The sequence below is a fragment of the Leptidea sinapis genome, chromosome 33, assembly GCF_905404315.1.
Source record: "Leptidea sinapis chromosome 33, ilLepSina1.1, whole genome shotgun sequence".
NCBI classification, from domain to species: Eukaryota; Metazoa; Arthropoda; class Insecta; order Lepidoptera; family Pieridae; genus Leptidea; species Leptidea sinapis.
The window spans coordinates 9,040,815-9,329,172 of record NC_066297.1 but is presented as its reverse complement, the minus strand read 5'-3'; the positions used below and the strand labels follow the sequence as shown (position 1 = coordinate 9,329,172).

General features: G+C 34.9%; 2 protein-coding genes across 3 annotated transcripts; one reads left to right on the top strand and one right to left on the bottom strand.

The window, feature by feature from the left end:
* Positions 1-37,050: 37,050 nt before the first annotated feature.
* On the top strand, positions 37,051-48,076 carry LOC126974746 (uncharacterized). Its single transcript, XM_050822359.1, has 3 exons — positions 37,051-37,261; positions 46,655-46,843; positions 47,526-48,076. Exons 1-3 carry the CDS (start codon positions 37,147-37,149, stop codon positions 47,660-47,662), a joined length of 441 nt encoding a protein of 146 aa, XP_050678316.1. The 5' UTR covers positions 37,051-37,146; the 3' UTR covers positions 47,663-48,076.
* A 14,753-nt stretch (positions 48,077-62,829) lies between these two features.
* On the bottom strand, positions 62,830-238,604 carry LOC126974727 (synaptotagmin-7). 2 transcript variants are annotated; one of them, XM_050822334.1, is made up of 9 exons: positions 238,227-238,604; positions 122,605-122,616; positions 121,652-121,808; positions 84,107-84,247; positions 81,176-81,352; positions 77,373-77,453; positions 73,103-73,271; positions 68,219-68,431; positions 62,830-66,187 (listed from the first exon to the last, which is right to left on the bottom strand). In XM_050822334.1, the coding sequence occupies exons 1-9, from the start codon at positions 238,346-238,348 to the stop codon at positions 66,087-66,089; spliced, it is 1,173 nt and encodes a 390-aa protein (XP_050678291.1). In that variant the 5' UTR covers positions 238,349-238,604; the 3' UTR covers positions 62,830-66,086. The 2 variants fall into 2 exon arrangements, with proteins under 2 accessions (XP_050678291.1, XP_050678292.1); XM_050822335.1 differs by lacking the exons at positions 121,652-121,808; positions 122,605-122,616; positions 238,227-238,604 and adding an exon at positions 87,616-87,729.
* Positions 238,605-288,358: the final 49,754 nt, after the last annotated feature.

Below are 288,358 nucleotides of genomic sequence, written 5' to 3'. Positions count from 1 at the left end.
TCTTCAAGCAACGATGAAAGCGTTCTACCTTTCCGTTACACTTTGGGTTATAGCTAGTACTTCGTATCCGTTTAACTCCCATAGTTTTCATGAGGTTGGTAAACAGAGTGCTTTCGAATTGTCGACCTTGATCACTTCTTAGTGTCGCTGAGCATCCAAATCTTGAGATCCAGTGATTGTAGATGATATCTGCAATTGTCTCGGCTGTAATATTGTCGCTAGGGTTTGCCTCAGGCCAACCAGTATGTCTGTCGATCATTGTTATCAGATAGCGATGTCCTTGAGCAGGGGTAGGTAGAGGTCCAACAATATCTATATGCTGAAAACGATCGCTTGCGTCAAAACATTGAATTTTGCTGACTGTGTGGCGTTGTATTTTACTTTTCTGACAATTTATTCAAGTTTTACTCCAATTCCCGATGTCAATATTCATTGAAGGCCAAAAAAATTTTTGAATTTACGTGATGTTCGTATTCCTGGGTGAGTCCTATTATGTAAACTATTAAAAATTTGTTTGGGGAATTCTGTAGGTATGTAAGGACGTACATGACTTGTTGATGTTTCGCAATATAATTTTAGGTTCGTACATTTTATTAGGTACATTTATTTTCTTGAAGTTAACCTTCAAGAAAATAAATAAAATTTGGTTGTTGAATGAGTTGTGTTATGCTGCTGTCTCGCTCTTCGGTGTACGCTATCTCGTGTAGTCGATCGTAGGTGATACTGTAATTGTTTCTATGCGGCTTAATGCGTTGGCAATTATATTATTTTTTCCTCTGATGTATCGAATATCGGTTGTGAATTCACTGATGAATAATAATTGGCGCGTTCGGCGTGGGGTTTCGTTTGCAGTATGTGTTTTATTCATAGCGAATGTGAGGGGTTTGTGGTCTGTGAATATAATTAATTCACGTCCTTCAAACATCTTACGGAAATGTTTCACTGACTGACGGCTTAGAGTTCTTTGTCATACGCTGAGTATTTCTTCTCCGCCTCTGAGAATTTCTTTGAGAAGTAACCGAGTGGTTGCCAAGGCTATGAGCAAATCGTCGATGAATGGGATAACGTAGACTAATCCACTGAGCACTTCGTGAATAAATCGCTGAAATGTTTGTCCCGCATTCTTCAGACCAGGACACATGCGAGGAAATTCGAATAAACCCATTGGTGTGATGATAGCTGTTTTCTCTATGTCCTGTTCCGTGAACTTCAATTGTTGGTAAGCGCGGTTGAGGTCGATTGTGGAGAATATTGTTTTGCCAGACAGATGATGGGTGAAGTCCTTGACTCTCGGCACTGGATAACGATCGGGTTTGGTTATGCTGTTCAATCATCTATAATCACCGCATACCCGTATATCGCCATTCTTCTTAGGTACTATATGGAGTGGTGAAAACCATGGACTTTTACTCGGTCTGCAGAGTCATGTTGCATCATGTTTTTGAATTCTTTCTTCACTATTTCATAACGATGAGGTGGTATGGGATGAGCACGGCAATGTAATGGAGGTCCTTGTGTTTCAATATAATTTTCCACGTTAATTTTAGGCGATAATTGCATCGAAGTTAATCTCGTGGTACCGGGGAATTCGGCGAGTATCGCGTGGTACGGGGCCTGTATATCGATACTTCATACTGTGGGTAAGGTCATTGACATTACTGGCGCGTTGATTTTAAGATTTGTAACGGCATCAATCATTCTTTGATTTTTTAAATCTACGATGAGTTGATGGTGGTTGAGAAAATTGGCACCTGATATTGGTTTCATGACGTCAGCTACAATAAACTTCCACTTGTATGGTCGACGGAGGTTGAGATCGAGTTCTAATGTTTTTTCACCATAAGTAGAAATTGTTGTGTTGTTTGCAGCGTACAATTTAAATGGTAGAGGCGTTGCTTTCAGGCCTTGTTTTCTTGTAGGACGGATATATTAGCACCGGTATCTACTAAGAATGACATCTTTGTTTTCTTGTCTGTGACAAAAAGGCGGTATGATGTGTGAAGGACGCTGGGTTCCGCCGCAGCTATCGTCCGTTCTAGTTTCCCGATGACTCTTTCTTGAAGCTGCAGGGCGTAGTACAACGTCGAACTTAACTACCATATCGGCGATGGTAATAGCAGTAAAGTGTTGGTGAGCTATTGAGTGTGCGGGAACGGTGTTGTGACGAGCTTCTATTGCGAGATGACGAGCGAAATCGGTGGCGATGATAGTGTTGAGATGGCCTTGATTTGAGTTCGGCGACTTTTAGTGATAGTTTTCGTATCTCGTTAATAAGCTGGTGGCTGGCTGGAGACGGCTGCTACCTTCTGGATTTGCTCCATCATCGTGTCAGCAAGCAACGCTAGTTCCTCCAGCGTGGACTTCGCGCTGAATGACTCGCTGACGGCGAGCACGGAGCGGACGTGGGCTGGCAGCAGCTTACTCCACATCATGCAAGGTTACGCATGCGTCGCAGTAGCTGTGAAGGCTTCTGGTCCCCAAGCTCTATCTCGGCGAGTAGTTTCTGGAACTTGCGGCTGTCGGATTCTTCATACACCGATATGAGACGTTCCTTGATTGCTGAATATTGATTGTCTCTCGGTATGTTAAATAGGATGTCGGAGATATGTTCGATTTCAGCCTTTTCTAATTGGACGAGCACCATCTGTGGCAGCTGGCTTGACTCTTCTTGAGGTCATCGGTGGCGGCTTTAAAGCTGTGATACCACAATCGCGGATTTTCCCGCCAAAATGGTGGCATGTGCATCGACAGTGAAATGCTGGAGATTTCTGTCGCGGTGGGCGCTGGGAGTGGCTGAGCCTGGTTTGTGTCTTCCATTGCTTCGTCGGGTAGATATTCCTCGAGCAGGGATTCGATGAACAGAAATTCATCGTTTCGGAGAGCTGGTGTAGCTGTTCTTCGATGTGTAGTCAGGAAGAGGTTCGGTGTTCTTCTATTCAGGCTTCTTGGCTTGCTTCCGTCGGTGTTCTTGATCGGGTTCCTTCCATCGGTGTTCTTGTTCGGGTTCCTTCCGTCGGTGTTCTAGTTCGGGTTCACCACTTTAGAGATTTAGCGTTTGGAGATTAAATAAAACAACTGCTTGACTGTGAGGAATATGTGGAAGATGATAATATTAGAAAGTTACATGATATATATACAAAATCCTTAAAACTAGTTAATTAATTACAATTATTACTTAAACAATATTTACAAGTTTAGAAAATACACACCAATACTGCAGCTTACATTTTGACCAATAGTAAAACGTTTCATTCAATAAGAATTGAGAATAATATTATGTGTTCTACCTCGCTCTAAAACTAATGCTATCGCAGTAAACCGGCCAGCGAGCGCGCGCTTGTGTAAACTCGCGTCAAACCTTGATCATCCGATGTCAGTGAGCATTTAGCACCTACTCTGTAGCTCATTGATTAAAATTAAATGAATAGTGATCGACGCCGCGACGCTTCAGACGGGTACGCTCGGCCTTGTTGTGAGGTTGTGTAACGCGGAGCATGTGACTGATCACGTGAGTATATCTGCGGTCGTCGAGAGAACGTGACGATGCTTGTACTTCGATGAGGTGACTACTGGTGATCTGTATGATTCTATGAGTTGATGTACAGCATTATTAAATGGTTCTTATAAGAGCTAATATTATGTAATATAAAATAAAATGTTCTTTTCAGAATGAATTTTTCGGCATAGGCTTATTACAGTTATTATGCACGATTTATATTTGTATGATCTATAATGCTACGAAGGTATTACGTTACAAGTTAGATATTAGACATTTGTATAAATTGATATTATTGGTTGTAGGTACAGCTACAACTCTGTTAATTTTCAATGTGAAATATCGCTTTATCAGTATCTGACTGTGAAGCGTAAACTGTCAACTGTCAAGTATTTTTTAGTTGGCTTCAGTAGCTGTATTTTCTACTAGCTGTTCGCTATACATACTTAAGTTTGTGTATTTCAAGGAAACTAACTGATAAATTGATATTCGTCTCTTACGTTTACGTATGACTCATAAATAAAAAATAGCGTCTATTTTCAGCAACACACGCACACTATAACAAAGTGACTGGCGTATCGAGGGTATAAGATAAGAGGGGCCTGTTATTATGCGTTGCGTAACAGTTAGAGGCTCTATCTAGACGTATAAATAAGTATAAAAACACACACACACACACACATACAAATGATCGTATTTTTTATTTATAAATAAATAAAAAAAAAAATAAAAAAAAATAAAAAAGCCTATTATTTCTTACAGCTTATAAAACATGAAGTTATATTAGATTAAGTTAGTTTACCTACATACGATTATTAGTTTTGTTAGTAATTAACTTTGGTTCCTAAAATTTACTTGTGTTAGTTTTTCCTTAATCCTATATTATTATTCTTCATTCTGTAAGAACTCCTCTGTAGGTGAAGGCCTCCTCCAAAGATTGCCAGTCCTCTCTAGATTGGGCTACTTGAATCCAGTTGGTGCCAGCTGTTTTTTTGATGTCATCTTCCCAACTAGCTACAGGTCTACCTCTCTTTCTTTTTCCGTGTGGACCCGCCCATGTGGTCACCGTTTTTGTCCATCTCTTGTCACGTAGACGCGCCACATGTCCGGCCCACCTCCATTTTAGTGACCGAGCGTGTTCTAATCCATCTCTTGCCTTGGTTATATTTCTAATTTTGGTGTGCCTTATTTTTTGCATTTTTCTAATATTTAGCATACTGCGTTCTATACCCCGCTGACATGCAATTATTTTGTCCTTTGTTTTTTTGTTGAATTTCCATGTTTGGCAAGCATACGTGAGGCACGGTATTAGGCACGTGTTTAGAACTTTGGTTTTAATTTTGATCGGCATGCTGCTTTTCAATACGTCCTTCAAAGCCCAGTATTTGTTCCAGGTAAGCTGTGTCCTGCGTTCAACTTCTTGATCGTTACTATTGTAGTGTAAGCTAATTTGTTTACCCAGGTATATGTAGTTGTCTGTATATTTAAGAGGCTCGGTACCAACATATACTGCTCTCTTTTCACTGTTAGTCATCAACATTGTTTTGGACAAGTTCATTTCCAAACCTACTAGTTTACTGGCATTATTAAGTGATCCTATCATATATTGGATTTATAAATAAACAAATTTAATTTTTACTTATAAAAATATGATTTCAAAACCAGTACGCGGTGAGAGCGCTCATCGGAACCCGAGAGGCGCTTGAATCCCGCATCGTGCATAAATTTTGGTATAAATCTATTATTTTCCAATAGAAAACATTAAAGATTTAACTATTCTGCATAGTCTGACCTTTTTTTGGTAATTAAAACTAGTGGAATAGTCATAGTTTGTAGTTAAAGAAGTCAAGGATTCTAAATCCGGCAAACTTCACGAGCATGAAGGTGTTATGACAAATTAATAGCAAGAAATGTAAAGTTATGGAGCCGTGAGGCAGGATTTATGTACCTAGTGTTAAAATTGAAGTATGAGGTTAGAATTTAGAGTGAGCGTCCAATAAATCGTCAAAATTATCTTTATTGTTTGTTTCTAACTGTTTTCAATTCAATTATTTCTAATATAAAGTTATAATCTGATAACGAGGTGTATTATGTCTCCTTCTCCTAATCAAATTCGTGAAAAATAAAGTAAATGATAACCATTTATGTCAGAATCAGGTATAAAAAATGTAATAATAAGAAAAATAGTATATAAATTTGTATTAATACAATAAAAATTGTTCAAATAAAGGTTTTTCATCTCATATTTTGTTAAACATTGCATTTCTCAATGGCTCCAAGAATATATTATTAAAAGAAAGAAAAACGAATGATGAAAACACCACCATTTGTGCATATGTGTGCGTACCTGAGTGTATCGTGTGTGTGTGTGACAGAGAGAGAGATTTTGAGTGTACAATTAGTGTAATAAATAAACAAATAATATCAATTTAAGTCCTACGTTGCAAAAGTAAATCAGAATCATTATACTGAACATAGATAATTTATACGTTTATATTGAGCATCTTGCTGTTAGGCAAGTATAGCCTCAAATGATACCCGGCAGTACCAAATGCACATTCATCATGTGCTTAGGCTATTACACTCGCGATACGTCAGTCACTTTGATTTAGTGTGTGTGCGTTTTTGATAGAAATAGAGGCTAACATTTGGCCGCTATTTTTATTACATTTTTTGAGTCTATCTACACCTATAATTTGTCTGAGGTTCTAAGTTGTGTAGCCATTTCTTAACTTCTCTTACATTCATATTTTTTTATCATAAATAAATCTCAATACATCATATTGTCAACACCATCATAATATGGTATGCTATATAATATTGCACTTAACAAAGAAGTTATGGGTATAATTCAATTAGATACAATATATTCAAATTCAAATAATTATTTTAATTCAAAATAAGATTCAAAATTACTTATTTAACGCCCATTGGCAATGTCATTTTTTTATTTTTTAAATTTATTTCTCATGCCTCAGACCTGAGAAGAACGGGCGCAAGAAACTCATTTTATAAAAATACTACTATTACAATGTAAAATCGTACAAGAAAATTAATTATTTAAATATAGCCTGAGTCCTTTCACTACCAATCTGTGTTGTCATAATTATGAAACTCATTTATGTTATAGTAACCTTTACCACACAAACGTTTTTTAACAATAATTCTTTTGAATATCGTAACACAATTGTTTTGTACATTTTCTGGGATAAGTAATTACTCTTGGCCCGTAACTCTCCTGTGATTCCTCTGGTGTGGCAGGAGAATGTGAGCGGCGGTGATTACATAACATCAGGTGATACGGTTTATACGATATGATCATACGCTTGTTTTTTCTTACCTTGCATTAATAAATAAATAATAATGCATATAAAGGACATTGAAAAAGGGGGTTTCTAAAATAAAAATATTACTTTGGAGTCGGTGTCAGTATAGGTGAGATAATGTGCTTGTGTCCCACGCGCGACGTGAGGAGACGAGAGGCGAGAGCGGGGCTGCGGCGGGAGGACATCGATTCCAAAAAAGACAATGATTGTATCTACATTTTAGTGATTATTAAGTTGTAGAAGAATACGCATTTATTTTTAATTTTTACTGCACTCTATAGGTACTCCCTCGGGAACTCTTAAAAATTTAAATTTAAAACTCCCTACCAATGTATAATTGTTCTGTGCCCCTGACAATTCTTGTGCAAAATATCATGATAATAGATTAGTAGTAGGCGTAAAAGTGTAATAAACGAACTCAATTCGCACATAATATTATAACATTAGTAGATAGACACAGATAGAGATAAATTACTACCTTCTACTGTCAGTAATTAGCTGCCAATAATCTAAAGCTGTCCCAATATACCCGATAAGTCATTATTATCGCCTTATATTGGGACGCGTGAATTGAAATTTCCATGCAAACATCTATCGCTGATAAGCTTTACGTCGTTCCATTGACAGACAGCGTGTACAGTTAAGGTGAGTTACCGTCGATAAGTTTATTGGGACAGTAAAGTCAACGATAGTTACGATTTTTATCTCAAGTAAGAGATAAACTGAATATTGGGAACGACCGTAAGTTATTTCATCAGTACGGACTACGGACCGTCGTTACGGAAGTCGGATTGCTACTAGTCCATTTTTATATTGTAACAAATTCTGATAACTAAAATAAAATACCTACATAAATTTCGTTTCTTTCAAAGTTTTGCCTATATAATTTAGTGGTTGAGGCTTCCCAGTAAGTTGTCTTGGACACTTGTAGTGGAATTGTCTCGCAACTTTCTAAGCGGATACTCAATGAACAGTATAGAAATAAACAAAAACGATTTAAATAAAATTTACAAAGTCGCACAATTAAAACAATTCTGAAAACATATTAACATTTGTGTGTGTGTGTATGTTTGAGTGTATATTTTTTTTTATGGAATAGGAGGACAAACGAGCGTACGTATATGAGTGAGTGTGTGTGTGCGTGGGTTCCATCTTTAGACTGCGTGTGCTAGTCATATCAGTCTGATCAGAAGACTTTCGACTTTATCTTAAGTAAGATTAATTAAAAAATAATTTAAAGCTGTAATGTTATAGGATATATATTTAGGATTCATATTATGATTTAAGAAAAATCGTAAGTTACCTAAGAGAAAAAGTATTACTTTATCCTAAACAAACGTCTTATCCATTCTTGACTTTACATTTGTTTCGGTCAATAATTTCGTTACACAAACACACCAGTTTATAGTTCGGTAACCGGTGTCATCGGTGATCGGTCACTTTCTCTGTCTGAGTCACGCAGTGTGTCCACTAAAAGCGACCCAATACGCTTCGCTGTAAGCGTGTCAAGGGATGCTTTTTCTATATTTTCTTGTTTCTTTTCTATAATTACTTTCGTATTGAAAATGTTTAAAATATATTAACAATACAGATATTAACATCTTAGAAGATTTAATGATGAATGTTTTAAATTCTATGTCTGTGAGTTATAAGGGTCGATGTCTCTTAAATCTTTTGCTTGAAAGCTTATAAAACTGTGTTTGTTTTAAAAATCTTCTTTTTGCACATAATCAATTCTATTTAACTTTAAAATTCAATATTACTTGGCCTTGGTATTAGTGTTTTCAGGTTGCCTTAAATGAAATGGACTCAGTTAAGTGAATACTTCATAATGTAATTGTTGTTTTTAAAGGTATATCTACAATGTAATTCTACATCGTATGACAAAACATAGGTACTAAATAGTCATTGATACGAAACGAATACCGTCTTATATAAAATGAATGGTAATGCAGTCAGAAATATATATATTTTATAGATAGGTCTTTAAATTTATATGTATTTCATAACCACTGGCGACTTGAAATGTGCACAAATTTTGTTGTCCATCCGTCCATCTGTCAGGATCATGTGTAATAAATAAAATATACTCAGTCATACAGCCTCAAAGCTGTGAAATAATTATCGTAAAAAAAGATAAAGCCGTTTATGTCGCAAAAATCCTCGACCAAACCAACGAAATTTCTCAAAAATTGTCAACGGTAAGCCAATAAAAAGTTAAACCTACAAATTCGGCAGTGATTTACGAACGCTGTCAACGGGTTTTAGAAAGGTTTGTATCAGATAGTTTGATTAAGTGCCGTGAAATATTTGAGTAGTATATTGTCATATTATAATACTACATGTCGTAGGTGAGACAAGCTGGATACTTTCCTGTTAGCCAGAAACCAAAATACAACTTATCCCGAACGTTCTCGTAACCAAAGGATAAGTAACTTGCTTTATAACTTAACGAGATCTATCGTTATAAAAACAATTTAACCTTGTTTTGTTACGTCAAAGAAGTTATACATAACATCAAGCAATGACACAACCTACGTTCGATCTCAATCGAATCAATTTCGTGTTGAATTAGGTATCGAATATCTACTTTTAATGGCCCCAACATAAAGTTTGAATTGTGCAACATGATTTCGTAAAATACCACTTATTTGGAGAAGACTTGGCTCATTTGCGTATACTTCTTGAAATATATCGTATTGAAATGATCATTTATGCCATATAAAAACAAAAATTATTATTTTAATGTTATTAAACCTAACGCCCACATAGATATTTCTGCGCAACAAAAAAAGTATATAGATTGTTATTTTAACGTGATACTCACCCTCACTTCTGAGTTTAAATTCAATGAGCGGAAATATTTAACAACTCAAAATATTAATTATAGATTAAAGGATTACCTATTTAAAAAAAAACTATAGCAGCTAAGTCAATATTAATGAACTTCCTAGTATTTGTAGGCTCCCCCCCACAAGATGGACCGACGATCTGGTCAAGATCGCCTGAATACGTTAGTTTTGTATAGTATACTTACGTAAATTATAATATGATAAAAAATATACAAATTTATTTTTATTTTGTTATGATTTTATAATAATATGTGAAATAGATGTTCATATAATAATGATTGTGTGGTTTTATGAAACCACGGTAAAAGTGAAACTTTTTTTTACATTATAGACATTTAACTAAAAAAAATTTGGAATAATTTTATATTAAGGGTATAAAAATCGCTTTTTCAATCTTAATTTTATATTTGGAAAATTGGAACGATAATGGGAAATAATAAAAGTAGACTAAGTCTCCAACTAATATTTTTATTGAACTGTATGTCTTAGCCCTGGTTAAAAATATTGATTGAAAAGGATTAAAAACGATGAATTTTGAATACTTTCAATTATTTTTCATGTATATATAGATATACAGTTTACATGGGGTGACTGATTCCCAATACTTTTCAATAAATATTTTTAATAAGGGAGAGTACGACAGTAATAGTCTATACACTACACGGTCAGCTGCGAACTATAGTCACGTGACATGCAAAACATAAACGAAAAAGTTTGAGACGATGTAATAAAAGTTTCACTTTAACATCAAATAAAATAAATAGAATACTTAATGAACATTTAAAAGATTTAGTTATTTTTATCTTTAAGAGACTGTACTATATGTAGGTATATAACCAAGTTAATAAATAGAATGGACTCTAGGTCTCTTTTGCATAATATGTTTAAATCATAATATAGTTTTAAAATATATCTAACATTTATTTTATTTTAATTTCATCCTCTCGTAATAAAACGCTTACTTTCTCTTTAAAGACTTAACTAGATTTTCGACCATAAGAATTCATTATTGCAATGACTTTAATTTTATTCCAAAATAATTATCCAGTACGGAGCTAGCTCGACTTATGTAATTAAAAATAGAGTCACATTCAGAAATTTATTTTCACCATTAAAAAACCTGCTTTAGTGTCTAGTACATAATATTATTTAGTTTTGAAAAAGAAATATTTTTCACATTATATGTAACTTCATAGAACAAATTTGTTTGCAGTTTATATTTTATATAATAAATTTCGTTCAATGTCCTAAAAGACTCCTCTTAATCGTTATATATTTTTTGAAATAGGGGAATAGACAATAATTTAATAATTTACTTAAGGCGTTACTACAAGCGGGTGATTTTTTTTATGAAAAAAGAGGACAAACGAGCGTACGGATCACCTGGTGTTAAGTGATCACCGCCGCCCACATTCTCTAGCAACACAACACCAGAGGAATCACATTAGAGTTGCCAGCCTTTAAGGAAGGTGTACGCGCTTTTTTTTTGAAGGTACCCATGTCGTATCGTCCCGGCAACACCGCACAAGGATGCTCATTCCAGAGCTTTATTGTACGTGGAAGAAAACTCCTCGAAAACCGCAAGTTATATATGACTTGCTTGATGACTTTAAATTAATAATATTTTATAGATATCCTATCGCTAATACATTGCGTACTCCTCCAACGTTCATTTAAAATTAGTTGTATCAAAATAACAGATACCTGCAGAATTGAACAGTGAGATCTTAGACTATAATGACCACAGAGTAGCGACGTCTTTTCAATTTACATAAAATATGTAAATGAGACTGTACTATCTCAAGGACTAATCTTAACAGAATTAATTACTTATTAATGTGTATTCCTAGATATTACGATAACATTGACTCATTGTCATGGTTGTAACAACTTGGAATTTCCTTGTTTTGAGTCCGTCATTAGATCTGGTTTATTACGGTCTTTAATAATAATAGTAATTATTTATTTCAGAAAAAGAATTCTATTTCCAATTCTTTAAGAAACGAGTTTTCAGACAGTCAAAATGGACAAAACCACTGTCTAAACAGATTGTTATTTTTAAGTGATTATCATTTCTGGGATGAAATATAGTTCGTACCAAAATTCATTGACGATACGAGACTCGAACCCGCGCCTCCTGGGCTCCGTCCGAACGCTCTTACCAACTGAGCCAACCATCCGAGTGACGCTTCGGAGCCACAACCTAAGAGTAGAATACGGACCAACCAAGACAAAATACGGCGGATGCGTCACTCAGATGGTTGGCTCTATAACGTTTGCTTATATTTTTGAAGAATTATCACTACGCTAGCTAGTAATTTAATTATTTCATGAAATACATTATTAAAAGCTATGAAAACGTCGAAAAAAATTATGTTTAGAACTAACCTCTATTTATAGCAATTCACGCACACTAACACAAGGTGTCATACAAATTGCGAGTGTAAGACGTAGCTCGTCACGCATGCTAAACTAATATAACGGCAAGAGACTCTATCTAGACGAATAAAATTATCTAATTTGTTGAAAATCAAGATCGCCGCTATTTTTCGACATGTACACAGTCGCGGTGTATCTAGACATATAAATTATCTAAGACATTCAATTATCTTTTTTTAACTATCTAAAAGCAGTCTATTAACAAAATAATTCATCACAAGCATGCGACGTTGCGTGTGAACGGTGCATTACCCCAGACTTAGTCTGCATATGACATAACTAATTAATATGGATGATGTTATAACATATGTTACGATCGATTTATTTCCCTATTTCATGATCTGAATGAGATGATGTTTGTTTATTATACATTCCTCGACAGCATTTACCATGGCTGGCTATTATCAGAGATAGTATATTTGTGGTAGTGAATGGTGTTGGTGACAAAGCCAAATTGGCAGCTGTCCGTTCACTGTGTATTTTTCATTTTTGCCTTTCAATATATTTTTGATAATGTTATGTATGTACATAATCACTTAAGTGAATTTTCTAGAAACTGTCACCAAATTAACACCAGGAACTTAACACCAGGTTATTAATAAACATGAAGTAAAGTTATTCCAAATTTAAAACTTTTTGTCTATATCTTATCTATGTCACTACAGAACATGAACTGGTACTAATATTGTGGTCCTAGTCGGTCGTGTTTTTGGAGTTTTTTTATGTTGATAATATACCATTGAAAGATATTGATAGATTTAATAAATAATTGCTCGCAAAATGCCTTTAGTTATTATTAACAATGTATACGGATTGATACATCTACTGCACACGTTTCTCTTTGAAGTTTTTTTTTAGGTTTAAACACTTTTTTTTAACTTACACAAGTAATAAATTTGGTGCATCCCTTTACATACATTGTATAAAATATACTTAATTTAAAATGCTGAAACTGTTAATGAGTAGCAATGAGTTTCTTGCCACTTCTTCCCATTAAAGCTCAACTTTTCCGAAGCGGTGCTAAAATCTTTGTGTCCGATCAATGTGAAAATGACGATCGTGGATGGAAGTGACCGCTAAAGTTATATTTTATAACTACCCTCATCTTGTCGAAGTGGCAGCTGCCAACGCCCACCGGCTTGTGCGAGCGCAACACACAGTCGAGAGTCCGCGTTGGACATCTGCGAGGAAGAAGTGTTGTCACCTTGAACTCTGAAAACCCACGCATGAGGCGGTACTTACCTCCGATATTATTTTTCATCTCGCTGTATCTCCGATAACTCTGCTCCATAATTTTCCTGCTACCTAAGTATGGACGCTATAGATAGTAGTCATTTAAATATGATAAATGACACACTTTTATGACCTAAAACACTCTTAAAAAGGTAAATTACAATTATGTTAATAAAATGGTGTTAAATATTATTAAAGTGTTAAACGATTGCATAAGAAGGGTTTAAAAAACGTAAGTGGTTTGGGTTGTCAAGATTGCGAGTCGTGAAAAGTTTAAAATAAGATTGGATAATAGGTCCCCAGATAAGAAAAACAATGATTCTATGTCTCTACGTAACAATTATCTAGAATCTAGATAGTAAAAGACGTCTGGCATTTATGTAAGACCACACAACGGATCGTCGCAATGTTAAACTTGAATGATATTCGCTCTTTAAATTGCTCACCGTTGTAATACTTATATGCCGTATTAAGCAAAGCTTTTAAGCTGCTTGAGTAATATTTAAATGCAGTTTCGTAAAGGCAAGTTAGAACTTTAAAATTACAAATGGCTGTCCAATGGTTTTATTCATATTCATTTGAGTTTTATTTTTTATTCGTGCAGCTGTTGAATATATAATTTTACACTCTTTATTAAATTTATTATCTTTAAAGTGATACTTTACTTTACTTTAGATACTTTAAAAAAAGTATGAACATATATGAACACAATATTTAAAAATTAATGAACGATGCGGGACTCTTTATTCGCCTGCGCATGTCTTTATCTCTGTCTTGGATGAATTAACTTCTGGATACGAAACCCAAGAAGAATATATTATGGAATCTCTTTCGACCAATTTTCTACTACTACAATTTGTCAATTAATGTTGAATCTATACAGAAATGATGGAATATTGGATCGAATTGTCACGTGCGATGAAAAGTGGATTTTTTACGATAACCATAAGCGAAAAATGCAATGGCTGACCCCAGGTCAAACACCGCAACAGTGGCCTAAAGCAAAGCTTACCAATAAAAAAGTAATGGTAAATGTATGGTGATCTCAGGATGGTGTTATTCACTATTATTAGCTTTCTCCGATCTGGTCAAGCAATAACGGCAGATGTCTACTGTGCCGAACTCCGAAAAATGATAGTAAAACTAGCAGTGAAACAGCCCTGACCCATGAATCGATCTTCACCATTATTGCTACATGATAACGCGAGACCTCATACAGCACCAGAAACCGTTTTAACTCTACAGGACCTGCAATTAGAAACCAATCATCGCCCACCAAATTCGCCAGACCTTGCTCCAACGGACTACAATTTTTTTCGTGATTTGGACATTTTCTACGGGATAAAAAGTTTTCTTCTCAGGAGGCAGTACAAAATGATTTCACACAGTTTGTCGAATCTAGATCAACACAGTTCTATAGCACAGGCATAAATGACCTTCCTATTAGATGGCAACAATTAATATAATAAGTAATGGTAATTATTTTGATAAATAAATAAATATGTTAAATAAAAAAAAACTAATTTCAATTTTTCAGTCGGCAATTTCATACTTTAACCCTTAATATGCTTTCAGCAAGATCTCAGAAAGTGTTTAGTAAAATTTATTACGAAATTCAAATTAATTCTTAAAAAACGTTTATAATATGGTACCTACCTAAAGGTTACTAATAACATAAATGACTTTTCTAATTGGGAATGTTACAACCTCCCGCGCCGCGCCGTCAAGCTATATAAATTTTAAATATGAAGAGAATTACTTTTTATATTCCGAGTGTTCCGGGGAGTGTTCCGAAGAGCTGTTTAACCTGATTCCTGCCGCCGAATTCCACCTTCGCACGACACGCCACAAGTCCAACATCCCTACCATCTGGATGTGTGGCGGTTCTCCACAGTGCGGTTTTCAAGGAGCTTTCTTCAACGTACTACAAAGCTGTGGAATGAACTTCATTTGTGCGGTGTTTCCGCGACGATACGACATGGGTACCTTCAAAAAAAGCGCGTACACCTTCCTTAAAGGCCGGCAACGCTCCTGTGCTTCCTCTGGTGTTGCACGAGATTGTGGGCGGCGGTGATCACTTAATAACAGGTGACCCGTAGGCTCCTATGGGAGGATAAACGAGCCTACGGGTATGGTACTTTTTATGGCATACCATAAAAAAAATGTGCTGATATCGATATTTTATTGTAAAAAAAAAAGAATAAAGCCGGCTGTGTTACTTGCGCCCTATTGCTCTGGTCTGAGGCATCAATTCATTCCTAATGGATAGTAGTTTCTAACTTTCAATATGTGATTTCATATCCTATTTTGAATAAAAATGTTTTAAATTCAAATTTGAATATAAAAAGTAATTCTCTTCACACTTAAAATAGCAATAAAATAATTAGACACTAAGTTTATGCCCACAACGATACAAATAAGGAAATATAAGCTGAATTAATCAGTTTTAATTAATCTATACGCTAATTTATTCGCTACTTTACTGACCGTGATGGCCATTTAATTAAGAGTAAGACAATTAATCTATATTTTTTGTTTAATTTCCATGCAATCATTATGTATTTAGGTATTACTGCAAAAATGTTATCTCTTATCATCCTTTCGGAAAGATATCCCGAAACCATCTAGGTTTATATATTTTGATGTATTATAATTGAATAGAATAATATTAATTAACCATAGGAAGTGGACATAACATATTTAAACAACAATTGGTAAACGTCATGAAGCTACAGTTATCGCGCGAGTTGAATGCAGTCGGGGTCTGAGGTAAAGAGCGGGAGCATCTCCCCCGCTGTCCGCACGCCAATCATCCTTTCGGAATGATATGCCGAAACCTTCTAAGTTTATATAAGAATAGAAATATACGCTGGCCTGCAAAAGTATCACACTTTTCAAATTAATTTTTTTTCTTAACTATAGAAGGTAGAGATTTAAGATTAAAAACGTTTTGTTGCAAATTTTATAGGCTTTAATTCTTAGAAACTAAAATTATACATTAGTAACATTTTTAACTTAAAAAAGATAAAACAATGAAAATAGACATTTTTAGTTTAGTGTAAAAAAATTCAACTAAAATGTATTACATGTTATTCAATTTTTAATAACTGGTATTGCCTCCTAGAGCTCTGATTACAGCTTCGAGCCGGTTTGGCATACTGAACACTAGGTTTTGGAGCCGATGTTGGGGAATATTCTCCCATTCTTCTACCAGGGCCTGCTTTAGTGCCCTGAGGGTAGTAGGTGGTGGTCTGCGATTTCTGACTAGCCTCCCAAGCTCATCCCAGGCGTGTTTAATCGGTTGAGATCAGGACTTCTTGATGGCCAAGCCATCACGCTGATACTGACCTCCTGAATATGCTCTTGTACGATATGAGCCGTGTGTGGCCGGGCATTATCATGCATCAGCATCGATCCATCACCCATATTTGCTAAATACGGCCCTGCATACTCATTGAGAATCTCTTGAGCATATCTATGCCCAGTGAGGGTGCCATTTTCTATGGCTACTAGCTCTGTGCGACCTTCTGAAGATATGCCAGCCCATACATGTACACTGCCTCCACCGTATTGGACTCTTTCTGAGATGCAGGCTTGAAGGTATCGCTCACCAGGTCACCTGTAAACACTTCGCCTTCCATCAGAAGTGTAAAGGGATAATCGAGACTCATCTGCAAACAAAATTCTTGACCATTCTTCTTCATCCCACTGCATGTGTTCACGGGCGTATCGCAGTCTCGCTACTCGATGCTGTTTCTCGAGTTTTGGGCCCCTCGCTGGTCTTCGGGGTTTCAAAATTGCTTCAGCAAGTCTTCTTCTCACTGTACTGTCATTAATGTACTCCACCCTGGTCAGAAGTAGCTGTTGCTGGACTTCAACTGCATTTTGGTGGCGATTTCTTAACACAGTGGAAATAATATAACGATATTCTCGGGCACTGGTACACCTGGGTCTACTATTACAAGGTCTCCTCAGATGGTGTCCAGTCTCTTCGTACCTTCGCTTTACCTTCTGGACCGTTCGTACCGTCACACCCACCATTCTTGCAATGCGACGCATACTGATGCCTAGTTCAAGAAAAGCCATGATCCTAGCACATTCTTCAACTGAAAGAGGCATGATAAATAAATGTTATGTGCTTTTTAGCATAAATTTTTAAAACAAGACCCATCGATCTTGAAAATAATTTAAAACAGAAAGAAAAATGTGAATGGTAAAATTGTGATTCGGAAACGTCCACTTTGAAAAAGGAATGGTTTTGTTTTTGAAGTTCTTTTTCAGCCAATTCTTAAAAGAAGGTTACCGACTATAAAGTTTTTATGTACAAAATTAAATTCTCTTTGGAGTCCTTTTTATTTCGAAAGTATATCTTGTGAACTTAAAACGTTATCCCAATTTTAAAAGTGTGATACTTACTTTTGAAGGCCAGTGTATTTATTTACCATTTAACGACGATGTATTAATGTATGTTTAAGTAAGTATATCGTATTAAATATATCGTTGTCTTGCACCCATAGTACAGGCTATATGCCTAGTTTGGGGCAAGATAACATACATACAGTCAAAAGTGTCTAAGTACTACATTTATTTAAAGTAGGGTTATGATTTATGGTTTTATAACGAAGAGAAAGGAAAGTGTAGACATGTGTGTTCAAGAAAGGCAGAACAAAAATTTGAGATTTAATCATTAAGTAATAATGATGAAAAAATTAATAAAATAATTATTTCATCATGTTAGCTTGCTGTTTTATAAGGCAGGAGGCTTGAAGCATTGTTCAAATTTATCGACATACTCATTTTTATAGTCATCAATTATAATTAGGTCACATCACTATCGCATTTCTGACCTCTGCATTCAACTCGCGCGTTATCTGTACACCATTTCGTAAAGGGGCTTTGGGAGAAGAACTGATAAGAAACTCCCACAGCCCAATATTTTAAATCATATTTTAAAAAATGGTTAGCCTACTTAAAACAATATTTTCTTTGTTTTTACTCTATTTTATTTTTAAGTTTGTACTTTCAAGCATATTTAAGTACTGTATACTTCCCCATGACTCCAGAAGGGATCAGTCATTAACTAAAATCACGGACATTTGCTGCGTGTACCATCGTGTCGCATTAGATTGTATTCATAGTATTCGCGGCTCAAGGAGGATCACAATACAGTTTTAAAACATTACTAGAGCACCCAAATCGACGCACGCACAACAAAAACACGATTTTCACGGCCACTAACCAATCTTGGGAAGACAATACAATTTGATTCCACGCCGTATGCCGCCAAAACTGGTCGCTGTCCGAGTTATATTAGCTGCACCACGCCGTCCGCGTCGTCGATCTTTTTGTATGTACCATCCCTAACGCTCCGCCCAGACGTAAGTATAATTACAAGGAGAGCGCTAAGTTACGCTACTGTTATATTACTTGTACTGTGGTAGGATACCCTGTTAGCATTCTGCAATTCTTCATTAAAGTTAACTTTCACTAACAAATCTCACACGCCTGAGTGCAATGCGCTTTAAAAAGTGCACAATTTTTTCCTTCACGTATAATATAAATTCGTACTTATCACACTCCACGTTGAATTGAAAAGTTTACTGCATTACCAAATATATTAAGGTCATGGGAAATAGTCCTAACAATGAATTAGCTCTTTGTTTAGAAAACTCAATTGTTATTTTTATTGTTAGCGGTGGACAAACGGTAGTTTGTAGATCATTATCTTCGTTAATTATAAAACTTGACACGACAGACTTTGTTCTGTCCATTTAAAAAAAATGTGATTATTATATTATTATGAATTTATTAAAATCGAAATAAGAAATGTACGAATACGCTTAAGAATTAAAAAAACCTAAACAACTCTTTTAACTCTTTATAAGAATGAGAGATGCAAAAGTTGTACGAAAACGATTTTTTTTTATATTTTTCAATTAAGTGTCAATCAAACGTTTGTCATCGCCTCTTTTTAATTATACTCGCTTTATTATTAAAAAAATAACAAAGTTAATGCATATCCATTTGCTAGTTCCTTGATTTGACATATTTTATATTTAGATCTGTTGACAATGAATCATATATCAAAACAGTTAACCACACAAAGTGCACCCACTTTTTGACAAATTGATTTCCCTGATTTTACCCTTACTAAATACATCAATTATTTGTAATTAATAATCATTTTCTTTCAATACGTAAGCAGTTCGAATTCCCGCTCCCATAATATGACATAAAATTATAATTTACATAAGTGAACTATACGGTTAAAAGGCATTTGGTAAGTTGCAAAAGATGCCAATATAATTTTCGAACATTTCAAACTATGTTACTTGTGGCCTTGTTAATTTTATTACAATATTGTATACTGACATTATTGTATATAGTACATAGCCCAAATGATTGCGATACTGAAGTGGCAGTGGGCAGTGCACATAGTTCGACAGACAGATGGCCGTTGGGGCAGTAAAGTCCTCAAACGGCGACCACGTGCCGAAAGACGTAGGCCACAAGATGGTCCGTTGATGATTGTGTACATACGTCCTATTTGTTTTAAATTTTTTTTTCGAAGTGTGTTGTGTTTCGCGATGCGTTAATTATTGCAGTAAAACGGTTTTTGGACTTGGTGCTATAGTTTAATGAATTGGCATATGTATCCTGTGTTAGTGCATGTTTTATAACGAGGCGGTACTCGAACGGTTAGCTCAGTTGGTTAGAGCACCGGCACGGAACGCCGGAGGTCGTGGGTTCGAATCCTGCATCGTATCCGCATCCGATATTCGTTTATTAAGTTCAACAGTCACCTTTAAATAAGGAGAGCCATTCAATTATTTATTTATTTATTTTCATGTAATCTACAGTGTCACAATTTATATACAATATAATTACATTATTAAGTAGAAAAATAAGGCCAAAACTGATAACAGTATATAGGTATTAAACAAAAGTAGTAACATTTTATGATTTAAATAAGCCAGAATAAGATAACAAAATATTTACAATTACTATAATAAGCTACTCAGAAAATAAACTTTACAAAATAAGGTTACAGGAGTGTGTGTGCGTGTATGTAAGGTTGTGTGTAGTGTATGTAGTATGTGTGTGTGTGTTTGTGTGTGTTTGGATAATCATTGCAGTCGATGTATATTTCTCATTTCTTTTTTTAGCTGTACTTTGGACAAGAAAAACATATCTAAATTAAAATAAGCTTTATTGTAGGTGAGAGTCAGACGTTGCAGAACAGAGTTTTGTGTGTAGTTGGTGTTAGCTTTTGGTACAGCCAGAAGGTGCGTGTGACGAGTTCTAAATGATGGGACGTTCAATGAAAAACTCGCTAATAAGGAGGGACAATCAGTTTTATCATTTAGGATTGCTTGCAATAGCAGCATATCGTTTAGCTTTCTTCGATTCTCTAATGTGTCAATTTGGTAGTGCTTACAAGCTTCATCATAGCATGAAAAGATTTTAAATTGCTTGAACGCTAGATACTTTAGGAATTGCTTTTGTATGGATTCAATCCTTTGTTTGTGTATGATATAGTAAGGTGACCAGATTTACTTTTATACTCAAGTTACTTGCATACTCAAGTGCACTGCAAACATAACTGAAGTACAGACTTTTTATGCACTCTATGTTGCTGAAATTACTAGTTGCGTGTTTGATGAATCCCAGCTGCTTATATGCTTTATCTGGTACGATATTAACCTGGTCGTTCACAGAAAGCTTAGTATCAATTTTGACTCCCAAGTCTTTAACTGAGCTCACTTTAGATATTGATCCGCCGTTTATCTTGTAATCGAAAAGTATTGGTTTTACTTTACGTGTCAATGTTATGTAGTGGCATTTTTTAACGTTAAGGACAATCCTATTATTACTATAATATTCAGACAAAGCATTCAGGTCTGTTTGCAACTTGTTACAGTCATCAATGTCACGTATTTTGAGGAGGATTTTTTTGTCGTCTGCAAACATTAAATGTTGGCTGTGAGTAAAGCAGTTTCCTATATCGAATAAATAGGCATTATACAAAAGCGGGCCAAGGATAGAGCCTTGTGGCACACCTGATGGTATTGACACGAAGTCGCTTCTGGCGCTACCCGTCACAACAGCCTGCATACGATTCGTGATATATGAGGTGTGCTGTCCACATCTGTGCACATTCCCACAAATTCCGAGTGCATTTAACTTCTGGAGTAATATTATGTGATCCACACGGTCAAATGCTTTTTCAAAGTCTGTGTAGATCACATCTACCTGATACCTCTCATCCAAAAATTTATTGAATTTGGCGTTACTTTGCGGAAATCCATAATTATACAAATGATTTAGGTTTTCTTTAGTGTTAATTCCGCCAATATTTGTTTTTAAAACAATTCGATTCTGATCTCTCTCGTGCCAGATTTTGGCGAGACAACGCGTCCTGAGGATGCCTCGTGTAGAGGCGAAACACGTGAAAACAAATATTGGTGGAATTCACACTAAAGGAAACCTAAATCATTTGTACCTCTCATCCATGCACTTTAATACATAATCGGTGAATACCGCCAAGTTAGTCACGGTGGAACGATCCTTCATAAAACCATGTTGTTCGAAGGGGATAGACCTAGCAATTGTTGGGGTAATCCGTTTGCAGATAACCGTCTCAAATCGTTTGCTTATCCCATTGAGGATTGATATTGGCCGGTAGTTCTCAATTTTAGTTTTTTTTTATGGAATAGGAGGACAAACGAGCGTACGGGTCACCTGTTGTTAAGTGATCACCGCCGCTCACAATCTCTTGCAACACCAGAGGAATCACAGGAGCGTTGCCAGCCTTTAAGGAACTCGCTTTTTTTGAAGGTACCCATGTCGTATCGTCCCGTAAACACCGCACAAGGAAGTTCATTCCACAGCTTAGTTCATTTTAGTTTTTGATCCACTTTTATGAATGGGAACTATTAAAGCTTCTTTCCATTTATCTGGGAAGGCGCAGAAAACGTTAAGGGACAGATTAAAGATTATGGAAAGGGGCTTAGCCAAGGAAGAAGCACATTTATGTATGTGAAACTTGGCGCATCGTTTGAATTTGCTAATTTTATGAATACGCTTTCAAAGTATTTACTAAAGCCATTGCATACTGAGATTTCATCGGAATATGTAGATTGTCCCGACATGAGTTTTACAGGATACCCATTGTTATTGTTTTTGAGTGATTTTATGGAGGAGTAAACGACTTTAGGATCTTTACGAATATAATCTTGCATGTGCTCTGTATAATCTGTAAAGCACTTCTTTTGAATAATTGTTTGCCTTTACCTGAGTATCACAAATTCACCATAGTCGCGAGGATTGTTAGTTTCCTTCCAATTTCTATGTTTTTTAAGCTTTTCCTTTACTATGTGAATCAGAGATTTAGTGTACCATGCAGGGAATTTAGATTTGGACTTAACTTTAACTGGGATGTAGTTGTCTATAGATTCTTTTAAGTAAGCGTAAAAAATATCGGTAATGTCGTTAATTGAATCCGCTGATAGAATTTCGTCCCACTTAATTGAGGACAAAGTTTCATTTATTTTAGTGTAATCACCTTTAAAAAAATTTGGGCCTTTAGTAGGTTTACGGTTTTTTTAATTAGCAAGTTAGACAGATCGAATTCAAGGCATGGATGGTATTTATCTTCAGAGACAAGAGGCAAGGAGCAGTGATTAACTTCAAAATCGATGTTACTAAACAAGAGGTCCAATTGCATATGTCGTGGAAATTCAGAAATGCATTTTGTAGTTCTACTGAACCTCTGCTCTGAATAGCTGGCCCGGACTCTGACCATGTAATGTTAGGCAGATTAAAATCACCAGTAAGGAGTATGTAGTCATTAGGATAGTTGAGATGGAATTGATGCGAGCAGGTAAGAGGTTGTCTGGTGGCGCATAAATTAAGCCAATGTGGACATTGTGTCTTCCTTGAATGTGAAGAGTTTCTGCTGGTATGGTCGCCCATACAGACTCGACGCCATGGCAAACCCAATCTTGTTGATGTAAGATTTGCAAATTCTTTGAAGCACATAATAATACTCCACCGCCTAATGTCTTTTTGGAGGTTTCAGGATTTCGATCATGACGCAAGATATCGTATCTACTATCGCAAATTTCACGGTAGTAGATACTACTAGTTAACCAAGACTCTGTGATAAGGATTAAACTAAATTTGTGATTTTGAATATTAAGACGTACTTCTTCAGTTTTGGTACGTAAGCCAGGCACATTTTGATATAAGACACTTAAAGGATTAACGCCTGTGAGTTTAGAGAATGTACCAATATATTATAATAATAAAAAATTATAGGGATATGATGATTATTTAATGAGTAATGTGCGTGGTTTTGATTTATGACTGTTCCTAAGATGGTATTGTAATGTCTGGCGGTTATGTTAAGCTTGTGCGATGATAGTTGTTGTTGAAAGTGTAGTGAAATATGTTGTGTTTTCGTGTTTGTGTTTAATGTCGATGTAGCATGAGACATTTTGTAGAAGATCACTTTAACTTGATCAGATCGTTTTCCGTTCGTATGCTTAAGGCCGGTGATTCTTCGTTTTTTCGTAAAAAAATGTTGCAGTCCCTAACCCAAACAAACTTGAATGCTTATTTTGTGCGAAACTTTTAGTTTTTTAAGAAGCTGTTTGTTTTCTTATTGATTACAATACGATAGTCAAGTCTTTAATAATTCAGTTAAGTGAGTTTATTCCTATCACTAGCTATCCATCTATCATGTATGTTAATTTATCGCCATCGTGGTGGGCAACACCACGTTGTTATTACATAATCATAAGGCTTTGTGATGTGTTACCTACCATTATGATTGTAACGTTTGTTGCTAATAATAATACCGGGTGTTTGTAATACTGCGTTTTTCTTGCTGTCATGATCAACGCTGACAAAAATGGACAACCACAAAGATCCTGACTATGGGACAGCCTAGCACCGTCATATACCTAGTTTCGTAGACCATTCTTGGTCATTGTGTAGTTAAGCGGCTTCACTACTTTTTCAAGCTTGGTATCTTCATGCACTTGTGCCGATGTTTTGATACCTTTTTCACAAAAGTATGGCTCAGTCACTCTATCATAGCTCAAGTCGGATAGTGTCCATGTTGCACTGTGTCGACTAATTGGGAAGCTTCCTTAGAGCTTTCAGCATAAATACGGTCATTTTGTTTATTTAAATGATGCTCAATTGTAAAAAACACCTTTGCGTACCGCTTCAGTAGTTGTTTCGACTTTACCACCCTTTTCTTTTTAAATTATCAGTGCAGATATGACGAGTAAGTCTCTTATAGGCTGCAAGTCCTAAGTCATCTTTTAAATACGCCTCACGGTTCTAGATGCTATCTTCATCTCCCGACATAAAATCTTTTGCTTTCGGACAGGATTTCTTCGAATTCTTTCCCTTACTGCTTAGACCATCTTTTCCGTACGAACACTTTTAAAAGCCTCTGGTCTCATTGTACCTATTGTTAGCCCGGTATAAAAACATTTTACTAATACCAAGCGTATGGATCGTTTTAAAAATTGCATTTGGCTACATACCTACTTTGTGTAATGCAATCACAGCGATTCAAATTCAAATATTTTTATTCAAAATAGGATTTAAAATCACTTATTGAACGTCAAAAACTACCACCCATTCAAAAGAGACTGCCTCAGACCTGAAAAGAATGGGCGCAAGAAACTCAGCGGGCTTATTTTTAAATATAAAATATGGATTACAATGTAATATCGTACAATAAACATTTATAATTAAAGAGCCTGAGGGTGTTCGCTTTATTCCCAGTCCGTGGTGTCATTAAGAAAATCGTTTATGCTATAATAACCTTTCCCACACAAACGTTTTGTAACAATTCTTTTAAATTTCGTAACACATTTGTTTTGTACATTTTCTGGGATCATATTGTAGAAGCATATACATCGCCCAACAAAATACTTACTAACTCGACCCAACCGAGTAGTAGGCATAACAAGTTTATGTTTGTTCCTCGTGTTAACATTATGAATGTCACAGTTTCTAGAAAATTCCTCAATGTGCTTATGAACATACAGAACATTATCAAAAATGTATTGAGAAGCAACAGTCAAAATGGTTATTTCTTTAAATTTTTCTCTTAATGATTCTTTAGGACCTAGGTTATAAATCGCGCGAATAGCCCTCTTCTGCAGCACAAAGATAGTATTAATATCGGCCGCACTATACTATGAAAATAACTAAAGTATACTAATCTCGCCGGATCTATGTCAGTTGACCGTCTAATTTTCTTAACCGCATATGCTGCAGAACTAAGCCTATTCGCCAATCCTTCAATATGGGGGCCCCACTGCAATTTGGAATCAAGAGTAATGCCAAGAAATACAGCAGATTCCACTGGTTTTACCACCTCTCTATTTAATAAAATATTCGCATCTACATTCTTGACATTTGGCGGGGTGAATTTAATACATTTGGTTTTATGACTATTTAACAATAAGTTATTCGCGCTAAACCAGTACACGATGTCAGATAGAGCATTGTTTAGTTCGTCATATAAAACTTCGCTTCGTTTCACTTTGAATATAAGTGAAGTGTCATCCACAAACAATACCACCTTGTGTTTTTTTACTACAAGGTTAGGTAGATCATTTATATAAATTAGGAAGAGGAAGGGTCCCTTGTGGTCCCCCATACTGAGAGGAGTCCCAGGAGATCTCCTGCCATTCACCTCGACCCTCTGAATCCTATTATTTAAATATGAGATCAGAAGATCGAGTGCAGATCCTCTTATACCATAGTGACATAGCTTCCTGACCAGCGTTGAATGTTGAACACAATCAAAAGCCTTAGATAAATCACAGAAGATACCAAGTGCATTCTGTAATTCCTCCCAGGCCTCAAAAATATTCCTGATGAGTTCAACACCTGCATCCGTAGTCGAGCGTCCCCTAGTAAAGCCAAATTGTTTTATATGAAGTAACTTATAAGTGTTTAAGTGAGTAAGCATTTGGCTTAAAATAATTTTTTCAAAAATTTTACTTAGGGTCGGCAACACTGAAACAAGGCGATAGTTATTCGGGTCAGAAGTGAGTCCCGATTTAAATATTGGTGTAATTTTACTATACTTCAGAAGGTCAGGAAACACGCCATGTTCAATACAGCTATTAAAAACTAGTGCTAGATATGGTGGTATGACGTCAATAACAGAACTTGTTGTTTTTACAGATATGCCCCATATATCAGCAGTTTTTTTAATTTCTAAGGATCTCAAAGCTTTAATTATTTCTGCTGGGCTAACAACACTGAATTTGAAATTTTGTTTACATTCCTTAACATTTTCCAATAGATGTGACTCGGCAACATTGGTGGAGGAGACAAGGGTGCTTGAGATGGAAACTAGAATGTCAGAAAATAATTCTCAAAAGCAGAAGCTACTCCCTGCTCAGACTGGATTTTTGTATTGTTTATTTTTAGATTATATTCAAACTTGCAGTCTTTCGCTCTTCCAGATTCCCAGTTAATAACTTTCCAAGTAATTTTTTTTTTTATTTTAAGCATTTTTAAGTATTTCTCTAATATGCATTGACTTAGCAATAGTACATACTTTCTTAAATAATTTTGAATATTTTTTCACATATACAAGGAAAGATACATCTTGATTACATGATGATCTCTCACTATATAGTTCATATAACCGTTGTCTGATCCTATGAATACCAGCTGTTGCCCAGTTGTTAAATGACAAGAGACCACCCGAGTTGACTGTCTTTGAAGTAAATATAGAAGCAAACTCTGTTTTAATTATTTTAAATAACTTACCATACATCTCATGTAGAGTACTGTTATAATTCAAATACAAGTTTGAGAGTTTTTCCGAACAAACATAAACTTTTTAGTTGAAGTACATTTGTTTACTTCAATATTAAAAGAGGCTAACTGACCAAAGTGGTCTGAGCTCAGTTTACTAATTATTGATTGAGAAATAGGTTTATAATTAGTAAAAATATTATCAATACAGCTTTTAGATGTGCTGGTTACTCTAGTAGGTTATAAGAAAATATTTGATGAATTATATGATTTAAACAAAGATTTGAATCTAATACTTGTGGATTTTTCTAATAAGCTAATATTAAAGTCACCGCAAATCATAATATATTTCTTAGATTCTGATAATTTTGATAGAAACTCCTCCAATACACTCTCAAATAACTCATATAATGCATCGGGGGGTCTGTATATACTTACAACAATGGCACACTCAAGCTCTGCACAGGCTATTTCAATGGTACGTTCAACAGAGACGCCCACAATATCTTTACGGTCTTTGAATTTAAATGATTTACTTAAAAGTATAAGAGAGCCGCCACGTGTTGCCTTTTCTCTGCTAAACACACTTGCCACCCGATGACCACTGGGGTTAAAAATGAGCTCATATTTTCTAAGCCAGTTTTCAGATAGACATATTTTCATGGTTCATTAGTAACACCAGTTCCAGTTCTTTACCTAACAATCCTTGCATATTTCTCGCATATACGGTTCTCTTTATTACCCCACTCCATTTTAATATAGCTAAATATTGTAAAATGCATTGGCGCCAAAATGAGAAAACTCTTCTTCTTGTTCTGGCCTTTTCCCATTTTATTTGGGGTCGGCCCTCCGTATAATGTGTCTCCAGGTGGCTCGGTCCTGGGTCGTCTCTTTGTTTATGTGGGCTTCTTGTGGGCAAAATGAGAAAACTCAACGAACAATTGAGAATTTGAGATTCCAAATTCAAATATAATATTTTGTTTATTTTTAATTGTAACAGTATTTAAGGCTTGTCAAGTATATATTATTAGTATTTATACAAAATAATATATTTCTTTTGCGGTTAAGCCGTATTTAATAAGCATAAGCCACGAGTACTTCCTTTTTAAGTACCTTTTGTATTGAACGAACACCGCAATTATGTGAATTCACATTTTACTAACCTTACTAAAAGTTAACTAATATTAGAGCATGATTCAACACAAGACATTGAACAATTTCGTAGGCTCTAATATTGTTCACCTTCACGGAATGACCTTGATACTATTATATATACCTCTTTGTTGGGCCATTTTCCTTAAACTATAATTAATTGATAAACTAGCGAAAACTTTAAGGATGCCATTTCAATATTCCTACAACAAGCTAGAACATATTTTTAATTATTTTATTATGCATAAGTTTATGACGAAAAATGAAAAAACCTTTTCTCTTTTCTATAATAATTAGTACAGGTAGATAGGCCCCTAATATAATATACTGAACCCTCAGTGGGCGAGTCCGACGCTATTGCTCTTCTGAATTCTGACGCCAGAAAATAGCGCCGCTATGGTACGAATCTAGCCGGCATTCTGTGCAATAACGAGACTCTGTGGAATATCCTAAGCAAAGAGAGATCATTGCTTAGAATAAAGTTTAGCCACAAACTTCTCCTTCGGGCGGGTCTAGAATTTTCTCAGATATTGCAAACGAAGGCAAGACCAGCAGAAGGCATGACAAGCGGGCTGTCTTCATGTTTGAATAGTTGTTTAAGAACATGAAAATTGTATGCAAAATAAATTTTAATAAAAGAATTTTATTTTGCAAGTGATAATGACAATACTCTTACCCTTTATTGTACAATGAGTGTAAAAACAAGTTCTTTACAAAGCTTCTTGGTTATTACACTCCTTACCAGCTCCCTCACTGAATGCAGCATACAGGTCGTTGTTGAGGATTATTGCTCGAACCCGAAACCCGTGAACGCCGAAGTGTCCCAAGGCTGTGTGCTGTCTCCTACCCTGTTTCTTCTGCAAATCAATGATACCTCTAACATACATTGATATGCTGACGACAGTACTGGAGATGCCATGCAGGTCTCTCTCGGGAATTCGTCTACAAGAGCCGCAAGAAACTTGTGTCCTTTATCGAGTCCTCTCTTGAGAAGGTCGCGAAATGAGGTAAGGCAAACCTTGTTTAATTTAACCCCAGAAAACGCAAGTTTGCGCGTTTACCACTTAAAAAACCTCATTTGTCGTATCACCGCTCTTCGACATTACTTCCTTTACAGCCTCGCCTAGTATCGGAATTCTGGGACTTGAAATCTCGAGCGATTGCCAATTCCGCTTCCATCTGTAGAGCAAATCCAAATTGGCTTCGAAGAAACTGGGCGTCATAAATAGAGCACGGCAATACTTCAAGCCGGCCCACATTCTAACGCTGTACAAAACGTAGGTCCGGCCACATATGGAGTATTGCTGTCATCTTTAGTCTGGCGCACCCCATTATCAGCTCGAACCATTTCAGCGCGTGCAACGTAGTGCATCTCAAATTTTTGGGGACCCAGAGCTCTTTGAATGGCTGGATCACTAGGCGTTGCGTAGAGACATCACTTCATTGTGTGTCCTCTACCGCATTTATCACGGGGAGTTTTCCGAAGAGCTGCTTCACCTGATTCCTGCCGCCGAATTCCACCAATGCACGTCACGCCACAAGTTAGGATATCATCCCCTCCAGATGGATGTATGGCAGTCCTCTACAGTGCGGTTTTTAAGGAGCTTCTTTCCACGTACTACAAAGCTTTGGAATGAACTTCCTTGTGCGGTGTTTCCGGGACAATACAACATGGGTACCTGCAAAAAAACCTTCCTTAAAGGCCGGCGACGCATCTGTGATTCTCCTGGTGTTGCTAGAGAATGTGGGCGGCGGTCATCACTGTACACTAGGTGACCCGTCCGCTCGTTTGTCCTCCTTTTCCATAAATAAAAATCATCATCTCATCTCATCATCTCTAGTTTGGCGCACCCCAGCTTGAACCATTTGACCACGTGCATCAAAGAGCTGCTCATATTGTCGGGGACCCAGTGCTTTATGAACGGCTAGATAACTTGGCGATGCGAAGAGACGTCGCTTCATTGTGTGTCCTGATTCCTGCCGCCAAATTCAACCATCGCACGACACGCCACAAGTTAGGATATCATCCCCACCATCTGGATGTGTGGCGGTCCTCCATAGTGCGGTTTTCAAGGAGCTTTCTTCCACGTACTACAAAGATGTGGAATGAGCTTCCTTATGCGGTGTTTCCAGGACGGTACGACATGGGTACCATCAAAAAGCGCGTATACTTTTCTAAAGGGCCGGCAACGCTCTTGTGATTCCTCTGGTGTTGTAAGAGAATGTGGGCGGCGGTGATCACCTAACATCAGATGACCTAAACGCTTGTTTGTCCCCTCTTCCTTGAAAAAAACACTACGAGTAAAACATACACACACACACTTTTTTTGGCTTTCATATTAAGCCGTTAATGCTCAATCCATTCTTGATAATTAGTATTTTAGATATTCTCATTTAAACTCAGATGTGCACTTTCACTTCGCCATTAGCTAATCCTATGTACAGTAATGTCTGCTGAGCTCTTAATTTATTGTATAAGAAACAACACGTTCGTAGACAATGGAATTTTTTTTAAGTAAGAGTATCACGACCAAGGGTCAGCTGATGGTATGGGCTCATATATAACCCCAGAGGAATCACAAGAGCATTACCGACCTATTGTAAATCTGGAGGGCGCCGTAGCTAGTGAAATAACTGGACAAATGAGACTTAACATCTTATGTCTCAAGATGACGAGCGCAGTTGAATTGGGTTTTTCAAGAAACCTGAGCGGCACTGCATTGTAAGGGCATTGCCATTTCCACATACATAAAGGAATGACCTTCCTTGTGCGCTGTTTCCGGGATGATACGACGACAGTTCAAAAAAAGCGATACACCTTCCATAAAGGCCGGCAACGCTCCTATGATTCCTCTGGTGTTGCAAGAGAATGTGGGTGGTGGTGATTACTTAACACCAGGTTACCCGTACGCTCATTTGTCCTCCTTTTTAGTTAAAAAATACATCCATTTAAATATCCTGTTCATCGTTGCATTGTGAGCATTAATTTTGTTAGTTATCATGCGTAGGTATGCTATAACATGGTTTGTCATGCTCACTGAATGGCATTGCTTGCGGCGTCGTCGTGTGTCGGGTAGTCTTCTTCTCTCACATATGTGCAAGGGGGACGATGGCTGGTCCAAGCGTCAACTCGTGAATGGTTGCTGCTTGTGGTGCCAGGTCGATCTGTTATAGTTAACAAATCATTGTATTCGTTGGATGCGATTTCTAATTGTGACAGTAATCACGACCATCATGTTCACGAAGCATCCTTACACAAACAATGAGTTCAAGATCTAAAGGTTGATGAATCCAATATACGATAATTTATATTTATACTGTAAATTCTTAATTACTTTTTTGAAATAGTTTATATTATTCAAGCATGACTCATATATTGGATGTAGCACCTTACAAACTAATTTGTTATGTATATTACAGCCATTGTAAAATACTCTATTTGATTGAAAATAGTGGCCGTTGAGTTTCTTATATGTTCTTCTCACGAGCTCAAGTATTTACGAACATAATGGTAAATTCAATAATTTATATTTCTAATGACGATTCAAAAGCGCTTAGTTTCAGCCTAATTTAATAAAGTTTATTTGACTTTGAATTTGATTTTGATTCCTAGTTTGGAAACAAGGGTGTGGACATCTTTGATGCGGTATATGCAAAATTTCAAGTAAATTAATTCTTGAAGTTGATAAAATAACGTTCGAAGATTTTATTAAATATAGGCGAAGGTTGAAAGAAGCGCTTACGAAGCTACCTTGATGGTTTCTGCAAAACAAATGAGAAATCAATTCAAGCATAATTTCACCAGAATTTACTGCAAAGTCTTGTCTACGCGATTTGCATTAAAATGATATATATCAACGTGTAAGTAGTGGCTGACTGTTGAGCTTTCTCTTCATTCAGATACAGTGATACGAAAATTGCACTTTCAAATTGAATAACTGAGTGTGGACTTACGTTGGTTTTTTGCGAGTTTCGGTACCCGGAGAGTAGTACCTTTGCACAGGATGCCGGCTAGATTACGGGTATCACAACGGCACCTTTACTGCCGTGAAGCAGTAATGTGTAAGCATTATTGTATTATGGTCTGAAAGGCGGCGTAGCTAGTGAAATTACTGGGTAAATGAGACATAACATCTTATGTCTCAAGGTGAGGAGAGCAATTGTAGTACCGCTCAGAATTTATAGGTTTTTCAAGAATCCTGTACGGCACTACATTCCAGAGGAATCACAAGAGCGTTAGCGACCTTATGAAGCGACTAATAAACATACATATGAATTGGACATAATTCCGGAAAACGTTTCAAACCACAATCATGTCGAAATTGAGTTAAGAGCACAAAACTAGTCACGTGATTCATATTAACGGACTGACAAAAAATGGGAGCCGTGGGGCTGTGACTGTAGAGTCACTCTTTAAACGACATCATGACTTAGTAGCCCAACCCACATGTATGGGATACACTTATATTTATTGAACTTAAAACACGAATTCCTTAAAATGTGATGTTTGTGATGAAGTCGAGAGATAATGTAGCCGTGGAGTACATATTAACAGAATGTGTGTCGGATTGAAGTAATGCCTTGTTATCTTTGATCCCCAGTTTTTTCGAAGCCAATTTGACTTTTTCTTCGTCACCGCAGAATTGGCAATCGCTCGAAATTTTGCGACCTAGTATTAAGTAGATTATTGGAGTGTGTCGAAGAGGGTTGATATAACTAATGGTTTTAGTGGTAGTTCGGTTAACGGAAAAATACAGAAAAGAAAATTATTTTATGTTTTTTATGGAGGAGGAGTACATACGAGCAGACGTAAGGCCAACTGGTATTAAGTGGTCACCTCCGGCCACAATCTCTTGCAACACCAGAGGATCTACAGGAGCGTTGCCGGCCTTTCAGAAAGGTGAACGTGCTTTTATTGAAAGTATTTAGTATCGTCCTGGAAACACCGCACAAGGAAGCTCATTCCACAGCTTTGTTGTACGTGGAAGAATGTATAATTATATTTATATATTAATATCATTATAATATTGACATAAATTGTTGATATGGCACTGCAGTGTAAAGGGCAGGGCGTATCAATTACCATCAGCTGAACGTCCTGCTCTTCTAGTCCCTTATTTTCATAAGAAAGTGAGAGTTCACGATTTCTTTTTCAGCCTTACGAATATCAAAATGCTGCCAGTATTCTTAGTACACTTTCACTAAGTGATAGTTTTGTAGACAGTTTATTTTTTATATGAAAGTGTAGAAAAATAATGCGCAATCACGGCCATTTCTTGTCTCTTTCTAAAATTCGAAATTCAAATAAGTAAGCTTTCTTAGTATAGTGTTACATAAGAAAGAAAGAAATGTAAGACTGAAAAATTAAAAATTTATCGAGATCGGTCCATTCTGTGCGTTTATTTTCAGTCAATGCTAAAAAAGAGTAAATAACTGTTCCATTCTATTCTTTATATTGTGGCTTCAGTGGAAGGGGCACCACAATTCAGCCAATGTCACGTTAAAGTAGATTAGACCAACCTAATCTAAAGCGCATACTAAGACTTTGCTCAGACTTTACTTACGTACAACTTAGCTATATATAGTAATATCAGCCTCAGAGTATTTTTTTTTATGGTAAATGGAGGACAAACGAGCGTACAGTTCTGGTGTTAAGTGATCACCGCCGCCCACGCCGCCAGTATGTAATTGATGCGTGTTAACGAGTTCACGGTAATTATTAGTGCTAAGATTGAAAAAAGTTTTATGAAGTTATACTTATGTAGGCGCGTTATGAAAAAATTATGAGAGTGAAATATTATGATGCGCGCGCATCAGTGTTACACAAAAGTAACAAGGTGAAGTTGGTTCCTAAGATTTTCTGACGTTTGCGACATTTTTTTGGTTTCTTCGTCCATCATTAGGACAGGCAAAGGGTTCAAACCTATACAGCCGTATTCGTTATTTAATAATTAATTGTCAAAGCCATCTTTGCAAGATTTTTACAATATTTTTCTTTCTATAAAGGTAGAATAGCAGTAGCAATAAATAATTTTAAGAATTTTTGGTTTGTTACGCCAAAGAAGTATAAACATCTTGCGTGCATCTTTGTTCTTATAACTTAATACTATTTTGTTTAATATAAACTAGGGATCGGACGCATTCCAAGTTGGGGGGGTGATTTCAGGAGATATTGTATTGAACAAGGAAGAATTCCTTTAAAGGCAACGATATAACAAACGGTCAACATTTCCCTCATCTTTTTTGTGTAAGTAATCCGACATCCTTATGTTTGACATTGACGTTGACATTTAAAAACATGGCTGCCATTTAAGCACAACGAATAATAAATATCTACTTTCATAAGGCGAACACCGTTGACGTTTCCTTTTAAGAATAATATAATAACATGACCCTCGGCGAGTTTTGTTCACGCTTGACCGGTTATTACTTATTGATTTATTTGTATACAATTCAAAGAACTATCACTTCATTATAAAACAAAGTCCTCCACCTCGTCTGTCTGACTGTTCGCGATAAACTCAAAAACTACTGCAGTGATTTTCATGCTGTTTTCACCAATGGATAGCGTGGCTATCGAGGAAGGTTTTAGTATTTATTTTGTTAAGTTTTTGTACTATACATATTATATGCGTTAACGATATTTTTTGGGGGTGCCGGAAAAAAGTAAGCCGTCTGGGAGCTTTAAACGAAAACGCTGTGTAAACCCTTTGACATATAATAAAATAATGTAATGTGGGTTTGTAATTGAATGGAAAGGAGTATGCTAAACATTAAAAAGTCCGACAGAGTAAAAAAAAACGTCATTAGAATCAAAACAAAAACTAACGATGTTATAAGCAAAATCAAAAGACTCAAATGGCGATGGGCTGGTCACCTGGAAAGAGGACACGACAAATGGAGCAAAAGGGTGACATGGTGGTACCCAAGGGAAGGCAAAAGGAAAAGAGGCCGACCACAGAAAAGGTGGGACGATGACTTTAGACAAGTGGCATGGAACAGAGTGGCTCAAGAAAGAAAGGAATGGAAAAGGTTGGAGGACGCCTTTGCTGACTGGCAAACAGATCTAGGAACAAATATTAGTTTAAATTTATTCATATCTATTAAGTTTAAGATTTGAATGCTAGTCCTTTACATAAGTTTAAAAATTCATTGTACTACGAGATCTGAGTAAAAGGCTATATTACTATTTTTATTATAATGTGGGTTTGTGTATGTTATATAGGTCTACAGCAAAGTCCGCATGGCATAGTTAAGTCCATCTCTTAAGGATAACATACCATATCCATGTTAATGTCTAGAATAATTGACAATTATAAAGTGGTAATGTAAAAGCTGTTTACACAAATACGATATTAATCCTTTATCATTTTATTACAACATATTATAAAATAATTCAGAAATACGTTTTGTTTTATTTTTAACTCAATATCTTGCATTACACATTTCCGATGGCCTTAGATTAGATTATTGACGAATATTTATATCTTTCTCAATGGAGAGAACAGTGTCTGTCAGGTCAGCTAGAACATATTTAAATAATCATAGGAGAAATATGTGTTAATGTTAAATAAATCTATTCTCTATTGAACTGAAATGGAAAGAAGAGAGGGATGAAAATGCAAGTCAATAAAAGTTACTTATCTATTCTCTTTACAGATAAAAATATACAGATTTATATGTTTAAATTTATATAGTATACTGACGTATTCTCTTAGATAATTTTTTTTATGAAAATATGGGAGGAGACGAGCAGGACGTTCAGCTGATAGTAATACGCCCTGCCCATTACAATGCAGTGCCGCTCAGGATTCTTGAAAAATCCAAAAATTCTGAGCAGCACAACAATATTGCGCTCGTCACCTTGATACATATGATGTTAAGTCTCATTTGCCCAGTAATTTCACTAGCTACGGCGCCCTTCAGACCGAAACACAATAATGTTTACAAATTACTGCTTCACGGCAGAAATAGCCGCCGTTGTGGTACCCATAATCTATCCAGCATCCTGTGCAAAGAAGCCTATGCAATAGTAATAATAGCAATGCACGCACACTAATCCAAGGTGACATACAAATCGCGAGTGTAAGACGTAGCTTGTCACGCACACTAAAGTAATAAACCTGGTCTGTTTTCATCGGTTGTCTACCAGCAAGAGGCTCTATCGAGACGTAAATTATCTTAGCGTATTCTTTTTAGTACGAATTCTATTCTTACATTTTCACAGCATGCTTGTGATTCCTCTCATATTGTATGGGAACAAAGACGATGCTAATTACATGTCATCACACGGCCCAAACGACAACCCCATTGGCTAGTGATTACATTATTATTTATGCAAGATAGTTCCTTTTTAGATTATCCAAATGGACATGTTTCCAAGTTTCAAATTTGTCGTAATTAGTTGTGCTTTTAAATCTACGATTGTAACTGTTTGAACATTAAATAACATTTATATAATCTTCTTGTACGTTTAGATAGTAAAATATCAAGAGATATTATATCATAAGCAAGTTTTGTTCTAGAACACATCTTTACAGAGACCTACATGACCAAATACTGGAAGAACACGAAATTAACTCATCGTAATATGATGCGCGAACGATTATTTACAACAATGGAAAAAACTGAATTTCGCAACAAAGCCAGCCCTGAGATATGGTAAAATAAAAATAATACCCCACCGTGCGACCATTCCGTACGTTCACTCCCCGCCCGTTGACCAAACGCATAAAACCAAGGAAAAAGTTAATGCGCAACTCAGTTGTGCCAACGCGAGGCTGTCAGTCGAAAAGCGCGCGAAATTTGACATTTTTATTTTAAGTGGCACTCGTAAGGTGTTAAAATGAAATACTTAGTTGTTTTGGCTATTTTTGCTTTGGCTTTTGCCGCTGAAGAGAAAGCTGACGATGAGAGGCCGAAGACTTACAGGCGGTTAATTCCTGCTGATGTCCTCAGAGGTAATTTTTATTATTGTTTTTTTTTCAGTGTTATAATGTAATAACATGTTGATTTCAGTGCTATAATCTAAGCGCCTATTCCTAATAACAAACAACGAGATATAATAATATCTTTAATAAATAAAATTTAAAAGAAACCAAAAATTCTGTAGCCTTGGCTTAACAATTCACTTATGTTTGTTTGGTTAAAATAATTGTTTATCGTTAAACTAAACTTTTTTATAAATGAAAACAAAATTAATATTTTAGGTAGCTCTTATAACAATGTTCTATTGAAGTAAATATACTAATATGAGAATTGTTTTATATAACAATTAGATCACACAAAAAGTGCGCCATTTTTCGCATCATTTTGTGCATGTCATAGAAGTGAAAACAGATTAAATTTACATATCGTTACGTGTCCATCGGCTATGTAACTTTAAATAATCAAAGCTGTTACATTATCACTCAGTCATATTATTTGCGGTTTAATAGTTACAAAATAAATTAATCCTTTTACTTAACCTTGGTTATGGGACAATCACCTGTTCATATTCTTTTTTTATTTAATAACGGGGTTGGGAATAATTCCTTGAAGTATTGACTTAAAGGAATATTTGCTATTTAGCAAGAGTTCAAGACTGACTTAGTTTTATTTAATAGTAAATCTTGTAAGTATTTCAAAACGATCTATTAAGTAAGGTTAATTAAAATGGTAGTTTTGTGTGCTACTTAGTTAGTTCACGTTAGTAAATCTTGTGTTGGGCGATGTATATTATATTAACTGTGATTTCATGATCCCAGAAAAAATTCAAAGAATATATCTTATGAAATTTAAGAGATGTTTAAAAATGATTTAAAATATTTGTATTGGTAAATGTTACTGTACAATAAATGACTTTCATGTTAAGGGAACATAATCTTAATTGTTTCAATTTTATATATTTAAAAAAAGAGACCAGACAAGTCTCCGTTTTTCTCATCTTTTGAATGGGTGGTAGTGTTTGAGGTTCAATAAGAGATTTAAAGTGCATTATTGAATAAAAATATTTTAATTTAATACTTTAATACATAGAAATCACAACGCTATCTTAGACGTAACTTTCGTAACAGACAAGCAAAGTACATACGGTTAGTTCTACTTCTACTACAGTAATAGGTTTGGTGACAGTACTACCCCGTACAATCATAGTACATACAGTTAGATATACTGCTACTACAGTAATAGGTTTAGTGACAGTACTTAGTAGGACAGTAGTTCTAATTGCACAACTGAAAGTACCTAAATTCACTGTCTTAATAATATTATTATTTTATTTATTATAATATGTACTGTTTCAATTAACTCCACTTTTTTTTATTTTGTAATACATTTTGTTTAAACATTTTCTGAGATCTTGTTATAAAAGCTTATACAACACCCCACAAAATACGTACTAACTCGACTTAGCCGAGTAGTAGGCATTGTAAGTTTATTTCTGTTCCTAGTGTTAACATTATGGTTATGACAGTTTCTAGCAAATGCCTAACAGAAAAGACAAGTTTATGATATAATTATCTTCACGAATATATTGATGATTCACGCTTGTAAATTAAAGTGGGTTTCGTTCAGGTTTATGTCCTCTTAAATCGGTCAGATGACATTTTAATAAATCAGCCGGGGTGTAATTTTTAAAAACTGGTTTTGTTTTTGGTGTAACCCCACCCAACTGGTTTAACATGTTTTTGGTATTGCTGAGAGTTAAACCTTTTGGCTTACGTTTGAAAGTTATAACTCTTGCAAAATTCGGTGATGATTGATTTATATGGTTAGTGACCCTGCACACTGACTTTCTGGTTTCAAATCCCGGCAGTTACAAACATTAATTATATTTTGAAAAATAATGAAGAATAACTCTACGTCTTTGTGAATGGTTAACTGTAGATTATATAATCTATACATATAAATAAAATTGGAGTGTCTGTTTGTAATATTGAAATAACCGTTTTTTACTACATGTATATGAATATATATACAGGGTACATACACCAAAATATTTTTTTTTACAATTTTTGTCTGTCTGTCGGTCTGTTTGTTTGGGCTTATCTTTGAAATAGCTGGACCAATTTTGACGGGACTTTTGGCAGGTAGGTTTATTTTAAAAAATTCTTTTATTTTAGAAAACTAAGTAATGTTGCAATGCCCAAGAAATGGCCTAACTCTTAAAACAATTTATATGGCAAAACAACGTTTGCCGGGTATAAACATCTAATCTATATTTAAATAAAAATTATTATTTATATATTTTTTGTCTACTTATTAATAAATATACAAAAAAATTCAGTTACATATATTTATATGTAAATCGTTTGATATGTTGTCCGGACGTCTTGTTAATATTTATGCAAAATTACATACATTCAATAGTTTTAGTTTAGACATACATACTGACAAAGGAATGAACGGATAAAAATTCCGAAAATTATTTGTTACGTTTTTAAAGTGATAACCCTCACTTCTAGGATTATACACAAATTAAATTTGAAAACAAAATTTTATGAACGATGCGGGACTCGAACCCACTACCTCTGGCGTTCCGTTCCAGTGTTGTGCAATACTGGGATTGAGCAGGTTGTCAACTGTAAAGTAGATCCTGTAGATGAAGCCACAACCTGAGAGTTGAACAAAGCATACAAAATTCTAAGAATTACTTTTGAAACATATATGTTGCTCCGACCTCTTATAAATATTTATGCGAATCACATCTATTCGATAGTTTTTGTATTTTGACCGGACAAACATACAGACAAACGAATAAATAGTTAAAGATTCTAAAAAGTAGTTTTTGAATTTGGCATTTATAATAACACAGTAAGTGTTCTTTAAAAAAATATTCAATATATACAGCTTTTTCTTTGTTATGATTTATTTATTTATGTTAAGATTCGATTACGGCGCCCATCACACCAAAACAGAAATACTTAAGTTACTTACTTAGACTTGGCTAAGCCAAAAAGCCATAGCTTAGCCAGCCGAGTCAGAATTTTATGCAAATGCTTTCAATCAGTCACTGTGGATTAGTATTCAAATTGTATCGTATTTATTACTGCCACAATAGCAGGTTAAAGGCATACAATAAGTTATTGATTATAAATTATCATTCTACCCATAATGAAATCTCATTTATTGCTTTACTAAGTTATATAATTACTTCCTGATGTCCTTAGTTACGAGTTAAGTAAGAGGTGTTGCAACGACAGATATGAGTCATACGTTGGAGACTGGCATAAAGCCTTGAGTGCCGTTGATCTTTCTAGAAAGTTAAGTTGGATTAAGTAGAGCACCTTATAACTATGTGTAGATTTTTATGTATTTAATGTACGTTCTAATTTCTTGGTAATAATTCTTTATTTTTAAATGCAATTTGAGCATTGCATAGGATTTGTTTCCGATACTGTGATTCATTTTGTCACACTCAGCTAAGTTGTCAATAAGTAAAGTCTGAGCAAAATCTAAGTATGCCGTATAGATCTCAGTCACAGTAACAAAAATAAATAATATAAGTTTTCTGTTATGAATTAAATGCTATATTTTCGTGCTGTATAACTTATAAATCAAAAATAAAACAGTACATAATAAGTTGAAAGTCACAATTAATTTTGTCGTTAAGTTAATTTTTCGTATTAAGATGAGTTGTCAATGCACTGTAGTTCGATTATGTCAGGTTTTTTTGTTATTTAAATAATAATTTATTAATAGATAATGTGATAAGTTCATGTATTCCGTTTACTGGCTGAATGCTATTAGTTGCAAATTGAATATGAAAATAATTTATAATTTTTTTTGTACACACTTTTATTGTAAAGGAGATATCCTTATGTCCTTATCTCTGCTCTATTTGTCTTTTTCGTGTATTTGGAAGGATCTGTATTTGTTTTGAAATGAATTTTATGAAAACGCCTCGCAAGACAGTTATTTTTTGTTACACTTTAACTCTCAGAACAAAACAATGCTTGTTTTTTAGATTTACAATATTATGATACCCTGAAATTAAAACTATCCCTACGAGGTAGTGTATCAAGAATATATAGCTGGCAGCGCTTGGGTTTCCAGTATTGTAAGTCCCTATTTAGGCACGTAGTACTTTGTACATTCTCCACACCTCTGGATCCCAAGGTTTAATTGTCTCAACACCAAACAAATATCTAAGACCCACTGAGACTCACGATGCTTGCTGTCTTCGGCAGTTGAAGCAGCAGCCCCAGCACCAACTGAAGTAGTTTGGACAGGAAAAGGAGCCAGAGTGTCGACGTAACTCGCGTCCCACACCAGCGCCTTTTCCTGTTTCCAAGTGTACTAGTGCTAGTATATAATATGTACTTGTACTTTAAATATAATTGTGCTGTCAAAGATTTTAATAAGTTATGAAAGAACTGTCCTACATTATATGTAGCGATTTCCGCTGACGATAACCGGAAGTTTACAAACTAAGATGGCGACATAAAATATTGGAACGAATTTCCGATATACGTAAGTGCAATGCCGGAAATTAACAAACAACTCCTCAAACGAAGTAACACTTTCATATTTTTGATTTTATTTACGTTCAGATGTCTAATATTTAGTGACAGGTATAATGAAAAATAAATGTTGAGGTTCGGTCTTAGTAAGAGAGTGTAGAAATTCTTTTTACATTTAACATTGAGGAGTCGAATATTTAGGGATAGCTATTGAGGTAAAGGTCTCATGGTGCAAGATATAACAATGTACTATCGATTTTTTTTTGTAAGAGATACTCGTTTAATATTTAAATATTGTTATTTTAAGCGGCAAAAGTAATAAACAATCTTTTAATTTTAAAAATCTGCCATTTAATTATTACGGCTTATGACATACAGCAAGCTAACAGACAAACGTGATGTGAATGAAATGACAGACAGCCAGCGGAGCTTTAGTGTTAGGTTTGTTGCTATGCCAAAAACTTAACAGATCTTCAATCGAATTTGAAAAAAAAACCTTTTGCCAAGCAACATTTATCAGTTCTTAGATATTAAAACTTAAGTAATTTAATATTCAAATTTCAAAACATAAAATTGAAATATGTCGACTATCAGTCGACTCACAAATCACAAATTTCGACGTCTAAAATAAATTATTGATTCTATTCTTATTAATTATTGAACTTGAATCGCACGAAAACACGATTAGCAAAACAAGTTACAAGAACCGGCGTATTATATAATAATTTTTGCAAATTCTGTAGCAAAATCACACATGGTTATATTGTCTGCTTAACACGTCATGTCAGTCATATTTACCTTAAAACTAATTACATAACATAAAGTAACATAATAGACATTGTTACAAAATTAAATATAAAAAAATATGTGGTCCTGGTATTCATTTTTATATAAAAAAAATATCAGTTTATTTGTAATGGTTTATCTCGAACTGAGATCTATAGAGCGAACTTAGACTTTGCTCAGACTTTATTTGCGTAAAACTCAACTGAGTTTAAGCTTGGCATAATCTTTCATTTAGATTTTATAGTCATTTGAGAGCTGAAATTATGCTGTGTTAAGCACAGCATAAGCACGCTAAGACAGCCCAATGCAAAAAATGCGTTTTATCACACTTAGCAAAGTTTATGCACGGACTAGTAAAAAAAGAAGGACTCCGCGTCGTGATATTAGCAAGTGAAGCACCTTTATGCTAGTGTGTGTGCGGTTACGGGGTATACCAGTTACACAATTATTTCTCCCTTAGATAATCATATATCCACAATATCCGTAAATAAAGTCTGAGCAAATGGTAAGTACGCTCCATTGATGTTAGCTTCAGACACAGCTAGATAGACTTTGATGCATGCATGCCTAGTTAAGCATATGCAATGGTAGTTAACACTTTATGGAAAATGTTTGAACCTGAATAACTTGTGATTCCGACCATCAAGAAACATAAACTTATCACTAGAACCCAGCATTTCTCATAACATTTGATGAACATATTCGCATCTTAAAGTCCGGTAATGTATAGTTAACACTTCTAAAAATGCAAATCAATTAACATCAGTATGCTTACAAACTATAGATGGCTATAGTATGTGATACCAAAGCATATCACAATACACTTGGGCGTAAGTGTCAAAAATCGTTAATCACTGTCAAAATGCGTCCCAACGCTTCGTTAAATCGCGTCACGCATTGCACGCGCTAATAACATAATTAACTGCTCTTCTTTTATATAAAAAAAAGTTTAGTTGCATTTCATTAATTTGAGTTGCGAAAGAAAACAATTTTGCTCGCGTGCCCAAAACACTAAATAAAAATCTCACCAAATTATGATAAATGGTTTCGGAACGCACCGTAACGAGTATGCCTTGTTTTTTATTTTAAAGTATAATGCGATATAAATGTGATACTAATTGTACAAACTCTCGCTTTAAATTGCATCCGAACTCCATATTCGAATTTCATACTATTGTTGTTCACAGTGCCTATCTCTTAACAAACAAAGCATTTTGTTACAGTAACTAGAGCACAGAATGCAATTTCACTCTCAAATTTCATTCGCCAGGGCTGCTAAACACTTTTTATGCGGTAATTATGCGCTTCTAATTGACTGAATACTACGCAAAATATTATGTAATTAATATACTTCGCGTGTAGAGATTGACAGTTTATCGAAATAGAAAAATTGGACGTTGTCCATTGAAACTTTCTAGAAGCATTAATGTTAAGTAACGTATTATGAAATAGTATTGAAGAGTGCTCGCCCTACTTTTAACTTAGCATCTAGATTGGTCACTTTCACTAGTAAATGCTCTACCGCGTGTATTCAGGTTTAGCCAACTAGATTGAAACAGGTATTAATATTATGTCTGACAGTATTTTTCCATGTCTGGGTATTATATTCCGGATTGTAAAATTAATATGCTAACTAATTTTATAAATACGTATTTGGGTTGGGTCATAGTTAGAGCGTGTAAGCTTAGGCTGAACAAAAGGGGAACGCAGAAAAGGACATAATATACACTTTATCCTGATTTTTTTAAGAAGTCCCGAAGGAAGTCTAAGCTTACACGTATTAACTACTGAACCTTATGGGTTATATAGAAAATAAAAAAATTTCATGATTACCTAATCATGAAAATTGTTACACCCGTTCTCAGGGGTACAAAAAAGGATGTATACATTTAATCCCCCATGGATGTGCGATATGGAATGAATGCAAACGAAAACGCGGAGTTATTGATTTTTTTAGACATAGACTGAGTCCGGTATCACTAATGAATATTTTTCACGTTCATATTATACTCGATGGTAGATTTCTTCTTTCCCCTTCCGACTGCAATATCGCTCAAGGTCCTTCTTAACTAATATTCTGAACAGAATTCACATTAAACTAGTCACGTCCCTATACATATAGGCAAATTACAAAATTTTCAGTAGATTTTTAGTTTTCCACATACAAACGAAAACCTCTATCAATTTATTAATATAGGCTTCATGATGATAAATGTAGGGAGCGTTAAGCAGTAATTACATATAATAATAACTCAGTTAAACAAAATTCACCGTTAACAATAAAACATTTGGAATATCATTTTTGAATAATTATTTTATCTGTTGACCTGGTTCCAAAAGTTAATTATCCGTAACATGAACTTATGACCACATAAAATAACATTAGCTAGAATTAGACCATATAATGAGTAGGTAGTTGGCTCTATGAGGCACTGGACAGGGCCAGAGGCAGATGGCCGTTGGGGCAATCAAGTCCTCGAATGGAGATTACGTACCGGAAGATGTAGTGTTGGTCGGCTGACAAGATGGACTGATGAATCTGGTCAAGATCGCCAAAATACGTTGGATGTGGGCAGCGCAGAACCAATCGTTGTGGAGATCTTTGGGAGAGGCCTTTGTCCAGCAGTGGACGTCTTCCGGTGGATATGTAGTGAACTCATCCGTATATATATAGTAAATAATAAATATATTTCTTCCCTTTAATTTAAAAAATTCTGGTACCAATACAAAGCCACATTATTTGTGTGTCAAAGGCTATACCTGGAAAATGAAAAGACTTTTTCGTGGTAGCATCCGAATTTGCTAAATAAATCATAGATAAAACGGTTAAATGAAAAGGTTTCTTACGAATGCTGCCTTAACGCTGAGATATATATGAGTGTATATATATATATAAATTTATATAAATATATATAAATGTATGTTTTAGCATTGGAAAGCCAAGTCGCGGGTAACAGCTAACAGTTAAATCCATTTACTTATACAAATCCAATTATGAAATAAAAATGACCTCAGGGCTGTCTACCATACTGAGTAATGTAACTTAAAATGTAACTTAAAGCTAGGACGTTCACAAATCACCTAAGTCTTAACTCAAAATCTAGATCACGGCCGACGAGTTAAGTTCATATAAATGTCATATTGTTTACAATTCACTGTACTGAGATGAAAAGACAATTTATATTGTTGCTACGATATTTATATCGCTTGTTAGGAATTTATACAAGTATATGTGACATATATCTTAATTCTGTGGGTGATAGTCGCTTGCACTATGGTCGTATCTTATAAGGGTTTATCTTAGATAATTTATACTTCTAGATAGAGCCTATTGCTGTAAGGCAATGCATAACATCAGGCCAGGTTTATACCTTTATTGGGCATGACAGCTATATCTTAAAGTCGCGATTTGTTAGGTCACTTTGTTTAAATGCACGTGCGTTACTGATAATAGAGGTTAACAGTTCGCCGGCATTTTTTCGACGTGTTAACAGCTGTCACAATCTATCTAGACGTATAAATTATTTAAGGTGTTTATGTACTTGGATAATATTGAGACTTAATAAGATTCAAAATCTTTTTTTAAGGCAGAGGGGACAAATATAGGATATTCATATTTTATTTTAATTAATTATTACATTTAGTTGTTTTAATTTTTGTGATTTTTGTAATATGTTTTAGTGATATAATTTTATTAAATTACTTCTTGCATAGAATATATTGTTGCGTTTTTCAAATCTTCTTTATGTATTCACTAGCCGCTGGGCGAATTTTAAAAGGAAATAAATGAAATTTTATTCTTTTATTCTTATTACAAATACAGTAATAAAATAAGTAGCTATAAACCATCTAGAATAAATTTCGCATCAAATGGTGGTAGTTTCATATCGATACGACAGTGGTTTAGGCGTGAAAGAGGTTCAAACAAAGACAATTTTCATTATATATAATATGTATATATAGAATATGTTTGTTGACTTAGCCTGTGAGGTATACAATTTCTATCATAGATACTTAGGAATGTGCTCTAGAATAAGGATTATTATTGTATACAACGTTGTTAACCTATTTTATAAATTAATAAATATGTCCAAACAATATTCATTATATTATGTTTCTTTCCAGACTTCCCGGGCATGTGTTTCGCCTCTACCCGCTGTGCCACAGTAGAACCTGGTAACTCCTGGGACCTCGCTCCGTTCTGCGGCAAGAGCAGCTGTGTCATCAGTGAAGACGAGCCCCCAAGGCTCCTAGAGCTGGTGGAAGATTGTGGACCACTCCCAATCGCTAACCCCAAGTGCAAGCTTGATACCGGTACGTTATTTATTTTTTTCTTTAATTATACAAAGTGAATAAGGTTCCTTTATCCAAATTTTTGAGTAATCTTCAGTGTAAATTCCTCTAAGATTTTTGTCTTTACTCAATTCGACACAAGTTTCGCCTATATACGAGGCATAATAATGTTAACTCCTATCAAGATAACTCAAAAATTTGGATAATTATAGATTTTCCGAAAACTAACGCACAATTCAATATATTTCCAAAAAACTTTTATTAAAAAAAATGAATGATAGACGTTAAACTATCTCACATATGGCATATGTACTAATATTATAAAGAGGTAAAGATTGTGAAGTTGTAGGGGGTAATCTCTGAATCCACTGAACCGATATTGAAAATTCTGCTACCAATAGAAAGCTGTATTATTTGTGATTGTCACAGGCTGTATATGAACCTCATAACTGAAAAGACCTTGCCGTGTGGTCGGATGAACAAAGTAAGACAAAGAAAAAAACGATCGAACGAAAACTTTCCTTACAAATACTACGTTAAAGATGAGAGATACATTATGATTGTTTTGTATAATTTATTTATTTTTTATTAAGCTGATAATTAAGCTTCAATAAATTATATCATTTTTACTTTATTGTCATATTCCTGAGTTCCTCTGTGCTTGTCACTTTGACTCATTAAATATGTGTGTCTCTTGTTACAGAGAAAACAAACAAAACTGCACCCTTCCCCGGCTGTTGTCCAATCTTCACCTGTGAGGCTGGAGTCAAGTTAGAGTACCCAGAACTCCCAACTCCACCACCAGAAGATGAGAAAAAGGAAGACAAGAAGGAAGCCTAATTTATTACAAAATTAGAAATTAAAATTTAATTTTTAAGCGCCATGACAGCATCAATACAAAAACGAGCGGGAAAGATATTAGAACAATTCAAAAACGTTCCATTTTTAATTTATAATCTGTGTATCGAGCGGAAAGTTTGACATCCATTTATCTTTTTTTATTGTCAACCGAACAATGCACAAAGGTTGCTTTCAAAAAGGTTTTATACTGTGACAACTTTCTACTATTAAGCATTGTTGGTATTGCGAACGCGACTTCCTGCATCCCGTTCTTTCAAATCTGTATCGGAATTCAATTGTCGACTTGAATTGAATTTTATTTTTTTTTAGAATTCGATTTTTATTTGAATACTGCCTATGAAGTTTGTGATATTTTAATAGAAAAGATATTCAATAAAAAATACAAAATTTCTATCTACTTTGTTTTATTTGACTACAAACCTTTTTATGATAACAATCAACTTTTTATGTTCATCACACCTGACTGCTGCCTGTACAGACTGCCATTGAATAAGTTACCTACTGAGGAGATGCAAAACTAGGACCTATTTTAAATTTATAAATATATTATAAATATTTAAAAATAAAGTTAATATTCATTACATTGAAGACATTGTTTACTTATATACATAACCCGTAGATTAATTTATACTTTTTTACATTATTAAGTTTTTCTTTTTTGTGATTTCTGAGTTTTAATATAAGCTCATTACGCCTGAAACACAGGATTACCTAGTTCAGGCACAGTGTTAACTAGCTTTTAAGTAAGACTTGTATTATTATTCTTATTTTGTAATTTAATAATCTTTTAATAAATAAATTCAATTGAATTGAATTGAAATTGAAGAGGAGAACGAGCGTACAGGTCGCCCGGTGGTATGAATGACCACCGATGCCTACACTCTCTTGCATCACCAAATCCAATCACAGGAGCTTTGCTGACCTTGTGTTTTTTTTAAGATATATGGCAGCACAATGCAAACAATCTCATTCCAGTTTGGTTTTACGTGGCGAAAAGTCCATTGAAAACCGCATTTTAGATTTACTTCGCACATCGAGATGAACGATATGATAGTTTCCAGGACGATACGACATGGGTACCTTCATAAAAGTGCGTATACCGTGACCCGTAATCTCGTTGTTCCTCTTCTTCCAAAAATGATTTCTTTGAACGAATGATTGAATGAATGATTTCTAATAAACACGTCACCCATATGTTAGTACGATATGGTTCCATCCCTGCGGCAACCAGCGGCAATTACAAAAATATTTATTTAATGTTTTACGAAGACTTTACGTTGAGTATTACAAAATTATATTTAAGCTGTTTTCATGGGTTACTGCTGCATACATTTACGCCATTAATAATTGCGTATCTTCCAGTTCCGTCCCTATTCCGTTCTACATCTGTCCACTTCGCACAAATTTGGGAAAAGGTTAACCTTGCAGTACGGTGCCCAAGAAGAAATTTAGAACCAGCTAGGGTCTTCCACAGTCCACTGCGATTATCAACTTCTAGAAGTCTCTTCTTGATAGTCCATACGCTAACACTGACATTTCTAATATCTTCAAGATTGTTTTTGATGTTATTTTAGGTAGACTAAAGCTCGGTACAGAATTATATATCAATCGTCCCTGGGCTCAATACATCGTTTTCTTCCTGGTCCCGTTTTCTTTTCAAAAAAACTATTTCTTGAAACCTAGATCTCATATTTAAATAATAGGATTCAGAGGGTCGATGTGAATGGCAGGAGATCTCCTGGGACTCCTCTCGGTATGGGGGTACCACAAGGGACTCAACTAAATTAGGAAGAGGAAGGTTTTTGGACCCTTCCTCTTCCGTGTTACGAAATTTAAAAGAATTGTTAAAAAACATTTGTGTGGGAAAGTTTACTATAGCAACGATTTTCTTAATTACACCACAGACTGGGAATGGAGCCATATTTTTATATAAAAAAAAGCCTTCTGAGTTTCTTGCGCCCTATATTTTCAGGTCTGAGGCAGTCTTTTTTGAATGGGTGGTAGTTTTTGACGTTCAATAAGTGATTTTGAATCCTATTTTGAATAAAAATATTTGAATTTGAAATTTGAATCTAGTCCAGGTCCTCTGAATAGTAGAACAGAAGTAGAACGACTAACACCAAACCGTTCCGGCATAACATTAAGTACAACATTCGTGAAGAAGTGTCACTATATTGAGAAAAAATTGTCTTCTGTGCTATTACAGTAAAAAATTTGTCACGAAAAAACAATTAAAGCAATTTTACACCAAAATCAATTCATTAAATTTACAGAAACACCTTTCTTATTTATTTTTAGCACAATATTCTTAAATTAAATTTTAAAATTTGGAACACTTTACTTTAAAATTTTTAATTTATTTAGTGGCACGGGAACATTTACTGCACTTAGTACTTGCCAGTAGGTACTTTGTAACATGAAGATTTGTTTATTGAATGCATAATATAAAACATGTTTTGCTTAAGATTTCCATAGTTGTATACAAAACAGTTTTGGGTACACGTTTATTTGCAAATAGGTTTATGACACTTTAATTTTACGTAAATATATTGCAAAATTCTATTTGATCTGTGTACGAATGTTGTAACAAATATCAGTACTTCAGCCAAATTTTGAAACGAACTTCAAAGATTTCATCAACAAAACTATAATACTCTCACAGTTGGGAATGATTTTGTGATTCCAGATGAAAGAGAGAAGATTCCAGATTTTAAGATCCCAGAAAATGTTCAAAACAAACGTATTACTATTACGAGATTCAAAAGAATTCTTAAAAAATCTTTGTATGGCAAAGAATACTAAAACATAACGTAAGTTTACTATAACTTAAATGACTTTCTTAATTTTACCACAGATTGGAAATGGAGCGACCGCCCTTAGGCTATTAAATAATACATTTCATTGTACGATAAGACATTTAAAAAAAGAAGCTCGCTGAGTTTCCAGCGCCCGTTCTTCTCAGATCTGAGACATATTTTTTTAAATGGGTGGTAGTTATTGACTTTAAAAAAGTGACCTAATCTCCTATTTTGAATAAAATAATTTAAATTTGATTCCTCTGCAGAAACCTTATGATTAGATGAGCTGGTGTTTTATTGTCCTCTTACGAGCGATAATTTCTCATGATGACGTCATAGGAAAACATTGATGAAAAATTGCATATTTTTATGAATTGAAAAAGAAAAAGAAGGAGTTAATTGAAAATTATTATTTTTTCAGATAAATTAACATTTATTCTTTTAATCTCTTTAATTCAATATCTTTTTACTTAATAAGCCCGAGCTGGTCACGCCACCAAATTTTTTGTGCAACAAAACGGACACTAGGTGAGTAACTCTTTATAGAGCTGTATATATTTTGTTGGTAGCTGCGACTGGTTGCGGCACCATGGTGTGCCAGTGAAATATAACCCTTATTATCGTTCTTAGGTTGTGAGCCATAAAGTCGAGATCCCTTACGCTCTTACCAGTCGGTATCGAATTTTATAAACAATTTGCATTGTTTTTAAAGTGATTAACACTTCTGGGATTAGAACCTGAGAGTTGAACAAAGCATACAAGATTTTATGTCGTCATAAAATCTTGTATGCTTACGTCACTCGAACGGTTAGCTCAGTTGTAAGAGAACTCGCACGGAACGCGAGAGGTTTGTTTACTTAATTTTGTTTTCAAATTTTATTTGTGTATCGAATTTTATGAAATACTTCGTTTCAGTTAATGTCATTGGGTATGAAGTAAAAAAGAAAGCTATTTTTTCTTAAACTTATTAAGTTGGTGATAAAAATTTAACCAAGTTAGAAAATATAGGCAAAAAATAACTCCGACAATGAAGTAAGAAATAAATCAAATTATTATCATGAACCTTATGATGCTTGAATACACGTAGCCTCAATGATGAAATAATAATAATAATATTGACACACTTTTTACACAAATTATCTTGCCCCAAGTTAAGCACATATAGGCTGTGTTATGGGTTATAAGACAATGATATATTTAATACAACATACTAACTTAAACATACATAAATTCATATAAACATACACATAAACATACATAAATTCATATAAACATACATATAAACATACATAAATACATTTAAACATCCATGACTCGGAAACAAACATCCATATTCATCATATTTATGCTTGCACCTACCGGGATTCGAACCCGGGAGGCTAAAGCTTAGTAGGTAGGATTGCTAACCACTCGGCTATACAAGTCGTCGAAATGAAAGATATTTATAAAAAAATTGTTTTCTACCAAATTATCACATAATATTATTCAAGTATATTTGAACTTTTATCTCCAAAAGCACTGTTTATCTTATGCAAACGCCTTATACACAATCGAATACTTTAATTCTAAATACTACTATTTTATATGATATTACATTAATAGAACATACCCAATTCTTCAAAAGTCTTGAGGTCCTTTATAATATTTTAGATACCGTGAACAAATAAATGTGCAAACCTAATTTTTTTTTAGAGAAAATCTGTAGTTTGCACGAAACAAAAATGTATTACTAACTTGATAAATAAGAAAATTTAGGTGTTTTTTCAATGTTCGCTGTAACAATTTCTAACCAAAAGCAAATAGTACAACGTACTATCATAGTACAGAAAAATATGACAATATGTTTTATTAAAACAAAAATAATTTGCTTTATTATTATATGTTAAAAACCTTAGTTTACTTTTAATAGAAGCCTACTTTAATGATAATTTCATGTAGGTAGAATCTAGTTAGTAGATAATTAAATACATAGTAGAAATACGAGATACATGCTTAGTCACCCACCCTTAAATTTTTAATAGACGCTTAAGAAAAGTTTTGAAATAACTTTTGCTGTTCTTTCTTATAGACAAAGAGTTACGCAATTAAATGTATATATTTATTAATATAGAGAAAATGTACTTAAAAAATTACAATACTGATAATTTCTCCATATTCATACAGAAACATGAGAAATAGTAGTAAATCAAATCAAATCAAATCAAAATCAGTTTATTCAAGTAGGTCACGAAAATGACACTTATGAATGTCAAAAAAAAAAATCTTATTGAATCTACCGCTACTTCGTAAAGGGTTGAGCTAATGAGAAGTAGCAAGAAACTCACTGCCACTGTTTTATAGCAAGATTTACAGATCATTTCAATTACAATATAATTTGTTAAATGTAAAATGATGCCACAAACACACTCAAACGTCAAATAGTCAATGTCTTACACAAGTAAGTCAAAAAAAATAAATGTAAATTAATACAAAAGTTATTGAGTACAGTAGCTGCATCATACACACACCGTAAATAAATAAAGGTATTCTGTGAGCATTTTATAAGCGATTATAAATAAATGAACATGTATATATCCATACATATATATGTATACACAATAACTTTAAAGAATCTGAAACCGAGTGCCCGGCAACAGGATCATCCCGCCACCAAGCCAGCCATCGCCTCCCTCAACCATATTTTAGGGAAGGGGACGACCCGTCCCATGTCGCCTGTACTAAACTGTCACAGGAACTCAACACTCACTTAACACCTCTACCCATAATTTGACCATTTTGCTTTTAGTATAAATTATCAATTTTTCAAAAATTATTCACAATTATAAATACTATTATATTTAATTGAGGGTAACTAAAGCTCAAATCTTTTAGAGCAATTCATACCCATGCTTTCTTATCATCTAAATAATCCATTAAATTGTAATATGATTTTTCCATAAGTTTATGTTTAATATAGGCTTGGAACTTGTTGAGAGACATTTCCATTATGTTCTCAGGAAGCTTGTTATAAAATCTAACGCAATTACCGATGAATGACTTGTCGAGTTTACTATGCCTAGAAGTGGGCATTAACAGTTTATTTTTGTTTCTAGTATTAATATTATGTTTTTCATATACCTTTTGAAATTTATTGCCATTTTTATGAACATACACTAAATTTTCATATATATATTGGTTAGAAACAGTCATAATTTTAAAATCTTTAAATTTAGATCTAAGCGACTCTCTTGGTCCCATACCATAAATTGCCCGAACAGCTCTTTTCTGCAGCACGAAAATAGAATCAATATCAGTAGCATTACCCCATAATAATATACCATATAACATAATGCTGTGAAAGTAACGAAAATAAACCAATCTTGCAGTTTCAATGTCTGTTAAGGAACGAATCTTAGAGTATATGTACCTACATAGAAAATGCGCAACCCTTTTTGGAAAGAAACCTTAACTTAGAATGAGTAACTTGCATAACTAAGTCAACGCTTAGAATATTAATTGCAAGATTACGAAAGGAAGTTTGGCCTCAATTAGGAGATGAACGAACGGAATACTACTACATAAATTGTAACGCAATGGTTATTTAGAACAAGGTATTAACTAAATCCAAGTAATCGCTTTAATTGCGCTTCTGTCAATGATGTTTTCAAAAGAGGCAGCAGACCTTAAGGGCGCGTATAGCTTGTTTCGAAACTGTCTTAATTATGATGTATTTTGACAATTATGTTTGCCTTTTTTGCCTTTAGGCAAAGCTTAAGATTGGTGTACACTACTACCCGGTTATGTTATCTCTAGACCTGACGTCGATGACGTCACATCGTCGCTTTGTTAGGGTGTGCAAAACAAGCATCACTAGGATTTTATTATGAATAAATAATCAACGATTTATTTTTTCAGTGTTATAGATTCATGTAAAGGTGTTGTGATGTGATGCTGATTATTATTATAAAAATGACGAAAAACAATGAATGAATCTGGGTTAAGTACAAAAAGTATTCATTTCTCTATATTATTAGAACTATTATAGCGACATAGAACAGAAACTATGGAACTATTAACAACAAAATCAATAAAACGTAACAATAGATACTTAAAAAAAAGCAGTGATAGCACAAAAATATCACGACATGTACCTAACGGTAATGAAACTGCAATCCGTACTGACGCAACAGGGCGAGAGCGAGCGAGTGAAAGGGGAACGGAGGGGGACTTCACTTTCCAGCGAGGTCCAGAGAAAATATGGCCATGTGTGTATCTGTTTCATTTTATTTGTATAGATCACGCCATGTGCGAATGTACAGTATTTTATTACCCATAATAAAAAAATACAACAACTTTAATTTTAAAAACAAAGCATACTTACCGGTAACAAGATCATCCAGCCACCACTATTAGCGCCCGTTCACGAGCATGACGCATGGACCATTTTTGATATATATGGTAATCCGTCTGTGTCAAACCATCAGGCCTGTTACCATCGTCAAAACCTTTTGTCTCTATCATTGCTGGTACGATTACGGTATCAAAAAACTATTAATGACGTCATTCAAGGCGGCATCGGCGCTGTAGCGGCAAATTTGACCGTGATTATGGAGGCTATTGCCACCAGAACAACACAAAGTTGGAACCGTACTAAAGATTACCTGCTGCAAATCTACGATGAGCTCGAATGTTAATCAAAATAGGGACCTCAAGATGGAGGAGTACGCTGAAGCGAGTGCCCTAGCGCAGGAATGAATTACGTCGGGATTTTTGCAAATTTTTGAATATTTGTAGTAAAATCTCAATATGTTCTTTGCTTCTGTGAATATCACATTCAGATTGTGAAAATGATATCTTAACGGATGGTTTTTGATGTAATCTGGATAGAACATTGTTAATCCACCTCTATTACACATGGGATTGGTATACCAATAATATACTGTAATACACACATCAAAAAAGTTTAAGCAACATGTACTAATTTAAATTTAAGAATGGTTTTTCACATTATAACGTTGTATTTTATTTTTAAAATAATATTTTTAGGGTCCTATGATGTAAAAATAAGAGCTGTGTTCTTTATAAGTTCTTTTAATAACAGAATATACTGCAGAAACTAAGGTATATAAGCAACTAAACAACAACTTTTTTTAACAAAATGAAATTTCTAAAGAAAATAAATTTATTGTGAAAGAATAGGATAATTTAAAACAGAGTATGGCCTCCTCTGCTATTAAGAATTTGTCGGCAACGATTATTCATTGAATTAATGAGACTGTTTATGTCATCTTGCGGTATCCGCTCCCAATGGAATTGTAGCAAATCCTTCACAGCAACTCCGTCCAAGTCCTTCAAAACATGTCTCTGGAGCATGTGCCATGCGTGCTCGATGGAGTTGAGGTCTGGCCATTGTGCAGGCCAGGGCAATACCCGGATATTCTCCATTGCCAAGTATTGACTGGTTCGCCGAGCTGTATGTGAACACGCATTGTCATGCATTAACGTAAAATCGGAGCTAAAGGTCTGTGCAAATGGATGGACATAAGGTCTGAGAATATCCTCAACGTAATTTTCAGCGTTCATGTTTCCATTTACAAAAACGAGCTCAGTTCGCCTGATTTTCATAATACCCGCCCATACCATAACTGTTGAGCCGCTGTATGGATGAACTTCCTGAATGCACCAGAGCCTTTCAGTATTTCCGGGCCGATGGTACACTCGCACCCTTCTTGTATCAGGCCTAAACCCGAATCGCGACTAATCGGAAAACATAATTTTATCCCATTGTTCCTGGGTCCATGTTCTGCGTTCTTTACACCATTCATTTCGACGAGCGCGATTCCCGTGATGTATCAGTGGGCACCTAGTTGGGCGTCGAGCTCGTAGGCCGTACTCATGCAGTCGATTTCGCACAGTTTGGGGACTTACATTAACACCACTTGAATTTTGTAGCCTCAAACTTATCCAAGAAAATACCGCATCTCGTCCCACTCTGCTGACCTATATCCGGATACCCCACTCACCGGACGAAACACAGCGGCATAGCCGCTATTTCACGCCGGTTTCGAGTGGTATTTCTGGTGTCCGTGAGGACCCAACATGGCACTACCACTCCAGACTCATGCCATTTAATAAAAATAAATAAAAGATATTTAAATTGTATTCCTGTACATACCATCAGAATATTTTTTTAATCTAAACATTTGTTTCATTTTCTAAATGCATTTAGGCCCCAAAATATTAGGTATTTTATCTTGGATGATTTATAGGTGCTGATATGGGTACTAAATTAGAAGATGGGAAGATGAAATAGAGAAAATGGCTGTAAGAACCTGGATAAGACTATCTGGAAATAAAGAAGAGTTGAGAAGAACAGGGGAGGCCTTTGCCCAAAGACACACAGACAAATAAGTATTTAGATTAGTGTCATGTATTTTTAATGTAATAGGCTTAGTTTTTGGCTGAATAAAAGACTATTATTATTATAATATAGGTATAGTGCGCCAAGGATATTATAGCAGTCGAATGACATTAACATGGGGCGTTAGTAAATTTGAGTTGGCAAATTATGAAGATTTATAGAATTTGGTAAAGATACTAAAACTAGAATTAGATAATAAGTAAAACAAACAATTCAACTCAATAGTTTATTTAAGAATAATGAATCGCATAAAATACAGAATATATTTTAATTCTCAACACTTATTTAATTGTAAATACGAACATTACCTATACAAACACAATAAACAAACAATATCTATTTCATCGTTAAGACAAAACATAGTATGCTAAAGGTCATCGCCCACTACACACATCCGAGTACATAAGGCATAAATCAGCTGCATGTAATTGAAAGAAAATTGAATTAATATTAATATATAAAAGTACTTTGCTAAATACTTTTATATAAGTTGAATTTTAATTTGATTACGTGAAAAAAAAACTATTTTCGAAGCGATTTTCTATTTGCTTATTCTTATTTCCATCTATGCATTCATGATATCTATATTATAGCATTGTATTTAATTTTACATTAATACAGACTGTCCAAAAACTATGGATAAATTATTATTTTAAATATAGCATAACATAATATAATATCAAAATCCGATTATATTAATATAACAAAATTTAAGTATGCATTTTATTATTTATAGATTAAATAAGATTTTGGATCCAAGTCTTTGGTCCTTTACGAAGTAATCTACAAAGTTTTGATACTTTATATATTATTGAGCATACAATTAACCAGCATCAAAATATAATATTTTAAAACAGGAAAAAAAAAACTAAAGACACTATATATCAAATTAAAGATGATAAAACAGTAACAGTTTTATAATTTTGCATTAGCTTGTTATTCCACATAAATAGTATAGTGAGCAATCACCTCTAAATAATTTTAAAAGCGAACCATTAACAGTCTATAAATACACTTTAAAACTCTCAACTATAATCTAAACATTGATCTTACGATAAATAATTTAACTATACGAGTAAATAACTCTAGCTGTTTAAAATCACAATTCTCTAATGATAACATTGAATATTGCACAAAATAGACACCGAATGCTATCAAAGACTTGAGCGACTCAGACTCAGAAATAGTTTCGCTAAATTCTGTTCGCCGAGAATTGATAAGAATATAACCTGATAAAAATATACCACAATACACAACGACACGACACCTTGCATATAAATTAAAAGACAGTTTATAATATTTATCAATTCTCGCCGAACAGACTATATTCCAAGCTGACAACTCCAAACAGCGTTCACGTAAAGCGCGAGTACTTCGACACAATAATATTGTGACGATGATCGAAAAATGGATGCGGTATACAAAAATAAGACCGATTGTGCTGTAAGACGAAAATTGTACATTACTATCATAAATAACTTTACGAAATTAATTATATTTATGTAAATTAATATAAAACATTACAGACATAATTTATCTTAAATATTATAGAAATACAATGTTATATGACAATAATAACCTAATTTGATTAAAGATAAATAATTAATTAATTTACACATACATTTTACAAATATAAATCGTTAATTTGTGCAATTAATATAGGGCCGTGGTCCATTTAAACCACCTATTCAAAATAAATCATGATTATTTCTGAGAGTGGCCTTTCGTGTCACTCAACGTTTTCCTAAATATTATCAATTCTGCAATGATTTGTAGCCATTAGCCGACAAGATTACTAAAGGAAAATATGTTTATCATTTCCTTAGAGATTCCAATAATTGAAAATAGTGGTCAAAGTTAGAATAGCGCACTATTAGGTTTAGCATCAACTCGTATCAACGATACCATAACATCACAGCATCATCAAATAGTGTGGTTACAGCAGACGATGTTTTTAAGTGGACGACAACCCTAAAAATATACGTTTAATTTTGGTAAAACGGTACGTAATTATAGAAAATTTTGGAAAAGTAATATTATTTATTTAAACTAATATTATAATAGTATTATCGGTATTTAAGAGTATAGTAGCATGTTTTGGAAAAAAGGATGGGTGACTTGGTTGAACGATATTATTGCCACCAGTACACGATCAGAAAGATATAATATATGTAAAAAAATAAGATGATGAAGTCTTTAGGTTTGTATTTGTTTACGCAATTCAGAAGTTAGTTTCATTGACTTTCCAAAAAAAAAATCATTATTTTTACTACATAGTTTATCGAGAAGTATTACACAGCATTTTATTCATTTACGGGCATGTTGTCTGTATATACACGAGAACATAAGCGCTATCTATTGACGTTCGAAATACCGTTTTACCATTTTGACAATAAAATATTTAAAAGAGTTAAAAAATGGATAAAATTTCTGTGAATATTTAAAACTAAAGAGGTAGTAAACATCGGAAGAGTATAATGAATAATGGATGATTTTCAATTTGCTTATTTATATACACTATTAAGAATAATTCCTCTCATTTTGACCTTTCATTTTTTTCCTTAAAATATATTACTCCTACACCAGATATGCACATGAAGTTACACCCCTAAGCAACGCGGCGTACACTGACGAAAAATAATCTCTCACAAAATGCATAGCAAAAATAAGTAAGAAGCATCTTCTATCCGTACAAGTGCCGTCAAAACTTCAATATATCTGATAGTAAAAAATATACATACAACTAGTGAGATATTACGTTGACTAGCTAACATTCCATGACTTTGTTCTGGTTTTCAACTTGTATAAAGCCTGTCACAGACGTTGCTATAATCAATAGCGCTATATATAGCAAAGCGTATCTATTCTTATTAAAGCGAATCCAATAAATATTGATGTTTGTTTAAATTATGTTATCGTATCATTCCGAGACGACCGTTTAACGTTCAACGATTAATGTGAAAATTGGCATGTATATGTGTTTTGTCTTACTATATTTGTACACGAAAAATGTATTTGCTGTATATATAATTACAGCTATAAAGCTAGAAGGATAAAGAATGCCGGGTTCAGCAACTGTATATTATGAAAAAAGGATTTATTGAGACCCAATCACGCTAAAACTACATGACCATTGTTTGATGACATTCTTGTGTAGTCCTTTGACGTCACTGAGATATGTTTTGCTATATAATATAGCTATATAATATAGCAAAACATATCTATATAACAACACATATCTTCGTGACATCTCTGTGATGATTTTTAATCGTCGCTGTCGCTATAACTGATAAAGCTATACGTCAAAATCTCTTCACCCTTCAAAAAGATGCTCAGATGTAAGAGAAATGGGCGGGATCCTGTTTTAAATTTAACTAATGCGTCACTATAATATAGCGCTATATATTAAAGCCGAGTCTGTGACGGGCTTAAAGGTTAAACATTACCATTAGTTGTATAATTGGGTCATATTTTAGCTTTTCACAAAAATATTTAAATTCAATTCTACTTAAACAATTATTTTCGTAATTTGGTCATGCCATGATTTTAGTTGAGTCATAGATAGTAACAGATGCATAGATGCCACTAACAATTGTCTTTCTCATTTTTACTGTTTTCTCGAGCCAATACTTGGTGCCCACGGCGCTAAGCTCTCGTCTGATCCATCGCCGACTTGAAAATTGGGGTTCTCACTTCTATTGATTTTTATTCTTTGTACTATTTAAATTCAATCCTTCCTTTAAATCAGTCACAACAATTTGTCAATAATGGCAAATTTCTATTTCTATTAAGAACACGATTCGTAGAATTAAATGAAGCTACCAAGTTGTAACGTCATACCTACTGGTATGTTGTGACGTTTTAGTTTGTTCGATTAGGGCAATATAGAAAATTCATCAGTTTGCGTTTTTGTGTTTTGTTTATTGCTACAAATTCTCCGTCTGTTCTTTACAGTTAGATGCACAATAAATCTAACACGGTGCTTTGAATATGGTTAATGGAATCTAGTTTTTTTGGCGTCGTATTATTATATAAGATTTGCTTGCACATCTGAATTATTTGATCTATCTGTTTTAAGGTAACAAATACATTACGTGTGTCACTGACGCACCGATGGTCTATGGCACCGTGGACATTATAATTACATTATAAAAGCTGACCCAATAAAAAACGTCCTTTACAAAGATTTTCTTTAGTATTCTCTTCTTGTTACACAACTCTAATATTATTCTCATAATCTATTGACAGTTATGTTGATGGCTATATGAAAGTCAACTGGAAATCCATAGTGCGATAAGTAAAATAACAATCGATAGGGAATTTGGTTGAAAATTTTTGACTCTTATTTGTCTCTATTTCATCATCGGATGACCAGACGCGAAAAGGGCTTAATGTTTTGATACCCTTATAAATGTACCATTTTACTGCAATTCTAAAACAGTTTATCTGTGGAATATACGATATACGTCTTTTATTCCAGAACAAAACCGTCTCATCTACCGTCTAATCTACATACTAATCCTCATAGCCGCCTTCCATGAAACAAAATTGAGGATTATCCTTCTATATTTTCATATTTAAATAGACGGCAGATTCATACAAAAAGCTTTTCTTATTGACGAGCCGTATTAAGCAATTCTTATCATTCGCAGTCTGATAGCGGAATGGCAAAAGTGTGCTTAAAGACAACATAAGCGCACTTTTCTGCTTAGTCGTGTGTCAACTGTCACTGTGCGAAAATTCTAAATTCAATATACGTAACGTAAACCGAATAAATGTTTTACAATGCTGCTTATTTACCAGGAATATCTTAAACAACTGGAGTGAATGAATGTATAGATACATTGCAGCTGCAGTTGTGGCATGTTTGTCTTGTGATTGATTTGTCTATGTGTATGGAAAGTCATTGAGGAGTAATCCTAATAAATTATGGCTTTTATTTGAAAATTATAACTTGAAAAGTGACATTATAGCACATAGTACAGTATTAATAAGTATTTTATGGATTTAATCCTTAGATGTAAATAAAAAAGAGCTCTTATGAATACTTGCGTAGTCTTACCAAATGTATTTTTATAATACGCCACTCTTGTTACATCTAAATAAATTGTTTGTTTTAAATTCAAGTGATTACTTGAAAAGTGTCCTAAAACACACGTCATACGATAAAATGCAAAAAAAAATATATCTATTTCTTTTTCTGGATCTAAGTACGCGTTAAGTACGCTATTAGTTACCTAATGTATATGCTTAAGTCTAGATTATTACATAAACTGATTATGTCTGTCCCTTTCTAATCTTCAACGTAAGACAGAGATCGAGGCTATAAGAATTTCCCTAATGACACTATAACGTTTAATCTGTACTAGAAAAGCTATTTAGTTGGCAATTATTTATGAAGCTCGGTATATTTTAGTATTATTATGAATATAAATTATCAGTTACTGTAGCCACCACGTATAAATATTTTAAATATTAAATAAATCCAGAATCAGTAACGCGTTTATATCGATTGAAGATTTCTAACACTGTACAACTATACTGTGTTAAATTACATGGAGCGATAAGTAGAACATCTACCATACTAGCGGTCATTCACGAAGGTTTAACGCGAGCCGCAAGATGTAACAGGCCTAATCGATAAAAATCTTTCAACAAAAGCTTGACACGTTTTAACGGGGTTCGGTACGTGAGCCAATGGTGTCCAACGAGAATCCTATTACTGTAACTGTTGTCCGTCCTTTTGTCAGTGATTTCCTTCTCCTTAAAGTGTACGAAAGTTATATAAGTTATAAAAGTGTTGCCAGTCCAGAATGTATTAGACTTGTAAGAGACTGAGATAGAAGGAAGTCATTGGACGAGGCATTTGTCGTAAGACAAGCTGTTGTTGGAAAAACTAATTGTCAGCAACAAAAGTATTGAATTGTAATTGATTGTAAAACAGCATTAAAGGCTTATTTTATTTTATTTTTTATGATCAAACAAACAACATGTTAAAAGTATTTAACGTCGTTATTTGCGAGAGGTACATAAACTTAACTTCTATGATCCTAAATGATCTTGTCCTGTCAAGAGCTGCAATATCCCAATCATTTATAACTCTGAGATGCTTACTTTACAAGTAAAAACGTCATTTTCACTATTGCTGCTCAAGTCCCTCAATATCCACAGCGTTGCAAGCGTACGAAGCAATACATAGAAGACAATTGTCTCACAAGGAATTAGCACTGTTAGCATTTCTTTTATCTTCAATTTCACATATCTGTAGTTTCTGTGCATGCGTTATAACTATATCAATATTAATTAAAATCGATGGCTACAGTAAAATCTAGCATAAAATATTGATTATTATCTTTCCAGTAACAATTTTATACATACACCAATTGCTATGTCGATAACTATTAACAACACTCTACGTTATACCTATATCTATACTGAGAACATTTTCAACTTCCATTAAATGCAACGACATCTAGTTTAATTTATTAACACTAAACTGCAATGATCTAAGTACATACAATGTTCTACAAATATGAATCTATTAACAATGATTCAATATCTGACTACTAAGGATTTAATCCGCAACAAAAAAAATCTTAATATATCCATTTTAAGACATTTTTCCTTTTTATGCAATATAACAAACAGTTTGAATGGTAAACTAAAACATACAGTTTGACTTTAGATTACACAGAGCTATAATTTTTGTATTAATGGATGCGTCTTTAGTAATTACTGATTGTTAAATAAATTTCTTTAAATTCACTGTTAATACGGCTGCTATATGTTTAATTTTATTGGTTTCGCTCAAAAGTTGAAATTTGATATAAATTCTGGGTTATTGTGAGTGAATTGAAGATCAAGGAGGCGATTTTAAAGTTTTGACACTTAGCATCATTTTTTCCAGATCATTTTCACATAATTCACAATTTGAGTTCTAGGAACTCACAAAATTGCCTCACAGGTCAATCTACCAAAAACCAAAACTTTATCCAAGCCTAGAATTAGTTCAAATACGTTTATTATAATCTTATAATGCATGGTAGATGATCCACCTAGGTTGCATCTGAAAGATTTGAATAAGGAAAATGGGCTTGAATAAGGAAATTAACACATGATTGATGTAATTATTGTTATGAAAACATCCGATTGTGTCATTATTGTCATGTGTCGTGAAATGATACCTTATAGACTGAGAGAGATTAGTGTTAAGTATTAACCTGTCAAGTTAGTGAGCAGATATATCAGATGCAAGTACAATATGTTATTATTTTGTCCATTAATTTTCCTATATCGCAAAAGAAATAATAGTTATTTAAAACAATATTATGTTATTTTAAAAAATATCACTTAAATGTTGGCGCGATATAATTATAAAATATGATTACAAAATGATTGTAAAAGTCATCACATATACATCTACATTATCTAACTAACTAACAATAACAGTATAAATATTATTGTTTTCCGGAATATGAATTTATTCTATTTGATATTAAAACCAAAAAAAAATCAAAGTGAACATTACAATGTTATAAAATCCTATAGCTACTTTTTATTATGTGGCACACAGACAGAAGAGGAAAAGAAAAAAAAAATGTGCAAATTATTATTTTGAAATATAAGAAAATATAGATTACGATGTAATAACGATTTTTGACAATTCGCTTATATGTGAGGGGTACATTTTTATTTTATATTCATTTTTATTTTATTTTGATAAGCAGCTCCTAGAATTTAAAAGTTAATTATAATATGATAATTTAAAAGATAGCCATAAGGAATTTACCTTTTCTTACTTTCTGCACTTCTTCGCCAAATAAAATTAAACAAATCCAATTTTACACTTTAACTTTCTTGCAATTAATATTTAAAAAAAACTGGTTTTTTTTTCTTCACATATGTTATACTTTTCTGAAAGATTTAAAACGAAATCCATTCAACCCATTAGGCTTTTAAAGATATACGAATTTAAGTACTACAAAATCTAGCAATCTGTATGCCACATGTAAGATGAGTCATCATCAATGGATCTACTTAATAAATACATTCAATATAAACTAAGTAATAATTGATCTACGTTACTCGCTAGCCAAAGAATATTAATTTAAGAAACGCCAACTACAAATTTTCGTTCAACTTTGAAGTTTTCACGACATCTACTCATTTTGTGCGATACGAACTGCCATTCTTCATATATCTACAATAACAATCATATTATCGTAACCCCTAACTATGATTTAACATTGACTCGATACCTTACATTTAAAAAACGTCAATTTTAAGCATCAGAAGATTGATGACAAGATAAATGTGTCACTTTGGCCATTTGTTAAATAAATTAAATTTAAAGTGTCATATAACTGAATAAAAAAGTGTTGGCGCAAATGACACAAATAGTTCTGAGAGACAGGTGCCAATTTCAACAATATTCGATACAAAAACATTGAATTCATATCACAATACCAGACCTGTCCCACAGAACTTAGAAAAATCGTCATAGTAAGATAGAAGCGCTGTGCATTAATAAATTAAATAAGTTAAATATCGGATATAATGGGAATTCCTCGCGGAAATTATGATAGTTATAATTCGAAACGATTCAATATCATTTTGATTAATATCTATCCAAATATATTTGTAGAAATAAAGATAATTATTAAATGTTACACGCACAGCACTAATGTCATGATAAGAGAGAAATTAATGTCAGAAATGGATGTCCAAATGCCACTATAAACATATATGGCAACTACTTTAACTAACCAATAGACTTCTTTAAGCTAAATGATAGAGAAAAAGAGAGAAAAGAGAAAATATACAAATCAGAGTTATTTTAAATGTGTTTTCTATTGTAATATTTTCGAGTATTAAGTAAATCTAGATCTAGGAATAAAATAACATTTCTAAATGAATATTTTTTACAGTATTATATAATAATATGAACTTGTTTACAATATAAAATGTCATTATAGTGAACAAAAATGATCAATAATTAATGTAAATGTTTTATTTTTATAATTAAAATTGTGTTCACTTTGTTAAGGAGATTCAAAAATAGATATCAAAATACAGTGATAGAAAAACATTTGGCACATCCATTTTTCCGACATCGAAGTTTAAGAGTGTGATTCGAAATTCATTTTTAACTTTTTGATTAACCGTTCAGTCTTATGACGTTTTATTTTTTTAATTTTTTAACAATTTATTCTGGCTTCAGGCGATGCCACTGCACGATGGTCTGTCGAGGTTTCGTTATCATGTCCTGCCAATGTTTTGTTTCTGTTGCCCCTGATCCGTTCTTTCCTGAAAGAAAAACATACAGGTAACGTTCTTGTTAACCACAAAGAGGTGTGTTCCTTTAAATTGTTCAATAAATTAATTAAACAAACGAATAAATTTAATAACGTTTAAGTCATGTAGTATATTATTATTTTGATAATATTATTATGTATTGTTCCGATTAAACTCTTTAACAAATCAGTTACTTTATACAATAACGTCAATAATGACACAAGTATGTATGTCAAAGTCGTACATTATACTATTTAGGATCAATTCGAAATCAATTAGTATAAATCGGTAGATTGCTAACCGAGGGTCGAAAGAATTAATGCCGAGTAGGAATTGATTTTTTTACCCGTGTTAAACACTCTAATTTTTATTTCGAATTATGAGGAAAATAAAAATAATAAACTATTAATAGGTAATATTATGTAATAATATTAGTAGTACCTATTTAAAATTAATTGTCAAATTAGGACAGTTTATGTCGACTTTTTGAATTTTAAATATGGAACTCACCGCGTAATTGTTGCGGCTTATTCCGCTCGCAAGAAGTTTGCGCTAAGTTCACACTGGCTGTTAAGAAAGTCACATGGCTGCAGCATTTTTAATAATTTTTTTTTTCATAAAACTCTTAATTTCTATTTTTAAAGTTGTAGGAAGTAATTTGTATGAGTTTTTTCCTCTCTATGGAGGGAAGCAGCATTTTCTACCCAATAATCAGATCAAAATAACATTACTTTCCGAGTATGAGAAATGAAAAATATTTTTACAGCTCCATCATGTTAAGTACTAAAATGATATTACTAAGCAAATTCTCCATAACTTATAAAAGTTACTTATACAAGTAACTTGTATAAAATAAAAACCTCAATAACATCGGGTTCACTAAATAGTGATAATGATGGATGTAAATGCATCAATCTCTCTCTCTGTCAATAAATAAAGTTATTATGTGATCCATTTTTCACAACCACATGAATGTGTACACGGTGAATTGGGAGTGTTCCCTATAACTATTAGCCTAAGTCCTGCGGCTGATTTCAGTATTCTATTCAATTTTTTATTCAAATTATTCAAAAATTTTTGAAGCAAAATCTCTGCCTACGCGTCTAGTTTTCGTTCAGTTGTGTTTTGACCGCGCTTTGAATACAACGCCACGCAATGTGTTCAGTGAAAAACTGTCCAAATAACAGCATAACAAACTTAAAAAGGATGGAGTGTCGTATTTCAGGAAAGTGCCTCTTTGTAATTAAAGTAATTATGTAACAAACTTGATGTTTTAAATCATTTTGCTAAATACTTACATTTCTATCGTTTCGCAACATAATCAATGAGCAATAGATATTCTTAATGAACTATGAACATTAGTGTCACGAAATAAGGTGTGAATTTGATCGAATGTTTTAATGTTATATGTGTTAGTTAATGTATAGTTAGTGTTTTTAGTTTAGAACAAACATAAGCTTATAATGCCTACTACTTGGCTAAGTCGAGTTCGTAAGTCTTTTGTGGGGCGTTGTATATACTTTCACAACAAGATCCTAGAAAATGTGTAAAACAAATGTATTACGAAATTTAAAAGAACTGTTAAAAACGGTTTGTGTGGTTAAGGTTACTATAATATAAATGACTTTCTTAATGATACCACTGATTGGGAATGGAGCGACCGCCCACAGGCTATTAAGTAATAAATTTTACTGTACCATTTTATATTATAACCATGTTTTTATATAAAAAAGAGGCCGCTGAGTTTGTTGCGCCCGTTCTTCTTAGGCATACCTTTTGGAATAGGTGGTAGTTTTTGACTTTCAGTGATTTTATATCCTATTTTGAATAAAAATATTTGAATTTGAATTTAATAGGCGATTGGAAGTCTATTTGTTTATAGTACGTTATTTATATTTGCTCTTACACTATTGTTTATACTATGGAGCTTACTAGAGTTAGAAAAAACAATTCCATTGCTAGTACTAGTTTATTAGCTATGATCGATTTTTTAAACATCTGTATATTTTAGCAAGAACTTAGCTGAATTACGTTTCCACTCACCAGCCAACAGTATTCTCCCAATAAGCTCATTCCTGCCGATATTATCAAAATCCATGACCTGCACATCAAGGGAACACTCCCTGATCTTCTCCCAGGGCACGTTGAAGGAGAAAGAGTCGTTGAAGACTGGGTTTAGCGTGCATTTGAAGACAGCTGTCTTGCGTTTCTCGATCCTTTTATCTCCGAACTGTAGCCAGACTTTTACGTATGGATCTGAAACGTTATAGTTTTTTTTTTCTATTATAGGAGCATTGTAATATTTTACACCTATAAAAATTCTCAAGTGATTTATTATTCATTAAGGTTTGCGCTTACTGTTTGCTACCTTGGAAAACTTAAGATTTAAATAAACATTGATATAGCACATAATTTAGGAAATATGTTAGTGATAAATTATGTATTCATGTAATACCATCTTCATTAATTGTTAACCCTACCTTTCCTATTATTATAACTTTAGGTTCAAAAATTGCTGCTTTTTTTTCAATCGTAAAGATATTTGGATTGTCATCATCCTCATGAGGATTGACAAGAAAATACCACTACCTACCACTCTCTGAAATCAACACTTACAGCTTCAGTATTGTACAAATTATTTCTACAATCTCTGGAAGTCGATGCGACTAAAATACTCGTTTTGACTTATTGGAGTTAGTCGGTAAAAGTAAAAGTCAATTAATTATGAGCAAGTAAGAAGATTTTTGTAACTTCAGACTTGGATTGGGTTTCCCTTTGCAATATTTCGTTGTTTCAAGTGTCGTCGACGAAAATGTTTCTGCCTACCCTCATTTGTCTTTTCTTACGCTCAAAAGTGAAGCTCGAGTTTCAAGCAATTATTTACGTGTAAATGAATAACAATGGAAGCTTAAAACAGTGGATACAAATTTTGGATCTTAATTGCAGCAAATAGGTAATATCCCGTTAGAGTTTGAGTCTTAGCCATCCTGTGACCAGCTTTCAGGTTTAAGGAAGACTATCCAGTCCAGTAACAAGTACGCGTAGAGTTTTAAAAGAAGACTATGCTTCTGATGGCTGACAATGCTAAATAGCAGTTTAGTGCAATGAATATGAAGTATTTAATATTTTGTTACTTCCTGTCATTACGCAAAATTGCATAGTTTACTGAAGAATTCAAGAGATATCTATTTTAAAGTGGCAAACTGTCATAGACATATGATTTTTAAATGCAAATTAGAAAAGGCAAAATGTACAACTACCAGCAGTAAAATCAGCATAGTGCTATCGCAAAGTCTGAGCTTTGTTCCCTACGTAATAATAGCCATCATTAACTTACACATGGAAAATAGCTGCAAAGTACTGAAATGCGTATCTGAGATGGATGGGAGGAGTAACACTTTAAGTATCCTACACAACGATCAGTTAACAGTAAGTTTTATTTAAAAAGCCTTTTCATACCTACTAAATAGACAGGTAGGTGAAGACCACACTCCACTTCGATAATGAATGTTTAAAGAGATCTGAAAAGCCTCGGTTGTTACATTGAGGATGCTAGTCAATAAACCGAATGGCATGAAATGGAAAGCCAATAAGCTCGATCTTCAATTCAAAACAATACAATTCAGGGGGTCGACGTGAATGGCAGCTCCTGGGACTCCTCTCAGTATGGGGGTACCACAAGGGTCTATTCTTGGACCGTTCCTCTTCCTTATCTATATAAATGATCTTCCTAATCTTATAGAGAAAAAACATAGGGTTGTATTGTTTGCGAATGACACTGATTTTCAAAGTTTCTATGTATGACGAAGTGAACGATATTTTATCTGACATCGTGTACTGGTTTAGCGCTAATAATTTATTGTTAAATAGAAAGAAAACTAAATACATTAAATTTACCGTACCAAATGTCAAAAATGTAAATGCAAATGTTTTGTTAAACGGAGAAGTGATAGAACCGGTGGAATCTGCTATATGTCTTGGCATAACTCTAGATTCCAAATTACAATGGGGCCCCCATATTGAAGGATTGGCGAACAGACTTACTTCTGCAGCATACGCGGTTAAAAAGATTAGACAATTAACTGACATAGATACGGCGCGACTAGTATACTTTAGTTATTTCCATAGTATTATGTCCTATGGTATATTGCTATGTGGCAACGCTGCCGATATTAATACAATATTTGTGCTCCAGAAGAGGGATATTCGCGCTATTTATAACCTAGGTCCTAGAGAATCATTGAGAGCAAAATTCAAAGAAATTAACATCTTGACTGTTGCTTCTCAATATATTCTTGATAATGTTATGTATGTTCATAGGCACATAAGTGAATTGCCAGAAACTGTCATAACCATAATGTTAACACCAGGAACAGACATAAACTGATGATGCCTACTACTCGGCTAAGTCGAGTTAGTAAGTCTTTTGTGGGGCGATGTATATGCTTTTACAACAAGATCCCAGAAAATGTTCAAAACAAAAGTATTACATTATTCAAAAGAATTGTTAAAAAGCGTTTGTGTGGTCAAGTACTAGTATAACATAAATGACTTTCTTAATGATATCACAGATTGGGAATGGAGCGACCGCCCTTAGGCTATTAAATAATAAGTTTAATTGTACAATGTTACTTTGTTACTTTGTAAATGTTAATTGTAAAACATATTTTTGATAAAAAAAGCCCGCTGAGTTTGTTGCGCCCATTCTTCTCAGGCCTGAGGCATTCATTTTGGAATGGGTGGTAGTTTTTTTGACTTTCAATAAGTAATTTCACATCCTATTTTCAATAAAAAGATTTGAATTTGAATTTAATACCAGTGATGTTACAAAAGAAGACAGTCTAGTAGCTTTTTAAACATTGTATGCAGATCTTTTATCAAATCCCTTGAAGTTTTTGAACTTTAATTGCGGAAATATGTGCACCCAAACCAAGAACACTTCATAGGCATGGAGTTGTGCACTTATTGTTGCGTGAAAACGCCCTGGTTCCAAGCCCTTCTGATGAGCCAAAGTCGACTTGAGCTACTTCAAACAACCTTTGATCGTCTTCTGCGGTGGGTGAAGGTTATTTACGAAATTTGCATTCACCATAAGAGCGATGAATAAACAAACATATGAATTCGAAAATCGAAAACAAATTGACGCTTGACGGGGATCGAACCAGCGCTCCCAGGATTAGAGGCAAAAGTTCTATCTTCTACGCAACCAACGTTCTATCGGAGATGTAACATAATTAATACCAAAGACAACTTAAGTATAAATTAAAAACTCTGAATTTATGTTCGGATGGTAAAATATTTATCTGATGGAGTTCGTAAATCAAGCTTGTCAACGAAATATGACTCCCAATTACTGGCCGCAAAGAAAATTTCCGACCGACGATTGAATTAATGGTGCTCTTAGATCTGTCTTGTATACTGAGAAATGTGACACTCTGGGGCTCTATTCGAAACTAACTACAGCGTTTCAAGCGTAAGATAAGACTTAAATGGAGCGCTTACAATGTTCTGAGGTATCATAATAATGTAGTTTTCATTGTAATATCTTCTTAGAATGGTACTACAGAAGAAAGTTGATCCTCAAGGTAGTCGTGAAAAAAATGTTTATAGCTATCGACTAATCTCTAGTTGCAGAAAGCTTACTTAAAGTTAATGTTCCATTAAATCACATACTATCCTTGACTGTCAAAATGAAAAAGAAAGTGACGGTATTATATAAAATGAAACATTAAGTTTTAGGACGCCTTCTGCAACTCGCGTTAAGCCTGGTTTTGTAAGCAAATATTGTATTTGGAGAGGTGTGAATTGTTTTACCTAATTACGAGTTGATGCGGTGAAAAATTTCAACTTTTCGAGGTGTGTTACGAGGGTGTTTCAGGGTTTGTTTCGAGTAGAAGAGGTTTTCGATAGCGTTTATATAAAATTGTTCTACTGTTTATGGATTACTAAATATCTTCGAAGTTTTATGCGAAAAGCTGCGGTTTGTTTCTATAATTTAATATATAGATTATTTTTTTTTTATTTATGTAAACCTAAAATGATATGATTTTAGTGTTTTTTTTTGCGTAGAAAATACAAAAAAATACACATTTTAAAATTGTGCTTAACAGCGTCAAATTATAAACCATTAAGCCCTTTTTTGTACCTATTAAATAGTAGAGATATAAAAATATGTTATATAGTTCTTTGAATTACAAACCAAATGTTTGCTAGGGTATTTTCGTAAAAATAACGAGTTATTATCAAACATCAATGGAGGTGCCATTGATGTTTGATTTGACAGGAGCACAGAGCACAATTTTTTAATTTTAGTTCTTGCGAACAGGCTATATCCCGGGCCCTTACTGCCTCGTCTTTAGTGTTTTCATTTTCGGTATTTATTTTCAGTCCAATAAAGTATTCTCATCCCATCTTTCATCAATAAAATTTTCCTTTTCTGTGTGTTTTCACAATTTTTTTAAATTAACAACAGGATTCACTTTCCTCTAAGCAAGTAGCAACTTTTTTCGAATCGCTCAATTTGACACATAAGATATCCTGTTAAGGTTGAAATATTACCACATGGTACGAATGAATGAACAAACTAAATCAGTTTGCGATTCAATTTCTTGATTTGACGTCAACCTAAAATGGATAGCTCTAACGACGTCGTGGTACGAAATAGCAAAACAGTTCATTTTAGGTTGTCAATTGAATCGCAATAAGAGTATTGGTAGGGCCACAGGCCTATTACATTAGTGAGCATGACAGCTACATCTAGCATTCGCGATACGTTAGTCACTTTGTTTTAAAGTGCTTACGTTGCTAAAAATAGAGGCTAAGAGTTCGGTGGTAATTTTTGCACGTTTTTACAACTCTTACAGCCTACCTAATAACCTGAGACCACATATTAAATCTACATATTTAATATTAGGTGCAAACTCTTACCGGATTTGCCATTGATATCCTTCGCCTTCAAGTTCCTTGCTTTGAGCAGCGCCAGTGTTAGAACACTGTTACTGGGATGGTAGCACAGTGACGTAAGCAACTCCCCGCATTTGTCCTTAGCTGGTGGTTTGAGCGCTTTCCAGAACGATGGCTTCTCACTAAAGTCCACCTGAAATCGTTTGTTTTTATTGATTAATGATTATGTCAGCCATCACTTTTCCACCACCGGACATTACTTCAGACCGTCAAATACCACCCGCAACACGTTGACGCCCACATTTCACAACCGCTTTTGCAAGAAATTTCTTGTCCCACACAGCCTCATTGTGGAATCAATTACCGGCCTCTGTTTTCCCGAACCGATACGAATTAGGGACCTTCAAGGAAAGAGCATATGCCCACCTTAAAGGCCGGCGATACATCTCTTGACCCCTGGTGGTGCGGAAGTCCATCGATGCCTCATCACTACTAATCACGTGAGCCTCTTTCCCCCTCTTTAAAATAATCAAACAGCAGAAAGTTCATCCAGTAAGAAGATCACTCTTTATTGCCCCATTGATGATTGCCACGCGTCATCAATGGGGTTTATTTACCATACAACATGGAGAAGTGTATTATCTGCGGAATGCATTTGGTAGTAGATAACGAAGCCAAGATATTAAAAAACTCTCTTCATTTTCCTTCACTTACATTTAAAAATATCAATTTACAGTTAAAACTAAAATTCCTCCAACAGTTTCCATGTTTTTTTAGTCTTTGATTTCATGGTCCAGTCCTTTCCAGATTATTTTATATATTTATCAACCTAGCTTTCCTTTGGACGGACGGTAGCTCTCTTTTCATTTGGATGCCAAGATAAGAGCACTTTAAAATAATTTCGTAGGAAGACAGGCGGTGGCTCAATGACCAGTTGTTCCTTTACAAGATAGTTACAGGCCTTGTTCTCAAATTTTAAGTGACATAAATGTTGCCATTCCTTGTTCTGGGTCTCGATTGTGAAACTATAAAACATTTGCAGTTAGATTCTCTAGAACTAATACTGGCTTTAATGATGTCATTAATAGGATTTGCAAAGAGCATAACACATTATGATAAACAAGATGTTGAGTTGTAAGATTGTATCTTACATACGTTTAGAAATTTATTTTTAAACTAAAAATTTTAATATAAATTTTCATCTTGATCGACGTTATATCTATATAGTATACATACATACGAACATATTAAATCATAGATATATCAAGTCTTCCACCCATAGCACAGGCTATGTCTTGTTTGAGGCAAGATAATTCGTGTTAAAGTGTGTTATAAGTAATTAAAACAAATTAAGGTAGCAATTTGTCCGTTAATCACAAAAATACCCTATGAATTGAGTTCGATTAGTATTTCTTGTATCTCACCGTACACCTTCCTTAAGAGGACAGCCTATTTGATGTAATTAAAATCTTTAATTTGGACGAAGTCAAAGTTACAAGCAACCTACTCTCGTAAATAAATTATTGAAGATTAATTAAAGAGTGTTACTTTGAAACTTGACGCCTGATAAAATTAACGAGCATAGCAACTGTGAATGGTATCCATAATATTGCTCTTAATTTCTGATTACTTATCCAAGATAATTCTAATTACAATAAATAAAAGTGACCCTGACTACTAAGCTAGAGGTCCCGGGTTCGAATCACGGTAGGTGCAATCATTTATATGAATATGGATATTTGTGTCCGAGTCATGGATGTTTATATGTATTTATGGATGTTTAAGTAAGTATATTGTATTAAATATGTCGTTGTCTTGTACCCATAGTACAGGCTATGCCTAATTTGGGGGAAGATAATTTGTGTAAAAGTGTGTCAATATTATTATTATTATAATATGGCCTATATAACTAAATGTAAAGACTGTAATGACACAGAAGGCAGATATTTGGATCCTCTCTTAATACCCTACCTATTATTGGAATACTGGGTCTTGAAATCGAGCGTTTAGCAATTCAGCGGTCATCTGGAGGGCAAAGCCAAATTCGAAGAAGCTGGACATCATTAATAGAGCACGGCAATACTTCATCCCGGCCCATTTTCTAGCGCTCTTCAAAGCGTCTTAAGAATTGAATCTTACGTATAAAGAATTTTTTCATCTTTGGTCTGATGCATCTCAGTATCAGCTTGAACCATTTGACCGCGTGTAGCGCAGAGCTGTTCAAATTATCGGGAACCCAGTGCTCTGTGAACGGCTAGATCGCTTGGTGTGGCGTAGAGACGTCTCTTCATTGCGTATTTCCTACCGCATTTATCACGGGGAGTGTTCGTAGGAGTCTTTCATATACAACCAAGCTGTGGAATGAGCTTCCTTGTGCGGATTTTACAGGACGATACGAAATGGGTAAGCACGTTCAAAGAAAAGCTCGTACACTTCTCTAAAAGGCAGGCAATACTCCTGTGATTTCTCTGGTATTGTAAGAGAATGTTGGCTGCGGTGATCACTTGTTTATCCTCCTCTTCCATAAAAAGAGAAAGAGATAGATAGTTATAAAGAAAATATCAATACATTCTTGATAACATAATGTATATATTATGTACATTGGCGCATTAGCGAATCTTTTAAAAACATTCATAAACTTAATGTTGACAACAAGAAAAGATATAAACTTTGTTTGCGCCGCAATTGTCTATTCTCTTTGTTGTAATAACTAAGGAACCAATGTTCCTGTAGAAATAGAGACATCCAATTGACTCTCGCGACGGGTAAGAAGTCATTCAGCAGCGGGCACCGGTATATTCGCATTGCATCAAAGCACTCGGTGTAACGCATACAATCATCAAACGCCAAGTGGACACACACTTTCGCACCTACGCCAGGGAGTTCCTTGAGGATTAGCGGGGAACCCCAGTAGATCATCTCTCCTCAGAACCTGAGTATGTCTGTCTATTGTTTCGCCATAACTACTTTTCATTTTAACAATTATACAAACTTGTGACGTCTACTACTAGGTTTACTCGAATTAATAAGATGGTTGTTGGATGATTTTACGATCCTAGAAACTGTATAAAACATAATAATAAAATGTGTTACGAAATTCAAAATAATTGATAATAGGATATTATTAAAAAGGTTACTTAGGCTTTTTAATGGATCAATATTAACGCCGTTTCCGGCATGATTTTAAAATTCTATTTTAAACAATGTATTTGAGTGTCCAAATGTTATGAATTTCTCAAATGTAAATTCCACTAATATTTGTTTTTAATCAATTCGACACGTGTTTCGCCTCTACACGAGGCATCCTCAGGGGATGTTGATTCGCCAAATTCTGGCACGAGACTCAGTGGCAAAATAGCGTTAAATTTTTCGCAAAATAAAGCCTAATTCAATAAATTTTCAAAATATTTGAGATTGGAGTCTGATTTTATGTCAGGGTGCTAATATAAAGAGAGATGACGAAGGAAACCTACTGTGAGTGAGTTTAAAACTCTCTGAAAATTGACCAATTGCAACGAATTTTTTTCAAAATGAATGGGTAGAAAATGTTCTCTTCAAGTTTTAATTTTTTCGGCTATGATTAAGACTTTTTAGTTTAATTAGTAACAAAAACAAAAATATAAAGAAAAAGGATTGTGTGGTTTTATGGAACCGCGGTAAAAATGACACTTTGTTTCACATTAATAGACATTTAACTAATAACAACATTTACATTAAACAAATGACAAATACAAACAAAATAGCGTAGAGCACTGGCACAAATGAGTAATAGTCTATACACTATACGGTCAGCTGTTCCGATCTATAGGCACCGCCCGACCGTCACGCGACATGCAACACGTTTACACGATGTTATAAAAGTTTCACTTTAAAAATGGATATACACAGATAATGCTGATATTTATATAATTTGTAAATCATTTTGATTCAGGGTTAAACATCAAACAGAAATGAGCTGAGAACGCTTGCATGAAAAATTTTCCACAAATTTTCTTCTAGCTCGTACTGACACTATGTTGTTGTGTGTAAGAATGTGTGCAAGTGTGTGTTTCTTATTATTAAATTCATCTGTTTATTTGTAGTCGAAAGCAATATTTATATATATATTAACATGACACAACTACAGCACATTTGAAATGCGTGTAGGAATTAAGTAAAAATTATTCATAGATTACTGTTGCTGACCACTGGTGAACATGTAATGCGCTTTACGGTAGTATGGAAGCTGTGTTTCTGCTAATATCGTAAGCGTAAGGAAATATCATGCACTTATGTTGGTTAATTTATATCTTACCTGACAGAGAGGCAAGAAAACCTCCCCAATAGAATCATCTCGGGAGAAGCGGTCGTAGTCAAAGACGTGAAGATGTAGTACCTGAAAATAATGTATTAAAATCATTTATGTGTTTGTAATATACAATACACTTTCGTAACCCGGCTTGGATCTTAAGAGGTGACGATACTAATCCGAAGATTTATAGTTGCTAAGATTTATATTATTATTTACAATTGTTTTCAATTATTTAAATACTTTTTAGTGGATAGTATAGCATCTATTGTTTTGGAAGAGTTTTTTTAAGTCTTTGTCGTTGTTCTTTTATTATTTCTTTTAGTGAATCTGAAGTCTAACTAATAATTTGTAGATCAGCAATAAAAGTAAGCCCTTTGCATTTGGAATACAGACAGTTTGAAATTCTGCCACAGATCGCACCCTTTGTTTAGGTAAGTCGTGAAGGAGGTCCATTGATCATCAAATTCGACAACGACAATTACATTACCATAACAACGTTACGGTAATGTAATTAGGTAGGTCACCCAAATATCCGGATAGCATAAAAAACATTTGGCCTAGTATCGTTATTGCCCCCTAAGAATTGAAGAGTTCCGTTACTTTGTCATGGATCCCATAGTCAGAACCTAACCAAACTCTCACCAAACTACCTTTGTATATTATTTCATTAAAAAAAATCATCATTGAAATCGGTTGTCGCAATATTGAATTATTCGCCCATTTGTCGCGCACACACTTATAGCAAATATAAGACTTTTATGCTTTTCTTATGGATGCCAGTGTCAAATCTGGATCAAATATGGAGCTTTCAAATAAAAAAAGAACTATCAAAATCGGTTCACCCAGTCGAAAGCACTGAGGTAACAAACATTTAAAAAAATACCGACGAATTGAGACGACCTCCTCCTTTTTTTAATTCGGTTAAAACACGGAAGTTTCTCCGGTATGTTCAGTAAGATAAAATAATTTTATTATTATCTCGAACGCAAATTAACTTATAAATATACAAATTATTAATATAAAAATTTGAAATAAATAAGTGACAACAGAAAAAAAAGCACTTCTTGCACGGGTGAATTATCACATAAGAAACCTGTAAAATTATCAGTGTTTCTCTACTATATTATGCATTTATTCTACACATAAACCGTCCTCTTAAATCTTATTTTTTTTTGGAAATATGGGACAAGACGATCAGGAAGTTCAGCTGATCGTAATTATACCTGCGTATATACGCCCTGCCCATTACAATGCAGTGCCACTCAGGATTCTTGAAAAACCCCAATAATACTGAATGGCACTACAACTGCGCTCGTCACCTTGAGACATATCATGTTAAGTCTCATTTGCCCAGTAATGTCACTAGCTACGGCGCACTTCACACTGAAAGATAGTAATGCTTACACATTACTGCTTCACAGCAGAAATAGGCGCCGTTGTGGAACCCATAATCTAGCCCTCATCCTATGCAAGGGAACCTCCCACTGGTAATAAGTAAATCTCTTAATCTATTTAAGAAACCGCATCAAAATTCGTTGCGTAGTTTTAAAGATCTAAGCATACTTAGGGATGACAGCGGGACAGCGGGAAGCGACCTTATTTTATACTATGTAGTGATAAGTGAATATAGTAGGTTACCAGCAACCAGCAAGTGAGTTGATGGTAATTGATACGCCCTGCCCAATATAATGCAGCGCCGCTCAAGATTATTGAAAATCCTAAAAATTCTGAGCGGCACTAGAACTGCGTTCGATACCTTGAGACATTAGATGTCAAGTCTCATTTGCCCAGTAATTTCACAAGCTACGGCGCCTTTCAGACCGAAACAATGTTTACAGATTACTACTTCACGGATGAAAAAGGCGCCGTTGTGGTACCCATAATCTGAACGGCATCCGGTGCAAAGGAGCCTCCCACTGGTAAATTACGATTGCGGCTCATGTGATTCTTCTGGTGCTGCAAGAGAATGTGGACAGCGGTGATCACTTAACACCAGGTGACCTGTACTCTTGTTTTTTCTCCTCTTCCATAAAAGTTCGTTTAAAAGTGTATAACGTAATGAAAATGTACAAAATGTTAAAATAATAACTGTAAAATATCTTGGTATTCAGAGGAAAATGCTTAAAATAACATAAAATTTTACAATTTAATTCAAAACATAGCTTCGAGCATCCAAGAAATATTCAGGAATATTGCACTGCGAAGAGAATTTTAAGAAGTTTGCATTCAATATTGGAAACTTGGGATTTGAATGTAAGATTGGTGTATGAAATAAAGATAATATAAACGTAATATGAATTCTAAGTAATATGCAATGGAGAGATATAAAATATACTATTAACTTTTGTCTTGTTATCTTAGTAGAGGATAAATATGAAAATTTAAACTCCACTTGCGATTTCAGGAACGTTCTTCATGTATTACGACTTGTACACGCAATTTTTGAAAGTAACCATGTCGTTTCAGTACCCAGAAAGTTTTTGAAAATTTCAGTATGAATAAACGAGACACATACACTAGGAGGCTCCTTTGCACAGGAAGCCGGCTAGATTATGGGTACTACAACGCCGCCTATTTCTGCCGTGAAGCAGCAATGTGTAAACATTACTGTCTTTCGGTCTGAAGGGCGCCGTAGCTAGTGAAATTACTGGGCAAATCAGACTTAACATCTTATATCTCAAGCTGACAAGCGCAATTGTAGTGCCGCTCAGAATTTTTGGATTTTTCAAGAATCCTGAGCGGCACTACATTGTATTGGGTAGGGCATATCATTTAACATCAGCTGAACGTCCTGCTCGTCTCGTCCCTTATTCTCATAAAAAAATACAGATCAAGTTTGTTTTTATTTCGAATACCAATAATATATATATAATACCATCGGCAGAATTACACATATAAATTTTTTACATTATTTAAGTGTTAGGTAATATGTTTTTAAATTCCATTTTTAGGCAGCTACAACATCGAATTTAGACAGGTAAGTCGTGCGACAGAAGATAAGGATAGAATTAAAGGATATAAAAATGAACATAAAAAAAAAAATAATGGTGAGAAAACACACAACATTTACAATTCTAAGAAGTTAGTGCTTGATATCTCCCACTTGAGAGACAAGTGATTTAAAAGTTTTATTTTAAAATTTTCGAAATTATTACAGAACAAATTAATGGAAATGTAGTGTGTAGCAGTGAATTACCTGTATAGTCTGCTGAGGTATGAGGGAAGAGTTTGTTGAGTCTCATCCAAGATAAATGTTGTAAAAGAAACTCAATTGAGCAATGGCTGCATGGACTAGTTGGAATTAGAGGAAAAAACAATCAAACACACCTAGCGTCTCAGAATGCCACTGATTTACTTCCATAGCTCCATCCATTCACATTAACTCTCGTCTTCTATCGCATATATCACGAGGACTAGATTATGATTATATTATAGTAATAGCAATGACGGTACAATATTATATATTTTAAGTAAAAAAGCGCAAAAATGAATGTTGGCGCCGCTTCTTCCCTCTCAGAGCGCCATTCGTTTCCGAAGCAGTGGTAGTATTAGAAATGAAATAATAAGGAATTCTCAAGGAATAAATTTTGAGAAAATAAATGCCTTTTTATGACATTTTTTTATAAGTTATATTAGTTTTCTTTACATTATAGATCGGGACGGATTTAAAAAGCTGCTGACTATAATGACTGAAGAGGCACTTAAAGAAGATCAATAATATGCCTTAGTAAAATATTGATGATATATTGATATCGGAAACGGACACTTTAATTTTATTTATTTATATGAATAAAAAAGGCACTTACCCGACTTTGCAGCTTCTGAATCGGGAAACCCTCGAAGTAGAAAGTCTCATTCCACCGAGGGTTTAGAGTCCTGCGTTTGATCTTCGTCTCCAGGCGATGTTTCTTGTCCGGGAGCAGTGTGACCCGGACATACGGGTCAGATGTTCCACTCAGATCCTTAGCTGGTAACTCCTTACCCTGGAAAGGCAATGATGTTTGGGTCACAAAAATTTCAGCACAATGACGAGCACAGAACTAATATTATAAATTCTCATTTCGCCACCATTTTGTTTTGGAATACGTCGGGTTGGTTTTGGAAAAATAAACGATGATTATTTGTTATAATAACAAAATTTTTCACGTTTTACGCGTGAAGAAAATTTCGACTTGAAGAATGAAGCTCGAGTTAGACTAGCAGGTAAGATAAATAATCATGTATGCAATGCGATGGTAGGAGCTACTAAAACTATCAAGGAGTTAGCAGCGTGGTTTGATGTAAACTTACACACAATAACTAACGTACCTTAAGTTATAAGAAAACTTAAATGGCGCCGGACGGAGCACAACCTTCGGGGTATAGATAATGGGGAAAATACGTCACAGACTGGTATCCCAGAAATCTAAAAAGGAAACAGGAGATGGTCGGACGAACAAAAGACGAGAGCAGGCAAGACATGGTCTAGAACAGCTTAAGATAGAAAAGAGTTTAAGAAGTTGGAAGAGGCCTTTGTCAATAGACAAACAGATAGTGAGAGATATTAATATTTAGTTAGGAATGGTATGTAAATATATTTGCAATTTTTACTATCCGAAAAAATTCTTATATTATCATTAAATATTTATCCATTGGCAACAAATTGGTAGAAAGCTTGAAAAATTGATGCCCCATGATTTAACTGACCAAAAGAGAGAAACTCCAAGGATAAAAAGGATTTTGGGGGTGAATGATAGCGGGTGTTGGAAAGTGGATTCTTAACGCTAATCGTCAGAGTTTTTGCATGATGTGTGAAAGAATACACGCTGGCGTAGGTTTGGTCTAGCCACATCACGTACCAATAAATTTTCAGTTTGCGAATTTATATATTATACATTATTCGACGCGTTGTAAAGTCGGCATCGATCAATACAGTATAAGTAACATCAAGTTGATCCGAATGTATCCTCCTTTTTCCTTAAAAATAAATAAAAGAATACGCTTTACGATCGTCAATCGCTGAAGTATAATAAGATTAACGTTAAAATGAAATGCAAATACTTGAAATCATTTTGTAAATACAAAAGAACATAACATCACGTTTTCCGCTCGGTAAGTGGATTATAAAACATCCAATGTTGTTAAACGTCAATCGCGGTTATTTGTACAGTCAGCGACAAAAGTAAATTATAATTATATATAATTCAGTTGTTTTTTTTTATTTATTCAAATATTTGTTATTTATTTTATTAATAATAATTTAGAATAGTTTTAGTCGTAGCTAGGTTCGGCAATTACGAATGATAGAATCATCATTTAAGCGTGCTACACTTTATTTTCTGGGCGGTGGTAGAGACTATGTTACTCTCGTTCCTGTTAAGGTGTCTTAAGGGAATTGAAATGATAGCACATCCATTTTTAGTTAGCACAATTTTTTTCATTATGAGTATGACACCAATGGTGATGGACAGAGCTATTAATACACAAAAGTACTGTTATATAATTTGTGAGATAACCCTAACATAAATAAGAACTATGAATATTTTGTTAGATAATAAAAATGCTAACTTAACATTTTTTATTATTTATTTATGATGTTAGTTAGCATCTTGCTATTCTAAGTTTATAATTTTGTAAATATTCATATACGATTTTTTATATTTTAAATAAAAGTAAATTTTTGATATTTTATGTTTTAAGTAAAAAAAAGTACATAGTGATATATCTATATGATAATACGGAACCTTCCATATACGAGTCCAATCCGCATAAAGGCATAAAAAGGCATTTATTTTCTCAAAATTGATTCCTTTAGAATTCTTTTTGATGTCATTGACCCATTTCCGTGTAATTTTTAAGGAAGGCATATTTAAATGAAAAAAAAACATGATAATATTTTGGGTTTGGTTCTGATATAAATAACAACATTGAACACGACTGTACTTTTTCGGAATAAAAAGTGTAAATTATAATATTAAAAATAAATGTTCTGAATTAGGACAAAATGATCATTGATGTTTTTGAAATTCCCCCTGGACTCGATGTGGGTTTTTTCTGCTTCTTCTAACGCTCAGAGGAGTTGTTAAGGTTGAAATTGGCATCCAAATTCCACCACCGAACATTATGTCAAAATGCAAAATTCCACCCGAATCATATTGATGTCTAGCATTCTAAAACCGCTTGGTGTGCGAGAAACTTCATGACTCGCACACCATTTGTGAAATCATTTACCGGTTGCTGTTATTCCGAACCGATACGACGTATTAATCGACGCTTTGACCTTCAAGCTTATAGCATACTCCCAACATAAAGGCCGACAACGCATCTCCTGACCCCTTATGTTGCGGATGTCCAAGGGTGGTTTCCTAACCATTTCCCATAACGTGAACCTCACATGCAAAACTTTAGGTACGACGAATAATAGGAACTATTCTGTTACTCTGACCTCTAAACGAAACAAAAGGAATAAGCTATTTTTCATGATGATAATGGACGAGACGACCAGGACGTTCAGCTGATGGTAATTGATGGCACTAAAATGCGCTCGTCACGTTGAGACTATTGATGTTAAGTCTCATTTGCCCTTTTTCACTAGCTACGGCGCCGTTCAGACGAAAACACAATAATATTGTGGTACCCATAATATAGCCGGCATCATCTCCGAGGAAGCCTAGTAAATGCCCTTAGTCGCCTCTTACGACTCGAAAAAATATCAGAGTCCCATTTGCTTTCAGGTACAGAAATATAAAACAACTTACCTGAATTATCTTCAGTATCAGCGTCGTGTTCTGGAAGTCGTATTCCAGTGAGAAGTGTATCTGTCCCACATTCTCTGAAGGCTCGGAGTTGTCTATATACATATCCACCAGCGAGATGGAGCGATTCTGGAGGAACGCCATCTGTTAGCATTTGCACACGATTTATATCGGTGATACGACACATTAAAATAATAATCAGATCATGAAAATAATACTAGAAATGAGGATTGTAAAAAATACCGATGTTATTGGAAATTCTTATAAAATAAAATATATTTATGATAACATAAAATGTATTTGATCAGAATTAATTTAAAGGACCATATAACCTAAGGATATTATTTGATAAGAAATAAAACTTAAAAATCTAGGTCTTTAAATATAATAAAGAAATATTAAGAGTAAAGCTAAACAAGCTTAAGGGAGGCGTAGGAAAAATATTATTGGTGAAAATATACATGGTTTCAGTTTAGATCATTGCTAAGAACAAAACCGTTTATTTACTGAATAACTCAACTGAAAAATGGTATAATAAAACAATAATAGATAAAATTTATTCCGTAGATGGTTGTAATGTCACATAAAAATAAAGATATAATTCAAAATATAAATTCTTAAATAATGAAGATGAACACTAACGTTTGATTTGAGGAAAGTAAATTTTGTTAGTCTTATAAAAGGATAAAGGATTCAAAAACGAAGATACGTGATGATGCTGAAATGTCATAATAAAGCTTTATTATAAAATTACTACAAAGCAAAAAGTATGAGGTAAGAAAATTAAACCAAACCAAAAATCACATGCCTATTGTAGAAAATATTGAACTTAACGGATTAAGACATGGTTTATATTTTGTTGTACTATTGTTTTTGCTATTTAAAATTACTAGTAATGTACTATAGATTGAAGCTGTCATTACATCGAGATGGTAATATAAAAATTGTAACGATAGATTAATGATTAAAGAATAACAACATATTTTCTTAGTATCGAAACCTCCCATTCCAAATTATCATAGTTTAAAAAGCGTTTTGATTCATAATAGTCTATAAAGTTTTTAAGAATATTGAGGCGACAAACAAGAAGATTACGTACGCGAAAAACATGTTTCAGTTTTTCACGCTAAGTGCTGTTTTCAGCCAGGGAAAATTTTAAGAGTAATGGTTGAAAAGTTTGTAACAACTTTCTGTCTGAGCAAAAATATTAGACGAAAACACCGTTGTTTTGCTCAATAAATAATGGTGAACATTTATAAACTTTGACTCTCTAAATAAGTGTCATTTATCAACTTGATTTAATGTTTTAAATAATTATCCAAGAATACATGAATATGTATCTTAACCGGCTGTTTACTGACAGAAAATGATATTATAATATTTATGCACCACCTGCTTCAGTTTTGTGTTTAGCAATACCAGACTAAAAAATTTAAGAGTAGTGAAACAGTGCAGAAACAGTAGTAAAAGGGTAGATGAAAGTCACTATAGACGACATATTTTTGAAGGTCTAAAATTTGGAAAGGAATACTTATAGGAAAAAGACTCAAGCTTTATTAAAATATAAATTTTGTACCAAAACCACAAGGAAAACATTATTTATTTAAGTGTAACATTACTTTATTGGCAGATATTTGAAGAATATCTATTACGAGAAAAAAAACTCAGTTTGATTTAGAATTCTTGCAGGAAAAGTACTGGCACTAAAAAGTGAACATTGGAGACGCCAATTTTCATAGTGACTGTCTCAAAGCTGTTAAGGAGAGGGGAATTATAAATTATTCAGTTTCTCTTTGATGGTCTGTATCTGTATTATTCTCTTTAAGCGTCTCTGTTGACGATTATATTCAATTATTTTTAAATATACCGCAATCCTATTATTAATTTTGAAAGATTTATAAAATTAGTTTTTCAAACTAACAGCGGTTTGTACATTATTTTGTAAAACGATAGTTCTACAAGCTTTTGATTGAAGTGATATGCTTAAACATATCGCATATTGAATTTATTAAATCTCCTAATATTTTTATTTATCGCCAGTAAAAATAATAATGTCAACAAATACATTTAAGTTAAATAGACCATCTGATTATATATCAAAGCTGAAACTAGTGCGAACTTGCTGCAAAACTTGCACTTATTGTGAAACGCTAGACGGTGCTGAGATTGTTGTAAGTTTCTTCCAAGGAAACTTCTTAGGAAGTTGAACATAACATACTCAATATACTGGCTGTTTATAACAGTGACTTTCACCGCGATAATAAGGAATTCAAAATACTTCTGTGCATTTTGAAATGATATAAATTTATCCAATTCTTACATATTTTTTGCATTGAAATTCAATCTTCTTTAAATGAAGAAAATATATTTTCTACACGACTGCCCAAAGGATTGCTGTTCTCGATTCGTGTACCTATATTTATTATATTTATGAGTTTTCCAATATACCATTTAAGTGAATAAACATTATTCTTAAATTTAACTAAAAGTATTGCCAAAGAAAGCTCTGGTCTAAGATTATTGATTATATTATATCTCTGTCTATATCAATGTTGAATGATATTGTTACTATTGTTGTAACTATTTTGATTGAATTTAGCATCGACAAAAAGAGTTTCTGCAATAATTGGAATTGTATATTTGTAAACGTAATAATGAACATTGAGTAATGCTCAGTGTTGAATTTTAAATAAAATATTTCTTGATTGATATTCTGATGACAAAATGAACCAAAACAGATAATATTAACGTATCACAATAAACCATGTTTTAAACCGTAAATTTATTGCAGATTAATTATAATCCTGTAAAAACACGAATTTAACACAAATAGTGATATTAGACGCATGCAAAAAGCCGAAGCCAGATACTGAATCGTCAATAAAATTTGTATAATATTAGAAGCTTGAAAAGTGCGACACAAGATATTAAATACTTAAAAGCAGATCAAAGGCTACAGCCAAAAAATAAAGATTCTAGCTAAATATATAAAAACATCAGGACTAAAGGATACACAGATAAGACAAAATAAATAAGGTGTCAAAAAAATTGAGAGGGAACAAACAGATTTATGACCCTTCGGACTCAATAAATTGAATCAGAACACATTTCGGGAACATGAGGATAAATAAAAGCGTTGATTGCAAATATCGAATCTTGTACCGCACTGATGTTAAAACCGTGATTTAGTGCTAGTCTATTGCTATATCTAAAATTTAAAAAGTGAAAAAATTTACGAATCGTCTTCTCACAATTCTTGCAACATTTCATGACCATAATTATTATACAGTTATTCTATTGAAACTGCGTACTTAAATTTCAAATTTTGTGCTATCAGTCCAATCAAATACCAATCTCCATTTTCGCCCACAAATGGACAATTTTAAGGAGATTTTTTCACTTTTTTGTCATTTTTTGTAACTCTAAATAAACTAAAAATTGAAATTCTATTAGCGCTTTCGTGTGTACAAAGCTGGATAGCTCTATTATTTCCGTATACAACCTCCTCCTACCATTTTGTTTGGCGAAAGCATGGAAAAAGAGTCCATTATTATTTTCAATATTTGCACTCGAAATACAACACATTACACTGAAATATATAAGAGACTGAATGCTTGTTATCGTCTTCAACATCATACATGGTTCTATTCGTGACTTACAAATCATCTTATGTTTGACTTAAAACGAGAATGATCTCGTATTTATTAATAATAATGAAGCTAACATAACGATAAATATAATATACCTTTAAAATAACATTGTTTTACAACTTTTAAACTTATTCAATTTAATTAAGAACACGGACCCGTTTATATCAATATTTAAGGCTTACCATATAATTGACATATTTTTTTTTATATGAGAGGGGGCAAACGGGCAAGAGGCTCACGGGATAGGGAGAGGTGAGGCAACCGCCCATGGACATCCGCAACAACAGGTGTGATTAAGTGATCACCGGCGCCCACATTCTTATGTAATACTAGAGGTATTTTCGAATGATGTCGTACTATCCTGGAAACACGGGACAAGGAAGCTAATTCCTCAGCTTCGTCGAACGTGGAAGAAAGTTCCTTGAAAATCGCACTGTGCACGTCACACATCAAGATGGTCAGGACGATATCCTAATCCATGATCTCAATTAGCTCAAAGAGTAAGCCGAAGTGCACTCAGAATTCTTCTCTTCAATATTTTTATACATAAACAACAAACTCAGTTCAAACATGCGCCCCAAAATCCAATATATCTCAGAAAGACGACACTGAAACCAGCCCCTCAAAAAGAAAAGCAACCTGTAGTTATTTCAATATAAAACCTCGCCGCGACATAAATAATTCAAGAGACACGCCGATAAATGGACCAATTGCGGCCCTTGGAGATTTGCGAGGGAAATACTAATATAGCTTTGAATTTATACGTTCGTGTATACTTAGGAACGATAGACAGAGTACGGAATAAAGTATACAATATAGTAAGTGAATGGATTTAAAAGGATGTTATGTTACTTTGACTTATTATGAGTATTTGTATTGAATCACCTTTCGTCGATAGTTCATGATTTAGCATGAACTCTAGTTCTCATCCTCAAATCATTTTCCAGCCTTCTCTATAGAAGTTATAAAAATTCTGATAATCCTATCACCATTGCCAATCAAGATACATAGCACGAGGTCCTACTTCTGTGACAACCTGAGCGTCACAAAAATATGGATAGATGGCACGTAAAATCCAACTGTCAACCTAACTCCATTGCGAAATTAAACCCAAAAATGGGAGGTTTATCACTTTAAAATTACAAATTGTTTAATGAAAAAATATTCAAAAGAACGCAGGCGTTTGATAAAGAATCAATAAGGAGCACTGTCCATCTATCAGCTATATTATTCAATGGTCTATAGTTCAGGTTAGATTCGAATAAAGCATCGTTTACGACAAGCTAAATCTCTCAGATAGGGTTCTCTTGAAAAATTGCTATAGCACACACATAAAGAGGCTTAAAGAGATGAGCCCATTTGGATATATCGAAGGGTTAAGGTATTTACTTTGTAATAAATTAAATCAAATTGATTTATTCAAGTTCTCCATGTGAAGTGTCCTAGAGTTACCAGGGTTCTGCTAGGAGTACGCATAGGGTTAAGGGTTTACTACTAAATAAAAACGTTGAAAATAAAGGTGTGTATGTAGGCACTTATGTACACACTCAAGATGTTTATCTTCTTTGGCGCAATAAACCATAAACTACAAATAAAATATCTTAAAACTTGTATATAAATTGAAATTTGTAATTATTGTTCGACCAGTGTTGTGGTTCAGTAGACATGTAATTTAGAAGACGCTGAAGTATGATACAAATTGTCTAGTTGACCAGCTTACGTCAGGGTGTAAAAGTTGCGTCACGGTGTGCGCGCGCATCGTAATAATTCACTCTGATTTTCCCTAACCAACCAAAAGAAGTATAACTTAAAAAAATGTGAAAGAGATGAAAATTCGTATGAAGAAAGAAATAAACCTAGATGATTAAGTGTGTTCACATAAAATCAATAATCCTAGTGAAGTAAATTATTATTATTATTGTTATCATTAAAATCAAACACATATTATGTCACTCCGAGCTACTAAAATAACTAAAATTTAAGTTTAGTGTTAAGTGTTAGGATTTACTTTCAAATTATTTTTCATTGTTTGCATTGAAAACGTTATTAAACAATACTCTTTACTTTTGTGTCCGCTGTGTTAAGAATAATTAATCAAAATTGTTGTGAGGTCAGTTTCACCTCTTATCGCGCCCAATGTGAAGCGGATTTATTTTAACGCCATCTGTATGCTTTTATGTGCAACTTGAGGCGTCATATTGTCCTTGCAAGCTATCCGTGAAAATCTTGAACGGTTGCCTGCATTGACGATAGTTCTTCATGACTTAGCGTCCGGGAAAGGGGAAAGCTTGGGCAAGGATTGAGTCTGGGACTCACTTTCACTCCAGATTTTGGAAGGAAAATATTGTAAGTAAGATGGCATTCACGTCAAATTGGCTGTTTGTAAAACGTGTCTAAACGCACAGAAAAAAGGAAAAAAATATTTAGAACCAAGTTTCTTTTGACGTTCTATATACATACTAGACAAAATCACGTCGTATAAAAACAAAGCTGAAATATGGAACATACCCACAAACTTTACCATAATAAGCTTCATTGGTACATATAGATATATACATTGCTGCATTTACTTCGGTTGTTTCAAATATTCGTGGTGAATAAGCGGCAATGTAAAATAAATATTCAGTTCAGATTTGATTCTGTGACAGTGACAGTTGACACACGACTAAGGAGAAAAGTGTGCTTACATTGTCTTTAAGCACACTTTTGCCGTTCCGCTATCAGACTGCTAATGGTATTTCCTTAGTGTCTTCATTGGCCTCAGCAATGCAATTACTTTACCTTTTCTTATACACATGCCTTAATAATATAATTAATTATAAAATAAATATTAATAATTTAATATAAGATTAATTATTTCATGTCATTAAAAATATTAAGATATGCAAGCTTTTCGAAATGTAGAATAATTTATATTATTTCGATTTTGTTTCCACGTTCATTCCTACGAGGTTACATTTAATTAAAATGATATTCTTGTCAAGTATCATAACTATGAAGAACTGGATAAGTCCACACTTATCCGGTTTGTACTAGTTTATTCAGTGCTCCGTACAATAATAATGATATTCTATATATTTTTTTTCTATCTGAGCATGAATTTCTCTTAGTGAATTTACTACCTGAGAAATAAAGAATTCACGTACACCCTGGATAACTAATTGCGAGGGAAGCGATTGCTGGTCCATGCGTCATGCTAATGTAAACGAGAGCGCACTATCACTTTTTACTTGGCGACCAGATGTTAGAACAAAATAATAAATAAACATTGAAAAAAAACGGTGGGTTATTTGTGAAATATAAGTCGGAAGCTGTTTAGGCAAGACATAGAACCATTTTATGATGATTTTAAGACCAATCTTTGGAATTATTTTCTATCGCGCAGATTTGTATAAATATAATTTTATTGAGCCCGGCCACGGTCTTTGAAATATGATGAATAATAACATATATTTATTTTGATGTACTAGAACAAATAGTTTGTCTTAAGTAACCTCAATTTCAACAAAAAATGGTCACGTCAGCCTCTTAAGTGGGCCCTGCTTGTGGTGCCTGGTTGATCCTATCGTCGGGGAATTTTATTTTATACTAGCTGACCCGGCAAACGTTGTTTTGCCATATAAAGTATAATTCACGCGATAGTTTTATAAGTAATAAAATATTGCCTTTATTATAGCCTGTACATCATTTTGTTCTATTATCAATAGTTTTTGCAGCGCACGCAAAAATAGGTTTTCGATTTTACACCTTGTGTTACAAAATAGCAATTTTATTACAGATCCCTAATTTTGAAAAAAAACATAGCCTATAGCCTTCCTCGATAAATGGACTACCCAACACTGAAAGAATCATTCAAATCGGACCAGTAGTACCAGAGAGTAGCGCGTTCAAACAAACAAACAAACAAACAAACAAACACTGCAGCTTTATAATATTAGTATAGATTGATTATATATTTTTCACCTCTCCAGCATGAAAAGGGCGCTATTGCTACGTGAAAACTTGCAGCAAAAACGCTTTTTGCTGCGAGCGTGAGGCAAAGTGATTTAAATTTTAACCCCACGGGACCATACGGAAATTATTCCGCGTTAAAAAAATAAACAATGCGATTCGGTGCGTTCCAAATCTCATTTTAGCCTAGCGTATTATCTCACTGTCACAAAAATTTATATGTTACTTATCGAAATTAAGATTTATAAATTTTACTATTGCCTTTTTAAAGACTTACGGCCTTACAAATAAACTTGGTATAAAGTTATAACTGATGACAAACAAAGAGAATGCAAAATGTTTACAATATCGTTGACAACACTGTCAATACAATGATAATTCTGAAGTTTTCCGAATGACAAGCTGCCTTGCAAATAAACGCGGGAAATGTTATACGTCCGAACAAACCATTCGTAAGCAAAATGTCTATTTGTAAACATTTTACATATTCTTGGTTTATGATTAGTTATAACTTTATGCCAATTTTATTTGTAAGGCCGTTAATATTTAAAATAATGATATTTATAATAAACATTGTTAAATATTATCTTAATTGTTTCTCTAACCTATAACACTTTTCTCGCTAGTCGAGGTGAAAAGTTGTATGTTTCACACGAGAGCAATTTTTTTTGTCTCGTGCCTTTAAATCACTCACTACCTCAGTAGTCTATATTACATTCTAGACTGCTTTGCCAATTCGTGATTTAAAGTCAACTCGCAACAAAAAATAACTTTGCTCACTTTTTGAAGAAATAACTATTGTTATAAGTTTTAATATATTATTGATCGCATAATACCTTCACTTATTATCAGTGTATGCGATTGATACATCGTTTTATAAACTGCACTCATTTTCTTTCTTTGGAGTTTATTTTTATCATTAATCACTTTTTTTTCTTTTTTTTTTACTTACACATTGTACGTTTGAGTATTGCTGAATCCCTGTTAATATAGAATAATGGTGGCAATGAATTTCTTTTCACTTCTTCTCGTATAAGCTCAACTTCTCCGAGGTGGTGGTAAAATCTTTGACATTCAAAAGTATCATTTTTCTTTCTAACACCATTATACGCTGACAGACAGACAGCGGACCGATCTCATAAATCTCAAAAGCTAGAAAACTGAAGTTACAGTATCTTTTACTATTGCAGTGTTATCTTCGATTATATAGATTAGGCATAAGGCATTTATTTTCTCAAAATTGATTCCTTTAGAATTCTTTCGTTTTTAATTTTATCTGCAATGAAACGTGTTTTCGCTTCATGACAAACTATTTTAAAGAGCTTGGAGTATTTTTTTACATATATTTTAAATTCTTCACTATTATTGTAATGTTTCTCATAATAAAGGTCATATAAGCGTTTACGACTTTTGTGGATACCCATTGTTGCCCAATCATTAAAACTATGTTTGTTGTTTACTGTCACCGTTACTGGAGTAAAAATCCTGTCAAATTCCTCACAGAAGGAATTGAAGACTAAGTTGTAGTGAAAATTAGCAGGTTCGCCACAGTGTAAAAATGGTATTGTATTTACCAAATTATTTCTAAACCTCTCAAGACGGCTACCCGTAACTGGTATAATCGTCACCTTTTTGGTCTGACATTGTCCAATCTTGTATTTACTTTTATAAGTTGCCCATTATGGTCGGACTGAAGATTATTAATTATGAGTTTACTAGTAATAGTAACATCTGTAAAAATATGTGATTCTAGTAGGTTCCCAAAATACATTGAACAAATTAAAACTTTGAAATAAATTTTTAAGGCTAGTACAATTGGCTGAAGGTTCAAGCAAGTTTATATTAAAATCTCCACACACTATAATTGACTTGCTAGTTTTGCTAAATTTTGATAGTACCTCCTCCATTCTATGTTGGAATTGTTCATATGATGCAGTGGGGGGGCGGTATACACTTACAATAATAAATTGCTCTAGTTCTATACAAGCTATCTCAATTAGTTGTTCTATAGAGAGATTAACAATATCTCTTCTATTTTTACATTTTAATCTATTATTAATAATAATTAGGGAACCTCCATGTACTTCTACAAAACGAACTGACTACTTTATGTTCTCTAAAACTAAACTGGAGCTGATAACTCTTACGCCAATGTTCTGTAATACATAATATATCTATATTACAGCAGCTCAGTTCAATTTCTAATTCCTTACTTAAGATACCTTGTATATTCTGGTGAACAATATTACTAGCTGACCCAGCAAACGTTGTATTGCCGATATTAAAATCGCAATACAAAAGTAACTGTTGATCGTAGATGGGTGAAAATTTGAAGTTGTATGTATTTTTTAATGCTGACTCATGATCAAAATCAAATTTAAAAAAAAATGACAAAAAAATTAAAAAAAAATTTCGTGTGGACCAACTTTAACATTGAGGGGGAAGAAAAATAGATGTTGTCCGATTCTCAGACCTACCCAATATGCACTCAAAATTTCATGAGAATCGGTCAAGCCGTTTCGGAGGAGTTCAAAGTTTAACACCATGACACGAGATTTTTTTATATTAGAAAGAGATTTAAAAAGGTGCGGGCGTGATAGAGCTTCTTTTAAAATGGTGATGACGGTGATCAACACACTTCTAACCATATACATACAATATACTAGCGTATAGACGACTGCTCGCCCGATAATTCATGTCCAATTTTGATTTTTCAATGTGTGCGTTACTAGTGGTTTAATATCCAAAAGACTATGGAGTCTTAGATTAAGGATTGGACTCCATTGCGCTTCAACTAGATACCGCAGGCGTAGTCGAAAAGTACGGCCACTAATATTACTGCCAAGTGCGAGTACTCGAGCCAGTCTCGAACAATGTGTGACGTTGACGTGCCACATGCTCTGTTAAACTTTGCTATTAATTGAAACTAAAATGCCAGGTTACGTAGTATAACTCTGTAAAAATAATACAAGAAATAAGAAAGAGACTGGGACCACATATCCTCAGTAAGTATTTTGTATTTTATTAATTTCAGTGTAAAATAACACGAAGCATATAATATAAGCTACAAAATATGAAAGATGCCATTGAGTGTCAAGATGCCACGCACACAAGCATCTTTACAAATAGCCAATACACACTACAATATACAGTTGCCGTTATAAAAAAGCTATTATTCTTAGGTAGTGCTGCATCTAGTTGGAGCGCAGCAGAGACCAATCCTTAATATAAGTATGGAGCTAATGCCAATCGTGGCTGACTGTTTATGACCTGTCAATCAAATTAGGTTACAGTAACAATAGATTCGCTGTCCTTTTCTATCTTGTTGTATCGCCGTTAGATATGTTTTTCTCTTTGGTACACTTTGTTAGTCTAATGCAAGTATACCATATGTGATATGATAGGGTATGTTCCGATATGCACTGCGAGTACTGCACAGTTCTATCACTGTAGAAAAATTCGTTCCGTTATGAACTGCCAGTATACTGCCGCAGTACCCTGGGGAAATATATGACGCCATAAATCGCCGCCATATTCTACTGTGAGCACTGGCGTTTTCGAGGTAAGGTACTCGCAGTACTTTGATCACGTGATCAGTCAAAACCACTCGAGTGCCTATCGTTTTATAAACAATACCTACAGATTAATCCCAAATATTTTTAATTTGACAGTGCTCCAACAACAGTTCTTTTAATGAACTAGAAATCTTTTATACACTCATTTGAATGCTGCGTCAAAAAATGCGGCTGACAGTATACGGGATTGCGTTCCATTTTAAATAGTAACCAGTATGACTGGCTATAAAGGAACGCCTTCACAGTATACTAAATTGACGTCACACTGTACAGTGGTCGCAGTGCATATCGGAACATACCCATAATAAGTAATATTAGCCTGTGCTTCGAACATACAAAAATTACGGTGCCGTGTAAAGAAGCGAAGTTTTGTAGTAGGTAGGAACTATGTGTTAAAAATAATGAAAAAGACTAAAATTTTAAAAAAAGACGTAAGGGATAACTAATACGGTTTATTTATAATCGACATAAAGGTTAGACAAAACAGCTGATCGCAACGGATTTTCGAATTTCAAAAGTGACTGGCGTGGATGAGTTATGTAGAGAATGAGATAGAAATATCTCATATATATTTCTATCTCATTCTCCACATAACTCAGCCACGCACACTGTGGTTTCGAGCGCCACTGTGTTAACCTATACTAAATCTGACGCTCTCATGTAACGCTCCTATCTGACTCTTAGACCGGATAGAGTGGCCGTTGAAGTGTTTCCTCAGCAAGTTATTTTTATGTAAGAGAGGACAAACGAGCGTATTACTCACCTGATGTTAAGTGATCAATACCAGAGGAATCACAGGAGCCTTGCCGCCAATTAGGAAAGTGTACGCGCTATTTTTTAAGGTACCCATGGCGTAACGCCCCGGAAACATAAGTTCGCACAAGGCAGCTCATTCTACAGCTTAGTTGACGTGGAAGAAAGGTAGAAGTGAAAAATTTACCAAAACAACAATTGTTTACGCGTTATTTATATTTGCCAACATTAATACTTAATAGATTTAGACTTAGATTTGTAACTTCTGGTCAATGATGTTCACACATATAATATGGACATATCATTCAAATTCAAATAACTATCACCCATTCCAAAAATACCTCTGACCTGAGAAGAACGGGCGCAACAAACTAAGCAGGCTTCCTTTTTCAATAGGAAATATGATTAAAGTCAATTAAACTAATTATTTAATAGCCTGAGGGCGGTCGCTCCATTCCCAATCTGTGGTATCATTAAGAAAGTCATTTATGTTATAGTAACCTTTACCACACAAACATTTTTTAACAATTCTTTTAAATAACGTAATACTTCTGTTTTGAATATTTTCTGGGATCTTGTTGTAAAAGCATAAACATCGCTCCATGAAAGATTTGCTGACTCGACTTACGGCCGTTCCCAATATTCAGTCTATCACTTACTTGAGATAAAAATCGTAACTATCGTTGACTTTTCTGTACCAATAAACTTATCGACTGTAACTCACCTTATCCGTACACGCTGTCTGTCAATAAGACGACGTATAGCTTACCAGCGATAGAAGATAGTATGGAAATTGCAATTCACGCGTCCCAATACAAGGCGATAAGAATGACTTATCAGGTATATTGGGACAGCTTCAGATTATTGACAGTAGAAGGTAGTAATTTATCTCTATCTGTAGATAGTATATTGGAAACGGCCGTTAGTCGTGTGTCAACTGCCACTGTCCGAATCAAACCTGAACTAAATAAATGTTTTACAGTGCTGCTTATTGATATGATAATAATATTTTAAACAGATTCCTAAATCATAAATTAATCAAAATTATTTTCCAATTAGTAAACACCTTTAAACAGAATCTCGATATAATTTAAACTCATTAACTCGCTCCAGTTAACAAATAATTGTTTATTATCAAAATACTTGAGCTCCTTGAAATATAATTTCATCAAATAAAGTTTATTTACAAATAAAGTGTCCCGTTTGACCGCTTAAAGGTTGAAATTTCTCGCTTTCAAGGCTATTAAGGTTATATTTTATAAATATATACAAAACTTAGATTAAGGATTAGTCTCCGCTGCGCTCCAACTAGATACCGCAGGCGTAGTCGCAAAGTGCGGCAACTAATACTACGCCCAAATGGGCGTACTCGAGCCAGTTCGAACAATGCCACGTACGTAAGCATCTTATAGTTGCCGTAATATAAAAGCTACTGTTCTTAGTTCTTGGAGTTGCGGTATCTAGTTGGAGCGCAGCGGAGACCAATCCTTAACCTATGTGTCAAAAGTATGGTTATAATATTTTGTATCATCGAAAAAATTTATATATGACCCACTTTTCACCCAAAATTAGTGCATACTTGAATTTTACCCGAAATATTAAATTAACGTCCAAAATTTGGTTTATTATTTAAGTTGTATAGAGATTCATGGAATTAATTCAACAATATCGCTATTTGATACTAATAGTACGACGTCTATCCATATTAATGCTACAGTCAATAATTGATTTTAGGTGGTTTGGATAATGTCTATATAATTAAAAAAAAACATTTGAACTTATTGATTGATACATAAATTAAAGTTAAATTTAAAACTTGATGTAACTTGAGAGTATCTTAGATATTTTTTCGGGCGTCGCTCTTATAATAATAATAATAAGAATATTGACACACTTTTTACACAAATTATCTTGCCCCAAGTTAAGCATATAATATAGCCTGTGTTATGGGTTACAAGACAATGATATATTTAATACAATATACTTACTTAAACATACATAAATTCATATAAACATACATAAATACATTTAAACATCCATACCTCGGAAACAAACATCCATATTCATCACATAAATGCTTGCACCTACCGGGATTCGAACCCGGGACCTCTAGCTTAGTAGGTAGGATCGCTAACCACTCGGCTATACAGGTCGTCTTATAGTTTGTGAAACTAATTACAGAATGTATATGTGTATATTTAATTTTAGATTGATAAAATAATTAGAAAAATTATTACAAAAGTGAGAGTAGTAAAAACGAACTTCTTTTAAGATATAATAAAACATCTAATAGATACAACGGCAGAGTCCCAGGAACACTTTATTTTTTTTTCTTTCAATCATCAATAAATAGAATCAATAGAAAATATCCGGGAATTATGACTTGACCTGTATAAATGTTGAATATATTTCTTTTAATTATAATTAAACTAAAATATTTTCATTATTTATAAGTGAAGAACTTATATCTAAATTTATTTTATTACATATTACATTAGAGTTATGGGTAAAATTTTCGGTCTGGGTAAAAAATACCAGAGCTGCTCAAAGTTTGAGGTTATATCAGCAGCATTTGTGTTAAAATACCAAACAATTTAAAAAAAAATTGTGGTAATGGTTAAGAACATAAATAACTTACCACACCAATCTTCTTAGGTATATGTTATGTATGGGTGGTAGATTTTAACGTTCAATTAGTGAATTTAAATCCTACTTTAAAATATAGAAAAAAATTGAATTTGAATACCTATTATATGTTAGTTTTTTCTTCTGTAACTACAAATAGAAATTATGTATTATAGTATTTACAAATTTATAATAAAATCATTTGTCTCCTCATCTATTAGAATAATAATAATGATTTTAATTAGAACGTTTCTTTATTATTTATAATTAATTTCTGCGAAACATTTCATTCTACCCTTTCATAAGTCTCTCGCTGACGTTTTGAGCCGTAGATTTATGAAATGAAACTTTTGGGCTGTTATTCAAGGCTTCATAACAGCAATAAAAACTTCGAGACTTAAGACTAAATTGTATTGCGGACTGAATCCAACGTTTTAATAACATTTTGCGGGTATTCTACAATCTGTAATGAAACGCTCGAAGCAGTTAGCTGATTCGTTTATTGAAACAAGTATGCCACCAAATTGATATACGAAGGATATTTGTGTTTAAAGAAGGTACCTAGTTGTCCTTTTTTATTTTACATTCGTTTAAGAGGATAACTAAAATAAGGTTCACAAGAATTCTAAAATTTTACTGTTAGTTACATTGAGCTGTAATTTAAATTATTTATTTTGTCACTTAAGTTTAATTCTTTCGTCGCTTCTTCTCTTTTAGAATTTCATTTGTTTCCAAAGTGGTGGTAGTGATGTTTAATGGTATTATGTAATTAAACTCATAAAAAAGTATATGTGTAACCTATTTATTTGCACGATCGAAGTTAATGTTTTTGTAAGCCGTTATTTTGTATAATATACTGTTTTTATATTCATTAGATTATTGATTTGAACGTTATAAATTCAATAATTATTTTTCTTTAAACTACTTTGTCACATACTATTGTGTACTGTTATTAGTATTCCTTTTGATTGGCGTAAGTATCTGTTCTGTACTTTTTTTTAATAAACTCTTTATTTTCGTTACCAATTTTGATCTTTAGTCTCTTTGAGCTGTATAAATTAAGTTGAAACATAACATAATATAAAGTATTTAATTGAATATTTTATGAAAATAAGGGCCGAGACTATCAGGACGGTCAGCTGATGGTAATTGATGCGCCCTGCTCATTACAATGCAGTGCACCTCAGGATTCTTGAAAAACCCCAAAAATTCTAAGAAGCACTACAACTGCGCTCATTACCTTTAGACATAAGATGTTAAGTCTCATTTACCTAGTAATTTCACTAGCTACGTCGCCCTTCAGACCGAAACACAGTAATGTTTACACATTACTGCTTCACGGCAGAAATAGGTGCCGTTGTGGTACCCATCATCTAGCCGGCATCCTGTGCAAAGGAGCTTCCCACTGGTATATATATATATATATATATAAGAGATTTCCACCTATATATTGACTCATCACGATATCTCAGGAACAACCATAAGGCGTAAAAACTTCAAGCTGACCTAGCTATGAACGGATTTTACGAAATCACATCCACAACAGTTTTTTTTATTAGAAACAGTACAGCGTCCGTCGGGTCAGCAAGTATATTATATTCATTAGTTTATAACATACTTTTTACATTATATTATATCAATTTACTGCATTTATGTTAGTTTCACATAAACTTACTGTCTGTGCTTACGAAACTTAAGTATGTAGGCTTCTTCTTAATGTTTGTATCTAAAGGTTGTGATCTATAATGTTGTGTAGTAGGTATTATGAGTGTGTAGTAACTTGTACATGGTTTTTTGTATAATACATTTTCTTTTGAGATAAAATAAAGTATTTGTAAAAAAATATTTGTGTTGTATTATAAATATCAATTAAAGTTGTTTTGCCAACGACTCACATACTTACTAGAGAGCTCAGAATGTTGTTGGTTTCATTCACACATTTTATTTTATATAATATTTTTGTACATTTTCTGGGATCATATTGTAATAGTACAATTATACATCGCCCAAAAAAGTACTTATTAACTCAACTTAATCGATTATAGCATAAAAAGTTTATGTTTGTTCCTGGTGATTATCGAAACTTCTAGAAAATCCGCTAACGTATTGATTTATATATAAGTATAATTAAGAATATAAACATTGAAAAGCTTTCAAAGCAGTAGTTTCAAAATACCATTTCAGAAAGGATTTCAATTGTGATTCCCATTTCCATTCAAATTCAAATTCAAATTCAAATATTTTTATTCAAAATAGGTTTTATAATCACTTATTGAACGTCAAAATCTACCACCCATTGTAATTTAAAATCAAGGGTGACACCAAAAAATATAGCAGATTCCACCGGTATTTACCACCGTTTAAAAAACACTCGCATTAACGTTTATGACATAATTTCTATGTTTATTTTTCTTGATAGCTATAGATTATTGGCGCTAAACCCATATACTCCTGGTATAATTTATTATACGAAGTTGCCAACTAAGTACTCTTTGCTTGTGTTGCTCTTAAAACTGGCAAAATAACGAATATCATCTCTAAATTTATCGATTTGAGCAATTCCATGAGCAAGCAGGAATCTCTAATATAACACACTTTTAGAAGTGAAACCTTTTTTAAGCCCTTTTGTAGACATTGAATGACACTATGCTCGGCTATTACTCGTTTGGATAAAGTCGGCTCTAGTCAACCAGAGCAACTTATGTACAGACTTTGTGAATATAAACTTTACATCGAATAAATTGAAGTTTAGTATGAATGAGTTTTATACTATTGAAATTTTTAAACAATAATAATTTATAACAATACTAGCTGACCCGGCAAACGTTGTTTTGCCATATAAAGTATAATTCACGCGATAGTTTTATAAGTAATAAAATATTGCCTATATTATAGCCTGTACATCATTTTGTTCTATTGTCAATAGTTTATGCAGCGCACGCAAAAATAGGTTTTCGATTTTACACCTTGTGTTACAAAATAGCAATTTTATTACAGATCGATATCGGATAGCCTATAGCCTTCCTGGATAAAGGACTACCCAACACTGAAAGAATCATTCAAATCGGACCAGTAGTACCAGAGATTAGCGCGTTCAAACAAACAAACAAACAAACAAACACTGCAGGTTTATAATATTAGTATAGATAAAAATAAAGCCAAATTATTTTTTTTCATGAGCTATCATGTTTTATTAATCAGGTGTGCTTCTTTGGCAGAATTATTATGTATTGTAAATGTTAGAAAAAAAGGATTGATTCAGTACCTATCACGGAATTCCTCCCCGGGCTCTAATAACTGCTTCTAGTAATTTCTTTGTAGAATGGATGGGAGTTAGAATTTGTGTTGTATAATGTTATAATATATTCCAGTGGGAGGCTCCTTTGTACAGCACGCCGGCTACATTATGGGTACCACAACGGCGCCTATTTCTGCCGTGAAGCAGTAATGTGCAAAAAATTATTGTATTTCGTTCTGAAGTGCGCCGTAGCTAGTGAAATTAATGGGAAAATGAGACTTAACATTTTATGTGTCAGGGTAACGAGCGCATTTGTAGTGCCGCTGCGAATTTTCGGGTTTGAATGCTGAGCGGCAATGCATTATAATGGGCAGAGCGTATGAATTAGCATTAGGTGAACGTCCTGCTCGTCTCGTCTCGTATTGGCATTTAAAAAAATCTCTATTGTAAATATTATGCCGCAAAGAGCTAGCTTGTTTAAAAATTAGGTCCTAATGGTACCCGAGCGAAGACGTCATGTGACCTCAGAACCACTTGGCAAGTACCCCTTTTTTTTTGTCCGAGGGGCATAGCACTTTTTTATGATTTTTATGACAATAAGACACAAGACGAGCAGGACGTTCAGGTCGCTTGTATCACCCCGTCCATTACAATGCAGTGCCGCTCAAGATTCTTGAATTCTTCTTTCACTAGCTACGGCAGCCTTCAGACCGAAAAACAGTAATGCTCACACATTACTGCTTCTCAGCTGAAATAGGCCCTTTTGTGGTACCCATAATCCAGCAGGCATCCCGTGCAAAGGAGCCTCCCACTGGTAATTTCCACTGGATATGTTATTACTCCTGTCGTCTAAAATACACTACTTTTTTAACAATTAATACTATGTTCTGGTCTAGTCTCTCGCCGCGACCCTCTCCAGGCTAAATTTGATAAAATACGTTGTAAAAATGTAACGCCTTGCTCTTTTTAAAATGTTTTGCAAACCATTAAAAATTTTCAAAATACAGCCAGTTTTCTCAACAGTAACATATTAAGCGAATACATCAAATCGATAAACTAGATTTAGAATTCCAAAAATACAAATATTTCCTTTTTATAATAAGATAATTAAAGTATATTATACAAATACAAAAAAAAAACCAAAAATATCCCCATTTGCTATAAACAATAAATAATTAGGTTAAAAAATAAGCAACGTAGCCATTTTATGTTTCGCCTATTCTTCCAATTATGACTACAGCATGCCCACATAATGTTTCCAGACAGTCTATTGATATGGAATGAATAAACGATGCTTTCTAAAGGCTATTCAATTCGCTACAATGAGTTATAACACGCTAACATGGCCGCAATTACCTTCAGTACAGTACCTATCATAGTTGGTATTTAGATAATACCTAAAATAATTTATACCTCTAGACAGAGCCAGGCTTATTACATTTTTGTGTACATGACAGCTACGTCTTAGACTCGCAATACGTCAGTCACTATGTTTTAGTTTTCGTGCGTTTACTGAAAATAGAGTCTAACTTTTCACCGCTTTTTTTTTCAACGTGTTCACAGCTGTATCTAGGCGTATAAATTCACCAAGGAAATAACATTGAAACATATATTGAGTACATAAATGAATTGAATAAAAAAATCCATCTTGTCATTTAACTGTCAAACAAGACCCGAAACTCAAACATGTCAGATAAATGGCAGAAGACAGAATTCAGTATTAAACGATTAAAGAGGTCATTTTTCTCTGCTATTTGTATACCTAACCTACCTAGGGTGCGTATTTTGTGTGTGTGTTATTCACCTAAAGCTCGAGACCTTTTAGTCCAATTGAAATGAAACTTTGTACATATAAATAAGACGACATAATCACTCCGACGAACATAGTTACGTTAGTGCCGGATAGGTGCCGCTGTTGGCAGTTATGTTTATATTTTGAACCTTAGGCCGAATTGATATTATGAAATACAGACACTAAAGACTATATAATATAACTATTGTAAATGCGGACGAAGTTGCGGGTAACAGCTAGTATATAAAAAAAACAGTAACAAATTAAACTCTGTAAGTACATTGAATATTCTAGAATACTTGCTGTGTGTTCTAAAAACAATAGCAAATTGTATTTTATTCAACAGTTGTATAATGAGGGTCAAATAACACGAGTGGGGTGAGTGTGAGTCGCAAGTGAATATCGCAATGAATGACGCCACGAGCGTCTTTCGAACTAGTTAATATTCAACGTCACATCCAATTATTTTTATAAAGAAGATATTTTTTAATAACTTTTAGATTATTACGGATTACCATAAAGCAACTAATTCGATAAATTATTAACACGCCTTTTGAACTAGTTTTGAAAGTGGTTTTCACAAATTTTAAAACGTCTAATTGAAGTGAAACTTTGCGCCCTTATCAAGAACCGATAGTAATGCAAATCAAAATAGTGTGTTGTACATTTATAAGATTGTTGTGTGTCTGTCTGTTTGTAAGTAACGGATTTTTTGAACAATAGTTTCGACCCGTTCAAAACGTTGGATAAATTTGAAACTGTACACTTGTCAAGCAACTATGAGAATTCAACAATTTATATACTCGGTCCCATTTTATGTGTCACCAAAAAAAAATCTTTTAAAAAAGATGGCGTGCATTATAAAATATTTTTTCCAATATCTGTCAATTATATATTTGCAATAACTATCATCACGCATCCCAAGGTTTTTTAGTTTTTATAGATTTATATATTTTTTTATCACAAAAGACAGGTGTTAGTTTTTTTTATGGAAAAGAGCAAACCAATGAGCACACGGGTCGGTATAGTACGATACCATCTGGTTTTAGGTGATCACCGCCGCCCACGCTGTCTTGGAACACCAGAAGAATCAAAGGATCGTTGCCGGCCTTTAAGTAAGATGTATGCGCTTTTTTTGAAGGTACCGTCGTTTTAACTTATGTCGTATCCTCCCGAAAACACCGCCCAAGGACGCTTATTCCACAGCTTTGTGTAACTTGGAAGAAAATTTCTTGAAAACCGCACTGTGGAGGAACGCCACACATCCAGATAGTGGGATTGATATCCTAATTTGTAAACTCGGCGTCAGGATTCAGGTGAAACAGTTCTCCGGAACACTCACCGTGATAAATGCGATAGAAGACACACAATGAAGCGACATCTCTACGTAACGCCAGGTTGAGTCGTATAATATCGTTTATCAGAGCACTGAGCCTTCAGCCACGATGGATACGGTGAAGAGGAAAATAAATATTACTCTTATGATTGCCCTAATCAGTCATTCTTACATACAATCATAGTATGCCAATTATTGTCCTGGTAGACATTTAAAATGAAAGGTAATATTTATTTTTCTCATTATTAGCTAGCCTTGTATGGAAACAAAAAAGAAAAATAAAAAAGTAATGTCTTGAAAGTTCTAGACGTCCTAACTTTCATAATATTGCAACAGTAATTTTAACACATCTTCCTTAAAGGCCGGCAACGATCTTGTGATTCCTCTGGTGTTGCAGGAGAGTGTGGGCGGCGGTGATCACTTAACACCAGGTGACCCATACGCTCGTTTGTCCTCCTATTCCATAAAAAAAAAATCTTTTGGAGTAAATATACAAAATGCGGACTTTGGAAATGGCAAAAACTGTTACCATACGTGGGGGGCACTCAGTAATTATTGAAGAACTAAAAAATCACCTGGGATAAAATAATTTAATTAAATCTTTTCAAAGTACTCTCCCCTAGCCTCTAACAAAGTCTTATGCGTCTAATCCAGTATTTGAAAAACCATTTCCAGTCAGTCGCACACTATTATTATATTATTACAATAAAATATATTTTTATGTTATTTAATCAAACTATTTAGTTTATGCTTATAAAATATCAATACAATACAAATACCAGTGGGAGGCTGCTTTAAACAGGTTGCCGGCTAGATTATGGGTACACAACGGCGCCTATTTCTACTGTGAAGCAGTAATATAGTAAGCATTATTGTGTTTCGGTCTGAAGGGCGTCGTAGCTAGTGAAATTACTGGGCAAATGAGACTTAACATCTTGTGTCAAGGTGACGAGCGAAACTGTAGTGCCGCTCAGAATTTTTGGGTTTTTCGAGAATCCTAAACGGCACTCCATTGTAATGGGCAGGGCGTGTCGTACCATCAAATGAACGTCCTGCTCTATTGTCATAAAAAGCCAAATATTTGTGCCATCTCTATAATAAATCCTAATCACTCGCGCCCAAACAACTATGCAAATGTCATAAATCACTTATCAATTGTCACTACTTATGTGTCCGTCAATGTTTACTTGATATCAAGTGTTATAGATTATTGTTACCCCAAAATCAATCTCAATATTTGATATATTTGATATGATAATTAGGTACTTAATATTTTCGATTCTCGAAATCGGATGTTCGTTTATAACATTTTTTTTTATGCGAGAGTAGACAGACTACCCTACGGGTAATCTGATGTTAAGTGATCACAGGAGCGTTGCCGGGTTTCTAGGAAGTTGAACGCGCTTTTTTGAGGGAGGTCCCATGTCGTATCGCCCCGGAAACACCGCACAAGGAAGCTCATTCCACACCCTGGTTGTACGTGGTAGAAAGTTCTTTGAATGCACCGTGGAGGAACGCCACACATCCATATGGTGGGAATGAATGATATTCTAATTTGTGACGAAGGTGGAATCCGGCGGCAGAAATCAGCTCTTCGGATAAATTCCCATGAATGCAGTAGAAGAAACACAATGAGGAGACGTCTCTACGCAACACCAAGTGATCCAGCAGTTCTCAGTAACTGGTCAGTATCAAAATATTCAACGTCTTCGAGCCAGTATCACTCCAGGTGTTCGAGCCGTTCCCAGAGTAATGGAACCTCGACAATTCGAGCTGTTTTGCGTTGCACGTGGTCAAATTGATCGAGCTGATACTGGGGTACGCCAGACCAGAGATGACAGCAATACTCCATATGTGGCCGGACCTGCGCTTTATAAAGCTCCAGTGTTACTATTATAATGATTTCGTTCCCTTCTCTAAAGACTTCCATTAAAACTGATTTTGGGTTGTCTGTATCCAACGCTACCTGTGTCAGGTCATCAGCCCATGTTATCGACCTTTCAGTTGGGAGTATGCTCTAAGCTTAAAGGTGACTAAGTTCAGAAAAAATGCAGCCGGTTATTGATTCCACAAAGTGCCTATTTGAGGCAAGAAGATCCTAACACAACGCGCGGCTCTACAATGCCACACATCAACATAATGCGGGTTAACTTAATTACTTAAATACCATCATTAGAACACTTAACAGTAAAGCCCTCAAATGGCGACCACGTACTGGAAGACGTAGTATTGATAGGCCCTAACAAGGGGGACCGACGACCTGGTCAAGATCGCCGGAATACTTTGGATGAGGGCAGCGAAGGACAGATCATCGTGGAGATCTTTGGGGAAAGCTTTTATCCAACAGTGGACGTCTTCTGGCTGTTTACTGTTTTTCATAAAAAAAAAAAAAAAAAATTGTATGGATACATACTTCGCCCCTTCGTGTTGGATACTTGGGGTCTGTTGGCAAGAAAATTAAAGAGTACTTTTTTGCTTACAACTGGAGTGTGCACACAGAATGATTCTGTCTTTAGTTTCTCGAGTACTGGGATATTGCTAATGTATAAAATAAAACCAGCACTTCCGATAAAAGCATTTCAATTTAAGAAAACGTAGAAAATCACTTATTGCGTTAGAGAACCACTCGATTTAAAATTGTTCAATTCGTATGTTTGTCCTTTGAGTAAAGTTGTTTTTCTTAGATATCGAACAGTAAATAGATATTCAACTTTATATTATTTAATTTAAGAGACTTTAACATTTTTTGTAATAATAAATGTTATTTGGAATAATTATTTCAAATCATTCCTTACACCTAATTAATATCTATATTATGTGCATGACCTTTTTTGTAGAGGATTTTTTAAAAGACAATAAGGGACGAGATGAGCAGGACATTCAGTTGATGGTAATTGATACGCCCTGCCTATTACACAGTGATCCTCGGGATTCTTGAGAAAACGAAATTTTGAGCAGCACTACAATTGCGCTCACAATTGCACATAATTTACTGTTTTGATCAATTTAACGATTCCGGGCCTAAATCAACATTTAAATGAAACTTCTCTTTATTCTTAAAACATTAAATCTCAGAGAAAATAATATTTTTTTGTTTTAAATTAATAATTAACTTGAAGAACGTCAATGTAATAAAATAAGATCATATATACTCTTTATTTTTGTTTATACCACAGACTAATACATACATAATACTCGTATAGTACAGAAACACTGATAATTTTAGAGGTTTCTTATGTGATGTCTTCAATAAAAACATTTTTTTTTATGGAATAGGAGGACAAACGAGCGTACCTGTTGTTAAGTAATCACCGCCGCCCACAATCTCTTGCAACACCAGAGGAATCACAGGAGCGTTGCCGGCCTTTAAGAAAGGTGTACGCGCTAAGGGCATTTACTAGTGGGAGGCTCCTTTGCATAGGATGCCGGCAAGATTATGGGTACACAACGGCGCCTTTTTCTGCCGTGAAGCAGTAATGTATAAACATTATTTTTTGCGCTTACATTGCAAACGCTAGCTAACCCCACGACATAGATAAAAATAATGTGGTACAGTATTGTACACCTTAAAAAGGACTACAAAAAATGCGCGATGGCACATATCTATCTCTTTGAGATAACCCACAATAATCATATTTCATAATATGAGAAATAATGGCTTATTTATGAAGCGATTTTAAGCAACAGAGCATTAATCTTTATCCAAATAAGTACCTTAAATACATTGTGCATTTAATATAGATTAATACGGCCCTTTACAGTATATAATTTAAATGAATATTTTAGAAGATCTTCCAGATTTAAAATGCAGGGACATAGCGGTTGCGGTGGTTCCAGCCGGGAAAACATTAAAACACATGGTCGGTTTTGGTACGGCCGGACCATCGGACGGTCTGCTAGGCGTGAGTGTGCGGGTTCCACGCACCGATTGGTCCGGTGTCGTACTCAGTACGGTCCGAACGGAAAAAATAACATTTTGGTATGATGGACTGACTGGATGGATGGATTTGAATATGGTCCGGACCGCCCGATGGTTCAGCCGTACCAAACCAGCCATCGTTTAGGTTATTAGAATGAGTATCACCAAGCTTATAAAGTATTGCATTATTATTGTAATACGAAATACTTATATAATATTGCTACTTCTTGATATATTTTTAAGATATTAAGACTCAGATATAAGATACGTAGGTGAGCAATGTGGTATGCTGTCGTGTATTTGGCCTCTAATCTTTAAGCCACTAGACAATCGCTGCCTTAAGTCAAATAAAAGCTTTCCTCAATCAGAGTTATAAATTAACATGAAAAATACCCTAAAGTTGCATTTCTAATGCCACAGATTTAGGCAAATAATTAAAGACAATTCAAAACATGAATAATAAATTAAATTATAAATAAATTATGTTTTCTATGAGATATTTAAACTTCTACATTCATTGGGAGATTTCTGAGGCTTCGTAAAGGTGATTCGAGCAGAAGTAATGTTTTCTTTAAACAATGGTTTAATTTTGGTGTATTTTTACAAAGTACTGTTACTTTATTGATACCTGATTCGGAATAAAGGCTCCCAGTCCAAACTCTTTCCATGCGTTGAAAATTCGGTCCTTCTTGAAAGAACCACAGAGAAAAATGAATTGCTTAGAAGTTTCCAGAAATAGCTACTTTAAGTGTCCACTCATAAAATTAATTTTAAATCGTATTCAGCTTTCCGCGTTAGATTAAAAACACATTGATAAAATTGCTTCATACTTTATATTTTAATTAAGTTTAATTATTAGCACATTAACGGCCGTTCCCAATATTCGGTCTATCTCTTACTTGAGATAAAAATCGTAACTATTGTTGAGTTTTCTGTCCCAATAAACTTATTGACGGTAATTCACCTTATCCGTACACGCTGTCTGTCAACGGGGCGACGTATAGCTTACCAGCGATAGAAGTTTGTATGGAAATTGCAAATCACGCGTCCTAATATAAGGCGATAAGAATGACTTAATATTGGGACAGCTTCAGATTATTGTCAGCTGATGACTGACAGTAGAAGGTAGTAATTTATCTCTATCTGTAGATAGTATATTGGGAACGGCCGTAAGACCGTCACGTACTTACTTATTGGGTACCTACTCAGTCACTTTCACTTTGCCGAAGAAATTAATTGTGGATGTAATATCCCCCATATTTATACCAATTTGAGAAGGCCAAAATTTCTTACAACTCGCAGTTAAACTCGCAACTAGCACTTTAATAAATGAAGAATTATCTACTAACTTTGCCTAATTAGGTTTCATAATTAAGTTTGTTTTATTTATCTAAAGTTTTCTTCTCTGTGCTTCAAATACTTTATAACTTGACAAAAGTGAGAAAACAGACCGTAAGAAACTCAGCGAGTTGCTTTTTTAAATAAAATTTATTTAATAACTAGCTGCTGCCCGCGATGTTGTTCGCGTGGACGCTATAAAGCAGCAAAAATAAGGGTTTAAGCATAAAAAATATAAATAATATTTAATGTTTCATATTTAAAAAGTATTATTAAACGTAATTAAGTAAATAAGAATCTGTAAATAGACTATACAGTTTGGCCAAACTATGACATTTTTCTTACTTAAAGAATTTTTATGCCGGTCATAACTTCTAAACGAAAGGCCAGATTCGAATAATTTATGCATATAAACCTTCCTCTTGAATCAATCTATCTATTGCTGAAATGCATTAAAATCCGTTGAATAGTTTTAAAGATCTAACAGCCGTTTCCGTCTATTTCTTACTTGAGATAAAAATCGTTGACTTTTTTGTCCCAGTAAACTTATCGACGGTAACTCACCTTATCCGTAGACGCTATCTGTCAATGGGGTGACGTATAGCTTACCAGCGATAGAAGCTTTTATGGCAGATGTTGTTCGCGTGGACGCTATAAAGCAGCAAAAATAAGGGTTTAAGCATAAAAAATATAAATAATATTTAATGTTTCATATTTAAAAAGTATTATTAAACGTAATTAAGTAAATAAGAATCTGTAAATAGACTATACAGTTTGGCCAAACTATGACATTTTTCTTACTTAAAGAATTTTTATGCCGGTCATAACTTCTAAACGAAAGGCCAGATTCGAATAATTTATGCATATAAACCTTCCTCTTGAATCAATCTATCTATTGCTGAAATGCATTAAAATCCGTTGAATAGTTTTAAAGATCTAACAGCCGTTTCCGTCTATTTCTTACTTGAGATAAAAATCGTTGACTTTTTTGTCCCAGTAAACTTATCGACGGTAACTCACCTTATCCGTAGACGCTATCTGTCAATGGGGTGACGTATAGCTTACCAGCGATAGAAGCTTTTATGGAAATTCCAATTCACGCGTCCCAATATAAGGCGATAAGTAGGACTTATCGGGTATATTGGGACAGCTTCAGATTATTAACAGCTGATTACTGACAGTAGAAGGTAGTACTTTATCTCTATCTGTAGATACAGTATATTGGGAACGGCTGTAAGTGAACAGAGAGCCAAAGCCACTTCATTTATACCATGGAAAGAAATAGCATGAGGTCGGTCACTTTATTTCCAGGCTGTCGTATCATTCATTTTAGCACATTAACGTTTTTAAACAAGTCTTTTGAATTTCGTAACACATTTCTGTTTTGAATTTTCGTGGATCAATGATCATGGTAAAAATCATATAGGTACATCACCATACAAAAACTTTTTTTATTCATTTTATACTTATGTACATATCAGCCCCATTATAATCTAAGTACATTAACACTGAAACAAAAGAAAAACTAAATTCTTACTTAACAAAAAAAGCAATAATACAAACAGAAAACAATTAAAAAAATATTAAAAAGAAAAGCAAGTTATACAGTCTTCGACAAATAAGACTTATGGATTCAAACAGACTTATCCATTGATGCAGGATGGGCAAGTATATTTATAAACATGCCCGTATCAAATCTTTTCAAACCCAAACCTCATACAATTTCGTCTCTACTAAACCGAAATCGGACACATTCATTTAATAAGTGTTCAACATACTCAATTATTCCACATGAATCACATAGAGGTGTCTCCGGTGTAATTTTCATCAAATATTTAAACTTATTCAAAGGTATATGTCCGTCAACCTCCGTTAATCTTCACATTCTAAGACCACGGTATATGAGAAGGCCGAGATTGCATAGTTCTTTACTAAATTCCTTTTTCTAAAGATTTACGATCAAAGTTCTCTCGCTTTATCACTAAATCCTAACATTTGTTTTTATAATTTGGTAAGAATTCAGTAAAAATACAAAAACTTTACTACCTCGACTCAGTTAACTGAGAAAAAAAGTTTGAGAGTACTTTTACTCGGATCAAATAAACAATGAAAGTAATATAGTTATGTGCCTATGACTGTAATTAAAGAAGCACGTGCGTCGTGGTGAGCGATTGACAACCAACTGATCAAAGAGCATGTAAATACTACGTAATATTATAAATTGAAATTTAGTTTAGTATGAAACGTGCCATCATTTGACATAAGTTTGAAATAGTACTAATTACAGTATAGCGATTAGCCACGAAGTATAATCCGGCTAAGTTTGAAAGCGAACAGTTGCTTAAAATAGATTCGGCTATCTCCGTTTTTTACAAGATAATAGCCGTCATCTGTCAATATATCAATGACTCAATGACTGCACGTTTCATACAATCGAGAGAGTCGCTTGTTTCTTAGAGAGTTTCTCTATTATCTATCTCCCTTTGCATAGGATGCCGGCTAGATTATGGGTACCACGGTGCCTATTTCTACTGTGAAGCAGTAATGTGTTAGCATTATTGTGTTTCGGTCTGAAAGGTGCCGCAGCTAGTGAAATTACTGGGCAAATGAGACTTAACATCTTATGTCTCAAGGTGACGAGCACAATTGTAGTGCTCAGAACTATTGGGTTTTTCAAGAATCCCGAGTGGCACTGCATTGAAATGGACAGCGCGTATCAATTACCAGCAGCTGATGTCCTGCTGGTCTCGTCCCTTACTGTCATAAAAAAAAACGTATTCGGAATGCGTGGGCAGCACACGGTATGTCTTTGCACAAATATTGGTTATGTATGACGCGCCATTTCGGCGCCTGTGCCTGATCGCCGCCAATAAATTGCCTGCACTTAAAGCACAGAGTGTCACACGGCTGCAAGAACATAGCCGAACATTCGGTATTCGGCGAAAGCACTTTGAGTGCCATACTAATTGTTTAAATGTGTGGATATCGATCATAAAATCAACTTCATTCGTTAATGAATGGGGCTTTCACTAATTAATATAATACGGTCAATGAGAAAACTTTTTATTATGCTACCTTTGTTTCGCACTGAAATGTTTTTCTTGCATTTTCCTCGAAGCTACAGAATGGATTACTGCGACACGCCTCAAGAATACTAATCGGTAGCATTAACATAATCAATATTTAAACCGCTTTGAACCGGTTTCGCTGCCACTATTCAGTGTTCAGTGAAAAATTGTTCAATTAACAGCATATCCAAATTTAAAAGCGGCCAAGGATGAGTCGAACTCGCCCATGAAGGGTTCCGTAGCAGCAAGTAACAAATAAAAGTTCTTGTAGTTCGTTGTAAAATTGATCGAAGTCTTAATAATAGTGTATTTAAGGAAAAAAACTACTTACTAGATCTCGTTCAAACCAATTTTCGGTGGAAGTTTGCATGGTAGTGTACATCATATATTTTTTTAGTTTCATAATTTTCTTTTAGTTTTATCATTCCCTTATATGAAAAGTTATAGGAGGGGGGACAAACATTTTACCACTCTGGAAGTGTCTCTCCCGCAAGCCATTCAGTTAAGAAAAAAATTATGTTAAAAACTTTAATATCATTTTTGAAGACCTATCCACGTATGGGGTTGATGAAAAAAATTTTTTGAGTTTCAGTTCTAAGTATGGGAACCCGCAATTTTTTTTTTCTATTTTAGTGTGAAAATCTTAATGCGGTTCTCAGAATTCACCTACTTACCAAGTTTCAACAGTATAGTTCTTATAGTTTCGGAATAAAGAGGCTGTGACATACGGACTGACAGACAGACAGACAGACATGACGAAACTAAAAGAGTTCCGTTTTTTGCCATTTGACTAAGGAAACCAAAAAAGGATAGAGTGTCGTATTTTAGGTAAGTGCCCCTTTAAATTAACAAAATTGTGTAAGAAACTTAATGTTTTTAATAATTTTGCAAGATACATATCAATTGCTAAATCAAAATGTTCCTGCATCGTGTTCGCGTCCGTTTCGCGCGTGACTAAGTTTTACTGCTTCTAATGTGCATATACAATAGACTTTGAACATTACTGCCACGAAATAAGGTGCTAATTTGAATGATTGTTTTATTGTTATTTGTATAAGTTAATAAGTATACGGATATAAAACGCCAATCGGACATTTTTTGACGAACTTTTAAAAGGCGATTTGGAGCCTAGTTTTTTTTTATAAGAGGGAGCAAACGGGCAAAAGGCTCACGGGGTGTGTTGTTGTTTGTTGTACGTCAATGGTTACGTTAAAATTATGTTTCATTTATCGCTTATACCTTAAAGAAATCAAGTGAAATAACAGAATTCAATATAAGTACACCCTTCATTTATATGACAAGAAAAAAATACTTTAAAGTAACATTCACCCAGCAGTGACCGTTTCTGTTCAAATTTGCTTAGAAAAACACTGGGCTAAAAGCATTGAGCGATCGCCAATCTAATTAAATCCAGTCCGTCGTAAAAAAAAATCCCTTTTACCATAAAAGGGTACTCGAAAGCATAAAAGTTGAAGATCAAAAGCAAGAAAAACATTCCCTAAAAGTACAAGAAAAACTTGAAATCTTGGGGCTGAATGAATAAGTACTACTTTCCGTTAAATACTCTTTACGAGAAGTTCAACAGGCGTAATACTATGTCCAATTAGTAAAGTAGTAATCGTAAAGAGAGTGGAATCATCTAATTTTTTATGATAAAGTGAGTTTTTCAATTACTTACCTTCTGTAAGAGTAGTGTTTAGACAATTTTGTAACATATTTTGCATATCAATTGACGAAACATATTGGATTATCAATAATATTATGTTAACATCTTAAGTACAATGTTTCCTGCAAATAAAATTTCATTTCATTTCATTATGATAATTTTTAGTACGAAACTTTAAAAACACTAAAACGTAAACAAATGATCGGATTTGGTATGTCAAAACCATCGAACGCGGTCCGGTACTGGTCCATATTGGGCATAGTCCATCGCAAAAAATTATTATACGTACCAAATTCGACCATGTCTTTAGGATATTATACTCTTGCAAAATATTGTTTATGTTATAATCACAGAATCAGTCACTGAGCTGTTCTCAAGATTTCCTTAATATTTTATCGAAATCGGTCTGGCCGTTTTAGAATCCAAAGTCAGTAGAATAATACACGTATTATCAATGTGAGTAACAATGATTTATAAACATAAGCATACAGATTTTAAACCAAAAATCTAATGTCCGACTAAATTACTATTTTGCTTAACTTAAGGATATTAATTGTTATTCCTAAAATTTCAAAGTACATCATAATCCTCGAGATTTCCGTAACTGTAGTAATATTTAAAGAGTTTTTAATGAATATCTGAAATTTGGAATTCTTGAGTCCGAAAATCACACGAGATATTTATATTACCTAATCACTCTTTTCTTACCATAAGTGCCAAACACGCATTCAGTCTCCAGTAGGTATTGTCAATGTAGAAAACTCGTAACAAAATCGCTTACAAATTCACATTTAACATATCATATGACATACATATACATAATCCGTCGAGATGGTTTAAGTGTCATCCACTTACTTGATGGAAAATACTGTAGATATTTCACGGCAATTCATCTGTTAGATGGAATAATGGAAGGAATAAATAATATGTTATTTTACCCTTCTACTTAATAAAATATTAAACTTCTCACCATATTTGCTTTTCACATCCAGGAATATTCTTCATTCACATTTTCTACCCTCGGTAAATTATAAATTTAAAACTACAGAATGCGGTTGTACTGCATTAGTAAGAAGACGTTTGGGGAGATTCATAAATTCAAGCTAACCCGTGCAATCAAAGCTCTTAAATTTTTTATTATATTTTTCTTATATCTTCTTGATTCCATTTCTTTTCCGTACCTACCACACAGGGTTGATAGTGTAATGCTCCGTGGACGATGATATTTTCGATATCAACATTAAAATTCCCACCAGTCAACAAAATAATGGTGATGCTAATCAAGGGAGAACAACTAAAACCATCTCACAGACGTCAACAATTATTATCAACAATAACTAACTACAGCGCACTTAAAACAACAAAACTTTGATTATACACACAAAAGTTTAAATTGAATATTTGTATAATCCGTGCATGGGACGAACTGCCATGTTAGTGACGTCAAGTCTTAATCAAAATTGAGATTGCTTTCTGACGTCACACAGCTAATATGAGGAGGTTTATGTGCCGCTTATGCTATTCCGCCGAGGAGGGTCATGTGCTTTTTTTATGACAATAAGGGACGAGACAAACAAGACATAGACTGCCCATTACAATGCAGTGCCGCTCAGGATTCTTGAAAAACCCAAAAATTCTGAGCGGCACTACAACTGTGCTTGTCTCCTTGAGACATAAAATGTTAAGTCTCATTTGCCCAGCAACTTCACTAGTTACGGCGCCCTTCAGACCGAAACACAATAATGCTTACACATTACTGTTTCTCGGCAGAAATAGCCGCCGTTGTGTGGTACCCATTATCTAGCTGGCATCCTTTGCAAAGGAGCCTCCCACTGGTAAGAGATGTAAAGTATGTTTTTTAATGACAGAACTACTACAAAATACATGACGTTTTAGAATAAAATTCAGATTCATTCATTACAGAAGTAAATGTTAGTTTAATAGCTAAAGTTCCCAAAATGCTATAAAATTTACAAGATATTGTGACGTAACGGAACAGAATTAATGCTCACGCAAAGATGCTCGTGTCGAATCTTGTCAACGCTTCCCGATCCAATCTGCAATATAGGCTGAATTTCTTCGTATGTAATTGGTTTGATTTTTTGAATTAAATTTTTCACAGCTAGCAGATTTTCCTCGTAACTAACTTGACAGCCGTCGAAGAACGACTATTTCATTCTTTTGCGAACGATAAACGACAGCGCTTAAATTCGTTATGCTCACGTTAGATGGTTGCTTTAGAAGGTCCTTCATCCATAAACATCATTTGAAGTCAATCAGATGACTTGTCTAGTTTTTCCGCAAATCTTTCTGGTATTGTAGAAAATGAAAGCCAAAGAGATAACCATTGACGAATTAGGGTGGTCCTCTGACCGATTATTGTTTGAGTGTAATTAGAAATTGTGGCGTTGTTCATAGTTCATTTTTAGAAATGTATACTGTTTTTTTTAGTTTCGTTATATTTTTCTATTTCTATATTAATTTTGATACAGTTAAAATTATTTAGATGTTAGCATGTGTGTGAATTGATTTTGGCAGGTTAAAAAAAATATTTGCCAATATACTTAGAATCATGGTCCTATTGGAACGCCCTTTTTACATACATTTGTTACATATACATTTGCGCGGTTGCCATCTTCGATTTCATTGTGAAAGGTTCGAGCAGCTCAAGTGATTGAAAACTAGTTTGCAATGGTTGAATCAATCATACAATTTATAAAAATAATCTTCTAAATTCAAAATTTAATATATTCACTTCTATTGCCAGTCCCGTACTAACTTCTCGTTTTTTTTTGTCTCATGGATCAATACAATGGACAACCATCAAAATAAATCATTCAAAATGTTGCAATGAAAAGGTTTCATCAATTCTGATTTTACCTTCTCACCTAAAGCTTAAGGATTTGTATTATATTCATAGTCATCTATCAAATACTGATAATGTCTTCCGCCAGAAAATGTCCCTCGAGATAAACGCCGGTGTACAAAAAGCCATCCCTTATAAGGGCTTTTCATAGATAGTACTGAAAGCATTTATGATCGTTCAAAAAATTAAACTTATCTCAGGATAACAGGCTTTATTCAGGATACAAAATTCCATTTAATAATCTAAAAATCCCGTTTATTTTATAACGCAATTCAAAGGCAAAAGTTTAAATGTTTCTGTTCATATACTTCTTACTGCAGTATGTAATCAGATGTAATTCTGAAAATATCTGAGGTAGGCTAGTATTAAATACAATGTTTTTCATTTAAATAAAATACTTTTTAACCCACTTTAAAAAAGGAGGAGATTCTCAATTCGTCGGTATTTTTTTTATGTTTCTTACCTCAAAACTTTCGACTGGGTGAACCGATTTTGATAATTATTTTTTTATTTGAAAGCTGGTGGCTTCCCGAGTGGTCCCATTGTAATTTGGTTCAGATCTGACAGTGGAATCAATGAAAAAACCATAAAAGTCTTAAATTTTACTATACATACCTATAGCAAAGTGGATGATAACTTTACGAATAACTCAATCTAATTCTAGTTACGATTATTGTTATTTTTGGAATTGGTGTCCTTCCGCCGCGACCCGCTCTCGCCTCTCGCCTCCTTACGACTCAAGCACATCTCACCTATAACTATGTATGTAGTAACAAACCTATCTTGGATGACACCGACTCCAAAAATTACAATAATCGTAACTAGAATGTGATTAATTAATTAGATTGTCAATACGCAATTATTTTTATACTTTTTAGTGCACATTATATCTATTGTTTTAAACAGTGTTTTTGAAGGCGGTTGTTTTCTTGTTAAAATTTTTTTTTAATGAATTAAGTTAAATGTTTAAGTTGTAGCTGTAACGATCCCTTTATCAGACAAATTAGCCATATCAAATTAACAATGTCCGTTATAACTTTTGTCAATTTCCTGAATAGTTCCTATAAAGATAACAATATTTGTCCCAGCTATAAATGCAATGAAAATTGATTTTAATAGCCATAGATGTACAATGTAATGATCCCTATAAAAGGCTTCATAGTTTAGTATTATGCGTTGCCAAATTGGAGAATAGCGAAGCACATTTTAAATTGTTAACAGACATTACATTGAAGCACCGATTAAGGGGTTTTGGGGTTGGTCTAATTGAATTCAATATCAATAAACTATAGTTTTGGTTAATATTGGTTTTATAACCATATATAATTTTATATGTTACCAGTGCTATTTCTGTGAAGCAGTAATGTGTAAACTTTACTATGTTAAGGTCTGGAGGGCGCCGTAGCTAGGTGACGAGCCCAATTGTTGCGCCGCTCAGAATTTTTGGGTTTTTCAAGAATCCTTATCGGTACTGCATTGTAATGGTTAGGGCGTATCAATAACCATCAGCTGGACGTCCTGCTCGTCTCAATCCTTATTTTCATTAAAAAAATCCCCCTTTCACAAAATATATTATTAGGTATCGTAACTTATGATTCTTGTTTATGTTGGTAACAGTTAATACATATTTAAATAAATAAGTTAGTTTGGCATAATGTGTTTTTTTTTTTTTATGATAATAAGGGACGAGACGAGCAGGACGTTGAGCTGATGGTAATTGATACGCCCTGCCCATTACAATGCAGTGCCGCTCAGGATTCTTGAAAAACTCAAAAATTCTGAGCGGCACCACAATTGCGCTCGTCACCTTGAGACTAAGATCTTAAGTCTCATTTACCCAGTAATTTCACTAGCTACGGCGCCCTTCAGACCGAAACACAGTAATGCTCACACATTACTGCTTCACGGCAGAAATAGGCGCCGTTTTGGTACCCATAATCTAGCCGGCATCCGGTGCAAAGGAGCCTCCCACTGGTAAATCAAATATAAGTGTGTATAATCAAAGTAAGTAAACCATCACTCAGTTAACTAACAATATCTTAATAACAACATAGATATACAAACAATCATTAAGTAATACAACGTTATAACTTACTTCACATCAATCTAAATTCAAATCTAAATAACATACTCTTGATTCGTAGTTCCCAAATACTAGCTGATACTCTTTTACCATTTTTCGGGAGAATTAGATTCTTGCAACTTTGGCTCGGTTGAGTCATATTAGCTGTTATAGTTAAGGTTGACGTCCAATTTAACGTTAACAGTAACGCTGCAGAATGTGTTGAACCATCGTATTCTTTGGCATAGTTAAAGTTAAAAAGTGAAATATCAAGTCAATATCGAATATTTATTTGGTCGCTATTCAGCTTTTTAACATTAACAATGGCTTTAACAGTCTTTGACGTTCACACTGAACAGTTAAAGTTTGACGTCATCTAAAAATTGTGAAATGGTGCAACACATTTTACTTAACATGTTTATGTAGGTACTTTAACATAATTGTTATAGCTAAAGTTTGTTGTTGCAACCCATCCTTAGTGTTCTCAATCAATAGACAAGAAGTCAACAACAATCCTTACATCCAGTTATAAAATGTATTTTTAAAGAGGATACAATGGCATTCCTATTTCCATACAAGGTTTTAGGCCCGGATAAATAATATTCTCAAATACACACACACACACACTCACAATTGTTTCCCGTCCGGGTAGTCAGAGACAACAGAACGCCACTTGCTACTAAACTTACAAACCTCACGCGCTTCCTTTACATTCATTACTCTTTTCATACATGCTAGCCGGTTGCGGATAATTCGGACGTTCAGTTTTTTTCAAAATAAGGGACGTTTTCAAATCGACGAATGTGCTACGAGGTCTTCCACGATCGACTTACCCACACACACGCTTACACATATTCTCAAATAAGATGAATATTACACAAATAAAAGTGAAAACAAAATTTTATGAACCATGCGGGACTCGAACCCGCGACCTCTCGCGTTCCGTGCGAGCGCTCTTTTCAACTGAGCCAATCGTTCGAGTATCATCATAAAATCTTGTATGATTTGTTCAACTCTCAGGTTGTGGCTTCATCTACAGGATCTACTTTACAGTTGATAACCTGCTCAACCCCAATATTTCCATATTAGGAAACTGACTTAATATGTGGCTCTTGTAAATCTAAACAATTTGTTATGTTTTTAAAGTGATAACCCTCACTTCTAGGATTAAATACACAAATAATACTGAAAACAAAATTTTATGAACGATGCAGAACTCGAATCCGCGACCATCGAAACCTAATACCAATTTCAAACCAATAATTTTTTTATTTCTCGACTTTCGCACGTTTGACAGTATTAGATTATTATAATAACAAAGCCCCCTACGGATTTTACAGAAACTAATTGTTATTGCCCAAGTTCGTGCTCTGTTCGCTATTTTGACAGCTTATTTTGGTTTTTGCCTTTTTGCTATTAGAGAGTTAAGTTTCTCAGTTTTACAGTAATTAAGTTTTTATCCTCGTAATGCCATATAATAAACTTTGATATATTCGAAGATTGAAACATTGGTCTTATTAAGTAGAAAGATGACACAGAATACCTACTAGATTATCTAGAGATTTGCTTACTATTGGATTTTTATCTTTCAACCGCCTATGTTAAGATATTAGGTAGTTATGACTTCGCAATAGTGAGGCATAAAAATATAACTGGATGTAAGGATGATGTACTCCCTGGAAGAAAAGTTCAAAGTTTATGGTACTCACCGATGGATGTGGTGGATGGTCCTGTCCTTTGACATTTTGCAGCTGTTTGTTCTGGACGATCGGAGTCCTCTCACCCTGAGCTGTTGATGCACTGGCTACAGCACCCGCGCTGCTACCAGCTGGTGACTTGGCTTGAGGAGAGCTTGTCGATGTTGTTCTGTAATAATATTTTTTTGTCACAGTGTCTGAAGACGAAAGTTTTCAACCATTGTGTGTTGCCAGTGATGACTTACGGAACGCAGACGTGGTGGCTAACTATGGGCCTTATGAGAAAGCTCATGGACGCCCAGAAGACAATGGACAGGGCTATGCTTGGAGTTTCGTTGGAGAAGATGAAGAGATCCGTAGGATAACCAAAGTCACTGACAAAGCCCAAATGATTGCGAAACTGAAGTGGCAGTGGGGATGGCACATATTTCGACGTATAGATGGCGGCGAGTGGGGTAGTAAAGTCCTCGAATGGCGACCACGTATCGGAAGACCCAGTGTTGGTAGGCCCCCTACAAGATGGACCGAGGATCTGGTCAAGATCACCGGAATAGGTTGGATGAGGGCAGTGCAGGACGTCAGCTGATGATGATGATGATGGATCATTCAAAGCGTTTGATGTGTTGCAAAGCACTGTTGCTAGACATCTAGAACAAAATCTATTGTACGTCTTTCTCAGGTGTCATTATTTCCAAATATATATTATATTATATTAATAAACATCATTCCTATATAAAAAATTGAACAAATGTTTTCAAAAAATAAATAAATCCTTTTTTATACTTTTACTACAAAAATAGGTGTAGTTGCAGTACAGCCCGGGACAAACACTGCACATAAAGTTAGTTATAATGTTACCCTCAACATAAGTGTAGTAGGAGTACAGCCCGGGACAGATACAGTTAGTTCTACTGCTACTAGATCTACTCGTATGTCTAAAACTAATTAGTTCATGAAATACTCACTCGAGTTGGGCCCTGGACACAGCACATGAAACAAAAGAAAAATTAGGTTAGAGAATCATTTAAAATTATACTTAATAGAATTAAGTATGCCAATAGTTATTACACAAACCTGAAGTTACATACACACACACACAATCACATACCCTTAATTATATATAAAATAGTTATTATTGTCATTTATCTATCTAGTTGATGATTGTTATTTTGACATTTTGCACAACTGGGAAAAGAATAACCCCCATGTCACGGGCTGTCCTAGTTTGGAGGTCGAGGGTAATTTTAAGCAAAATTGTATTTTCTTTTTGCAACAAATAAAGATTTATTATTATTAATATATAACAAATGGTTCTTAAATTTATGTAACTCAGATTTTTTTTCTGACGGATGTAACGCCCAGTACTTCACGCAGAAAAAAATCAGTTAAACAATTTTTTAACCGTTAAAACTAAACGGTTTGAAAAAAATGTTTTAATATTAACGAATACGGCTGTATGAGCTGTAACCCTTTGCCTGTCCTAAAAATGGACGAAGAATCCAAAAAAAAATTAACGAATGTCGCAAATGTCAGAAAATTTCTGAAAAGTTTTATTGGCTGTATGGGCTTTTGACCCCTTTGCCTGTCCAGATGGACGAACAGAACCAAAAAAAATGAAAAGTTTTATTTAATAAATAAACAAACACACATGAAGATTTTTTTATTTGCAATTTAATGAGTGAAACTTATAATATATTAAAAATAATGAATTTTATATTATAGAATATAAAATAAACATCAGATAAATGAGATGGCAGAGTCATAGAAACTTTTTATTAAATTTTATTTCAATCAAGCGTATAGATTACACGCATACATTTTTATATTTTGACTTTGCTTATAACTTTCCCGCCACGGCAAATTAATTAATTCCAAATACGCTTCTTTCCATATTGTTTTTAAAGAAATTTATTATATTTGATAGTTTTTCTGTTACGCCTATCAAGTTGTTATTAACATCAAAACTTTAAAAAAAAGTGTTAAAAATCATCATTAAAAGATTCAGACTTTTTAAAAATTTTATATTTAGACTTAATAAATCAAAATCCTATTAACCAAAAAACATATTTTTTTTAAATATAATCTTATGGCGAATTTGCCCAATGGGGCAGGTGCTGAAATGTGGTGAGACAACCGCCCATAGACAAGGGACATCCACAACACCAGCTATCACCACCACGAGCTTTGAATTTTCTAATAAAGAGAGTCGTAAGTTCTGCAAAACTTTAATTCGTTTTTGAAGTAAAACTTTTTAATTTTGTATTAAATGAGATTGAGCTGAGATGCTCAGCGAGCTAAAGTCGACTCTAATCGAGTAAATGAAACTGAAGAGGAGATCACTGACAAATTAGTTCACATAGTAAAATTCCGTCGATCAAATTATTGAAGTGAAAACTTCTCAAACGATTTAAATCGACCGCGTGAGAGATATCGAGTTGTGTCATGATTTTCACTAAAAGTGTGGCACTTTTCATGAAAGCAAGCCGCTAAAAAGGGACCTGATTCAGTATCAGTAAGAGTAGGGGGAAATTTGGGATTTTTGTTATATCTTAAGAATTACCGATTTACTCAAGATTTACTTCATAAGTAGAATGCCTTCATTCACCTTCTTGTGTTAAGAATAGTGTTCAATTGATTACTTTTGAGGTTCGTTACAGAAGTTGATTGAACTAAGTTATACTCATATTTGTACATAATAACATAGCATCTCTTTATTTACTTAAAAATTTAAAAACCATTAATAATTATCCATTAATATTATATTTTTTTCAATTAAATATAATACATATTATACTTTTAAATTGTAATTAATTTGCTCGTTTTATTCTATGTAAAATTTAACTGTGGAAACTTTTATTGGTCAATGATTTATATTTTATGTTTTGTTTTTTAAATGTATTGAGTTGTACAGTTTCTTTCCTGAATAAATTAATAAGTCCATGATGTTGTTATGCGTTTATAACGCACTTCGGACTTCCTTATTCTTTCTTCAATTTCTTTAGTGATAGCATCTGATATTATCACATTTCTTAAAGATACTCAGAAAGTTTTTCTTGATATTTCAATAAAAGCTGATGCACTGAAGCAACGGCTGTCTAGATAATTAAATTATTATTTTATCATTTCACTGTGGCTCTTCTAAGAGGTTTGTAAGTACACTTGATTTAATTTATTAGTACTTAACGACAGACGCTTACAACTTGACGTAAGTGATGACATATATCATAAAGCATGATGCTTTATGATATATGTGATTGAAAGCAAATACGATTGTATCGCACTTACAAATAAGATAATGAACAAAGTTCCTACGAGTTCCAATTGTCGTAGAGCTCAACTTTTTGCCACCACATTATGTCGTACAAACGCAGGCAAACGCTTGCCTTTATATCGAATTGGTGAAGCTTATAATGTAAATTTTAATCATTTTGATATTTTGTGCACGTCAGTTGGAATGTTTAAAAAATCAAATAGTACAAGCATTATCATAATCATACTTATAACACCAATACATGCATTTATACTATCGAGAGATTGAAATCTTCTTAAAACAATTTTTTTTATGGAATAGGAGGACAAACGAGCGTACGGGTCACCTGTTGTTAAGTGATCACCACCGCCCACAATCTCCCGCAACACCAGAGGAATCACAGGAGCGTTGCCGGCCTTTAAGGAAGGTGTACGCGCTTTTTTTGAAGGTACCCATGTCGTATCGTCCCGGAAACACCGTACAAGGAAGCTCATTCCACAGCTTTGTAGTACGTGGAAGAAAGCTCCTTGAAAACCGCACTGTGGAGGACCGCCACACATCCAGATGGTGAGGATGATATCCTACCTTGTGGCGTGTCGTGCGAAGGTGGAATTCGGCGGCAGGAACCAGGTTAAACAGCTCTTCGGAATACTCCCCGTGATAAATGCGGTAGAAGACACACAATGAAGCGACTTCTCTACGCAATGCCAAGTGATCCAGCCGTTCACAGAGCACTGGGTCCCCCACAATTCGAGGTGCTCTACGTTGCACGCGGTCAAATGGATCGAGCTGATACTGGGGTGCGCCAGAACAGAGATGACAGCAATATATATATATATATATAGCAGCGTATATTAGAATCATTAAATTTGATTAAGAATTATGGAAGAAACGTTACCAAAAAAGACGTTAGAGAAAAAAAAATATATTAAAGAATACATTAGAAATCGGCCCCAAAGCGTTCCTATCAATCTTCCAAAATACGGTCCACTGACACATCACCTTTGAACCTTTTCCTTAGAAATATAAGTACGGCTGAGAAATGTCAACCGTTTTATTGTGAATCCCTTACCGTGTCACAATTTTATCCCGCTTTTTAGAATTGTTCGTCTCGATGTTACGACAAAATGTAAATAAATGAATATTGTTCGGTCTTCGTAAATAATATGGAAACATTCTTCTTGTTGAGACGTTTGAAAGTGATCGCTGATACAACCGGAAAATCGTTTGGCATTTTGGCATTTCTTCACGTTTTACCATCCCATACCTTTCGATTCACATATAGATTGAAACGATGTAAGTGTGTCTAAGGCGCGTGGTATTCTCGTTTACCTAAATACCAGGTAAAAGCAATACCAAGTGCGCAAAACTATACAAAAAAAAATACGTAAGCTTCATATTTTTTTCAATTTGTTGTAGTAATTACAAAATAAGTAAAAAAAAAGGATTGTGTGGATTTATGAAGCCACGGTAAAAGTGAAGCCGCTTTTTCACATTATAGACATTGAACTAAAAATTTTTGGAATAATATATTTACATTAAACACTGACAAAAACAAACAAAATGGCGTGGAGCACTGGAACAAACGAGTAATAGTCTATACACTACACGGTCAGCTGCTGCGAACTATAGGCGCCGCCCGACCGTCACGCGACATGCAACTCACAGACGAAAAAGTTTGAGACGATGTAATAAAAGTTTCACTTTAATAATTTGTTATGAGGTATTTCCTCAATTAAGCTTAATTTAAATAAATTATACTTTTTATTTAATAAAATAATAAAAAGTAATGAAGAAGAAGAGAAGGAGTCTACCAAACCTATTGTCAGCGATAAACATTGCGTTATTTAGTAATAAAATTGAAAAATTATGTGACACTAAGGCTTACTCTGGCTATAACACTAGAAATAAGGGATTGCTTGTAACTAATTCTAGTAGGCTTCATAAGATACGTAATAGCTTTAAGGGTAAATGTATACTAAATGTACTTTTATAATAAACAGTCACTGTTCAGGCATTATCTTTATATATATATTTCTTGACCGATTTTTATGATTTTTTTGTGTGTTCCAGTGTATTTGAGAATGGTTTAGATTCTCAATACCGTCCATATAATATAATTCTCGTGCTCAGGTGTATGTTAGTGAACCCCTCCTAACGGCTGGACCGATTTTTCAAATTTAAGATGTGTGTACAGGACAACGTCTGTCGGGTCCACTAGTCTATATATAAATTTAAATGTTTTATTAAGATATGGCTTTGTAGTCAATCCTATTACTCCACAACTGAATATCTAAGTGATCGGACAGCCTGGGACTAGATTATGATTATTTTATAGCAATAGCAATGACAGTACAATATACAATATATTTTTATTTAAAAGAGCGCAAAAAAAGAATGCTGGAAGATTTTTTTGCGCCGCTTCTTCTATCTAGGAGCGCCGTTTGTTTCCGAAGCGGTTGTAGTATCTAGTATATCAGAAATGACATCAAAAAGAATTCTAAAGGAATTAATTTTGAGAAAATAAATGCCTTTTATGCCTTTTCGACCCATACTATTTAACTTATCTTTGTTTCTGCCCTACCAATAATTTAAATAATATAGTATAGTCATGACATACCTAAATTCAATTATATATAACATATAAGGAATTTAGGTATGAGAAATAATTAAGGAAAAGATACAGCATTTCTTTGAAGGTTTTAGCTTAAGTAAGTCTCTCGCATTCAGTGAGACTCCTTAATTCCGTTAGTTCAATTAATTCAGTAAATTCCCCCATTTTGTTGCATTTTAATGCAGCTAGCATTCGCTATTTAGCCAGGCGATTAATTTCAGTCACCCTGCCCTATTCAGTTGTCCAATCTTATTTAGCATTTCTACTGTGTTCATTTTAACTTCCATTTAGAATCCATTACGTTAGACTACGCTACTCTTAATTTAATTCATTCAGCTTGAATCTATCATTTTTCCTTAACTTTCTCGTCGTTGCAAATATTATGTTGTCAGATAGCAGGCTGTCAGTCGATTATATGTATGTGGAAAAAAGTAAATTCAGGTCTAGTGACTTTTTTAAGACTATTTTTATTTAAGCTTGAATTAAGTACTTTTTTTTAGATAAGAGGAGGGAATTCTAAAATTCTGATTGCAAATTACAACTGCGCTCGTCACCTTGAGACATAAGATGTTAAGTCTCAGTTGCCCGGTAATTCCTCTAGCTACGACACCCTTCAGACCGAAACACAGTAATGCTTACACATTACTGCTTCACGGCAGAAATAGACGCCGTTGTGGTACCCATAATCTAGCCGGCATCCTGTGCAAAGGAGCCTCCCACTGGTAAAAGTGAGCTGGTGATTGCACCTTACAGGCGCTGGCTTGAAGTGAAGTATTGTCTCACATTACTGAGTAAACCAATTTGGCCTTCTCTTCCAAGTGATGATGGAAATGAATGGTGCTCAATATATCAATGCCGAGTATACCGCTTTGGCAGTTAGAGAAGGGAGATTTTTGCGAAGAAACGCACAACCTTATAAATGTTATGAAAAATATTCATATTATTTACAGACCTTAACCATATGGTGGCATGAGTCGGATACTCAGGTCTTACTTACATTTTTCGCACTTACTTAAATAAAATAATAATAAATACTTCTGTTTTTTGGGCTTATATGATTACCATAAGCCATTAAGAAGAACAAAGCGCTAGATTAATGTACTTCAGTTATTTTCACAGCATTATATACGTATTTTACTGTGAGGTCATGCTGCTTACATTGATATAGTGTTTGCTCTGCAAAAGAGAGCTGTTCGTGCTATATATCAGCTTGGGTACAGAGAGTCACTCAAAGAAAAAATTAAACAAATAAATATTACGACTGCACTTGTAACTTCATTTATAAAAAAATTAATAAACGTTTACAAAATTCGTCACCCTTTTGCTCTTTATAGTGATTTTCTTTATTATAACACTATTATTTACTTCCAAAGCGGTAATAGTGTCTAGTATATTAGAAATGACATTAAAAAGAATCAATTTTGAGAAAATAAATGTCTTTTATGCCTTTTTAAAGAATAAGCATCTCTCGAACTGGTGATATTTTATTTCAAGGATGATTTGAGTTCTTAATACTCAGCAAATGTTATTGTAGTGTGGGAAACACTTATAAGCACACTTAATATTTTCTCTTCGCTATCGTTATACACTTTATTGAACCATAACGTTGACGTTATGGTTCTATCTGGCATTCTTTACTTTGGGATGATAAGCATACTAACTTCATAGTTTTCTTGTTTCGGAGCGTTGTTCGCTTTTCAATTACTATTTCTTCTTAATTTAATTTAGACACAATATAAGTCACTGGCTCTTTTGACTTTAAGTAAGTTAACTACTTTAATAATATAATAGGGACTTAATTGAAAAAAAAATAAAATTTTTGTTACATTCTGGTACACTTTTCTTCAGCGGACAGTAACAGCAGAGGTCGTTGAGGAATTCAATTTCTTTGTAGTGGAGACTGGAATATCGGTAAAAAATAATTCAAAAGTATAGGCTACTTCAGTGTCTTCGTTTATAAGTTTGCCTTTTATTTGTAATTTGTGCTTATAATTTACTCGACTTGACCGTCCTGTTTCATTATTAATAACTTCCCATATTGATTAATTACTTTAATCTTCGACATGAAATTACATATATTTTAATTGTTCAAATAGTCAAGTTCAAGCCTACTCTACTACTACCGTTACTCTAGTTGTATACGTCTCTGCATATCGAACTTGGTGAATTGAATATTTTTCCATGTGTAAATATAACCTCATGTGATAAGAGAAAAGACAGAGAAATGGGCAAGACTAATAACTGAATGGCAACCACTAGATAGCAAAAGAAATAGAGGTAGACAGCCTATGAGATGGGAAGACGACATCAAGAAAATAGCGGGGCAACTATGGATTCGTATAGCAAAAGATAGGACAGAATGGAAATCTTTGGAGGAGGCCTATGTCGGAAGACAAGCTGTACCACAGTAAAAACCGTTTGCCGATAGCATTTAGAGGCACTTTTTTACTATTTTAGTACCTAGTATGTAAAATTTGTACAGTAATAAAGGCTTTTTTTTTTATTTATTAAATATAACTTCATGAGTTTTTATTTTATAATTATAATATATAATTTATAATGTATATAATTTATAATGTATAAACTGTAAAGTATGAATTGCAACTATCGGCTTCATTTGTAAAATTCTCAGTAGACAAAGTTAAATTAAAAGCTTGATATATCAATATTATAATTAATGACTACACTATATTAATGATATAATATTATCCCCAATGGTTTCTATCAAGCGAGCCCTATAATTGTTCGTTGATAACATAAAAAATAATGGTCAAGTCTGGTAGCATCTGGTAGCAAATCTAAATCATACTTAAGATAACTTCCTATACAAAAAATTATGCAGGGTAAGCCATGGAAAACAAAAGATTAACATCTGTTGAGTCGGCTACATAGGGTAGCCGACTCAACAGATTTGACGCATCACTTGAGTGCTTAATATTTTTCAAATCTATTCTACAGTTCTTGAAGTGGTGGGAATACTTATACTCAAAGTATCGATAGTCGATATTTCAATTCGCTTTTATTCGATTGAAGCCTATTTAAATAATCTCCTGTTTTTTTAGACGGATCATGTCAATCAGTTTTGGTGAATTCAATTACTTACTTTAGGTACCTATCATTTTACCCTACTGCTCATTAGCGTTGTTATTAATCTAATAAAATTAATGGTAGGTTCTTGTAGATTTTACGATACAAAAAATATTTAATGGCTGTGTAATGAGTGTAGTCGATATCCTATAATAAGTTATTCAAGATGTGAACTATCAGTATAACTAGTGCATATTTTTTTATGGATGGAGTTGATAAATCTCGATATAGGTTGAAAATCACGCTTGCAGGTCTCATAATCTAACAACAAGAATACAATAAGCAGAACGTTGATTGCCTTTACAAATTTATGGAAACTTTTTCGGTAAAACACAAAACAGTCATTGCAAATATTATGTTGTCAGGCAGCCTGACAGTCGATTATGTGTAAAAAAGTAGATTCAGTTGCTAGTAACTTTAAAAAAACTATTCTTAAGTACTTTTTTTTATATAAGAGAAGGCAATCGGACATAAGGATCGTGTGATGGTAAGTGAGGCAACATCCTATTGATATCTGATTCACCACGGGTCAAGAAATACATTTCCGACCTTACAGATTTGGCAGTATTGGCAAGCTTCAAAGCTTGATGGTTCTTAAGTCGTACCTAAGGTAATTTATTTCGCTGTTTGACGCAAGAAGATCCACACAATATCCGTGGTTGTATAAAGCCAGACATGCCTCGCAATATGATTCGAGTGAAATTCCACATTTTAACGTAATGTCCGGTGGTGAAATTAGGGTGCTAAAATCAAATTCAAATTCATCCCAAAAAAATATTTAAATGTAGGTCGTATTAATCCGAAACATCGTCTTGTTAGAACATCACTAGCGTTTATTTAGTTGACATATGACAGCTCATAACTGAATACCAACAAGATTGGATTTTGGCTGCGATTTGTATGATTCATCGCACTTAATAACCCTCCAATTTCCTGAATCTATTTTGTTTAGAGGATAATCCTCGAACAGAATTGTTGGCATCACATTTGTTTACTGAATTGAGTCATAAAATAATGAAACCATGGTAATGTAGGAAAATTTCTTAAGGGTTTGGTCGTGTAGAGAGGGTAAATGAATAAAATAACTTGTACGTATTTATGGTGCGAATATGTAAGAAAGTGTTATAAAATATCGATCTGGACATACATCGATATAAAGTTAAAATCTAATATAGTAATACTCGAATGTTGCAAATAAATATTAATACTAACTTGATCTTTATTTATAAGGTTTATGTATGACTTTAGAAAAAAATTGGAAAAAATACTGTTATAATGTAAAAATAATATTTAAAACTATGTGACAGGGGGGAGGGTGTTTCAAAAGTGTGACCATCTGTGGCAACGAGGGGGGAGTGGTCAGAAAACCATATAATTTGTGTTACGTGATTTATGGATGGTCCCTTAAAACAAGATGAAGTTCAGATGTAGAGTCGATATTCTGCGGACCTATCCGAGAGTTTTGAAGAAATCCTTTAAGTTCAGCTGTTAAAGGAGTAGGGTATTTCTGTGAAAAGGTATTTTGCAAAGTAAGCCAGCACGCTAGAGCGATTGCGATTGATATGGTAAGAGACATATTATTATTATTATGAATTATATTATTATTTCTAAAGAAAAGATGTAGTAGTCAGTACAATATGTTAAGGGTCTATGACAATGTATTCTACTTATTTATTTACTTTTGAATATAAGAAATAAAATAAAAATAGTAAAAAGACTCTTATTTCCAGTTTTACAAACTAACACAAATTAACATTTTATTTACCTTTTTTATACGAAGCAAATAAAAATGAATATATATTATGATTATATTGATAGTGTTAAAATTAAAAACATTTACATTTTAAGCCGTCTTTAAGTATTTCCATCTCCCTCGGTGTTGGGCTATTTTTTAGCCCACAGGCTAGCTATTTTGTTTAAATCACCTTCCCATCTAACCAAAAACTACCACCTATTCTAAAAAGTATGCCTCAGACCTGAGAACTACGGGAGACGCAAGAAACTCAGCGGGCATCTTTTAATTTTTTCATAAAGATAAAAAGTATGCTTGAAATATAATATTTACAATAAAATTTATTATTTAATAGCCTGAGGGCGATCGCTTCATTTCCAATCTTTTTACGAACTTTTGAACGTTTTATTGAATTTTTATACATTTGTCGTACACAAAACTAGGATCGTAGTAATAGAACAGTACTTGAACTGCAAACTAGAGCGCCCGAATTGCCGCACGCACACATACACACGACTTACACGACCGCTAAGCAATCTTGAGAAGACAAAACTATTGAGTGCCACGCCGTACGCTGCTGAGACTGGTCGTTGTCCGAGTAAAATTACAGTTGAGGATTAATACACAAATAAAATTTGAAAAACAAAAGTTTATGAACGATGCGGGATTCGAACCCACGACCTCCGGCGTTCAGTGCCGGTGCTCTAACCAACTGAGCAGACCGTTCGAGTACCGCCTCGTTATAAAATTTTGTTTTTCAAATTTAAAAACATAACATATTGTTTAGATTTACAAGAGCGATATCTCAAGTCAATTTCCTAATATGCAAATATTGGGGATGAGCAGGTTATCAACTGTAAATTAGATCCTGTAGATGAATCCACAACCTGACAGTTGAACAAAGCAAACAGAATTTTATAACGAGGCGGTACTCAAACGGTTAGCTGAGTTGGTTACAGCACCGGCACGGAACGCCGGAGGTCGTGGGTTCGAATCCCGCAACGTTCATAAAATTTTGTTTTTCAAATTTTATTTGTGTATTAATTTTTTACCTTTTTCTTGACTTTCGGCAATTATTAATAATTTTAGACACTTATTAATAATTTTCAATAAATCACACTTGCCGTAACATACACATTAAATTATACATTCATTGAAAACTTTTGCATAAATTACAATACAATTAACCAGTTTGAAGCGGTTTTGGTAATGCTTAAGCCGGAATGGAGTTTTTTTTTTGCATTTTCAAGTGAATAACGTCATTACTACTTACGAGAGTAAACTCATTTCTATAATAGACTCTGCCCATTATTGTGTAACACCTAAGTTTCACGACAGCACAGAAACTTAGTTTGACACTTGAAGCTCTAGTTAGTAATGCATGGTGAGTGTTTGGACTTCTAAAGTCATTACGAGCTTTATTAAAAGCTCGGTAAGCAGGACCATGTTACGGTACGGACAGTTTTGGAACGAGATAAGTTGGAAGCAGGTGAAATTAAGGTGTTAATTTGAATGAATGTTTTAATGTTATCTGAATAAGTTAATTTATACGTATAGTCAATGCCGGTTGGATATGTTTGACAACCTTTAAATAGGTGATTCCGAGTCCAGTTCTCTATTGTACTACAATGGCTTAGTATGACAGTTTACAACAGTGTTTTCTATATTATTTTCTTTCATCAGTATTACATATTTAAATAAAACACTTTTAAAGCAAACGCGTGTAATTGTAACAATATATTACATTCGATTTTTGCGTAAAAGTTACATTTTCAGCATTATTTTAGTTAACCCGACGTTTCAAGACCTTTCCAGATCTCGTTTTCAGGGGGACTGGTAATATTAAAAATGCAACTTTTACGCAAAAACCTAAAGTAAAAACACAGTTACAATTACACGCGTTTTAATGCTTTAAAAGTGTTTAATTTAAATTTTTTGAATAATATTACTTGGGCACCTTTTTTTTCTCGTTCGATACGCTCTTTACAAAGCGGTCATGGTAATCTAGAAGTTTTAAGTAGGAGAGATATCTAATGCGCCTCACAATTTTTCATCCTCTCTCTCTCTGTTAGAGATAATTCGAGTATACTCCTGTACAGGATCGCCCACTGCAGTTTGATCAGGGTGGTCCATCGCATAGGTGGCCTTCCGTTTGACCCTGAACGATAATACGTTCTACAGACTGGCTGCGTCGATATGTTTCCAAAGAAGGTGATTATGCGGGACTGCACTTTGCCAGATAAACACTGTTTAATATTTAGTTCCTGGAGTATCAAAGTCAAATGAAGTTAATACAAAAAGGCGCTCTTGAATCTAAACGATTAATATTTCTATTATGATAAATATGTTATGAAGAATTAGAGCTACAATCGCTGAATATATGTATTTAAAAAGTGGTGAATATCATTGCGTGACGTTGTATTCAAAGCGCGGTCGAAACACAACTGAACGAAATCTCTTCCTATTAGACGCGTAGGTAGAGTTTTGCTTAAGAATTTTTTAGCATGATTTTGAGTCTAGTTGGACGTCAATATACTGACACAAAGACATTTAGCGTTTTTCAGTTACAGGCTGAGATAGAACAAAGTAATCGCTGATAAGGTATAGGTAGTAAGATAGATTGACAATTTACTTACGATTAGACAAACATACCAACAGAGCGTGCAAGAGAGAAGAGGTATAGTATTTTAGTACATTGAATAATACGTCTACATAGCAGCATACATCTGGGACAGTTGTGAACACTTTCAAAAAACTTACGACGAAGAGTTAACAAAAATATTCAGGAACGCACGCACACTAAAACAAAGTGACTCACATGTCGCGAGTGTAAGACGTACCTGTCATGCACACTAAAGTAATACCCCGGCCCTGTAGTCATGCATTGCCTAACAGTTAGATGTATAAATTGTCTAAGATTGAAGAAGTACCTAACTTTTTTTATAAATATAAGGGACGAGACGAGCAGGACGTTCAGCTCATGGTAATTGATACGCTCTGCCCATTACAATGTAGTGCCGCTCAGGATTCTTGAAAAACCTATTAATTCTGTGCGGCACTACAATAATTGCGCTCGTCACCTTGCGATATAAGATGCTAAGTCTCATTTGCCCAGTAATTTCACTAGCTACGGCACCCTTCAGAACGAAATACAGTGATGCTTACACATTACTGCTTCACGGTAGAAATAGGCGCCGCTGTGGTACCCATAATTTAGCCAGTTTCCTGTTGCATTCCTGCAAAAAATTCTCCTACTGGTAAAAATAATAGGTACAAATTAAAATTTATTGAAAATTTATTGAATGGTAGGTACAAATTAACAAATCAAAATGGTCCCGCATCATCGTGCTGTCAGATCGTCTATATGCTAATATATTCTGTCTATGGATAGAAGAATAAAACTTAAACTGTTTCATAAAATTTTATTCAAAAGTATTTTGTGACATGCTACCAATATTCGAACGAATTTTAAAATTGGTCGCCATTTCCAATTTTCCACTCTTACAGAATAGCCACATTCAAAGTTCCTACGGTTTCTGATTGGAAGCATCGAATGCTATTCGTATATTCCTGCATCGAGACTTGGCACGAATTTAAACGTATTGATAGATTCAACAAAGGAAATGGTATTTACTCGTGTTCGAGAATTAACACTCATTTGTGGTGGAAACTTCTTTGGAAATATTTTGTCCAATTGAAAACTTGTATTGAGTTCATGAACAACGTTAAGGAAAAACTTAGTCTGTTACTGTGAGAATAAAGTTGAATTTATTTTGTATGAATGACAAATTAAAATCACTTTCACATTCACGAGTGCTCCAATAAGCCTGATGGAGCAGTGCGCGCCAAAACCGACTCGAATAACAAAACTGCAGAGTTTGACGCGTGTTGTTGGTACTCCTTGTGTAATTAGGTAATAATAATATAATAATTCCTTTATTTCTAGCTACATGGCCCATAAAATAAATACCTTATAGTCTAACATACATATGATATATAACTTAAATCTACGTCACATTTTCGCGGCGATGTGAGGCGCGGGTTCGGTAGCTTCCGGCGGTCGGCGACGTCCGCGATACTTGCGGAACACGACCCCCTTCGGCCACAGCTGCACGTCCAGGAAGGTTGATATATGTTGTGTCGGGACGCGAACAACAAAAGAGTTGAAGTCTACTGCGTGACGCGTCCGGTCCCCAACCGGAACCTTGTCTTCTCCACCTAGTACTGAACAATGTCGGAGGCCTTGGTGGTGTGGTGAAAGCGAGAGACGTAGATATACGTCGCTGGGATTACGGGACGCAGGAGCTGGTTCTGTCCTATCGGTGCTGTGCCACATTGGTTATGACTAGGAGGTCTCCTCTTCTTCCGCTCCACCTTAAAGAAGCCATCCTTGTCGGTCAGACCCTTTGACACAGCTCTACAAGCGGGTTCGTTGCGGGCGTGCCCGCTTCCACTTTCTGTCCTCAGCACTGTCCGCTTTCTGGGTTGTTGGCGGATGGCAGCAGCATAGTCATAATAGCGTTCGCGAGGCGGCCACGCCAGCGTGGCTTATCCAGTAGGGACAAGCAAGCAGAAACTCTCGAGTGTAGCCATTTAAACATGAATTGCGATCCAGATTGACCAAGCTTTCTAAGGACGCTGAAAGGTAATAATACACAGTTTAAAGTAGTTATTTTAATAATATCATGTATAATAGGTACTAAATAAGTTATACCTAGGCACATAGGTACTTAGGTAGGTACAGAAGTAAGTATAAATACCAGGATGGTGTATTATTCTTTCACGAATTTATAAGTATTTAATAATGAATATCTGATATTTGAGATTAATGATCTGTATCGTTATACCATAGATAATACATATAAGTTAAACGTACTTACCCACCTATGCTAACATGGTAAAAATGAAAAATAAATCTGATATACCTCCACTGTCCACACTACTACAAAATACATAATAGTACTAACATCTAGTTTAGGTTTATCTCGTCAGAATTTGAAACGTCATTTATTCACAAAGTTGTATAATAAGTTATTAAATATTCAGATTAAATTATTTTTTAAATTTAGACAACCCTACCGTCGTCAGAGCAGGTAAGTCTTGCGCGAGGTAGAGAGGCAACTCCTAGGTTAATATAAGTGTAGGCAATTAGCTCTGTGCTATCTGAATTGCACTTAATTGCATCGTAGCAATAGTCCAGATTCCCTTTTTTTTATATGGAATAGGAGGACAAACGAGCGTACGGGTCACCTGGTGTTAAGTGATCACCGCCGCCCACATACGCTTGCAATACCAGAGGAATCACAAGAGCGTTGCCGGCCTTTAAGGAAGATGTACGCGCTTTTTTTGAAGGTACCCATGTTGTATCGTCCCGGAAATACCGCACAAGGAAGCTCATTCCACAGCTTCGTAGTAGGAGGAAGAAAGCTCCTTGAAAACCGCACTGTGGAGGACCGCCACACATCCAGAAGGTGGGGATGATATCCTTACTTGTGGCGTGTCGTGCGAAGGTGGAATTAATTATCCTTGGAATTATTAATCCTTAATTCGATTCCCCAGTTCCATGAGAAATTGTTTACCATTACCAAATATAAACAAGTCGATATTTTAATTTAGTTTAAATATTTTTTCATAAGTGGACATTTTCGTTTCATACAGTAACAACTCCAGTTGTTTTTGGAGTTTACTACTTAAGAATCGATTTTCATATAAGATGCCCGGTATGAGTAAAATATGGAGACTAAAACCTACTCATCAAATGGCAAAGTAACGTTTTTGGTGCTCAACATTTCTCGCGCACCTTCACTTTCTTGTACTTTGAAGGTTTATTATATTATTGAAATTGATTTAATATTATACTTTCATAAAGTTAAGTGAAAATTTTATAAATTATGGAAGAAAGTGGTGTAAATAATAGTGCCGGAAAATCTGATAAGCACGTGGGTACTAAGTAAGTTACAATTCATACATTAATATGACATGTGTTGTATATATAAACATGTGTGCTTTGTATTTATCAAATATTAAATTATCAATATAGTTCATACAAATTTATATGAGCTATGCACATAATTAAATGTTTAATTTAATATGGAGAGTATATATATAGCGCATTTCACGCCAAATAGACAATTTTTAACCTAACTTATTATTTTATTTTTTTAATATGTATAAATTTTTAAAAGTTTATTAAGATTTATTATCTATTAACTATTTTTGTAGTTTCAGTTATGATAATGAATGATTCGATAACGTAATTATAATGTTAGATTACATATCATGTAAGATCAACTTAAATGTATAATATTTTGCGGAATACTCGTAAAAAATGTAAATAAAATAAAAATATATAATATAATATTCTTTAAGAATTTTGCATTAATGCGTTATTTACCCTTACATAATATGATATCGATCTTTTTTAATTTATACGCTTTTAATTGTTTCTGCTATATGTCTGTCTGTAACCGACGAAAATCAAGTCCAATGGGACTTGATTTTATTTAGAAGGTACCTGTTCAAAGACAATCGTTCTTGAGGAGTAAACTCCATTTGTGCTTCGGAGCTGACACACACACTTTTATTTTAAGCTATTGCATAGCTTCTATCGCGGGCCTTGAAATTTGGGACCGAATCCAGCAATTCCGTAACGAAAATAACCTAACACTTACTTACTAGATGTATATAGATATTTTGGCACACTTTTTACAGTTGACGTGGAACAGCGGCTATCACATATGCTCGTTGTGCAGAAGGTCCCAGGTTCGAGCCCGGGGGTACATCTTGTTTTTTTTTTGAATTTCTTTATTTTTTATCACTTTTTTTTTAATTTTTATTATTATGACAAGCATTTTTATTTAGTTTCGCCTGTCCCGTTGTCTGTCTGTAATCAAATCTTGCAAGTTAAATTTTACCCAGTTCCCGTTTGCTTTTTTTAAAATGAATTTTATTAAAAAAAAATACTGCATAAATAAAAAATTATAATTGCATAAGTTGATAAAAATGCTATGCAATAACTTCACCGCGGCAGTCCCCGAGTGCCACACGTCTTTTTTTTGAAGTACTCTTAGGTATTTTGATGAGTAAATCTTCTGTACTTATATTATTATATATTCTGTGGCGCAACGCGTCAACGCGCCATCCAAAAAATATTCACGGTCGCTTTATCAAGCGAAATGGAGAATTGCCGCGTTAAAATTCGTATCTAAAATGTGTAAAATTGTGGTAATTACTACTGGCAATATATTTGTCTATTATATTAACTTTCTCCAACACAAAGTACGCAATATAATGGAAATTCCTGCATTGTTCGTTATGAATGAAGGCCCTTGTATTATAATTGAACGAGGTAGATTTAGGTTAGGTTGGAACCATTAATAATAAATATAGGTTCCATTAGCACCAACACAACCATAAATGCCTGCTGTTGGAGCAAGGACGTATAAACAATTTTGTGAAATATGAAACAGAATTACAATTAAATCAAAATAATTAAAACGAATCATTGAATTTTATCATTAACAGCTTATACCCCGCGACTTCGTCCGCGTACACATAAGACTGGGCACGTGGTAGCGACATCTCACTTAAATAAATAGTTGTTAAAAAAAACTAAAAAAAAAATCTTTTTATAGAAAAGCGAACATAGAAAAAATTTCCTACTGTTAAGTTTTTTTTTTAGTTTTATTAAACTCTTATTTGCATTGTTGCATTAAAATTTCACTTTGGTATTCGAAAATTTCGTAATATTAGATATATTGGTTAGAGATAAGGGTGGAAATTTAAAATTAACATCATTTCCTGTCTAACAAACGATATATGAATATTAACGGCCGTTTTCAATAACCTATCTATCCATAGTTTACTTACTAAAGGTAGTCAAATCCTTTACGCTTACTTAAATTTCAATAACCTATCGACAGATAGCATTGGACTATAACTGTATTGGACATAACTATGGATAGATAAGATCTTGTCATTCGACGGTGATAGCAATATATTCGTAACTAGAGATACGTTATTGAAAATAGCATTAGATTAACAAAAATCTTATTTTACAAATTGAAAAATGGAATAATTTTTGTATTAAATCAAAATAATGTATCGTCATCGATCCTCGATAAATCTACGAACTTTGATCGAAAACTGGCCGTTTTAAGTGGGTCAAAATCGCGCCCAAATAAGTCGCTTACAAACGAACATACATACAAGTGAAGCTAATAAAAAGCGTGTAATTTTTAAAATCAAAGAACACTTATAACATAATGCTGTCGTACACTTTTTGTAAATAATAATGTGTTCTGCAATGTCTTTTTACATTATTTAATTCTATCATCAATTCGGAGCGCACGTGATGTAAAGTATATTTAAGGTATTTTTTTTCACCTTGGGTTATTATATTATTGAAGTTTTACTAAGGATCCCTATCTTTTTTTTTAAATATAATAATATAGTCTATGTCATCTGAGGAGTGGAGCTTTAGCTTTTTCAAATCGGTTCAAACAAACAAACATTCATATCTTTCCTCTTTATAATATTATTATAGATTATTATTAAATAATAAGTAATTAATAATATCTATATATATATAAAAATGAATTGCTGTTCGTAAGTCTTGCTAAAATTCGAGAATGGCTGGGCCGATTTGGCTTATTTTGGTCTTGAATAATTTGTGGAAGTCCAGGGAAGGTTTAAAAGGTGAATAAATATGAAAATTCTCGAAAAATATAAACATATAAATTTTTCCTTGATGTGTCCCCCGTCGTACAGAAAACAAATTGAAAAAATATTTTCAAATGATTTTACGAAATAATTCTTGATGTTATGGTTTTAACATATTAACATATTAATTCATAAAAAAAACATTATTTTATTTATTATATTATACAGAACAACGTCTGTCGGGTCAGCTAGTATTTAATAAATATTATAATTAAATATAATTATACGAAAAGATACAGAATAGTGACATATTATTGTTATCTTTACAACTGTTTCATCGTCGGCCTCCAAGGGCGGGGGGCCCGGCTTCGCTGTAAAAGCCTTCAGGGCTAACAGCACAGAGGAGGTTTTTAGTCGGTAGGGGGTGTTTACACCCGAGCCCGAGTAAATGTATTTTACTCCTCTCGAAAAAAAAAAAACAACTGTTTCACTGTAGTCTAATAACATTTTCTTGTGAACTTAATCTAAGTATTTCCGGCAGCTTCATACAAAATATTATTTTTCGTCATAGATGATCTACTAAAAATTTGAATACTTTATTTTTATTTTAACATAAGTTAATAAAAACTTAAAAGTGACGTTATATATAATAATATTATATATAAAATTAATATATTATAATTAATGCCTGACGTTCTATACCAGTTACTTGTGGAAAAACTATAACACAAAGCAAGCTTATCATACGCTAAGTTTTTTTTTATTAAAATAAGAGAACAGACGAGCAGGACGTTCAGCTGATCGTAATTGATACGCCCTGGCCATTGCAACGTAGTACCGCTCAGGATTCTTGAAAAACCGAAAAATTCTGAGGAGCACACAATAGCGCTCGTCACCTTAACATAACATGTCAAGTCTCATTTGACCAGTAATTTCACTAGCTACGGCGCCCTTCAGCCCCAAATACAATAATGCTTACACATTACTGTTTCACGGCAGAAATATGCGCCGTTGTGGTACCCATAATCTAGCCGGCATCCTGTGCAAAGATCCCACTGGTGTGCAGTACGGCCATGTTTGCGCAGAATAGGGTTGTCGATATCTATCTTGTATTAAGAAAACAGCTGTAATTTAATAATTACCGCTGTCTAAAACAATATGACAATTGACTTAATTAACATTATGTTATAATGATGTATTGAAATATAATTTTATAAGATCTAGACGACTGAGCCTAGCTCGGATTTTTAAGAATGTACAAAACTTGAACAAATAAACAACTAATAGGACATCTGAAGAAAATTCCTTGAAAACCGCATTGTAGAGAAACACCCGATACTCAGATGGATACACAATGAATCGAATTGAAGTTATCGCAATTTTTTGTTTTGATAAGTGCCAAGTGTCTAAGAGTTTAAACTAAGAAGAATTGAAATCTACTACGTAGCTATTCCGTAATGCGCACAACGACTTTTCGACATTCTGTATTCAGTGCCAAATTAATATTTTTTTGTACAAACAAAAGATTGTGAAGTCGTTTGAATATTCCTAATACCACGCTTAAACTCATTTGTATTTTAAATCCTCATGTCAAATACCTGGACAGTAAAACATATGAAACACGAGTTTGCTAAGCTCAGTATTAAATTATTGTTTATTTGGGTTTGTTTAGGTTGTGCTTGCCGGCTGAGCGATCATTTGAGTATATTCTCTTTATATCTTTATTGAAACATAAAACCGAATTGTTTTTATTTTAGAATAGGCCGACTACCATTAGAAGGCTCCTTTACACAGGATGCCGGCTATATTATGGGAACCACAACGGTGCCTACGGCGCGTAAACATTGTTATATTGTGTTTCGGTCTGAAGGGCACCGTAGCTAGCGAAATTACTGGACAAATGGCAAATGAGACTTAACATCTTATGTGTGAAGGTGACGAGCGCAATTGTGTGCTGCTCAGAATTTTTGGGTATTTTCAAGAATCCTGAGGGGCACTGCATTGCAATGGGCAGGGCATATCAATTCTGATCGTCCTGCTCGTCTCATACCTTACTATCATTAAAAAAAAACTAAGTTTATAAGTATAACACCCAATTGACACATATTATAGACCGTTTAGTGAAAAAAAAAATTACGAACGACCGCCCGACATTCCAATTGAATTTGTAATATGATAATTGCTTTAGGCGTACTTGTGGCTAGTATTGTAAGGTATTCAGTTGTCATACTCGGCTATAAAACATTCGTTCGGGTGAATGTAGTCGAAATAATACTGAAAATTTATGAATAAAGAACAAAAAAAACACCATTTCGTGTTATTAACCTTGACTAAGTTTTCGCTGATCTCGTGTGATCTTTTTTTTTTGTAAACTAACCCAAATGAATCAAACACTGGGCCGTATTCTAGAAGCCAATCAAGTGTTTTTGTATATTTTGTCCTTAGTTACGAAAACAGTGTTAAAACAAACTTGATCCTTAATCCTTCTCGAAAACGGACTTAAACATAATCCCAATGCTAAACATCAGCTAGCAGTCGTCTGTTTGCAAACGGTACTTTTAATTGGTGGTTGTCAAAGTGTTTTCACCAGAGACATAGATATTTAACGTACTAGCTTATACAAAAGGGCGAAATTTTAAAAACGCTATAATTATTATTATTATTTACAGAGGGTGGCTATATGCCTAGTCCTGTTTGGGTCCTAGTAACACCGCGTCCAGAATTGGACTATTGTATTCGCCACTCATACTTATTGCTCGTTGTCAAGCCCTGTCGCGTTTATGAACCGCAGTAACTTCTTGACACGAGTATTGCAAACAGCATCTGGCAGTAGGTTATAGTCGCCAAGATGGTGTTACGCTTATGCATTAGTGGGCTGCATTTGCAGAGGAGATGAAGAGGCGTTTCATCGGCCTCAAGGCAAAATCTGCAAGTTCTTTCGTTTTTTATTCTGACCATCCTGAGGTGCTTATTTAGGAGACAGTTCCCAATTATAAACGCTAGACCAAATATATATATTAAATGATCTCTTACTTGAAAACAAAGTTTTATGATGTCATCTTGGATAATGACGCACTTCCATCCCCTATTTCAAACCTTTCATATATTTTTTCGCAAATAAAGGTAGCCTATGTCCTTTTCCAAGCTCTAGTCTATCTCTGTAGGTACTAAATTCCATCAGAATGCGTTCTGTGGTTTAGGAAGCGTAACAAACAAACTTACATTCATATTTATTATATTAGTAGAGATAGACTACATGACAGCCCGAGAATGTATGAGCAATTTTGATATTAGCTTGATGTTTTATATTCAATGGCTGACTGTTTAAGACAGACCAGTGGGAGGCTCCTTTGGACAGGATGCCGGCTAGATTATAGCAACCACAAGGGCGCCTATTTCTGCAGTGAAGCAGTAATGTGTAAACATTACTGTGTTTACTGTGAAATTATTGGGCAAATGAGACTTAACATCTTATGTCTCAACGTGACGAGTGCCGCTCAGAATTTTTGGGTTTTTCATGAATCCGGGGTGGCACTGAATTGTAATGGCCAGCGCGTATCAATTACCAATACCTGAACGTCTTGAACGTCTCATCCCTTATTTTCATAAAAAAAGATTCGCTTACTATTTCTTTCTTGCTGTATCTTCGTTAGACATGTTCTTCTCTCTCGCACACTTTGTTAGTCTATACGCTTGTATATTGTAACATACCGATATTTAATGAAGATACCGAAAAAACACACTTAAACACAAAATACATATTCAGAAACGTTTTGAATACGGCCCTGTGCTACGTATTCCTATCAACTGAAATGATCTTAATTTATTCAATTCGTAAACCTCGCGTTTTAAATATTTCATTGCAAAAATTTTCTAAGAACTTGAGTTTAGCAAAATTTCGATGATAAATTAAGAAACCCAAAGCACTCGGGTCCAATTGAGTTTAGATAATATTGAAAGATCAAAATTTCCTTATTGAGTTGACTTAACTTTGACTCTTAAGTTATATTTCACAATGACTGGAGACTGAATGTGACTTATCTATAGGTACGCTCAAAATAACATTTATGTGTCTATTTGTATTATTAAAATAACAACTTTTTTTAAATTGATTCTCACCAATTTTGCTAACCCGGTACCGTTTTGGCCCAGTGGTTAGTGACCCTGTCTACTAAGCTAGAGGTCTCGGGTGCGAATCCTCGTAGGTGCAAGCAGTTATATTTTTTTTTTTAAAGAAAATAAGGTACGAGATGAGCAGGAAGTTCAGCTGATGGTAATTGATACGCGTTGCCTATTACAATGCAGTGCCGCTCAGGATTCTTGAAAATCCTGAAAATTCTGGGCGGCACTACAACTGCATTCATCACCTTGAGACATAACATGTCAAGTCTCATTTGCCCAGTAATTGCACTAGCTAGGGCGCCCTTCTGATCGAAACACAATAATGCTTACACATACATGCTTTACGGCAGAAATAGGCGCCGTTGTGGTATCCATAATCTAGCCGGCATCCTGTACGAAGGGGCCTCCCACTGGTAAAAAATATTTGCAAAAAAAAATTTTCAAAAAAGCATCAACATAATATATTCCTTAAATTTGTGCTCAGTGAGTCCTAGTAGACAGTGAGTCTTTAGAGAATGAAAATGCTTGCCCATTTCCAACTTCTAATATAAAAAACCCTCACCTAACACATTGCAAACATAAAAACCGCATAAAATATACACATAATTCTCACCACACTCGCAGCTTCCGAATTCATGGCATTTTAAAAATGTATAACGAGGCAACCAACAAGATGTACTCATACGAACTTATTATGAAAACAGTTTAACTTTTAACAAGCGTACTTAGGACTACTCTCGTACTAAAACACAAGTGCGTTTAAAACACACTATAAATATATATTATTTATACATTACTAGCTGCCAAGACAGACTATATAATGATCCCTACGTATACTCCCAGGGAGTGCCGCTGGCGCCTCTCTCTCCCCAGAGAAGGTCGCCTTCGATGAAGGCTTTAGAGGGGCACTTGCCCAAAGCCAACCTCAGGTGGTGTTTAGTGGGTAGGCACTTAGGTACTTACGTGAGTCCCACATAACCAACGCAGACTTAGGTTGCGTTGGTATGCATTCACCGCTTCTCAGTACCCTCCCTTCGTTATCCCAGAGGGTAGGCCTTTCCCTTCATCTTGACGCTAAAAAAACATTGTTATTTCGATAATAAACAGACTTTGTTATTTCAAATTTAAATAGAAAAAAAATAATTAAACATAATGTAATTTTCGAGAGATCTCTACAAAAAACGATGATAAAAGTGATAACTATTAAAGTGTTTACTAATATGCAGGCGCAAACACAATTTGTATTAAATACATACTTATATATATACACACACACGGGTGGTCTCCGCAACTCGGCGTCATATGCGCCTGTTTTATATTATTTACAATAATCACATAGGTATAACAGAATATAACAATTTTAAGGTTTACATTTGGCGTGTGGCTTCAACACGGGAGGATTAATGTTTCTGTATCCGTTAATAATTAACCGTCCGTTAATAATATTACAACCATTCTAACCAAAAAGCCGTTTAAGGACACGAGTCATGCCATCAAAGAAATTAACTTTAGCTGTGATTCGCTCACATTGGCATTTTTTGTAAGAATTCCACTTGTAATATTATTCAGAGCTAGACCAAGATCTATATATATATACTGACTTTCCCACTACACAAAGCGCATACATATTATGCACAATGCTTAGTACCTAGACGTTACGAGACCGGACGCTACGAAGCATCACAAAGACGAGACCGAGAACGTGTAATGTACTCTCGCGGCTCAATCTTATACATTTACCTCTTTGTGTCTCTATCGTCTCGCTTTTTCGTTTCATCGAGTTTCAAACGACGATTCTAAAGAAGTTTAAGAAGACTTAAAATAAAATAGTTGAGTTTTTTTCCATCACTTAATAATCAACTTATTTTTTGCATCAATTATCAAATTATGACGACAGTATAATTAAGTTACAATTATTATTGTTATTTTTGGAGTCGGTGTATTAGGGCCTTAATACGAGAAGAAAAGACTTTGCAACAAAATTGGTTATGATTTGGCTGTCAGATCGTCTAAACGCTAGTAATATATACTTACAACATAATTATAAATAATCTAAGCTACATGTGTTTTGAATTTTGCATTTGAAAATAGCAAAAATTCTTTGGTACTTTTAAAAGCTGTGGAAATTTCCATAACAATTATTAAAACCTCATTTTAATATTCGTGACTGGATTTCAAGGATGGTCACGCAAAGGGTTACATTGTTAGAAGGGCTGCAAACCTTTTTATGTTTGACAGACGTGGACGAGCTGTCACGAGAATGGGCCTCAATTGATAGGGGTGGGGGCCACGCACTGCAAACACGATGAGCGATTTCCCAAAATAGATATACAATCAATATTACGATTAACTCTTATTGTTTAATTATAATTTTTAACAGTGGGAGGCTCCTTTGCACAGGATGCCGCAATGTTCTACATGGGTACCACAACGGCGCCTATTTCTGCCATGAAGCAGTAATGTGTAAACATTATTGTTTCGGTCTACACGGCGGCGTAACTAGTGAAATTACTGGGCAAATGAGACTTGTCATTTTATATCTCAAGGTGACGAGCGCAAATATAGTACCACTCAGAATGTTTGTCCCTTATTTTCATAAAAAAAACTTCATTTTCCTATCTTTCATAAAAAGGAAAACGTTGCATGTAAGTATTTATTATTTGATGTTTAGTCCTCTATGTTCTGTGATAAGTGTAGACAAGCTACGAGTATAAGAGCATATTTTCTGCTAAATAACTCCAATTGCACAATATATACTTCAATTTAATCTAAAAATATATTTGGTATCATGAAAGCAAATATAACGAATTTTAGAAAAAATAATATTAACACGAAATAAAAACTAAATGAATGTGGTTAATTATACAGTGGACTATCTTCCGATATCAAATATGCAGCCACATTTAAATTATTTAAGTTAGGCTTAGACAAATGTAATAATAATCGCATTTAACATCCTAATTCTATGAAATTGAGTTAAATCAAAGTCTCCACATACCCACAAGGTTCTGAGAACAGATAATAAAACTAATCAGAAATCAATACGCGCTGGAACATTTTGAAACAGTAACAATACACTTTAGAATGGCTGACGACGTATTCAATCGCATGAAGCATTGTCTAATCTTTGTTTTCTGTACAAAACACATACGTATGAGATGTCTGGAAACAGCTAGAACGAAATGATATAAACATATATATGAAGTGCACTTTGTGTATTCCTTTGGGTTGAAATATATACTCATATATATGCTATCCGCCGGATTAATGTAAACATGTCCGGCCTTTTCGACTCTAGACCCGCTCTATAACTTGTCTGAATTTTAATTTCAATTAGATGGAATACAGTAATAAAACTATATATCAATTAATATCAAAAAAGTCTTTAATCTTTACGAAAACTAAATATTACAAGAAAATTTATTGAACTAGGCGTTACTTTTCGAAAATCCATAATTATACAAATGATTTAAGTTTTCTTTAGTGTTAATTCCGCCAATATTCTATATATATTATATATTTCACGAGACTCGTGCCAGATTTTGGCGAGACAACTACACTAAAGAAAACTTAAATCATTTGTATAAATATAACAACATGAATTTAAGGCTTTTTGTGAGGACTTTTAAATGGTAACCCTAGAACTTTATACGAGCGATATTTATTGCTCCACCTATTCGGAAATTGGCTTTGTATATTGACTGTAAAGAGGATATGGAGCCACAACCTGAGAGTTGAATAAGATATACCAAGATTTACGGTCGATGCGTTGCTCGAACAGAGCGCTCGGACGGAGGTGAGGTGCGGGTTTGAGTCCCGCATTGTCCATGTATTTTGGTAGAAATTAAATTTGTAGTCACAAAAATGTTTTTTGAAAATTTATCTTTGACGTATTCTTTGTTTATCGTTCTATTTGGTTCTTGAATACTTTAGTAATGATCAATAAAATTGCATCTTACAATTCGTTCTAAATTATTTTGCCTCTTGCTGTAAATTCTTCTTCATACTAAAGTTCTTGTTCGAAATATTAAATCTTAGATAATTTATACGTTGCACTGTGAACACATCGAAAGTTTTAGTAAGTAGCTGTAATGCACACTGAAGTAATAAACCTGGCTTGATTTCATAACTCATGAAGTTGCCTCACAGCAAACGGCTCTATCTGGACGTATAAATTATCTTAGCCCACAAAGTGTATTTTTTTAACAACAAGTGATAAATTATAAAAGATATAACTTTGTCATACAAAGTAATATTTGATTTTTATGGTACTTCACTGAATTAAACTTTATTTTATTGATAAACTAGCTGACCCGACAGACGGTGTTCTGTCAATAGAAAAAAAATGATATAAATATTCGGGAATAATAGCCTAAAGCCATCGGAAATATGTAATCAAATTTTCTTACTATAAAATGAAACAAAAACGTATTTCTGAAATTATTAAGATCTTTATAAGATACACAATTCCATATACATTATCATATAAGTTTTCGTTGAAAGCTTATGAGCATCCCAGATGGCTAATCTTTTTCCGACACCTCCAACAATTATCGTTAATGTATACACAAACTTAACAAAGCATATACTAAAATCTGCCTCACGATATCCATTGGTTCAAAAGTTTTATATATATAAAATCGGTTTAATAGTTTTTGAGTTTATCGCGAACAGACAGACAGACGCGGCGGAGGATTTTATTTATAATATGTAGTGAAGTGATAAATTCACAATGTGCAACTTTTTGGGAATTTGTGAAATTGAACAAACAAAACATTTAGCCAACTGTATTCAGAACTTTTCTTATAATTAAAATGATAGATTCAAGTTGGCATGCATTCGTACTAAATATTCATAATTGTAGAAAATGTACTTCAAATGCAAACCTGTGACTTTAATTACTCCGACTGAACTATATAATTTTATTATTCAAATATTTAAATTGAATATATTTACAAGTAAAATGATTTCTTCATATTTTGTTCATTCATTTGATATTTTCTAACCTTTTGGTCAGCTGCGCCCAGTGAGGATGCTGGAGGTCCGCTTGCATAAACTCTCGCAAAGCCCAAAAGATGGAAGTTTTGAGAGAAGCGCCTTGTGCCATAACACGATCAAAGGCCTTCGCTAGATCCAGGCTAACTACTAGACATTCTTCCTTTTTTTTGGATCGGATGGACAAGGGCTGACCATGAGTCAGACACTACTTCTTTTGAGTAAGAGTGCCGGAATAAGCGTTCTAATTTAAATGTAGGTTTGTTAACCATAGGATCCGTGAGCTCGACGACTATTATGAAAAAATGTCTATTCCATGTCTGTAGTTACTACTATTCAGAAATAAAGTGGGTTTAAAAGCAGCTATTGACCGGATCTGTGGGTTATTTAACTTACAGGTTAATGATTGATACTTGCCGTTTGCTCAATATAAAAAATACTAAATTTACACAAGTGATTTACATTATTTTCACATTACATTTTTATATTCCTATCTAATACTATAATACCTATTTGTAATCTTTAGTTTATTTATTGTAAAAGTTTTATTAATGTCTTAAACCGTAGTTTAAAATTATGAATGCAGTGTTAACCTGTAATTGAATTAATTTCTATTGTAATTTGTCAGCTGTAGTCCTAATGAATAAATTATACGTTTTTCCTTGATGAAAATGTCGGGTCTGGATGTAGAAATACACTTTTCTCTGGGACTATCAACTTTAGATTGGCATGCGGCATAAATATGAACTAAAAATATTTCGCAAGTCATTATTTTTATCAATATGATCCGGAGGCACAATAGTGCCTCAAGCCAAGTACACTTACAACAACATATGTAATAATGTGTGTGAACGTGTAGGCGTGAGGTTACAGTGCCTATATTCTCGAGTCAGATGTCAACATAACCTCACCATATTTTTAACTCGATTTATTTTATTACTACTTTCATAACAACACTTTACACTCACTTTAAATAGTTTAATTATTAGTTCTTTTTATAAAGCACCAAAAAATATATCGTTTTTTTACTATTTAGCGTTATGCTAATTTATAAAATACTCGCTCCCCCGTTTTTCGATTCTACGAGAAATTTTCCTAATTTCGGTCGAATTTTTTATTTTGAAGTCGACTTACTAGAATATTTATTATTCAAACGATTACATAAAATTAAAACTATCATTACGTGGAAGTGCACCAAGAATACTGGCAGCATTACCTCGTTGGATAGCAAGGCTGATCCGTTGACCGAAATAACTGCCAGCGCTTGGGTTTCCAGTAGCCTTATTGAGGCGCAAAGATAGTATATAATATATACTTACTAGGTGTATATATATAAATATTTCGCCATTCTTATGATAATTGCCGTGGAACAGCGGTTATTACGGATGCTTTTTGTGCAGAAGGTCCCAGGTTCGAGCCTGGGGTACGTCTTGATTTTTTTTAATTACTTTATTTTTTTATCACGTTTTTTTAATTTTTATTATTATGACAAGCATTTTTATTTAGTTTCACCTGTCCCGTTGTCTGTCAGTAATCAAATCTTGCAAGTTAAATTTTACTCACTTTTTTTGCTGTTTTTTCGTTTGCCTTTTTGTAAATTAATTTTATCAAAAATAACCTCAATATTATTAATTTTTTATTTACATTGTTATTTTTGAAATATTAATAATATGAAAATGTGTCAGTCGACAGTTGTGGTCCACGAGTGCCATCTTGTGTTCTACGATAAATAAATTTATTTTTACAGTTTCTTTTCACATTTTTGGATCACTTAGTGTATCCAAAAAATAATCCGAGCAACTGGAGTAGGTACACTGAAGAAGGGTCGAAAATACTTGGTACAAATATCCACTTATTTTGGCTGGCGATTTCAACATCAACTTCGCTGATAAAAAATCAGAGGGGTTGCCAACTTTTCTTTCGAAAATATTGAATTGGAAAATGGATTATGATCCACAAGAATTCACAACAAAATATGGGATCACCATTGACGCGGTATTTTCCAGATATTTAGAAGATCTGAACAAAAATAGTTTCACTGTAGAAAATTACGCCAAGTACACGTTCACAACTCTTGATTTACAAAAACACCAAAAAGAAATTTTCACTTTACAAAAAGATGTAAAATCAATGAAAAGACAGACCAAGTAGCCGTTATGATTTTTAATTGAAAAAAATTTGTGGTAAATTTAACAATTACGAACAACTTTTCAAACGTACTTGGCGTGCGTCATTGAGTACCCCAAATTTTTTCATGTCTGATAACTAAGCCCAAAGAACTGATGCGAAAAGCGATTTTAGGGACAACAATTCTCTCAGCCGCTTCTCACCAAGTCATTGACCCTACTGATGATTATTTTGATGCAACCATATGAAACTATAAGTTTTGAACAGCTCGATTTTAGTAACATATAAACCTTGACATTTTCTTTTTAACAAAAACAAAATTTAAAAAGCTTGTAAATGACATTTTAAGATAACAGGATTAATATATTTTATTTTATGTTTAAGCTCATTAGGTAGCTCTTTTGTTTAAATGTAATGTAATTTTGTATTTCTTTCCTCTTTTTGTATGTACATAACACTTTAATTAATCTTAAACTTTGTTATTCATCATGTAAGATATTAGTAACTATAAAATTAACCTGTCGATAACGGTGTGGGTTCTCACTAAAATTAATTTAATATCTACTGTGCTTTGAAATTGTAAAATGTATTGTGTGAACTGTTTGTTGTCCCAAAAAAAATAAAATAAAAATAAACAAAAGCTTTTAGCGTTATCGTATGAAAGTATTTAAACTTTATAAATTTATTCTTAAAAGATCTTAAGAAGTTAATCAGGATAAATCGCCGAAAGTGCCGCAATTTAAAGCGAATTTATACCTGGCGCGTAGTACTTTCTCATCTCATCTATTTTTTATTCCCTTAAGAACATGGATTTTCAATTCCAATAAAACTCTAGCGAAAGATACAAGTCCCAATTCTATTGATGTACAGAAAATCATTGAACATTTAAATTGGTATATTCTCAACGACTCTCGTGTTTGAGTGCCACGAACAATGGGACATGAATCTAAATAACACAGCTTGCATAATGGCTAGCAATTCGGGGAACGTATTGTTGAAATTATAATACATGAATATATCGGAGTATTTTATTCCAGAGCTTGAGCATAGTATTTTAGGACTAGATTTAGGATAGTAAGGCACGTCTTTTTTTGTTGGCACGAGTAGTATTACTTAATGTGTAAGCATTATTGTGTTTCAGTCTGAAGGGTGCCGTAGCTAGTGAAATTAATGGGCTAGACTTAACATCTTATGTCTCAAGGTGACGAGCGCAATTGTAGTGCCGCTTAGAATTTTTGGATTTATTAAGAATCCTATGCAGGATCCTGCGTATCAATAACCATCAGCTGAATTTCCTGCTCGTCTCGTCCCTTATTGTCATAATAAAAAATCTACTAGGCTACTGAGTCTTGATATCTTATGTCTCAAAGTGACGAGCATAATTTGGGGTACCACTATAATCAAAACTGGACTGAAGAAATGTTTTACACTGCTGCTTATTGATCAAGATTGTTTTAAACGACTGGAGTGAATGCGCCAATGTTACAACAGATTATACAGCTTACTCTAAAATAAACTATGCGACGGTTTACGTTCTTAAAAATAGTCGAAATTATTATAACTGTGTAATTTGCGAATAGGATATGTAAGCAGCGATTTGTAAAGCAGGTAAAACAAACAGTACCATACAGCAAATAGAAAACAGGAAAAACATTAATTTTGGAAGAAATATGGCTCCTCAGGGAACCACTCTGTGTAAATGAAAAATGTTGTTATCGACACCTGCGTCCTTGTATATTGTATGCAGACCAAAGAGCTTTGGCAGCGAAGGGTTACTTAAAATATCCGAAAAATACAGAAAATAGTAAGAACTAGCTGACCCAGCAAACGTTGTAATGCCATATAAAGTAATAAGAAAAAATCAATACTTAAAATTTTTGGGGTATTAAAAATTGATGAAGGCCGATGCTCAGACTTACCAAATATTAAATCGTATCATATATATTACAATAATAATATTCGTTTGCCATATTGTAACCCTATTTATGTGTATGGAACAGAATAATATAAAAATCGCGATACAAAATTGGTGTTGATCGTAGGTGGGTGAAAATTTGAAGTGGTATGTATTATTTAATGCTGAATCATAATAAAATAAAATAAATTGTCATAAAATAAAAAATATATTATTATAATTAAATATATCATGCAGCTCGTTCTAGAATCGTAGGAGCACTCCGTCTGCGGGATCGCTCAATTTTATTATGTCGAGCTCACTGTTCTTGTGTTTAATGTACACGGACTCGTTGCATTCTAAGCCTATGTACTTCATTGTCACTCACTAAAGAACGCAATAATTCTGACATAGCAATATTTACGACTATTTTCTTGATCTCATCTCTCTGGTCATCATTGGGGTAAGCGCGTGGAGTAGCTCTTCACACATTTGATTGACTGCAACGACCTAAGACAGGTCGTCTTCTCCTCAGCATCGTTAAACTATTCTTTCAATTTGATTTCTGAAGACGGGGGATATATCAGAGGAAAAACAAAATTGTTGTTTTTACTTAATTTCGAGCATCTTCATATTTATTCACATTTTAAACCTTCTCTGGACTTCCACAAATTAATCAAGACCAAAATTAGGACCAAATCGGTCCAGCCGTTCTCAAGTTTTAGCGAGACTAACGAACAGCAATTCATTTATATATATATACTAGCTGACCCGACAGACGTTGTTCTGTATATAGTAAATAAAATAATGTTTTTATATGAATTTGTCTATAATATATCATAACATCACAAAATTACTTCGTAAAATATGCACAGCTGTCGTAATGAAATTGTTTCACAGCAGAACTGTCAAACCGTGCGTCAATAAATTCTCTCATAGAAATTATGTATGGACACATCAAAGGAAAAACAAATTTGTTGTTTTTATTTAATTTAGCAGCATTTTCCTATTTATTCACCTTTTAAACCTTCTCTGGACTTCCATAAATAATTCAAGACCAAAATTAGCCAAATCGGTCCAGCCGTTCTCGAGTTTTAGCGAGACTAACGAACAGCAATTCATTTTTATATGTATAGATTTAAGTCAATTATGTGCCTTCGATGTACTTTTGATGGATGAAGTATTAATGATTCTAATATACCTATTTCACATTTCTGTACGTTGTTATGTAAAAAAATTGAATTTTTGGCCATTTTCTTGAGGAGTCGCAAGCGTTATGTTACATACATACATACATAGTGGGTTAGGAGTACTAATTGATAATTTAGTGTTTTAAATCAACTAGTGTGAAATTTACCCTCTCAGTGTAGGCATGTTTTGGGAAAAGCGTATCAATTCAAATTCAAATATCTTTATTCAAAATAGGATAAAAAATCACTTGTTGAAAGTCAAAAACTACCACCCATTCGAAAAAGCATGCCTCAGACCTGAGAAGAACGGGCGTCAGAAATATCATAAGGTGACAATGTAAAATCGTACAATAAAATTTATTATTTAATAGCCTGAGGGCGGTCGCTCTATTCTCAATCTGTGGTACCATTAAGAAAATCATTTAAGGTATAGTAACCTTAACTAAAGTTTATTAACAATTCTTTTGAATTTCGTAATACATTTGTTTTGAACATTTTCTGGGATCTTGTTGTAATATCATATATTATATCGCCCCATGAAAGACTTGCTGACTCGACTTAGCCGAATAGTAGGCATTATAAGTTTATGTCTGTTCCTGGTGTTAATATTATGGTTATGACAGTTTCTAGCCAAGTCACATAAGTGCCTATGTACATAGTACATTACATTATAAAGAATATTTTGAGAAAGAATAATATTGAAATGCAACAGTCAAAATGTTTATTTCTTTAAATTTTTTTCTCAATTATTTTTAGGACCTAGTTAATACATGTTATTTCCTGAAGTCTTAAATAATAATTCCATGTTTTTAGGAAATAATCATGAAAAGGGGTTAAAAACTTTTACACTTTTGAAGTTAAAGCTCTATAAAAATGGTAGGAACTTAGGAGGTTTTTCGTTAGAAAATAAAAAGAATCCAGCACCGAAAATTGATAGTAAATTTTAAAATATGCCGTTTTTGTAGGAAGCGCTCAGGAAAATGGTAATATCTTAATATGTTCAAAGTTGTTGGAAAATCTGTAATTAAAGGGAATAGAGAAAAACTTACTTGTTAAACTTTGGTTGAATATCCGCCAACTATAAGGAAAACTTTGAAAACTGGTATTAATCATTTTGCTCAGTTATAATGAAATTCTTGTTTCAACTTTTTTCTTTTCAACTTTTTTACAATTTTAGCCGCTCAATAGTGATTTTTTTTTATTTTCGATCTTATTTTAAAAATGTACTTATTTGGAAGTTATAAAAAACATATATATTTAATTTGTTTTTGGATAGAAAAAAAACGTGTTTTTTTCTTTTGGTGTGTTAATCCCCAAGTGCTGATGTGGGAGAAAAAAACCGCTGGGATAAGGTGGAATTGAATTTTTGGCGCTAGTAATCAACGGTAGATAATATGACAAGACTGGTTCCATATTTTATAAGCGTTTACTGGAAAAGAGTTATTCTATTAAAAGAGCTATTCTATTTAAATCATCTTAATTTTCATAAAAACTAGGTCTTCAAAACAGAATTTGCCAGTAATGTGCTTTTAATCAGTAGTTTAATGATTCCTCTTAAAAATAGAAATAATTAACTTAAAATACGACTTAAACAAAAAAATATTACACCCATACCTACTTATCAGTAACATGCTTGTTTCGAGAAGTAGGATAGAAAATTAATTTTATCTTAAGGTTCTCCAGAAGAATATTTCAAATTGTGTACAAATTTGTCAAACTAAGAACTCCTTAGTATCTATGTTCTCTCTTTTCATTCACGATTCAGATCTTTCACCTTTTACACGTACGGAAACAAAAATGGCGCAATACGTGCGCGGCGGTGATCACTTATCGCAAGGTGACCTATACGCTCGTTGCCCTCATCTTCCATACAAAAGTATGTTCTATCTCCATTCATACAGTCACACCATCTCTTACTTTTTTATGACGATAACATACGAGACGAGCAGGAGGTTCAGTGATGGTAATTGACACGCCCTACCAAAAATGCAGTGCCGCTCCGGATTTGACGATTCGATTTGAGACATAAGATGTTAATTCTAATTTGACCAGTAATTTCACAAGCTACGGTGCCCTTCAGACCGAAACACAATAATGCTTGCACATTACTGCTTCACGAGAGAAATAGTCCCCGATGTGGTACCCATAATCTAGCGGGCATCCTGTGCAAAGGAGCCTCAAACTGGTAAAATAACTCAGTATTCACGCAACAAAGTCATCCAGAAGCGGTTTTAGGTTTTATTTGAGAAATACGGAAACAAAAAACAGCGCGATCTAAAAGTCGAGAACGAAGATACCCGCACTTAGTATAGTACTATCTTTATTCAATACATTCCCAAATACTCAATACTCATACAACAAAGTCATCCTGAAACAGCCCCAAGCTTTATTTTAGAGGTGCGGGAAAAAACGGTGCAACATAAAAGTATCAAACTAAGATATCGGCATTATGTATATTGTATCTCCATTCACAAAGTAAAAAAAGCCGCTAATTATCTGTGGGCGGCTGTGATCACTTAACACCAGCTGATCCATATGCTCGTTTGTCCTCCTCTTTCATAAAAAAACTATGTTCAATCTATATTAATACAGTCCCACATACTCAGTACTCACATAAGAATGTCATTCTGAAGGGGTTCCGGATTTTCTTGCAGACGTTCAGTAACAAAAATGGCGCGAACTAAAAGTCTCAAACTAAGAAATCGCCACTATGTATGTTCTATCTCTATCGAATCCCACAAACTCAGTTCTCACATCGAAGTCATCCTGAAGCTGCTCCATGTTACACTTTAGAGATATACAACAAAAAGAGTGCAATCCAAATTGCGCCTTTTCTCCAGTGAAATTATTAATAGAAGCAAAAATTTTTAATAGATTTTAAGAGATAGTAAGGTAAAATCTCTAATAGATTTTATTTTAGACGGACTGGAAAAAAGTGCAGTAATATTAAATGCACCTTTTTCCATTGCCATAGACTACATTATTAATAAAAGCAAAATCTTGAATAGCTTTTATTTTAGACGGACGGCAACAAAAATGGCGCGATCTAGAAAGCTCCTTTTTTCCGTTACAATAAACTACATGACTATATCTGCAAAAGCAAGTGAAACATAAATGTAACTTTACCATTATCACTGTATAAATAATTTTATTCTGTGTTCTAAGCTAATATTTGCGTCCCTCCCGCGCTACTAAGGGCTTTATTCCGGGAAATATACTGTCCCTCTGAATTATTTCCCTAAGGATTTTTGCGTTGACATCTGTAATACTTTATAGAAGTTGCGGACATGTATAATAATAAATATTACTTCCTTGTCAGCTTTCTACACGGCATTTCGCAGATACTCACTGAGGATTATTATAAGAAGAGAGTCATAAGGTACCGCACAGTTTTACATGGAACTTTTAAGAGATCAATTTAGAGGAACTTTTTAAATCAAATCTTTGATACGGACTATCGGCACATGAGTAAATTAAACTCATGTGCTATCGGGCCCACCTATCCGTGCTATACGTCAGATTTTTATGCGTTTTATGAGAGCGTCAGATTTATTATCGTTACATGGTATACTTAGTCTGGCCATAAAATATACTGTTACAATTAAAAATAAACAAAATATTACTTTGAATTTGGAATCTGTAATTTTTATATGATTGTTCATTGATTTTTTTTCATTTTGACGCCAATACATTGTACAATATTTTGCGACATTAAAATGGAGTAGGGTGATAAAGAGAACTGAAACACTGTGATTGCATCATACAAAGTAAGTATGGAGCCAAATGCAATTTCTAAAACTCTCCGCTTGGTATTAGTAAAATGTTTGTGTACCAGGCTATTAATACGTACCATGAGACCTCCTCTGTTAGTGACAGAAAAAGATCTAGCCGTCCACGTAGTCTTCGTACGAAAAAGGTGGTCAAAGCAGTAAGGGAAAGAATTAGAAGAAATCCTGTCCGAAAGGAAAATATTTTATCTCAGGAGATGAAGATAGGACCTAGAAAAGAATAATGAAAGATGACTTAGAACTTGCAGCCTATAAGAGACGTACTGGTCATTTCTGAACTACTCATTCCAGATTTTGTCTAGAAGTGTGACACCCGCAGATCAGTGCAGCATGCGCATTTTTGTCGTGTGCAGTTTATTTAGGTGGTCCTTACTGTCTAATAACTGTTATACAACTAACCTTTGACTTCAAGCGGCATCTTTCTGTCACACATGACGTCTGTGAGTTGTCTCAATATTTATCTATTATTTCCGTTGGTACTGATTATTGATCCTAAATATTTAAAATATTTCCCTTGGGCTACTGCCCGGTGCTCCCTAAAGAAATGTGTATATTATTATCTTCATCTGCAACGTCATCAAAAACGCACGACATATTGTGTTCTGTCTTGCTTCTACTTATTTTAACCTTCCGAAATCGGCAAGTGTCCCCATACCGCGGTATGCCTTAGATCGGCGTGATTTTGGCGTGCGCGCACTGATCTGACAATGCGTATTATTTTACTTGAATAAATAGCTTCATTGCTTATAATTAGGATGATTTAAGTGAATGTATCAGAAAGCTATTGAAACAAGCTATAAGACCATGCAAAAGAAACCATCTTATAAACAAAATAACGGTCAGAACTTGGTCAGGGCGTATTGTGCCGTACGGCACTTTCTATTTTGGTGTATCTATAAAAGTATCTAGAGCATCGGGGCACTTGCCGATTTAGGATGGTTAAGGCTGTATGTCTCGAGTGCCTGTATCCAGGAGTTGAAATTATTCAGGAGTTCGTTAACACTATCTGAGATCAGAACCACATCGTCTGCATACAAAATGTTCAAAGTATTTGAGAGTGCTTTGTAAGGTAACCTATAGTTGTGTTGAAAAGCAATGGACTAAGTGTAGATCCCTGATGAACCCCGACTTTAAACGAATTTGCATATGGTTTTTATAGACCTTGAAAAGGCATTTGATCATGTCCTACGTGACCTGAACTGGGAATCACTGAGACAACAATCAGTGCCAGAACATTACATTTATCTCATACAAGACATGTACAAATCTGTTTCCACTCAGTAGGTGAGCTCAGCTGGAAAAGGCGAAGCGTTGGAACTTAAGATCGGGGTTCATCAGGGATCTACACTAAGCCCAATGCTTTTCTTATATGCTATATATTAAATACATATATAAATTCATTCATGGACGATGCGGGACTTGAACTAAGCCAACCGTACGAATGACACATCGTCCATAATAATTACCAAAATTTTAATTAGAATATAATATAATCCCAGAACTGAGGAATACCAATTAAAAACTGTCTATCGACCGTTTTCAATAACCTATCTATCCTTACGGATACATTGCTGTCACCGTTTAATAACAAGATCTTATCTATCCATAGTTATGTCCAATATGGTTATAGTCCAATGCTATCAGACATAGGTTATTGAAATGTAAGTAAGCGTAAAAGGATAGATTTGTCTACCTGTAGTAAGTTAAACTTAGGATAGATAGGTAATTGCCATATATATCTACGATATTATTATTATGTACACGACACCAAAAAGGTTTTCATATAAAAAGTTCGATAATATGATTTCATTACGACAACTCTTAAGTTCAAGGAAAGAGTTACATAAATACAAATTGCGAGCCTGGTTTAACATTAAGGCTCACCAGGCAATAAAAACGCGACAAAAGTGCCTTAAAGCTGTAACCATTTGTACAGGAGGTTGTTACCTGCTTAATAATTGTGATTTTTTCAGTAAATAGCTTCATAGGACGGTTATTAGGAATATTACAATGTTTTACATCTACTATAACCTTTTTTTCTGTTTATACCTTTTTTATAGAACAGGAGGACAAACGAGCGTACCTGTGTAAGTGGTATTTTTTTCGATTAACGCGAGTGTTACACATTTAAATAAAACACTTTTAAAGGATTAAAACGCGTGTAAGTAATTGTTTTAACATTAGATTTTTTCGTAAAATTAATTTTTATTTTAATATATTTATTGAAGTAGGCGTCACTTTGCGGATATCCATAATTATCCAAATAATCTGAGTTTTCTTTAGTGTTACTTCCGCCAATATTTGTCTTTAAACAATTCGACACGTGTTTCGCCTCTACACGAGGCATCCTCTCAAAATATGGCACGATGTTATGCTGATGTTAGTGTTTAACGCCACCCACGTTCTCCTCACCAGGGAAACAGGTTCATATGTAGTATCATACTGGAAACACTGCACAATGAAACTCATTCCATAAAGTGGTATGTGGAAGAAGATTCCTAGGAAACCAAACTGCAGAGGAACACCAGTAAAGCTGCCAGTTTTCTTGGTACGCTTCCCCGTAATGATAGTTTTAATTTAATGTAATCATAGCATTTTAAGTATAGTTATAAGATTTATTTTGTTTGAATATATATTTTATTAAGTAGAGTAAATAATCTTCGAAACCATCGAAGCGATTTCACGACCTTCAGCTGATTAATGAACTTTTGGTAGACTATAGCGTCATACCTTTTTGTACCGCAAAAAACGGTCGAGTGAATGCGAAAAGAAATATTTTATGTAAAAGTTGCAGAGACTTATTAGACCTATTTATAAGTCCTCAATAACGTATGTCTGTTCGTATCTTAGGGCTAAGTTCATATTATAGTTATATTTTATTTATTTATTTATTAGACAATAAACAGTAAGTAACAGATACAGCTTAACATATGTATTTTAGAAATATCTTAACAAACTTATCTAAATATTTAAAAAAAAATACAAAAAAATTTTTTCGTGACTATACGACATGGAAACCTGCAAGAAGCGCGTATACCTTCTTTAAAGGCCGGCAACGCTCCAGTAATTCCTCTGGTGTTACACTGGACTGTGGGCGGCGATGATCACTTAACATCACACCTGATACCACTAAGATCTACAGGTGACCTGTACGCTCGTGTACCTCCTCTTCCATAAAAAAAGCAATAAAATGAATTAACGTAAGGATTTTTTACAATAAGGGTAAAAACTAACAAAAATATATTGCATTACATGTTGAATATTATATATAATTGTAAATGTAGAACAACGATCGGACGTATTATATATTACTCTATAATATTTATTATTTTATAACTGCTACTTATATTAATTTACGGCCGTTTTCAATAACCTATCTATCCAACTTTTTTTTAACTTACTAGTGGTAGACAAATCTATCATTTTACGCTTACTTACATTTCAATAACCTATCGACATAAAACATTGGACTACAACTATATTGGACAATAATGGATAGATAAGATCTTGTCATTAAACGGTGTCAGCAATGTATCCGTAACTAGAGATACGTTATTTAAACGGCCGTTAGAGAGTGACGGTTATAATTTGAGTGAGTTTTCGGTATTCAAAGTTAATTCACGTTAGTAACGAATGGACCCGATAGATATAGACAAAACGTCATCAAGGCTGGGTTAATAGCACACAATACAAAAATAATCACAATAAAACGAATGGAAAAAATAACTCGAGTAGATTTTATCTGAACAGGCAATAAATAGCATTGCGTGACGATCCAGTCTCATAAATTGCTACTTACTACTTATTACTTTCCAAAAATAAAGTGCTAGGCGTGTCTACATAAGTTTTCACTTTTGTTATGACTATACGAATATATCAATGTTAAGTATAAGAAAACTTCAGCAAACCTAGTATGTCTTGTTATTTTTCAAAAGAGCGACATAACTCATGTTTACATCTACCAGTATTTCTCCTCCAACGTCATCTTGAAAAAATTGCCCAATTTGTTCCATATTTGGTCCCAAGTGAGTGATGACAGAATGATATATATATCTACTCTCGGGTTTCCAACGTGCGGCACGTTTGCAACAAATTTAAAATGACATCCTTAAATTATTACGAACAGAATCGTTAAAATGATAAGATACAAAAATCGTGTGGCCATTAGATAAGCGTGGCTAAGAATATTTAAAAATATTTATTTGTATTTTGAACGGAATATTAATCTTTAATTTTTGTGACATACATTGTCATCACTATTCGAAAGGAAAGAAAAATGAATTCTTCACTATATCCTATCCTATACTCACTAAGTAATACATAATATCTTCTCCGCTTTAGTTTTTGAGCAACTGTCACCGCTGCACTTTATCGCCTTATGCTTAAAAGTTAGGTTGCGCAAAAAGTTTCTTCATATGAAAACATAAGGCATTTGTACGATGAAATTTTATCATCTTGTAGTAACATGATCCAATTGCTGTACAAATTTTGGGGCTTCTAATGAAAAGTTGACAAATAGTTTTGGCAATCTTCTCTTGATGACATTGATTAATTGTGAAGAGACCGAAACAGTTGGAAATCCAAAGGTGCCAGATCAGGGCTATATTACGAAGCTATTATAATACCTCCTAGTCAAACTCTCTTACTTTTTGCTGAGTGGCTAAAGATGTGTTGTGGTCTATGGTTGTCATGATGAATGATCACATCCTACTTTTGATCAATTCCGGGTACTTTAACGACTTTTTAAGACTTTAATGTAAAACTGCTATTTTAGTGGCCACAACTTGACTAATATCATCAAGAACAATCAACTAATGGACTCGCTTTTAATAGCTAGGCGTTACAACGTCACTGCTGTTGAAAATGCATTTTCATGTCATAATTCTTACAATTTAATAATAATGGAACTTTGAGTATCAGTCATTGGCGAGACTGTCGATAGCTGTTTGACCTACAAACCTATTTAGTACTGGGCTTCAAGCAATGGGTCGTAGCACGCACAACCATATTGTGAAATGATCTACCATTCGGTGCTTTTCCAGGTCGATACGTAATGGTTACATTCGAAGCTATTCCGTTTTTAGGGTTCCGTAGCCAAATGGCAAAAAACGGAACTCTTATAGATTCGTCATGTCTGTATGTCTGTCCGTGTATCTCATAGCCACTGCTACTGCTGAAACTTGGTAAGTAGATGTACTCTTCACACAAAAATAGAAAAAAAAACCATGTTCCCCATACATAGTACTGAGACTCAATAATTTTTTTCATATTTAAAATTTATATATTGTTAAAAGTGAAAAACCTGTCACACAATGTACTTTATACCATGGGTCCAGAAATGCGTTACCAGCTTTGAAATGGAAGTATGCTCTTAGGATGAAGGTCCTTAATTGCACAATACGATAGAACAGTAGCATAACTCAGCGGTCTCCTTGAAATTTATAGCTACGTCTGGGCGAAGCGCTAGGGTTGATACAAAGAAAACGGTGCAGCTTATTTAACTCGGAAAGCGACCAGTCTCGGCGGCGTACGGCGTGGCACTCAATAGTTTTGTCTTCCCAAGATTGCTTAACGGCCGTGTTTATCGTGTGTATGTGTGCGTGCGTCAATCTCGGCGCTCTAGTATGAAGTTAAAGTACTTTTATATTACTATATTGTGCTACTAGTATCCATAGAAATCTAAATAAGAAAGTACTAGTAGTGATAAAGCGGTGGTAAACATGTGACCTTATAAATCACCCAAACGAGTTAGTAGTGATTAAGTATTTTCTTTAGTTATTTTCATAATATTATGTCCTATGGTATATTGTTATGGGGCAGTGCAGCCGATATTAATACCATCTTTGTGCTGCAGAAGAGGGCTATTCGCGCTATTTATAACCTAGGTCCTAAAGGATCATTAAGAGAAAAATTTAAAGAAATAAACATTTTAACTGTTGCTTCTCAATATATTCTTGATAATGTTCTTTATGTTCATAAGCACATTGAGGAATTTGCTAGAAACTGTGACAATCATAATATTAACACGAGGAACAAACATAAATTACGAGATTCGAGTCCCTCATCATTCATAAAATTTTGTTTGTATAAACTTGTTATGCCTACTATTCGACTAAGTCGAGTTAGTAAGTCTTTTGTGGGGCGATGTATATGCTTTTACAATAAAATCCCAGAAAATGTTCAAAACAAAAGTATTGCGATATTCAAAAGAATTAAAGGTAAAGGTTACTGAAGATAACATAAATGACATTCTTAATGATTCCACAGATTGGGAATGGAGCGGCCGCCCTCAGGCTATTAAATAATAAGTTTAATTGTATAATATTACTTTGTAAACATAATATTAATGAAAAAAAAGCTCGCTGAGTTTGTCCATTCTTCTCAGGTGGAATGGATGGTACCTTTTGACTTTCAATTAGTGATGTCACATACAATTTTGAATAAATTATTTGAATTTAAATTAATCGAAATAGCGAGGGAGGAAATGTAAAACATTATGGCGCATTTCAGTGATGAATGTTATGTTTTATGATTCTGACGTACTGTATTAACCGGAAAAAAAAGCGCAAAAACCACGTTGAAAAACCAAAATTAATATTGTTTTATTCATTTGGGTCGGTTATTGACACACTTTTTACACAAATTATCTTGCCCCAAGTTAAGCATATATAGCCTGTGTTATGGGTTACAAGACAATGATATATTTAATACAATATACTTGCTTAAACATACATTAATACATTTAAACATCCATGACTCGGAAACAAACGTCCATATTCATCATATAAATGCTTGCACCTACCGGGTTTCGAACCCGGGACCTCTAGCTTATTAGGCTATGAATATCAAAAGTTATGCATTTTGTATCATTTCGTATTATCAACATTACGAAAATAATATATAAAATTATAGTATTCTCTTTGATTAACAGTAGTGTAACACATTTAAATAAAACAGCACCTTATCAGAGCACAAAGCAGCAAGGGTCATGAAATAGGTCGGGTTAAATAAAATAATATAAATGTAACTTTAACACAAGAAAACTAATGAAAAATAATGTAACAATTACACGCGTTTTAAATATTTAAACACTTTTTTTTTTAATTATATAAAAGTATTAATATAGTTATGCAAGATAACTTTAACATTATACTTAATGAGAAGTTCTCAAGAATCGTCATCATCATCATTATCAGCCGGAAGACGTCCACTGCTGGACAAAGGCCTCCCCCAAATATTTCCACGACGATCGGTCCTGCGCTGTCCTCATCCATCGTATTCCGGCGATCTTGACCAGATCGTCGGTCCATTTGTAGGTCCAATACCTAGTAGAAGTCTGGGGAACCAAAGCAAATTCTAATCTTAATACCTAACAAATAACTCAAAACAAAAACATAAAAACTTTATTTCACTTTGACTTTTTAAACCCTACTACAAAAATTTACAAAAATACTAAATGAATGAGATTTAATCAAATTTGAGAATTTAATACATGCAAAAATTTTATCTAAAGATATAAATACACAAAACATAATATTTTTCTAAGCACTCAGACAAGAACAAACTATGGGAGAAGAAATATTACGTTTGAGGGTGCGCAGATATATACGGCCGTTTTCAATAACCTATCTATCCTTAGTTTAACTTACTAGAGGTAGACAAATCTATCATTTTAGACTTACTTACATTTCAATAACCGATCGAAAGATATTTTGACAGCATTCCAATGCTATTAAATTATGCTATAAGTCGTAGTCCACTATAACTAATAATATAACTTTATGGACATAACATGGATAGATAAGATCTTGTCATTAAACGGTCACATCCGTAACTAGAGATACGTTATTGAAAACGGCCGCTAATAAATTGCCTAAAGATATAAAAGAGGCCAGCTCATTAAATACTTTTAAAAAATTGTTAAAAACACACATTTTAAAGGATTTTCCGTAAACACTCATAACTAAATTTTGTCATTTTAGTAAATAATTTTAATTTATTGTGTTATAAAATAAAACAAAAATTAAAATTAAAAGATATGTGGGTCCCTTTAAGTACCTATGTACTCTCAATCACTTAGATAGTAGATATTATTTTTAACCGACTTCAAAAAGGAGGAGGTTATCAATTCGATCGGTTTTTTTTATTTACTACACCGATTACTCTGAGATTTATGATCCGATTTACGTAATTCTTCTTTTGTTTGATGCGAAATAGATGCCATTTGGTCCCATAAAAATTACATAGTTTGGCCCAATAGTTTTCATTTTATGAACATTTATATGAAAATTGTTGTCTACCTGGATGACATAATTGTTTTCTGTGTACGCCTTTTTTTGGAGTTTTCATTCATGTTGATTATATTTTTGCTTTGAAGTCGGTGCCAAGCCGAATGTAATAAAGGTACCTACACTCGCCACGCGTGACTTTGAGCGGGATAGCTTTGTCTAGAACAAAACAACCCAAGCGGACAGACACACGTGGCCAGACAACCTAAATAATTACAGTAAGTAAGCTGTTTATAATATTAAGTTTTATTTTGTTTAGGGCTTGGCACTAACTTAAAACCTAACAATAGGCACATACAAATAATAGTATTTTACTAATATTAAAGGTAAAGTTTTGCATACTTTTCAGTTTTTGAAGTCGGTTTTTTTAAACGTAGTTTTTTATTTATGTTAGTATTTTTAATTTAATATGTTGTATTATTAATATATGTAGCACATATGTTTTTTTGTCTATTACTAGAATAGTATTATCTCAGTAAGTGAATTTTTTAATTATTTTTGAGATAAGTAAAGTTTCTGAAACCTGAACTAGCGCCCGAGCATGATGGAGGGCCTAGCTCTCATCTCTCTCAAATCTATTTTAGGTACAGTAACGACCCACTCAACGAAGCCGCCACCTGTGACTGTTAGAAAATTACAATACCGGGTCATCCTCCCCTCAAAAATGTGGCCCAAAGATCACGTGAACGAGTGGTGCTTATGGTGCCAGGTTAATGACCTATTTTTTGTATTCGTTTATTGCGGTAACTAACTATGACTCTCATGTTCACGAAGCATACTTACACAAACAATGAATTCACGTTCGAAAGGTTGATGATTCTTGCAATTTATGATTTTTTTTGTAAATATATGATGATATATAGAATAGCGTTTTTACGCTTTTTAACTTCGAATACGCTTCATATTGGATGCAGTACATTACAAACTAATTTGTTATGTAGTAAATACTCACGAATTTGAAAGAGTGGCCGTTGAGTTTCTTGTATGTCCTTTTCACGAGTAGATTCAGTAATATAAATGAAATTATCATAGTGAAGATTTAAGAGCCCATATTCTAAGCTTATTTGAAAGACTTTGAAAAAGTCGCTCTAGGTGAAGAAGAAAATCCTGGCTTAGGAACAGAGGGGAGTGAATAAGGATGAACTCAATATTGTGTTTCGTCTCTGCGGTGATACGGACAGATTAAAAAAGACGGCAACCTCCATCGCAGATAGAAGTAAAGAAAAAGAGAAAAAAAATTCCTCGGGTGGTCCAAGAGAAAGGGGCAGACAGCCGAAATGCTGGACCTCAGACCTGCCCCAAAGATCGCCCTCATCCAAACAATTTCGGCGATCTTGGACAGATCATCAGTCCATCTTGTGGGGGGCGTAGTAATCATGGTCCTCATATGAAACTGCTCTTTGTCTTTCTTTAACTTCAAAATGAAGAAGTGTGACAGTTCTGTTATTCTCTTCCCTCGTGACAGCTGGGTCACGTGATTGGCCTAAAACTACGTCATCAGTTGCGATGACTGTTCTCAAACTATTTTCGAGTGAAACAACCCTATAGTGACGTAGTCTTAGGGCATCGTGGGTAGAGAATACCAGACGGAGAATATTAGTATACTATGAATTCAACTTAATTTATGGAGCCAGCGTAGGTACGTGGCAAATCTCAAGTGGCACGGATTAGTTCTAAATTACTTCACGAATATAATCATAACTTTATACAATTTATAATGAATGATTATCTCTAGGGAACTCTTCAATAATTCGAAACAAGGCGCGTACTCGTCTAAATACTCTGTGAAGTCTTCATCGAAAACGGCACTTTGAACAGATTTCTTGAAGAACATTTGATTTTTATGGACGCTTGCGCTCACCGTTCTGGCGATGTGGAGGCGTATTTTCAAGAGGTAGGTATTCGTCATTTGGATTAGCCAGCTCGAAGTCCTGACATCGGGGAGCTAAGGAATATAATTGCTGCGCAGTGGGAGCGTATTTCACAAGAAACAATTAAGAATAGCATCGATAGCTTAGATTAAGGTTTGGTCTCCACTGCTCTCCAACTAGAACTCTAAGTACTTAGAACAATAGCTTTTTTTATTACGGCAACTTTTGGATGTTTGTGTGTTTGGCATCTTAAGATGTCCTTAAGTGTCAACACTTAAGGGCATCTTAAATTAACTTAAATCTTTCAAATTATGTAACTTATATTGACATAGTACTTATAACGCTTCGTGTTATTTTACATTGAATTCATAAACTTTTTATTTAAAAATTTTAATTTATAAAATACAAAATACTTACTGATGATATGTGATCCCAGTGTCTTTCTTATTTCTAGTAGTATTATTTAAAAAAAGTTTTACTTCGCAACCTGCCATTTTAGTTTCAATTATCAGCAAATTCTAACAGAACATATGGGCATTTCAATGTCACAAAATCACACATTGTTCATTAGCGTCGCAGTTTGCGACTACGCCTGCGGTATCTTGTTGGAGCGCAGCGGAGACCAATCCTTAATTTAAGATCGATAGCATGCCCAGACGAATACAAGATGTCATTTTGGCAAAAGGGAAGTAAGTCATTTAAGCAATTAAACTTTTTATTTTTATGTTAAAAAAAACTTACGATACTTAGAACCAAATCAGCCCTTATTCACTAGTAGGTCTCAAAAGCAAAATAAGACTGTTAATCATTATGCATGAGCCTAGTGTAGCGTACCGCGGCAGCAGAACGCTACACTTAAAGCCTTGGAACAATATACAAACGGTATGCCCCGCTGGCCAAATCGTCAAATTATGAAAGAAATGGCTGGTGTGAGAAGACTAGATCACAATGTGGTGGCGTATATCGGAGTGCCCGGGTATGGCGGATTGGCGTATCACGGTGTGCCCGGGCATGGCGTATTGGCGTTTCACGGTGTGCTCGGGCATGGCATATAACACTGGGCCGACGGCATGTTATACAAAATCTATAATATACAGTTCTATGAAAAGCCATATCTGCCGTGGTTTGGCTGCCTAATAAAATACATAGTAATGTTCATGTGTGTCGTGTAATTTAAAAATGGAACGAGCTTTTTACTCCGGAAAATGGCAACAAGGAGGCGGCAGTTAATAATTAAATTTCGACCTGGCTTGTAAATAGAAAGCTATTTTAGCTAGCTTATTGTAAAAAAAGAAATGACCATTATAACGCGGGAAAAGTTATTGTTGTTTGCTTTTCGTCATTGGTTTTTAAAAGTAATTATATTTGACGAAGTGAGTTCAAGTGAGTTCAATGAGTGTGATGAACTAACTTTAACTTTTCATACGAGATTACAAGACGTGGCAAGAGCACATTATTTTATTTTATTTTATTCGGGAAACAAACAGTACAAAATAATACACTTATAAAATAAAACTTAAAATATAAATCCAATATAAGTTTCCACAATTAAATAGTACATACAAAAATGCGAGCAAATTAATTACAATTTAAAAGTACATATTTGTAATGAAAATAATAAATATTAATTAAATATATTGAATTGAAAATAACAAAATATTTATTTATTATTTGAGAAAAGTACCATACCAGCCTTGTATGTCCTAAATAAATTTTCGTATTAGGTAACATATTATTTTCATTATCGTTTACTCAAAGTTGGCAATGTTCCCGTGATGCCTCTGGAGTAACAAGAGATTAGGGCCTGCGGTGATGACATACCGTCAATGGTGATCAATGCTGATCGGTTGTCCTCCTATTCCATAAAAAACTTAAATGTCTAAAATAAAAAGGTACAAATTATGTTTATAAGGTGAAAGTAGAAAATAATATTTTTCCACAACATTTTAAATCTGGTGATAATTACACCTGATAATAATATATTTAACATTCACATTATATTGGGTACCACCATGTCGTAGTTTTTGTAATTAAATTGGCACGCACTTCAAAAAATACTGTATATTAAATTTAATGCATATTTTGAATGTTTGGAGTCGGCTTTTAGTTTAAAGTTTTATGTACTTTCACGCCAGTGCAGCTTTTTACTATAATACAAATAATATAACAGTAGTGTAACTCAGCTGTGTCCTTGCAATTTATACCTACGTCTGGGCGGAGCTTTAGGGTTGGTACATACAAAAATATTGACGACGCATACTATTTTTTGGGGTTCCATAGCCACATTGCAAAAAACAGAACCCTCAAAAGATTCGTCATGTCTGTCTGTCCATACGTATGTCACAGCCACCTTTTTCTGAAACTAAAAGAACTATACTGTTTAAACTTACTAAGTAGACGTATTCTGTGAACCGTATAAAGATTTTCAAACAAAAACAGAAAAAAAGCAATAAATTTTGGGGTATATGCTTGAAACTGATACTCAAAAATTTTTTTTTATCAAAGCCATACGTGTGGTGTATTTATGGATAGGTCTTCAAAAATGATATCTAGGTATTTATACAATATAATTTCTTTTAACAGTTTAAAATTCTATTCAGTAATAGTTTGTTTTACTTCCAAAGTGGTATAATATGCGTCCCCCCTGTAACTTCTAAAATAAGAGAATGATAAAACTAAATAAATATATGATGTACATTACCATTACTTCCATCGAAAACTGGTTTGAACGAGATCTGATTAGTAGTTTTTTTTAATACGTCATAAATAGTATTATCAATTCACGTCTCTTTTGAATGGGAATTTTAAATCCTATTTTGAATAAAATATTTGAATTTGAATTTGAATAACTTAATTTAAAAAAAATACACTATTATTAAAACTGATCAAAGTTACAACAAACTACAAGAAGTTTTATAATGTGTTACTTGCTGATACGGAACCCTTCATAGGCGAGTCCGACTCGCACTTGGCCGATTTTTAACTCAGACAGCGACCAGTCTCGTTGGCGTACGGCGTGGTACTCAATAGTTTTGTCTTCCCAAGATTGCTTAAGTACTGCTCTATTATTGTAGTGTATTAATACTGAGTTAGCTCCATTTACAGCCGTTTTCAATAACCTATCCTTAGTTTAGCTTACTAGAGGTAGACAAATCTATTCTTTTACGCTTACTTACATTTCACCTATCACAACCTATCGACATAAAGCATTGGACTACAACTATATTGGACATAACTATGGATAGACAAGATCTTGTCATTAAACGGTGACAGCAATGTATCCGTAACTAGAGATACGTTATTGAAAACGGCCGTTAGTGACAATCATCGACGTACACTACCTATTTTTTATTTATTTTGTCATCATCAATCAAGATTATTTACTAATTTTGAGTAAACTTTTTTGCATGCAAATTTAAATTAGCCAACGAGAATAATTACTACAATAAATTTAAGATCTATAATGCATACTGTATTCGACGCAAAAAATTAATTTCATTTCATTTCATTTCATATACGTAATTTATTATATTATTTAATTAGTTTTATTGTGTAGACACAATGAATAATAAAAACTTAGAAGTGGTTTGTTATAAAAAAAAATATTTTATTCAATTATATTTTATTGTGTTCGGCCATTCATTGCGACATCCTGTATATATATAAATTATTCTAAACGAGGTAAGTCATTACAGATATCCATCGCTTCCTCGTCCTCAATGAGCGGTTAATCGAATATCGATAGATTTGTTCCTGATAGAGAATTCTTGCTTATCTAGCTTTTATAACATGAGGATAATACGCGGACTTAGTGGATTTTTTTTTAATGATAATAAGGGACGAGACCAGCAGGACGTTCAACTGATGGTAATTGATACGCTCTGCTCATAACAATGCAGTGCCGCTCAGGATTCTCCAATAACCCAACAATTCTGAGCGGCATTACAATTGCGCTCGTCACCTTGAGACAAGATGTTAAGTCTCATTTGACCAGTAATTTCACTAGCTAGTGAATCTTACGGACTGCTGAACCCAAAATATATAATAGTCATTGCCTTAAAACTCATTGATTAAAGCTTATAAGCTGTTATTTAACGGAACCAAAAACTAGAGATCACAAATTAAATTAAGTTATAAAAATATAATATAAAAAATAAAAAATTGTATTGTTCAGTCAATACTTTCAATTTTTAAGTACACACAATATAGTTTGGGCCTCTTAATTAATCTAGTATACAGGATGTCCCAAAGTTATGAAACGTGAAGGGAAAGTACCTTAAATATCGAAAATCAACACGCAGCGGACTCATTAAAAGATTGGCGATTTGTGTAAGACAAGAGAGATCACATTTTGAGCATTTAATTAATTAATTTACAAAAAAATACCCACTTAATTGACTACTTTCTTTTAAAATACTCAGTTACTTAAGAAGAGTTATTAGTTATTGGCCATTCTTTCGATTGGCATCATAAAAGTAGGGGTGTTTTTTTTTTAACATTTAAGTCGGTTCGATTCCCAGACGAGGCAAGTCATTTTTAGAAAATCTTTGAATGCAGAATTACTAACTTTTAAAATAACATGAAGTCTTCTTTCAGTAAAATAGCCTATCTTCGATATTTAGGGTACTTTCCCTTCATGTCCCATAACTATGGGACACCCTGTATAGTATTAATATTATAAATTCATTTCCTTGAATACATTTTGTTAAATAGTTACTAGTTTTGAACAAGTTAAAAAAAAAGGTTTTAAAAATTGAACAATTTTTATCAATTAAATTATTTCTTTTCTATAAATAAACATGAAATGACACTCGATCAGCAACACAATAACCTTCAACAATCTAAATCTATTTTTATGATATTGGTGTATATAATTATACATTATATATTATTACAATATATTTACATAAGGACCGATACCAAAAACTATTATTATTTTTCACTATTTCATTAGTGCACTACTTTATTGCTATACATTAAATTCTGTAGAAAGCTTGGTTGAGTTTCTATCGCTGTCACTCCTACTTCTTTCGTGGTGCACAATTTTGTAACTAACAACAAAAACACAACAATAATTGAAACACAGTTCCGATCAGATGTCAAGAATTACCGACAAATCATCAAATTTGGAATCCTTTCTACAGTTTGCAGTCGCAACGCAGTGAATCAATGCAGCGATCTTTTTCGAGACATCTAGTTTTTTCAACACCTGGAATATCTTATAGATGCCTCGACCTCTTTAAACTTCAGTCACTAAAATCCCGTCGCAGCAACCTAGATTTACTATTTCTGCACAAAATAGTTATTAATAAAATAAATAATTCTAACCTTCAAGAAGGCATATCCCTCTCAGTAGTCCCTTTAGATACCCAAGACAGACGATATCCAAGATCTTTCATATTCCTTATTGCAAAACAAACATTGGACTCAACGCCCCCATCGTCAGTCTTTGTAGATTATACAACGAAGTTAATTCAAAATGTTCAGAAATCGATATTTTCAACGATTATAGAAAAAAGTTTGTAAAAATTCTCGCACATCAAGCTTAAACTCTGACGTTCTTTTTCCAAGTAGTATGTACCTATATCCTTTTCATATTATAACCATATAAATCATATCTTTACTTTATATAAATTTTTGACTGTATAAATCACACTGTTACCATTGAATGATGTGTTCATCTTTAATTGTTACATATATCAGAATTGTACCTAGCATAAGTTTATATAAATGTGTTATATATGTAATGTTGATGAGCCAAATAAATAAATCATCAAATATGTCGACTTGTAAAACGTTCCTGTTTCACGATATAATTGTTTTAAAATAAGATATTGACTATTGTAACGAAACATACCTTGTCTTGCTTACGCTGGGTTGCATAATATTAGCTGTTATAGTTAAGGTTTTAGCTAAATTTAACGTTAAGAGTATCGCTGACTTTAACATAGACCGCGGAATATATTGCACCATCGTATTCCTTGGCATAGTTAAAGTTAAAAAGTGAAGCATCAAGTCAATATCGACTATTCATTGGAAACTTTTGTCACATTGTTATGTCTCAAAGAGACGAGAATAGTTGTAGTTCCGCTCAGAATTTTTGGGTTTTTGAAGAATCCTGAGTGGCGCTGGATTGTAATGGGCAGGGCGTATCAATCACCATCAGCTGAACATCCTGCTCGTTTTTCAATGGTAACGACGTCAACTAAAAATTGTCAAATGGTGCAACTCATTTAACCGGTACTTTAACATGTTATTACTAAAGTAAGATTGTATAAACGAGCCTTAGTGTCGTTTATTTTTTACAGAAATTACTTTTAAGACTTCTTCAAATGCAACCTGTTTTTTATCAAATATTGTCAATTGACATTTACGCTGAATATCAATTAACGCTTCTCCGTTATTATAATCAATAGGTCCATGGAAAAACAAATAAAGGTAATAAAAATTTACATAAAAGCAACGTTTGCAAAGTTAAAAAACAAATTAAAGAAAAGATTTAAGGATTAAAAATGGAGTGAGACAAACAGATATTCTATCTCCAAAATTATTCATAGCCATACAAGAAGTGTTAAGCAACATTAACTGGATTAAGATCAACGAGACTTCGAAAGTTATCTTAGATTTGCCGAAGATATAGTTAATCTTTATTGAGAACCCAAAACTACTAAAAACTATAAGTTGGGTACAGACAACCCATTCGATTTTTTTTAGGCAACCTATGGCTACTACACTGCTTACTCCCTAAACGTTCATTTAAGATTTGTTTAAAAAAAAATCACGAACCTGCATAATCGAGCGGTGGGTTTTTGGAATATTATAACCATTAAAATTAATTAACTACGTGTGCGTCATGTGAAAACGTTGAATCCTTTTTCCTTGTACTTACGAAGTTTTAGAAGTGACATGAAAATAATTCTAAAGAATTCAATTGTAAGACAATAAATGCCTTTTAAGTAGGAGTTTGGATTTGGCATAGTGAAAATAAACATTAAGAGGAAAGCATTAAATAAAATTGTAGTATATTACTTAATTTAAAAACTAACTAACATCTTTTATATGTTTTATTTTATAACAAAGTTAAGCAAGTCCTGTAAACAGTTTAATGGACAAATATATTATTCATATTACGACCTCTAGTTTAAATAAAATGCCTTCTCTGTTTTATTCCTACATCTGTGTATTCTTTATTGAATAACTTATATAGCTTGAAACGAATATTTTTATCATCAGTTATACTATGGCGTTTCAAAGAAGCGTTTCGGTCAACATTCTCACAATTGCTGGTTGTGTTACAATCGCGTACTATATACGTACTTGGTTTCCGGCCGGACAAATTGAAAAGAGTATTTTAGAGTATTCAAAAGAATCACTGGTTAACTTCACGCAATATGCAATTAAATATAGATATATTGCAGAAGAGCATACCATTGTTACAGATGATGGGTATATACTGAGTGTGTTTAGGATACAAAATAAAAAATGTGAAGGAAGAACTCACCAGCCACCGGTTATGCTTATGCATGGGTTAACCCAGAGTTCAGATACATTTTTGGATGCTGGTCCAAATGCAGGACTAGCCTATCTTCTCGCCGATGCCTGCTACGACATATGGGTTGGAAACCAAAGAGGCAATTATTACGCTAGAAGACACGTAATCCTTGATCCTGATAAAGACCCGACTTTTTGGAATTTCTCCTTCGATGAAATGGGCTACTATGACGTTCCAGCTATGATTGATTACGTCTTGGACCATACAGGATATAAAAAGTTAAACTATATTGGCTATTCTCAAGGTGATGCTGTATTCATTATTATGTGTTCAGAACGGCCTGATTATTGCAGCAAGGTGCATGGCCATATAAGCTTATCACCAGCAAGCAGGTTGATGAATACAAAATCATTATATATGAGATCTGTTTGTATCACAGTGTCAAAACTCGAGACACTTTTAGCTGGATTTGGAATAAACGAAGTGTTTTCAATAGGTGCTTTCATGCAAATATTAATTGAAATAATTTGCAAATGCGAAACAATAACAGAGCCTATTGCTGGGACTTTAATTTCTGGCGTACTCGATGCCTATCATACAGGATCTATTACTTCAGAGACATTGCACAGGATGAGCAGCCACTTTCCTTCAGGAACATCACTCCATAATTTAGCGCATTATGGACAAACTATGCAAAATGATAGATTTCAGAAATTTGATTATGGTGAAACGAGAAATTTAATAAAATATGGCAGCAAAGAACCACCTACATATAACATAAGTTTGGTTACGTCTCCAACAGTATTGTTGTATTCCAGAAATGATAATTTAGTTGATAAGGAGGACTTGGACTGGTTTATAGACAAATTGCCAAACTTATTAGAGATTGAAGAAATAGCCGACCCGATGTTTAATCATTTAGACATAGTATATAGTCAGTATGGAAAAGAATTGGTATTCCCGTTTGTTTGTAGAAACTTGCAGCGTTTTAGTGTACCTAAAAATGAAAGCAGATGGGTTTGAAAATAAGTGCTTTGGAATCTAAAATCTTAAAACGTCGAGGAGTTTGGGAATTTATGTCAATAAGCCTGGATGCTTACTTGCCGATTTAATTTTCTCTTCTTCGGTTGATTATAATGAAGAAAAAAGTGTATTTATGTGAAACAGTGCTCTTTTAGACTGAATTTTTCAATACAAAACATTTGAAATATCGCAAAAAGCGTATAGAAGGATGCTTCATCATAGATATTATTATCAAGTAGAAAAAATAGTTAAAAATTAAGACATTATTTACGTTTCACAATGTACAGTGTATTCCAGCACATAATGTGTCTATTAACTTATACCACGGATCTAGCAGCAAGTTGCATGTTTACTTGAGGGGTATGTTATGATTTATGAAACTTTGAAAGGCTTGTAACGAAATTTGGGTGATATACCCAAATAGAACACGAAAAGGCAAATGTAAAAAGTGCGTAAGTGCAAATATGCAATGATGTGATTATTGCATTCATTGTGAAAATAATTGTAGAGGTGCTATTAGGAGATACGTGTAAAATTTGTAAAATATGACATACCAATTTCCATGATAACATGCAAAACTAATAAGCATACATTACGTTCTTTCGTACCAGTTTTTAACCGACTTCAAAAAGGAGGATATATGTAGGATTTATGTTATTTTAAATCTCAATTTTTGATCCGATTTACGTAATTCTTCTTTTGTTTGATGCGAAAAGATGCCATTTGGTCCCATAAAAATTTTACATAGTTTGGCTTAGTAGTTTGTAGATGACATAATTTGTTTCTGTGTACGGCTTTTTTTGGAGTCTTCATTCAGGTTGATTATATTTCAATATTAACGGGCACTAAAATGTAAAAAATAAAAAAACTACGTTTAAAAAAACCGACTTCTAAAACTGAAAAGTATCAAATAAATAAAAATTTAATTTAATACACCTCTTATGCAAACCTTTACCTTTTCTTAAATATTATCATTTTCGCAAATGGAACTATATAATGCAAACAATTTCAAGTTCATAAAATTCTTTATTTTCAAATTTTATTTGTGTATATAATGCAAGTTCCCCTGTCGACCTATCTATAAGTCATCTGGTAAATATGCAAAGCGATGAAGTGAATGTGAAACGCAATCAGTCTAAATCGGAACTTTTATATGTCCATTAATTTATCTAGCCTATGACAATTCTCTACTTTTCTTATTCATAGTGTTAAGGCTGTGTTTACACTATTTATGCAATATGATAGCAAACGATCTCTTTATTTGATAGATAAGTTACAAGTAGTCTATTCGTAACTTCACTCGGATATTTTGACACAGAGTCTCAATCGTTCCTTATTAAAAAATTTAAGAAAAAATTATTAAAATCCACTATCACTTTTATTGACACGATATAATATCAGAATAATAAAAATAAACTTAAAAAATTTAACACAGTCGCTTTTTCCGACTTAGTGACGAAAATATTATTTAATATTTAAACATTAGATACATAAGGCTTTGATACAACCTTTACGATTTGTAATAATGTGAAAGATTTTGGTAATTTCAAACACATATTAACATATTTCGCATTCTTTCTATAATAAGGCTAATATGTTAGTTTAATCAGTCTCATAAAATTAACCATCGCCAATTTCTTAAAGTCACCAAAGCTTCCAATTAGAAAAGGTCAAAGCCAAAGTCAAAAATATTTTATTGACATAAAATAAAAAGATTGCTCGTCAACGTCAATGACCAAAAATAAAATACAAACACATGCTAATTACACAAAAGTATAAACATATATATTTTAAAAATAATGCAATTCATAAAATAATACAAGGCTGAACCATAAAATCTACAAAAAAAACCAACTATAATACTATTCTAATATCGTTATCGTAATCTTCAATACTGTAATAAGCCTTCGACATAAGTCTGTGTTTAATAAAAGATTTAATTTTATTTATTGTTTGTCGCTTATTTTACTGTTTTTAAATTATAATGTACGTGCAGGATATTTCTATAAATATATTGGCCGTACATGGTCATAGTAAGAATTTATTTGAATTTTTCCCTTAGAAATTCTCATGGGCTCATTTGGTATATGGCACGTACAGCTCTTTTTTGAAGTATGAAGGTATTATTTACTTCCTCGGCATTACCCCATACTATATTGCCATAAACATAACGCTATGAAAATAGCTAAAATAGACAATTCTTGTATATCTAAAGTACCTCATTCTTGATTTGAACTAATGCTACACATAGAGACTAAATACGTTAAAAAATTCAATTTGTTTTTTTAAAGACTAATCGCTCCTATTTAGCCGGGATAGAATTTGTATGACATATTATTAGTGTCAGATATTATAATTATTTTACTACTTAACTATTAACGATATAAGTTTAAATTATATAAACTCTCTGGCCAAAAGCCAGTTTGAAATATGCATTTATTTTACAAGGGGTGCAGATATTATCTAAGATTTTTATCAGTATAAAATAAAAGGATTTAAGTTTATTGAAGTTATACTATACTTCTTTTGGCGCGAAGAAAAATGATGAGAGTGAATTATTACGATGCGCGCGCACACCGACACCTGAATTCTACATCGTGAAGTTAGTTTTAGGTGGCATGAAAATCGATAACTATGTTCAAGTTGTATATTCTAGTATTTTTATATTTAAAACACGTGTTTCGTAGTACAATTAAACAGTGTGAATAAATAAATATTATTTTGGTGTTTTTATTAAATCAATTTCATATACGACGGTGACTGAAAACTGATTTGAATAAACTGTTTTAAGTGCATGTATAGATTTGAGGTTAATTGTCGGTATGTATAATTTATTTACATCGTTAATTAAGAACTATATCATTATTATCTAAAAATATTTTTTTTTCGTTTTGTTTTATTTCTGGTATATTAATAAATTTTATGTATAAATAAATAAAAAATCTATACTTGTTTTTATAAATCTTAAATGCTGAGTGTTTATACTATCTTTGATCTTAACTATTTGTTAAAATTTGATTTATTTTTCCATACGCCAAAAAGTGTAACTTCTATCGCGTGTACATAAGTACACACACTCTTTTTTTATCCAAGTTAAACGACAGTACATGGATCATTAAGAAATATGTTTTTGTATTATTTTGTATTCCTTTCATTGACTTATATTTTAACTATGGTTTCAAGAAATCTCATAAAAATATTCCTTTTTGTCGAAGGAACGACAACCAGGTCATCTAATATTTATTGAATTAGGCGTTACTTTGCGGAAATCCATAATTATACAAATGATTTAAGTTTTCTTTAGTGTTAATTCCGCCAATATTTGTTTTTAAAACAATTCGACACGTGTGTAAAACTTTTTTCAGTCTCGTGCCAGATTTTGGCGAGACAACACGTCGTGAGGATGTCTCGTGTAGAGGCGAAACACGTGTCGAATTGTTTTAAAAACAAATACTGGCGGAATTAACACTAAAGAAAACTTAAATCATTTGTATCATCTAATATTACTTACTAAATCTGATAGCTCGGTATATGTATGTCATTTTTAAAGTCAACAATGGCTTGAACGATCCAGATGAAAATAAGTATGTAGTAACAATAAGCGATCCCGTAATCATGATCAACAGCCATGATATGGGATTTTACTTCTTGTGATTACTATATGAATATATAATACTAATAAATATAAATAAAAACATATTAATATTTAATCGGATTAAATGTTTTTGTGACTTTTAATGTATTATGGTTTGTAAAGCGGCTTAGTACAATTCAGTTCAGTCCTGTTTATTAAAGAGACGAGCAGGACGTTCAGTTGATGGTTATTGATATGCCCTGCGCATTACAATGCAGTGCCACTTAGGATTCTTGAAAAACCCAAAAATTCTGGCACTACAATTGCGTTCGTCACCATGAGACATAAGATGTTAAGTCTCATTTGCCCAGCGATTTAACTAGCTACGGCGCCCTTCAGATCGAAACACAATAATGTTTACGCATTATTGCTTCACGGCAGAATTATGCGCCGTTGTGGTACCTATAATCCAGCTGGCATCTTGTGCAAAGGAGCCACCAACTGATAAACTGCGACCACTGAGATCTACTGTCAAAGCCACTGGTAACTATAGCTCACTGCTAAGAATGATTATTTTTTATAAATCTTATTATATCTTTAGCAGTAAGCTGACGTATCTCAAATTTGCAGAATAGGACTTTCCAAAGATATGCTACGTTAACGTATTAAAGCAACAGAATCATAGAGAGTGTGGCTTTGTAAGTTTGTTTGTTATGGCTTTAAACGTCAACTGCACTTCTTCTTCTTTAATAAAAATAGAATTTTCAATTCAGAATAATACACACCCATAATAATTCCATTGACATTAAATTCCTTTCAGTTTGCAGCTGTCGCTGAGATTAAAAAAATATGGAAACATTAAAATATTTGTCCTATTTCAATTGTGAAAAAAATTCAAAAATTAGGACAGTCGCTTACATGTTCATTGAATATTGATAGTTTATTGTCAGTACTGAATGTTAAATATTAATAACTCATTATTTATTACCTCACGCATTTAAACAATAAAAATGAAAAATCATGTCTTGTTTTGTTTTATTTTAATTTCTTTTACATGATTCTTTCCTACTTACATTTTATAATCATCATAATATTAATATCACTTCTCTGGCTTGTTCTCAAAGAAACCCATTTGCAAAGGAACCGAATTTCACAAATATCAAAACGCCGATCCATAGATACGCGTAAGCACGCACTTACAACTATTTAAATTAAAGAAAAACTGAGTTATTTTTATAAGATGACCTAATAGGTAGGTACAGTTTTAGGTTAAGAAGATGACCCTAACGTCGTTAGAAGAGGTTGGGTGACGCGTTAGAAAGAGAGGCAACTTCAAGATGAATAAAAATGTAGGTTTGCTGTGCTTTCTGAATTGCACCTTACTGTATAGAGCAAGAGTCCTTACTTCTTTGATTTTGCGGAGTGAACCTTTTGTACTTGTACTATTAAATATTATTTGCTACCTTGAAGTATCTATACCTCTAATATTGAGTAAGTTCATTGTCCAAGGGCGGTTTTGCCATGGCGTGACCCTCTTGCCCATTTGTCCTCTATTATACAAAAAAAAAACTAAAAATTGTAATAATTTATATTCGATAAGAAGACTGGAATTATGAATGGATTTTCATCGGAGTTCAGTTCTCTTAAAACCATTAAAATTGTGTAGTGTGCATTTGTACGGAGCCACCTCGAATACGGTTCCCAAGACAAGAATGGAATCCCCAATATAGCGTCTACGTTAACCGTATAGAAATAATAACCGACTTCAAAAACACTATTCCAAAACAATAGATATAATATGCACTAAAAAGTATAAAAATAATTGCGTATTCTTAGACAATTTAATTTATTAATCTAAATCTAGTTACAATTATTGTTATTTTTGGAATCGGTGTCCTCCCGCCGCGGCTCCGCTTTCACCTCTGGCCTCCTCACGTCGCGCGTGCGACTCAATCACATCTCACCTATAACTATGTATGTAGTTACTAACCTACCTTGGCTGACACTGACTCCAAAAATAACAATAATCGTAACTAGAATTAGATTAATTATTTATATTGTCTGAGAATACGCAACTATTTTTATACTTTTTAGTGCATATTCTATTATTTTGGACTTGTGTTTTGGAGTCGGTTGATTATATTGTTCTTTTTTTTTTAGATTTTTAGTGAATCTGATGTACCACTAATAATTTGTCTCAATATGTGAAGATCTACTAAATTTTTTTAAGCGCATTACCATTTGATTACAGACAGTTAGAAATTCTGCCACAGATCGCTTACCTTACTGTCAGTCGTTCAGGAGTTCCATTAATGATCATATTCAACTTCGACAATTTCTTGACGATAAAAACCTTACGGTATGTGACTCAAATATCTGGATAGCATAAAAAAGATTCGGCCGAGCATCGTTTATTTGCTCCTAAGAATTGAAGAGTCTGATAAGCACCGTTACCTTGTCATGGATCCCCTAATCAGAACCTAACCAGACTCTCACCAAACTTCCATTGAAGTATATCCTTTACAATAAAACAAGAATAATCGAAATCGGTTGGTGCGATATTGAGTTATTCGTAAATATGTCGCGCACATACTTACAGCAAATTTAAGACTTTTATGGTTTTCTCATGGATGCCATTGTCTGATCGGGATCAAATTACATTGGACCACACGGGAAGCACCAGCATTCAAATAAAAAAGAATGATCAAAATCGGTTGACCCAGTCGAAAATTCTGAGGTAACAAACATAAAAAAAATACTGACGAATTGAGAACCTCCTCCTTTTTTGAAGTCGGTTAAAAAGTTTGTGAAATATCTTCAATACCGAACAGTAACTTTTTCACATCACTACTTTGTACAGCAAATTTGGTGTATCTGTGTAGTATAGCGAACAGTAAGATCGACTGTCCAGAGTTACTTAGTTTGCTTGTACTTGTGGCTCATGGCTTTCCATTACGTAATCCTAGCCTTTTGCATACTCCCATGGTAAGCAGTATCTTTTTTATGAAAATAAGGGACGAGACGAGCAGGACGTTCAGCTGATGGTAATTGATGCACCCTGCCCTTAACAATGCAGTGCTGTTCAGGATTCTTGAAAAACCCCTAAAATTCGGAGCGGCACTACAACTGCGCTTATCACCTTGAGACATAAGAATGTTAAATCTCATTTACGAACGGCGCCCTTCAGACCGAAACAGTAATGTTTACCCATTTCTGTTTCACGGCAGAAATAGGCGCTGTTGTGGTACCCATAATCTAGCCCGAATCCTGTGCAAAGGAGCATCCCACTGGTTAGATCCTGCAGAAGTTATAACGACATAAGTAGATCTAAATATATTTTCTGCATCTAGCACCAAATTACAAATAACCTTAACTAATAGGTTCTTCCAGCGTTAATAATTGTATTTAAGATAGTTTCAAATATTAAATTAGTTTTACATAAATGTGTGAACTTATAAGTAGGAAGGCATCGTTAATTAGTTAATTAATTATGTATTATTACAATCATAACTTAGGAAATAATCAGCTGTTAGTTTCCCAAATAATTATTAAAATAATAATATAAAAAATATTTATATGAAACGCGCTTCTCACGCGTAATGGCAAAAAAAAACACTTGCCGTATTTTAATGAATATTTAACAAAATAATTATAATTATTATTCGGTCATAATTCAGCGATTAGAAGATTTTTTTAATCATCAAAGAAAAATTAAGTATTAATCGTTCAAAATATTGAATTTTGTTATTTACCATTGAATTTAATTCTATAATTGTTTAAAATAATGTTCACGAGTATTGAATAATTTAAAGCGATCATTGCATATGAGGTTTAACAACATTTTCACTGTCTTGTTTTGTGTTTGAAACTTTTTGTTACAAAACGATGTTATAATGGAATCAATGGGTCATTTGGAAAAAAGACCTCAAAATTTTTTGTTAAACAATTATTGTTGAAAAAAACAAAACCAAAAAAAATGTGTTCGTCTCGGGACGCCCGACAGAAGTGATAACTTAAACTGATCTAAATTTAAAATAAAGTACTTAAACTACTTTTTTTTTATAACATTGACACACTTTTTACATAAATTATCTTGCCCCAAATTAGGCATATATAGCCTGTGTTATGGGTTACAAGACAATGATATATTTAATACAATATACTTACTTAAACATACATAAATTCATATAAACATACATAAATATATTGAGTCCATGACACGGAAACAAACATTCATAATATACATCATATAAATATGCTTGCACCCACCGGGATTCGAACCCGGGACCTCTAGCTTAGTAGGAAGGATCGCTAACCACTCGGCTATACAGTCGTCACTAATTAATATTGAAATTGTTTAATAAGTTAAGTTAAGCTTAGATTATTACTTAAATTTTATGTATATTAATATGATAACGAAAGGAAAGATTATTAATTATTACTAAAATCATTAAACTCGTAAAAATACATTTTATTCTTAGTTTACCAGTGGGAGGCTCCTTTGCACAGGATGATGGCTAGATTATGGGTACCACAACGGCGCCTATTTCTGCCGTGAAGCAGTAAAGTGTAAGCATTACTGTGTTTCGGTCTGGATGGCGCCGTAGCTTGTGAAATTACTGCGCAAATGAGATTTAACATTCTTGTCTCAAGGTGATAAGCGCAGTTATAGTGCCGCTCAGAATTTTTGGGGTTTTTCAAGAATCCTGTGCAGCACTGCATTGTAATGGGCAGGGTGCATCAGTTACCATCAGCTGAACGTCCTGCTCGTCTCGTCCCTTATTTTCATAAAAAAAATTCAATCTTGAATATGTAAAGTAGATTTTTTTTATACATTATTAGTATCATTATTCGATCCTATAAAAGAAACAATTGGTTAGAGTGAGAGAGGAGGAGCCTGCATACCGCTGTCGTATGCGTGAGAGAAAGGGAAGCCAGACAGATTGACTCCGTTACGAGTAACGTTACAAAGCGGTTTACTAATCTTGCATTTGTATACAGAAAATATCAATAAGTAAAGTGGCACTTATGCGAATAGACACAAAAGGTATTTCGGTACATAATTCGGTCGGTAGGCATCGAACTCCTTGAAAGAACAATATTTGCTTTCCAAACGAACTTATTGAACTTGCCATGAAACAGACTCTACAAGTTACCTCCCTCAAAAATCAAAGTTAAATAAACTTTATTCAATTAGGCTTAAACTAAGCGCTTTTGAATCATCACTATAAATATTTCTTAAATTACTGAATCTACCATATGTTTGTAAATAATAGAGCTCGTGAGAAGAACATACAAGAAAGTCAACGGCCACTCTTTTCAATCAATACTTTATTGATGTAATATATAATTTTACTTTAATGACTGTAATATATAATACAAATTAGTTTGTAAGGTGCCGCATCCAATAAATGTATCGTGTGCAAGGTTAAAAGCGTTTCAAGTATCAAATATTTTATAAAAAGTAATAAAGAACTGAACCTTTAGCTTTAGCTTTAACAATTAATAATCGCACCCGACAAATACTTTAGTTTGTCGTTTGATGAAAATAACGGACGAGACGAGCAGGACGTTCAGGTGATGGAAATTGATTCGCCCAGGCCATTACAATGCAGTGCCGCTCAGGATTCTTGAAAAACGCTAAAAATTCTGAATGGCACTACAACTGCGCTTGTCACCTTGAAACATAAGATGTTTAGTCTCATTTGACCAGTAATTTCACTAGCTACGGCACCCTTCAGACCGAAACACAGTAATGCTTACACATTACTACTTCACGGCAGAAATAGGCGCCGTTTTGGTACCCATAATCTCGCCGGCATCCTTTGCAAAGGAGCCTCTCACTCCGTTTACTTCCAAAGTAATTTATAATAAACATGCTTCCCAAGGGTAATGGTAAAAAACACTAAACTTATATACAAATACCATTGTATTTTAACTATAACAGATCGACCTGGTACCACAAGCCGCACTCGTTGTAAAGGTAATAAAAATTACGAGTAGATACATAATTACCTATTTAATGTCACAATACACCAGAATAGAAATATTTTTTTAATAGTATAGTATTCCAATTTGAATTGGATATCACTGACCACAGTTTACGAATCTTATTAACACTGTATCAACCATAAACTTAGTACATATAATACAAAATTTATGATGCTTTTTACTCAAGTGAATGTATTTATTTGCTTCGTTCGTATTTTTGACTACATCACAGAACATGACGAATATTTTTTTCTTTCTTACGAACTATCTCGACACCGGATTTGTGACATTTAGTACACTCAAATAATACAGGAACATACCACATATAATATTATATGATAGTTTAAAAAAACTAAAGAACACGCTAGTAAGCATAAAATTCTCTTTGGTTTTCGAAAATTTTCTAATTTTAAATAAATCGGTTAAAGATAATGGTTAAAATTTAATTTGACATCTATTCCTGGCTTTATCGACGATAGATGAAAATTATATAAATAAACAAAAATCTTATTATGCGAATTGTAAAATGGAATAATTTTCTTTCAAATTAATGTACTGTCATCGGTCCTCGATAAATCTATGTAAAGTGGTCAAAATCGGCCCAAATGAGTAGTTTACAAACAAATATACATACGAAGGTGAAGCTGATAAAAAACGTGTAAAAACAGGTACGTTTCTATTACAGGGAACACACCTTCTATAAGAAACTTGGATAGATTTGGATAATAATATATTTTGCGAGCTGTCCACTTCTAATAGTAACATATTCATAACATTGGAAGTCAAAAAAAATATTAGGTACCACACTATCTCTGGACCGCGCTGGAATGTGAAGCCACGTCACGAGCGCGAGGGGGTGAAAGGGGAACGAGAGGGCGTTCCCCTTTCAGCCCCTCGCCCTTGTCCTGTTGCGTCAGTACGGTTTTCATTACTGTTAGGTACATGTCGTGATTTTTTCGTGCTATCACTGATTTGATTTTAAAATTTTCATTGTTACGTTTTGACTTTTGTTGTTAATAGTTCTGTAGTTCCTATTGTTCTGTGTCGCTAGAAAAAATAATAGGACTGTTTTTTACTGAACTCAGATTATTTTATGATTTTTCATCATTATAATATTAATCAGCATCACAACACAACACTTTTACATCAATCTATAATACTGAAAAAAATAACGTTGTTTATTTAATAATAATAATATCCTAGTGATTATTGTTTTGCACACCGTAACAAAGCGACGATGTGACGTCATCGACGACAGGTCCAGTGATAATCTAACCGGGTAGTAAATATATTGGTAGTCAGCTTAAGGCCGTTCCCAATATACTATCTACAGATAGAGATAAATTACTACCTTCTACTGTCAGTAATTTGCTGTCAATAATCTGAAGCTGTTCCAATATACCCGATAAATCATTCCTATCGCCTTATATTGGTACTCGTGAATTGCAATTTCCATACAAACTTCTATCGCTGGTAAGCTTTACGTCCTCCCATTGACAGACAGCGTCTACGGTACGTTACCGTCGATAAGTTTATTGGGACAGAAAAGTTAACAATCGTTACGATTTTTATCTCAAGTAGGAGATAGACTGAATATTGGGAACGGCCGTTTGAAGAAGGCTAATCGTATTGCAATATTCATCAAAATCTAAGCCAAAAGTTGTCTGGAGATGGCCGGCCTCTTTTCCAATCTTATTTAATACATTCTTAACAAAAAATAATCAAACCGAACAGAGGTAAAGTTAATGTGCAACTAAATATGCTTACAAAACCAGTAATGCCTCTTTGCCAAGTAATTAGAATTACTTATAAAACAAAAAAATAATTAATGCAGTGCATATTTAAGACATAAATTGTTAAAACTTGTTAAAGACATAATTACTGCCTGCTTAAATTTACATTTGACATTAAAATTCTTTTATTTACATTAAGATCAACACAAAGATCTCAATATTTTTTTTCAACTCCTCTACGTTATTTGTTATTTATACAGCCACCATAACTAAAATAAATACATATATTTTTTTATGAAAATAAGGGACGAGACGAGCAGGACGTTCAACTGATGGTAATTGATACACCCTGCCCATTACAATGCAGTGCCACTCAGGATTATTGAAAAACCAAAAATTCTGAGCGGCACCACTCCGTCACCTTGAGACATAAGATGTTAAGTCTCATTTCCCCAGTAATTTCACTAGCTACGGCCCTTCAGACCGAAATACAATAATGTTGACACATAACTGCTTCACGGCAAATATATAACTCGAAAGGAACCAGAAAAGATACCTAATGAATATACTTTTCATATTACAGAATATGAATATAACTTGTCATATTAATAATTATCAAAAAAAGCTAAAAAAACAAGAAATTGATCTAGAAATGCGTAGAAACGCGGCTAAATTATAAAATTAAGAGCCATATGGCCTTTCCAGATCTTATCAAATATATTAGTGAGCCAGCATTATTATATTCTTTTACATAACTTCTTATTCTCCAATGTTCATAAATCCCATTCAACTCATGTGTGTAATCTACAAAAGAAATATTTACATTGGACCATAATATTGATATTTTGTCAAAACTTCGCTTTTAAAAAACATGTTTCTTTAATCATTTGAAATATAAAATAAACATAACCGAGAAAAGAACCATGACAAACTCCTATTCCTGCAGGCCTATCCGAAGAAACGGTTAACGTTGACGTTAACTATCTGAACACTTACACTTAAATATGATTTAAAAAGATCCAAAACTGTATTTATTTCTCCATAATACTTAATTTTAGGAGTAAATTTTTATGAAGGACACAGTCAAATGCTTTGCACAAATCACAAAAATGCCTAATGTATCCCGTGACTGATCCCAGTCGTCAGAAATGTATTCAATGAGCGTAATTATGATCATCAATTATTGATAAACCCCGATTGAAATAATAATAGATTATAAGTTAATGATTCACAATATTTATTTGTAGTTTTTCTTCACCGCCGCCCAGATTCTCTTGCTACACCAGAGGGATACCAGGAGGGTTGCCGGCCTTTAAGATGAAGATGTACGCGCTTTTTTTTAAGGTTCTCATGTCGTATCATCCCGGAAACACTGCACATGGAAACTCATTCCACACCTTTGTAGTACGTGGAAGAAAGTACCTTGAAAACCGCACTGTGGAAGACCGCCACACATCTAAATGGTGGGGATGACATCCTGGTAGTAGTTTTTCAATATTGTAATTATAAGCAGGTAGCAAAGGTATTGCCTTAAAAATTGGCAAGATACAAATAGCTGCCTGACTTAAACCAAGTAATAATAACTTGCATTATTTCATAAGTTCAAGAAACACACCCTCATCTATGGATTAATTTACTATTATTGCCAATACTGGAGTACCTAACCTAATACCTATTATATTCTTTAAAAATTAGTCGAAGAACTCGATAGGTCATTTGTATTTTTTAGATTTATTGATCTTACGATTTTTATAATATTCTTTTAACTTACTTACATTTTACATCAACTGAACATTCGTGTTATTTAAGCATATCCTGTGCTTCAAGTCTTTTTTAGTTACAATGGGACTTTCAGTGAAGAATTTATTAAATTCAATTGCGATTTCTCTCTCTGAGTTTTTAGCGCAATTATTATAAATCAAATTGATATAAGTGTCACGGCAACTTGACCTACCTGTTTCATTATAAGTTATATTCCACATTGTCTTTACTTTATTACTAACTAATGTTTTTATTTTATTTATCAACAACGAAATGTGTCTCTACTTCATGACCAACCTTAAAAAGCTTGGAGTTTTTCTTACAAACATGTTAAATTCCTGAAAATTTTTGTTTTGTTTCTCCTGATTATTAACGTTTAAGACTTTTGTGGATACCCATTGTTGGACAATATTTAAAACCAGGTTTGTTGGTTGATGTTTATTTAGTTTTCGGAGTAAAATTCCTGCGAATTCCTAACACCACAATGAAAATATGATATTAAAAAAATATATCTATACCTCCCAAGAGTACTAACTGTAACCGTAAAGATAGTCAAATTTTTTGGTCTGAATTTGAATTTATGGTTTTGATTTCCAATCATAACATCTGGTAATGGTTTGAATTTGAATAATATCTGATAAGTTTTATGTAAAAAGTCATAGATATTTAATCTGTTGTTGTGTTCATTTTGTGATTGTTTATTATTTTATCCTCGTTACGTCAGAAATTTCGTTCATCTTTATGAAGAGTGAAATCGAAGACGTGCTTCGTTATTCAATATTCATTAAATTTTTATATAAGATATTAAAAAACAACCAAGAAAATTATTATTGCGAAACAGGGTTTCCATTTTGTTTATTTACTATAACAATAATAATTTATTCGAGTTTTTGTCGCCCTAATATTTTTAAAACGCCTTTAGTTTACTTGACTTGTTTTCACGCGTCAAGCCAACGTGGTGATTATAATATTCTCTTTGGTCTCTTAACTAAAGAGTTCAAATTTTGCAAAAACGTTTAGTCTGTTTTAAATGACAATACTTAATAAGCTGATTAACGTCATTCTAAATCCAGTATGGCCACAGATTTACAAAATGGCAGAATCGTAAAAATACCAGACAGTAGTTCTTATGCACGTTTTTCCTGCGATTTCGATAAGGCATAATGGCAGATTTATGTGTTTTTGGGGTTTATAATAAACAATTTAAGAAGTATAAGGATTGCTAGATTTACTTGGATTTACTATGAAGCGTACCTAATGAAATTAAATTTCTTTATTCATTTAGGTACAATTTGTCCAAGTTAGTGACCCTGACTACTAAGCTAGAGGTCCCGGGTTCGAATCACGGAACGTGCAATTATATTTTATATGATGAACATGTATGTTTGTTTCCGAGCCATGGATGCTTATATGTACGTTTATGTAAGTATATTATTGTAATAAATATATCGTTCTCTTGTACCCATAGTACAGGCTATGCCTAGTTTGGGGCAAGATCATTTCTGTAAAAGTGTGTCAATATTATTACTATTAGTTTATTATCGGTTCAAGGAGGAGGCCTTGTTTTGAGAAGAACAGGCAAGAAACTCACCAAGTGTTATGCTCCCTTTACCTTTTTATTTTTTTTTCGTCTTTATATTCCTGAACTTTATAAAAAAATTTCTTCATTAAAGTTTCCTTAATATGACATTCCTCCATCAGTTCTATGAAGTCTCAGTTTTATGAAGTCTGAAAGTGGGAGGCTCCTTTGCACAGGATACCGGCTAGATTATGGGTATCACAGCGGCGCCTATTTCTGCCGTGAAGCAGTAATGTGTAAGCATTATTGTGTTTCGGTCAGAAGGGCGCTGTAGCTAGTGAAATTACTGGGCAAACGAGACTCATCAACTTATGTCTCAAGGAGACGAGCGCAATTGTAGTGCCGATCAGAAGCTTTGGAGTTTTCCAAGAATCCTGAGCGGCACTTCATTCAGGGCGTATCAATTACCATCAGCTGAACGTCCTGCTTGTCTCGTCCCTTATTGTCATAAAAAAGGTTTAACATCAAGATTACCGATATCTCGAATACTAAATCAACCTCCAATAAAATTCATCGCCACCCGCGTAGTATACATAGCTTCCTCATGCTACTAATAATGTAAAAATTATAACAAATCCTTTTCATTAATTTTCCAATTAATTTTTTTACATTTTAGTGTTAGTTTGTATGTTAGTACGGTATCTGGACAAACATTGTTATTTTTTTTATCTTTTATTTTAGTTAGTTCTATACATACACTATGTTAGTTTTGTTCATAATTTCCAAATAGATCCCAGTTGGGTAAAGGCCTCCTCCATTCCTTTCCATTACCTTTTTTCCCTTTTTCGAGCCAGTTAGTTCCGCCAATTTCTATATATCAACAGTCTACCAGGTAACGGCCATTTTCAATACCTATCTATCCTTAGTTCTACTTACTAGAGGTAACCAACAAATCTATCCTTTTACACTTACTTACTTTTCAATAACTTATCGACAGTTAGCATCTTCTACCGAAGTTGTCTATGTGTCATTGAGAGGAAGGATAGTCTACTAGAGATAGGAATCCACATACTAATTTATCTTACTTGCATTTCAACAATAAACCTGTTTGAATTTTATCTTAATTCTTGCGTAATCATAATTAATATAATAGATGTACAAACAAAAAATATTGGGGTTGAGCAGGTTATCAAGTGTAAAGTAGATCCTGTAGATGAAGCCACAACCTGAAAGTTGTACAAAGACTACTAGATTTTATGACGATATGTCACTCGAACGGTTAGCTCGAGGTCGTAGGTTCGAGTTCCGCATCGTTCATAAGATTTTGTTTTCAAATTTTATTTGTGTACAAACAAGATAAAAATCACCTGAAGATAAGTGATAGGTGAGCATATTATTTATACAAACTTAATGTTTCCGCCCATTAGTACCAACCAGGGTATCAGTAATATCGTTCTCTCTAATTATGCAGGATACAATAAGGAAGCTACTTCCATTATCCTAAGCGTATTTTGATAAGGTTGACGAAAATGTAATATCCCGTTATCCCTTCAAACTGTCAGCCGTAACCACCAGCCATAAGCCATCGCCTGGTATTGAAATGCTGGTATTAAAAAATCACTTTATGAGTGTTTTTTATTTATATTTTAATTTACCGCTACGAAATTTGAAAATTTAAAAAATCGGGAAGTTGCTCGTTGTCCTTCTTTTTTTTATGAAAAACAAAAAACGAGATGAGCAGGACGTTCAGCTGATGGTACTTAATTGATATGTCTTGCCCATTACAATGCATTGCCGCTCAGGATTCTTGAAAAACCCAATAATTCTGAGCGGCACTACAATTGCGCTCGTCACCTTGAGACATAAGAAATTAAGTCTTATTTGCCCAGTAATTTCACTAGCAACGGCGATTCATACCGAAACACAATAATGTTTACACATTACTGCTTAACGGCAGAAATAGGCACCGTTGTGGTACCCATAATCTAGCCGGCTTTCTGCGCAAAAGAGCCTGGCCACTGGTTCCTTAACTACCCCCGCGAGGTTGTTACTATGTTTGTTTGTATGTGTGTGTTAGTATGTAAACCTCCCATAACGTTTGAACGGTTTGACCGATTTCATCGCGCTTAGCGCCATTCGGAAGGGCTTGGCCAAACTTACATTAAATGCAATTTGGACCGATTCAGACTAACAGATTTTGAGAGATCTCAAACAAACTACAATAATTTTTTCAAATGTGGTTTTAATGGAATAACTTTTAAAGGGCTTACTGATGAATTCCAGAAACGAATCCGCTTTTCACATAAAAAAAACCACGTCGATTGCCGCCAAGCCGGTCAAATTCGGTTGATTAGTTCGAGAGATATCGCGAAAGAAAGAAAACTGAAAAAGTATTTATTCGGTCTTATTCTTTGTAACTTCTAAATTAAATTAAATCAGTTGATGGATTCAAAAGTTATTGCGGTTTGAACATTCAAAAAATAGTTTTCTATGAAACTTCTATCAGACAGCTCTTCGAGCTCAAAAGCGTAGAAAAGAAAAAAAATCTCTTTGCATAACATAACCCTTAATTTGCATTTTTGAGCTCGAAGTGCTCCAAAGCATCATAACTGCAACCACAGAACAGGTAAAAGACATCTCTATAAACTATTCTGTGAGCGCAACTGATTTCGATCTATTACTTCTACTATACTATACTCTGCCTATTACAACTAGATATGGAACCGGGAAGTTACAGGGACGGCCTTCAGAATCAACTGTTTTCCTAATTTTTTATATTATTATTTAATTATGTTGATATTATCTTGATTTTATATCTGATATTAATCAAGCAACTTTGGGAATAAGAAATTCACTTGAATCGTGGTATCATAAAACTAAACGATCGCTTTTTTATTTTAATATTCCACACGCGCAATGCATCATGCTCACAGCTACAGATAAATTAAATTATTTAAACTTTCATGATACATCATTTATAACTTTATTTGTTTTTATAGGCTTTATATTAGCTTCACCTCTATGTTTGTATGTATGTTTAACCGACTTCTTTGGGCGCGATTTTGACCCACTTTAAACGGCTAGATTTCGTTCAAACTTTGTAGATTTATCAAGGACCGATAACTTTACACTAATTTGAAAAAAAAATAAAAAATAAATAATAGTTAAAAAAACTAAAACGAACACTTTATATTAAATTCAACTAAAAAATAGAAAATCAATTTAAATTGAAAATAGTGTATAAAAATATATTTTATTCTAAAAAAAGCGTGGGGTGCTTTTTAAGATATTATTAAAATAATAATTCTACTACACCCCACGCTTTTTTTTTTACAATAAAATATATTTTTTTTACACTATTTTTAATTTAAATTTATTTTCTATTTTTTAGTTGAATTTTATATAAAGCGTGCTTATTAGTTTTTTTTAACTATTATTTATTACTGATTTACTCACAGTTTGTTAGATTTACGGATTCTGAGAGACTGGGGGCCGCAGCCTTATATTGTCTGTCATGTTTATGTGGTGTTTAACTGTAATCGCCAAGCTTTGCGGGCGGGCGGCGGGCGATCGCAGTTGTGGTGATATCTCAGAAGGATGTTGCTGCCCATCCTCCATTCCATGTATTTCTTAGTCGCCAACACCCACGGGAGGATATGGGGTGGTGCTATTCTGGTGCGACACCACACGCACAACGGTCGCGCACAATCCGAAACGAATCGATACCAACCAGTGTTGCCAGATACGAAAGTTGAAAATGCTGTAGCGGTACTTTAAAAATGCGGATTTTCAACAAAAAAAGCGGAACTTCTTGTTTAAACATTATAATATCCGGACGACCGAGCCTTGCTCGGATTTTTAAGAATGTACAAAACTTGAACAAAAAAAAAACTAATAGGACATCTGGATTCGAACCGGGGTCTTCTGCTTTCCGGATCACCCAATGTCCCATCTGAGCTATAATAGTCTTGTATATAGTGGCGAAATTTACCTTTGTGTTCTAATGTTATTGTAGCTGTTTCTTATTCAAACATGGATAAAACCATTTTTTTTAAATTGAAACCTAGCTAGATCGATTTATCACCATTATCATCGTTGGAGCCGTTTCCGAGATTCAGATTATATATATATATATATACAAGAATTGCTCGTTTAAAGATATAAGATATTAACACGAACAATCGATAATGTACCTAACATTATCGATTGTTCTTTCTCCATAAGCTTCATTTTTTTATATGTTTATTCATACCAGGAAAAGAGATTTTATAAATTAAAGGGAATATGTCAGTGGTCATAAAAAAATGTGAGTGTTTAAAAGGAATTTTATTCTTATTCCTTATTCGATGGAAAACACATCCTCAGCATTGTCTCCCGACTCTTCGACCTCTGCTTTTGGAATGTTGTAAATCTGTTTGACAGTCATCTTTGCCAACGTGTTTGGAGAAGCTTTGAATTTTTTGGAACAGCCCCTCATTTTTTCTTACAGCCTAGTCCGCCGAATGAACTCCATTGACTGTTGGTATAATTAGACGATTTCGCTTGTCAGTTTTTATATTATTTATTTTTGAAAATTTCCTCTCATAATCTGCATTTGAAATAGGAACTGACAGAGCTGTGAGCGCGAAGTTAGGAAGATTTGTGAACAGCCGCTCACCAATTTCGTCTTTCACCATTCATTCAATAAGTCACCATTTTTTCGTGTACTACTGTTACAACAGTCTTTTCAGATTGGAAGTATTCATTCAACCGAGTAAATTTTCAACTTGTTCAAAGTTGAACATGACATGGAACTAACTAGTCTGAAAAAAAGCGGAACCGCATCAGTTAAAAGCGGTAGGCGGTCCATTATCAAGAAAGGCGGTGTAAGAAGCGGAAAAGCGGTACATCTGGCAACACTTGTACCAACTCCTACAAACCGTGAGTAAACCTTACCAGCGGGAGGCTCTTTTTTACAGGATGCCGGCTAGATTAGATTTTAACGTTTAAGTATGTTTGTTGCATCACTATACATATTGTATTGTAATTGAAATGATTTGTAAATCTGTAAAAATGTAAATCTTGATATATAAAAGAGTGGTAATGAGTTTGCTGCTACTTCTTCTCATTAGCTCAACCCTTTACGTAATGAGTAAGCAGTAATGTGTAAGCATGCATTACTGGTTTCGGTCTGAAGGGCGCCGTACCTAGTGAAATTACTGGGCAAAGGGGCCTAACATCTCAGAACTTCTGGAGTTTTTCAAGAATCCTGAACCATTTCCAAGCTGAACGTCCTGCTCGTCTCGTCCCTTATTTTCATTACAAAAAACACATAAAGCTACAAATAAACATTCACACGAACATATCGGTAACACAACCACGAACATTTTTCCCACACGACAATGCACAGCACACCACAACAGTTTTCACTTTAAATATCTCCAAATAGACGATCGATAGCCTCATCAAACAACCAAAACAATTTAAATTTCCTCCATTTCTGTCAGCCGGTGAACAAATGGGACAGCTGATAAGCTAGAACGCCATTATAGCTGACAGCTTCTAAATTAATAGTAAACTTCACCGCGTTATAATTCTAATAATGTTTCTTTGGAGTTTCGGTGATGAGAATTTTACTGCGTATTTACACTTATACTGTTTTTGAAGTGAAACCTTCTTTATTATTGGGCACTTTTTGCTTGGTGAAAATCTAATAAATTCGCGTCACCGACATGCTTGTGACTGGCGCACGCGATAAATAAATAATAATAAAAAATTAACATAATATAGTCAGACACTATGGATGGGTGAAATCCCGTGAGTTCGCGTCACCGAAATACTTGTAGCTGTGTATCTGTAGCTATACAGCTGACGTATAACATAAGTGATAAATGAAATTGAATCGATTTAGTAAAGAGTTTAATGTATATATACTTTGAATTGTTGTAATATTATTTTTATTGAAATTAATAATTTGTTTTTAAACATTCAAATTTAAATACTAAATCTAAATCTTCAATTTTATTGGTAGTCTCTACAACTTCCAATTTTGTGTTTTGATAGAAGAGAGAGTAGGGGTCACTTGATGGGAGGTCATTCACCGAAGGAAGGAAAATTAGACTTTCAGGTTGATGTACGCGCTCCAAAAATGTACTATCAACAAAATTGAATCGTAACCCACCTTAATGCCATTTTCCTATAGTCATAATAAACAAGAAGGTTAAAAATATCGTGAATGAAAGTTCGATTTGAAATTTCATAAAGTTTAAAAAAAAACATATTAATTCAATTTATTATGTAACTTATTTTCAATAATATTATATTAAAACAAATAAAATCACTATTTCAACAATGCATAGTACATTAGTAATAGCAAAAATACATTGAACTTTTCACTAAATCTATTAATTTTTTTTTATGGAATAGGAGGACAAACGAGCGTACGCCGCCATTCATCCATTCAATTTCACTTATAAGATATACACAGCACTAATGTTGCACAATACGTCAGCTATATAGCCTGCCTATAAAAGGAATTATTTATAAACTTAGCACCTAAGACTAAATAATGTAAAATTTTTATATGTGTAATTCTGTTGGTGGTTCGAATAAAATAAAATATAATATAAAATATCTGCAGATATATTGCTATAAGCATTTTGGTGACGCGAACTCGTGAGTTCGTGTCTCGTGCTTTAACCCATCCAAAAAGTGTCTAGCTATAATATATTTTTTTAATTATTTATTTATCGCGTGCGCCAGTCATCAGCATGTTGGTGACGCGAACTCACGACATTTCACCCATCCAAAAAGTATATAACTATATTGCGCCAGTGAGCATGTCGGTGATGCAAACCAAAAGATTTCCTATCAAAAAGTGGCCAAGGAGTTTTCACTTCAATTATGTTCACCCTGACTGTTGAACAAAGCATACAAGATTTTATAACGCGACGTCACTCGAACGGTTAGATCAGTTGGTTAGAGCACCGGCACGGAACGCCGGAGGTCGTGGGTTCGCGTCCCACATCGTTCGTAAAATTTTGTTGTTTTTCAAATTTTATTTGTGTATTAATCCTAGAAGTGGGGGTTATCATTTTAAAAAAAATAACAAATTTTTCAATTATTTTTTCAAAACAGCATCTCTTACACTACATCCCAAGGGCGTTAACTTTGTTTAACGTTGTACAAGTATTGGATGTACGATATGGATATTGGCTATCGGTGATTTGTTGCCGTGGCAACTCAATTATTGATATTTCATTAGCCGACCACCAATGACCGGCACCTATCCTAACCGGATCTAAATATAGTAAACTAATAACGGCCTATCCGTTCTATTATTTACTTAGCTGTGGTATAATTTAAGTGATGTAACATCATGATTCCTTTATAAAAAAACAGAGAAAAGCGAGTTGGATTCGCTCACCGTCTCCTTACATATTTTTAGGTAACTACTATATATATATATATATATATATATATATATATATATATATATATATATATATATATTTAAACATTATTTTGTTTCGGTATGAAGGGCGCTGTAGCTAATTAAATTAATCGGCAAATGAGACTTAACATCTTACGTCTGAAGGTGACGAGCGCAATGGTTGTGCCGCTCAGAATTTTTTGGTTTTTCAAGAATCCTGAGCGGCACTTTATTGTAATGGGCAGGGCGTATCAATTACCATCAGCTGAACGTCCTGCTCTTCTCGTCCCTTATTAACATGAAAAAAAAATTACGTCTACATAGACTGTGAAAGCTGTAAAAACGTTCAAAATATTTTAAGTTAACAGTTAAGTTTTATTTTGAGCTACCACATTTTAGTTCTCCTAAGTAAAATAAAATGAAAGAATATTAGACAACCTAAAAGTCAATCAAATTATTACAATAATACTAGCTGACCCAGCAAACGTTGTATTGCCGATATTAAAATCGAGATACAAAAGTAACTGTTGATCGTAGATGGGTGAAAATTTGACTGAAGTTGTATGTATTTTTTAATGCTGACTCGAATCAAACAAATTACATAACAAAACAAAAAACAAAAAAATGTAAAAAAAATTAAAAAAAAAAAATCGTGTGGACCACCCTTTACATTTAGGGGGATGAAAAATAGATGTTGTCCGATTCTCAGACCTACCCAATATGCACTCAAAATTTCATGAGAATCGGTCAAGCCGTTTCGGAGGAGTTCAATGTTTAACACCATGACACGAGAATTATATATATTAGATTATAATGTAGTTACAAGTATTGTTAGGTTCCTCAACTGCGCTGGCACCTATAGTCAGAATCTACTTACAATTAGGTAGTGGTAATCGCAATCTCTTAGCCTTCAGGGTTGATCTGTTGATACTTACCTGAAAAAGAAAATAATACAGGTAAGTTTGAGAAAGATTGTACAAAATATTTTACTAATACATTTTATAAGTTGGATGCAGTTATAGATAAGAAAGGGTCGAGGATTGATTAACTGCCAATAGTTACTGTTCGGTCCTTGCATTGTATATTGTTTGGTAAAGTGCCAGTTAATTTCAACTGTGGAGATCGAACTTGCTAAGGTGCCATCTATCGCTACTGTACTTCAACTCTAAGTTGAAACCGGTAGCAAATGGTGGCGCTAGGCGCGACAATAACGTGACGAATGTGTGGGCGCAACTCATATGCCTACACAAGCTCTCTTCCGCTTGCGACCGCCGTACGAGAAGGTGCCGTCCAAGACGTTCTGGGCCGCCCCTCGAGTGTTGAACCACGTGGGTTCCCGTAGTGCCGTGCACCGGTGGATGCTGTGTCGCGAGGAGCAGTAAAAGTAGGTGGTATATGCATTGTTCCTTTTTTCACAGTTGTTTTATTGCGCCTACCAAATGGTCTACTAAATTCTTAAAATCGAACAGTTACCTAGTACTAGTTGATGCTTGTAGCCACGTCTGGAAACTCAAAAATTTCAGATAGAAAAAGAAATATATTTGTATACCCTATGGTAATAGGGAGTGACAATAACACAACATATTGCAACAACACTTGGTAAACGTCATGAAACTATATCAACTCATAAAGGGGCTTTGACATGGGGAGAAGAACTAATAAGAAACTCCCAGCCCATCTTAAATCATATAATAACATAGCTTACTTACTATAACACTATACAATTGTAGGTAGCCTGCACAGAATCTACTATACTATAGTAAGCCTTCTTTGACTAAGAAGCTTTTATGTATTTCGTATGAATTTGTGTTCAGTGAATAAAAGTAATAATTTATTTTGTTTCACAAAAAGTGCCGTTCCTAGTTAATAATAAATAAATGCAAAAAAAAAAACAGTTTAGTATTTACATAAATTGGATTACATAAAAGTTTTAGCAGCTGACGTTGAACAAGGAAGAATCTGTATTTCGGCTTACAGGCCAACCCCCCTCGAATCACAAAAAATAATTTACATATTGGTTTGCATTGCATTACTGAACGGGCACCTAGCCAGAATGGGTCTCAGTTAATCAACCTGTGCAGATTTTGCTGCGAAGCCGCTGAAGATCCCATATACATCCTTCTGGAATGCGAGGCCATTGCCAGAATCAGGCTGGTGTGTCTTAAAACACCCTCACTCAAAGCAGGAGACGTGCCCTACCTGGACGCTCTGAGGATCCTACGCTTCTTAAATTTTGATAGGTCATGAGAATACAATTTAAATCCTTGAATTCGAATATGATGGAGCCCTCTCGCTAACTTATTAGAATAGTGTTAAGTGCCTCGTTAAATTCACATTGAATTTTATGGAAGAGAAAGACAATCTAGATACATCAGCAACAGGTTATCAACTGTAAAATAGATCCTGTAGATGAAGGTACAACCGGAGAGTTGAACAAGGCTTACAAGATTATATGTCGATACGTCACTAGAACGGTAAGCTCAGTTGGCAGAGCGACCGCACGAAAGGCGAGACGTCGCGGGTTTGATTCCCGCATCGTTCATAAATTTGTTTACGAATTTAATTTGTGTAACTAGATACATACCGGTCACCTGATGGTAGCTGAGCATCGCGGCCCATCCTAAAATATTAAATACCTACTAACCAAGAACATTTTAAATGTGTGTATTTCGACGAGTAATAATATCTCAACGTACTGCTTGTCTAGTCGAAATCTTTATTCGTATGAATTACATTTTTTTAAGTAATTCATCCGCTGTTTATAAACTCTCTCACAATAGGCGTCTGTTGTCACTCAAAATTCAAAATTCAAATTCAAATATTTTTATTCAAAATAGGATATGATTTCACTTATTGTACGAAAAAGTATGCCTCAGACCTGAGAAGAACGGGTGCAAGAAACTCAGCGGGCTTCTTTTTTTTTATAAAAATATGGTTACAATGTAATATCGTACAATAAAACTTATTACTTAATCTCGAAGTTTCAAAATAAAGATATAATATATTATATTAGTTACTATTCTCCCGAATATGAAGGGTTATTGAATGACAAGACGGCCGGTATCTGTAACAGTATTCTGACGGTAAAAAATGTTATAGAAATGTTAAAATCGTTCATTTCATATAAATTTCTTACTGATAGTTATTGATCTCCCCCTCATCCGTTGATCATGACATTTAACTGATATGCCATCATGACCTATCATTTAAATGCCATTACGTTTGGTATTTATAGAACAGTCTTCAAATGGTAGTTAATATTACTGGGCATACCATAAACTATCCGTTTTTTTTCTTTATAGCAACTGGACATTAGTTAGACAAAATAGGAGTTCTATAGATAAGACTAAATTAAAAATTATTATACCAACTTTAATTATTTTCTTTTCTTACTTAGTACATATGGGCGCAAATCGCCACCTACCGTCAATTGTTTGCAACTATTGATATTTATGTTTAAGTTTATCGTTAAAATGAATATATTATTATAGATATATAAGATTTAAATACAAATGCCTATTTGTTAACATAAAACTGTTATTTGTTAAGGTCTAACTAATTTAATAGACACTGTTTTGACTGTTTGAATTGTTTGAAGGTGTTTGATGTTTCATTTATTGTTAAAATATTTAATTGAATGTGTAAATGTTCAAATTAATTTGTTTTAGAATTAATATCTTTATTCTGTAGCAAACTTTATTATTTTATGCAATAAGTCTTTCTTAATTTTATTTCGAAACTTGCTTGCAGCGCCATCTTCTTACTTCGTAATGTTTGTTCAAATTAAATGAATAAACTATTATATAAATCATTTGAAGTTATATAAATTCACTAAAACATTTATTGAGCTGTATTTAGGGTAATCCCTATTTTACAATACTTAATTTTATTTGTGTTTTAAAAGAAGTTGTATCTACTCTGTTTCATCTATTGTACGGAAGCTATAAAAGCGGTTGTTTTATGTAAAGACGGTTCATATCTATACTAGCAGTTGTGCTTCAATAAACTGAGAAATTCTTAGTGTTGTATTTCTTCATGATGGACAATTCAAGGAAACCCTAGTTTAACGCCGACATACACATACACACACACACACACACCACGTGCGCTAATTCTTTTTATTTTTATTTTGATCTTATCTATTAATTATAAGTTTCCCATTAGTTACTCTTCGGGTACCCTAAAGATGAACCTAGGGTTAAGGGCTCCATCATAGGTCTTGGTATTCTGTTTTACAATAAAGTAACAGACAGTATACTCACTGAGCACAAATTTAAGGAATACACATTAACTGCATCAATAACTTCAATGAACACAAGTTCCGTTCGCCTGATCATCAAAATGCCACCCAACACCATATTCAAATTCAAATATTTTTCTCCAAATAGGATGTGACATCACTTTTTGAAAGTCAAAAACTACCTCCCATTCCAAAAAGAATGCCTCAGACCTGTAAAGAATGGGCGAAACAAACTCAACGGCTTTTTTTTCATCAAAAAATATGTTTACAAAGTAATATTGTACAATTAAACTTATTATTTAATAGCCTGAGGGCGGTCGCTCCATTTCCATTCTGTGGAATCATTAAGAAAGTCATTTATACTATAGTAAGCAACTTAAAGTGTACCACACAAACGTTTTTTAAAAATTCTTTTGAGTAACGTAATACTTTTGTTTTGAACATTTTCTAGGATCTTGTTGTAAAAGTATATACATCGCCCCACTAAAGACTTAGGTACACACGACTTAGCCGAGTAGTGGGCATAACAAGTTTATGTTTGTTCATACATGAACCGCCTCCATAAGGAACACACTCCTCAATGCAACTTAGAGTATATCTCTCCCCACGTCGATAGACTCTGCCGCGATCGTCTGCACCATTTCAACAGGTCCTCCAGGTTCCAACAGGAACAATATGAAGGTCTAGTACTCTTCAGTCCAATTAAGATGTTCACGCGCAAATCTTAAACGAGTTTGGACCATTTGCTGGACTAAAAGGGGTGACTGCTGCTTCCTTAAGGCGACACTAAATGCCAGCGACCTTGAGCGATATGAGTTCACGGCTGCCGGCCCGCCATCTATGTAACAAAGCCAATATTTTCAAAATTGTTGGGTGGAAAACAGTTTATATGCTTACAATCCTCGTTATTCACTACTAATCTGAATAAATGAACCTACACAAAAAAGTACAAGCTATAAGAATAACTTTTCTGAGAGAAGTACCAAAATATGCGTCACGCCATGCCAAAAAACTTGTTCAAACTTCAAAGAATAGTGGTAGTTCAAAAGGGCTCGGCAGTATTCATTTTAACCACCAGCAAGCATTAGCAACCTACAAATAAGACTTAAGGATATGTGTAACAGGGTTAAGTAGTGTTCATAGCTCCAAATGCTATACTTTTACCACAAAACTTGTCTAAAACACCATGTTTGCGTGTTTTCTGATTTCTCTTCGCCTTAAGCCTCCAACTTTCTGTTCGTGCACTCACTTTTACTCCTCGCACTTCATTGTTGTGATTGTTGTACCGCGTCTTTTTTTGTAAGACCCTGTCTCTACAAACCTTCGGTATAGAAGTGGGAGGCTCCTCTGCACAGGATGTCAACAACGCCGCCTATTTCAGCCGTGAAGCGGTAATGTGTAAACATTATTGTGTTTCGGTCAGAACGGTGCTGTAGCTAGTGAAATTACTGAGCTCATTTGCTTAACATCTTACCTCTCAAGGTGACGAGCAAAATTGTAGTGCCGGTGATAATTTTTGGATTTTACAAAAATCTTAAGCGGCACTTCATTGTAATGGGCAGGACGTATCAATTAACATCAGCTGAACGACCTGCTCGTCTCGTCCTATTGTCATAAAAAAAATACTTTAGAAACCATAGACTGGTTTCTATTTAAATTTCTAGTAATCGTGAAAATAGTATCTATATTTTTGATACGCGACTTTTAACTTGACTTAAATTGAGAGTTTCAAAGTCTAAAACTCAATACTAAATCAATTGGTAAACTTCTCTAATACCACACCGATTTATATATGACAAAAAACGACAAGACGAGCGGATGGTTATTAATACGCCCTGTTTATTATAACAATGCAGTATCGCTCAGGATTCTTGAAAAAACCAAAAATTCTGAGCGGCAATACAACTGCGCTCGTCACCTTGAGACACACCCTGTTAAGTCTCATTTGCCCAGTAATTTCAGTAGCTACGGCGCTCTTCAGACCAAAATAATATAATATAAAATATGAACAAACAGCTTCTTAATTAAGCACTTTCAAACGCACGCACGTTTTTATGTGAGCGATATACGAATATAAGGGCACTTATAATTTAGACAGTCGGAACCGCACTGCCGCCCCTGTTCGAAAGCAAGATCGCAAAGACGTATATTTTTATTTAAAATAGAATTTAAAATCACTTATTCACGTACGTAAAAAACTTCAACGCATTAAAAAAATTACGACCCAGAACTACGGGAAATACGGGCACAAAAAACTTATCGGACTTCTTTTTTTTATGAAAATGTCGTCATAATACAATTTCGTACAATAACATTTACTGTTGAGCAGCCTGTGGGCTGTCGCTACTGTTCTTATGTAGCTGGATGCTACATTCTTTATAATAAAAAAATCATTCAGGTCTAGTACTTTGTTCGGATCTGTTGGCCAATATGTCGGCCGTCCTGCCTCACATTTTATCTCTCTTATTGCACTTAATAATTCTTTGCCTTTTGTTGTCGTCAACCTGGAGCCCCAATATGTATTTTTGGCATTAAAGTCACCTCCTAATATAAATCGATTACCAAGGCTTTTTAGGGAGTTAGTATATTGATTTTTTTTATCGCATACCGAGGTGGACTGTTGATTGCAGATATTCTTAGAGGATATGTCTTTGTTTTCAAACTATATGATACAGATTGAATTTCTTTTTCTTCGTTGTAACTACTGTCGTAATCCAAAACTGTGAAAGTATATCATTTAAGAAAAGTTATTTATCTTATTCACATATTTTTTTACATAATCCTTTTGAATTCCGTAACACTATAATCGATTTAATTTTCTGGGATCATGATGTAAAAGCATATACCACCCAACAAAAACTTACTAACTCGGCTTAACCAGGACTTAGGAATACCAAGTTATATTTGTTTCTGGTGGTAATGACACAATGTAATACTTTTATAGTCTTTAGTTTTAAAAAAAATGTGAGCCGTAGCGGAAAGCCTGACAGGTGTACAACATTCAAATTATCATTCACCTGTTAATACTGGTTAAATTGTATTAAAGGATAGTTTACGACAGGATCTCTGATATCTTGAGTTTCTGACCAACTAGCCACTTACCGGCAACTTGCCGTCAATTTCTGAATTAACAATTATTGGCGAAAATTTGTAGACAACTTGAGGAGAAAGTTGGCGACAATCTATTGCTGTAATATTTCACTAAATTACTTGGCAAACTTGTCATTGACGAAGTAGACAGGAAACAGTTTCAGACAGACTTCTTATTATTTATACAAAAAAATATATATATAATTAAGTGTTACCAAAGGCTAACATAAAAATCTGTATGATCTGGTAGTATCAGATTAATAAAGTCTAACATAACAAGGTACCTAAGTCTTGTGTTATCGCTAAATAATATTATTTTACAACAAAGTCCTTCGCCGCGTCTGTCTGTCTATCTGTTCGACATAAATGTTGAAATTTGCAATGCTGTACACTATTTAAATTTAGAATGTTCTTAGCGTGTCGTGCAAAGGTGGGATTCGGCGGCAGGAATCAGGTTGAACAGCTCTTCGGAACACTCCCCGTGATAAATGCGGTAGAAGACACACAATGAAGCGACGTCTCTACGCAACGCCAAGTGATCCAGCCGTTCGCAGAGCACTGGGTCCCCGACAATTCTAGCTGCTCTACGTTGCACGCGGTCAAATGGATCGAGCTGATTGTTGGTTGAGGGTTGCGCCAGACCAGAGATGACAACTATACTCCATGTGTGGTCGACCTGCGCTCTGTCGAGTGCTAGAATGTGGACCGGCTTGAAGTATTGCCGTGCTCTATTAATGACGTTCAGTTTCTTCGAAGCTTATTTGGCTTTGCCCTCCAGATGGCCACGAAATTGGCAATCGCTTGAGATTTCGAGACCCAGTATTCCGATACTAGGCGAGGCTTTAAGGGAAGTGCTGTCGAAGAGCGTTGATATGACAAATTGGGTTTTTTTAGTGTCTGCATAGCAATGTATGTTAGAGGTGTCCCACATATCATTGATATGCAGAAGAAATAGCGTGGGAGATAGAATACAGCCTTGGGGCACTCCAGCATTCACGGGCTTCGGGTTCGAGCAATATCCGTCGACAACAACCTGTATGCTGCGCGTTGTGAGGAAGCTGGAGGTCCACTTGCACAGGCTCTCGGGAAGCCCAAATGATGGAAGTTTTGAGAGGAGCGCCTTGTGCCATACACGATCAAAAGCCTTCGCTATATCCAGGCTAACTGCCAGGCCTTCCCCCTTGCTTTCAAGTTGGATACAGAAATAGAACAGTACATTATTTCATACTACAGCGCCCAAATCAACGCTCACACACATACCCACAATTTAAACGGCTAAGCAATCTTGGGAAGACAGAACTATTGAGTGCCACGCCGTACCGCTGTTTGAATTAAATTATCTCCGCCGCGCCGTCCGCGTCGTCAATCTTTTTGTATTTCAGACGTAAGTATAAATTTCAAGGAGACAGCTGAGTTACGCTACTGTTCTATTACTTGTATTGTGACAGAAGGCTGGCGCGAGAGCATTCCAGTAAACTTTGGAATGCAGAACAGCAACGACGAAAATAAGAATGGATTTTTTTATTGAAAAATATACTTTTATACGCGGTAATGTACTGCTGTCTTGTGGAGGCAGTCGGCATCACAGAAAATATATATTTACCTATGTGTTGACCAATTATAGGGCTGCGTTAGAGGTTACGTATGTGTGCAAATGCTTGTGTTTATTTGACTTACGCGTGTCGTAAAAACATTCAGTTTCATTCATTCATGGCGACAGTGGTTCCTATACAAATTACGCGTGATGACTATTCTAATCTCTTAAAACTGTTCTGTGGTCGGTATCAACTGTCTTTAGACAGTTTACTGAACCTCCGAAGATTAATGAACCGAAAGTTCAACAATCTAGAGACAATTTAAATAAAAGTTAAATTGTGTTAACCCACCTTCAGCTGTGATTAATTGAACGGGTGATTAAAGTGATAAACAAAAGCAGGCTTAGCAATAAGATTATAGAAGCTATTATATTATAACTTTTGGGCCGCAATAGCAGAATTATTAAATTACGAAAATCATTATGTCTGCTTGCTTTGCACCGCGACTTTACCGGCAGATAGATATAGAGATTACAGCCATTGTAAAATACTCTAATTGATTTACGGCCGTTTTCAATAACGTATCTCTAGTTACGAATAAATTGCTATCACCGGTTAATGACAAGATCTTATCTATCCATAGTTATGTCCAATATATGTTAGATGTTAGACGATAGGTTATTGAAATGTAGGTAAGTGTAAAAGGATAGATTTATCTAGCTTTAGTAAGTTAAACTAAGGATAGATAGGTTATTAAAACGTCCGTTAGAAGAGTGTCTGTTTTGAAGAGTGAGTTTTTTTTATGATAATAAGGGCGAGACAAGCAGAACGTTCAGCTGATGGTACGTTATGCGTCGATACGCCCATTACAATGCAGTACCGCTCAGGATTCTTGAAAAACCCAAAAATTCTGAGCGGCACTACTATTGCGCTCCCCTTCTTGACATAAGATGTTAGGTCTCATTTAACCAGAAATTTCACTAGTTATGGTGCCCTTCCAGCCGAAATACAACAATGTTAACACATTACTCCTTCACGGCAGAATAGCCGTTGTGGTACCCAGTATCAAGCTGGCGTACTGTGCAAAGGAGCCTCTCACTGGTAGTTTCGTGTATGTTCTTCTTATAAGCACTACTTTTTATGAACGTATTGTAGATGCAGCAATTTATAAGAAATATTTATAATAGCGATTCAAAAGCGCTTAGTTTAAGCCTATTTGAATTCTATTTATTTGACTTTGATAATAATTACATATTTTTTTGTCTGGCTGCCAAGGGTTATATATAGGCTCAACAGTTACATAGCTGTAATTTTGACAGGTCTATTGCAAGAATGACCATCATGTTCACGAAGCATACTTACATAAACAATGAGTTTAAGTTTAAAGGTTGATGCATCCAATATACGATAATTTATATTTATATATTTAATACTTTATTACTTTTCCTAAGATAATTTGTATTATTTAAACATGACTATTATTGGATGCAGCACCTTACAAACTAATTTGTTATGTATATTACAGCCATTGTAAAATACTCTATTTGATTGAAAAGAGTGGTCGTTGAGTTTCTTGTATGTACTTCTCACAAGCTTAACATTTTACTAACACAATATGGTAAATTCAGTAATTTAAAAGAAATATTTATTGTGACGATTCAAGAGCGCTTAGTTTAAGCCTAATTGAATAAAGATTATTTAACTTTGAATTAAAAGCAATTTACAATGTTTTTTTTTTGTGAAAGTATGTACTAACTATTGCAACGTCCGACCAATGACAGCTGGCAGGTAGTAAAACGTCCCGATGACGCGACTAAGATTATCCGACGGCGAGCGCCAGATTCATCATTATTAAAAGCGATATAATTACATAACGACTGCACCTATGGCTATATAAAAAATACATTCATGTAGTTAAAAGTATAGAAAATCAACATGTATAATAGTTAAATTATGTTCTTGAACCTAAGTTATTGAAATAAAAGGTTAAAGCTCGAGATTATATGTAGAAATGTGATAAAATTTTCATTAAATTAAGTTTTTATGTTAAATATTAGCGCGCACATTAATAAAACTTGTTTATTATTAAAATAGACTATATAATCTATTTTTTGATATTAATATGTCATTACTTCGAGCTACGGGATTGTTGCATTAAACTAAAATAAGTAGAATGTTATATCTTGTATTATGGTATGGAAGGCTTAATGTTCGATTCGTACAATTTTTTTTCGTAATATAAATGATGTATATTTCCCTTTTCAAATTGGTGCAGTCATACATCACCTATTTTCACACGTAGCCTTACATCGAAAGGTAAAAGTTTTCACAAGAAAAGCTTCTATTGCCAGTCTCATACCTAATATTCAGTAAGGTGCTATTTTTATGATACATAAAGAATATAATATTTCCAAGATATTTTATCAGTGGCTCCTTTGCACAGGACGCTGGCTAGATTATAGATACCCGCCTATTTCTGCCGTGAAGCAGTAATGTATAAACATTACTGTGTTTCGGTCTGAAAGGCGCCGTAGTTAGTGAAATTACTGGGCAAATGAGATTAGACCAAATCTTATGTCTCAAGGTGACTCGCACAAATGTGGTGCCGCGCGTTTAGAATTTTCAGGTTTTCCAATAATCCTGAGCGGCACTGCATTGTTATGAGCAGGGCGTATCAATTACCATCAGCTGAACGTCTTGCTCACCGCGTCCCTTATTATCATTAAAAAAAAATACATAATTGTAATAAGTTGTATAATTTATATCTAGTGTTAGTTGATATAATATTATCTAATTCAAATAGGGTCTATTCAAGTCGAGAAAAGGCTAAAGATGGACTCTGAACCATCGTTTCCTTTGTTTGTCCTAATATTTCATAGTTATTTATGAAATTTATTCTAAATACGAGGCCTCTAAATATAGTATGCATACACTTAGAGTTGCCGGATTTGTGTCAAGTTTCCATTCGTACTTTTTAAAAGTATTCAATGCTTACTGAAATGATATTTAATTTAAAGTTTGTTATTAATATTAAGACGCGCAATTTCGTGACGTTTTTCTCTTCTCCCTCGCTAACCGACCGTCAATATCTGCCAAATTACTTTCCCACAAGTTACAAGTTTTCCTTGATCCCATTTTCGTTAAAAATGTTAACTTTCCAAGGAACCACAATTCAGTTAAAACTTTCGACAGAAATTTAAGTCTATGCTTTGGTAATTGCTTTATAGCCTAGAAAATACTACATTCCTACAATATATCTAATATGTAAAATTCTCGTGTCACGGTGTGCGGGACCGAACTCCTCCGAAACGGCTTGACCGATTCTCATGAAATTTTGAGTGCATATTGGGTAGGTCTGAGAATCGGACAACATCTATTTTTCATCCCCCTAAATGTTAAGGGTGGTCCCCGCGAAATTTTCTTATTATTATTATTTTTTTTATATGAGAGGGGGCAAACGGGCAAGAGGCTCACGGGATGGGGAGAGGTGAGGCAACCGCCCATGGACATCCGCAACAACAGGTGTGTCAAGAAATGCGTTGCCGGCCTTTAGGGTGGGAGTATGCTTTTTTCTTGAAGGTCCCTAAGTCGTATCTGTTCGGGAAGACTGCTGCCGGTAGTTGATTCCAGAAAGTGGCTGTGCGAGGCAAGAAATTTCGAAGAAAACGCGCGGTTGTGGAATGCCAGACGTCTACGTGATGCGGATGCGTACTTTGCACGTAATGTCCGATGGTGGAATTCGGCCGCTGGAATCAACCCGAACAGCTCCTCTGAGCACTCCCCGTGCAGAGAGAACCCACATCTCTACGCAATGCTAGAGAATCAAGCCGATCGGAGATGACTTGATCGTCGATGATTCGAGCCGCTCTTCGTTGTATGCGGTCAAATGGAAGAAGCTGGTACTGGGGAGCACCCGCCCAGAGGTGAGAACAGTAGTCCATGTGAGGCCGAATTTGCGCCTTATAAAGTTGCAGGCGGTGGCTTTTAGTGAAGTACTGTCTCGCCTTACTGAGTACACCAAGCTTTTTAGAGGCCAGTTTGGCCTTCTCTTCCAAGTGACCACGGAACTGAATGTCGCTCGATATATCGACGCCAAGTATGCCAATACAGCCTGTGGCAGTTAGAGGAGTGATCTCGAATCGAGGGGATACGACAAAGGGAGACTTTTTAGTGGTGAACGCACAAACTTGTGTCTTCTTGGGGTTGAATTGGACTAAATTTTGTCGGCCCCATCCTTTGCAAAGTTTGCAAAGCATAGTCTCGATTTCAGACACAAGTTTGATCCGGTTCTCGTCGACGCTATCCCGGGACATGTTGGCACGGCCGGTGTAGGAAGCATTCCCCGTGCTGTCGTCTGCATAGCAATGAATATTGGTGATTTGCAGCATATCATTGATATGCAGAAGAAACAGCGTAGGGGATAGCAGACAGCCTTGCGGGACACCAGAGTTTATGGGTTTTAAGTCGGAGCATGCACCGTTGATAACAACCTTGATGCTCCGATCAGCCAAAAAGCTAGTGACCCATTTGCACAACTTCTCGGGAAGCCCATAAGATGGCAGTTTCGCTATAAGCGCTTTATGCCACACCCGATTAAAGGCCTTCGCTATGTCCAAACTCACCGCCAACGCCTCTCCCTTCGACTCAACCGCTTGCGCCCATTTATGGGTGAGGTACGCAGGAAGATCACCAGCTGAGCGACCCTGACGGAAACCGTACTGGCGGTCGCTGATCAGCTGGTGCCCCTCTAGGTATCCCAAGAGCTGGCGGTTGATGATCGACTCCATTACTTTGGAGAAAATGGAGGTAATGGCAATGGGGCGGTAGTTGGACGGATCTGAGCGTACACCTTTCTTAGGGATCGGGTGCACTAAAGCCGCCTTCCATAATTTCGGGACTACGCCTGATGAGTAGGAGAGCCGGAAAAGACGGGTAAGGACCGGCGCCAGTTCCGGAGCACATGTCCGCAGCACTATCGGGGGAATGCCAACGGGCCCGCTCGATTTGTGAATGTCCAAGGTGAGAAGCGCCTTAAGCACGGCACCATGCCGGATTTTTACCTCCGGCATATAATAATCGCACCGCGGAATATGCGGTGGTGGTGCACCTTGGTCATCCAGAGTCGAGTTGGACGCGAAGAGGGAGCCCAGGAGATCAAATTTCTCTTTCGCGTCATGGGCCAGCGAGTCATCATCGCGGTTGTGGAATGCCAGACGTCTACGTGATGCGGATGCGTACTTTGCACGTAATGTCCGATGGTGGAATTCGGCCGCTGGAATCAACCCGAACAGCTCCTCTGAGCACTCCCCGTGCAGAGAGAACCCACATCTCTACGCAATGCTAGAGAATCAAGCCGATCGGAGATGACTTGATCGTCGATGATTCGAGCCGCTCTTCGTTGTATGCGGTCAAATGGAAGAAGCTGGTACTGGGGAGCACCCGCCCAGAGGTGAGAACAGTAGTCCATGTGAGGCCGAATTTGCGCCTTATAAAGTTGCAGGCGGTGGCTTTTAGTGAAGTACTGTCTCGCCTTACTGAGTACACCAAGCTTTTTAGAGGCCAGTTTGGCCTTCTCTTCCAAGTGACCACGGAACTGAATGTCGCTCGATATATCGACGCCAAGTATGCCAATACAGCCTGTGGCAGTTAGAGGAGTGATCTCGAATCGAGGGGATACGACAAAGGGAGACTTTTTAGTGGTGAACGCACAAACTTGTGTCTTCTTGGGGTTGAATTGGACTAAATTTTGTCGGCCCCATCCTTTGCAAAGTTTGCAAAGCATAGTCTCGATTTCAGACACAAGTTTGATCCGGTTCTCGTCGACGCTATCCCGGGACATGTTGGCACGGCCGGTGTAGGAAGCATTCCCCGTGCTGTCGTCTGCATAGCAATGAATATTGGTGATTTGCAGCATATCATTGATATGCAGAAGAAACAGCGTAGGGGATAGCAGACAGCCTTGCGGGACACCAGAGTTTATGGGTTTTAAGTCGGAGCATGCACCGTTGATAACAACCTTGATGCTCCGATCAGCCAAAAAGCTAGTGACCCATTTGCACAACTTCTCGGGAAGCCCATAAGATGGCAGTTTCGCTATAAGCGCTTTATGCCACACCCGATTAAAGGCCTTCGCTATGTCCAAACTCACCGCCAACGCCTCTCCCTTCGACTCAACCGCTTGCGCCCATTTATGGGTGAGGTACGCAGGAAGATCACCAGCTGAGCGACCCTGACGGAAACCGTACTGGCGGTCGCTGATCAGCTGGTGCCCCTCTAGGTATCCCAAGAGCTGGCGGTTGATGATCGACTCCATTACTTTGGAGAAAATGGAGGTAATGGCAATGGGGCGGTAGTTGGACGGATCTGAGCGTACACCTTTCTTAGGGATCGGGTGCACTAAAGCCGCCTTCCATAATTTCGGGACTACGCCTGATGAGTAGGAGAGCCGGAAAAGACGGGTAAGGACCGGCGCCAGTTCCGGAGCACATGTCCGCAGCACTATCGGGGGAATGCCAACGGGCCCGCTCGATTTGTGAATGTCCAAGGTGAGAAGCGCCTTAAGCACGGCACCATGCCGGATTTTTACCTCCGGCATATAATAATCGCACCGCGGAATATGCGGTGGTGGTGCACCTTGGTCATCCAGAGTCGAGTTGGACGCGAAGAGGGAGCCCAGGAGATCAGCTTTCTCTTTCGCGTCATGGGCCAGCGAGTCATCATCCCTGTGCAGTGGCGAAATGGCTGGCTGGCATAAGTTTCCTTGGACAGCCTTGGCGAGCGACCAGAACGCACAAGTTCCCGAGGGAAGGCGTGCAAGTCTCTCGCCAATTCTGCCAAGGTGCTTCGACTTCGCGTCAGCAATAACTCTTTTGAAGGACCTGGAGGCATGATTGAAGTGTTTTTTAAGTTCGCTGGAATTCACATCCTTAGATACCACCGCATTGACCCAAGCCTGATAGCACTCTTGCTTTCGGCGAGAGGCCATTTTGCAGGAGCGGTCAAACCATGGTTGGGACCTGCCACCGATAGGCACAGAGGAGGATGGAATGAAGAGTTCCATACCTTGCAGTACCACATCAGCAACAGCATCAGCAGCGGCATCTGGATCTCCCAGCGAAAAACAGATCTGCCTCCACGGGTAGGATGCAAAAAAGCACCGCATCTCGTCCCACTCTGCTGATCTATAGTGCCACACGCGGTGGCAGCCTAAGAAGCGGGGCCGTGTTGGGCGCGTGATCGGCACGGTGCTCCGGATCAGGCAGTGGTCCGACGATCCCAGAGGAGGGTCAACGGAAACTAGGTAGCCATCCGGATGTGAGGTCAACAGAAGGTCCAACAGTGAAGGTGTATGATCTTGCACATCTGGGATTCGCGTTGGCGCAATAACCAGTTGCGTCAGACCATATGCTAAGGCGAAGTCGTGAGCAGATCTCCCTACATGATCGGTGGTACGTGAGCCTAGCCATTCGGCGTGGTGGGCGTTAAAATCGCCAAGAAACATTATCTCTGCAGTGGGGATCTGCTCCAACACGGAATCTGTAGCCATTTGGATGTGTTCGAGGAGCCGGTCAGTCTCTGCGTTACCGCTATGGGACCTATACAGGCATGCGTAGATTCGCGGATGGTCATCGCAGTCTACACGCAGCCAGATGATGGATAGGTCCTGTCCTTCAAGAAAACTCAGGCGTCGAGAACAGACATCCTCCCTGACGTAAACGCACACGCCAGCCCGTGGTATAAAGGAGTGTTCCAAATTATACCCCGGGTAGGAAAGGTAAGATGAATCAGCCAGGGAGGATATCTGTGTCTCGGTTAAAAAGAGCAGGGCCGGCTTCGCCGTCTCCAGGTGAAAGTGGACGGCATTTAAATTTGAGCGAAGCCCCCTGATGTTGCAAAAGTCCACAGCGAGTGAAAATAATTAATAAATAAATATTTTTTTTGACATTTTTTTATAAATTTGTTTGATTATGAGTCAGCATTAAAAAATATTCTAATTTTTCACCCATCTACGATCAACAGTTACTTTTGTATCACGATTTTAATATCGACAATACAACGTTTGCTGGGTCAGCTAGTTATATATATATTGTAGGTTTGTACTACCTGGTAACCGGTGCGCTTTACTTCACCTAAACAAATGTATATTATATAATAAATTTTATATCAAATATCGAATATTTACGAAGTTTGTAAAAATAATTTGTTAATTAAAAAATAAGAACGCTTACGAATCCGAATAAAAACAATTCTATCTCTCAAGTTGTATCAAGTGTTAAAAATTGTATTAAAATCGGTTCTCTAGTTTATGAGTTCTATGCGCACAAACAGCGTGACACAAAATTTTCATATATAAAGATTATTTATTATATGGACGATCCCTATAGCCCAGTGCTCAGTGACCCTGCCTACTGATCTAGAGGTCCCGGGTTCGAATCCCGGTAGGTGCAAGCATTTATATGATGAATATGAATGTTTGTTTCCGACTCATGGATATTTATAGGTTTTATGTATACTTTAGTAAATATAAAATCGTATGAAATATATTGTAGTCTTGCACCTTATGTCTTTGCCAAGTAATTTGTGTAAAATTGTCAATATTATTGTTATTTTAATTATTATTTAATCAAATTTAGCTAAAATAACATGAAATTAGTATACGAATATTATATAATCTATCAGACGCAATACAAGTTGCCAAAAGTCAATTGTCTTTTTAAAATCTATAAATGATGAAGAACAGATTAAAGCTTAGATCTGTAATTTGTGTGAAATTATTTTTCTTAAGTATCAACTTCGGTATTTTCTTGAGGTGTAAGTGTGTTTGTGTAAGTCTGTGAGAGGATGTACATTTAACTATTTGTGTTTTAATTCCCATACACACATAAGCCTTATATATTTTTGTACTAAATCGGATAAGCTCACGTGGCTTAAATATACAAATTATTTTGTATGGTAGTTCTTTCCATACACACTTTCATACATTCAGTTTAACGGAAAAAGCTATCTTATTAAAATATCAAATTCAAATATTTTTATTTAAAATAGGATTTAAAAAATCACTTCTGAACCTCTTAAACTACCACCCTGCCTCAGACCTGAGAAGAACGGACGCAAGAAACTCAGCAATGTTATATCGTACAATAAAATGTATTATTTACTAGCCTGAGGGCGGTCACTCCATTCCAAGTCTGTGGTATTATTAAGAAAGTCATTTATGTTATATGTAGTACCTTTAAAACACAAACGTTTTAAAGGAATTATTTTGAAGTGTAGTAGTGTACAATCAATACGTGTACCCACGATATATTTTATCTATCTATATATATATAAATGAATTACTGATCGTTAGACTCGCTAAAACTCGAGAACGGCTTTGGAAAATTTAGGTCTTGAATTATTTGTAGAAGTCCAGTGAAGGTTTAAAAGTAGAATAAATATGAAAATGTTCAGAATTAAATAAAAACAAGAATATTGCTTTTCCTTTGATGTGTCAATCAAATTGAAAGAATAGTTTAAAATGAATAACTAATTAGAATCTTCATATCTTTCTCAGGAGGTAAAACAAACTTAATTTTAGCTACCTATAGTTGGTAGATTTTATGTACGATTTAATATTTGTTAGTTCTGAGAATCGGTCGTCATCTATTTTTTATACCCCAATTTTTTTTAATTTTTTCTTTTTACTTTATATGGCAATACAACTTGTCACTGGGTGAACTAGTCGTAAATAAAATATACAATGTCTATCAGTGACATGTGACCGGCTGAAAATTTATAAAAATAGACGCAAAATTATCGATAAAAATCGTTTAAATCTGTTTGTTGTTGTTTTTTTAAGCGAAGTTTTTTTTTCGTGATAGACTCTACCCCCGCCTAACTGTAGTGTATCTCGGTATTTGTTGGCAAATTTAGCAGTCAAGTCAGATATTTGAAAAAAAAAATTGTGTGAACTTTATTATACAGTGTATGAAAAGGCTTGTTGGAAAGGCCTGTCAGAGATTTTTATGATTTTACGATATTTGTACACTATGAGAGCTATTTAAGAAAATATATGAAAAACCAACAGCAGTTTTTCATCGCCGTAATGATAACGTTTTAAACATATCTATTCAAAAAGGTTAAGAAGGAACTAATCAATCCGATAGCGTTGCAATAAGTTGTAATATTAGGAAGCCACACAATCCTTGTTCGACATTGCGACTTAGCCACCGAATCCTTAATAATTTGTTCAATATTCTGCGAGAAATTGAAGCTACGTACTTACTATATCTTAAATCCAATGTTTCCTTAAAATTATGTAAAGGGATTTTATATTTATATGATTTTGTACTTCATCTATTTAAAATTAATAATCTTTATATATATATTTCTTGTGTGCGTGTGTATGTCACTGAACTCCTCCTAGACGGCTGGACCGATTTGGATGAAATTTTTTGTGTGAGTTCAAGGTGATTCGAGGATGGTTTAGATTCACAATTGAACTACCTCCTAAACGGCTGGACCGATTTTGATGATATTTTTGTGTGTTCCAGTGAATTTGAGATTGGTGTGTGGCTTCAGGTGGATTCGAGAATGGTTTAGATTCACAATTAAACTACCTCCTAAACGGCTGGACCAATTTTGATGATTTTTTTGTTTGTTTCAGTGAATTTGAGATTGGTTTAGATTCTCAATTCCGTCCATATAATATAATTCTCTCCGTCCATATAAATAAGAATTCCTCTTAACGGCTGGACATATTTTGCAAATTTAAGACGTGTGTACAGGACAACGTCTGTTGGGTCCACTAGTCTATATATATAAAAATTAATTGCTGTTCGTTAGTCTCTCTAAAACTCGAGAACGGCTAAACCGATTTGGCTAATTTTGGTATAGAATTATTTGTGGATGTCGAGTGAAGGTTTAAAAGGTGAATAAATATGAAAATGCTCGGATTTAAATAAAAACAATGATTTTGATTTTTCTTTGATGTGTCCCCAATCGTTCAGAAATCAAATTAAAATAATTGTTTAAAATGAATAACTAATTAGAATCTTTATATTATCATTTTAACTCTCACAGGATGTAAGAAATAAATTTAATTTAAGGTAACTTATAGTTGGTAGATTAACTACAGCTATTGTTAACTATCTATCAGATTATTTTTATGTAGATGGATAAATCTTAAGTTTTAATCTTAAGTCATCATCTATTTCTTATAGACCCCAAAACTTTAAATATTGTTTTTCTTTCTTATTACTTTATATGGCAATACAGCGTTTGCTGGGCCAGCTAGTTTCTAATAAAAGGTTCTTTTTAAGAAATAAAAAGACTATCAATAATCTTTTAACTTATAAAATGTGTCTAACGTATGTCTAATACATATTGTATTTGTAACGGGTATGTGTATCTTTGATCTTGATTGTCATTCAATTTAACGTCAGATTCAAGTGAATATTTGTTCCTTTATCAAGCACCGATGACATAATAATGAGTGTCTTACTTTTATTAGGTTGGTATGTACCTTTATTTGTATTTAACACAATAATTTTTAACGTGATTATTGTCCCTCGAAAACGTCAGCCAAATCATTGTAACATTGACAGTTCTGAACTCAAAGCAAAAGTGAATACAAAATTTATGAACGATGCGGGACTCTAACCCGCAAACTCTCGCGTTCCATGCCAGTGCTCTTCCAACTGAGCCAACCGTTTGAGTGACGTATCGTTGATAAATCTTGTATGCTTTGTGTTCTTCTCAAGTTGTGGTTATTAATCCGAGAAATAAGGGTTATCTCTTTAAAACATAACAAATTGTTTAGATTTGCAAGAGCGATATCTCAAGTCAATTGCCAAATATGCAAATATTTGGGTTGAGCAGGTTATCAACTATAATAAAGTAGATCAAATCAAATCAAATCAAATCAAATCAAATCAAAATCAGTTTATTCTCCTGTATGTATATCTTTAATCCCTGTATTACACATACATCTTTAATCACTGATCCTGTAGATAAAGCCACAGCCTCAGAGTTGAACAAAGCATACAAGATTTATCAACGATATGTCACTCGAACGGTTGGCTCATTTGGAGGAGCTTCATCTACTGCTGTCCCTTAGAAAATATATAATAAATTATTATAATACGTGTAGGTTTACCAATATTCGTTAAAATATGTTAACAATATTTTAAATTCTAAAGATATTATCTGTTTTTTGTGACCTTATTGTTCATTCAGTAATTGATATTATACGTTTAGAATTAATTTTAATTTTTACAGATGTATTTATTCCAAAGTCTTTCCAGACCAGATGAAATTAAGTAAGATTCCACTATTATTTAAGGCGGGTAGCTTTTCTGATCCAATGATCTTAATTGCTACTTCCTTACTATCTGCATTTGGTAAAATCTTTGAAAAGATTGATGAAGAAAAGAGACATTTTAATATGAATAAGCTTTTGAACTACCCACATTCGACTAATTGATTTTAATTTGTTCAGAGAAAAGCTTAGGAATTATCTTACGATGCAGTTGAAATCTTTTGTTACGTTTGATTGTGTCCACCATAAAATTTTAATCTAACCTTAAGGATTATGATTATTATTATACATCATCATCTGGCTTACATGTATCTATGGGGTACCACAAGGCTCTATACTTTCACCCATCTTATTCCTTATCGTTATTACTTCTTTTACAAAACCTTCACGGGATAGCTTTGTTTTCTGACAAAACCTTAGTTTTAATTAAAGTAACACCACATAATTTACCTTTGAATGATGAAAATAAAGATGTCTCCAATGTAATTAACTGGCAAAAAATAAACAACCTAATGTTAAGCGAAAATAATACAAAAAAAAATTAAATCTGTAAGTACTCTCGTAAACCGTGATTACCTGAAATCTCTATTTAGTTCTTATTATATTCTTAGGTATACATTTACATTAAAAACTCCAGTGGTCAACTAATAGAAAGTTTATCAGATAAATTAAGTTCTGCATCGTATGCCTTAAGGAAAGTTCGCTAACTTACCGACATAGAAGTAGCTGAAATGTCTATTTCAGGAATTTTCCTAGTGTTATAACTTACGGGCTATTTTTATGAGGCAATGAATGGCAAATGTGGCGGAAATTCAGGCTATATTTTTGCTACAATAAAGATTGCGTATATTAGAAAATGACCAACTGATTAGTACGTATGTGAATACATACTTTTGTAAAGAAAAAAATAACGAATTAAAAGAAATTTGATTTCTATCAAAATCATACGAAATAAAAATAACTCAATTTTATGTACAAATAACTCTGCTTTATAAAAAAATGTTATTAGAGTAAGTACTATTGTATACGTTACAACAACGAAATCCTTAACGAAGAGAATTATCTCTAAAAAGATTCAGAAAATAAACATAATGACTGACAACGCTTTTTATTAGCTTCATCTGTCTGTATGTTTGTTTGTAACCGACTCATTTGGGCGCGATTTTGACCCACTTTTAACGGCCAGATTTCGTGAAAACTTCGTTAATTTATCGAGGAGCGATAACAATACATTAATTTGATAAAATTCATCATAAAATACCATTTCTCAATTTGCAAAATTATATTTCTGTTAATTTATATAATTTTCATCCTTCGTCTACAAGCAGGAATTGATGTTAGATTTAAATTTCAAAATAATTTTTCTATTTTTTAGTTCGGTTTTCAATATAAAGCTTTTTTTTTTTTATACCCGAACCCGCATTTAAAATTTAATGACAAATAGAAATATTACAAGTGCGGAAACACACAGAAATATATTCATTCTTAATCGCAAAGAATACCAAATAGAACCTTACGCAAAGAATTTACTGTTCTAATATAAAATGGAGCAGTATCCTAGTAAGGAATTATTGTAATTATTGTCACACATAAATGTGAATGTTTACTATTAGTAGATAAATATTATCACATATAAATATATAAATGTGAATGTAAGTTTGCCATAGCGGTCTTCCTCGAAACAAGATTCATATTATATGTTGGAAACGGTAGCGAAACGGGAACCGGAACTGGAATAGGATAAGAGTTTCAATTCCAAACTTGCTTACTATGCTTAAAAATCCTATATCTACGCGGACGATGTCGCGGGCATCAGCAATACATACGATAAAAGAGTACTTGATGAGTATTTTTATCGCATTTTAATCTGAATAGTGTAAGTTTTTGCGTGTAGTAACTGTAGTGTTTTGTGAATTTAAGCTTTATTACCACGTAGTCCACCTGGCATTAAAATAGTGCACGATAAAAAAAGAAACCTAAAAAAAACAGCCTTGTTTTTCGCTGTTTCTTGAAGCGCGCCATAGCTAGTAAAATTAATGGGCTAGTGAGACTTAACATCTTATGCTACAAAAGGCAGTGCGTATCAATTGAAAATATCGTGAAAATATTGCTTAGCTCATTACATTCGTCAAAAAATGTGTATAAAACGTTATTAACAACAGAAGTTAGAACATTAATTTGCCATGTGCACAGAGCCTAACGATTAAGAGGATGACGTTAACTATAATAATTTGTCATTCTGTTACGAGTTGGACGTTCAACTTCCATTACCAGACCCCGACACAAGCATAGTTCCACTCAAACTCATTTTGAACTACGTCTAACTTGTTCTACGAGCTTTCCTTTTTTCATAGTCTTCATGACAGGGGTGTAATTTCATCGTCTCTGTGTTTTTGGTATTAAGTTTTATAACTTACGGTGGGAGCTGATTAGAAGTGCTTAGGAAGCAGTGTTTTGTCCATTTCAGTTCCGTTCGCCATAGTTCGAATATCGTCAAACAATTTCAAACTTGCTATTTTTTATTTGATAGTACCTGTGTAGCCTACTTGATTTAGTTATTTACAGATGTTTGTATCTGTGTAAAATAAATTTTATGAATATATGATATATTACAGTTCTCCATTATAAATAAATTCTATGAATAATATTTACTGAATGTATATTTATAATCTCTTTAACGAATAATATTTATCTTAATTGCACTATATCTAAAAAATCATTATTCCTAGCCAGAAATCGATTTTTAGATTAATAGGAAAAATAACAGGCTGTTACATTAGACCATTCAATAGTGCCGCTAATAAGGACGAAAATTTTGGAATTAATGACAGCTATATGAGCCGTGATAGCTGTGATCACTTCGAAAATAGCGATGAACAGTTAACCTCGATTTTCAGCAACGCACACACACTGATTGGCCCCCTGACACACCTGGGCCCAGTTGATAACAAGATGAAATTAGCACCATTTAAATAATCCATAATTGAAAATTTAGCAATATTTGTCAATCTAGGAGCTGAGTAATCGAAGATATAAAAATGAGGTTATGTCTTAAACTATATGTTGACAGCTCATCTATAGTAGGTTTATTAAATGCCTAGCTGCTAAGGATTTATCACATACTTATATTAGATGGGTACCAACCTTGTTTTTTTAGATAAAAAATACCTGCCTATCTACTACTGTAACACGGACTAGTAAAAAAATAAGGACTCCGTGTCACCTTACATAACAATGTAGCACCAAAACAAGCCGATTTACGTGTGAATACATAGCCCCACGCACACACTTATACTACTACAGGCCGATAGGCGGCCATTATGAGAATTGTCATCGTCTGTGACAAATCAGTTTGCCTCTCAATAAAATATTTTAAAAATGCTCGCGCGTTGTGAATAAGTGTCAAAACGATACTATATAAGTATTTGTGGCCATATATGATTATTTAAGGGAGAAATAATTGTGTAACTAGTATCCCCCGTAGTATCCACCACACACACACTAGCATAACGGTGCTTCACTTGCAAATATCACGGCGCGGAGTCCTACTTTTTTTACTCGTCCGTGTACTGTGATGACATTTTTTTGCATTAAAATATAAGATAATTGGTAATTAGATATAATATAGTATACCAAAATGAAAAGATAGTTTTATTTGCTTAGATAAAATTAATATATACTCATTAGCTCATACATGAACTGTAAAACAGACTGCTAGAGACAACTTTCCTTGGAATTCAATTGGGTAGGTAGTTAACAAGTCGATAACATAACGAATACAACAAGCAACAAAGTGACAATGACGAAGAAAGATTGTTAAAGTGAAGTTAGCGTTGAGGAACAAGGATTTCACTAGTATCGATTTTTTATGTAAATCGATTTATTGATCGATTTATTGATAGTAAAATAATTGCTCAGTATTTTTTCCTGAGAAAATTATATATTTTATTCATAATAAAATGGTTATTCGAACATAAACTATGCACCTAAGTAATATTATTGAAATCTGGATCTTAATGTTATTTAATCGATTAAATATTCATTCGATTACATTTTAATCGATTTTCTTTATTTTAATGTTTTTTCGGTTGGTAGATTGCCAAATGAGCTAGATTTTTGTATTTTAATCAGAAAAATATACCCTTTTTTTAAAAGTATATTTCAACTTGTTAACCATCAGGCCCAAAAGTCCCATTCTCCTTTACGTACAAATCGCAAGTGTAAGACGTAGCTTGTCATGCACGCTAAAGTAATAAACCTGGTCTGTTTTCATCGGAAGTCTAGCAGCAAGAGGCTCTATCTGAAGAATAACATAATAGCAAACTAAAAGACAGCGCTCATATTGATTTCTACAAAAATCTAATTATGCAATTTTAGTTTTTAAAATAATCGGGCCCAAAACTCCTCATAGTTTCAGATTTGGCCACTCTCACCAACATGTAAAATTCATCCTGTGTGTTTGAAGCCTGATAATATTAAATACTAGCTGACCTGGCAAACGTTGTTTTGCCATATAAATTATATATGTATACCTTCCTTGAGCTTCAACAAATCTATTACAAAAGATTTCATTGAGATCGGTCGAATAGTTTAGGAGTAATTAGGGAACATACAAACATACATTCTCTTTTATATATTATATAGATACAAAAACAGTTCAAAATCCTAATTTGCAGACGACCTACATTTGTACGTGTGAAATTACGGGTCATACTATAATTGTCGTTTTCGGTCGTATGTTATACGCAGGTTCCGATATAATTCACGAGTGTGTCGTAATTCATAATTTAGGGGCGGTATTCAATGGATTGTGCATTAACATAATTATTAATGATGCTTTTAAATACTTGGAAGTTGTCTTATACTTATTCGGTTTGAATATCAACTGACAGCTTTGAAACATATATCCTTGATTCTTTTTGTTGATTGATTCTGCTTGTATGTTGAAAAAGAGTTTTCATGCAAGTTATATTTGTAAAAGATCTACCTGTACGTTTGATAAATCTAAGTTACTTAAGAGCTCCATTAGTTATAATTTCAATGTGTTCAGACATAGTTTATATGTGTCCAGTGTAACAACCAGGTCCCGAACTGACTTTACTTCTTTTATTAAGGAGTCACCTATTTTGTACGTAAATAATTTAATCGGTCATTTTTTCTCGAGATTGTTCATTTTTTGCATTTGCTACCATTAATACAAATTATGCGATTTTTGTTGTAATATACTGCCAGATTATTCAAATCCTTTTGTATGAGTTGACAGTCTGCAGTTGAATCAGTGGCATAGTAATTTTTTTTTTATCACATGAATACATCAAGACACGTGCATGTTTAAAGCAGGTATATCTGTCAAATAAGTCTGCGTTATACAGCAGTGGTCCTAAAATAGATCCCTGTGAAACTCCCGATATCGCATATATAAAATTACTTTTGGCAGAGCCCAGAACTACAGCCTGTCTTCTGTTTATTATGTAGGAGCAATGTCATCTATGTACATCACCTTTTATACCAAGCGCATATATGTTTTTTGCAGAATAATGTGATCCACGCGGTCAAAAGCCTTTTCAAAATCCGTATAGATAACATCCACCTGTTTTCCTTTACTCATTTCATCGACAGTGTATTTAACAAGTAAAGTTAAATTTTTAACAGTTGAGCGCTTCTTCATGAAACCATGCAGATCTGGTGGTAGAAATTTATGTAGTAGTATTTTTCTGTATTACAATCTCGAAAATTTTAGTCATTGAGTTGAGGATTGATATAGGCCTGTAGTCAATGATCTGGTTTCGTTGTCCAGTTTTATATATTGGCACAATGAGGACTTTCCATTTTGCAAGGAACTTGATAAATATTAATAGACGAGGTGAATATAATTGAGAAGGGTAAAGCTAAAGTATCGGCACAATTTTTAAGAAACATTGGAGGTATTCAATCACTGCCAGCGCCCTTATTTACTTTGAGTGATTTCAAAATGCGTTTCATTTCATGTGCCTCTACTGATATTTTCGATATAAAATCGTTGTTTAGGCAACCCCATGGAAGTTCATTATCATCATAGGAATCTGCGGGATTTTCAAAAACGCTTTCGAAGTGTTGACTAAAAGGAGAGCATATCTCGGTCTCATTATTGTAATCTTTTCCGTTGTAGTATTACGAACTACTTTTCCGTTGTAGTGTTACATAGTGTTAAGAACGGGTAATATAGGTCATATTACCCGTTCTTAAAGATTCAACGTATGACCATAAACGGGTATGATCTTTATTGATATATACTTGCATACGATCGATATGAAATTTATGACATTTTTTTTGTAAAAGTTTTTGTCTTGAACGAAGTAAGCACAATTCATCGAAATCTAGTGGATTTTTTACATTTTTGTGAAGTTTTAATAATTTAACTTTTACCACGTGCATTAGTGCTCTACTATACCTGCATTTTGGTAGGATACCTGGAAATTTGTTTGATGATTTATTTGTTATTCTAGGTGTAAAGAGAGCTATCAGAACATTAATCTGCTTATATATCAACTATGTCGTTGATGTTGTCTCCTAGTAGAGTATTAGGCCACTTTATTTTGGAAAGGCGGTCATTTATTTCAATAAACTTTGATCTATGAAAATTAAAGCGAGAAATATATTTATTTTTGAAAGCTTTAATATTAAGATCAAATGTGTCAATTTCTAAAGACGGGTGATAATTATCTTCTGGAACGAGTGACCGAACGGTAAAAGTGTGCTTAAAGAATGTAAGCACACTTTTCTCCTTAGTCTTGTGTCAACTGTCACTGTAAGAATCAAACGTAAACTTAGTATTTACATTGCTGCTTATGGACGAAAAATGTTTTAGACAACTGGGGTAAACGCGGCAATGTATAAATATAGCAATCGAACTATGGTGTAATTTATAGCATGATCCATATTTCGGCTTTATTTTTATATGACGTGATTTGTCTATATGTACAGCATGTCATTGGAAGAGGAGGACAAACTAGGATACATAGGAGTCACTTGATAGTTTGCCCTGTACTTTTCCCGGGGCGTAAAAAGAATAGAGGAGTCCCAGGCCCATGGGTGTCGTAAGAGGCGACTAAGGGCTTTTTAGAAGTGGGAGAGTCACGCTGCCGTCTTTTGACGTCAGCACAATCGGGCCAGACTCGTCTGGGTTAATTACCACACTCGCACAGAATACCGGCGTGAAGTAGCAGCCTAGTGCCGCTATGTTTCGCATAGGTTAGTGTCGAGGACCGGTGGCCTTTCCCCCCCCCCCCCCCCCCCACCTGAATATGACAGCGGTACTAAAAAAGATTTTACCCCAGGAGGGTACCGGCTCTACCAGAGTTGGAGAATCCCTCGCCGGGCACTCTAGCTCGGGCTGCCCTTCATATTCTGGGGAGGGCACAGAACCGCGCATGACCAAGGACAAATGAGGCAGTATCACCACGGCACCCCGCTCCACACTCAACGTGGACTTTTGCGATATCAGGGGAATTCACTCCAATTTAAACGCCGTCCACCACCACCTTGAGACGGCGCAGCCGGCCTTGTGTTTCCTTACTGAGACGCAGATATCTCGACCTAGCGATACGTCATATTTAACGTACCCCGGGTACAAAATTGAGCACAATTTTTTGCTTCATGCCGGGGTATGTGTGTTCGTTAGGGAGGATATCTGCTGTCGCCGTCTCGGCAATTTTGAGGGTAGGGACCTGTCCACTCTCTGGCTCCGCGTAGATTTAGAGGACCGCGTCCGCATCTATGCGTGTGTCTACAGGTCCCATAGTGGTAACGCAGAAACCGATCATCTCATGGGCTGCGTTCAAGCGGCAATTGACGACGTACTTGCACAGATCCCCTCCGCTGAAATCGTAGTCTTGGGTGATATCAACGGGCACAATGCCGAATGGCTTGGATCACTTTCCACAGACTACGCAGGGCGATCTGTGCATAATTTTGCATTGGCGTATGGTCTGTCCCAATTGGTTGAGTCGCCAACGCGGCTCCCGGATGTGGATAGCCACATGCCATCCTTATTGGATCTTCTGCTGACTACACATCCCGATGGTTACCAGGTCTTTGTCGACGCCCCTCTCGGAACGTCCGACCATTGCATGGTCAGGAGTGTAGTGCCTATCCGACGCCAACGTCGCAGACCACCAGCGACCCGCCGCGTTTGGCACTACAAGTCAGCAGATTGGGATAGGATGCGTTCCTTTTTTGCATCCTACCCTTGGGGCAGGGTTTGTTTCCCTTCGGATGATCCTAGTGCCTGCGCCGTTGCAGTAGCCGATGTGATACTACAGGGTATGGATATTTTTATACCAAACTCTGTAGTACCCATCGGTGGCATATCACTGCCCTGGTTGGATGCGTCAGTTAATCCGATCCGAACTGCACAGTTCTTAAGAGGAAATAAAACCGTGCCTCCAGATTATTTAAGCGGCAAATCGCTCGTGCAAAGTCAAAACATGTCGTCAAAATCGGCGAGCAGCTTTCCAGCTACCCGACCGGAAAACGCAAGTTCTGGTCGTTGTCGAAAGCTGCTCTTGGTAACTTCAGCCAGCCGTCCATGCCGCCGTTGCACATGAGGAATGACACCCTGGCCCATACGGCAAAGGAGAAAGCCAATCTCTTGTGCACTCTTTTCGCCTCCAACTCGACTCTTGCCGACAATGGAAAAACACTGCTGACCATCCCGCGGTGTGAGAGCTCTATGCCTGAAGTACAGTTCAGACAGAAAACTGTTAGGCGAGCTCTGTTTTCGTTGGACGTCAGGAAGTCGAGCGGGCCGGATGGCATTTCTCCAATCGTGCTTAGAACGTGTGCCCCTGAGATGACGCCGGTGCTAACGCGTTTATTCCGGCACTCTTATTCTAAAGGCGTAGTCCCTGACTCATGGAAGTCTGCCCTTTTCCATCCGATCCAAAAAAAAAGGAGACAGTTCGGATCCGGCAAACTACAGGCCTATTGCTATTAGCTCCCTGCTCTCCAAAATCATGGACAGCATAATTAGCCGTCAGCTCTTGGTATACCTAGAGGGTCACCAGTTGATCAACGACCGGCAGTACGGCTTTCGCCATGGTCGGTCGACTGGCGATCTTCTGTTATACCTAACACATGGGCTGTGGCTATTGAAAGCAAGGGGGAAGGCCTGGCAGTAAGCCTGGATATAGCGAAGGCCTTTGATCGTGTATGGCACAAGGAGCTCCTCTTCAAACTTCCATCATTTGGGCTTCCCGAGAGCTTGTGCAAGTGGACCTCCAGCTTCCTCACTGGGCGTAGCATACAGGTCGTTGTCGACGGATATTGCTCGAACCCGAAGCCCGTGAATGCTGGAGTGCCCCAAGGCTGTGTGCTGTCTCCCACGCTGTTTCTTCTGCATATCAATGATATGTTGGACACCTCCAACTTTCATTGCTATGCAGACGACAGCACTGGTGATGCCATATACACGGGCCATGCAGGTCTCTCTCGGGAAATCGTCGACCAGTGCCGGGAGAAACTTGTGTCTTCTATCGAGTCCTCTCTTGAGAAGGTCGCGGAATGGGGAAAATTGAACCTTGTCCAATTTAACCCCCAGAAGACTCAAGTTTGCGCGTTTACCACTAAAAAAACCCCATTTGTCGTATCACCGCTCTTCGACAACACTTCCCTCAAAGCCTCGCCTAGTATCGGAATACTGGGTCTCGAAATCTCGAGCGATTGCCAATTTCGTGGTCATCTGGAAGGCAAAGCCAAATTGGCTTCAAAGAAACTGGGCGTCATTAATAGAGCACGGCAATACTTCAAGCCGGCCCACATACTAGCGCTCTACAAAGCGCAGGTCGGCCACACATAGAGTATTGCTGTCATCTCTGGTCTGGCGCACCCCAGTATCAGCTCGATCCATTTGACCGCGTGCAACGCAGAGCTGCTCGAATTGTCGGGGACCCAGTGCTCTGTGAACGGCTGGATCACTTAGCGTTGCGTACAGACGTCGCTTCATTGTGTGTCTTCTACCGCATTTATCACGGGGAGTGTTCCGAAGAGCTGTTTAACCTGATTCCTGCCGCCGAATTCCACCTTCGCACGACAAGCCACAAGTTAGGATATCATCCTCACCATCTGGATTTGTGGCGGTCCTCCACAGTGCAGTTTTCAAGGAGCTTTCTTCCACGTACTACAAAGCTGTGGAATGAGCTTCCTTGTGCGGTGTTTCAGGGACGATACGACATGGGTACCTTCAAAAAAAGTGCGTACACCTTCCTTAAAGGCCGGCAACGCTCCTGTGATTCCTCTGGTGTTGCAAGAGATTGTGAGCGGCGGTGATCACTTAACAACAAGTGACCCGTACGCTCGTTTGCCCTCCTATTCCATAAAAAAAAGCCTGATAGTTTGTGATCACCGCAGACTATACTCTCCTATAACATCAGATGAATCACAAGAGCGTTGCTGACCTTATGAAGCACCACCAACACCAGTGGAAGGCTCCTTTGCAGAGGATGATGGCTAGATTATGGGTACCACAACAGCGCCTTTTTCTGCCGTGAAGCAGTAATATGTAAGCATTATTGTGATTCGGTCTGAAGGGCGCCGTAGCTAGAGAAATGAATTGGCAAATGAGACTTATCATCTTATGTCTCAAGGTGACGAGCAATTGTAGTGCCGCTAAGAATATTTGGGTTTTTCAAGAATCCTAAGCGGCATTTCATTGTAATGGGCAGGGCGTATCAATTACCATCAGCTGAACGTCATGCTCGTCTCGTACCTTATTTTCATTAAAAAAAACACATGCATTCGAAAACCGAAAACACATTGATAAGTGGCGGGGCTCGATCCGTGGGCTCCGTGTTGAGAGTCAACGGGTCTATCTATCATGCCAACGTCGCTAATATGCCAAAAATGTATAAAAAACTGCCCTTCAATATGAATTATAACGCACTCCTAAAGTATATCGGTACCTGCGTATAATTTACGGCCGAAAACGACATAATTTGACCCCATATTTCACACGTCGTGCTAATGTAGGTCGACTGTATAATTTTAATATGTCCGAAAAACTTGGATTTTGTATTAAGGCTTTTAGTATTTATTGTACGATATTTCCATTCAAAACACATTTTAAGTTGCAGTTAGAGACTGAATTCTATGATGTTTGTAATCTTATAGAGTTTATACGTCTAGATAGAGCCTTTGCTGCTAGTCAACTGATGAAAACAGACCAAGTTTTTTACCCGATTTCAAAAAGCAGGTATTTTTTATATATGTATACTGATTACGCTCAGATTTATTATCCGACTATCGTGATTATTCTTTAGTTCAATGTGGAATAGATGCCACTTGGTCCCATAAGAATTTGACATAGTTTGGTCCAGTAGTTTCCATTTTATGAATATTCTTCTTTACGTTGATGATGTAATTGTAGTTTTTGAACGATTTGTTTAGGAGTTTTCATTCAGGTTGATTAGATATTATTATTATTACTCTATTATTATTATCTTGTAGGTCATATCTAGGGTTACTGTCTCCGGTTAAGCGTATTCTTAAGGAATATAATTTTAAATGGTCGCATCGAGTTGGACGTGTTTCATTGCTCGTTATATAGTTAAAAAAAAAGATTTGGGAGCATTTAGATATTTTATATATTATATTATTAATATTGAAATTTGTGACTTATCTATAAGTGAATAAGTACCTGTTACACATTATCAGACATGATACACTTTAACATATATAAAAAATAAAAACTGTACTTATGACTTCAAGACGAAAGTAAAACACATGCTTAATTTATAAAATTGTTAAGGAACGAGATGAATAACGGAATAATCGAAATGTGTGCTAGAGCATATTATAGTAGAAGTGAAACGTACAAAGTTTAAAGTAACATTACTGGGCTAATCAGAGTTAACATCTTATGCCTAAAAGTGCACAATAATCCAAGCCTTCATCAAAAAGGCTGGCAAATGTGGTTCTTTAATGCGTAAAAACGCATCTCTTTGGGAAGTCCAATTCTTCAGCCACTTGAGATACGTCAGTTCACTGCAAAATATATAGTAAGATTCATAAAAACAATGTTATCAGTGAGTTATAGTTAACAGTGGCTATCACAATATAATATCATATTGATCGCAGTGAAACAGGGCTGCACTGAACTGTAGATAATGCTATTAATTTAAATTCAAAGTTTTATTCAAAATAGGATTAAAATCACTTATTGAACGTCAAAAACTACCACAAACAATTCACAACCCATAACCATACATGATAAAGGAGGAACATACATACATACATACATATAATCACATAGAGATCCTTACTACGATCATACTTGTTTCGCTTCGTCCACTTTTATTATTCCCATCATACACGCTCTTAGGTTTAGGGTACTCTTGACCTGGCCCTGATTTGGTCTCGAAACGTTCGCCTAGATCTACCCCTTCCAACACTTTGATTCACACTCGCCTTATACACTTTTTTCATCAATCGTTCTTCATTCATTCTCTCGACATGGCCAAACCCTCTCAGCATACCTTTCTCAATTTTTGTCACTACACCTTCTTTCACTATTTCTTATCCTGTCACTCAGTTTAGCTCCCATCATACTTCTTAACGCTCTCATCTCAACTGTATTTATTCAGCTTCAATGTTTCTTCTGCCACCACCTCATGCCAAGGAGGAATTAAACCGAATAAATAGCTATAATGTATTAAACGTCTTAAAACAGAAGTAAACAAAGAAATGTGAAATTCATTGTAAGTTTAATAACAGCGGTTTAAGTATAAAATTGCCTTTGTGGCTGGTTACTTCGGATTTAAATAAAACCTCCATTATGCTAGATTTTAGAGTAAAACTTTTTTCGCATGACAACTAGAACATTCTAAATTTAAATAGTGTACAACATTGCAAATTTCAACTCCATGCGGTTTTCAATGAAACTTTCTTCCACGTACAACCAAGCTGTGGAATGAGCTTCCTTGAGCGGTGTTTCCAGGACGATACAACACGGGTACCTTCAAAAGAAGCGCGTACACTTTTCAAAAAGGCCGACAACGTTCCTGTTATTCCTCTGGTGTTGTATGGGAATTCGGGTGACGGTGATCACTTAACTCCAGGTGACCAGTATCAGAGTGCACAGGTAAGAAGTGAAATTTCTTTATGGTCTTAAGGAAAAAAATTAGTTAATCATTTTACAAAAAATATACCACGAACTTTAATATTCATATTTTATGTCAGATTTTAATAAAAATAATTCAATGCAGAAATTTAATAACTTACTCAATGACACAAGTTATGAGTAAATAATTGTAATTATCTTATTAAATTAAGTATTTAAAGTTATACAATTATTTTAAGATGACAATTTATTCTTGTAGATATGCAATGATTTTTTAGAATTCAAAATGAATAATTAATAAAGGATTAAAAACAAAAAGGTTTTGTTTTTTTTATTGTTTTAGAAATAATAATGTTTTTTTTATGATGTTTAAGATAGATAGATATAGATAAGAGCCTCAGCTGATGGTAAATATATAATAAAATAAAATATAATAATTATTTTGTATTTTGTAATTGAATGAGGTAGTGGAAGTAAATGTTCAAAACAAAAGTATTACGATATTCAAAAGATTTGTTATGAAATATTTGTGTGGTAAAGATTACTATAACATAAATGACTTTCTTAATGATACCACAGATTGGGAATGGAGCGACCGCCCTTAGGCTATTAAAAAATAGGTTTAATGGTACAATATTACTTTGTAAACATATTTTCTGATGAAAAGGAAAAGCCCGCTGAGTTTGTAGCGCCCATTCTTCTCAGGCCTGAGGCATTCTTCTTGAAATGGGTGGTATTTTTTGACTTTCAATAAGTGATGTCACATGCAATTTTGAATAAAAATATTTGAATTTGAAGCCGATTCGTATCAAATACCAAAAAAACGCTTGATGTTATCAAACCCAATATAATATTAACTATGTCCACACTGTGCCTTTTCATCTTCAACTTTCGCCTTCATCTTTCTATTCAATTTCGTTTCAATAATTCGATGCATTTACGGACGCAAAGCCAATTATATTAATATAGTCATTTAGTTACCCGACGCGGGATAACGGGTTCACATCGTACGCTTCCCTTCTAATTCCCGTTAATTAAATAAAATTTAACTGAGAAACAAAATGTTAACCCCTAATATTACAATATATTTGATACCCACGACTGCGTCCGCGTACACAAATGACTAAGCATGTACTGCTTATAATAATCTTTATGTCTTAAAACCTTAAAAACTTTATATTAAGTATTAGATATATATTATGGTTAATACATATTATAATAGATAATATTATACAGAAATTAAAAAAAATATATTATATACTAGAACACCTGAACCTAAAACTAAAAAATATACAAATTAAATTTGAAACCAAAATTATATGAACGATGCGGGACTCGAATCCACGACATCTGGTGTTCCGTGCCAGTGCTCTCCCAACTGAGCTAACCGTTCGAGTGACGTATCGTCATAAAATCTTGTACGCTTTGTTCAACTCTCAGGTTGTGGCTTTTTTTTGTGTATTAATCCTAGAAGTGAGGGTTATCACTTTAAAAACATAACAAATTGCTTAAAAATATATAAATAAAATTTGAAAACACAATTTTATGAACGATGCGGGGCTCGAACCCACGACCTCTGGTGTTCCGTGCCAGTGCTCTCCCAACTGAGCTAACCGTTCGAGTGACGTATCGTCATAAAATCTTGTATGCTTTGTTCAACTCTCGGGTTGTGGCTTTTTTGTATTAAAAAACATAACAAATTGCTTAAAAAATTTATAAATATAATAACTAAAGTATTTTATTATTAAAAGGAGTCCCTTTAGGCAAGGTTCCGAAGATACTAGCAGGGTTCCCCCTTTGAATAGCTAGACTAATTCTTTGTCCGAGGTAGCTGCCAGCTCTTCGGTCTCCTGTGATGTCGACTAACCTTAATATTAGATTGGATAAAATACATTCTATGTCTGTAAGTGACAAGCGCATTTGCAATGCCGCTGTGGGGCAATGCAGCTGAAATTAATACCATCTTTGTGTTGCAGAAGAAGGCTATTCGCGCTATTTATAACCTAGGTCCTAAAGAATCATTGAGAGAAAATATCTAGAAATATATATCTTTACTGTTGCTTCTCAATATATTCTTGATAATGTTTTGTTTGTATCATCGGCAAAATTGATTCATTACCTACTTTGTTGAAAAATCTTTTTCACCTCTCCAGCACGAAAAGGGCGCTATTGCTACGTGAAAACATGCAGCCAAAACGCTTTTTGCTGCTAGCGTGAGGCAAAGTAATTTAAATTTCGAACCCCACGTGACCATACATACGGGTATTTCTCCGCGTTAAAAAGATAAACATTGCGATTCGGTGCGTTCCGAAACTCATTTTAGCCTAGGGTATTATCTCATTGTCACAAAAATTTATATGTTACTTATCAAAATTCAGATTTATAAATTGTACTATTGCCTTTTTAAAGAATTAATATTTAAAATAAATACTAGTAATGATATTTATAAAAAACATTGTTAAATATTATTTTAATTGTTTCTCTTACCTATAACCTATAACACTTTTCTCGCTAGTCGAGGTGAAAAGTTGTATGATTCACACGAGAGCAAATTTTTTTTTGTCTCGAGCCTTTAAATCACTCACTTCCTCAGTAGTCTATATTAGAACCACTCGCTACGCTCGTGATTCAGTTCTAGACTACTTCACCAAGACGTGGTTAAAAGTCAGCAATCGCAGCAAAAAATAACTTTGCTCACTTGTTGAATAAGTAACTAAGTAAGTAAAAATGACATAATGGCGAGTCACGATTACATTTTGTCTATGTTACAAAGACACATAAGTGACTTTTCTAGAAACTGTCATAACCATAATGTTAACAACAGGAACAAACATAAATTTATTATGCCTACTACTCGTCTAAGTCGAGTTCGTAAGTCTTTTGTGGGGCGATGTCTATACCTTTACAACAAGATCCCAAAAAAGGTTCAAAACATAAGATTTACGTTATTCAAAAGAATTGTTAAAAATCGTTTGTGTTAAAGGCTACTATAACATAAATGACTTTCTTAATGATACCACAAATTGGGAATGGAGCGACCGCCCTCAGGCTATTAAATAATAAGTTTAATTGTACAATGTTACTTTGTAAACATATTTTTTGATGAAAAAATAGAGCCCGCTGAGTTTGTTGCGCCCGTTCTTCTCAGGTCTGCGGCATTCATTTTGGAATGGGTGGTAGTTTTTTTTGAGTATCAATAAGTGATGTCACATCCTGTTTTGAATTTTGTGGGGTGATGTCTATACTTTTACAAAAAGATCCCAGAAAATGTTCAAATTAAAGTATTATGAAATTCAAAAGCATTGTTAAAAGACGTTTATATGGTAAAGGACATTCTTCAAACTTAAAACAGTCTTAGTCTGTCCGAAACGAGTCTAAAATTCACTGGTTGATATGTATTTTAAAACAAGTCTCTTAATGTTTTACTCGAAAAGAGTTAATAATTAATATAAACACATTTCAAGTAAACATTACCATCAGATAATAATCATATTATATAATATTGACACGCTTTTATACAAATTATCTTGCCCCAAATAAGGCATAGCCTGTACTATGAATAAAAATATATATAAATACATATAAACATCCATGAGTCGGAAACAAACATCCATATTCATCTATACATATAAATGAAATTGGAGTGTCTGTTTGTAATATTGAAATAACCATTTTTTACTACATGTATACATACACCAAAATGACATTTTTTTCCAATTTTTGTCTGTCTGTCCGTCTGTTTGTTGCGGCTAATCTCTGAAATGGATAGACCGATTAAGACGGGACTTTTATTTCCAGGAAGCTGATGTAATAAGGAGTAACTTAAGCTACGTTTATTTTAGAAAAAAGCTTTTATTCAAAAAAAATAAAGTAATGTTGCAACGTCCAAGAAACGGTTTAACTCTAAAAATAATTTATATGGCAAAACAACGTTTGCCAGGTCAGCTAGTAATTAATATAAACACATTTTAAGTAAACATAACCATTAGATAATAATCATAATATTGACATACTTTTACACAAATTCTGCCTCTAATCTTGCCCCAAATAAGGCATAGCCTGTACTATGAATAAATATATATATAAATACATATAAACATCCATAACTCGGAAACAAACATCCATATTTATCATACAAAAAGACTAGTTACAAGTCTTTATTCGCCGGTTTGATATCGTTAAGTGAATGACAGTAAAAAATATGATACCTTTGTGCGTAATATTCGAAGAAAGCCACCAAAATCTCGATGGATCTAGTCATTGCTGCCCACATTTCATTTGGCTTGCATCTTGACAGCGATGGCAAAGGTATCCTGGATCCGTCAGACATTTACATAATCACATAATCACCACTTTGTCTAACACCTTTCCCCACTCGATGTATCAACCAACCAATAAGAACAAACCTTCCTATTTCAAATTCAAATTACTACGCTACTATACTACGCAGTTCATCAACAGGTGAATGTGAGCCAAATAGCAAGCAGGCTCAGATTGACATCATTAATAGAGAACGAAATTTAAATTTCAAAATTGGAATTCCATATTTTGAAACATCCTTTCATTTGGATGCGTACGTTTTTGCCGACCGGTATTGCGAGACTGGCGATGGGATAAAACAGCGCATGCTCCCTAGTAAATTATCGCTTTACCGTCCAGTTGGGAAGAGCTCTCGTTTCGTCCTTATTTCAGCGAAACTCTACTGTAGCTTGTTATTGTTTTAAAATCGAGAGGTCAATGCTAGCTGGGTAATGTGGAGGTGAAATTCATTGTGTCAGTATGTTATAGAATCCACAGTTGGTTTTACGATTGTACAAAACATTGAAACACAAGAAATAGGCGATTTCGTTCGAAAGTTTACTTGTTTTGACACTTTGGTGATGCAATTAATGTGGTTTGTCAACTATTCGAATTGTAAGATAACTAAGTATAATGAGTATGTATGGGTCGTTTTTTCCTTCAGTTACACTGCTAAAACTATGAACCTATCGGAATAATACTTATACCATAACATACAGAGTGTTTCGAAGAAGGTTTTAGTATACTTACTTAGTCTGTATAAAAAATATACGGGTTACACTCCGGGAGTGCCGGCAGAAGCGAGAACTTGAACATTAACGTTGTGCATTTCTGAATATTTTGGAATGGTTATTGAATAATTTCGCATATAAAAGTGCCAGCATTTAGCTGGTTAAATACATCATCAGCCGGAAGACGTCCACAGCTGGACAAAGGCCTCTCCCAAAGATGTCCACAGCGATCGGTTCCGCGCTGCCATCATCCAACGTATTCCAGCGATCTTGACTAGATCGTCGGTCCATCTTGTGGGGGGACTACCAACACTACGTCTTCCGTTACGTGGTCGCCATTCGAGGACTTTACTGTCCCTCCAGCCTCTGTCTGTCGAGCTATGTGCCCTGCTCTCGTTAAATACAATATCCATTTACTGCGCTATCGTACACAAACATGACAATTTAAATAACACTAAAAATATTTTACATTAAAAAGTGTCTCTCTCTGAAAAATCAACTTTTATCCATAATAAACTGTAAAAATATTACACGGCTGAGATTCGATCCCTCGACCACTGGTCTAACCGTATGATCAGTTAGTCTTTAAGTTCAAATAACCGAACTATAATTAGTTAGAAATAAACTGTTTACATATATTAAACTCCCACATACCTTTATTTATTTACGGTATATGTGGATGATGCAGCTACTGTACTCAATAACTTTTGATATGTATTAATTTACTTTTTTGACGTACTCGTGTAAGGCATTGACTATTTAACGTTTGAGAATGTTTGTTGCATCACTTTACAAATTAAATTGTAGTTGAAATTATTTGTAAGCCGATGAAAATGTATGTAAATCTTAATTTAAAAGAGTGGCAATTAGTTTCTTGCTACTTCTTCTCATTAGCTCAACCCTTTATGAAGTAGCGGTAGATTCAATAAGAAAAAATATTTTTTTTTGACATATGTATCATTTTCGTGACCTACATGAATAAAGTGATTTCGATTTGATTTGACATCATATAACTGAATTTCCGTTATATAAATTGAAGCTTCATATTAAGGCAATTTCGATGAAGACAGCATATTAGAACGTTCAGGAATATTAAGACGACAAAAATGTATGAATACTGTAAAAACTGTAAAAGGAGGATAAAACTTGCTATATTGTTCTCAGAACAAAGCCTCCTGATAGTCTCTTAAACAGATGGCATCAAAATTGAGTCTTATATGTGTATAAATTGTACCTAAATGAAAAAAGAAATTTTATTTTATTTATTTCATTTCAATGCAGTGGCACTTAGATTTTTGATTGAATCGTAATTACACTCGTCATTTCGAGAATTTTGTTCAGTCTCATTAGCTCAGTAATTAGCCCAGTGAGTCTTATAATATCTTTGTGCCGCTTGGTGTCGAGACACTTGGCCCGTGGGGCGCAAAGCCGCGGAGAATCTAAATATGAAAATATGACACCAAAGGTACCTAACATGTTAAGAAAAGAGTATCTATTATTACGTTTAAAAGCTTCTTTATTATCTGTCACTATAAGGTTTATTTTTATGGCTCCGGTTACATTTAGCGCTTTATGGTTGTAAATGGTATCTAAATGTGAGCATAATGAATTTATGAACAACGTAGCGTCATTGGTTGATGGTTATCAACATAGTTATCATAAATGGTTATCTATGGTGCCTAATGCGAGCTTAATTAATTAATTTTATTTATTGTTTTGAAATTTGCACTCTGTTGGAATAAGAAAGTCTTATTTAAAGCTACAGGAAGCTAGATTAAATATCAAGCCATCGACATTACTGCAGGAGGCTACGATACAACAATCATAATATTTTTTTTATTTGAAAGTGATCCATTACTTTTTCTATGACATATTTAACCACAGACTAAATTTATAACGTATGTAATATTATATAGCTGTGATAGTTTAGATAAATCAATACTTATAATAAAAGATAGGTTACTTTAAAAAAACAAAGACAACTATCGATTTGTGGTATAAGCGAAGTCAAACTGTTTTAAACTGTTGAAAATAAGTATGTTATGGTAACTTTGATGGAAAAAAGTGTTTTAATATAGTATATTAAGTGTAGTCTGAGGTGACCTCCTTTTGTATGTTTGTGTATTCACGAGAAGTGGTGCTTAAATAACTTAGATGTAAATATCTTATAATCGAAACAAATTATACGATAATTTCAGCAAGAAAATCAATGAGACGATAGAGCAAAAATAAAGCTTGTTGTTAAACGTTCATAAGTTTGTTACGTTGGGTTTTAGCCTTGATTGAAATGATGGTTTCATCGCTCCTGACATAAACTTTACCAACAAAACTTGACATTTTACACTTCACAAGATCTCAGGCTTAGAAATACAAAAGAGCGGTCTTAGCGTTTAAGTTTTCCAAGTTAACATAGGCATCTCTTGAAACGATTGCGAAACTGAAGTGGCAGTTGCCAGCGTACGTAGCTCGACGGACAGATGGCCGTTGAGGCAGTAAGGTCCTCGAATGGCGACCACGTATCGGAAGACGCAGTGTTGGTAGCCCCCCCCCCCCCAAGTTGGACCGACGATCTGGTCAAGATCGTCGTAATAGGTTGGGTGAGGGCAGCGCAGGACCGATCGCCATGGCGATTTTTGGTGTCCTTTGTCCAACAATGGACGTCTCCGGCGATTTTTGGTGTCCTTTGTCCAACAATGGACGTCTCCGGCGATTTTTGGTGTCCTTTGTCCAACAATGGACGTCTCCGGCGATTTTTGGTGTCCTTTGTCCAACAATGGACGTCTCCGGCGATTTTTGGTGTCCTTTGTCCAACAATGGACGTCTCCGGCGATTTTTGGTGTCCTTTGTCCAACAATGGACGTCTCCGGCTAAAATGATAATGTCGATGATGATTGAAAACTTTACACATTTTCATTACATTACTTTTTATTTATTAAGAAAACTTACATATATTTATAACAATATTGACATCTATTTGTATAACAATAAGACATGTACTAGTTTTCACATATATTATTTTAAATAGTAGAAAAAAAATACTAGGGCTAATATGCTACCGATATAAGAGCAATACAGGAATTTAATCGGTTTAAGGCTAGGTTGCATATTGGCTGTTATAGTTAAGGATTTAGTCAAATTTAACGTTAACAGTTACGCTGACTTTAATATAGAGTGCGAAATGTGTTTCACCATCGTATTCCTTGGCATAGTTAAAGTTAAAAAGTGAGACATCAAGTCAATTACGAATATTTATTTGAAACTTTTGACAGGTCGCTGTTTAGGTATTTAACATTAGCAATAGCTATAACCGGCGTAGATTTTACGATGACAGTTAAAGTTATGACGTCATCTTAAAACTGTCAAATGGTGCAACATATTTTGTGCCTAACCTGCACATTAACATGTTTGTTATTGCGTAAGTTATTCGATTTCACTAGAGGTCAATTTTGGGTCCACGATAACACCTAAGTCTTTCATTTTATTAGTATACTTATATTTATATTTAAGATTATAATTTAATTTAATCAGATTCGTTTTTCGAGAAAAGGTCAATGCAAGGCACTTAGAGACGATGAGAGCTAACTTATTAATTTAACAATAAAAATCGAATCTATCAAACTCTGCCTGTAAAAGCTGACAATCATGGAGTGATTGGATGGATATTTTGTATTATCAGCATAAGGTAAGGAACTTATGATGCAAAAAACAAAATGCAATATATCATTAACAATAGTTTTATTAAAGAGTATGAACTTTCAACAATGATCGATTAATTTTTTGGCGTTTTTATATGTCGTTTCGATTATTCTTAATATAATGTGTTTATTACCTGTTTTACTGGTTTCATATCTTCTAGTATCAAAAAGATCCACAACAGCAAATAAGTCCTCTTTAAATTCATTATTTGCTGTCGGTACGTTTTTCAGCTTTAAGTTTTGTTTACGACTTGATATTATAGCAAAAACAATGACCGTAAAATATTGCATATTTTATTAAACCGAGCGCAAAAAAGGAATGCTGGGCGAGTTTCTTGCGCCGCTCCATCTCTCACAGAGCGCCATTTGTTTCCGCACTGGTGGTAGTGTTAGAAATGAGATCAACAGAAGATTCTCAAGGAATCAATTTTGAGAAAATGAATGCCCATTATGCTTTTTAAAACGAGGGAAGTTCAACTCGTAGCACTGTGCCGGCCGAAGTCAGTCTCTTAATATAAGTCAATGCGTAGCGTCCTTGTAGCTGTGCGTAGCGGACTACATCCTTTGTAGTCCATAATATCCTGTGTAGTGCAGCGGTGGCGTGAAAACAAGAAGGCAATTATGTCAACCATATCTTTTACCCAAACTGAGGTGCGGGCGAACACACCAGTCGCTTTTACTAGTATTAAAGTGAAATAAATCTATTAACTCACTGTAAAAAAATATTAATTTCTATACTGTGTGATAGTACTCAGTTTGAAACGAGGCCTAGGTTCTGAAGAATCACTAAGAGAAATATTTAAATATATAAGTATGTTAACTGTTGCCTAATTAGCAAGTTTTCTAGGCACTGTAGTAATCATAACGTCGATACCAAGAATCTAGATAATGTACTAAGCAGATATGTTACGACATTAAAAAAAATGGTTAAAAGATATTTATGCGGTGAAGATAACATAAATGATATTATTAATAAAACCATAAATTACGAACAGAGCGGCTGCCCTCGGGCTATTTAAAATTTAAAACGCTTTAAGCTTTGATTAATTTTTTTAATTAGTAAAATACTCTCATTTGTGTGTTTGATACTCTAAGAGACGCCGTTCAGTTTCTTGTAGTTCTTCTCACATGCTCCCACCACCTTCGCACGACACGCCACAAATCCCCATGGGATATCCCCCACAGGATATCATCCCCACCATCTGGATGTGTGGCGGTCCTCCACAGAGCGGTTTTCAAGGAGCTTTCTTCCTCGTACTACTAAGCTGTGGAATGAGCTTCGATGTGCGGTGTTTCCGGGACGATACGACATGGGTACCTTCAAAAAAAGCGGGTACACCTTCCTTAGGGGCCGGCAACGCTCTTGTGATTCCTCTGGTGTTGCAAGAGAATGTGGGCGGCGGTGATCACTTTACACCAGGTGACCCGTACGCTCGTTTGTCCTGCTATTCCAAAAAAAAAAAAAAAAAACACGACAAATATTTCATGTCTTTCATACAACTCATTTCGAAGGCAGATTTCCTAAGAGAAGAATAATCAAGAAACTCTAAGGATGCTCTTTTCAAAACACATTACTACAAGTTCTTATTTTAAATTAAATTTACAAATCATATCCATTACAATAGTTTATGCCATGTGATGCAATAAAATACACGAGGAAGAAGAAAAAAATGTAAATTAATAAGTAAAAACGCAAGAGTTATTGAGTATCTACTAGTTGATGCATCAATCGACACAGACCGTTAATAAAGTAATAATGCGAAAAAAATATAAGCTATTATTTAAAAATATAATAACTTTATTTAAAAATATAAAATAAAATAAATAAAAATCATGAAGCAGACTTCCCGGTGCCTGTAGATACAGCCACCACAAGTAACGTTCGTCCACGAGCATGACGCATGGACCAGCAATCGCGTACCATATTTAAGGGAAGACCCGCCCCACGTCACCGCCACAAGCAGTGGCATTAAGCGAGCATGATGATGACTCATATATACGAGAACTCTACCAAATAACAAAAAAGAATATTCATCTACATACTCACTAAATGCCTTTAATTTGACCATTTTGTTTAAATTTACGTAATATAACTTTTAATAATTATCATTTATATTTTTTTATGCAGGAAAAGCAGTTTGGATTTGAAAAAAGTATTCTAAAGTGGTTTAAGACAATATTGTAGTTAATTACTTCTGTCAAAAACTACCCAGGCGATTTCATTTTATAACATGAGTCTTACACAACTATAAATCCATTATAAATAAGAAAAGCATTTTAAATGTTAAAACTACTGAAATTGCAGTCAAATAAAATTGATACTCTACGCTTTGGTAAACTTCAATCGTGACAATATTATGCTTTGGTTAGACTTGTTGCCATGGCAACAGAATCGATTGACATTATAACGCCATCTCTTTCCGGCTGCGGCGATTTACGTCATGCTTTCTCTGTCTTGAGGCTATTATTTAACTGTCAAACTTATCATGGACGATATTAATGTAGAAATTGGTAGCGTAATCTGTGAGCGATGAAGGCGGATTCTGTTTTGTGTATGAGCTAGCAGGCTTGTATTTGATGTTTTAATATAAATTTTCCGACAAAGGCTTGTGAAAATGATTACCGTGCGTTTATAACATCCGAACGACTTTGATACTATGTATTATATCCAAACATGACTTCACTAAAGAAGATTGAGAAAATTACTTTTCATTTCTCATATTCGGACAGTATTGTTGTTTTAATCTGATTATTGGATAGAAAATGCTGCTTCCCTCTACAGAGAGGGACTCATACACATTACTTCCAACCTAAGGGCCGGAATGAACTTTAGAAATAGAACTGCTGTTAGCTGTGAAGAGTTTTATGTAAAAGAAAAACTAATAAAAAAAATGCTGCATTCATGTGACTTTCTAAACAGCCAGTGTGAACTTAGCGCAAACTTCTTTGAGCGGAATAAGCCGCAACAATTACGCGGTGAGTTCCATATTTAAAATTCAAAAAGTCGACTTAAACTGTCCTAATTTGACAATTAATTTTAAATAGGTACTACTAATATTATTACATATTATCTATGAATAGTTTAGATAAACAAATAGTTTTATTTTCCTCAAATTCGAAATGAAAACTAGAGTGTTTAACACGGGTAAAAAAATCAATTCCTACTCGGACTATAGCCGTCTAAATACCTCGGGAATTGATTATTTCGACCCTCGGTTTATAATCTACTATTATAAAATACTTAATAGCTATACTTCTATATAAATTTGTATTCTCTGTCTTTTATAACATTTTTTTTTTTTTGAAATTTTGTGATAAACGTTTTATGACTAGGACACCAATTCTACAATTTGTGAAATGATATATATGTCCTGTAATAACTCAAGAACGGCTTTTTTTATTTATTCAATGAATAAAATTATGCCAATTTTATTTGTAAGGCCGCTAAGGTTTATGTGCGAGCGGTAAGTTCGCATTACAATAATTATTTTTATTACTTAAGACTTAATCTAAAATATAGTAGAAATATTAAAATATACAACACAGGTATTCCTGGTTATTAGCTTCTAGATTGTATTTTTTAGCTTTACTTTGAATTATTTCTTTTGTAGATAAATATCTCTAAGATCATCAGGTAATGTATTTTATATCCTAGGTAATACATAGTTACAGGTCCTTTTACCATATACGTTTAGGTAAGTTTAGGTAGACAAAACTTATAAAGGTAGGCTAGTTTCCTCATATTTTGTTATATTCATATTTCATAAGATTACAATATGTGTTAGTAAATTCTACAACAAAAATAGCGAATCTTATGTTATAGTGTATCGACATGACATTACAATAGGAAAATAGTTCTTGGTAGTTATTAGTAAATAGGCTTCAACGATATTGATGAAAATTTGTATGTGGTAATATTAAGTAATTGTGTAATAAATAGGCTTTATATTATGATTTATATATTTGCCCACGACTTCGTTCGCATAAAATTATCATCTAGGTACTGAAAGTCTTACAAATTTGTGGAAAAAATTTACCCTATTTGCTTTAGATTTGCTGTGTAGTTAAGGTGTGAAAGCTTAACAAACAAACATAATATTACGCATAATATACGTCTAGAAACAGCCTTATTCTGTTAGGTAATACATGACAGCAGGTCGGGTTTATTGCTTTAGTATGAGTGACAAACTACGTCTTACACTCCCGATATGTCACTTTGTTTTAGTGTGCGTGTGTTAGCTGAAAATAGAGACTAAGAGTGTGCCGCTATTTTTTCAACGTGCTTGTACTATCGGTGCAAGACAATATACTTAATACAATATGCTTACTTAAAAATACATAAATATATACACACATCCACGACTCGGAGACAAACTGCTATAATATTCATCATGTCAATGTTTGCACCTACCGGGTTTCGAACCCGGGACCTCTAGCTCAGTAACTAGTGCACTGGCTATATGAGTCGTCGATTATATAACAGCACTACATTGAAAGTCAAGAGGAACAGGTTTTGACAGATATACAAAGAGCTTATGTCACGCTGTAATAACCATTCAGGTAAAATAGATCTTTTTTATGACAATAAGGGACAAGACAAGCAGGAGTTTCAGCTGATGGTATTTGATACGCCTGTCCATAACAATACAGAGCTCTCAGGATTCTTGAAAAACCCAAAAGTTCTGAGTGGCACTTCAATTGCACTCGTCTGCTTGAGACATAAGATGTTGTCTAATTAGCCCATTAATTTAACTAGCTACGACGCCCTTCACACCGAAATACAGTAATGCTTACAACAGAAATAGGTGACGTTGTGGTACCCATAATCTAGCCGACATCCTGTACAAAGAAGCCTCCCAGCGGTTAAATCAGCCATCTCGTTAAACTGTTCTGTGGTAACAAATATAAAATATATTGCAATCTCTTTTCAATGTGGACGTAGGTTTGAGCTTTAGTTTCTTTTCGTGCCGATATACATTGTCCAATAAACTTTTATGTGCATATTTCTGCATTTTGAGAAGAGTATTATTGGAGGTTATAGAGGTAGTTATGTTTGCATAAAGCGACTTCATTTTAGCATAAAAACGTCGTGACACACAGTCAACAACTAGACTTACAACTACGCTCAAAAATTGTCTGAAGCAAAATTCTACCTACGCATCTATTAGGTAGAGTTTTCGTTCGGTTGTGTTTTGACCGCGCTTTGAATACAACGCCACGCGACGACAAAGTGCTCAGTGAAAAACTGTCCAAATAAAAGCATATATTAACATAAAAAAGATGGAGTGTCGTATTCCATTTAAGTGCCCCTATAAATTTACATTTCAATTGCTAAACCAAAATGTTCTTGCATCGTGTTCGCATCCGTCACGCGCGTTACGTAGTATTCTAATTTTAATTAGCGTATACAAAAGACCTTAAACGTTACAGCCACGAAATAAGGTGTTAAATTGATTAAATATTTTAATGTGATCTGTATAAGTTAATGTATACGTATATACAACGCCACTCAGACAATTTTTGACGACATTTTAATAGGCGACTTTGAGTCTAGTTCTTTATTGTACTAACGTCAATGATAAAATGGAAACATTCTACACAATATTAACTATTTTCGAATTTCATTAAAAATTTATAGTATTGGCGGTATTAAATGAACATACAGATAGAACCTATGAATAACCCATAAATATTTTCACTTGTTGCGTCAAGGGACAAGCCGACGAATGAATTTTCCACGAGTGATAAAGGAAAGTTTAGGGGACAGCGAATTGTTCTCATACCTTCCCGTGTAACTTGGCAAATGACAACCTTGTTACATAATGAAGGTATTCCTGAGACAGCTCTTGAGGCTAAGAGATAAGTTAAATACTTTAAAGTACTTTGGCCCTCGCCAAACACTTCGATTACAGTGTGTGTCGGATTATAATAAGATTCCTTACTCTTATAAAAGATACAACACTATATTATTTTGCATTCCTCATTCATTGACGCACAATAAACAACTACTATACTTCCAATCGTCGTCAAAAAATATCTGAGCGGCGTTGTATACGTATTCTTGTTAACTTATACAGATAGCATTAAAACATTCATTCAAATTAACGCTTGTTTTAGCAGTTGAAATGTAAATTTATAGGGACACTTACATGAAATACGACACTCCATCTTTTTTGTATTAATATATGCTATAATTTGTGACAGTTTTTCACTGCGTGGCATTGCATTCAAAGCGCGGTCCAAACACAACTGAGCGAAATCTCTGCCTAATAGACGCGTAGGCAGTAAATTTTGAGCTACTTTCGCTTCAGACAATTTTGAGTGTGATTGTGGGTCTAGTTATGTATTGTAACTCAATGTCCTCATCACACGATTAGTGACCGCTAGCTTGTTTAACCTACAAAAATATAAAACTGTCGACTGAGCGGCAACGTCGCGTTCGCTTTGCTGCATGCAGACTTCATCACGGCTGTGAATACTGCATACTCAAACATTAAAGATGGAACATTGAGTCTTTGAAAAATCTAATGATCGCACCTGTTACTTATGTTCTCATTGAATGGTAAAAATCACATTTGATGAAAATGCAGTTCTCAGATTGTGCCCGGATTCCAAACTTCTGATTTCATCATACAATAAAGAATTAATAATGTGTAAGCATTATTTTGTTTCAGTCTGAAGGGCGCCGTAGCAAGTTAAAAATTAAATTACCGGGCAAATTAGACTTAACATCTTATGTCCGAAGTCGTCACCTTCGGACGGCGCGGTTTTAGTGCCGCTCATAATTTTTGGGTGTTTCAAGAATCTTGAGTAGCACGGCATTGTAATGGGCAGGGCGTATCAATTACCATCAGCTGAACGTCCTGCTCGTGTTGTCCCTTATTGTAATTTAAAAAAAATTAGAGAGCGAGCGATTAGGCATGTGGGCGAGTTAGAAAGAGAAAAATATAATATGTTATTGACTCTGACATTATAACAATTGTAAACAATAAAATACCGTCAAACTATGATACTTTTTAAAATACATTTTAACTCTAGTCAAATAAAATTTGGATTTTGAAGTGAAATTTGTTTAGGTGCAAGAGGGTAATTTTTTTATGGATGAAACGCAATAATAATAATATTAGCGTCACAAAGATGTGCAGCGTTTTTGTCGAAGAAGAGGGAGAGCGCAATTGATACCGATCCAGAGAGAGTGAGAAAGGCGAACGTAGCATGAAGCACATAGCCATGGAGCGTGAGTAGGGAGCAAGCGAGTGAGAAAGCTCGAGAGAGAGAGTGAGATAGAGCGAACGTCGCATCACGCACAGTGCCATGGAGCGAAAGGTGGGCGAGAGCGAGAGCTACTGAGAAAGATTGTGGGAGAGTAAGGGTGATCGAGAAAAAATACACGCAATTGGCTGATGTATTCGTTTAGTAGTTAACTAATTAGTAATTCTGTCGCTTAACATCTTGTGCAGTAAATGCAATTTTTTTATTTTTAAATCCAAGATAGCCGATCAAAATTATGATTTCAACAACATGGATATCGTATCAAACCTTCTCAAAGGTGCAGAGAACTAATTTAGGATCATTTTTGAAATCTTGATGGCCACCGCGCAAAATTATGATTTCAACAAAATGGATATCGTATCCGAGGTTCTCGAGGGTGCGGAGAACTGATTTGGGATCATTTTTGAAATCCAAGATGGCTGCCGTGCAAAATTATGATTTCAACAACATGGATATCGTATCCGACGTTCTCGAGGCTGAAAAGAACGAATTCAGGATGATTTTTGAAATCCAAGATGGCCACCGTGCAAAATTATGATTTCGACAATATGGATATCGTATCCGAGGTTCTCGAGGGTGCATAGAACTGATTTGGGATCATTTTTGAAATCCAAACTAAAAAGGCATCTTTCAGATATTTTTGTTGCCACATGCAACCAAAAATGGTTGAAATCAGGAACGTCAGTATATTGATCTGTTATTCTTCAGTGCATAATATTAATATAACTGCTCCATCTTTACGGACTGATGATGCAAATGAGAATGAAAGGGACGGTTATATTATAGATAACTTAGAAGAAAATGGGGGCAAAATATCTCAAACTCTCAAACTTGTGAATATTTACCTATAGCAAATAGTTGGATATATAGCTGGTTTTGTGTATATATATCTCTTTTTCATCATTTAAAATGCATGGGTTGCATCGACTTGTTAACTGTGAATAGTATGCTTGAGTACAATAAATTAGTAAGCTCAGGAGATAGAGGTCGAATAATATATGCCTTAAGCGGCGTATATGAGGTTTGTAAAGCTGCAGATTTTGTAATATTTACATTAAAATATTAAGTAATTTTTAAGCTTGGTGAAAAATAGTAAACCTTACATTTATCCTGATACACTACGGCTACGGTAGTTCGGAAGATGAAGAGGGGGAAATCTCCAGGCCTTGACGGACTAAGTCTGGTATATATTCTGTATACTAAATCCTAGTTTCCTTATCATGGTACCACCCTTGGGATATCTCCTTTACAACACAAAAATTATCAAAATCGGTTCATAAACGATGCATTATTCGCGAACACATATAAAACTAATATATAACATTCTCTGTTTGTTTTCGTCGGTTAAAAAATGTTTGCCCTTGTGTAGAAGGGGCTATAAGTTCAATGACTCAAACCATTCAAAATATATGATTACATGCAAACTTATTACTGAACCAATTTATTACACTCAAACCAATTACGGATTTAATTGATTTTGCTCAAGCCATTCAACGGGTAATTGCTGGGAATAATACAAATGTATTTATTATTTAGTAGTTCAGGTTTGCTATTCATAGTTTGGGTCCTAAAGACTGGTTATGAGATAAATTTAAAGAAATATTTTTTTTTATGTATTCACCGCCGCCCAGATTCAGTTGGAGCAGGCCGGCAGTGCTTCTCAGCACAGAGGAGCACTGCCGGCCTTTTAGGAAGGTGTACGCAGTTTTTTTGAGAGTACACGTGTCGTATCGTCTCGAAAAATACCGCACAAGAAGCTCATTCCACAGCTTTGTAGTATGTGGAGAAAAGTTCCTTGAAAACCGCACTGTGTAGGAACGCCACACATCCAGGTGGTGTGGATGATATCCTAATTTGTGGCGTGTCGTGCGAAGGTGGAATTCGGCGGCAGGAATCAAGTATAACTCTTCGGAACGCTCCCCGTGATATATGCAGTAGAAGACACACAATGAAGTGATGTCCCTACGCAGCGCAAAGTGATCCAGCCGTTCACAGAGCACTGAGTCCCCAATAATTCGAGCTGCTCTGCGTTGCATGCGGTCAAATGGTCAATTTAGAATAAAAATATTGGAATTTGAATTTGAATGGTTCTAGTTTATACTGGGGTGCGTCAGACCAGAGATGACAGCAATACTTCATATCTGGCATTTGTACATCGCTAGAATCACGGAACAGAAAAAAACTAGTATTTTCTGTTCTGTGGCTAGAATGTGGGCCGGCTTGAAGTATTGCCGTGCTGTTAATGACGCCCAGCTTTTAATAGTTGCCTCTCAGTATATTCTTGATAATGTTACGTGTGATTTGTTACTTTTAAGTGATATCCCTCACTTCTGGGATAACAAATATAATACAAATTAAATTTGTTACCAAAATTTATGACTAATTTATTACTGATTTAGGACTCAAACTACTAAGGTACAAATACTACTGGCAGAATTACCGCGATGGATATTATAAAAATATTTTGTCACTTCTCATGATCTGATATTGCTTATTTGTGCACGATATAGGCTGCACAAAATCGATTTGTATCTATATTGTGGCAAAGAAAATGAGCCATACAGCCAAACACAATAAAAAGTTCAGAGATAGAAGTTGTTATTTTATAATATTTGCTTTAATTTATTTGCCTCATGTGTTTTTAAGACATAAAAGATATTAAAATTTAAATTAAAATACAGTAGGTTATTTCAATAATTAAAATATATATATATATTACAAAGTTAATTTAATGCTAGGCTGCATAGGTCAGGAGCTCAAGCCTAATATCAATGTCGTAAGATTTAAAAAAAAGCGGCGGGAAACAGATCTTGTTTTTTCGTGCGTTTGTTAATTTCTTCAAATTTGCTACAATTGTTAAAAATATCCATGTTGTACTACTGTTTTATTTCCTCGCAATCGAAATGAATAGCAGAGTTCTCTCTACTATTCATTTCTAGTTAACTCGTCCACAAAATCATTTTATCCTCGACATTGCTATCAGCCCTCGCCTTCGGCTCGCACTGCTAAAAGTCTCGGATAAAAATGGTTCGTTTTGTGCACTCGTTGTAAAATCTACTATTAGATGACACTTAGGAATTTCAAAAGTTTTCTTTTTAGATAGAAAGAAAGACATTCACCACCACTTCCGAAAAGGTTGAGCTTGAGATTCTTCTATTCTTCGTGCCAAGAAACTCATGCCATTATTTTAAGCCAACATTTACTTCTTCATCGTTCTATAAATTATTTCAATAACAATATAATATTATGTAAAGTGATGCAACAATAATACTTAATGCCTTACACGAGTACGTGAAAAAAGTAAATTTTAATTAACTAATAGTAAATTAACAGCCACCACAAGTACAGCCCGTTCACGAGCATAACGTAGACCAGCCATCGCCTCCTTCCGTTATATTTTAGAGGAGGGAACGACCCGCCCCATTTCGCCGACACAAGCAGTGACATTTAAGTGAGCAAGGCGAAGCCTGGAAACTCTACTCGCAAAATCGACAACGATATATTCGGAACGATACGATAATACTCCGAATATTTCGCAACTACTCTAACAAATGTTCGAATTCCTTATCGTTTATCGTAACCATAGACTAATATATTGATTTTATACGATTTTAGTATGAATGAATTATGTGCAAACCTTGAAAAACTAAATATTATCTGTGCTATGTCGTTGTTAAGTGTCAAAAGTCAAAACAAAGTTGAGACGCAAAGGACCATGCCAGACTCTGCCCACCAATTTACATCATTTACACAAAATGTCAAAAAGACTCAAGAAATTGACTCCAAAATCAAAATAAAAGCACAACAACAACGTGTTCTAGAAGTTGTCGGTGAGATTATCGTAATTAGTGACGTTTGATTATTTGTCGAATTCGAATAATATCGAATATTCGACCGATAATATCGAATAATGTTTCGTTCGTTCAATCATCGTTTCGACATTGAATACGATGTAACTAAGAATAGGTTTCGACACTACTAATGCCACGATATATCGAATATCGATTTTAGGAGTAGACCCCCTGTCACGCTAGTCGATAATTACTTAGTCATTTCTTATCATCAACAATAGAAACCCCTTAATACAAGTTATTTACAAAAGTTACATCAGATATTATGTCGGGTCACTCATCTGACCTTTTCAATTTGTTTCACGCGACAGGAAATGTTCAATTATGCAACAAATTTCGTTTTTAATGCTGAAACAAGATAATTAGATGAGTCAGTGATGTTAATTTACTTTGGAAGGGTTTAATTTATATAATAAGTTGGGGGAAAAGTCTTTTCACATGTAGAATGTTAAGTATCTATGTATGTTATCTAGTGAACGGGCTCTGCTTGTGGTGGCAGGATTTTTTTATGAAATAGGAGGACAAACGATCATACGGGTCACCTGTTGTTAAGTGATCACCGCCGCCTACAATCTTTCGCAACACCAGAGGAATCACAGGAGCGTTGCCGGCCTTTAAGGAAGGTGTACGCGCTTTTTTTGAAGGTCGTATCGTCCCGGAAACACCGCACAAGAAAGCTCATTCCACAGCTTTGTAGTACGTGGAAGAAAGCTCCTTGAAAACCGCACTGTGGAGGACCGCCACACATCCAGATGGTGGGGATGATATCCTAACTTGTGGCGTGTCGTGTGAAGGTGGAATTCGGCGGCAGGAATCAGGTTAAACAGCTCTTCGGAATACTCCCCGTGATAAATGCGGTAGAAGACACATGATGCGGATGATCCTGTTGCCGGAGGCTCGACTTCAGATTCTAAACACATATTTTATTTATAATCGCTTATAAAATGCTCACAGAATACCTTTATTTATTTACGGTGTGTGTATGGTGAAGCTACTGTACTCAATAACTTTTGTATTAATTTACATTTACTTTTTTGGCTTACTCTTGTCAGGCATTGACTATTTGACGTTTGAGTATGTTGGTTGCATCACTTTACATATTATATTGTAATTGAAATGATTTGTAAATCGAAGAAAATGTTAATCATGACATAAAAGAGTGGCAATTAGTTTCTTGCGACTTCTTCTCATTAGCTCAGCCCTTCACTAAGTAGCGGTAGATTCAATAAGAAAAATTGGTTGTCTGTAAAGTCGGTTTACTGACGATAGTTCAACGTGACAACGTCTTAAGAAAATACTTTTGGAATGGTAGCATTTTTCAAAAGAAAATTTTAATTTCATTTGTTTAATAGATTTGTATGTATATAGAGAAGGAGGTAATTGGAAATCACAATGAAATTGATCAAGTTAGATTTATTTGTACGCATAAATACAATTATGACAATTTTTTTTACAATTTAATAGTTTTTACAAGTATAAATGTGCGTTGAGCAATTGTTTTACAACTTTTAAACATGTGTAATATTTAATTTCTTACAATCTGTGTTATTCTGATGTCGAACGCTGCCGAACGCAAAGGTCGATTGTGCTTCTTTGTCGCTCGTTCCGCGCTCTCGCTTGCACTTCAAGCCTCACATGGAACGCCTCAGAGCGAGGTAACGCCGCATGAGTCATGTTTTTTCGAGCGTGCAGCCGGCTCTATCGAATTATAAGACGTTGTCACGTCAAAAATATTTTTTGATATTCATAAGTGTCATATCCGCGACCTACATGAATAAAGTGATTTTGATTTGATTTGATTTGATTTAGTTAGTTTTGCATGAGGTTAAAATGGTTACATTTCAAATATAGAAGCAATGTATTACCCGGTTTCATTATCTCTGCACCTGACGTCGATGACGTCACATCGTCGCCTTGTTACGGTGTGCAAAACAAGCATCACAAGGATATTATTATTAATAAATAAACTAATATTTATTTTTTCGGTATTGTGTTGTGATACTGATTATTATTATAAAAATGATGAAAAATCAATGAATGAATGGGTTAAGTAAAAAAAAATATTTGTTTTTCTGGCAGTACTATTATAGCGAAACAGAGTAACAGAAACTACATAACTATTAACCGATTATTACCGAGTGGTTAGCGATCATACCTACTAAGCTAGAGGTCCCGGGTTCGAATCCCGGTAGGTGCAAGCATTTATATGATGAATATGGATGTTTGTTTCCGAGTCATGGATGTTTAAATGTATTTATGTATGTTTATATGAATTTATGTATGTTTAAGTAAGTATATTGTATTAAATATATCATTGTCTTGTAACCCATAACACAGGCTATATATGGTTAACTTGGGGCAAGATAATTTGTGTAAAAAGTGTGTCAATATTATTATATTATTATTAACAACAAAAGTCAAAACGTACCAAAGAAAACGTCAAAAACAAAGCAGTGATAGCACGAAAATATCGCGACATGTACCTTATGGTAATTCAAATTCAAATTAAAATATTTTTTATTCAAAATAGGATTCAAAATCACTTATTGAACGTCAAATATTACCACCCACTCAAAAGAGACTGCCTCAGACCCGAGAAGAATGGGCGCAAGAAACTCAGCGGGCTTTTCTTTTAATAGCAAAATATGGATTACAATGTAATATCGTACAATAAACATTTATAATTAAAGAGCCTGGGGGTGTTCGCTTTATTCCCAGTCCGTGGGGTCATTAAGAAAATCGTTTATGCTATCGTAACCTTTCTCACACAAACGTTTTTTAACAATAATTCTTTTAAATTTCGTAACACTTTTATTTTATACATTTTGTGAGATCATATTGTAGAAGCATATACATCGCCCAACAAAAGACTTACTAACTCGACCCAACCGAGTGGTCGGCATAACAAGTTAATGTTTGTTCCTCGTGTTAACATTATGAATGTCACAGTTTCTAGAAAATTCCTTAATGTGCTTATGAACATAAAGAACATTATCAGAAATGTATTGAGAAGCAACAGTCAAAAAGTTTATTTCTTTAAATTTTTCTCTTAATGATTCTTGAGGACCTAGGTTATAAATCGCGCGAATAGCCCTCTACTGCAGCACAAAGATGGTATTAATATCGGCCGCACTGCCCCATAACAATATACCATAGGACATAATACTATGAAAATAACTAATGTATACTAGTCGCGCCGTATCTATGTCAGTTAACCGTCTAATTTTCTTAACCGCATATGCTGCAGAACTAAGCCTATCTTTCAATGATACTGCAAACGGTACTGACGCAACAGGACGAACATGAAGGTCTGAAAAGGAAACTGGAGGGGGCTTCTCGATCCAGCGAGGTAGAATGAAGAAAATCGATACAGATTAAAACTGTATGACACAAAAGGGAAAAATAAAATGCAAATTAAGAAAAAAATATGTGACGCGTCCAGACAAAATGCAAAATCATCAGGCTTAAGTCATAGATAATTAATACGTCTAGATAGACTGTGACAGCACGTCGAAAAAATAGCCGTGTACATTAAATCTCTATTTTCAGCAACGCACGCACACTAACACAAAGTGACTAACGTATCGCGAGTGTAAGACGTAGCTTGTCAAGTAATAAATCTGGTCTGTTGGCAACATCCAGACGTATTATTTTATTTATTATCAAAGGTGTTTTTAATTCGGGAATTTGGATGCCAAAGAAGCACCTCGCTCTGGCCTATGGCCCTATAATGGATAAAATGGACGCTATTTCTAATAAAGTGGCGCAATATGAGTAATTCCGACATGGCTGAAGAACTGGAAGCTGACCACAAAACATTGACCTAATTCAAGTAAGGCTAGGTACCCAAAAACAGTCGATATTTGGGTGCTACACGAGCTTACTGAAGGAAACCTAATGATAGATTCATTGCCCTGTGCTTCTCCGGGGCATAAAAATCAATTGGAAGTCCCAGGCCCAAGGGAGTGGTGTTATAGGCGGCTAATGGCATTTACCAGTTGGAGGCTTCGTCACTGGCTATGGGTACCACAACGTGGCTCCTTTTTCTGCCATGAAGCAGGGTGTGTAAATGTGGCGCCGCTGCTAGTGCAATTACTGGACCATGTCTCAAGTTGACAAACACAATTGTAGTGCCGCCAAAAAAAATGCGTGTACAACTTTCTAAGACGCCGCTCCTGTGGTTCTTCTGGTATTGCAAGGCAATGTGTGCGGCGGTGATCACTTAACACTTCCATATCCTCCACTTCAATAAAAAAATAACTATATACCTACTAGCAGTATTTTTCTATAGATGTGTTTATTAATTACTTTCCTTATCTATTTTTTATTATAAAACATGATAATAACACAGAGTACGGATGTATACTGAAAATAATCATTATTATAACATTATAACGTTTTTACAATCCTTGTTGAAGAATATTTTCAAGCCCGGGGTAGTATTTAGTTTTGCCGTAGTGATAATCACAGACTAGTAAAAACAGAAGGACTCCGCGCCGTGATATTAGCAAAAGAAGCACCGCTATGCTAGTGTGTGTTCGGTTACGGGGGATACTAGTTATACAATTTTTTCTCCCTTAAATAATCATATATCCACAAATACTTTTATAGTATATTTTTAGACTTTTTCACAACGCACGACGGCAATTTCAAAATATTTTATTGCGACGAAAACTGATCTGTCACAGACGATGGCAAATCTCATAATGGCGACCGATCGGCTTGTATTAGTGTAAGTGTATGCCTGGGGCTATGTATTTACATGTTTACCGGCTTGTTATGGTGCCTCACTGTTATGTAAGGTGAAACAGAATATTTCTTATTTTACTCTTCCGTGGGTGATAATATGTTCTCGCGCCAGTTATATATTTTCAAATGGAAGGTTCAAGACAATAAAAAATTCTGTAAACCAAACGGTTAAATAATCAATCTGTAATTTTTCCTTTTTATTGAGGAACTAAAACCTCCTTTAATGTTATATCTTAAATTTGAATGAACTATGGTTAAATTAAAAATTGCTATCCTTGAGTAAGTGAACTATCTAAAGCCTCTAGATTACAAAACTTATTCCATGTCTCAAAAACTAGGACCATTATTGGTAAAAGAGCGCCAATTCACAGATATTAAGTCTCATGTCGAATAAAATTGCTCTGATTTCGTGCTCCCTTTTTAGTTATAAAGTAATCTTACGTCTTATTATTATTGCTTTGTATAATATTCAAGTTTTAAATTTTTTTTTTTAAATAATTAAACATAATTCTGCAACATCTTTAGATTATTTTCGACGCCATCTGTTGATGTTTGCTAAACTTTGCCCGGTTTAGTATATTTATTTTATTCAACGCCATCTGTTGACGTTATCTAAGCTTTTCGCGGTTTAGTGTATTTGTTGTAATCAGCGTCATCTAGTTATTGAGAAGCAAGTTACGTTGATCCGTTGGAACATAAAATAAAACATTGTTTCACGAGCAATACTATATTAGTACAAGACCAAATAACTAGAGGGCACTAATGATGCAGACGACCATTCAACCATTTAAAATTTAAATATTTTTTTAAATGACACTTTATATCGACATCCTAAGACATCTACACAATTTTGTTATCTATTTTATTACCAACGTATTTAATTAAAATAAAATTGTTGAACTGCTACCTAAATTAGCAATGCTTAAGAATTGTTAAAATACCATTTATTTCTTTCATGTTTCCTATTATTATGAATATGATTATTCTACGCATATTATCAACTTATCATTGAAAAATTTTTTCTGGAAACAAGGCCCTTGTTTCCATCTGCTTCTGTTATTTTAATAAATGTTTATTTTTAAACTATGTTTATTCATGTTTAAAACACGCCTAAAATTATGTTTATTCATGTTTAAAACACGCCTTAAAATTAATTACATACAGTATGCAAAAGCACAGCATAAATTAATGATAATGTCTTTATATGGTTTAATTTAAATTAAATATTTAATTGGAGGCTCGAGCTTTGCATCTGTTTTGTTGCGATACAATAATCCGCACAAAAATGTTACAAAATGGACAAAGAAAGTTAGGGCGCATTTGCATTGAATTAAAACGAAGGATTTCTTTTTCTCTATGGCTTTTTTATGGAAAAGGAGGACAAACGAGGGTACGGGTCACCTGGTTTTAGTGTTTACCGCCGCCCACCTTCTCTTGCAACACCCGAGGAATCACAGCAGCGTTGCCGGCTTTTAAGGTGTACGCGCTTTTTTTGAAGGTTCTCGGATCGTCCCGGAAACACCGCACAAGGAAGTTCATTCCACAGCTTTGTAGTACGTGGAATAAAGCTCCTTGAAAACCGCACTGTGGAGGACCGCCGCAAATCCAGATGGTGGTGATGATATCCTAACTTGTGGCGTGTCGTGCGAAGATGTAATTCGGCAACAGGAATCAAGTGAAAAAGCTTTTCGAAACACTCCCCGTGATAAATGCGGTTCTCAAAAACAAGCCGTTCTCAGAGCACTTGGTCCCGTCGAGCTGCTCTGCGTTGCACGCGGTCAAATGGATCGAGCTGATACTGGGGTATGCTGGGTATGCTGATACCGCCTACATCATAATATATACGTCTTTTGCTACGTCCCCACTACATTTTCATCTACAGAGCGTTTCTGTTACCATAATAATTATGGCATTTGAATGCCACGGGAGGTGATGTCGTTACACTAGAGTCTAGATTTTACGCAGACCTGACAATGAACTTGTTATTTGAAGCAGGCTGAAGTAAAGGAAAATCGGGAGTATTTTATATTTATTTATTGAGTTACAGGTACAAGAAAACCAACGAAAACAACGTTTTAGTTAATAAATCATTGTATTTGTTTTATTGTCAGTAATGTTTACCAGTGGGAGGCTCCTTTGCACAGGATCCCGGCTAGATTATGGGTACCGCAACGGCGCCTTTTCTTATGTATAAGCTTAACTGTGTTTCGGAAGTTTTTCTTTTATTTCTGAAGGACGCCGTAGCTAGTAAAATCAATGGGTAAACGAGACTTAACATGTTATGTCTCAAGGTGACGAGCGCAACTCTAGTGCCGCTCAGAATTTTTGGTTTTTTCAAGAATCATGAAAGGCACAGCATTGTATTGGGCAGGGCGTATTAATTACCATCAGCTGAACGTCCTACTTGTCTCGTACCTTATTAACATATAAAAAATCATGACCATATGTATGGAGCATCCTTACACAAACAATGAGTTCAAGCTCTAAAGGTTGCTGAATACAATATACGATAATATTTATTTATAGTTTATCTTTTATTACTTTTAATGAAATATTTGATATTATAAACACTTTTAGCTTTGAACATGATTCTTAAGTTGGTTGCAGCACCTTACAAACTAATTTAAATCTAATGTGTTATGTAGGTAACTATATTACAATTATTGCGCCGTTTCTTCTCTTGTTTCCGAAGCAGTAGTAGTATATAAGAAATCACAGAACAGTTTCTCTAGTAACATTTCTCAGAAACATTTAATACTTAATAAAAAAATATATAAAAATTGACGTGTCTCGTCATTACATCTTTTATCCACACCCATGCTTTAAATCCTCTATTACAAAATTCTGACATAGTTAGCTTATTGCCAACATTAAAACAACCAATGTCCTAATAACCATCATCCAAAAGAGTGTTGTAATGTTGTACTGAATTTCATAACAACACTCCTTTGTTTTTTATTTCGATCCCTTCATGCGCAAAGAGTTTCAACAGACAGCCACATTCTTATTGCTCGATGTATGTATGGATTTCATTTTACGTTTACGCGCGTTCCACACAACCAGAACGTCGCGCGCCGTAAACAAAAGAAGGTTATTCGAATCCCCGCCATTTTTCTTCGATATTTTTATTGTTTTATGTACAAAAAATGAGCGATTCAAGTTTTGACCCCGTACACCGTCAGATATTTTAAAGGCTGCAAAAGAACATAATATTCAAGTGAAATTTAATAATTGCACTAAACAAAATGTAAATTACTACTAAACTAAATAATTATTTTATTAATACTTAGTTTAATTGTATATATTCAGTAATGGATGATATTAGGTTTGGTAACACAAGGACTGGCTGTTTTAATGTTAGCAGTAAGCTGTTTCAGAATCTTTTAGAGGATTCATATTATGGGTGAAGATAAAGTCTTGTATGCAACTGTTGATAATTAGGTATTAAAACACCCATGTGATACTATAATCATACTCGGCTTCGCCTCGTGTGATAAACCCGCATTCGTGTTTTAATACCCCTTATTACACAACAGTTGCATAAATAACTTGAAACACATATCTGTATAAGATACCTTCAGGTAATGTGTAGCTTTGTACGTAGAAGCCGTAAGATGTACAGTTAATCGATAAGTGACCAGGCGATTATTCGACTATAACAGATATGAATAAAAGGATTTACTTATATCGTAAGTACGTTACCTAATCGGTAAAATGACATAATTTTGCTCTTAATAGTGATTTTCATTATTATAACACTAGAAATAAGGGATTGCTTGTAACTAATTCTAGTAGGCTTCATAAGATACATACTAACTTTAAGGGTAAATTCACTTCTACAATAAAGTCCCAGCCACTGTTCAGGCATTATCTATAAATAAATTTAAATGTTTTATAAAAAAATGGCTCTGTCGTAAATCCTATTACTCCACTGCTGAATATCTAAATGATCGGACAGCCTGAGACTAGATTGTGATTATTTTATAGAGATAGAAATGATTGTACAATATTGTATATTTTTATTGAAAAGAGCGCAAAAAAATAATTCTGGGAGAGTTTCTTGCGCCGCTTCTTCTCTCTCAGAGCGCCATTTGTTTCCGAAGCGGTAGTCATATCTAGTAGTGATTAGAAATGACATCAAAAAGAATTCTAAAGGAATCAATTTTGAGAAAGTAAACGCCTTTTATGCCTTTTAATAACTTTTTAAAAATCAGACGAGAAGTTTCCAACATTTTGATATTAAACGCTCCCATACATTAAGTTTGAGTGTACTGTGTAGTAGAAAGGTTAGGGTTTCCTTATTTTAGCTTAGTGCTGATATTATATTATACTATTTATTAACCTTATAAAAGTAAAACTATATATATAGTTTCGATACAGTTTTTTATACAGTTTCGATACAGACTGTATACTTTCGATATCAGTTCAAAGTTTTTTGATATCTGTAATAGTACAAATTAAATTTGTAAGCAAAATTGATGAACAATGCAGAACTCGGACCCGCGACCTCTACCGCGTGTTCCGTGCGAGCGCTCTTCCAACTGAGAGTTGAAGAAGACATATCAAGATTTATGAGGGATACGTTACTCGAACGGTTGGCTCAGTGGAAAAGCGCTCGCCCAGAACGCGACATTGGTCGCGGGTTGGAGTTCCGCACCATTCATAAATTGTGTTTACAAATTTAATTTCTGTAATTAATCCCAGAAGAGAGGGTCATCACTTTAAAAAAAATAACAAATTGTTTAGATTTGAAAGAGCGACATCTCAAGTCAATTTCCAAATACGCAAATACTGGGGTAGTGTAGATTATCAACTGTAAAGTAGATCCTGTAGATGAGGCCACAACCTGAGAGTTGAACAAGACATACCAGGATTTATGAACGTTACTCGAACGGTTGGCTCAATGTAAGAGCGCTCGCATGTAATCCGAGAGGTCGCGGGTTCGAGCCTCGCATCGTTCATAAATATTGCTTACAAATTTATTTTTTGTAATTAATCCCAGAAGTGAAGGTTATCAATTTAAAAAAGTGTGTATACTTATGTATGCACGCAAGAAGTTATACTTCTTTGGCGCAAAATAAGAAATGCTTAAAACAATTTATTCGTCGTGCTATTCTACGTTTGTAGAAAGAACAGTATTCTTAAAATCGTGAAATAAATTATTGAATATTAACGAATACAGCTGTATTGGCTTATGTCATTTGTCAGAAATGTGTCACATGTCAATAATTGTTAATTGTCATTGTTTAAAAGACATATTTTAGGAACCAAAATTTCTTCCACGTACTACTAAGCTGTGGAATGAGCTTCCTTGTGCGGTGTTTCCGGGACGATACGACATGGATTCCTTCAAAAAAGGCGCGTACACCTTCCATAAAAGCTGGCCACGCTCCTGTGATTCCTCTGGTGTTTCAAAAGATTGTGGGCGACGGTGATCACTTAACAACAGGTGACCCGTACGCTCGTTTGTCCTCCTATTCCATAAAAAAAAACAACTGTACCCTGTTACTTTTGTGTAACTGTGATACGCGCGCATCTTAAAATTACACTCTCATCATTTTTTCATAACGCGACTTAAGAAGTATAACTTCAATAACAATCTGTAATAGTAATGGAATAATGGCTTGGTCACACTTAAATATGACACCCTGTATACCCTATGCATTATTTAATGTAATGTCATTGTGGAATAGCTACAAAACCCACTGCTTGTGGTTGACAATTAAAGATATAATTAGTAATTAGAAGGGATTGTAGGCACAATAACGCCGGAACAAAACCAACAGAGGAATTCGCACTAATTACATTAAAACATTAAGGAACATTTCGGAGCCCTGTTGGGTGTGAGTTTTGGTGTTGTTAAAGTTTATATGGAGAAGGGTTGAAATCTAGACTAAGAGATGAGACTGCCGTAGCTACACGATGAATATATTACAGAAAAGGTGCATGCAATATTGAAAACTCTAATACAATTTTTTTTTATGAAAAAGGAGACGAGACGAGCATGACGTTCAGCTGATGGAAATTGATACGCTCTGCCCATTACAATGTATTACCGCTCAAGATTCTTGAAAAACCCAAAAATTCTGAACGGCACAACAATTGCGCTCGTCACCTTGAGACATAAGATGTTAAGTCTCATTTGCCCAGTAATTCCACTAGCTACGGCGCCCTTCAGACTGAAACACACTAATGTTTACTCATTACTGCTTCACGGCAGGCGCCGTTGTGGTACCCATAACCTAGCCGGCATCCTGTGCAAAGGACCCTCCCACTGGAGAACACGGTACTTTTGATTGTTTATCTTAAAGTGCAGGAATCATATTTATATATTATGGATGTTTTTTTTATGCAAAAAGGAGGACAAACGGGTCACCTGGTGTTAAGTGATCACCGCCGCTTACATTCTCTTGCAACACCAGAGGAATCACAGGAGCGTTGCCAGCCTTTAAGGAAGGTGTACGCGCTTTTTTTGAAGGTACCCATGTCATATCGTCCCGGAAACACAGCAGAAGGAAGTTCATTCCAGCTTTGTAGTACGTGGAAGAAATCTCCTTCAAAACCGGACTGTGGAGAACTGCCACACACAGTATTAGCTTAAATTATAAGTTGTGAAATAGTACTTTTGCAATGTGTTATTCTTATCGTTATTTTTATTATGCGTTGTGACACCCTTTTACTGCACAGTAAGTCAATTTTCAATTAAATTTTGCGCGTTTTCATGGAACTTGACAGCGTGACACTGAAGCAGCGGGAATCGTATGTAGTCTTTATAGGCCACATTGAAATTCCTTCATTTCGCTTGGGCCTACTCACGTTCAGAGCGTTATTATTCTAAGTTAAACACAATATACATACTGTAATATTCTTACTTCTAAAACTTCAAGTAGACGGTACTTACCTGAAACAACAAAAAATTACAACATTAATTTGAATACAATTAATTTTATTTTTCAGTCAGATATTATCGGATGTTGGGTCGTTAGATCGTGGATGGTAAACCTAGCCAATAATATATTAATAATCTTATAGACAACTTACAATGGCTACTTTATTTTAAATGTGAAATGTTAAGTATGAGTAAATTATAATAAAGAAAATGTTGCCTTGATGTGATTGCTAATGCTCTTTTTAGGGTTTCGTAGCAAAATAGCAAAAAACGGAACCCTTATGGATTCATCATGTTTATCTGTCTGTCCGTCTGTATATCACAGCCACTTTTTTTGAAACTATAACTATACTGTTGAAACTTGGTAAGTAGATGTATTCTGTAAACCGCATTTAGATTTTCACACACATAAAAACAGAAAAAAAATACAATAAATTTTGGCGGTTCCCATACTTAGAACTGAAACTCAAAAATTTGTTTTTCATCTAACCCATACGGGTATCTATGGAATTTTTTTCTAAGCTGAATAGTTTACGCCAGAGACACTTCCAAAGTGGTAAAATCCCCCCTTCCCCCCTGTAAATTCTTAAATAACAGAATGATAAAACTAAAAAAAAAAAATGATGTCAAATGATGGCACGTCGTATCAATCACCATGAGCTGAGGACGAGGTGAGAAGGCGAATGCCTTCTCAACTTATTTTCATAAAAAAATATGTTAATTCTACTACATCTATACCATAATATATACTACATTTATACTATAACTATACATAGATTGAAATCTCCGAGAAAAATGTAAATCACTCCACCTTAGTAGTGATCGTTGCTTCAATTTTTTTTGTCTTTTGAGAAGACCTGCAGTTAAGGTTCAGCTAAAGCAGATCCAAATTTCGGTAGTTTGAAGCCTATAAATTAAATAATAATAATTATATATTAATTTCCAAATCAGTATATCATCTCCACCATCTGGAGTCCTCCACTGTGCAGTTTACAAGGAGCTTTCTTCCACGTACTCCAAAGCTTTCCGGGACGGGTGCTTCAAGGCTGGCAACGCTATTAGTACGTAAACTTCCACCGAAAATTGGTTTGAATAAGATCTAGTAAGTAGTTTTTTTAATACGTCATAAATCGTTACAATGAACTACAAGAAATTCAATATTATGTCATATATATCATGGGCGAGTCTGACTCGCACTTGGCCGCTTTTTATTTCTTGACAAACTTCGGATACAATTTGCGATATAGATGATAATTGCTACTGAAACAGATGACCTGGGGCTTCAGTAACTATTTCCAGTAGATGAAAAGAAGAGAGTGACTTCTTGTTCTATTTCTAGAGGCATTGCATCTCTTAATGATGTGTCGCTATGTTGAATATTGTTTAAAATTAATGATAATAACTCCTCAAAATTTTCTGCTGTCATTCTGTATTCAAAGACAATTTCCAATTTCAGCTGTTGCAAAACTATCATTAAGGCTCCTTTTTAATTTCTTTCGCTAATACATTTTCTCACTTAAATCCGCTTTTTTCTTTTTATTTATTTTTCTACTACTTCAGTTACTTCTTCTTACAGCAATATTTGTAAATTTCTCTTGCGAAACTCTCTGAGAAAGAAGCGATGCACTCGATTGTATAAAACGTGCAGTCGTTGACAGATTGACAGATGACGGCGATAATCTTGTAAAAAACGGAGATAGCCGAAATCCACTACGTTTAAAGCAACTATTCGCTTTCAAACTTCGCCGGATTATATTTCGTGGCCAATCGCGATACAGTAATTAGTACTATTTCAAACTTATGTCAAATGACTGCACGTTTCATACTAAACTCAATTTCAATTTGTACTCAGGCAGTACTACCCGTCTCTTATGACGTAGTATTAACATCCTCTTTGATACCTAGAGTTACCAATCTTACACCTTTTGAATGACTGGAATAATGTGGACGATATGATCCAGTCCAGCGCTGAATTGGATTAAATCGCTGGATTACTGGACTGGAGTAATGTAAACCGAGCATTAACGTACTGAGGTAGCTCCATGACGTTTACAAAATGTTGTTGCAATATGTTATGTTATTGTCACTCTCTATACATTTACCAGAAGGAGGCTCCTTTGCACAGGATGCCGGGTAGATTATAGGTACCACAACGGCGCCTATTCTAGTGTGAAACAGTATTGTGTAAGCATTACTATGTTACGGTCTGAAGGGCGCCGCAGCTAGTGAAATAACTGAACAAATGAGACTTGACAACTTACGTCTCAAGGTGACGAGCGCAGGTTTTCAATAATCCTGAGCGGCACTACATTGTAATGGGCAGGTCGTATCAATTCCCATCAGCTGAACGTCCTGCTCGTCTCGTCCCTTATTTTCATAAAAAGAATAGTAATTAAATAAATTTCTTTCATGGAGAAATTTTTCCTGGGTCCCAATAAAAGTATTTTATTTGTATATTCAATTTAGCAACGTTTTCCCAAAGACTAAAAGATTTCTTAGAAATAACTGGCAATGCATTGATTTAAACTAATCATCTATATACTGAGCAGCTGAATATTTAGCAGTAAAACAGCAAAAATCCATCCATTTTTAAAGTGGATCGTAAATAATAAATAGCGGTATGAACATTAAATTTAAATGCAATTAAACATTTAAATCAAGTCAGCGATTCATTATTTCACCACAAACAGAAAATTCAAAGGGAATGCTTTTGTATTCTGTGTCATTATAAGCATTAAGGTAAATGGTGGCTGCATAATGACAACTTGAAAAGCTTTCATATTTCCATTGCTGAGGTGAGTGCACACTTTTAACTAGCCTGCAGCTGATAAGGTATAATAATATCAGTCTACATTAGGACATAATATACACTGCTATTTTAAATTCTGTGATGGAGGTGAGAAATTTATGTCTAAAGAAACTGTTGCCTTTACGTCTTAAGTGGTTAAAAACGTTTCATGTTTCATTTCAGTATATAAATTTATTTATTTTCACTTCTTAAATAATAAAAAAATTAAAAACTAATGTAAGTAACATAAATTAAAAGTAAGGATCCCTTTAAGTAAGAACTTTCAATCACTTAGATAGTAGATGTAATATATACATATATTATTAATTTATTTAGAAAAAAATATGGCTTTTTATGTCTTACTAGAATTGTATTATCCGCTGTATAAGCCTTTAGCACTTGATAGAAACAGAACAGAAGGAGGTTTTAGTAGTATTTGTACATTAGAATAAGGTTATGTTAGATAACAAATAAAATATTATTTATTTGAATAATTGGTGTTACATTTTCTTAAGCCAAAATCCTTACCTGAACTCTTAACGAATTTTGAACACCTTGAATCATTCAGAGCACTGCAGCCTCATAATATGCATCGGCACATAAACGTGACAGTGCATATTATAATTAATGAGTCGAGTCATAATAACGCTGTCAGAACGGCTATATTTATAGCACTGCTGAAAAAGATTCGGCCTTTTGTCTGGAGTTTATCGTCAGGTCATTAATAACAGGGTCGAGTTAATTTTTAAGTGGGCACAAAAACGCTGAAATTAGTCACCGATATTTTTTTTAATTGATTAAAACTGTGCGTAGATACATCTACGCACAGTTTTAACTAACTACAGTTAGTTACATTATTATTCCATAGATCTTGATGTAATATCAGCAACGCCTGTTCTTTCATTTATTTTTCCATCCTGTTTCAGTGAACTTGTAAAGATTATTTTTGTTTGTCTCTTAGTCACCTGCAACTCTTAAGGTCTCGGTTTAATTTTTCACCAAATATGTTTAACTCAAAAGCATCCCAGCTTAGAATTTTGAATGCAAAATTATATCTATAAGTACTATAACTGTACATAGATTGAAATCTCCGAGAAAAATGTAAATCACTCCATTTTCGTAATGATCGTTACTTAAAAGAATCAGTGACCGTTACTTTAATTCGCTTCAAGGCGGAAGGCTTTTGAGAAGACCTGCAGTTAAGATTCAGCTAAACCAGATCCAGATTTCGGTACTTTAAATAATTATATATTCATTTCCAAATTATGATATCAACTCCACCACCTGGATGTGTCCTCCACTGTGCGGCTTGCAAGGAGCTTTCTTCCACGTACTACAAATCTGTGATATTACTTCTGCTGCTTCGTTGTGCGGTGTTTTCGGGACGGGTCCTTCAAGGCCGGCAACGCCCCTGTGATTCCTCTGGTGTTGCAAGCCCACATTGGGCGGCGATGATCTTTTAACACCAGGTGACCCGTACGCTCGTTTTTCCTTATTTTCCATACACCTTTGTAGGTACAAATTAATTGAAAATTCCAGCAAACACTTCACAAACAGACTATACCGCTGTGGAGAAATATAGCAAATAACTATATGATGACATTAGAAATGTAATACCTACTGTTAGTTTAATATGAAAGCAATTTGTGCTGAGATTACGAGACGCCATTTCTACGAGGGGAGAATTAATTAAAGTGAAATTAACTAATAATAATATTGTGGGAGCCACAAGGTTAAGACTCAGTTAAATCCTAATTTGGGAGTCTTGAATTTACTACCATGATAAACAGCATTTGAAAATTAATGTCTTAATAAAGTCATTGAAGTAAACAACATTCTCAAAATTATTCCTCAGAACTCTTTGCACAGGATGAAGGCTAGATTATGGGTACTACAAAGGCGCCTATTTCTGCCGTGAAGCAGTAATGTGTAAGTATTACTGCGTTTCGGTCTGAAGAGCGCCGTAGCTAGTGCAATTACTGGGCAAATGAAAATTAACATCTTATATCTCAAGGTGACGAGCGCAATTGTAGAGGCGCTCAGCATTTTTGGTTCTTTCAAGAATCCTGAGCGGCACTGAATTGTAATGGACAGGACGTATCAATTACCATCAGCTGAATGCTCGGCTCGTCCCTTACTTTCACTTCGGCTGTTGGCAGTTAGTACCTTCGTAACTACGCACTAGAAAACCAATTGCATTTTTTTGACATCCTACTAATATTATAAATTTGAAAGTTTGTATGTCTGGATGTATGTTTGAACTTCTTTAACGCAAAATCTACTGAATAGATTTTAATGAAACCTTACAATAATATAGCTTACACACCAGAATAACAAATAGGCTATAATTTATAAAACTATAGTGTGAATTATACAAAATATAAAAGAAGTGCGATTGTTACTAATGAATACAACTAGCGCCATCTCTTATCAACTAGCAAGCAAAAGATCAATACAATTTATATGGCAAAACAACGTTTGCCGGCTCAGCTAGTAAATTATAATTTGACATAAGATGCAACAAACAGTCACCATTGCGCCCACTGAGTATATATTATAGAAGTACAAACTTAAAATTATCCATAAGTTTTAGTTGAGTATTAATTTCTAGCTACGTTAATTTACCTACAGTTACTTTTGTTTTATTTAAAATTATGTTTAGCGTGACGTCACCAAATGCCACAACGGAAGACCAGCGTTGGTTTTCACACCAGAAAACTTATTGAGTTGGGACCACTATTTTTGTAACGTAAATAGGTAGTATTAATGCTTCATATTTTGTTTGTCTCCTTTCCTGTTGGCCTGTTATTTGTATAATTATGTGTACTAAGGTCAGGTAGGGTAAGAGGAACATACTTTATTTTTAGCTAGATGTGTCGAGCTCTAGGGAAAACAGATAATGTTTTATAAGAATTTTGAGATATATTTAAGTTGCCTTTGTTTATCAACTTTCTATGTTTTTATAAACCATAACGCTACTTTGAATACTTACGGCAGTATCGACCAAAATCGATTAGGTCGTGCTAAAGTTTCTCTTCCCCCACATTTGGGGTAAGAGGAACACTCATCGTATCTCCTGAGAATGTCATGTTTATTTTACCTTCTCCTACTTATTCAGTAACACTTATTGAATCGAATTAGATCTCAAAGTAATTGTAATAAGGCACAGTTTCCAAGAAAATAAAGAAATACCAAATTCGGGGTAAGTGAAACATATAGGCTCAAATCAGGGGCATTCAGGGATAACAAACTAAAAATAAAAAGTCGTTAGTTTTTCAAATTATTTTTCATCAAATTATTATTCAAAGTACGCATAAATACTACGTACTAATAAAACTAATAAGTAAAACTAACAAAATAAATAAAAATTGAAGTGTCTGTCTGTAATTTCGAAAAGAAAAGCTTTCAAAAAAAAAGTAAAACTCTCTCTCTCACGGTGGACAAATCAAAAATCAAAAACTTTTTATCAATTAATATCAATCTTCAAAAATGTTATCCAATGACTTAATTAATATTAGGTTAATCTAGACTATAAACTTTATGTATCCTTTAGAAATCAATATATCGCATGTATTTTAGTCCCTCAGTCTAATTGTTATAAGATAGCATTAATCAGTCTCGTACAAGAAATGAAAATAAAAACTAAATAAACGTCGCCACCGTTAATAAGCTACAATAAATTAGCAATGGCACCATATAAAGAGATCAATATTTCGAATCAGTCTATTTATTATCAACAGCATCTTTTAAATGTTCTTGAGTATAGGCGGCCCTATTAGATTTTTTTATATAAATTTTCGTCATAATTGCCCTGAAAAATAAATTAGTCAACTCAAAACAAAACCAATAGGGACAATTTTGTCATTATGTTATTAGAAATTATTAAAACATCATAATGTTTATCACCCCTGATATCGGCAAAGAGGAACATACTGTTTCTCTTTCCCCGTAAGTACCGTTTCTCTTACCCTAACAAAGTTTTTTGAGGTTATGATTTTGAAATTGAAGAAACTTATATTATTTACAGGTTTTGGTCTAGAATATCAAAGTAAAAATAAAACTCAACGTTATGTCTTAGTATCTTTTCATTGAAAATATCCTTAGCACTACAATTTCCAATATTTTGGCGCGAATAAAAGTCATGCAGCCAACTTGTGTTCTTAAACTTTACAACTGCCAAAATGTTACACAATTTTTTTCGGCTGTGGAACATCGTAGCGACATCTGTTACCAACCGTTTGATTAGTTTTACTGTGTTGTTTTATCGACTGATACACCATAGAGTTAAATTCTATAGTTTATGAGTTACGATCTCGTGTTCCTCTTTCCCCTGTGTTCCTCTTACACTAACTGACCTTATATGTTTAAAATAAACATTTTTCATTTCTTTTTCATTTCATTTCAACAATTGACGTTATTAGATAAGAAAAATCACAAGGAACTCCCCAAGTACTACATTTTGGGACCATTTATTATTACAAATTTTTTTTTCATGAGAATAAGTTATGAGACAAACAAGATGATCATCTGATGGAAAGTGATACGCCCTGCCTATTACACTGCAGTGGCGTTCAGCTTATGATGCTTAAAATAATTCGTCACTTTGAGATGTTAAATATCTTGGGCCCCATAATTTCGCTATCCATACCGCCCTTCAAATCGAAACACAACAATGCTTGCCCTTTACTGCATGCTAAGCCTCCCTTTGGTAAATTTTGTAAACAGTTATAAAACTATATATACTGCCTTAAGATAAATAAAATCAAGACGTGAGGTTATTTTCAGTATTTATGTCATAGGACCCACAGAATTATCAAGAGGAAAGTTAGCTTTTGCCTCTCAATATATATTTTTAACCGACTTCAAAAAAGGAGGTGGTTCTCAATTCTTCGTTTTTTTTTATGTTTGTTACCTCAAAACTTTCGACTGTGTGAACCGATTTTGATAATTCTTTTTTTTTATTTGAAATCTGGTGCTTTCCGAATCCCATTGTAATTTGGTCCTGATCTGACAGTGGAATCTATGAGAAAACCAAAATGTCTTAAATTTTGCTATACATACGTAAAGCGAAGTGGATAATAATTTTCCGAATAACTCAATATCGCGCCAACCGATTTCGATGATTCTTCTTTTATTGGAATGGATATACTTCAAAGATAGTTTGGTGAGAGTTTGGTTAGGTTCTGATAACGGAATCCATGACAAAGTAACGAAACACTGTCTGTAATCAAATTGCAAAGTACTTACGTTCATTGCTGCATTGAAAAATTTAGTATATTTACACATATTTAGACAAATTGTTTGGAAGTGTATTTCAAATTCACTAAAAATCATACAATAAAATTTTTTTTTGCAAAAAAACAACCGCCTTCAAAAACACTATTCCAAAACAATATATATAATGTGCACTAAAAAGTATAAAAATAATTGCGTATTTTTATACAATCTAAATTATTATCTTAAGATAGGTTTGTTACTACATACATAGTTATAGGTGAGACGTGAAGAGACGAGACGCGAGAGCGGGTTGCGGCCGAAGGACACCGATTCCAAAAATAACAATAATCGTAACTAGAATAAGAAAAATGTGTTTTTGAAGGCGGTTGTTTTTTTGCTAAAAATTTTTTTAAGCAAATAAGTGGTTTTTCTAGAAATTGAAACTATCATGATTCAATTACACAAAGGAACATAATATTATAGTATGGTTACTAAATACGGTTAGGCTAATTCGTGTTAGTAAGTCTTATGCTTGGCGAAATACGAGGTAAGTATGCTATACTTTTCTATGCTATGCTCATGCTGATATGTTTCAAAATTCAAGGAAATATTAAAAAAATAATTAATCAATGAAATCAAAATCAAATGAAAAGAGCATGGCAGATTAGGGAGAAAATTAATGATTATTTAAACTTGCATTTGATCCTCTAAAACTCCTCTAAACTGTGTATGGAAAGCTCTGCGATGCCAAGGCATTCCATTTAAATGCATCAGTCGGAAGACGTCTACTGTTGGACAAAGGCCTCCCCTAAAGATCTCCACGATGATAAGTCCTGCGCTACCATCATGCAACGTATTCCGGCGATTTTGACCAGATCATCGGTCCATCTTGTGGGGGAACTACCAACACTGCTTCTTCCGGTAAGTCGTCACCATTCGAGGACTTTAATGCACAAACGGCCATCTATAAATTTAAATGCATAAGGTTGATTAAAAAAAACTTTAGGAATTCGGTCCCGGCATAGTTGTTTCCTGCAGTACTTGAATATTATATCGTATTCAAAAAACTAACCTGGGATGATTTTGAGTTAAACATATATGATGAATGATTAAACAATTTAAGAGTTGCAGGTGACTGACTGCCAAACAAAGATAATCTTTAAAAGTTTACCGAAACAAGATGGAATAATAAATGAAAGAACAGGCGTTGCTGATATTACATCAAGATATTATATCGAATAATAATGTAATTAATTAAATCCACGCACAGTTGTAAGCAATTAAAAAACGTTGCACGACTAATTTCAGCGTTTTTGTGCCCACTTAAAAATTAGCTCGACCCTGTAATTAATAACCTGACGATAAACTCGGAACAAACGGCCGAATCTTTTTCAGCAGTGCTATAAATATGGCCGTTCTGACAGCGTTATTATGACTCGACTCGTTAATTATTAATATGCACTGTCACGTTATTGTGAGGTTTTATTGTTAACTCTTTCCAGGTGAACAAGGTTATGTGGAGGACTTGAGCTAAAGTTGTCTGCTGCACTTATGAAAGCATTATCTGTAGTTTTGTGACAGTGCATATTAGTTTTTTCCGTTTTTAATTAACAATCTTTTTTCAGAACCACGATATGCGGGTCATGAAATTGGTTATGCTGTTTCTTGTTAATTGTTCTTTAGTGAGAGACTTCTATACTTAGTCAAGAAATGTAGAATATAAGGAGTATAATAAAGAGTCGTGAAACTGTTGTAGAAATTACGAACCAGTTCAAACAAGATTTTCCATTATGAATGAACAATTTTCACAACAAATACTTTTTTTTATTGGAAAGTAGGACAAACGAGTCTCCTGGGATTTAGTGATCACTGCCGTTCACATTCTCTTGCAACACCAGATGAATCACAGGAGGTTGCCGGCCTTTAAGGAAGATGTACGCTTCCCGGAATCACCGTACTAGGAAGCTCATTCCACAGCTTTGTAGACGTAAAGAAAGCTCCTTGAATACCGTACTGGAGGACCGTCACACATTCAGATGGTGGGGATGATATCCTAATAAGTGGCGTGTCGTGCGAAGATGGAATTCGGCGGCAGGAATCAGGTGAAACAGCTCTTCGGTACACTCCCCGTGTTAAATGTGGTAGAAGAAATAGGCTGAACTACTATCATCTCATAATTATTCTGATGCATGGCGTCAATCAATCGGTCCATCGAGGAAATAGAAGCACTCAACATGCAAGAATGCAAAACTGAACCAGTTGAAACCAGATTATCCAATTAAAATGCATAACGTTATCACAACACTTCTAGCTAACGTTTTCTTGCAATACCAGAGGATATACAGGACCGTAACCCATAAGGTAGATGTACTTAAATTCTTTTTTAAAAGTAGGTTTTCATTTCGCATAGCCCTGATAATGCTAAAATCAGCAAACTTGCATTCTAATGCGATGTGTTCATCGACGGTTCCGTCTTGCCCTTTGCTTCCCCGGGGCATAAAAAGAAAAGGGAAGTCCCAGGCCCGAGGGAGTCGTAAAAAACGACTAAGAGCATTTACCAGTGGAAGGTTTTGCACAGGATGCCGGCTAAATTGGTTTATGCTTAGATCATTTATACGTCTACATAGACTGTGACAGTTGTAAAAACCTCTTAAAAATTGAGGTTGACAGTTAAACTCTATTTTGAGCAATCCACGCATCCTAACACGAAGTGATTTACAAATCGCGAGTGTAAGAGGTAGCTTGTCACGTACTGTTAATTAATATACTTGGCCAGTTTTCATCAGATGTCTAGAAGGACGCTCTATCTATACGTATAAATTATCTAAGGTTTAATGCTTGTACAAAGTCACGAACGTTAGCAAACTTTTCGAGAGCAAACCAAAAGTTTCAGAAACGTGGTTTATAAGTTACCAAAGTTATATCGACAAAGAAATACCTCAGAGAGGTTAACTCGTTGCATAGTTTGGTAAAACTCTGAATCGTATTTTTTGAGAAAAACTTCTAAAGTAAAATTGTCAGTTTTTGATGGAGCTGCTAATTATTCAACTTAAAAGGCATAAAAGGCATTTATTTTCTCAAAATCGATTCCTTTGGAATTCTTTTTGATGTAATTTATAATATTCCAATGGCGCTCTGAGAGAGAAGAAGTGTCGCAAGAAATTCTCCCAGATTTTTGTTTTGCGCTCCTTTTAATAAAATATACGAATTGTACTGTCATTGCGATTGCTATAAAATAATCATCATCTAGTCCCAGGCTGTCCAATCAATTACATATTCAGCTGTGGAGTAGTAGGATTTATGACAGAGCCATTTTTATTTTAATAAAACATTAAAATTTATTGATAGATAATGCCTGAACAGTGGTTGAGGTTTTATTAAAAAAGTGTATACATTTAGCCTTAAAGCTATTATGTATCTTATGAAGCCTACTAGAATTAGTTACAAGCAATCCCTTATTTTATTTACCACCATATATATGGGATTTTATCATATTACTGTATATCCTATGTTAATTTTATCGATTTTCTGTACCCAAAAGGCTTATAAGTCGCAATAGTTAGACGCATGAAATGGACAGAATTTGAAAAAAAGGTGTACGTACGTTATGTACGCACGCAAGAAGTTATACTTCTTTAGCGAAACAAAATAAAAATCCTTAAAACAAAATATTATTCCTCATGCTGTTTTAAGTTTGTAGAAAGAACAATACTCTAACAAAGAAGGTATTAAATACATCTTCTGCAGCACAAATATGGTATTGTTATCAGCAGCATTGCTCCATAGCAATATACCATAGGACAAAAATTTGCGAATTTACTAGAAACAATGTTAACACCACGAACAAACATAAACTTATAATGCCTACTATTCGGCTAAGTCGAGTTAGTAAGTCTTTTGTGGGGCGATGTATATGCTTTTTCAACAAGATCCCAGATAATGATCAAAATAAAAATAATTACGAAATTCAAAAGAATTGTTAAATAAGGTTTGTGCGGTAAAGGTTTTTATTTAATTAAATTATAATATAAATAAATTATAATATAAATGACTTTTTCAATCATACCAAAGATTGGAAATGGACTGTCCTTTGTCTATTAAATAAGAAATTTTATTGTTCGATGTTACATTGTTACCATACTATTATTAAAAAAAAAGAAGCCTGCTCAGTTTGTTGCGCCCGTTCTTCTCAGGTCCGAGGCATACTTTTTCGAATGGGTGGTAGTTTTCACTTTCAATGACTGATATTATATTCTATTTTGAATAAAAAAAAATGAATTTGAATTTGTGCCTATGTGCATACAAGTATTATCAGGAATCATGTGCACGATCTACATACTCCCAATAGAAGGGGTTGGTAATTTAATTGCACTTTAAATATAAATATCTGTATTTTACTATTTCCACTAATAATAATTATTATAATAGGTAACTAAATACAATTTGGGCAGCGTTACCCATTACAATTCACCATTAGCAATCTTCTCTCAAACTGAGCGCTCTGGCTTATACAGGGCACGACCGTCACAGTGATGATGCTACCAACTGTTAGTTGGCACTACTGTTCTTACACAAATCAAGTTAACCAAAGATTTGAATATGCTATTATAGTTATTTCTAAAATTATAGTTATCTATACTATAATATTATAAAGCTGCAGTGTTTGTTTGTTTGTTTGTTTGTTTGAACGCGCTCATCTCTGGTACTACTGGTCCGATTTGAATGATTCTTTCAGTGTTGGGTAGTTCATTTATCGAGGAAGGCTATAGGCTATGTTTTTTTTTCAAAATTAGGGATCCGTAATAAAATTGCTATTTTGTAACACAAGATGTAAAATCGAAAACCTATTTTTGCGTGCGCTGCAAAAACTATTGACAATAGAACAAAATGATGTACAGGCTATAATATAGGCAATATTTTATTACTAATAAAACTATCGCGTGAATTATACTTTATATGGCAAAACAACGTTTGCCGGGTCAGCTAGTAATTATATAAAACAGTACTAACACAGTAAGTAGTTAAATGAATGTTATAATTAATTGGTATGTCTAATCTAATCAATCATATTATATCGTGAACTTATAAAGTCAAATAATGTCGAAAATGTCAAATGTCTTATGGCAGATCATGACGTTGGTAGCGCTTATGAACACATAAAGCAATCAATATTACATATAATGCATCTACTAAGTAAGCAGTTTAGTTTGATATTGTCTTTCTCTTAAGTATCGTTTACTTTAACAAGTAACGTAATTCAAGACATCCTAATAAGTATATTACACTCAACTCTGCGATTTCCCACGATGTTATTATTAGTTAATTTAACTTTATCACCCTTACCTAACCCTAGACACAGCGTCTATTAAATAAACAAACCTATTTTACTAAACTAAACATTAGAATGTTGCTACGCTACTATTGTTTTGACACATGGCGTTTTCTACGTAAGATTTCATTGTAAACCTTTTCACACACTGTCGCTATAATATAAAATTATTATAGCACGACACATCTCATTACATCATTCCATAGAATTCAGCAGAAGACCACATACGACTGCTATAATACATTACAATATACATTTTTACATCTTCATATCATCATCACAAGATACAGAGCGATATGAAAATAAAAATATACATGTATATTTCGTTAAATATTTTCTTCTATATATATATCGGCGCAAATACTACAACATGAATTGAAAACACGCGCACGTGCACTGAGCCCCATAAATACGGCCGCATTTCAAAACACGTGCATTAGCACTATCCTATAAATACAGCCGCACGGTCGACACTTGGGCCTCCGCAGTCCGTTTTGATTTTAAGCGCAGACGCTTCTGCCGGGATCGACCCATTCATCTATTAGGCTCCCCTATCCCCTTCAGGTCCACAACCAAGTACTTGGGTGTGACCCTCGACTCCCAACTCACCTTCAGGCCTCACGTCAAGAAGGTGACCGGAACCGCCCGCTTCTATCTGTACCGCCTAAACAGTATGTTAGGTAGGCACAGTAAAATGTCTTTTAGGAACAAGCGAACACTCTTCAAGGTTTGCATTCGACCGGTTATGACTTACGCCGCTCCAGTTTTCGCTCATGCGAAACCCAATATTATAGACAAACTACAAACAGTTCAATCCATTTTCTGCCGTAAGGCTGTCAATGCCCACTGGTGTGTTAGAAACGCAGACCTTCACCGGGACTTAGAGCTCCCCACCATCCAACAACACCTTAAGTGCTTGTCTGAAACTTTCTTTAAGTCCTCAGACAATCACCCAAATCCCTTGATTAAGGAGGCAGCGGATTATACCGCCTCCCCTCCTTCACGTTATCAAGTCAGGAGGCCCAGACACGCCCTCTCCGATCCCCCTAACAAACTCTCGTCTGACCTGGAACGCCTTTTGGCATCCGGGGACAATCAGACGCATTTAGATTCACCTCTATTTTGTGATCATCCTTCTGATGTGACTAGTCCCAATTAGATAGCACCCTCTGTGCAATATCCCAGCGGAAACTCCATAGGGAGTGCCGCTTGCGCCTCTCTCTCCCCATGAGAAGGTCGCCTTTGATGTAGGCTTAGAGGGCACCTGCCCAAAGCCAACTGCAGGTGGTGTTTAGTGGGTAGGCACCTAGGTTTTCACGTGAGTCCCACATAACCAACGCAGACTTAGGCTGCGTTGGTATGCATGAGCATTCACCACCTCCCTCCCGTCGTTATCCCGGAGGGTAGGCCAATCCCTTGCTTGGGCGCAAAAAAAAAAAAAAGAAAGACACTTGGGCATTCTTGTCTCGGCCCCCGCGCCGAGCAGACTACTACACGCGCCTGTGCTCACGCCCCGCTACGCCGCCACGCTACGCCCAGTGCTACGCTACGCAGCTCCGCTACGTGTGGTACGAGGTATACTACGCCAAGTTCGACTGGTTACGTCGAATTCGTTCCGGCCCGCAGCTTGTTTACAGCAATTTTTATTGTAGTAAGTGAGTTGCGTGTCAGCGCGGTTGAGCTGAAGGATACCTAACGGTGACAAATAACTCGGCTAACGTTGACCCGGTGTGTTTCTCAGGCCTCCAGACCTGAGAGAAACCGGACGACCCGATCCCATTGCACTTGGGCTTTCCCAAGGGTGACGGTTCGCGGCTATAACCATTAGGGATAGCCGCGCCTCTTCCAACCCCCGTTGCTCCCTGCCCTCGGCGGGGAGGCTTCATCAGTATGGCTCCATCAGCGGACCTTCGCAGCGCCCTCGCAGTCCAGATTGCGGCTTTGGTTAAAGCCGCAAATACCCAATTCGACCAGTCGCTAGTCGATACCGTCACCTCCATGATCAACACTCCAAGTCAGCCCCTTGCTGACTCCCCCGCGTCCCTCGATGAGCCCTCCGCTCACAAATCTACTTCCGAGGACATGGAGTTCTCCGACTCCACCTCCTGCGGCCGAAAGCGGCCAGTCCAGTCCTCCTCTGAGGACTCGGACAACGGAACCGTCACTGGCTCCGTTGTCAACACCTCCCGATGTCCCTCTGGAGAACCTTTCCAACTGGTTCAATCCAGGAAGAAGCGCCAGTCCAAGCGCTCAGCCACCACGTCGGATAACGTACTCTCCGCGGCAACCCCTGTCCCTCTAATGTCTCTCGACATTAGCTTGCCCGAGGTCTCTGTCACCTCATCTATGAAGCCAGCCACGCGCTGCACGCCTGTCCTCCCTGCAAATAAGCCCCCACCGCCTATCTTCATACGAGACAAGGCAAAGTGGACTTATGTTGCACAGCTCTGCGCCGACAAAAAGGTGCAATACACCCGAGCTACAAACACGGGTGAAGCCATCCGCGTAGTCGTCCCGACTACGGAGGACTTCCGAGTCCTCACTCGCCTCCTCACTCATAAGAGTGTTGCTTACCACACCTATGCGCTCCCGGAAGAGCGCAAAGTGAAAGCCATTCTACGTGGCGTCCCGTATGAGCTCCCCAGTGAGGTCATCTTAGAGGACCTGACCAAGCAAGGGTTCAAGGCCGAGGCTGTACACAAAATGTACAGCCGATCCGGTAGGAAATACCCACTGGCTCTGGTTATCCTTACCAATGTCCCCGAGTTGAGGGAAATCTTCAAGAGAGAGCTCATCGTATGTGGGCTCTCAAACATCCGTGTAGAAGCTCCACACAGACGGGGTTTCCCAAGGCAGTGCCATCGCAGCCAGCTTTATGGCTTTAAGTGCGTCAAGTGCCTAGAGCCTCACACAACCAAGGAGTGCAAACGCACCCGCGATGCGGAGACTCCTCCCGCTTGCGTCCTTTGTGGGCAGGAAGGACATCCCGCGAACTACCGCGGATGTCCCCGCGCCCCTCGTCCCTCAATAACGAAGCCTGCTAAGAAGCAGCCTTCAAAACCAGGGCCACCTCCGGCCACTGGCGCGAACTTCCCTCAACTGAGGAACAGGACAACCGGGCCTTTACTCTCCACTTCTTGGAGACAAGCAGCCCCGGTCTCCCAGACATCCAATGTCAATTCCCGCCCCGTGAAAGTCACCCCGGGTGGCTGCAGATGGGCAACACCTACCCAACCAGATTCAGGAGTGCATAACCCCCTGAGTTTCTTGAAGAATGGAGAATTCGACATTAAAGAATTCAACATTCTCGCCAACAAATTCAAATCAGCTAGGTCTCCACATGAGCGCCTTATTGCGATGATAGAGCACCAAGACCTGGTGAATTCTATGTATTAATGTCCCAATCGCGTAACGCTTCATCACAAAACAAGGGGCGAGTGAAGCCTCAGGGCTTATCACTTGTCTCATTCAATACGCGCGGCCTGCGCACCAACCTCCCAGAGATTAAGGAATTTGTTCGCAATAAGGACATCGACGTATTGCTTATCCAAGAAACATTCCTTAAACCCGACGCTTCAAAGGGATTATCGATCCCTTCTTACTCTCTTGTACACAATGGCAGAGCCGACGACCGTCGTGGCGGAGGCACAGCCATTTACTACAAGAGATCCCTTCATTGCTCGCAAATCGCTACTCCAGTGCTTACCAACATGGAAGCAACCGTCTGTCAGTTGGGCATGTCAGGTCATCCGTCTCTGATCATAGCCTCAATCTACCTCCCTACTCTCAAGATCCCTCTCCAGAGCGACCTTGAGACTCTCCTCTCTCTAGGTGACTTGGTCATCTTGTTTGGAGATTACAACTCCAAACACGCTGACTGGAAGTGCCTATCCACAAACGGGAATGGCATCAAGCTCCGCCGTCTAATCAGGTCTATGGACTTAGACGTCCTAAGTCCCACCTCTCCAACACACTACCCGGATAACGTAGCACACTCTCCCGATATTTTAGACATCGCCTTGGTCAAGGGTGTCGCTCTTAATTTAAGGGCGATTGAACCACTCGATGACCTGGGCTCCGACCATCGTCCAGTCTCCCTCAAGCTCGGGCCCCATGCCCCCACCCCTACCACCACACACCCTAAAACCCTCACCAACTGGGAGGGTTATAGGGAGTCTCTTGCATCAACTTTTGATGCCCACAATTCACCGTATGCAATCTCGTCCAACTATTTCGATAGTACGGATAAGATTGACATCACGGTAAAAGCACTTACTCAAACAGTGCAGTCCGCTCTCCATGACAACGAGTGGGTGGTTAAGGTTAACAGCCATAAGCTCCCGCTTGATGTCATGAACCTCATTAGAGCCAAGAATGCAGCTCTCAGAAGAGCCGCCAAGTACCCAACGCCCAACTATAGGTCACGCGCTAACTTCCTCCAGAGCCAAGTTAGGTTACGTCTCTCCGAATTGAGGAATTCCAATTGGGATTCACTCATGGAGAACATATCCCCTTCACACCAGGCGTATTACAAAGTGGCGAAAGCCCTTCGTACTGACGCAATATTCCACACTCCGCCTTTGATACGCCCCGACGGCAGCACAGCTTTCGAGGACAGGGATAAAGCGGAGTGTTTTGCTGAAAGCATTGTTTCACAATGCTCACCCAGTACTTCTTCTTTTGAACCCCTCCACGTAGCGTCGGTGGAGAATGAGGTCAGCCGTCTGAACTCAATGCGTCTCACCGATGATCCCATTCCAACTACTGTAGAGGAGTTTAAATCCATCATCCGTGGATTAAAACCTCGCAAAGCTCCAGGAGCCGACGGTATTTCCAACCTGGCGCTCAAACACTTCCCCGAGCAGGTGATCCTCTTTCTTGTCCTCCTCTTCAACGCCTGCCTCGACCACATCTTCTTTCCAACCGCTTGGAAAGAGGCCATAGTTATCGGGATCCCTAAACCAGGAAAACCCCTCAATATCCCCTCCAACCATCGCCCCATCAGCCTCCTCAAGGCTATGGGGAAAGTCTTTGAACGGGTTATTCTGTTCCGTATGAGAAAGCATCTCTTTCCAACGGAAGGCCCTCCCTTAATAATAAATCAACAATTCGGCTTTCGTGCTAAACACTCTTGTCCTCAGCAAGTCCACCGCATTGTAGAGTACATCTACAGCGGGTTCTATCCCAAACGTAAGAAGACAATCGCTGTCTTCTTCGACGTCGCCAAGGCTTTTGACAAAGTCTGGCACGAAGGCCTAATATATAAACTCCACGCTCTAGGCCTCCCATCCCGATTAGTCCGCATAGTAGCTTCTTATCTTCACAAACGTACCTTTCGTTTCAGACACGAAGGTGTCCTCTCCTCCCCTCGCCTGCTCACGGCTGGGGTACCACAGGGCTCAGTGCTCTCACCACTTCTATACATATCGTATACCAACGATATTCCCATCCCCAGAAATGGAGTCCAACTCTCTCTTTTCGCTGACGATACCGCTCTCTACGTCCAGTCCCAACAGATATCTTCAGTCCTCTCCAGGCTCCAACGCTCAGTTAATGAGCTAGGTGACTGGTTTAGGAAATGGCGTATTGAGGTCAACCCGGATAAAAGCTCCGCAGTCCGTTTTGATTTTAAGCGCAGACGCTTCTGCCGGGATCGACCCATTCATCTATTAGGCTCCCCTATCCCCTTCAGGTCCACAACCAAGTACTTGGGTGTGACCCTCGACTCCCAACTCACCTTCAGGCCCCACGTCAAGAAGGTGACCGGAACCGCCCGCTTCTATCTGTACCGCCTCAACAGTATGTTAGGTAGGCACAGTAAAATGTCTTTTAGGAACAAGCGAACACTCTTCAAGGTTTGCATTCGACCGGTTATGACTTACGCCGCTCCAGTTTTCGCTCATGCGAAACCCAATATTATAGACAAACTACAAACAGTTCAATCCATTTTCTGCCGTAAGGCTGTCAATGCCCACTGGTGTGTTAGAAACGCAGACCTTCACCGGGACTTAGGGCTCCCCACCATCCAACAACACCTTAAGTGCTTGTCTGAAACTTTCTTTAAGTCCTCAGACAATCACCCAAATCCCCTGATTAAGGAGGCAGCGGATTATACCGCCTCCCCTCCTTCACGTTATCAAGTCAGGAGGCCCAGACACGCCCTCTCCGATCCCCCTAACAAACTCTCGTCTGACCTGGAACGCCTTTTGGCATCCGGGGACAATCAGACGCATTTAGATTCACCTCTATTTTGTGATCATCCTTCTGATGTGACTAGTCCCAATTAGATAGCACCCTCTGTGCAATATCCCAGCGGAAACTCCATAGGGAGTGCCGCTTGCGCCTCTCTCTCCCCATGAGAAGGTCGCCTTTGATGTAGGCTTAGAGGGCACCTGCCCAAAGCCAACTGCAGGTGGTGTTTAGTGGGTAGGCACCTAGGTTTTCACGTGAGTCCCACATAACCAACGTAGACTTAGGCTGCGTTGGTATGCATGAGCATTCACCACCTCCCTCCCGTCGTTATCCCGGAGGGTAGCCCATTCCCTTGCATGGGCGCAAAAAAAAAAAAAAAACGACACTTGGGTCAGTCGTGCTCGGGCTGTCGTACGGTACGGACCTCTCTGTGACGTCGTAACACTACCCGTTGAATAAACGAAAGTAATAAAATACATACTCGTATAGTTTTCTTTGGAAGAACCAATGAGTGATCTTCAGCAAGATAGCAATTATTGTGATGTCAACAGTTATGACGTCACACCTTTTGAAAACAATACAGAGGTTCTTTCCTCGTCATATCTTTAAGAATTTCAATACAAAGTCGGGTCGTATACCAATGGAATGAAGGGAAAAATTCATTATATTACCTGTTGTGTGATTATATAAAATTTTACATCCCGGAATGTAATATACATTATAGCTACCGTGTGTGAAGCCTCTTACGGCCAATTACTTTTAGTCAATAACCAAACATTTTGCAAGGTTTTATTTGAAGATAGGTTACCACTTCCATCTATTACATTAGTAATATTAGGTTACTCAATGTTTCATTAATCCAACAGAAATATTGAGTAATTAGTGCCGACCTTTTAGTCCTTCGCGTGTCTCCTGCCCTTGCAATGGTAGTTAATAGTTATATATGCAACTGTTGTGTAATGGGGTATTAAAACACGAATGTGGATGATAATAGCATCACATGAGTGTTTTAATACCTAATTATCAACAGTTGCATACAAGACTTTATCTACACCCAGAATACGAATCCTCTAAAAGATTCTGAAACAGCTTACTGCTAACATTAAAACACCAGTCCTAGTAGTAACCTAATATCATCCATTACTGATTAAATACGAATAAACTAAGTATTAATGAAACATTTATTTATTTTAGTAGTAATTTACATTTTGTATAGTTCAATAATTAAAATTCACTCGACTATAGTGTTCTTTTGCAGCGTTTAAATGAATCGCGCATTTTTTGTTAACAAAACAATAAAAATATCGAAGAAAAATGGCAGGGATTCGAATAACCTACTTTTTTTTGGCGCGCGACGTTCTGGTTGTGTGGAACGCGCGTAAACTAAAAAGTTCTTTTTTTGAAATTCATACAGATACCACGCATCGAGCAATAAGAATGTGGCTGTCTGTTGAAACTCTTTGCGCATGAAGGGATCGAAAAAAAAACATAGGAGTGTTCTTATGAAATTCAGTACAACATTACAAGACTCGTTTGGATGATGTAATAGTTATTAGAACATCGGGTGTTTTAATGTTGGCAATAAGCTATCTGTTTTAGAATCTTTAATAGAGGATTTAAAGCATGGGTGTAGATAAAACTTTAAAATATGCGCCTGTTTGTACAAAGAAATCAAACAAAAGCAAGGGACTTACAATGTAAACAAGCCAATTGGTTCAAAATGAAAATTTTTGATACGTTCTAGTAAGCAAACCGCATTTTCAGTTTGTATATAAAATTTCATAACATCAAGAATTATTTCGTAAAATATGCTCCCTGTTGTTATAATGAAATTGTTTCACAGCAGAACCTTCAAACCGTGCATCAATAAATTCTCTCAAAGAAAATATGTTCATAAAACAAATATTGGATTTGAAAATAATTATGGGTACTAAATTGAGAAAAAAAACTATCCTATCTCTCAAGTTGGACTAAATTCCACTCCATGAAGTAATCCCCATTAAAATCCGTTCATTAGTTCACTTGAAACAAACATCAGGACACTGGATTTATATATATAAAGAATATATATAAAGAAGTATCTAGAAAGTGCTCTAAACGCCATAATAATTTGGCATCGTACGATTGGCAGTGAAGAATTTTCCCATGGAAAGAATTTTCCCATGCTTCTATTGATAATTGGCCTCAACGTTAAAAGGACTGTATTGCGGCCAATGGAGACCACTTCGAATAATTTTGTATATTTTAAATTGTTTTATATTTATGTGTTTGCAATAGATTTTTTTTTCTCTTCGTTTAAGTGTTTATGGCAATACTAGGTATAGTAAGATAATGTTATTACAAATAAGCTTGGTACAAAGTTATACCTGAGAATAAACCAAGAATATGCAAATAAACACTATACGTCCTAATAAAGCAATCTGCCCATTTTGTAAACATTTTGCATATTCTTGGTCTATGCTCAGGTATACGACATCAGGTATATGAGGGTAAATGTATACCCTTTTATAATAAAGTCCCAGACACTGTTCAGGCATCATCTATAAATAAATTTAAATATTTTAATAAAATAAAAATGGCTCTGTCGTAAATCCTAATATCCTTATCCACAGCTGAATATCTAAGTGATCAGACAGCCTGGGACTAGATTATGATTATTTTATAGCAATAGCAATGATAGTACAATATTGTATATTTTATTAAAAATAGCGCAAAAAAAGAATGCTGGGAGAGTTTCTTGCGCCGCTTCCTCTCTCTCAGAGCGCCATTTGTTTCCGAAGCGGTAGTAGTATTAGAAATGATATCAAAAATAATTCTAAAGGAATCAATTTTCAGAAAATAAATGACTTTGAATGCCTGTATGCCTTACATAGCAGAATGTCCATAATAAATAAACATTCAAAATATTACTAGGGACTATTAAATTGGTCACACACAAATAAATATTATCTGTTTGGAGACAAATATTTATAAGATGAAATTCTAAAGTAATAAATTTTGAGAAAATAAATGCCTTTTATTCCTGTTTATAACTCTATGCCAATTGTTATTGGCAAGGCCGAATGTGTTAAAGTAAGACCAGAAGTTCTCGCAGACGAAAAGGCGAGAAGAGCAAGTTTAAAATATATTAAAAAATTCAAAACCGCAGCACGTCGCATTGCATCGATATGAGACCTGCTTCGCCTTCCCGCGTTTAATGATGTGACGGAAATCCGCTCGGCGGAACCATTACGGAGTCTAGAGAGCTGTGATAACTCAAGACACGTGCGATGTCTTATGTTTTATACGTGTCGAAGATCTTTTATACTTTATTACAACGAATGTAAAC

Coding starts and splice junctions, on each gene's coding strand:
- LOC126974746 (XM_050822359.1), top strand. CDS start 37,147: ATGAAATACTTAGTTGTTTTGGCTATTTTTGCTTTGGCTTTTGCCGCT. Junction 37,262..46,654: donor TCCTGCTGATGTCCTCAGAG/GTAATTTTTATT, acceptor GTTTCTTTCCAG/ACTTCCCGGGCATGTGTTTC. Junction 46,844..47,525: donor CAAGTGCAAGCTTGATACCG/GTACGTTATTTA, acceptor CTCTTGTTACAG/AGAAAACAAACAAAACTGCA.
- LOC126974727 (XM_050822334.1), bottom strand. CDS start 238,348: ATGTCTGACGGATCCAGGATACCTTTGCCATCGCTGTCAAGATGCAAG. Junction 73,272..77,372: donor TTTTCTTGCCTCTCTGTCAG/GTAAGATATAAA, acceptor AAACGATTTCAG/GTGGACTTTAGTGAGAAGCC. Junction 66,188..68,218: donor TGGGAGAATACTGTTGGCTG/GTGAGTGGAAAC, acceptor TTTTTCTTTCAG/GAAAGAACGGATCAGGGGCA.